Below are 286,319 nucleotides of genomic sequence, written 5' to 3'. Positions count from 1 at the left end.
AAGTTTGAGATTTGTAACAGATATGTCATTTAAGTTATTTTGGTTACACTTAAGTCATTTATGTTTGAGGTTTGTAACATACATGTCTTTAAGTTATTTTGATCACACATAAGTCCTTTAAGTTTGTAAACATTTGCAACTTAGTCCTTTAAGTTTGGGTTAACAGAAGGACTAAGTTGCAAACGTTTACAAATTTAAAGGACTTATGTGTGATCAAAATAACTTAAAGGACTTACATGTTACAAACCTTAAACATAAAGAATTATGTGTGACCAAAATAACTTAAAGACTCATATATCACAAACTTCAAACTTAAAGGATCATAATGTAATTTAGCCTAATAATAAAAAGTAGCCTAACCTTTGCTAAAAAAAAAAAAAAAGTAGCCTAACCAGACCCACATGTCCAACACTACAATGATAACTTCATGTAAAAATAAATTAAAAAAAACCCCTCAAATGATAATTAAAATTGTAATTCATGTCAGTGTAGGAATGAATTAACTACTAACGGTACAAAATTCATTATAAATAAATAACATAACACTACAAAATTATAAGTTGGCAATGTTCATTTACTTCATCTTTAATCATTTCATGTATAAGATTCTCTTTAAACCAACAACCACCATCGGAGCTCTTAGTCCACCTTCCAACACCTGCATAGAGTCTATCACGAGAGCTAAAAGTAATTTGCTTAATCGAATTCACATTCCTCAATAGATGACTTAACTCAATTACTTTCATGGTACAAACACAACCGCGTAACTCCACGTATCTCAAATCATTATGAAAAAAATCCTGCATATTCTCTTTTCTGCCTTCAAAGCTAAGCCAACCTTTTGTGGATTTTCCAGATGTGGATTTCTGATCTGAAAATTGAAAATTAATTATTATAATATTGCATATATGGAATTGTAATATTCGCTATTTTAATTGAAATAAGAGGTCGTTTATTATGATTAAGGCTATGTTTGACAATGTCAAACTGCTAGCTTATAGCAGATAACTATATAAACTCATAAGACTAAATTAAAGTTGTTTGACGGTCGGTCTTCTCTTATGAGCTTAGTATTTTTCGAATGATACTTCAAGTTATGTTTAAGATTATAACATATAACGATTCTCTTACTTTTACCCTTATCATTTTAATTGAAGAAAGTTAAGTAAAAATTAAAAGGAAAAAAATGAGTTAATTCAAGTATTAAACCACTAATCTTATTGAAAACTTCAAATTCAATCTACTAGCTTATTCGCGATAATCTAACTTATTCACTACTCCCTCCATTCCTTTTCGTTTGATGTTTTAGAACTTAAACTTTATTCCAAAACTTTTGATGTTTTAGAATTTTTAATATTTTTTATCCAACTTTACCCTTGTTGAAAAACACACTTTGAAAATTGGAAGTTTAAATAATAAATGCAATTTGTGTGGTGAGTTTCAATAATTAAGGAGATTAGAATTTTGAGAAAAAAAATCAAGGAGTAAGTAAGGGTATTTTAGTATAAACCATACAATTATTCCTATAATTTAATGATTCCTTAATATTTGTGCAATCACCTAAAACATCAAAAGAAAAGGAATGGAGGGAATATAAGTTAGCTTATCTGCAATTAGATAGTTTTTTTTTTATTTTTATTTACAAACTGCAATAAACTAGCTTATAAACTTCCTTTTTTCTGATGGAAGCCTAAACCATGAAATATTAGATTTCATTTTCTCAAAAGTACCTAGGTCGAAATTAATCATGCAAACTTCAACAAGTTGTAATGTCGTTGCACCTAAACTACTTAGCATGTGTTTGTTTACACGGTGGGATACCCGTTGCCGTGCGTTTGGCCAAACTCTACAAATTCGAGTTTTGTTATTTTCACCTTTTATGAGCATTGGGACACGAGATTTTGTATAGTAACGCCCAACCAAACACACCGTTAAACAATTCCTTTCATGACTTTAAAAGTGTACACATTTTCACTTGGACAAAAATATCCACCTACTACTGTTATAAATCATTTTTAAACGAAGGGTAGTTATATAATTTAAAAAAATTGTAACCATTTTTTGTCAAAACGGTTTTGTCTTTCTTTCTAAGGATGTCAAAACCGTTGTCATTTTTTTTTGAAGGACCGTTGTCTTTTTTTTTTGTTGTTTAATGTTTGTAATTATATGTTCATAACAAAAATGGGTCTAATTTAGCAAATTAGGGCAAGTTAACAAATATCTTATAACGAAAATTACTAAATTAATCCTCAAGTTATTAGTTGTAAATAATAAAATAAATGGTATTTTTGTCCAAGTGAAAAGGTTCACATTTGCTAACTTAGATCTTCATGTTTTTTTGTTGGTCAAAGTTAGCAAACTTATATATGCATAAGATCAAAATAGGTTGTTTAAGTAAAGTGTTGGGGTGTGAGAGTATAATTAATTGTAGGAAGTATAGTGTAAAATTTGCGAGGATTAACTCTCTTTCTGCCAGAACAAAAAAAAATAAAATCAAATATGGAGATACGGTTCTTCTATTACTATATAATAAATCTACACTACATAGAAATCATAATTCTCAATTCAATCAAACTTCTTCTCGCATTCATTCAGCGTCTTCTCTTCTTTTCTCCTAATTCTCAATTTTTCATATCAAACTTCTACTAATCCTCAAAATCATCCAAGCCGAGGTCTTCTCCACCAACTTGTGTTTGTGTGTGAAATTTCTGTATCATCATGATGAAATTAATCATAATTCTCAATTCATCTAAGGCAGCCATCACAAATTAATCACCCGCGGAATACTACCAGCGTCTCAGTGTCTTCTCCGCCAACCCTATTTTATTATTTTTCACTTGTATGTAGGTTTGTTTTAATTAAATGAAATCTCAATTACTTCTGCTCATTGTTATCAAAAACCCGACTTAACTCTCAAAATCCTGGTTTTTGCGACTTTGTGTAGCTTTAATGACTCAAATCCATAGCAAAGTCCCAAAAACAGGCAAAATCCTATCAAAATCGCACAAAATCGCACAAAATCGTGAAATCCATTCAAAATCGCAGGATTTTGATGGATTTTGAAGGATTTTGTTCATTTTTTTTATAAGGTTCAATTTTTGACCTGGTTCGTAAATTGACCCGATTTGAATCCATGACCCGTTCTATAAATACCCGAAAGGCCAAAAATTTTCATTCCTTCACTTCTCCGACATTTATGTATATGTATTTTGTGGACTTTGAACTTTAGACATTTATGACCATATGCAATTTATAACATATATTTAACATTATTTTTGTTTTGGTAGAATCCTCGATTTTGATTGCGATTTTACGAGTCTCGACTTTGCTATCCTACATCGATTCTACAAAAGTCCTTGAATAAAATCCTTCGATTTTGATTGCGATTTTACGAGTCCCGATTTTGCTACCCCCTTTCGACTCGAAGTAAAGTCCCGATTTTGATAACCTTGCTTCTGCTTTTGTGTGTCTTCGGCATCATCACGGTCGAAATTACTATACTCAGAATGAAAGTTTTGTTTCGTTGTTTATGCTATTAATTCAATTTCTGGTGTGCTTGCAGCAACAATGGCTATGGAAAGGGGTAAAAAACTCAAGACTGAGTTGCCTGATTGTGTTATATCGTATATCTTTTCAAAGTTATGTTTGAAGGATTTGGTGAAAACAACATGGCTTCACGAATGGGGATTCAGGATGGACCTCAACTTTGATATTCATACCTTGTTTGACTATGATAAATTTCCACAAAACATCACACTCTATGAATGGGTGGAATCTGAATTTACCGCAAGAGTGGATCAATTCATGCTGCATTATCAAGGTGACATGATCCGGTCAATCCGACTTGTGTTTCCATTAGGTACTAAACACACACGTGTCATCGAAAGGATGATTTCCAAAGGAATTGCTAAGGGAGTCAAACGTCTTGAATTGATCTTATCATATCAAGATGATGATGATGCTGATTTTGATTACATACGTCCATACACATTACCCTTTGTATTACCCTTCGATCTCTTATCTGACGCTGATTTTCTGAAGTATCTGCACTTAAAGAGGTGCATCCTAATATCTATGGACAACTTTTGTGGTTTGAAGAATTTGAAAACTCTTGTGTTGTCTCTAGTTTCTGTGAAACAGGATTTGATTCAATGTCTACTTTCCAACTGCATCCATCTTCTAGACTTCACCCTTGATGACTGCAAGTTCAAGTCTGACTTAAAAATAACCAGCCCAACATTGTTAAATTTGAACATTGTTAATTGTCGGGTTAAAATCCAGAAGAGGAGGAGTATCGATATCATCGCATCAAATCTCTCATCCCTTGAATATTCTTGTACTGGTACTGAAGTACACACAATGAACATCAAGGCTCATATGTTATCCAAGTTTAGCTTCACCGGCAACAGAATTTATCAACTTGTGGGGTTTTCTGGAATGAAAAATGTGACAACAATTGTGTTGGACGGTGTCGGTGAATGTACATCTAGTAAATTAGTGTCACTTTTGTTTTCTGTGTGTCTCCAACTCGAGGACGTCACCTTGAAGAACTACAACCTCATAAATGAATTGGAGGTCATCAGTAAAAAGTTGCGTCATTTGAACATAATCGACTGTGGCTCTCAAGAAAAATACGCTCCTCCCATAAGTATCGATGCAGCCAACCTCTCATCCTTTGAATACAGCGGTCACGTGCAAAGATTCTCTATTAAGGCTCCAAAGTTATTGACCATTTTCTGGAATGCGGCTATCAGAGAAAAAAATTCATATCTCTTTGGTTCAATTGCAAGTTTTCATCATATTGAGAATTTAGCTATGACCATGAGCCATTCACAGGTAAGCAGTCAAAACCCATGTTTGTTTCTATTTAGGTTGTCAATTTAAGATATTGGTGCGTTGCGGCTGATCCCAAAACTGAGTTAGGGCACTGTGGGATGACTATTATTCAAATATTCTTTTTGTATATTAACTAATTTATTAGTTCATAATAAACATTACCAAATATATACTAGTGATTAATTTTAAAAAGGTATTTAAATACTTTTTTTGTCAATAAATATATCTAAATTCTAAGTGATGGTATAATTATTTAGATTTTTTTATATTTGATATTATTTTATCATGTTATTCATTTATATTATAAATATTATTGTCTAGTCGTCTATTAATTATTTCTCAGTTGATAGTTGCTTGGACCATAATATGTTGGAGCAAGGATTAGAATCTCACATTCTCCACTTCTCCATACTAAAGTTTGTGAATTCAATCATTAAACTACTTGACCCAAAAAATATGTTATCTAGTCTATTATGTATAAAAAGATTGGACATAATGTCTATTGTTTCAACTGCACCCTTAATATGAGACACACTTGAGATTGTTGTGTCACAATCTGCCACTATTGATTACCTAAGTTTCTTTTAATTAATAATTGAGTTACTAGCAGCTTATAATCCACTTTAATTATTATCGATGTAAACAGATAACAGACTTATCAACGATCTTCGTTCGATTTCAAAATCTCAGACAATTAGAGCTCTTTATCGAGGGTCCATATGTTCGATTTGAAAATCCCAGAGAATTGGACCAGCTCTTTATCATGGACCAATATAATTTTAGTATAGACTACTTTTGGATTTTGGATATTGCAATGGCTTGTCAGCATCTCCAAAAAACTTTCTCTTACGGTGAGTTACTCAACTCTTTATTTTGTCAGTTGATATTTTTTAACAATACTATAATTTTTTTTTATAGTCAATAGTTTCTAGATTTATATGTAAATAAATCTTTTTCTCCCCGTGATAAGTGTTTAAAAGTGATATATTTCATATAGGAGTTTAGGCATTTTAGTGACTTGTTTTGCAAGATTCTCTATGGAAAACTCCTATTATTGTGTAAATATGTCATTTATGCTTTTGAGCCTTATTCTACCCTTTTTGTGCAGGAAAATACAAGCAAGGAGCAAGAAACGTCAAAGTTCAAGGTCCCACGCTATTAGCGTGTCCTACGCTATTAGCGTGATGAAGAAATGGCCAAGGTCAGAGAGATACGCCATTAGCGTACCTGGGGCGTAGGATCTGGAGCACTCTTGAAGGCTACGCTATTAGCGTATACTGCGCTATTAGCGTAAATTGTCCAGAGAGCTACGCCATATGCGTACCTGGAGCGTAGCAGACCATGAAGATCTACGCTATGGGCGTAATCTACGCTATTAGCGTAATTACTTCAGAGAGCTACGCTAATGGCGTGGCTGGAGCGTAGCAGCAGGGCAAGGCCAACGTGGCACGCTCCTATTGGCCAGATTTTAGGCCGCCTTACCACGCTATTAGCGTGAGTTGCGCTATTAGCGCAGGTGCAAAAACACAGGCCATTTAAATAGCATTTTTACCTCTCTTTTAGGTATTCACTATTCCATTGAAAACATTTTACACATTTCTAGAGAGAGGTTAGAGCTATTTCATAGAGAGAAACACAAAGCAAGTGATTAAGGAGTAGATTCAACCCTAGATTCATTGAGACATCAAGGATCTTGGCATGGAATCTTCATCTTTCCTTCATTCCTTGCATTAGTTTACATGTCTATATGTAACTATCACCTTCTTTGTAGTATTGAGGTAACAATCAAGCTATTATGTAATCTTTTGATCTTTTAATATATAAGGTTCTAGCTTAATGATTCAATATTGTTGTTATTCTTGCTTTTAATGCTTTCAAAGAGATTCAAGATGATTTGGACACAAACTCTTGAATCTAGAACTAGAATAACAATCTATCTTATGTTATATCACTCTTGACAAGTTTGTAAACCTTTGATAATTACTTTTAATCAAGATTTTAATGCTTTCGGATACTTAATCAGGCTGGACACGGTCGATTAAGTTATCCGATCGACTTTGTTATCGTTTAAGGAATTTGGACACGAATGTTTAAACGCTAACTTGGAAATAACGATGTCGCTTTGGACACGAAGGATATTGTAGAAATGATTGTAATAATATTGGTTATAAAGCTAGAGTCTGTTAATCGATCGAGAGATTGCTGCTGTTATGCTTGCTCGTTATCTTATACCGCAAGCGAAATAGTTCGATCCCCTCTCGTTTTTACTTTAGTGTCAAATATGGATATAGTGTTACAAACAAACAAATTATATCCAAACCCTTAATGTGAACGATTGTGTAAATGCTTATGATTAACGTAACTCCCTGTGGAAACGATCCTATATATACTCACGTGTACATAGTTATATGACATGTAGGAAAAATCTTACATCAAAATGGCGCCGTTGCCGGGGAGTAACGGAAATTTTTGTCATAAGTGTTGAAACAATTTTGTCATGTTAAGTCAATTTTGCACAAAATTCTTTCATGCATATACATATACACATATATCATTCATTATTTTTTTTATGCTAACCACTTGGTATAGTCTTGGTGAACTTTGTTTATGCGAGGTACCGTTGCTCACGAAGACCTACAATTTGATCCAGAGATTGAGAAAACTGCTAGGTTACTTAGAAAGCAAGCAAAGGAAGCTAGGAGATTAGCCAGGCTGGCTCAGCCGGAATCTTTACTTTTTATTCCTTCTCCGTCAGGTTCGGTGCATACTATATCACTAGGTGATTCTTCACATTCTTCTGCACATTCATCTCCGAGGAGTGAACCAGAAGTAGACATGGCTAATGAAGATGAGAATGCTCTACCTATGTGGGTTAGTCCGAGGAGGCTAGCTAATCTTGGCAATCGTAATGCCAAATCAATTGAGCTGAAGTCGGGGTTGATAAACTTGATAACTCATAACCAGTTTACCGGTATGGATCATGAGGATCCATATAGACATCTTACCAACTTCTATGTTACCGCCGGTACACTTGGTATGAAGGAAGATGAGGAAGAGGGTGTGTTTGTGCAATTGTTTCCTCATTCTTTGATCGGGAAGGCTAAGGAGTGGTATCTTGATCAACCAACTTCTTTGATGGAAAATTGGGATGAGCTAGAGAAAGCATTTCAAGAAAGGTTCTTTCCGGAAGATAGGCATCTTGAGGCTAAAACTTCAATTACAACTTTTGCTCAAGGCCAAAGTGAGACTCTTTGTGAAGCTTGGGAGCGTTATAAATCATTGCTAAGGAATTGTCCAAAGCATGGTTTTGATAGCCAAATGCAACTATATCTTTTTCGTCAAGGGCTTCAAGATATGTCCAAGACGATGCTAGATGCAAGTGCTGGAGGTTCTATTGCTATGAAAAATCCAGCTGATGCTGTCAAAATCATTAATCAAATGGCTCTTAACACAAGAAAATCCTCTCACAACCGGAATCCTAATCAAAGGAAAGTCGGTATTCTGGAACTAGAAGCAAATGATGCGGTCTTAGCTCAAAATAAGCTCCTCACTCAACAAATAGAAGCTATGCAAAAGGAGATGAGAGCTATGCCTAAACAAATTCTTGAATCTCTCAAGCAAGAAGGAGGAACCGCTCAAGTCAATACTTGTGGACTTTGTACGGGGGATCATCCCACCGGCTATTGTCCCGAACCCGGTTCTTTGATCCAAACATGAAAGAGGTGGTGCGAAAGGAAGTAGTGAAGTTGCTTGAAGCCGGCATGATCTATCCTATCTCGGATAGTGCTTGGGTAAGCCCGGTTCAAGTAGTTCCCAAGAAAGGAGGAATGACGGTGATCACTAATGATAAAGATGAGTTGATCCCAACTAGAACCGTCACCGGATGGAGGATGTGTATAGATTATAGAAGACTCAATCAAGCAACAAGGAAGGATCACTTTCCCTTGCCCTTCATGGATCAAATGCTTGAAAGACTCTCCAGTCAATCCTTTTATTGCTTCCTAGATGGTTACTCCGGTTACAATCAAATCGCCATGAACCCAGATGATCACGAGAAGACGGCTTTCACTTGTCCCTTTGGTATTTTTGCTTATCGAAGAATGCCATTTGGCTTGTGTAATGCACCCGCAACTTTTCAACGGTGTGTTCAAGCAATCTTCTCCAAACTAATTGGAAAATGCATGGAGGTGTTCATGGATGATTTCTCGGTTTTCGGTTCGACATTTGATATGTGTTTGAATAGCTTGGATACCGTGCTGAAGCGGTGTATTGAAACTAGCTTGGTGCTCAATTGGGAGAAATGTCACTTCATGGTTACCGAGGGTATTGTCCTTGGTCATAAGATTTCTGCTAAGGGTATTGAGGTAGACCAAGCAAAGGTCGATGTCATAGGAAAGCTTCCTCCACCGGTAAATGTCAAAGGTGTTCGGGGTTTTCTTGGTCATGCCGGGTTCTACCGGAGGTTCATCAAAGACTTCTCAAAGATTGCAAAGCCTATGAGCAACTTGCTCAACAAAGATAAGTCTTTTGTTTTTGATAATGAATGTCTTGATGCATTTGAATCTTTAAAAGAAAAGTTGACCACCGCACCAATAATCATTGCTCCTAATTGGGATTTAAATTTTGAATTAATGTGTGATGCAAGTGATTATGTTGTTGGTGCGGTCTTGGGTCAACGTAAGGACAAAATTTTTCATGCTATTCACTATGCAAGTAAGGTTTTAAATGAGGCACAAATTAATTATGCCACAACTGAAAAAGAGTTACTTGCAATAGTATATGCAATGGAGAAATTTCGTTCTTACTTTGTAGGTTCCAAAATTGTTGTTTATACTGACCATGCAGCTATCAAGTATCTCCTTACTAAGTCCGACTCAAAGCCTAGACTCATCCGGTGGATGTTGTTGCTTCAAGAGTTTGACTTAGAGATCAAGGATAAGAAAGGCACGGAGAATCTTGTAGCTGATCACCTTTCAAGGTTGACAAACAATGAGGTAACCAAGAATGAACCGGAGGTTCGTGAAGAATTTCCAGATGAACGGTTGCTAGCAATCAATGTGAGACCGTGGTTTGCCGACATGGTGAACTACAAAGCAACCGGGTTCATTCCGGAAGATTTTGAATGGCAACAACGCAAGAAGTTCCTTCATGATGCTAACCACTTTGTGTGGGATGAGCCTTATTTGTTTAAAATTGGAGCGGAAAATCTCTTGCGTAGGTGTGTGGATGATGAAGAGGCAAAGAAGATCCTATGGCAATGTCATAATTCACCCTATGGAGGTCACTTCAACGGGGAGAGAACAGCCGCAAAGGTACTTCAATCCGGGTTCTATTGGCCAACTTTATTCAAAGATGCCAATTTACATTGCAAGTATTGTGATGAATGCCAAAGAACCGGATCAATGTCAAAAAGAAATGAGATGCCTCTACAACTCATCCTTGAAGTGGAAGTGTTTGATTGTTGGGGTATAGATTTTGTTGGCCCTTTTCCTTCATCATATTCAAATGAGTACATCTTGGTAGCTGTTGATTATGTTTCAAAGTGGGTGGAAGCCGTAGCATCGCCGAAAGCCGATAGCAAGACGGTAGTGAAGTTCCTAAAAAAGAATATTTTCACCCGGTTTGGTACACCAAGAGTTCTCATTAGTGATGGAGGGTCACACTTTTGCAACACACAACTTGCCAAGGCCCTAGATCATTATGGAGTCAAGCACAAAGTAGCATCACCGTATCATCCACAAACGAATGGACAAGCTGAAGTTTCTAACCGGGAGGTCAAACGCATACTTGAGAAGACGGTCTCTACATCTCGGAAGGATTGGTCGGCTAAACTTGATGAAGCTTTGTGGGCATATAGGACTGCATACAAGTCTCCTATAGGCCTCACTCCTTTCCAAATGGTCTATGGCAAATCTTGTCATTTACCGGTCGAGCTCGAACATAAAGCCTTTTGGGCGTTGAAGTTCCTAAACTTTGATCAAGAGAAGGCCGGTGAAAGAAGAAAAGTTCAATTGCATGAGCTTGAAGAATTGCGAAATCAAGCTTATGAATCTTCAAAGCTCTACAAAGAAAGGACCAAGAAGTATCATGACAAGAAGATCATTCTGAGACAATTCATGCCGGGACAAATGGTATTACTTTTCAATTCAAGACTGAGGTTGTTTCCGGGCAAATTGAAGTCTAAGTGGTCCGGACCTTTCATGGTTAAAGAGGTCAAACCGTACGGAGCTGTGGAACTTGAGGACCCAGTCACCAAAGCCAACTGGACTGTTAATGGGCAAAGGCTTAAGCCCTACTTCGGTGGTGAAATTGATCGATGTTTGACGACGATTTCACTAATCGAGCCATGATTTCTTCAAAATGCGTCAAGCTAAAGACGTAAAACAAGCTCTTGCTGGGAGGCACACCCAGTTTTGTAAGTATTTTTATGTTTATTGCATATAGTAGTAGTATATAAGCATTTACAAGCAGAAATGAAAAACTTTGAAAAACTGATCCTGAAGCTTCACGCTATTAGCGTATTTTTCGCTATTAGCGTGAGAGCTCCAGAGAGCCACGCTATTAGCGTGAGTTTGGCGTGGGAGAAAAAAAAATTTGTGGGCCCAGGGGATTAACTCCCCATAACTTCCCACAACCCCTCTTTTTCCCCTTTTACGGTTTCATTCCTTCATTTTTTCATAACCACACACAAAAACTTCTCTCCCACTCACTAACCCTAGAAATCAAACCCAATTTTCAATTAGTTTCAAGCATCCATTTTTGCATCATTTCTTCTTGCATTTGTGTTGCTTCTCTCTGCATTAACAAGGTTTGATCTTCTCTTCCTATCTTTGTTCTTGAATTTAAAAAAAATCCATGTTTTTGACATGATTAGAGATGGTTAGGTTAGGGTTAGAGTTTTGATTTATGAATAGAGATTGTTCTTCATTGATAATAGTTGGAAAAGGAACAATAATCATAACCCACATGCAACAAACATTCATCTTTTGATTTTGACCCATTTTGTAAATTTGAAAAATAAGGGTTTTGAATGATTTGTGTACCAATGTTGTGATTCTGATTCCTTTTCATGATTCTATTGTGTTTTAGAGACATAGGATGAAACCTAGGGTTGAAATTTGCTGGTTGGTGTTGTGAAATTGCAGGAACAAAGATTTTGAAAATTTGAAAATTGCAGGTACGAAGAACTACGCTAATAGCGAAATATACGCTAATAGCGCAACTTTTCCAGAAAAATTTCGCTAATAGCGTACCCTACGCTAATAGCGAAAGTTTCCCAGAAAAATTTCGCTATTAGCGTGGCAGGCGCTAATAGCGTAGATCTTCATACTTGCCCAGATTTTCAAAATTTTTGATGTTTTTAAATAACCAATTCTACTTTGTGCTAATATTTTCTATGCAATATGTTGGTGTTTCCTGGTTTTGTTGCAGATGGCACCGAAAAATGTTGAAAAAACTACCGGGACTAAACGTCCTAGAGGCAAGGGTGCCTCTACCTCTGCTACACCTGCAATCCCAAACCGTTTCCCCACCCCTGCCCACTCTGCCAGGTTTAAGAAGATGGCACAGTACAAAACCTGGCACGAGAAAACCTTTGACATTCACCCTAGTGGTGAGCATGCTGATATGCTCCACATTTTCACTGGTCGCAAATGGACCAAACTCCTTGTGCCCGCAACTGAGATTAACACCGACCTAATCAGGGAGTTCTATTGTAATGTTGTCCCTGATGCCTCACCCGCTACCTTTGCTGAGACTTTCTCTTGGACTTCTTATGTCCGAGGAAAGCAAATCCCATTTGATAGGGATGCAATCAATGATTTCCTTGAAAATGCCTTAAACCTTGAGCCATCTGAGGACCCCACAATGCCCACCTTGTGTACCTATGCTAAGAGAAACGCTCAAGGAAATTGGAAATTTCAGCAAATTGAGCGTGATATCATGAACAAGGGTAGGCACTTTGTCAAGAATGACAAGGGAGAGATTAGGCATGCACTGACCAAGGAGATGACCGCTACTGCCCGCTTAGTTTTCCAATTCCTTGTCCACAATGCCCTTCCTAGAGCCCATACATCCGATGCCCCAAAAGCCGTTCTACCACTCATCTGGTGCATTATGAAAGAAGTGCCTGTTGATATTGCTCGCATCATAGCCAATGAGATGAAGGCTGTGGCTTTGAAAGTTGCCACAGGTGCTAAGAAGGTGGCATTGTTCTACCCGGGTTTGATTATGGGATTGCTTAAGGCTAATGGAGTGCCCATTTCTGGACCCTATGATGAAGATATTGAAGGGGCCATTACTGACACTCATATTCGCACCTGGGAGAAATCAGAGCAGAGGGCAGCCCAATACCATTTCTCTGATGATGAAGGTGGCCCATCTGAGGGTGCTGGTTCTTTTGACTTTTCAGGTTTGCAGACCTTTATGCTGGAGCAGCAGATGCATAACCAGTACGTGAGGGACCAGAACAGCTTCTTAATGGATCAGAATGAGGCAATTTGGAGGAGCAACATGGGCATACACCAGGACCTCTACAATGCTCACATGCATCCGGGAAATGCTGAGTACCCGGTTATGACTCCTGAGCAGTACCAGGCTTATGTTCATTGGCCTGAGGGCAGGCCAAATCCTTATGTGGGGGTGGCTGATGTTGTTGATGATGAGGCGACACCTGATGATGCTGGAGTTGTGGGTGATGATGATGTGTACCAGGATCTTGATATGGATGATGCTGGAGAGGATGATCAGTGATCTGGGTTTTTAGTGATGTTTTTCTTTCTGCTTTCTAACTCTATGTTTTTATTTCATGTTGGAACAGTTGTTTATTTGGTTGTATTTTGTACTCTTCAAGCACTGTGGTTTTAGTGCTTGATTTGTTACTTTGTTACTTTATATTTGGTTTAATAACTTAGCTTTTTGGTTTAATAACTTATGCTTTGGATGAAATTTTTGTTTACATCTTGCTTGTGTCTCTCAAAAGAAAATTGCTCATGAACAATAAATTTTAAAGTGCTCCATGGAGCCATGTTTGAGCAAAAGCAGGTGAGTGATAATGATATTACTTGTGATAAAGCGTAAGGCCAAGGTATTGGTTTCCTGTTATTCTAGGTTTTTAATAAGAATTTGAAACTTGTACTTTGCACAAAATATATATCATGTAAGTCTTTTCATAAACATAAATATCTTTGAACCACTTAGTACTTAACCTAAATGTGAGGTAGCTTCAATCTGTTGTATATATGCTGGAGACCGATAATCATCGTTTAACTTGTTTTAGTTATGTTAAATCTGATAATTATTTTGAATTGTTTGAAAGCATGGAAAGGATCAAGGCACTTTTTGAATTGAGAGTAACCTACTTGACCACATAAAGCCTACCTGTGAGAAGAGCGAGTATCCGATACCCCAATCTGAGCCAAATGAATCAAGTCCTCAAACATGAACTGTCAATATTCATAAGCACAATGCTTGTTGAATTTGCCTAAAATTTTTCAAAAATCCAGTTCATGGTTGAATCTTATAGGACTTTGATAATTTTACTTTGTTGAACCCTTAACCTTTTTGTACTTTGTCCCTTGCCTTAGGATAGGGGAACATTCAATTAGAGTTTTGTTGTATTCAAGTTGGGGAGGAAAAGGAGGCATTATATGTTAAGTTATGGTGAAGTTGTAAAATAACCTGACAACATTGAATCAAAGAAAAAAATTGTACATTTGAAAAAGAAAAGAAAAGAAAAGAAAAATAAAGAGAAAAATCAAAAAGAGAATAAGTTGTCAAGGTTATAAGTTTGATTGTTAATCACCAAAGGTTTTAATTCTTGGTAGGGAAGTATATGGATTTCAAGTTGTGATACAAAAAAATGTTCCTCTTTGATAGGCTTTCTGATCAATTGTCCCACATATGACATTTCTTTTGTAGCCCGGCCAAGTTATAACCCTTGCAAGACCTTTTGATCCATGCTTTTATGCTTTTTGAGACGATATTTGGATGGACACCTAACTTAAATAGGATGTTAGCATGATTGTTGGATGTGTGTTCATTACCTCATTCATTGTTATCATTATATTGCATTTACTTTCAAAGAAGTGTGTTAGGTGTGGTTCATAGATAGATATGTTTATGTTTTGAAGTTTATGATGTATAGTTTGTGCTTAGGACATTTTTCGCATTCTTAGTTTGAACCTAGAGTAGCGGAGGACTTCATGCTTATCCACGCGATCATATTTGAATCACCATTTGTTTATTTTTGTTTTGAATTGTTTGACACCATGTTGAAAACCTTGTCCAAAGCCTTGTTAGTTTCCTTTTCAATTGATTTGTTTGAGGACAAACAAAAAGCCAAGTTGGGGAGAGTTTGATAAGTGTTTAAAAGTGATATATTTCATATAGGAGTTTAGGCATTTTAGTGACTTGTTTTGCAAGATTCTCTATGGAAAAATCCAATTATTGTGTAAATATGTCATTTATGCTTTTGAGCCTTATTCTACCCTTTTTGTGCAGGAAAATACAAGCAAGGAGCAAGAAACGTCAAAGTTCAAGGTCCCACGCTATTAGCGTGTCCTACGCTATTAGCGTGATGAAGAAATGGCCAAGGTCAGAGAGATACGCCATTAGCGTACCTGGGGCGTAGGATCTGGAGCACTCTTGAAGGCTACGCTATTAGCGTATACTGCGCTATTAGCGTAAATTGTCCAGAGAGCTACGCCATATGCGTACCTGGAGCGTAGCAGACCATGAAGATCTACGCTATGGGCGTAATCTACGCTATTAGCGTAATTACTCCAGAGAGCTACGCTAATGGCGTGGCTGGAGCGTAGCAGCAGGGCAAGGCCAACGTGGCACACTCCTATTGGCCAGATTTTAGGCCGCCTTACCACGCTATTAGCGTGAGTTGCGCTATTAGCGCAGGTGCAAAAACACAGGCCATTTAAATAGCATTTTTACCTCTCTTTTAGGTATTCACTATTCCATTGAAAACATTTTACACATTTCTAGAGAGAGGTTAGAGCTATTTCATAGAGAGAAACACAAAGCAAGTGATTAAGGAGTAGATTTAACCCTAGATTCATTGAGACATCAAGGATCTTGGCATGGAATCTTCATCTTTCCTTCATTCCTTGCATTAGTTTACATGTCTATATGTAACTATCACCTTCTTTGTAGTATTGAGGTAACAATCAAGCTATTATGTAATCTTTTGATCTTTTAATATATAAGGTTCTAGCTTAATGATTCAATATTGTTGTTATTCTTGCTTTTAATGCTTTCAAAGAGATTCAAGATGATTTGGACACAAACTCTTGAATCTAGAACTAGAATAACAATCTATCTTATGTTATATCACTCTTGACAAGTTTGTAAACCTTTGATAATTACTTTTAATCAAGATTTTAATGCTTTCGGATACTTAATCAGGCTGGACACGGTCGATTAAGTTATCCGATCGACTTTGTTATCGTTTAAGGAATTTGGACACGAATGTTTAAACGCTAACTTGGAAATAACGATGTCGCTTTGGACACGAAGGATATTGTAGAAATGATTGTAATAATATTGGTTATAAAGCTAGAGTCTGTTAATCGATCGAGAGATTGCTGCTGTTATGCTTGCTCGTTATCTTATACCGCAAGCGAAATAGTTCGATCCCCTCTCGTTTTTACTTTAGTGTCAAATATGGATATAGTGTTACAAACAAACAAATTATATCCAAACCCTTAATGTGAACGATTGTGTAAATGCTTATGATTAACGTAACTCCCTGTGGAAACGATCCTATATATACTCACGTGTACATAGTTATATGACATGTAGGAAAAATCTTACATCACCCCGATAAGTAGAGAAATTCATTAATAAATCGATGATACAATGTCAAAGTAGAGCATCAAAGCAGATACACTCTAACATGTACACCAGTTCTCAAGATCTCAAACCAAATAAAACAAAAAATATAGAAATGTAAATAAAAACCCCTACTAAGAAGTAAGAACACACCCTGGAATTGAACACTCGCACTATTAAGAGGCAAGCAACGACACTAGTTCAACCCCCTTAAAAGCCACCCAAAAATCCAAACAAATAAACAACTTTAAATACTCCCTAAACTTCCTTTATAGCATTTCACTTTATCTTATGGTGCACCTTATCTTATTGGTTTTTCTATGCTGCAAACAAAATAGTAGGCTAGTTCCTTCGAGATTACAACCAATCACTCCCATACTATCAAATCCAAAGCTCGTACATGATGCCTTATAGTTTTGCCTTAATGCAATGCTAATATAGATCTTAGTAAAAAAAATGGTCATAATAGATTTTATAGTAAAAAAAATAGTCATTTGAAAAAACACTATAAACTCATGAGAGAGTAACTGCTGTCAAACAACTCTATTTTAGTCTTAAGTGTTTAGTTACCTGATTTAAGATAGCAGTTTGACCTTATCAAACATAGGCTTAATCATAATAACAAAACCTCTTATTTCAACTAAAGTAATGAATGACTACTGTTATATGCCCGATGGCATTTTCATATATGTAATAATATGATCTTTATTTTTGAATTTTCAGATAAGAAATTCACATCCAGAAAATTCACATATGATTGGATTTGAGAGGCAAAGAAGAGAATATGCAGGGTTTTCTCATAATGATTTGAAATATGTTGAGTTACGTGGTTGTATGTGCACCATAAATGTAATTGATTTGGCTAGTCACATATTGAGGAATGCGAATTCACTTAAACAACTTACTTTTAGTTCTCGTGAAAAATTCTATAGAGGTGCTGGAAGATGGACTGAGGACTCTGATAATTGTTGTTGGTTGGATGGGGGTATCATTCATGACATGCTTCAAGATGAAGTTAATGAACAATGTCAGCTTATAGTTTTGTAGAGAATTTTGTAATATTATTAGTTAATTCATTCGCACAAACATTGTATAATTTATTACTTTGATATCAATTACAATGTTAATTGTTCTTTTAGGTGATTTGGTATTTTTTATACGAAGGAAGGAATCATTGTAGTGTCATACATGTAGGTCTTTGTTTTTAAAGAACATGTAGGTCTTTCTTGTTAGGTTGAATTTCTATTTTTATTATTGAAATATCTTATAAATAAACGCTTATCATATGACAAACTTTTGTCCTATAAACGTTTAATAAGTTGTTTATCTAAATAAGCTTATGTATAATAAATTGTTAGCGGTTAAATATTGTTGTTGTAGCCGTTTGATGCGGTCTTTGATCACCGGTGAAGCAAACAAGGGAAGTAAGCTGGCTTTTAAGTATCGAGTTGGGGGTGTTTATGTTATTAATTAAAACTCTGTTGATTAACTCAAATAAATAGAGCTGGGAAGTTTTTAATCTTATTAATTCAAATTTGTTGGTTAATTCAAATCAACAAAGTTGGGGTGCTATTCTATTATCAATTCAAACTCTGTTTGTGCAATTAAATAAGCCTATGTATATATTACGGATGACCTTGAATTACATTCATATCTTTCTTAAAAGTGGTTACTGGTCAACATTGTCGTTGGAGCGTTTTGATGTGGACTTTGATCACCGGTGAAGCTAACAATGGAAGTAGTGTGGGGTTGAAGTATCAAGTTGGGAGTATTTATGCTTGTTATGATTCGGACCAAAACTCACACCAATACTTTGACATGTAGAGTAAAATTAACAGCAACCAACACCAAATAAATCACAAACAATAAAACAAGATAAAGAAGAAGAACGCACGATATTTGTTTACCCAGTTCGACGCAAGTTTGACATACGTTTGGAGGAGCGAGAATTTCTCCAAACAAGGGTTACAAGGAATCAGCCTTCAGCAAGCTCTCTAAGAACAAACCATAATTTCTACCTTTTTCTCGAATCTCTTCTCGTTGCCAAGATACTCAATGATTTTCATACCCAATAAGTTTGAATGGTGTTTCCAAACCCTAGAGTCCCTCACAAAAGCCTTTAACGTTTAGCCCATTGATTCTCTAAAGGTTCACTCTTTTGATCTGTCTAGGTTTGCCTTTTTCCACACCCTAAAACCCTAAACTCGAGTTTCCTATGTATAGAGTTCATTCAACCAGTAAAACTTGGAGACCAAGGAAATAGAAACCCCCACGTGCGTGACATGTAACCCTCAATGTGAATCGTGTAAGAGGCATATACAATAGTTATCAACCTTGTCTTTAAATCAATGATGATGTCACTTTAACCATTAGCCACCTTGTTCCTTACCCTTGCATCCAACTACACTAAGTGGTCCCATAAGATTTCACATTTACCTTTTCAAATTTCAAAATGCCTTCCGCCCTCTTAATGATCCTTGCACCCAACAACACTAGGCTTTTTAGGTAGCTCCGCAAGTTTTCACCATAACCTTTTCAGCCCCCCGAAGTTATCAATTTTCATTCTTCTAAAGATTCCCTCACTTCTAATTACCTTTGGTCTTTTAGGTAAACCCACAAGTCATGCCATATACATTCTTCAACCCCCAGAATCTCTTCCATCTTCCTGAAGAATTCCCTTTGCTCTCCACTAGAGCACAACACGCAAGGACTCCATAGTTTTACCATTTTGTTGCCACCATTAGTCTACTCCTAGTCCCACTAGTGAAAGACTCGGCCTCAAGTTGAACTTTCTCCATCTCAACTTCCAAATGTGTACATCCTATATGTTTTTCACCTTGTAACCTCCATCTCTAAGGCTGATCATGAGAGTTCTTATCACCGCCTCTCCATATTTACCTTGAGTATTCTTAGCACCGCCTTTTCAAGCTGATGTTGAGTGTTTAATGTCTCTCCAGATGATCACCCCTTCTACATAAAGGTCAACATACAAGTGTCGTTGTTTCCAAGGTGAGAGACTCCACCTTCTTCCTCATCCAAACAAGACACAATCAGAGCACATGTATAGCCTCATAATCCTATGGGGCAGCTTCTCATTTCACAAAGTTATCATTGTCCCCTAACTCGAGACAATCCTTCCTTAACTGATCGGTCTTGTGACATTTGAAGCACTAATAATAAAACAAGACAAAAGAGAAAGAAAACACAATGATACTTGTTCACCTAGTTCGGCCCAAATTTGACCTACGTCTGGAGGAGAGTTATCACCCTAATTTACGATATGAGTTCTTCACAAAGACAAACCAAAAGGTTACAAGAAATCAGATTTCAACCATAAACCCTAATTTCTACCTCTGGCTCGAATCACTTCCTATGATCAAGAGACTCAAAGGTTTCACAGCCAAGGTGTTTGAAAGGTGTTTCCAAACCCTAGAATCTATCCAAAAGCCCTTAACTTTTAGTTTATTAATTCCCTAAAGGTTTTATTTTTTGCTCTCTCTAGGTTTGTCTTTTTCTCCAATGAAAACTTTGTTGAAACTGACTTGAAAACTTTGTTGAAACTGACTTTTTATAGACATGGTTGCACATTTGAATCACTATATGAAAAAATCATGCATATTCTCTTTTTTGCCTCTCGAATCCAACTATATGGGGATTTTCCAAATGCTGATTTCTGATCTGAAAATTGAAAATTAATTATCAGAATATTGCATATGTGAAATTCTAAAACTTCGTCAAGCATAAAAGAAATGAAGGAATTATTCACTATTTTAATTGAAATACGAGGTTGTTTATTATGATTAAGGTTGTGTATGACAAGGTAAAACTGCTAGCTTATAACAGATAATTTATATTAGCTTGTAATAGATAACTTATAGCGTATAAACACATAAGACTAAATTAGAGTTGTTTGACAGTCGGTCTTCTCTTATGAGCTTAGTCAACAACGGACCAGGATTTGGTGCTGTAGAAAAGCACACAGTTTGGTGCTGTAATAAATCCCTCCCATTGATATCAAAATGGACGGTTCAGATGAGACACCAGTTTAACACAGTTTAATGATCTGAGCCATTGATCTAAATTGGACGGTCCTGATCTGTTACAGCACCCTGTTGTAACAGCAGGAAATCCAAATCCGTCAACAACACTAGGCTTTTTAGGTAGCTCCACAAGTTTGCACCATAACCTTTTCAACCCCCACCCTAATTTTCTACCTCTTGCTCGAATCTCTTCCTATGACCAAGAGACTCAAAGATTTCACAATCAAGGTTTTTGAATGGTGTTTCCAAACCCTATAATCTATCCAAAAGCCCTTAACCTTTAGTTTAATTCCCTAAATGTTTTATTTTTTGCTCTCTCTAGGTTTGTCTTTTTCTCCACTGAAAACTTTGTTGAAACTGAATTTTTATAGACATGGTCGCACATTTGCACCTGGACGGAAAACGACAGCCCCAAAACTTGCCTCAAGCATGTCTCCTGGCGACTGAGCGTAAAATGACAATGACGAGAAAAAAAACAAATTTTAAGGCATTTTTTAACAATACTTTTTTTAAGGGTAAAAGCATAGTTTATAAAGTGTTATGTTTGTGCGTGATAAGCATTTCTCTATTTGTTTATCCCAAAAAAAAAAAAGCATTTCTCTATTTTTTAGAAAGCTTAAAACGAAGACATGTTCAATAATTTTAGAAAATATCTTTAACTTTTATTTTTTAGTATCTTCGAGCATTTGTTATTTCTTTTTTTATAAATCTTAGAGTATCTTCTAAGATTAGATTTTATGTTACTTATATTGTTAAAAATAGATTTTATATTACTTATTATTATTATGATTTGATAGATTTTATATTACATATTATTATTATGATTTGTTTTTAATTTATAACCAAGTCTATGTAATCCTATATATTGAGACTACTATTTAATCTTTTGCATCAAGTTATTTATAAATACTCTGCATTCTAAATTCTAAAATAGGCATGGCAACAAAACTCGTGCCCAAGGGTACCCGCCCAAACCAACCCCGATTTGACGGGTTTTCCCCGATTTGACTAGGTTTGGGTATGAGTTTGGGTTTTTCCTGATTTCAAAATATGGGTTCGGGACGGGTAATAGAGATATATGTACCCACCCCGAACCCATACCCAAACCCTACCTGAATGTAGAAAGGTCATATTTTTGTTTTTGTTGAGGAGGTTGATAATGATACTCCATGTTATTTGGTTTGATAATTGTCATGATATAAGAACTTTCATTGATAGTTAAAGGAGCAACTGAATTATTCAGTATGGAAATGTTAAAATGAGCGCAAATTGTTGGATAATGCATTACAACATTACCATTGAAGCTTAAAAAAAATTCTTTTTTTATTAAAAAAAAAATTGATTTACTGCGGGGACGGGGATGGGGCGGGAATACCCGAACCCATTGGGGACGGGGATGGGATTCAATTTCTCATCCCCGTTGGGTATGGGTAGGGTAACAGGTAAGTATATGGGAGTAGGGGATGGGGATGGGGAAGGCAAAACCCGTCCCCACCCCGCCCCATTGCCATGCCTATTCTAAGAGAATAGAACTCTAGATACTTTAAAAAAAAAATAGAATAGAACCCTAAGTATCCTTGCTTCTGCATTCTTCTAATAGAACACTAGTATCCTTGCTTAAGAAAAAATGTTTGGAAAAGGAGATATCGAGTGTGCAGGAAGTACCCTTTACCCTACGATGCTTGAGAGTCCTGAATTAAGATGGTCCTTCATACGTAAGGTATGCTCCATCCTCACCCTTCAGTTGCTTCTCACCATTGCTGTTGCCTCCGTCGTTGTTTTCTTTCATCCCGTTGCTAATTTCTTCACCAACTCCAAACTAGGCTATGCTCTTTACATTGTCCTTCTCTTTGTTCCATTCATACGTACGTATTCTGTTCTTCTTTATCTTCGTCGTAACCTAGTACTTGTTCCATTCATAAGGAACACTCTTATTTACTACTTGTTTTATTTTGCAGTATCATGTCCACTATATGCTTATCATAACCAGCACCCTCTTAATTACTTCCTTCTCCTAATTTTCACCGTCGCTCTAGCTTTTCCTATTGGATTGACTTGTTCCTTTGTTAGCGGTACGTAACTCTCAAAGTTCTTTTTTATTAATTAATTCTTTTGATAATGATAATATATTTCAATTTTCAATAAACTTGGTATAAATTTCAATTTTCAATAACAAGGGTGTTTGCAGTTTGATGTGAATCGGTTATAAGGTAAAAAACCATATGAGTCAAATTTTGTGACTAGTAGACTATTTGTAAGTTACTAATTTTTAAAAGGTGTGGTTTGGTCTGGTTTAGTTCTAGAGTCGTGGACCAAAATCCAAACCAAACCAAACCGATTGTTTCTTTTTACGGTGGCCGAAACGGATATAAAAAATATCGATTTTGGGCGGTTTTTGGATTGGTTTGCGTTTTTTATTATCTGAACAATTGAAATAACAATTGCTATTTTGTTTCTTGATAATTCGGATGCAGGGAAAGCCATTCTATTATCTGTCATATCAACTACTGCAGTTGTGTTCAGCTTGACTCTTTACACATTTTGGGCCGCAGCCCGCAAGAAGAGGTCATGATTTCAGCTTTTTAGGCCCATTCTTGTACAGATCATTGTTGATTCTTGTGCTCTTTGGTCTGATTCAGGTATTTTGCTCTCTATTTAGAGTGTAATTAATTGGCAAATTAGCCCTTATAATAGTGATTTTGATATCTAATATCAGTTTGATCCTTTTTTTTGTTGTAGGTTCTGTTTCCATTGGATAAGTTGTCACATATGATCTATGGGTGTCTTAGAGCTATTATATTTTCTGGCTACATTGTCTATGACACATACAACCTTATCGAGAGGTTCTCATATGATCAGTACATTTTGGCCTCGGTTTCCTTGTATCTGGACATCATCAACCTCTTCTTATATATGCTTACTATCTTTAGTGATGATGATTGAAGATAATTGAATTAAGATATTAGATTATAGATTTCTTACCTTTTTTTTTTGACATATTCCATAGCTTTCTAGTTTCAATGTAGTTTAATTTTCTCATTTTTCAATTTTATGAAATTATAAGTACATGCAATTCCATGTATTTAATATATATCTCATATATATTGAAATTGAAAGGTAGTCATGTTCACAAAGGTTTATTTGATATTTATAAACACAAGTGCTTAATACATTGAATTAAATTTGGCAAGCAGCAATAACAATAACAAGATGAGAGGTTTAATTGTTGTATTTGTTGTCTTTGGGCAATGATTGCGAGAAGCCTAAGAAACCCTTGACTCCATATATCGTTTTCTCTTTTATTTCTACACCCGAACTCCACAACTCCCCTCGAGTCTGTTTTCAATGCCGGTAAATCCGTGCACATGTCTAGCAGCACAGCATCTGCACATTTAAGAGTACAAAGTTATGGCCTGTGTACCTAGGTGATATTAGTTGCGTACTCTTGTTCTTTTTTTGTAATAATTCCTTTAACGCCTTTTCTCTTCATCTTTAGAATTACCTGAAATATTTACCATTCCTGTTCGATGTATGTAAACAGAAACTATTTTCGAGTGAAGATCACCTGCAGTTATAACTTATAACCAAAATGGAATTTAATTGTTTTGATAACCAGATGAGGAATTAGTCTTAAGAGCATAATTTGTAATTAATATAATGGTAGTGGTAATGATACAGTTTGAATAACATCTTCCTACAGTTTTAGGTCTTGAACAAGCCGTTGGCAATACCTACACTTGCTCCTCCACCAATGAATAATTGGTGAATTGAATGAGTTTGTCCCAAAAAAACTGCACAAGCAACTTTGAATGTTTGTGTGCCGGTTAATAAAAAACAAGCTCTCTGCTTGGTAACAATTTATTGTATACCTTAACAACATTGTCACATTCATCTGAATGTGAAATTGGTGCGAGAAGAAGCCGTCTTCGACTTAACCCTAGAATCAGTTAAATTTGACATGTGAAATAGCCAATTATAAATGCTTGTCGGCAATTTCTTTAGTTAGCTCATATAACTTCTGTGAACATTAAAAAATTGGTGGTAAAGCCACTTTTTGACTTTTGTTCACAATGGCAATATACTTTCGGTGCCATTATCAAATTGGTTGGCATAGTTGTCTGCCATCTCATGAATAAAAAATGGTTGAGGCATGAATTTTGCAGGCTATAAATAGACGTCCCTTGCAACAAGCAGAAGCATCCCAACAACAATTAGTAACAACACAAACAATAAACATAGTTTGTGAGAGAAAAAATATAGAGAGAAAAATTAGTTTCTTCTGTGAGGTTTCTCCTAGTTTGTGTTAGTTAGTATTCTCCTATTTATAAGAGAGAGTGTTAATTGTACTCTTCTTGTATTTAGAGAGAGGTCCTGTAATTTCTTCCACTTAGTGAAAGTTCTCTACACTTGCCCCGTGGTTTTTTCCCCTTATTTGTTGAGGGGTTTCCACGTAAAATATTGTGTGTTCAGTTCCTCTTTTCTCATCTCTTATTTTAGCTGCGTGATAATATTTTTGTTACTCTGGTACCCAACAGTGGTATCAGAGCTGCTGGTTCGTAGTTGTTGTTCCGCTGTGATAAACTAGTGGTGTGATAAGAAAAATCTTAGTATGCTCTGTGGTTGCGGTGTAAACTGATCTTCCACATCAGAAAAGAATTCTTATTATTCCGGTCTAGTTTGAAGAAAAAAAAAATATATGTTTGGTGTAAAAACCATGGCAGCAAAATTTGAGATAGAGAAGTTCAACGGGAGAAATTTTTCCCTGTGGAAATTGAAGATAAGGGCAATTTTAAGAAAAGATAATTGCCTAGACGCAATAGGTGGCAGACCTGCAGATATCACTGACGAAAAGTGGAAAGAGATGGATGATAATGCCGTTGCCAATTTGCACCTAGCAATGGCAGACTCGGTATTGTCAAGTATTGCTGAAAAGAAAACAGCAAAGGAGATTTGGGATACTCTAATAAAATTGTACGAGGTCAAATCACTCCACAACAGAATATTCTTAAAGAGAAGGCTCTACACTCTTCGAATGGGTGAATCCACATCAGTAACGGATCACATCAACACCCTGAATACGCTATTTTCTCAACTCACGGATTCTAATTTCACAATAGCGGAAAATGAGCGTGCTGAACTTCTACTTCAGAGTTTACCAGATTCGTATGATCAACTCATCATCAACATTACAAATAATAACATAGCTGACACTCTTCACTTTGATGATGTCGCCGGTGCAATCCTTGAAGAAGAATCCATGCGCAAGAATAAGGAAGAAAGGTCAGAGAGTTCAAAGCAAGCAGAGGCTTTGACGATGACGAGAGGCAGATCAACGGAACGTGGCCCCAGTGGGAGTCAAAATCATGGTAGGTCAAAATCTCGGAGAATGAAGAATATCAAATGCTACGGTTGTGGCATGAGAGGGCACGTAAAGAAGGAGTGTTGGAATATCAAGAAGAATGGAGAGAAGAATTCTGAAGCTTCAACATCTCAAGGATGTGTTGCAAGTACCTCAGATGACGGGGAAATCCTGTATAGCGAAGCAGCAACCAGTTCTAAAGGCGGAAGACGACTCAACAATGTCTGGATCATGGACTCAGGTGCAACATGGCACATGACTCCACACCGAGATTGGTTTTACTCTTATGAGCCTATCTCGGAAGGATCAGTGTACATGGGGAATGACCATGCCTTAGAAATTGCTGGAGTCGGTACTATCAGATTAAAGATGCATGATGGTACTGTTCGAAAAATACAAGGAGTGCGTCATGTAAAGGGGTTGAAGAAGAATTTATTGTCTGTTGGACAATTGGATGATCTCGGGTGTAAGATCCACACTGAAAGTGGAATCTTGAAAGTAGTGAAAGGCAATCTTGTGGTGATGAAAGCAGAAAAGATCACAAGTAATCTATACATGCTTCTAGGAGATACATTGCAAGAGGCAGATGCATCAGTTGCAGCGGCAAGCCAAGAAGAAGCAACAATGATGTGGCATCAAAGACTAGGCCATATGTCAGAACGTGGCTTGAAAGTCCTTGCGGAACGCAATCTCCTTCACGGGCTCAAGACAGTAAATTTACCATTCTGTGAGCACTGTGTGATAAGCAAGCAGCATAGATTGAAGTTTGCTAGAGTAACTACTAGAAGCAAACACATACTAGACTTGATACATTCTGATGTGTGGGAGTCACCGGAATTATCTCTGGGAGGAGCAAGATACTTCGTATCATTCATTGATGACTATTCCAGAAGATTATGGGTGTACCCGATCAAGAAGAAGTCTGATGTGTTTCCAGTATTCAAAGCATTCAAAGCACAAATAGAGCTTGAAACTGGGAAGAAGATTAAGTGCTTAAGGACAGATAATGGAGGAGAATATGTAGATGGCGAGTTTCTAACATTTTGTAAACAAGAGGGTATTGTAAGGCAATTCACTGTTGCACATACACCTCAGCAGAATGGTGTGGCAGAGCGGATGAATAGAACTCTCCTAGAAAGAACAAGAGCTATGCTTAAAACAGCGGGAATGGACAAGTCGTTCTGGGCAGAAGCAGTGAAAACCGCCTGTTATGTAATAAATCGATCACCATCAACGACGATTGATTTGAAGACACCGATGGAGATGTGGAAAGGAAAGCCAGCAGATTATTCTTCTCTACATGTGTTTGGTTGTCCTGTGTACGTAATGTACAACTCCCAAGAAAGAACGAAGTTGGACCCAAAGTCCAGGAAATGTATCTTCTTGGGTTATGCTGACAATGTTAAGGGGTATCACCTGTGGGATCCCACTGCCCGCAAGGTTGTTGTTAGCAGAGATGTAGTCTTTGCAGAAAATGAAATGCAAAGTGAGCAGAAAAATGACAGCACTTCTAAAGAAACTGTTATAGTGCAGTTGGAAGAAAAATCCAAAGTAAGTGATTCTTCTGAAGCTGAACCGGTGCACGAAGAACAAGAACCAGATGAGGTCAATAATGGTGTTCGTCGATCAACGCGTCAAACGCAGAAACCAGTTTGGCAATCAGACTATGTTATGACAAGCCATGATGCATATTGTCTTATAACTGAAGAAGGTGAACCTTCAACTTTTCAAGAGGCGTTGAAGGGTTCAGATGCTTCTCAATGGATGACAGCAATGCATGAAGAAATGGAGGCCTTACATAGGAACAAGACATGGGAACTTGTTGAACTTCCAAAGGGTCGGAAAGCCATTGGAAACAAATAGGTATACAAGATCAAACGTGATGGCAATGATCAAGTGGAACGGTATCGTGCAAGACTGGTGGTAAAAGGTTATGCTCAGAAAGAAGGTATTGACTTCAATGAGATATTTTCTCCGGTTGTCAGACTTACTACTATCAGAGTAGTGTTGGCAATGTGTGCTGCATTGGATTTACATCTTGAACAGCTGGATGTAAAGACTGCTTTTCTTCATGGGGAACTTGAAGAAGAAATTTATATGCTCCAACCGGAAGGATTTAAGGAACAAGGAAAAGAAAACTTGGTTTGCAGGTTGACCAAATCTCTGTACGGTCTAAAGCAGGCGCCCAGATGTTGGTACAAAAGATTTGATTCTTTCATAATTAGCCTCAATTACAATAGGCTGAGTTCAGACCATTGTACGTACTACAAAAGGTTTGATGATAATGATTATATCATTTTGTTGTTGTATGTGGATGACATGTTGGTGGTAGGCCCCAACAAAGATCGAGTCCAGGAATTAAAGGCACATTTGGCTAGGGAGTTCGATATGAAAGACTTGGGACCAGCAAACAAGATTTTAGGGATGCAAATTCACCGAGACAGAAAAGACGGGAAGATTTGGCTTTCTCAAAAGAATTATCTAAGGAAAGTCTTGCGCCGCTTCAACATGCAAGACTGTAAGCCAATCTCTACCCCACTTCCTGTGAATTTTAAATTATCCTCAGGTATGAGCCCTAGCAATGAAGCGGAGAGGATGGAAATGTCTCGAGTACCGTATGCATCGGCGGTGGGAAGCCTTATGTATGCCATGATATGTACAAGACCAGACATTGCACAAGCAGTGGGAGTGGTTAGTCGGTTTATGGCGGATCCGGGTAAAGAGCATTGGAATGTTGTTAAGAGAATCATGAGGTACATTAAGGGAACCTCAGGTGTTGCAATATGTTTCGGAGGATTAGAGTTAACTGTCAGGGGTTATGTTGATTCAGATTTTGCAGGTGATCTTGATAAAAGAAAATCTACTACTGGTTATGTGTTCACGCTTGCTGGAGGAGCAGTCAGTTGGTTGTCCAAGTTAAAAACTGTTGTAGCTCTGTCAACGACAGAAGCTGAGTACATGGCAGCTACCCAGGCGTGTAAGGAAGCTATTTGGATGCAAAGGTTAATGGAGGAACTCGGGCACAAGCAGGAACAAATTACTGTGTATTGTGACAGTCAGAGTGCCTTGCACATTGCAAGGAATCCAGCTTTTCATTCAAGGACGAAACACATAGGCGTTCAATATCATTTTGTTCGAGAAGTAGTGGAGGAAGGGAGTGTGGATATGCAAAAGATTCACACCAATGATAACCTAGCAGATGTAATGACAAAGCCGATCAATGCTGACAAGTTTGTATGGTGTCGATCCTCATATGGCCTATTGGAAACGTAGCAACTGAAGTTGGCAAGGTAGAGAGGTTTCGAGAGCTCACAAAAGTGACTTTAAGTGGGAGATTGTGAACATTAAAAAATTGGTGGTAAAGCCACTTTTTGACTTTTGTTCACAATGGCAATATACTTTCGGTGCCATTATCAAATTGGTTGGCATAGTTGTCTGCCATCTCATGAATAAAAAATGGTTGAGGCATGAATTTTGCAGGCTATAAATAGACGTCCCTTGCAACAAGCAGAAGCATCCCAACAACAATTAGTAACAACACAAACAATAAACATAGTTTGTGAGAGAAAAAATATAGAGAGAAAAATTAGTTTCTTCTGTGAGGTTTCTCCTAGTTTGTGTTAGTTAGTATTCTCCTATTTATAAGAGAGAGTGTTAATTGTACTCTTCTTGTATTTAGAGAGAGGTCCTGTAATTTCTTCCACTTAGTGAAAGTTCTCTACACTTGCCTCGTGGTTTTTTCCCCTTATTTGTTGAGGGGTTTCCACGTAAAATATTGTGTGTTCAGTTCCTCTTTTCTCATCTCTTATTTTAGCTGCGTGATAATATTTTTGTTACTCTGGTACCCAACAACTTCTTTATAGCATCTTTAATCATTAGTCGTGCTACTTTTGGTTTAATCACTCCCCCAATCCTATGAGCAAATCTCTCTGAGATATAAGCTTTATCTTGTTCATTTGGATGCACATCTGCCTTAAGGCATCCAACATAACTAAGATCATCATCAAATAATGATACATTGAGATCTATAAAGACTTTCAAACCAGACCATTCTATTCTCAAAACCAAGGTTTTAAATAACGGTCGCGGTCACGGTCGCGGTCGCGTTAAGGTTTTCGCGATTTCGGCTGTAATGGACGTTACGATACAAATAACGGTCTTCACGGTGTGAAATAATCACAACGTTGCACAAATCTTATTAAAATCATTTATGATAGCATATAATGTATCATAACTTATTAATCCTTTTTTTCCATTGTTACAACATGTTTAAGTAAATATAATAAAAATAGGCTACATTCAAGATTAAAAAAACCATGACCTCGTCCTATATACATACAATCTAATTTTTCCTACAGCACACACGTACAACAACACAAAACACACACACTCTCAAAAAATCATCATCGTTACAGAGAGAACAAACAAGAAAACAACACAAAACACGCGCAGTAAACAAAACAACAGAGTCACAGAGAAACAAAAAACGCAGTACACACACAAAGAGGGTCACTCACTCTCTAACTATATCTATCACTATTCATGTATTCTCTGTTTTTCTTTGCCATCGTCAATATAGTCACAACACAATCAAAACCCCAATTTCTTTTTCTCTAAAATTACATCGAATTTTTTGTTGGTGATTTCCAAAATAATGGAATCACTTTAAATCAAAAGTTGTAACTCTTCATGGGAATCATTCATATACATTGGAACTTTTCGCAAAGAGATGCTAAATGAACATTTGCATTGATTCAAATGTATATGATTATAACCTTTGGCAAAAGGGTGCTTAATGAACCTTTGCATTGATTCAAGTGTATATGATTATAACCTTTGACAAAGGGATGTTTAATGAACCATAACATTGTTTCAAATCAAAGGGGTGTTTTCTCTCATATGAAGGGTCATATAATGCACTATAAATGCTTGGCATTTGGACATTAGTTGGACACACAAGAGAAAGAACAACAACACACAACTTTGGACAGAATTTTGTTGCATTAACAACATAGTTCTCCCTCATTCTCTTACTCTAAATCATCCATCAATTCTCTAATGCATGAGTGAATTGCTGGAACCATAAATCTGTAAAATACTGTTAGGAGATACGCTTGGTGTGGTTGTGCAATACACGTCAAGGAACTCATAGTATCCTGAAGGGGATTCGCCGGTCATTCCTTATTGCATCCAATATACAGTTATTGGTGGGGGCGAATCGAACCTAAAGGTTAGTATGGCAACCCCATACGCTTTGAGTTTACATGCATAACTATTAAACTTTTCAGGTTTCAAGTGCAGCAGCCTCTTTCCAACAATCAATATATACAACAATCTTTGGAATTTATGTGCACACTTCATCATAGTCATCTTCATCATCTTCTTGGTCAAGTTATTGCAGCAGACCCCCAACACAAGATCAAACAACTACAAGGAACTTTAAATTTCTGCTTTTCTGCGGCTGTAATGATGTTTCGCGGCCGTAACGGCGTTTCGCGTTCGTAACGTTGTTCCGTAACGGCGTTTCGCGTTCGTAACGTTGTTCTGTAACGGTCGTAACGGCGTTTTTCTGTGAATTTCTTTCTCAGCGTTAAAAGGGGCAAAAACGGTAACGGCCGCTGCCGATACCATTTTGTAACGGCCGTTTTTGTGGTAACGTCCAGTTTTTTAAAACCTTGCTCAAAACTAACACCTTCAGTTGTTTGGACTCAGTAAAAAAATAAAGATCAATATCAAATGTAATCTTCTAGATACTTAGATGTGATAGTGATCAGAGATAGTGATCGATAACGACACAAGGGCATCCTTAGATGCGTTATTATCCAGCGGTTTTGGTGGTAGTGGCTGTGGAATGGCGAAGCCACCTATGAATTGGATGTTAGTTGCTTCAGAGATACAATGGAAATCCAATTAATGGGTTCAAAGTTTTCACAAATGTTGCAGGTTGGTGGTGGAACTCTCACAGAATCATGAAATCGTCAAAAACCGAGTCCTTTGAATGAACCTCGACCCTGATTGATACTGGATATGTGATTTTTGTGTGGTGTCGAGATGGTTTGTGAGAAGGCAAATGAATCTTGTCATTCTTTGGACTAAGGGGGTGGTCGCCAAGAATGGCAGAGACGGAATAAACAACAAAATCCTCAAGAGTATGAAGGCTCATCCGCAGTCTTCAGTGATTAATATGATCCAGGTCGCTTTATGAATACCACATAATAACACAAATCTCAATTATAACTATAGTCAGTTCCATATAATAATTGTCTTTGAGTACGAGTTCATTTTCAAATTACTAGATACATTTTTTTAATGAATAATACCCGCAATTACTTTATCGCATTTTGGTGTTATTGTTTAACTAAAATAGACATTTTTGTAATATCTATATACCAAAGGAAATAGCAATAGAGTGTTTATAAGACGGTACAGTGTTACTATATAATATGTAATTCATTGACAACTATTCAAGTTAAGGAAAGTGCATCTGAGGATATTGATAAACACATGTGCTTAAAACATCTCAAAACATAATGTGTTGAAACAAATTTGGTACCTAGCAATAACAAAATGAGAGTTTCAATTGTTGTATTTGTTTTGTCTGTGTAACGATTGAGAGAAGCCTAGAAACCCCTTGAGTCCAAACATCATACTCTATTTGATTTTTACAGACGAGCTCAATGATTCCTCTCGAGTCTGTTTTCAATCCGACGTAGCGCCGTATATGTCATCAAAAAGGATATTTTGAAGATATGTGATCAAAGAGGATATTTTGAAGCTCCTTGAGGAGTCTCCACAAATCAAAAGCGTTCAAAGTTAAACTAATGTTAACTCACCAATCCACTGCTCTATTGCTTCACGCCAAGTATGATTAATTTGCACCTGCCAATTCGCGGATGTGCCGAATCAAGGTAGGAACACTCCCAAATACATGGAATGACTTTCAACTTGTGTGTAATCCCTATCTAGATCCAAACTCAAATACATGGCCCACATCTCTGCATGAAACTCATCACAAGCTGCAATTTTACAAGCATAACTGGTCAAACAAATGTCATTCCTATCTCGAAGAAGATCACCACACCGAAAAGGTTAATTGAGCTTTTATGCGCGCCTTTACAGTTGAGCTTAACATTTGCATCTAATTTTTTTACAAAAATAAACGATATTCATTCATTCAAATTGATATAGTACATCTATACAATATAAATCCAAAGTCCCTAAAAACAAAAAGGATGAATCTGCTAACAAACTCATAACATCCATGTTAATAGGATAAAACGACAAGGTACATATGCCAACAAATACGATTATATTCAAGTCTCATAAACGCTCATGGCTCTGAATCTGCAACGTTGACGACCAGGGACGGACCCACGTTAACAAGAGTGTGGGCCTTGGCCCTCACTTTCTTCTTGAGTTTCTTTGTAATACTAATATTATATGATAGCTACTTCTGAACATTGATATAAGAGTAATAAATATACACCATGCATTTCCCTTAGTTTTCTTGTTTTTGTTTTATTTTACCGTTAGATAAACAAACCATAAATAATAATGAGCTTTTAAAGATACTATCTTTATATAAGCCGATAATGTATATCCTATGTCTTGTTATTTTTTTTAACGATACTTGTATAATATAAAAAATTATTTCAAATAATATAAAAAATAATGTTAGTGTTAAGTAGTCCCTATACTATCCTTCAAAAAAAAAAGTAGTCCCTATACTAGTACCCTCTCACCAATTTAATCCATAAATCATTTAATATTATTGTTAAGTAGTCCCACATCGGATAAGAGAAGACCTGACAATGTATTTATAAGTAGAAACAATTCTCATATCACAAAATCGTTTTGTCAAGTTGCGTAAGACTTAACAACGATTTTTAAGATAGTATCAGACATCAGACTCTCCTTTAAGATTCATTGGACCATCCATCATTTATGTATATAAGATAGTATCAGACATCAAACTCTCCTTTAAAGATTCATTGGACCATCCATCATTTATGTATATAAGATAGTATCAGACATCAAACTCTCCTTTAAGATTCCTTTATGTATATAATGTATATAAGATAGTATCAGACATCAAACTCTCCTTTAAGATTCCTTTAAGATTCATTGGACCATCCATCATTTATGTATATAATGTATATAAGAGTTAGAAATTTTTTTATGTATATAAGAGTTAGAATTTTTTTTTTTTTTGGTAGATAGACGAAATGGCAAAGCCATTATAAACTCACACACACAAGTGGAGGTACCGGGGTTCGAACCCCGGTCATGGCATCCGGCCTAACAATTTCGGCATTTGCCAGTTGAGCTAGGACTTGTGGATTAAGAGTTAGAAATTTTAATTTATGTATATAAGAGTTAGAAATTTTAAGATTCATTGGACCATCCATCATTTATATATATATAAGAATTAGAAATTTATATATAAACATGAACATGGCCCTCACTATTGAGAATTTTTATATATAAACATGGCCCTCACTATTGAGAATTTCTGGGTCCGTCACTATTGACGACACCAAAGTCATTGATCGGATCTGAACTTGCTCAAAGTATCTTTCAACCCGAATCAAATAAACACTGCACTAAGATGGAAAATCAAAAATACACTGCACAAAACGGGAAATCAACAAACAAAGTCATACAAGGCGACATATGTATATAAGAGTTAGAAATTTATATATAAACATGGCCCTCACTATTGAGAATTTCTGGGTCCGTCACTGTTGACGACGCCAAAGTCATTGATCAGATCTGAACTTGCTCAAAGTATCTTTCAACCCGAATCAAATAAACACTGCAATAAGATGGAAAATCAAAAATACATTGCACAAAACGGGAAATCAACAAACAAAGTCATACAAGGCGACAAAATCACAAAAACAAACGAAAAAAGACGGAAAATATGTGGAAATCACTTATTCAATTAGAAAAGAAGGAAAAACAATACTCTGCATTCTACTAGAACCCTAGTATCTTGTAAAAAAAAATAGAAACCCTAGTATCCTTGCTTCTGCATTCTTCTAATCGAACCCTAGTATCCTTGCTTAAATGTCTGGAAATGGAGATATCGAGAGTGGAGGAGGAGGTACCCTTTACCCTGCGATGCATGAGAGCCCTGAATTAAGATGGTCCTTCTTACGTAAGGTATACTCCATCATCACCATTCAGTTGCTTCTCGGCATCGCTGTTGCATTTGTCGTTGTTTTTGTTCATCCCATTGCTAATTTCTTCTTCAACTCCAAACTAGGCTATGCCCTTTACATTGTCCTTCTCTTTGTTCCATTCATAAGTACGTGTTCTGTTCTTTTATATCTTCATCATAGTACTTCTTTTTTATGTTATTGTATTTCATAAAACTCTTGTTTACTATTTGTTTCATTTTGCAGTATTATGTCCACTTTACTATTGTCATAACAAGCACCCTCTCAATTACTTCCTCCTCCTAATTTTCACCGTCGTTATACCTTTTCCAATTGGATTGACTTGGGCCCTTCTTAGCGGTACGTAACTCTCAAAATTCTTCTTGTTTTTTATTAATTAATTCTTTTGATAATGATAATATATATTCTTTCAGTAATGATTTACTATTGGATGAACTTCTGCATATATATTTTTGAAGTAAATTAATGGAAGGAGAAGAGAATTGATTAAGTTGGCTTTTCATAAATTTCAATTTTCAATAACAATTAGGGTGTTTGCGGTTCGATTTGTATCGGTTATAAGGTAAACAAAACTATCCGATCCAAATAATAAAATACTCAAGGTTTGGTTTGGATGAGTAAAATTTTGTGACTTGTAGACTAGTAGTAGGTTAATAATTTTTAAAAGGTGTGGTTCGGTCTGGTTTAGTTCTAGAGTTGTGGACCAAAATCCAAACCAAACCGATTGTTTCTTGTTTATGGTGACCGAAACAAATATTTAATATTGATTATTGATTTTGAGTGGTTTTGAATTATTTTGAATTGGTTTGCGTTTTTTTTATATGAACACTTGAAATAACAATGCTATTTTGTTTCTTGATAATTCGGATGCAGGGAAAGCCATTCTAGTATCTGTTATATCAACTACTGCAGTTGTGTTCAGCTTGATTCTTTACACATTTTGGGCCGCAAAAAGAGGTCATGATTTCAACTTTTTACACCGATTCTTGTTCGGAGCTTTGTTGGTCCTTATTCTCTTTGCTCTGATTCTGGTATTTTGCTCTCTATTTAGAGTGTAATTAATTAGCAAATTTGCCCTTATAGTAGTGCTTTTGATATCTAACAACAGTTTGATCCTTTTTTTGTTGTAGGTTAAGTTTCCATTGGGTAAGTTGTCACATGTGATCTATGGGTGTATTGTAGCTATTACATTTTATGGCTACATTATCTTTGACAAGAGGTTCTCAAATGATGAGTACATTTTGGCTTCGGTTTCCTTTTATCTGAACATCCCCTTCTACTTATGTATACTTCTTATTTTTAAATGCATTTTCTCTTCCACCAAAGAATAATTGGTGAATGGAATGAGTTTGTCCGCGAAAAAACTGCACAAGAAACTTTGAATATTTGTGTGCCGCTTAATAGAAAACAAGCTGTCTGCTTAGTAAGAATTTATTGTATACCTTAACAACATCGTCACATTCATCTGAATCTGAAATTGGTGCGAGAGGAAGCCGTCTTCGACTTAACCTAGAATCAGTTAAATTTGACATGTGAAATAGCCAATTCTAAATGCTTGTTAGCAAGTTCTTTAGTTAGCTCATATAACTTCTTTATAGCATCTTTAGTCATTAGTCGTGCCGCTTTTGGTTTAATCACTCCCCTAATCCTATGAGCAAATCTCTATGAGATATAAGCTTCATCTTGTTCATTTGGATGCACATCTGCCTTAAGGCATCAAACATAACTAAGATCATCATCAAATAATGATACATTGAGATCTATAAAGACTTTCAAACCAGACCATTCGATTCTCAAAATTAACACCTTCAGTTGTTTGGACTCAGTAAAAAAATAAAGATCAATATCAGTGTAATCTTCTAGATACTTAGATGTGGTAGTGATCAGAGATTTCGATGGACCTGGATCATATGGTTCGGTGATAGTGATCGATAACGACACAAGGGCATACTTAGATGCGTTATTATCCGACGGTTTTGGTGGTAGTGGCTGTGGAATGGCGAAGCCACCTATGAATTGGATGTTAGTTGCTTCAGAGATACAATGGAAATCCAATGGTTTCAGAGTTGTTACAAATGCTGCAGGTTGGTGGTGGAATTCTCACAGAATCATGAAATCGTCAAAAACCGTGTCCTTTGAACGAGGCTCGACCCTTGGAGTGTTGATTGATACCGGATATGTTATTTTTGTGTGGTTGTCATGCTTTGGACTGAGCAGACGGTCGCCAACAATGGCAAAGACGGAATAAACACAAAATCGTCAAGTGTAGAAGGCTCATCCGTAGACTTAAACGATTCATATGATCCAGGTCTCTTTGAATAACTCAAAATAACACAAATCTCAATTATAACTATAGTCAGTTCCATGTAATAATTGTCTCCAAGTATGAGTTCATTTTAAAATTACTAGATACTTTTTTTATATATAATACCCGTAATTACTTTTCGCATTTTGGTGTTATTGTTTAACTATAATAGACATTTTTGTAATATCTATATACCAAAGGAAATAGTGAAAGAGTGTTTATAAGACGCTACAATGTTATTATATAATATGTAACTCATTGACAACTATTCAAGTTAAGGAAACTGCATCTGAGTACTTGATATGGATGATTTTGATAAACACATGTGCTTAATACATCTCAAAACATAAAGTGTTGAATCAAATTTGGTTACTAGCAATAACAGAATGAGAGGTTCAATTGTTGTATTTGTTTTGTCTTTGTGTAACGATTGAGAGAAGCCTAGAAACCCCTTGAGTCCAGATATCATATTCTCTTTGATTTCTACACTCGAACTCAACAATTCCCCTCGAGTCTGTTTTCAATCCGAAGTAGCGTCGTTTTTCTCCATCATCTGATAGATCTCTTCCTGGCCATGCTGGTAAATCCGTGCACACATCTAGCACAATATCTGCATATATTTATGATTACAAAGTTATGACCTATGTACCTGTGCTGGTAAAAAAAATTGTGAAGCTATTAGTAACTTACTCTTGTTCTTTTTGGTTATTGTTCCTGCAACATGTTTGCTCTTCATTTTCAGCATTACCTGAAATGTTTGCAAGCCTTGTCAATGAATGAACACGTAAGAAATTCTGTCTAATGTCAATTTCTGAAAGAAAAATTTACATTTCCTGTTCGATGTATGTAAACAGAAACTATTTTCCAGTGTAGATCACCTGCAGTTATCACCAAAACAGAATTTAATTGTTTTTCAAACCAGAAATTTTGTAGTCTTAATAGCATAATCTGTAATTGGTAATAATGATAATGTACCGTTACGGGTGCGTTTGAGTAATTCACTGCCCTTAGCAAGTAGTTCTTGGCTGCAGGAACCTATAAAACCATCTGCATTCACAATTTCTCCACTATCACTGGAGCTGTTGTTGATGTTTTTTATGTTATTACCTTTTCCAGATATTGGTATACCTCCCATTCCTTTCTCCAATGGTGTTACTGCAGCACCATTCCATAAGTCCTTCACAGCTCTAGCTTTCAGTGTTGCTGCTCCTCGGAGAGCTGCATATCAAGGACCATATACACATTACATAAACTGCGAATATAAGGATACAAAAACAAAGAATATGAAAAATAAGTCGATATGCATATTACACATATTTTATCCTTGTGAAACTAAAGTTAAGTGTTAGACATTTGAAATAATTTAATTAGCGATTTTGTATGGTTGGTTCAAATAAGTCTTAGTCTAAGCAACCTTGTCCAAGAGCATAATCTAAATGTCTTAGTGGCTTATAATAGTCTTAGACATTTTAATGGTTTATCGTAGGTGTGTTGTAACATCATGATTTTTTATGTTTCGATAGCCTCAAGAGGACTACGATCAGGGGATAAACTACCTGTAATATCAAGAATTGTGATGATATTTTAGCTGTATTTAACTAAAATTCTCAATGCTAACGCGATATGAAACATTGATTCCATTATATTATGAAATAGATGCTCAATGATGTGGGCTAATAGTCTTACCTGTGGCAGCTGCAGCAGTAAGAGTAGTGATATCATCATGACAACGAACATTCACAGCTGAGCTGACCACCGATGCAAGGTGGTCGCGCTCAGCTCCCATTGCTTCAGCAGCCTCCACACATTGTGCAGCAACTAGAGTGGCAGCCGAAGCAACAGCCACGTCTGTCTTGGCCATCTTCTCATCCTTGTTTTGTGTTGATGAATTTGCTGTTGCCGCCGCGATGGCAGCTATAGCAGAAGCAACAGCAGCCACAGTAATTGTAGCGTGCAGCTGAGCATTTTGTGTTCTGCTTTCTTCTTTCTTCTTCTCTCTTCTCTCTTTCAACCACCTTCCTACAGTTTTAGGTCCTGAACAAGCCGTGCCATTGCCAACACCAGCATTTGCTCTTCCACCATTGAATAATGGGTGAATGGAATTGTTTGTCCGAAAAAACTGCACATACATTGACAGGAATAAGCATAAGCCACATAGTAAAAATATAGAACTAAGTTAATAGAGTTGTTCATAGCGTAGTAAAAATTTATTGTAAACCTTGACAACATCGTCAAATTCATCTGAATAAGAAATTGGACTGTCTGTTCCAGTTAAAGAACCGCCACCGTTCAAAGGTTCGCTGCTGTGAGATAATCTACCTGACGTTAATGGCGACACTTCCTGTTACATATATAATAATAAAAAAAAAAGACATTAATAAAGACAATGTCATATGTGAATGTGATTGTGTCTTTGTGGTAAGTAAAGAGTAGCAAGCACCTCTCTAGCAGAGTGTGACATAATGCGCTCAAGGACGAGCTGCGAAGTAGCAGAGGAAGCAAAAGAGAACTGATTCTTAGACTGTATAGAGAGATCTTCAGATAAAGAGTGGTTAGTGGTTTCTTCAGGAATAGAACCATTTGAAGGCATGCATGAAGAATGAGGTGGTTGAGAATGAGCTGGTGCAAGAGCTTTTGTGACTTCAAGAGCTGAAGCACTCCATGACCTTGACAGAAATTCCATAGGAACTCGAGGACTCTCCGGCAGAGGGGTGCTGCCACTCGGAACCGATTCAGGACGCAGACAATTGATTGGTTCCATGTTAGCTGGGGCGAGCTAGTTCTTTTGTGTCTTGTAGTTTTGAATGTTAAGTTAGAGAGAGGTGACAGAATCCATGAAGGAGTAGGTAAATATATAGTACTGGTTTTGGCAGAAGGAATGAGATGATGTTGAAGTATAGGCTAACTAAAGGGCTTATGAATGGTCAATCACCACTAACCATGTGCTAAATACGTTTTTCTTGTCAAAAGTTCACTTTAAAATCTAAACCCACACTTGTTTTTCCTCTCCCTATATATAAACACCTATTTGACTAAAAATTTGTACCTAAATGTAAACCCTTTTTTAAATTTCTAGATGCATTTATTATGAAAAGTCAAATTTAACACACATAGAAACAAATGACAATTTGGTAATATTAACACATAAAGTATACACATTAATTACACTAACAATTTTTCTTAAAAAATGCGAAAAAAGCAAAAGGAGTTTACATACAGGGACGTAGGGAGTATAATTGATTCATGGAATGGTCCCACTAAAATTTGGTTACGAGTTCTTTTAAATTGAACTAATTTTGCATGTTGATGTTTGGTTTAATATGATATACTATGTCGTAAGATTATGGTGTATTTTGATTATGTAGTCCGTAGCTTATCTTATTTAGTGAGATGTGACTTGGTTGTTATTGATGTTGGGTTACCCTAAAATTTACTTATAAGTATTTTACAACTGAGTGGTTGTTTAGTATCTCGATAAAGTAAATTGAATAATGTAAATCTTTTTTATAAATGTTTTTTTTTAGTTTAAAATCTTTACCTACTTTTTTTTTGTGGTGTCTGGGGTTTGAACCCCAAACTTTGCATATATTATGCGTTATCCTTACCAATTGAACTAAGCCCACGGATACAATCTTTACCTACTTTGAATTGGGGCGTTATTCCCTTGCCCTAATTTTTCTTTTTAATTATTTAATATATGTTGAATGCATTGGGAGCTATCATGACTGATTCACATGACAATCTTAGGGTACTTAGGAGTATAATGTATAGATCAAGAAAAGAATCTAGTGGAATTCTGCAATTACCCGCATCCCAAACCATATACACACTAACACATAGACATCTTAGTCAAGAACAGACATAATTATGAACAAGACAAAAAGGTAATGAATTGCGGAAAAGCCAAATTACTTACTTTGGCCAGGTTTAGAGAATGTTGTAAATATATTGTCACCTTAATAGGCTTCCATGTGAGTCTCAAGGCTGGTTTAAATTTCATTACTTTAATAAGTAGATGACTTTCTTATGTTACTATATTATTTATTTCAATCTTAAAAGCTAATGTTGTTAATTATTAATACATACTGGTATCAATATAATTTATTTATTACCAACGAGTGTCAAGTCTGACGGAAGAGACTAGACTTTTACAAACCAATGTATGAGTCTTGACGGAAAGATGTGTTAATATTTAGTATCTTACATAATGCAAATGATGGTAAATTCAGTTAGAGATTGATGTTTTCTATTTCTCAAATGAAATAGAAGCTTTGTATGAGATTGATGTTTTCGCGCAATTACACTTCACGGGATACAGGTACTTTTGTCAAAAATAGAGAAGTCTTCAAAATGACTTAAAATGACATGCAAAATATAGAGTACTTGAATTGTCATGCAAACATTGTATATGGTCCTTGACATCATTGATGTGGTCTATTATAATTAAGTAGCTTTAGAGAAGATCATTGGTATGAACTTTTACATCCCCAAATATATGTTTATATCATTTTGTCTATGCTATGAAGTATTCAACAATTAGAAAAATGGATGACAAAATTTTGAATGCTATATAATAACTTCAATATGATATAGGATTTTCTTTAACTTAGTTACTTGTTAGTTGGTGCTTCAATTTGAAAATTCCAAAAACTATTTGTTAGATAAATCCTCCCTCAAAAAGTTAATTTCCTCTAAACTTAAGATGGTTATAAAACTTATAAATCAGAATTTGGTGAATTCGAACTCGTAATATTTTATTTGCATGTCATTTGGTATCATGAATCATTTTCAAATAATTCACGTTATCTTCTATGATGTTGAATAATGAATACACATCTCTTTTAATTAATCAACTTCTTATAGATTTTTATGTAAACAATAATTTATGTTTGTTTCTGATCACAAAATCACATTTTATTTATATAATCTAGTTTTAAGGTTCTAAAGTATTTCTTTCAACAAATAAAAAGATTATATTTTTTTTTGGTCAAGAAAAATAATAATATATTTTTCTTTGGTCAAGAAAAATAATAATACATTTTATTTTTTTGGTCAAGAAAAATAATAATACATTTTATTTTTTGGTCAAGAAAAATAATAATACATTTTATTTTTCTTGACCAAAAAAAAAATAATATATAAATCAGACAATATTATGAAGTCTGCTAAAAAGAATACTGACTAGAAAGTCATGATAACCGAGTTGTCAATGTCTTGATTTCACTTTTAAAGGTATTGCAAAGGCTAATGTCTTAACTGGTAGTACTAACAGAAATGATAAAAGGAAAAGCTATTTATGGTGACTTGAATGAAATTACATGCATGAAAGCAATGCCATTTTCACAAATTATAGATTAATCAGCTTAAAAGCCTCCTTGGAAGTTGCAACAATGAGATGAAATTAATGTTCATCAATATTTTGGAATAGCAAGTTTGAAAGTATCTGACAAATAAAGTTGCAGTAATTAATTAGTACTGTTTCAAAAGAATGTGATAGCTAGTATTAAATCCTCTTGATGATGAGTGATTCTTTTGTTAAAAAAAAAAAAAATATATCCTAAAATAAATTACTATTTTGATTTCAAAACAACATCAATTATTTGTTTTTCGATTTTATCATCTAATTAATATTACTCTCATTAATTTCGATAAAGGATAATTTAGTAAAAATATCACTTTTTATCGTTTATTTATACAATTTTCTTAATATATTTTTTTGTGGTGACTTTTCTAAATATGTATGAAATAGTCAAATGAATCACTCGTTTTAAGAATGGATGAAGTATTTTATACTTTTTTTTTGACAAAATGAAGTATTTTATACTTAAATTCAAATGTTCATGTTATTTTCTAGTAATGTGTTTACTACACTTATATATTGTGTCAAATTGTTACATGAGGATAATTAAGTGCCATAAATTTAGGATATATATTCCGCATGGTTTGGTCTTACTTACCATACATCATCCAAGTACAATACGGTTTGGTCTTATATGATATGGCTCATTTATTCCTTGACCAAAAACAATGCTGTTTCCATTCTCCTATTCCAGGACCATTTTGGTACATAGATGCTGTCTCTGACATTACATTAGAGAAATTGTCAGAGAGGGAGGGCTATGGTCTTTATGAATGAGGTGAGTGATTATGTTCCTTCTTGTTATAGGTGTTGGCTATGTCCAAGCCCGACATTGTTAGGAATGCAAAACAAAGTTTTCAGCAGAACCCTTTTTGTTACAAAACAAAACAGTGTTGTTGTTAGACACAAAAAGCAGACTTCACAGAATGGGACCTTTTGCTGAAATGAGCGTGCCTATATACGTCATCGGCTACAACTTTTAACATAATATGATGAATGCCCTCTTCAATTTTATGAAGAAAGATGCAAAAAGAGAAGAGAAACCACAGCTTTTGCTTTTGGGTTTGGAAGTATTTTGTTTTGTACTTCATAACTACTGACAAAAGGCTAAAGTATTATTCCCTTTGCTTGCTTCATTTTCTTAATAATTAGTAGTAGTATTATTGATCCCTTTTTATTTCAATTGAAATTCAAATGTGGTTTGTGGTGTTTTAGTAGAAAGAGATATCCTTTTATTTTATTTTGTAAATCCAGTATATGTGCATGCGATTGCAGTAATTAGTCCATCAAATCTATATGATTATAATAGACGGCAAAACTATGCATCGAATTGGATAGAATCACAATAGCGGCAAAACTATCCCTCAGTATAATTTTGACGTTGCGGAGTTTGAATAAACTTGTGATTAAGCTCTAAGAGACCTCGACAATCTCATTCAAAGCCATCTTGGTTAAGAAAAATCCATTTGTTTAATGCCAAGAGGTTGGCTAAGTAGAACATGAGAGAGCTTTTATTCCACATATTGCTGATTCAAGGTCCCACATGTCTCTTTATATGGTGAGGTAAATTTACATTAAACTAGGTTCAATACCTAACCTAATTTTTATTTTATATATAAAAAATATACCAATTTATTTCAAGTCAAATTTGGCTACTCTTTTGGACCACGAAGGAAGGACAGAGATAACTAGTTGTCTGGTTCCAAACCTAATGTGTATAATGGTTAGTTCTTTGCACAAAAAAGTATACATAGACATTTTTGTTTATTCTACGCAACCTCACTTTTTTGTTTCCCTTTCTTTGATTTTTTTTTCCCTTCCTATTTATTAAAGAAATGAGACCTTTCCATGTCAATTGTACAATATGCTAGTACGTATGACCAGACTATCCAAAGCGTCAAAAGAATTAATACATCATCAAGAAGGAAAGAAAAAGACATATAAATATATGCTAAGTTTAAAATACGTATTAGATCAAAACCCTTGAAGTTAAACACACTTAAATATGATAATGGGTTACATAGTTAAAATAAGGCTTAATTACACTTTTGGCCCCCTAAGTATCCAAAAGTTGCGATTTTGGCCCCCTAAAAAAAATATCTCTTTTTTGGCCCCTTAAGTTCACTTTTGGTTGCAATTTTGGCCCCCTAGCCCAATTTTGACCCAGTCAACGCTGACGTGGTCGCATTTTTGTATTTTTTAATATTTTTTTTTATTTTGTAATTAAAAAATAAATAAAAATTCTGGAAAAATGAAAAATTAATAAAAAAATTGAATTTTTTTTTTAAAAATTCTGGAAAATTGAAAAATTAATAAAAAATTGAAAAAAAATTAAAAAATTCTGGGAAATTGAAAAATTGAAAAAAATATTAAAAAATTCTGGAAAATTGAAAAATTAATAAAAATGTAAAATAATTGAAAAAATACGGAAAAAAATTTAAAAATTCAGGAAAAATTAATAAAAATAAAAAATGATTAAAAAAAATTGAAAATTCATTAATATTAAAAAAATTTAAAAATTGAAAAAAATTTCGAAAATATCTGGAAAATTTGAAAACGGAATTCTTAAAAAAACGGAATTCTGGAAAATTGAAAAAATTGAAAATTCTGGAAAATACGGAAAATATTTAAAAATTTTCGAAATTTTCATTAGTATTTTTTTCCGAGAATTTTTGTGTATTTATAAACCGGAATACACATAATGAAAATTTCTCGGAAAAAATACTAATGAAAATTTTCTCGGAAAAAATACTAATGAAAATTTAGAAGTTTCGAAAAATACACTGAAAAAACCTAAGCTCGACATATATACTAATGAAAATTTCGAAATTTCGAGAAATACTAATGAAAATTTCAAAAATTCCATTTTTTTAAAAATGATTAATCTTCTTAATTTTTTCGAAAATTTCGAATTTTTTTAAATATTTTCCAGAATTTTTATTTTTCATTAAAATTTTAATTAGAATTTTTCCAGAATTTTAATTTTTTTTAGAAAATTTCGAAATTTTATTTTTTCATAATTTTTTAGATTATTTTATTTTTTTAATCATTTTTTATTAATTTTTCAATTTTCCCGAATTTTTTTATTTTTTTCAATTTTTTTATTAATTTTTCAATTTTCCAGAATTTTATAATATTTTTTTTCAAATTTTTTTTATTAATTTTTCAATTTTCCAGAATTTTATAATATTTTTTTTCAATTTTTTTATTAATTTTCAAATTTTTTTTAATTAAAAAAACATTTTTATTTCTGTAATAAAAAAACATTTTTTTAATTACAAAAATATTTTTTTTATTTTTTATAAATTAAAAAAATAAAATAAAATAAAAAAAAAATTTACACACGTGGCGCCCACGTGTCTGTTGACTGGGTCAAAATTGGCTTGGGGGGCCAAAATTGCAACCAAAAGTGAACTTAAGGGGCCAAAAAAGAGATATTTTTTTTAGGGGGCCAAAATCGCAACTTTTGGATACTTAGGGGGCCAAAAGTGTAATTAAGCCTTAAAATAAATGCATATATATGTAATGTACCTCAAAATTGATGGTTTAAGCCAAAGCATTTTATCATTGGGTGTGATGTGAAAGAAGTTAACCTTCCTCGGCAAACATCTCCTGACACAAAACCAAATATGAGCAGAGAACGTGATTGATCAAAGAATCAAATAGATGCTCGAAGTGAATAGAAATAAGTGTACATCATTCTTTATTGGCTACCCACGGGAAGGAGGAAAAGAATTACCTAATTTGCTACTTGCCATCTTATAATTGAAAAATATTTAATCTTACTACTATTTTATTTTTTTAAATTGGAAATGCTAACTATTGTCTCCGAAACATAAGTTAATGAAATTAATATAGAAATTTTGTACTCCCTCTGTTCCTTTATATGTGTCGCTTTTGCACATTTTGCTACAACCAAGGCATAGCATAATTAGCTCTCTTTTTCCTTTTCTACCCTTATATCTTTAGTTGAACTTTTCCTTGGTACTCCAAATGCATGGCTCACTTTTTTGACAAGAGCATTGGAAGCCCAAAAGCCAATGCAAGGAGCTCATTAATTTATACTATTTTAGTATCTCACCATTTTATTTTCAATGCAAGGAGCGATTCAAGAAAATATTGAAATCACATACCATGATTTGGACAATGGTATAGATATGAATTTGGCGTGTATGAGTACTGTGACAAATTCTTTAGCTAAAGATATGCATTTAGCTCATTCATTAAAAAAAAATCTTAAGATATGCATTTAGCTCATTCATTAAAAAAAATTCTTAAGATATGCATTTAGCGTGTATGAGTACTGTGACAAATTCTTTAGCTAAAGATATGCATTTAGCTCATTCATTAAAAAAAAAATCTTAAGATATGCATTTGGCTCATTCATTAAAAAAAAATCTTATGATATGGATGTAGCTTTGCACCTTTGTTACACTACTAAAGTTTTCTTATTCTTCATTTTTCTTTAACGTGCATACTGTGACAAATTCTTTAGTCATGACTTCTTCCAACTTATTTGTTCATTTATTGTCCTTCTTATTGTTAATTTTAGGATCAATTCAAGAAAATATTGAAACCAAATAGTGAAAGAAATAGACTAAGAGTTTTAAGCAATGAAGAGCGCAAATCTGTTTATCATGAGCTACTGCAAAAAAGTGTTGAACAATGAAGAGTGGGTTTATTGCATTTATTAGCAGAAAGCTTTTTTGTGGCCTCGGTAAAAATGTTTATGATTGAGTAGAGGAATTGGATTAGGCTCAAATAATAATGCAATTAATGTGGCAGATTTAGTAATTGAGAGGTTAAGGGTATAATTGACATATTACACTCTTAGACTCTAAAAGTGACACTTATTTAGAAACAATTTTTTTTAACAAATGTGACAGTTAAAAAGGAACGGAGGGAGTAATAAAAAGTGTGGAAAAGTTGTACATTCAACTTTTTAAAAGTAAAAAGTTTGATGATTCCAATAAAAAAAAAATCTACTTTTAACATTCCCATAGTAGTTGTCTTGTTTGAACACCGGGTGGGGTGCCGGAAATCATCACATTGAAATAAAATAAATTACATAAAGAGAATTTAACATTACTCCTTCAGGTCTCATATGTAAGCACGAAAGGAAAAAAAAAAACACATCCTTTAAAAAGTTGACTAAGTGCATTTAAGTCATCATAAAAAAGCACAATCAGTCCAATTTTACCCTTGCAACTGATTTGAAAAGTGTTGAAAATATTAGAATATGAATAATTATAGTGGATTTAATTTAAGGGTGGATTTGAAATGAAGGCATTAAATATAAAGTCATAATAGACTTTTGTTTATATTATACTATTTGAGACCATGAGAATTTTTTACTTGTTGTTTACATGTAAAATCGGAGGGAGTACATCGTTAGCAAAAATATTTAAGGCATTACATATATAGATCCTCTTACTTATATATATATATATATATATATATATATATATATATATATATATATATATATATATATATATATCAATATTCGTTTTTCCATCAAATGTACGATTTCTAACTCACACTTGACACAACATTTCTTTACATCACCTCATCACCACACTCTGATCCCCTTAATCCCTAAACCACATTGCATCAACTTCAAATGTATAACAAAAACAAAGGGTGCTTAAAGGATATGTTGTGAACCTCAATAGAGATGTGTACAAAAAATAACATCATAAAGTTAAAACGCTTCAAAAAGATTAAAACTTTTGAAGCATATAAATTAACCCTTCAATGGTTAACTTTTGATTAAAAGAAAATGGTTAGTATTACATACACATACATAACTAATCATGGATGTATTAAAATATTGTTGATATATGAATATCAACTCACTTATGCTGTTACTCCTAGCTTAAGGTGATTGATTATCCCCAACAGTTTTTTAAAAAACAGGGGGGTGTATTTAGCCCAATGTGATGATCACTCGGTCTCCAGAAAAGAACAAAACATAAATATGTTAAAAACAAGATGAACTGGTTGTATTTTTTGTTGGAACTATCAGTGTCTGATGTGAATCAACCTTACAATTGATGCGCAATATTATTCCATATAAAGCATACTCGTTAGTAGAACAATGTACATCTTATGGAAAATGCCAACTCAAATAATCAAAACTACTCCAATGTACATTATCCAATGGAAATGGTCATGCAAGTGTATGAGGAAACCTTAGATCACTGTTTTGTTTAAAGCTCTTGGCCAACCAAATAGCTGTTTCCCTAGGAGAAACCTTCTCAGGCCCAAATGGCTTCAGCAATACACCAAGCTCGTCAAACCTATGTTGTTGTAGCAGCCTAGAACTGAACTCTAGCAGCCCCTCCAATGCCTCAGCACGTTGCTGGTACGACGATGTGTCAAACCGATGCTGACGTGACTCAGATGAGGAACGGCTTGAAACGCCGGTTGTAACATAGTTAGAGCATTCACTGGCACTGCCCTTTGGAAATCGAACATCAGTGCCAGCATCAGTGATGCTGGTGGGGACAGTAACTTTTTTGTCCACCACGATTGTACACTTGTCCTTTGTGATAGTGCAATCAGCACTCCCAGTTGAGGTAGAAGAGTGTTTGGCTGATGCTGATGATGATCTGCGAATGACATGGAAGAATGGATCCTCATAAGAGGCCGTTGAGAATTCTGCCATCTTGTCAATCTGTGGTGCATCAACAGAAACATTGGGAGAGTCTGCGTAATCAACATTGGTGTAGAAGCTTGATGTGTTCCTTCCTCTTGTATGAAGCGGAAGGGATGCTCTCCGAGTTGGCATGGTAGACTTACCCGATGGTGCGCGAGGTACCGGAAGCTGAAACGATTAACAAACACTGAAATCAATAAAACAGCCATTGATTCTCTTGTAACATGTTGAAACTCTCTTCATGAAGTAATACATTGCAAATATCACCACCAATTAGGCTCTAATAGAAGTCAATACAAGGTTATTATCGAATGAAGTTTGACATTTGATCCAATCTCATCAGCGTAATCTTGGCTAACATAAGCGTTAAGCAGTTTATATATTGAAACCTGCATGCAGCACTCAGCCTGCCTAAATGTATCATGATATAAATATATTGAAACCTGCATGCAGCACTCAGCCTGCCTAAATGTATCATGATATAAATATAAATTCAAATGTCAAAGGTATAAAGAGAATTGCTAATATTGAGCCATATAGAGGATAAACTTACCGATTCACGCTTTGGACCAGTAACATGTATCTTTGGTGGTGTCGGTGTCTGCCTTCTAGCAGCGGAAGAATCCTTAGCTATTCTAAGTCTTGGTGTTCTCTCACCAGTTGGGGACTTTATGGCTTTTGATTTGTTAGTATTGCAGTAATCACGGACACCACCAGCAGATAAGTTGTAGAGCTTCTCTTCTGAACAAGTGGATAATCCTTGACCTCTTTGCATAGAACATTGAGAACTTTGTTCAGTTCCAGAAATACTAGGATTCAAGGCCCTGTGATTGTTTAGTGACAGGTATCTGTCTTGGTCAGAAAGAGTAGAAACAGATTCTGGCTCCACAAATCGAGTTCTCCTACCATAGTTTGAATCGGGCCATTGGAGTGGAAAAGCACTTCTTCTGGGTCTATTTAGTTTTTGGTGAATTTTAAGAATGTAAGGCTGAAGATGTGGATGATTTAGTAACTCTCTAGCCTGTTAAAAATAACTGAGCTTAAGTTGTTTTGAATATATATACACCAAAATAAAGTTAGCAAGTTTACTTTATGCAAATTTTGCATATACTACTAGTCATGCAAGGGTAGTGAAAGAACAAAGAAAACTTCAGCAAACACTTCAATTTGCAAATATAGCAATGTCTCACATAAATATAAATATAAATAAATATATATATATATAGACATTTGCTTGACTTAAGAAAACCTTCACATGTGTTTCGACTTTTAAAATGTTCACCTCAAGAAATTTGATACTCACATTTTTTTGGAAAAGAATGTCGTTGAAGTTTGAGACCATATCAGAGTATATGAATTGCATTGAGGAGTGTGATGGTAAACAGAAAAAAAATACATGTCTTCATATCAGAGTATATGAAGTTTGAGACCATATCAAGTAGAATTTGTCTTACAACACATAACAGGAAAACTAAAAGGTAAAATAATTTTTAAAAATGGAAGTGAAAATATGAGAGCAGAAAATTGAAATCTGCATCTAATCAGACTGTGATGACATCTGGCCCATAACCATCACTGACAATTAGAAACTACCATGACTAGTTGATGTCTTGACAAATGCAAACAATACACAAAGATACAACTTACAGTTGGCCTTAGCTCTGGATTTTTCCGCAGCATGCTTTTGACAAGCCCTCGGCTGAAGAAAAAATAAATATATCACAATAAGCTACACAACTATGTCATTCGCCGGGATACATAACTTAAGTGTAAAAAATTTATGGCTACAAGATTAAATGACCAAGAAAGAGAATTGACAAGATATGCAGACGCCACAATAAAATTTAGAAGCACATCAAGGTGGACATAAAATCTGATGTAGGTTTGATAAACAATGAATGAATGCATGGATATGATGGCCATTATAAATTCTGTTCAATATCTCTATGTATGCATACTCGCATAAGCCAACCATTGACCCTTTTCAAATTTAGTATGTATGGTCATATGGGCAATACAATATCAGTTGAATAAAGCAGGGAAAAAAATATTATTCGATAATAATGTAAGATTTTTATGGAACAAAGGACTCACAAAGCACTAGAGTACATAGTTGGCAGTGGCGATACAATAGACTTGTTTATTTTGTGAATCAAAGCTTGGATGTCCTGTCCAGATAAAGAAAATACACACAGAGATATGAATAAATAAAATTATTAATGCTGTGCTCCAAGCTTTAGAAATGTGAAGTACTGAAAGTCGATAATCCATCATAAAAGAATGGGAATTTCCAAAATAATACAATCCAAAATCTCAGACACCATCATGAATGTTTATGATCCAAAAGCTAAAAGTTACTGGTTATAAATGAACTACTACAAAACCAGTAAACTCTACTACATGAAATTTTAATTTTTTGCTGGTAACATTTCAGTTGTTTAAAAACTGTGAATAAAAAAGCTTAAAATATTGACTTACAAAAGCTTTAAAAGCTGGCCTGTGAGCGGCCATTTCGTAAACACAGCATCCTGGCAAATATTATAAGTCATATAACAAATTACAAATGCAACTAAAAACATATTGTAAGACAGGCAAAGGAAAGAGGGATTGAACGTAGTACAAAAGAAATCTATTTTACCCAAAGACCAGATATCTGACTTAGAGCCATATGGTATATCCGCTAGAAGCTCTGGGCACATATAACTTGGAGTCCCAACAATCTGAGTTTAAAGCAAGAACAAAAAGTTACTACTCCAAACAAAATAGCTAAAACAGTTAACAGAACTGTATTTCCATAGTATCACTCACTGAGGAAGCAAGATCATCAGATGTCAACAATTTAGCAAGACCAAAGTCTCCTGCATCAAACATCAAACATACACTACATTAGGATAACATACTAAAAATCAAAACGCAATAGAAACATCGAAAGAGAAGTGTGAGTATCAAATGGGTAAGGCCATTTACCTAGACGTATATCTTGATCCTTAGTCAAGAATATATTTGAACACTGAAACAGACGAGGAAATAACATCAAAAACAGCTAGTTTTGAAAGTTCTCTGGGATATCAGCTTTACAACATTTGCTGTTATTGAACTTAAAGAAGTCTTTTACCTTGACATCGCGATGAAGAATATGATTTACATGTAAGTAATCAAGAGCCATCAGTAACTGGACAAGCCACTTGCAGAGTTTCTGCCAAAAGATGACAAATATCAATTATTTCATATACTTCCGAAGAACATTGAAATAGGAATGAAAATTATTCATCAGGCTCAGAAGTGAAGGGAGTTGCTGCAAGAATGACCAACCTCTTCAGGAAAGTTAACACCATTGGCCTTTTTTACAGTTTCGGCCCTGGCAATCAGACAAATTATGAAAAGTTACAAGACTACACATTTGACAATTGAAAAGATAAAAATGTCTTCATAAATGCTCTAACTCCATCAAATACTTGGATTCAGTGTGAAACATGACTTACATATCCCCTCCTTCGCAATAGCCGATGATAATACATACAAAACAACCCTGGAAATAAAGATACCAGCTTGCTAAGTATCATAAATCAATCAAGATTATAAATCCAAATGACGGGTTACAAAAGAGGTTCTTGAGTTAAAACTTAAGATCTCTGTTGGTAAACTAAAACAATAAGCATTCCTTAGTTTAGAATTTATCACATTAGTCAAAAACAGAAAACGAAGTTTAAACTTCATGCTCGCATCATTTTTAGTAAGTTAAGCAAAACACACATGTGCCACACACACACACACATCCAAAGTATGAAAAGCAACATAATTAGAAGGTTCTGATTGAAAACAAGGCTGACCTTTTCTACCCAAGAATCTTTATACTCCACAATAAAGGGATTGCGAACTTTAGATATAAGCTCCATCTGCAAAAACAAGGAACAAGCATGGAATCTTACAATCTAATATATAAGAAAAGAAAGACAACATAAATATCATTTTCACATTTAAAAATATAAAACAACAAGTAGAAATTAATTCACTATAAATAACGAATTCAAATCTAAAATTGATTAAAATGAACAAAGGTAAGTTTGAAGATCAACTGAAAATTTCATGTGCAGAATATCAAGACGTGACTATATACAAGAATGAATGTGCCATGTTCAACATCAAACATATTGTCTTCCACACTCTCCTTTAAGGAAAAGGATAGCTGCAAAATCAGAAGTAAAAAGGGGTGGATTACCTCCTGATGGGCCGACCTACGGGTTCTGTCAGTTTGGCGAGCAAGACGGATCTTCTTGAGGACATACCTAAGTAGTAACGACATAAACAAAACAAAAAATCATATGATATAACAACTTATCAATCTAATGAAATGCGTAAGTTCACATTTAAATTCTAAAAAATAAACCTGTGAAATGATATACAATATCTTATCATAAATCACATTTACACTCACTTTTTCTTTTCATGCTTGTGCCTCACAAGCAGAGCACAACCAAATGCACCTTTACCAATCTGTTCTAGAACTTCATACTGCTCCATTTGAACTTAAACCACTTCACCACTTACTGTCCTCCACAAAGTGACATTCCTGGAAATCATAGCAAACTTTAGTTCATCATCACAAAGTAATATCAACAAACGCAAAATAACACAATTAATTAACCAAGAGGTTAGCCTCCAGTGGCTAATGAGCTACATTTAAGGACGAATTGTTCAAAAGACCCCGAGTTCAAGTCCTGACTGGAACAATCTTTGCCAGACTTTACTTACCTCGGGGCCCCTTTCCTCGAGACCAAGAAGGTTAATACCAAAAAATAACATAGTAATTCATTAATACTACAAATAAATACCGCGGAGAAATGAAAAAACAATTTGAGCTGCAGAATACAATTCAGTTCCAAAAGTCACAGCCACTAAACACAGGTTTATGAGGATTCAATTCAACACTTGTATGGTAACTAGTAATTAAAATCTCAACCTAATTCCAGAAATAGAAAGAAAGCAAGATTTTTATCAGAGAAGCAATTAACACTCTCTGACAATCATGTACAGGCTCATAACTTCCAAACTAACACAGTTTCTAAAATTATCAAAATCATACAAGTAGTTGTATCAGAAGCATAAATAACACCAACCATATAATAGATGTAAATTTGTAATAAATAGCAACAAAATTGTTCAACAACTAACGTACAACCCTAAAATTAGAAATTTATTTTATTATCAATAATAATAAATGAAATTAATTACCATAAGCAAAAATTAGAAAGAGAAAAGAACAAGATCATGCATGTTTAGAGGAAAAGAACCTGAATTAGGCAAAGTGGCTGAGAAATTTGAGAAAGTGTTCTGCACTAGTAAAGGTTATAAGAATAGTAATGAAATAATCTATAGTGTATGATATAATAATATTAATATATATACTATATGAAATGACATGTGTATGATATAATATTTGTCACTTTAGAATTTAAAATGGATGAATGAATGAATGAACAGTATATTAGAAAAAGAGAGAGCGCCAAGAATTAGAGTAGACGTAAAAGGGACGTGTGAATTCAAAAATGATGAGAGAGGGTGGGGTGGGTCCCAATCGAAAGAGCTAAAGCGTGTGACAATGATAAATAAATGAATAGATAGCAATGAAACTTGTTTAAGACAAAAATATTATAAGGTGCTCCCACCACATCATATGCGTGATATTGTATCTTTTCCATATTCTATTTTAATTTAAAAAATATTCTTTTAGCTGAGAATTCATGCATACAGCATACTACACATTGTTGTCTGGTTGATTCTCAGTTAAAGAGTGATGGTTAGATGATCAATCATGTATCCAAGTTTAAGTAGACAAATTTCCAATTATACGATTATAATAAGAAAGAAGGGCGTGACAACAAAGCTGTTTTATTTGAACATTAAATTTAGACTTTGTATGTGGCAGCCACAATGTAAAAGTAGTGGTTAGTGTAGTCATTGTCAATATTATTTGATTTTGTAACCATACCAAAGCACATTCTTATTTTAACATGCAAAAATTTGATGGTGTGAATGTTAATTGGACGACTACTGCTAACTTGGTGTGCTCTTACACTTCTTTAATTTGGAATCATACCAAAGCGCATTCTTATTCCAACATGTAGAAATTTGGGATTTTAAGAGTTTTATTTGTCCAGGCTCATGTGCCTAATGCTAAATAATTTATGTAGCCCCTTACCACCAATCCTTAACTTTTGAAGCGTTGTGTGGAAGGAGATGCATAACACTGTTGTGTTCGTATGAGTTGGGAGAGAGTGCTATGATTGGACTGGAAGTTGTTAGGCAGGCTACTAAGGTTAAGATGAAAACATCGCAGAGTAGGTAGAAGAGTTACCATAATAAGCGGATGAAGGTATTGAGTTTTAGGTTTGAGATCATGTGTTCTTGAGAGTTAACCCGGAGACAGGTGTTGGTCGTGCGTTGAAGTCCAAGAAGTTGACACCGCGGTTTATTGGTTTGTATTAGATTATATAGAGGGTAGGAGAAGTGGCTTATCGGATTGGGTTACCGCTATCATTGTCAAATCTTCATAGTGTGTTTCATGTGTCACAACTTCGGAATTATGTTTACTACTCGTCACATGTGATTCAGGTGGATGATTTGCAAGTAAGGGATAACTTAACTGTTGAGACTGTGTCATTGAGGATTGAAGAACGAGAAGTTAAGCGGTTGAGAGGAAAAGATATTGTATTGGTGAAGGTGATTTGGGGAGGACCTACCGAAGAGAGCATAACTTGAGAGTTAGAGGATCGGATGAATGGATCGTATCCGGAGTTGTTTTTCCTTCAGGAAATTTTTTAGAATGAAAATTTTTTAAGTGAAGGAGAGTTGTAACGTCCTGATTTTTAGTTTATTATTAATATAATTATTTAGAATTTTTTTGATTACTTATTTAGTGGGGGCGAGTTATGGTAGCTTCCCCCAATCCTTAACTTGGTCAAACGTAATATTGATGATTCTGCTCAGGGTTGCCCCAACCCTACAACTTCATGGATAAGAATAGAGCTGTCAAAACGGGCGGCCCGGCCCGATCGGGCAACGGGCTTTTTAGGGCCGGGCTAAAAAGCCCGATTTAAATATGGGCCCGGCCCTATACGGGCTCCCGGGCTAACGGGCCAGCCCGCACGTATCTTTTTTTTTTCATTCTTTAAGGACTGCAACTAGAAGCAGAAATCGGTTCATGCTTTTTTTTCAATTTCTGATGGCACTGGTAAATGTTAGAAATGACTAAAACTATAATTATTTTCAAATTGTTCACCCACAACTACAAGTTGCTATGTTTATTTAGCTGAAAAGAATTGATGGAAACTAGAAAGAAAGTGTAGAGAGATTGTTGAAACATGCAATTCATAAAATGGAACTTGAGAATTGAAAAATTTATGAGACTTGAGACTTTCATCAAGTTTCCGTTGCAAAAAGACCACACAAAAAAAATCCACTTGTATTTTTTGGCGGGCTGCCCGTAGCCCGAATGGGCTAGCCCTAACGGGTTACGGGCTTTTTCGGGCCAGGCTAAAAAGCCCTGAAAAAATTCAGGCTGCGATTATTCGGCCCAGACCCTACATTTTATTCGGGCTTTCAGGTCGGCCCTTACGGCCCGGCCCATTTTGATAGCTCTAGATAAGAATGCAAATCATTTATGTAGTTTTGCGGTCAATCTGCATAGCACTGTACATCCTTTCAAATTGAACCCCATGGACCGATGAATGTTATTGTGATAGCTTATATGAAGAATTGAAGTAGATTTTGGTTAATGGTTGGCTCTGAGCTTGTTATTGTAACTTTCAGAAATTCTAATATTATTCTTTGATGCCTACCAAATAGATGGTGCAATTGTATAAAGTTAACAAGAAACATGTATTTTTACGGTTCTTATATTTCAAGAGACGACAATCAAAGTTCAGACAAAATTGTTTCAATTGGCCTTCAACATAATGGTCTCATTTGGATGGATTTCATTCTATTGTGCATTTTAGATTCTTTAAATCGTATACTCTTTGTTACAAATTATAAGTAGTTTTGGTCGGTTCAGACAAATTAAGAAATGCAATTAATTTTATATGTGAAAGAGAAATTATGAATTATTTTACAAAACTATCCTTCAATAATGACTTGTGAAATATAAATTAATGAATTGAAATAAGAATGAATAATAAATAGTTAAAGATATAATAGAAAAAGTAACATTAATGTTTTATTTGTATTGTAAAACGATTTATAATTTGAGACAAATTTTTTTCTTTCAAAACAACTTATAATTTGGGACAGAGATAATAACAAATTCAACTTGATTCTATTGTTGTTTGTTTTGTACTCTTTTATCTTGACAGATTTTATCCATGTGTGTTTCTGACAATGTTTTTAACAAGGCTGAGTTATTTTAGTCATTCTAACTTAGATTTTGGTGGAGTCTCACGAATGTCTTTGAGTCTTTCTTTTTTATTTAATAATAATTTTTAAGTGTTGCAGATGATAAATGATGGTGAAGAAATATCATTAATGTTACAAATGTCTTTGTTTGTTGCCTTTACAGTTTTTTTTTTTTGTTGGTAACTTTTGCCTTTACAGCTTACACATTCATTTTGATTAAAAGAAGTCCAAAAAACTCACGTACATTTTCATTTCATACAACTTACTCGGATTTTAAAAATGAGAAATGATACTTGAACATCTATTTTTTGACAACTTTTGTGACAACTTTCTATCTCATACTCACATTATTTTTACTTTATCTCTCTATTGCTTTGATTTTCGTGTCAATACCTACTTTTTCTTTGTAAATTATGGTTGTCTCATAAGTTGTCCACCAAATAGTTGTTCAAATAACAATCCTCTTTAAAAATAGGGTTAAATATGTTTTTGGTCCCTATAAATATGTCAACTTTTCGTTTTAGTCCCTCTAAAATTTTCCTTCGACTCTTAGTACCTATAAAATTTTCAATCTTCACTTTTGGTCCCTCTTTTAAAGTAAACTCGTATGTAGAATTCATATTATTTAATAAAAATTTTCAGAAAAATTCAAAATATTATAAGAATCACTCCAAAAAAAATTCAGAATTTTTTAACAAAACATGAATTTAATATGAATTTTTATATTTTTTTACTGTTAAAAATTCATATTTAATTTGTGTTTTGTTAAAAAATTCTAATTTTTTTAAGTAAATTTTTTTAGAATACTTTACACATTTCTGCACAATTTCATTAAAAAATACAAAAATTAAATTAAAAATAGGGACCAAAAGTAGTGATTGAAAATTTTATAGGGACTAAAAGTCGAAGGAAAATATTAGAGGGACTAAAACGAAAAGTTGACATATTTATAGGGACTAAAAACATATTTAATCCTTAAAAATATACCAAAATACAAAAGAACACTATAACTCTATAAGATGTCCATGTTTTTATTGTTGAAATATCTTTTTTCAAAACACAAATCAATCAATTATCGAATGAAACAAAAAGTTCAATTGATTTTCAATTAAAAAACATTGTGTTTTAACGTTCGATGTATTGGATATCTTCTACGAAAAAATTCTCATTTAAAAAATTGAATCTTATTGTATTTTTAATGCTGAATTCAAATCAAAGACTCCCGATAGAATTGAAAGATGTCTCCTAGACTCCTACTATCTCACCATCCAAGTGATATTGAATACTTGATCAATATATTTTTTTTGTTACAACTTGATCGATACTTTTTTTGTGGTGAACTTGATCGATACTTTAATAAGTCATAGTGTTACAAAATAAATGATTAAGTTGATACATACAAGTGTCTGATTTGAGCAACTAAATTAAGAATTTTCTCTGGCTCCAAATTACTAGTTGGGATGTCTGTATCTTCATTTTAGATAATCAATTGCCCGATTTATTATTCTTAATTCGTATAACAAACACTTCGTATAAAACTTTTCTTAATTCGTATAACACTTATTTATGCATATAATTTTTGTCAAATATTTAGTATGAAACATATAACTTTTTTTTTTATTTTGTAAAAATGAAACATGCATACACCCTCCGGTCATTATTATAAGCAAAAATTAACATTTTAAATACATTCATTAAATGATGTATAGTCTATAATTAAGACTATATATATCATTAATTGAATGAATCTAAAATGCAAAGTTTTGCTTATAATAGTGATCGAAATAATTTGACTGAAAGTGACAAAATTGCCAAGAACGAAATTGATTAATTTGCAGAAAATCCTTGGCATGTTCATGGTCGTTATACAACGGCTCTTTCTTCTTCAAATATATAAAATTGGAACCCTATTTTTACAATCTGTAATCTATAGTCCAAAATCCCCAAAAAAAAATCCCATTATTTGATGACAATGTTCTTCCCCAATTCTAAAAACTTCAAAACCTAATTTGTTTTGATTGAATCCAAAATTCCCAAAATTTCTTCAAGCAAAATTGTTCAGATTGAATTTGAAATGATGGGTGGTGGACATAAGGGCAAAAACAGTTATCAAAGTCGATCTTCATCTTCAAGCTCTATGTTTAATGGCGATGTGAAAGTGCTTGAATGTTGGTGTCCCATAATTTGTGCTGTAAGAAAAGAATTTTTCCTTTATCATGCTACTGTATTTTACTAGGTGTGTGTAATGTTCTATTGAAAAGAGGTTGAAGACGAATGAATGTAACCTCTCTTTCATAATATTACCATCAAATTAGTCCATGAATTATTTATCTAAGTATCAAATCGATCCCTACATTATATGAAAATACCATCAAATAAGTCCTTGAATTATTTAAACAAATGTCAACGTGATCCTTGATGCATATATGTTCAGAACAAAGTAACAAAGTTAAATAGACACAATTTGATCCTTGAAAATACCATCAAGTCATAAGTCATAGGCAAAAAAACAACCCAACTATAGGGCATTAACAAGTCATAAGTCATACATTCCATGTTTACATAGTCAAAAAGAAACCCAACTATAGGGGGCATAATTTAAACAAGTCTAATATTACATTTCCAAAAGCATAATTTAAACAGGCAACAAACATCACTTCTTTGGAAATTCTGGGGTTGGGATAAACTCCATGAATTATGGTTGAGTAGAACCGGATAACCCATAACTTAGAGGATAACCCATAACTTAGATATGGTACTCTAACAGTTCTAGGAGCAGTTGGATGTGGTGGAGCAGAACCCCTCACTCCTGTTTGCTTAGACCTCTCAATTGAAATAACTGGTCCTCCCATGCCATATGTCCTTGTACTTACTCCCTGCAATAAAATAGATCAAATCAGTCCCTAAATTTCTAAAAGTTTCAATCAAATTGATCCTTAAAAGAAGGGTAAAATTGAACCTAAATTATTACACTTACTATCAAATTGATCCTTAAAATAGGGGTAAAATTGGAAAAATAGAAAAAATTGAAAGTGAAAATTTAAAACTGAATTTTGTTGTGTTTCCATCAAAATTATCCTTGTACGCTTGGCTGACCGGATGACACATGTACAACACAACACATCATGCAGGACGACACCTCAACATCACTAACGGAGAGATTGGACGGAGGGATGAATTTGATGGACGTCTGTTAAATTCAGGGACTAATTTGATATTTCGATAAATTGGGGGACGAATTTGATTGGTCTTTGCAAATTCAAGGACGAAGTTGATGATTCACTCAGTGAAAGAGTGTATGTTCAAATACAAACGGAAAACTTTTTCAAAGTTTTATGAATTTTTTTAAGAGTCCAAAATAGAAATATATTAAGATGAACAACCAAAGCACAAGAAGTTCTAAGATTAAATGAATATAAAAGTCAACATATAAAAGCACCAAAACATTACAACAATACCATCACAACGAGAAAAGAATAATCAGCTACCAAGAGTAGTCGCACCGAAGCATCGAAGTGTTTGAATACTTCAGTGACCGTAAGAGAAACCCTTGGTTTTGATTTTAATCCAAGTCCAAATCAAAAATTTCACCACAATAACAAAATGACCTTTAAGACTCTTGACTATCAAAATTGACTTGATTACGCCACTTTCAAATAATCCATAGACAAGCCAACCATATCAATGAAGGAAGTCCTTCACTTTTTTTTCATGAGAAACCAAACCTATTGAGTTACATGACTATAATCGTTTTCGATAAAACACAACTAATATCTAGTCAAGATAAAACGTCCGACCATAACTTACAAGATACATGACAATTAAAAAAATACATGTAGAAGTTTCATTAATAACACATCCTTCCAAACACAAAGGGGTAACTTGTATTATTGTTTGTTCAAAGTTTTCTGATACACAATTGTTTCCGGAAAACTTATTTTAACTATTTCAATGTGAACAATTTTTCCAGAAAATGTATATAAAGTTTTTGGTTTTGCATAATTTTTCTAAAGTTTTTCGATTTGTATGTTCTCCCATACAACTTATATAAAGTTTTCGATTTATAAAATATTTCTAAAAAACTTATTTTCGATTTGTTTTGTATTTTATTTTTTAATTATTTTTTTCAAAGCATAATGATTGAAATGAAGTTTTCTGGACAAAAAATTTATATCAGAAAACTTTTACGTATCAGAAAACTCATGTGGATGAAAGCGAGATTGAAAAATAAAAATGTAAATTAGTTAAATGTAAAATTATCATTTTTAATAGTCTGTAGGGGTGAAAGTATAGATTTACGTATACAAGGTAAATTTTTGCCTACCTTTTAATTGCTATGGGCTCTGTGGAGATCAGCGGTTTCTCGTGTCCATTCATAATGAGACAAAGACTTGTTAACCTTTTTTGAGTTTCTTTTAACACCCTTCTCACCTGATTCAGATTATAAAATTTAAAATATTGTAGAGTGTTGGAGGGTATTTTTAACTTAATTTTACACTGTTTGAATTCTATAATACGAAAATTACAGGATGCATGAGAAGTCAGGACGGTGAGAAAAGAAAATCTCACTTTTTTTTTATAAGCAAAGGCTTGCTAACCTTACACAGGCTTATATGGGCTTGCTAATGAATAAAGGCTGAACAGAAATTTTGTTTTATACGAATCCCCTACATGCTACAATTGTTTTCCTATAAAAACATCTCTTTTGGAAAACGAATTTAAGACAGGGAAGGATAGGATAAGAAAGTCCTATCAGGGTGTTTGGAACAACTTTGATGGTCACAGCTCCAAAAAAAAAAAAATTTGAATTTGAGTACACATACATAAAATTATACATCATTTTATAATTTTAAAATATATTATTTAATTGTACTTTTGGTTCGTGTGATTTTAACCCCTCAGTTTAAAATGAATAATTTTGACCCCTAAAGCTTACCTCTTTGCACGTAATAATCCCACATATACATTTTAACCAATTTAGACCAAATTACTTTTGACGGCATGACATCTTGTGTGTTTCCTTAACACCGATATATATGCATCATAAAAAATAAATAAATGGAATTTTGTCAATATAAACTTATTTAAATGAAGAATACATCGGTCAAAAAAATAAATGAAGAATACTCATCGACATTGACACACTTTTGAAATATATACTATATATAAAGATGGAATTTAACATACGAGTATGCTAGTTGGTGTTGTTTAAATTGTATGAATGTTGTTTAACATAAATTTAACATAATATGAAAAAAAAATCTAACATAAATCGTATGAAATTTAACATAAATGATGGAATAGGAAAAATATATATTCAATGATATTCAATGATGAATAGGAAATAAAAATCAAATTATATCCAAATTTATTAAGGGAAATGCTAACGAGTATCTGGTGCACATTTTAAAGATACTAAATAAAGAAGTTATTCCATTTCATTTATTTAAAAAGTTTTTTTTTTTTTTGAAGGAATTTATTTAAAAAGTTAAACATCTCAATATTCAATGCATTAAATACACATATTTTTATAAAATCTTGGGAAAATTACATCCACCTCCTTTAACGTTTATTAAAATCACACTGACACCCTCCAGTTTTAAAACTTACATCAACCTCCCTTAGGTTTTCATCAAATAGACAAACATATTCATTCTCTTCTAACACCGTTAATTTTTCCGTTAACTTTTTTTTTTAAAGAGAGTTTTTCATTAACATTTAACGAGTACAAACTTCCATTGTTAAATCGAAATATGAGTAGATAACACATTTAATACGAGTAGATAACACATTTATTAGTTCTCGTGAGCTTAGCTCAGTTAGTATGGACAATGCATAAAATATGCAAGGTCTGAGTTTAAACCCCCGCCACCCCCAAAAAAAGATAACACATTTATTACAAACATTCAAAACGTTTTTTATTTGAATATCCTTTTATTCAAAATTACCGATATCTCCACAAAACATTATACTCCAAATCCGTTAGCAATTTGATCTCGTGTAAGTGATATGAATGGTGCTGCCGATTCAGTTGTTTCATGTGATTGAATTGAGAGGATGGATGAGAAATACACGAAAATTGTTGTAGGGGCAACTTCATGTCATTTACTGAAAGAAAAAAAAAGGTTAAAGAAGATTTTGATGATTTTTTTCTTTAATAAAAAATTGGGATTGATTTTGATAATCTGGCTCCATACACTCAAGAGTTTGCTAATTCACATCCTCATCTTAATAAGGTGGTTATTCCAATTGAAGAAAAACAATAAAGTTTCTAGAACAACGTGTTTTAATTTTCTCTAACGGAAGTTGGATGATTTAACGGCAGGGGAAGTGAATGATTTTTGAAAAAATAGTGGGATTGTATTTACATTAACCTCAAGGAATGTGTCATTTACCCTAAAATCTTACTACTTAAGCTTTTAAAAAGTGGCATTGTCATAAGAACACTCATTAACATTTTCCTTTATTAATTATACAATAGTTTCCGGTGCGTGTGTTACTATTGGTGATGGAGAGCATAGTTTCTCCATGTAAGAATTATTCTAGTGGAGAGGACTTAGTGCTTCAACTCATCATACCATGATTCAATTATTTTCCTTAAATAATGCAGTAGACGTGAGAGAGCCCTATTCACCAAGAAAATATTTGTGGCATCATGCTGATTGCTAGTCAATTATCCATGTCTGATCCAATGTCTCCTAAATTTATGTTCTTGTGCTATGTTTGACTCTGATTTATCTAGTTATTCCGATTCTATGGATATAATGTACCTCAAAAAGTCAATCAATAATTCAGATAAAGTATCAAATCGATCATGATTAAGTCAATAACTCGTCCAACTTTATTTACACCTTTTTCTAAACATGCATTATATATGCTGTCCTTGATTAATTTGGTAACAAATAATTCATCAAGAAAACGAAATTTTGAATGATAATATTGTTGCTTCGAAGTATTAGCAAATTGCATAAGAAAACAATGAAGAATAATGTGAGTAGAGAACGAGTTAGCCATTCAAAAAAAAAATATCAAGGAGTTAAAAAGGAAATTATGAAATTAGCAAATTGCATAAGAAAACAATGAAAAATAATATGACTAAAGAATGAGTTTTTTTTAGAGATGAGTAAAGAATGAGTTAAAACTATTTACAAGTAGCACTAGAAGTGCATAATGACCTAGGATGCAATCACACATTTATCTCAGCCAGCAACACTATATAAGGTTGACTTGCAGAACAATTTCACACATGCGTCTCAAATTTAATAAAAAAAACTCTCATAACAACCACGTGTTATGCACTTTTCTTTTTCTAGTTTGATATTTTGAATTATATATTATATATAATATGGGTCATGTTAACTTGTGCCCTAAGGGCACAAGATAAGGAACCTAAAAGTATAAATATTTCCTCAAATTTTGTGCATTCTATTTATTATAAATTCAAAAATTAAATTGAATGCACACATTTCAACAAAAAGCTACTATGTTGGGTTCCTTATCTTGTGCCTTAAGGGCACAAGTTAACATTTCTCATATAATATATAAAAGAAAAGCAGATAAATTATAAAATATAAGATGTAAATTTACCTGGGTAACGCTTTCTCAAGCATATGTTACTTAAGTGATCTTCTATTACTCTTTGAATACGTATTATATCTAAATGATCTTTAGATGATACTTGCTTAATCATATGTTATCTAGAAGAAACATCAAAATAATGCTTTCTTAATAAGCATGCATGAAATTACTTAGATAATAATGTAGTATCATCTAGTTTTTTTGTTAAGGAGAAAATGTATCATCTTGTTATTGTTCTAGTGAGAATTTTTCAGATATATGATATAACTTAGATAATAATGCTTAAGCTAGCGTTATCTAAAATTACTCGTGAATTACATGATGCTGATTGAGCATAACTTTTTACTGTGTTTTTTTTTTGGTCAAGAAGATTTATTGTTTTATTGGAATGGTGGCAATTACATTATCCATTAATAAAAGATAGATAGAGTTATTCATGTTGAATGCCACCGACTAAAACCATATTTTTAATGGAAGGACTTTGAATCTTTATACGTGCCATAAATATAATTAGGGCAAACATACAAAGAGTAGGATGTAAACCTACGTTTGAGATATACTCCCTCCGTCCCAAATTATAAACAAATTTGACTTTTTTGGTTCATTCAATTAATGATGTATGTGGTCCATAATATGAACCACATACATCAATAATTGAATGAACCAAAAAAGTCAAATTTTCTTATAATTAAGGACGGAGGGAATATTCTTTTACCTTCATAGAGGATTGTATTGAGCCACATTTTTGCTAATATAAAGTATATTTTCTTAACAAAAAAGTCAATGATATATTTTTTGGTTAAAAAAAGTCAAGTAAAAAATTGTGACGTAAAGTATTAGGGAATCCACAATTGTGAGTGTTAAACCTATCTACCTATTACCATGCTTAATATGCACCCATGGAAGCATTATCTCTCTAATATTTTTTGAAGTGCCAGGTTACAAAATTGAGTATTTATTAAGTTAATAACATTTCAAAAAGTCAAATTACATCTCCATGATCCTTTAAGTTTAAATATTGTAATACACTAGTAACAAACCCGTGCTGACGCACGGGTACAGTAAACGTTTGTTATTTGTAAAAAATCATTAATTTATATAAGAGTTATTGTGTAAATTAATTATTTATTTATGTGAATAATTTATGTGTTGTCCAATTATTTGTGTATTATATGTTGGATGTCATAATAAACTAAATTGCATTGATTATATAATTTATACTTCTAGGAATAAGTAGAAAATAGTTAATTTCGAATATAATGTAGAAAATAGAATTGACAGGTAATGCTAATGCTTTGGTACAATCTTATGAATATATAGTCATAAATAGACTAATATAAAATAACCCGCATAGTCCTATTTTACATGAAATACATGACAAACATAACAATTATTGATCGAAAAATTAAATCTGACAGCACATCCTGGTCGGAATTCATTAGTTTGGACGAAATTATTCCACTTAGGTCAAATTTGTGTAGTTAATTTGCGATCTTTATTGACAATGATGTTCAAAGTTTGATTTTCTTCAATGTCTCCAAATAGAATTAGGTTGTCGTATTTAGAAAATTTGCAAATTCACATGATAATTTCTGCATAAGAAAATCATATATTAGACGAAGTTAATATATTATAAATAATTATCATAGGTATAACAAAAGTTATAAACGAAAAGTTGAAAATGTAGAAGTCAAGAATACTTAACCAGTTTGGTTTGTTCAAAGTATTTCCACCATAACAACTTCTCTCGTGTATCATAGTTAGTTTAGTCAAATAACAACTCATCTCGTGCATTTAGATCTACAATTTCTGGATCTGAAATTTTACTCAATGCTCGCTTCTCCCATGCATTTTATTTATTTACAATATTTTAGACAACATCCATTTATCATGTGCATTTTATCAGGAGAGTTCAATATAATTGTAGAATTAAATTGATGTAATATTCTAAATAGTATACACGTTTTATCAGGAACAATTTTTTAGTCAGAGATAACTTATCACGTGCATTTGAGTTACTTCTGATATTTGAATCAATGCTCGCTTCTCTCATGCATTTTATTTATTCAAGATATTATAGACAATGTCCATTTATCCCGTGCATTTTAGTTGATGAGGATTCGATATAATTATAAAGTTAAAATGATGTGATATTCTAAATAGTATAAACGTTTTATCAAGAATTGATTTTAATAAATGACAACTTGTCATGTGAATCAAAGTTAATTTAGTCAGTGTCAACTTATCTTGTACATTTGAGTTAATTCTAAAATTTTAGTCAATGCACACTTCTCCTATGCATTTTATATATTTACGAAATTTTAGACAATGTCCATTTGTCCCGTGCATATTAGTTGATGAGAGTTCAATATAATTGTAGAATTAAAGTGATGTGATATTCTAAATAGTAAAACGTTTTCGCAAGAACAATTTTTTATAAATATCAACTTCTCCCGTGTACCAAAGTTATTTTTGTCAGTGACAACTTATCCTGTACATTTGAGTTACTTATGTCAATGCCCGCTTCTCCCGTGCATTTTTTTATTTACGATATTTTAGACAATCTCACTTATCTCGTGCATTTTAGAAGATGACAATTCAATGTCATTGTAGAATTGAAGCGAGGTGATATTCTAGATAGTATAAACGTTTTATCAGGAAGAATTTTTTTTATAAATTACAACTTGTCCCAGATATCAAAGTTAATTTAGTCGGTGTCAATTTATCTTGTACATTTGAGTTAATTCTGAATTTTTAGTCATTGCCCACTTCTCCCATGCATTTTATATATTTACGAAATTTTAGACAATGCTCACTTATCTCTTTAATTTTAGTTGATGAGAGTTCAATATAATTGTAGAATTAAAGTGATGTGATATTCTAAATAGTATAAACATTTTTGCTAGATCAATTTTTTATAAATGACAATTTGTCCCGTGTATCAAAGTTAGTTTAGTCGGTTACAACTCATACCATGCATTTGAGTTACTTTTGGAATTTTCGTGACTGTTTCTCTCATGCATTTTAGTTGTTTACAAAATTTTATATAATATCCATTTATCCCGTGCATTTAGGAGTGATGAATTAGTTATTGACAATTTTTCCGTGTATATTAATTATTTACTTGTTTATTTTGAATTATAATTGTTTTAAAATTTGTTTAAGGGACGACTTGTCTCGTGTATGATAATTATTTTAAAATTTGTATCAGCGATGATTTGTCCCGTGTATAATAATTTTTACTAAACAACTTGTCCTGTGCATAATAATTATTACTAAATTTGTATTAGTGACTACTTATCCCATATATAATAATTATTTTAAATTGTTAGCGGTGACAATCTATTCTATGTATAAAATTTATTTTAAAATTAATATCACTTACAACTTGTCCTAATACATATATTTAAATAATTACATATATTTAAATAATTAATTGAGTTCCTTGGAGAAAAAAATAATTAATCTCCCGTATACCATAAAAATTGAAGGGAACTTTTGGCAAAAAAGAAAATCTTGAGATGCAATAATTTTTAATAAGAAAAAATAAATAACAGGCATGGGCTTGTTTAAATTTCGGCCCAATAAAAACCAACAACCCAAATATAATTACCAAGAAAATCATAAACCAGCATTCATTTCAGCTTCCCTTCCTCTCTCTGTCTTCTCCGCCCCTAGTAGAAACCCTAGCCGCTGCCACTCTCTTTTTGGCCACCAACCCCTCCGTCCAGCCTCCTTTTTCCAAAAGAAATGCATATTTTTGATGCTCCCTTCATCCTCTATCCTTCTATCAAATCATAATTACAAAAGGAGGAATCTTGAAAATCAAGTAATTTTTTTTATTTGTTTGTAAACTTTGACCATTTTTTCTGTTGACCACCGTACTGAAATTTTCACCACCGCATCAGAATGTTTGCACAGTAACAACATGGTGCTATTTCTTCTCAACTTTATGCATGCAACAACATAAGAGATAGACATTAAAATGTAAGTATCAAATCTGGTTTGGATTTGGGAATTTTGTTTGCTAAAATGTTCCACAGGTAATTGAAATTTAGTTTCATCTACAATTTTAGAGATTTTTGAGGCATTTTCTTTCATCTGGCTATTGGTTTGTGTTGATACATTCTCATGAATTAACTTTGTTGATAAATTAAGCAAAAAAAAAAAAAAAAAAAATCTCAGCCATATGGATTTGCTTTTTAACTGTTTGCATTTCTCTTAATTGATTTTTGTAATAGAAGTTGTATGACATGATTTTAAAAAACATGATTTTCTAGATCCAAAAACTCGTGTAATTTTGTTTTTACAATGAATAAAAATCGGATGTATCATTTGTTCCTTTACATAACATAAATAAAGTATAAACATTTGTTCCTTCATTCTAAATAGTATAAACATTTTTGCTAGATCAATTTTTTATAAATGACAATTTGTCCCGTGTATCAAAGTTAGTTTAGTCGGTTACAACTCATACCATGCATTTGAGTTACTTTTGGAATTTTCGTGACTGTTTCTCTCATGCATTTTAGTTGTTTACAAAATTTTATATAATATCCATTTATCCCGTGCATTTAGGAGTGATGAATTAGTTATTGACAATTTTTCCGTGTATATTAATTATTTACTTGTTTATTTTGAATTATAATTGTTTTAAAATTTGTTTAAGGGACGACTTGTCTCGTGTATGATAATTATTTTAAAATTTGTATCAGCGATGATTTGTCCCGTGTATAATAATTTTTACTAAACAACTTGTCCTGTGCATAATAATTATTACTAAATTTGTATTAGTGACTACTTATCCCATATATAATAATTATTTTAAATTGTTAGCGGTGACAATCTATTCTATGTATAAAATTTATTTTAAAATTAATATCACTTACAACTTGTCCTAATACATATATTTAAATAATTACATATATTTAAATAATTAATTGAGTTCCTTGGAGAAAAAAATAATTAATCTCCCGTATACCATAAAAATTGAAGGGAACTTTTGGCAAAAAAGAAAATCTTGAGATGCAATAATTTTTAATAAGAAAAAATAAATAACAGGCATGGGCTTGTTTAAATTTCGGCCCAATAAAAACCAACAACCCAAATATAATTACCAAGAAAATCATAAACCAGCATTCATTTCAGCTTCCCTTCCTCTCTCTGTCTTCTCCGCCCCTAGTAGAAACCCTAGCCGCTGCCACTCTCTTTTTGGCCACCAACCCCTCCGTCCAGCCTCCTTTTTCCAAAAGAAATGCATATTTTTGATGCTCCCTTCATCCTCTATCCTTCTATCAAATCATAATTACAAAAGGAGGAATCTTGAAAATCAAGTAATTTTTTTTATTTGTTTGTAAACTTTGACCATTTTTTCTGTTGACCACCGTACTGAAATTTTCACCACCGCATCAGAATGTTTGCACAGTAACAACATGGTGCTATTTCTTCTCAACTTTATGCATGCAACAACATAAGAGATAGACATTAAAATGTAAGTATCAAATCTGGTTTGGATTTGGGAATTTTGTTTGCTAAAATGTTCCACAGGTAATTGAAATTTAGTTTCATCTACAATTTTAGAGATTTTTGAGGCATTTTCTTTCATCTGGCTATTGGTTTGTGTTGATACATTCTCATGAATTAACTTTGTTGATAAATTAAGCAAAAAAAAAAAAAAAAAAAATCTCAGCCATATGGATTTGCTTTTTAACTGTTTGCATTTCTCTTAATTGATTTTTGTAATAGAAGTTGTATGACATGATTTTAAAAAACATGATTTTCTAGATCCAAAAACTCGTGTAATTTTGTTTTTACAATGAATAAAAATCGGATGTATCATTTGTTCCTTTACATAACATAAATAAAGTAATGAATACATAATATTTTTATTTCCATATCTGTTCTGTAGAAAAAATATGTGAGCAGGACATTTATTTTTAATATATAATAACTAAAAATAGTGCTTAAATAGTGTTTTTTTATATAGTAACATTTGTTGAATCTCTAGAAATAGGTTAGCATAAAAAGACCATTTATCTTGTGTTTTGAAGAAAAGAAAACAGAAAGAGTTCAATTATCCTCAAGGCACTATTGACATGGATTTATCTCCTAGTTCATCTATCTGCAACAAAAAATTTCAAATTTTTTTCTACCACAACATTATACAAAAAAATAGTGACACCTATCACCACTGTTTTTTCTATTATTATTTATTATGATAATTTTTTTATCACACATCAATTCCTCAACTGTTCACACGTGATATGTCATAACCACAAATCAATGACCCATCAACTTTTTCTTAAAAAAATACACATCAACTCTTTATTTATTGTTATTTATTAATAATGAATAGTTATTTTTTTAACCTAACCAAGTAAACATAATTTTTCATCTCTATGCACCAAAAAAGAAAAACTTAACCTCCTTTGCTTTTTCATCTCCACCGTGTACCACCAATTACACCAACCACCTTTCAGTCACACCCATTTCACCTCCGGCGACTTATATAATTTTTTTTTTGAATATTATCCACCATTTCATTCTCCTCTCTTTCTTTTCAAATCAGATTTTCAGAAGGAGTTACCTTTAAAATTCATCACTTTTTTAACTCATAAAATTGAAAAATACATTTATGACCACATAGAAATATTAGTACTCTTCTAGCTGTTTTTCATCATTTATTTACCCTCTTTGATGTTTCTTGGAGAGATAGAACATTGTTTAACATTCCTACTAAGAAAAAAAAAATTCCACTGTTAAAACAAATGAAGTTAAAGATGACAATAACAAATAATGAGATTAGCATTTGAAGGATAGATATTTGAGCATTTGATTTTGTAACACAAGAAAGCATGTCTATGAATGAAAGTAGAAATGTGTCCAAACATGTATTTTATGTAGATTTTATTTTATTTCTTGAACTCTTATTTTGACTAATTAGTTATATATATTTTTTTCAAAACAGCAAGTATTACTAAAATCCAATAGAAATGGAAGAAAAAAAAAGAAAGGATCGTTTACTTACCCATGTTTTCTCATCATTTACTTTGCTTTTCTTTTAACTTGTATGTGCTTTTCTTCTTGTTTTATAGTTTGCTGGAGACACAAGAAGATCATTCAACATTCTTGTAACATATATGAAGTAGAGATATCTAAGATAAGAAGATGAGAAGATGCAAAAGCTATAAAATGTGTCCACTCACTTCTTCTCCCACTTATTCATTGTTTTATTTCCTCTTATATGTATATTGTTTCTTATGCTTTCATGGAGAATCTTACAAAAAAAGAAGCTTCATTTAACATGTTATAGACATTTGATATGAAGAGGGGAAAAAAATTAAAGACAATGCACAACCAAAAAATGAGTTTATTATCATCTTCATACCTTTGTGATGATAAAAGAAGTTTCATTTATCTTCATGTGTTCAAGATTTTTCTGCAAAATAGAGATGAAAAAATGGTTAGAAAAAATTGAGAAGAAAAAATAGTATACATAAAACCAGTGAAAAAAGAAAAAGGGAGAATGATATAATAGTGAAGGAGTATTAGATGATATATAAAAGAGTATTTGAATTTTGAAATTTGAATTTTTGCCCCCCAAGAGTACAACTTGCAGCATTGGTAAATAGCATTGGTAAATGATATAAATGCTGACGCAAAAGTAATTTATCTAGTTGCAATGTAAGTGAAAGAGTGTTTTTGTAGAGCAAATAAACTAAACCAAATGCCTTTAGTAGTTACATGACATCATCATAGTTAATTTTGGTCATTTAGTTCAATAAAGTAATTTTTAGACAACTTTTACCCTCAATTGTGTGATTTGGCAAGCAACCAGCTTAGGGTAATAATATATTTTCCACAACATCTTCTCTTCTTATATTAAGAGAAATTGGTCTTTTACGTTATTTTTCTTTCATATTAGTCATTTATGTGTGTAAATGTTTGCAAGGTTAGCAACTTTACGCTTTTGATGTAACTCCATTATATAACAATGGCATGACAATATTTTTGATGTTGACGTGGCAGCCTGATATCAACAAATTGTTTGTTTTTTTAAGTAAAAAAATGATGGGTTTGATATGTTGTATGTGATCTAAATGAACCCTAAATATCATCAAAACCCGATATTATACGATGTTAGTCTTGACTTATTACTTTGGGACCGGGACGGATAGCAAGACATAGTCGAATTTTATACACATCTATTCTAATGTATACATCCCAAAAAAATAATATTATTTATGTGTTTGAAATACTCTTCTAAACAAATTATGTCGTCCTAAATACACTTTCAAAGTTATGTGTGCTTTTTAGACTTGTGGGTCAAGAAAGTTGCTTCCAATCAAATTTACTAATTATAAGTAAATTTGTGTTGACTGAGCCGTAAATTCGTAATCGCAAGTAATTCTTTTTTATACACATTTGTTTGCCGTTCATTAGATGTAAGTGGTCATTTTGTCCAAATAATTTAGAGTTGTTGTGGCTTCACAATATGTCGACACTATAGATGGAAGAGAAGTGAAAAAAAGCTACACTAGTTGGTACGTCGACAATGGTTTTCAAGATAACTCGACCCACAAAATTAATCCAACGCAATTAGCAACAGATCTGTCATATCCTTGCCTTGACTCAAGAGACTTCCATCATATTACTATCTTAAAATACTAATTTAATTAGTTCTACATGTTTCATTATTTTCTAATAAACTATCATATTATATTCGACATCCCCCCAACCCCCCAAAGGACATTGATTCCATCCAACTAATAAATTCTCTCAATCTTAGCAGCTTGCCTTATCCATCTTAATTATACAAACCATATATAATATAATGAGTAACATTTATACCTTATAATATTTATCTAATATTTTCTCTCAAAAAAAAAAATATATTTATCTAATATTTATCTAATATTTATCCTACGTACGTAGCAAGGCTACTATTTATTGAGTTTTTTTTTTTTTTTTTTCAATATGGCTTAATACAATCCAGTATTGAAAGTTGCATCTTGATTTGTATCCTTCAAGATGTCCCTCAAGAAATAAACAAGTTTAATAAATGAAAACAAATATCTTCCATTATATAAGTTAATACTAATTAAATTAAAAATGTAATAAGGTATATTACAATGACCATCACTATTTGAAGTTCAAATTTTAAAACTGTGCCTTTTTTGATTTTTTTTTTTACTTAATAACACACTTGACCTTAAAATTAAGTAAATTTATTCAAGAAAAAGTTTTAAGAAGTAATTAAATTTAAAGTTAAACTATTATCAATAAAAAAAGTTTTAAAAAAGGTCTTAAGAGGTATTATACATTTTGTTTCATTTGCGTAACTTTTTTTGTTTTCTGTGAATAACTTCACTATATCAAATTAAGAGTTAGGTATTGACTATATATTATTGTATCCAATTTTTAAATTAAAAAAATCCAATGCATGCATGTTACCACAAACAAGGGGAGATCGTAAGGAATTAACTACGTGTTCCTCTTTTGTTTTGTGGGAAAAGAGGAACATTCCCGTGACATTTTTGCAGCACGCCTCATATATCATATACCTTTCTATAAATTTACTTAACATTTTGATTTTTAAGCTTTATTTGCGAGTTTGGAGGAAAAGAGAGAGGAGAGTTTTGGAAAAAAAGAAAAGAGTACGTTGGAATGAGGGTACATTGGAATGGACGTTTCAAGAGGTTAACTTTTTTTTATATTACAAAACTCTTCTCATTTGGAAAACTAAAAAGTTGTATTGAATGAGGGTTTTGAATGATTTATATGAATTCTTTAAAAATTTCTATCCGCAAAGCCCTTCATTCTCATCCCCTCCAAGCTCCCAAACAAAACCTTATAGAATTAGACTTTATTAATCCTTAGCTTGGAAAAAATGAAAATAAAATCTAACCAATAATTATTTCAATTGGATTTAAAATGGAGTTCTTCCAAACAATTTACCTTTATATAAAGCTTATTAACTATTTGAATTAATTAATAGTTGATTAATTTTATAATTATATGCAATTAGGTGGTAATCGCAATGGCGCATTGCTCAAGCATATTTAAGTATATTTGCAACAAACAAAAGAGGCCATATTTAAGTAGTTTCGTATATTTTTGCACTATCACTAATGCTAGTTACACAAAGTTTATACACACTTAACACACTCTTTTAACACTACTGAACGAGGAAGAGATAGAATGTCTAACTAAAGACGGGAACTTCTACGGTACACTCACAAAGTGAGGTGTACCGGTACTCTCGCTTCATAATTTTATAAATTAACGATCATTTTTCATGTAAAAAATAGCTATTTTTCAATATTTATATTTTATAGAACATCATTTCGCAAGAAAAACATCATTTCATTGTTTATAAGAATCATAGTAATTTTTTTACATATTATCGTAAAAAATAATCAATGTTCTCAATCATGAGTGATAAAAATTCAAAAAAAATTAATTTTATTTCATTGACACTTAATAAGATTTAATTATTATAATTATAAGTGATAAAAAAAACAATATTTTTCTTCAAAAAACAACTCATTTAACTATTAATTTAAAGAGTGAGTGTACCGGTACACTCAAATATATTGGGTGTACCATAGAATTTGCCACTAAAGATTCGTTTAAATAGACAATATAACTTCTAACACTCGAACAGAGGTGTATGGCTATTTTACTCAACGGTTATTGTTGAGACAAAATATCTAATTTGATATGTTAAAGATAACAAACCCATTGTTAGTATGATTAGATTTTGATCAAATTGGTCTTCTAGCTTGTGTGAGTAGATTTATCATAAGATAGGTTAAGAACAAAATTCAACCTAACATGGCTTAGAAGCTCACGTTACTACACAAAATTAGAATCAATCATTCTTTGTAGAATGGACGTCCTCATCATGAGTATATCAACTGCAAATGTGAAACATCTAAGGTTTTGTTTGTGGGTTTGGAGGAGAAGCGAATGAAAGGTTTTGAGGGGTGAAAATATAAGAAAAAATAGAGAAATTTTTCATATTTTTTAAAAGAGTAGTTTTTTAAAGAATGATAAATTAGTGCATATGATTACTATATTTTTAATTTTAAAAATATTATATCAACATAGATTAAATTTGAAAAATTCATATAAACCCTCCAAAACCTCCAAAAACCATCATCCAATACAATTTTTTAGTTCCTCAAATGAGGAGGGTTTTGTATTATGAAGAAAAGTTAACCCCCAAAGCCCTCCCCTCCCATTTTCCTCTATTTTTTCCACTTACTCATTCCTTTTTTCTCAAGTCTTTCACTCTCTTCCCCTCCAAACTTACAAACAACGCCTAAGGCTTTGTTTGAGAGTTTGGAGGGGAGGGGAAAGAAGAGCTTTGAGGGACACAAATATAGAGAAATATTAAGAAATCTTTCACATTTTTTGAAAAAATATTTTTTTTAGAGTGATAAATTAATGTTTATGGTTAATATATATTTTTAATTTGAAGAATATTATAACAACATATAATAATTTTGAAGAATTAATGTAATCCCTCCCAAACCCTCCAAAACCCTCCTTCAATACAATTTTTTAGTTCCTCCAAATGAAGAGAGTTTTATATTTTCAAGAAAAATAAGCCCCCCAAAGCTACTCCTCTCAATGTCCTTTATTTTTTTCACTTTCTCCTTTATTTTTTTTCCAAACCCTCTCCACTCTCTTCCTCTCCAAACTCACAAACAAAGCTCAAGGAGACCCTAAAAGAATCATGGAATACAGATGTGATTAATAGCTATATTAATAGGTTTCAATCTAATCCATACCAAGCAACACATCAACGAAGAAATAAAAAAAAACTCACATTTTTTTATCTCGCAAATTCGAATAAAAGTGAAAGTGTTATGTCTAACAATATATTATCAATTGAGATAGTTTTTACGTACAAATTACAATTAGAGATTTTTCAATCTCGCAAGTGCTTACTTTCGGATTTATTTTTGGTCAATACATACGTTCGGTTTTATGAACATTTTTCTGTCTTTGGTAGCAACATAAAACCCAAAAAGACCTACCCAACATATGAAACCTACCATGAAAAACACTTTTAATTTGTAACAAGACATACGTACGTGGCGCACACAAGGGCAAATGATTAGAAGATGCGTATGCTTCCTGGATTTTACTTCCTCCGTGTGTCAGGCACAAATCATGAGGTAATTAGCAAGTCCAAATAATAGACCAAGCTCTTCTTGTCCAAATTATATAGCTTGTTTTAGGATGAAAATAATATTGTCATAAACTATACGTAAATAGTTTTACTATATATATATATATATATATATATATAGGGTCGGCACAATAATCTTCAAAAATTAACGAGACATAAAATAAGTTTTGATATATAGAGTCTTTTTGTGTGTATATGAGGACTTTTTGTTAAAATTTTTAAGAAAAATAATATTTTCTTGATAGGCCTAAAGCGAGGGTCTTAGGGACCTTATATTTGGATTGACCTTGAGCCCCTGACGATATAAACGAAGAATTAATGTAATTTTTCTATTAAACCTTTAACTATTCATCATATATTTTTTTTATTTTTTAATTTATTTTTCGCATATTATTAATGAAGGATAATTTTATAAAATAATTTATAATTTATTTCCTATATACAAAATTAATTACATTTTTTAATTTGTGTAAAATAGTTAAAACGACTTATAATTTGAGACGAAGAGAATACTAATTTACACATTTTAATTTTTAAATACTTTTTTGTCCCTTAAGTTACAAAAATTAGCTACTTTGGTCCCTTAAGGTACAAAAGTTAGATAGTTAGCTCTTTTAAATTACATATATTAGGTATTTTGATCCTTCTATCAATATCTAATAATTGTAAGGCAAAATACCTCTTTTTTATCCCTTAAGTTTGACAAAAATACCAGAGTAATCCTTTAAATTTGTTAAGTTTTAAATAAGTCCTTTAAGTGTTTTTAAGTTTTTTTTTTAATTTTTTTAGGCAAAATAGAAGATATATTAAATAAAAAGAAAGAGATACAAAGACTGGGGGGACATTAAACCTGACCCAGGAATAACCCATTAAATAAAAAGAAAGAAATACAAAGACTGGGGGGGGGGGGGGGGCATTAAACCTGACCCAGGAATAACCCAAACGGGAATACAATGTGATAAAATTGCCCAAATGGATCTACTCTAAACTATCCTAACAAAATTCACTAATCACTGACGCATCCCAGGGAACCCGCGTACGGGCGCGAAACCAGGTTACAAAAAGGTATGAAAAGTGAAAATCTGTAGAGAACAGTTAGAGTTTAAATATGGCGAATGGATCGACCGCCAACACGGTAACAGAATCTAAGTGCCAACAGCTCCTTGATCAACAGCAAACATAAAAAGCTTTTTCGAGCTATACCAAAGTGAAGGTAGACAAAACCCCTCGAAACCTGCAGCTCTCAACAAATCTGGAATATCAGAGAATCAAAAAATTATACCACCAAACACAATAGTTTCAAACAAACGCGTAAGAACTCAGATCGAGTGATGAGTCCAATACGTTAGTAACCGACCCTTTCGGGTTAAACGAACCAGACCCTTTCGAGTTTTTGAATCAAACACCAGACCCTCTTGGGTTTACGAAACCATCCACCGCAAAAAGGCCAAATCCAATGATCCCATCCAACCTATGTACATCAACAGCAAACAAAAAAAAACAAAAAAACACAAAACAAAACAACGAACAAAGTAGACGGTGATCCGATGCTGTAACAGTCACAAAACCTTCAACACGACAGAAGCAAAAATGAAGTTTGACAAAAACCTGTAGAGAAAGAACCTACAACATTCAAAACGTCAGATCCGCAACAAACTGTCCAGGTTCGGCTGAAACCACCACCACCCACCACGACCCTTACGGACGACGAAGATCTAGAAAGTTCTTTTTTTAATGCACCTATTTGATTTTTTTTTTTTAAGTTTTTAAGTTTCAAATAGGTCCCTAAAAGAGTAATAACTAATAAGGACCTATTTAAAATTTAAAAAACTTAAAAGATTAACCTGTATTTTTATCAAATTTAAAGAACCAAAATAGATATTTGACCTAATTATAACCTAAAGGTGCCAAGTGATATTTGTAACTTAAATGACCAATTATTTTAACATTAGTATTTTGGTCACTTTGAGCTACTAATTTATAGATCTTTTACCCAATCATTCTAACATATTTAATTAAAAAAAAAAGAATATTTACATGGATTTTCTCACTTTGTATCAACGATGGAGGCACTTTATCATCAACGTATAATAATTGAATTTTCAAATAATTGTTGCTGCATTTTTTGTGTAAAAATAACATAAAAAATACTAGCATCTCTTCTTCAAATGACCTTTTTCGTATTTCGTTTGGTCCCTCATTCTTAAGTGGTTGGAATTTGTGGAATGGGTACATCATCACATAGGCGTTAACCATTTCGTGACCTATTTTGAGGAAAGAAGAACAAAAGATGTCAATATTTGATTTGCCTCAGTTTGGTCAATTTTGCTTCATCCAAATAAACCTTTCTTTTTATTGAAAGGAGACGATGTGCATGGTGTTAAACTTCTAATTCCTGATATGTACTTAACTTGCTGCGCAAGTTTCCTTTGCAGCCCTAGGGTTCTTATTGTGTTCCTACTTTAGATTACAAAACCCTAGATAGGAATTAGTTAGAGTTTGTTAGATTCTATCTGTACTATATATAGAACTTTGTAACAAACTCATCATTATTGATTCAATAATATTCATAGTTTTCTCTCTCTTTTCTCTTTTCTTCTTCACCAAGTTTCTGATTTCATCATCTTCCACCAGTGGATCATCATCTTCCACCAGTGGAAATGGTGAAGTTTATGATGGTATCAGAGCTTTTCTAAGCTCTGTTGCGCATCGTTTCCTTCACTCTGATATTCGTTCCAGTTTGTTTTTTTGCTTCCCTGTTTTCCTTCTTTCTCTTTTCATCATGGTTCGTGGTAATGCAAATGGTGGCGTTAATGGCGGTCCAGTGGTTGCACCGGTTCAAGATCCGTCGCAACAACCTGGTAACGTGTATTACGTTCATGCTTCTGATGGACCTTCCTCTGTCGCCATTACACCAAAGCTTAGCCATTCCAACTACCATTCTTGGGCGCGTTCTATGCGTAGAGCTCTAGGAGGGAAGAACAAGTTTGATTTTGTGGATGGTTCTATCCCTGTTCCAACTGAGTTTGATCCGAATTTCAAAGCTTGGAATCGTTGCAATATGTTAGTTCATTCTTGGATTATGAATTCTGTTGAGGATTCAATTGCACAAAGCATTGTTTTTCTGGAAAACGCCATTGATGTTTGGAACGATCTCAAAGAACGTTTCTCCCAAGGTGATTTCATTCGTATCTCTGAATTACAGTGTGAGATCTTCAGTTTGAAGCAAGATTCACGTTCTGTTACTGAATTTTTCACTGCTTTGAAAGTGTTGTGGGAAGAACTTGAAGCTTATCTTCCTTCCCCTGTTTGTGCATGTCCTCATCGTTGCATGTGTCTCACTGTTGTGATGAATGCTAAACATCAACATGAGATCACGCGTTCAATTCGTTTTCTTACTGGTTTGAACGATTCCTTTGATTTGGTTCGTTCTCAGATTCTATTGATGAATCCTTTACCACCTATCAATAGGATTTTCTCCATGGTTATGCAACATGAGAGGCAGTTTAGATTTTCACTTCCTGTTGATGAGACAAAAATCTTGGTAAACTCAGTGGGTAAATCACAAGGAAGAGGACGTGGTAATGGTAACCCTAATGGTAATTTTCCTGGTCAGAAGCGTTCTTGTTCCTTTTGTGGAAGGGAAAACCACACTGTTGATACTTGCTATAGGAAACATGGTTTTCCTCCAAACTATGGAAAGAAGAATTCTGCAATGGTCAATAACTCTTCTCTGGAGATCAATGAAGAAAGGGAAGATTTGGATGACTCAAAGAGTTGCAAAGGAACAAGCAACTCAGAACCATCTTTTGGTATCACTAAGGAGCAATATGAGCAACTTGTCACTCTTCTTCAGTCTCATCAAGCTTCCACAAGCAAGGTGAACCATGTGACTTCAGGTATAACTAGAATCTCATATTCTTTGAATCATTCCAGTTTTGGAACTTGGATTGTTGACTCTGGTTCTAGTGATCATATATGCTCATCCATCAAGTTTTTTGATTCATATGCATCTATTATCCCTGTGCACAGCAAACTACCAAATGGTAATATGGCAATAGCAAAGTTCTCTGGTACAGTCACTTTTTCACCAGAACTTGTTGCTAGAAATGTACTATATGTTGCAGAATTCAAATTGAATTTGTTATCTGTTCCTAAACTATGCATGGATAATAATTGCATAGTAACTTTTGATAATGATAAATGTTTTATACAGGACAAGAGCAATTTGAAGATGACTGGTTTGGGTGAATTGATTGAAGGATTGTACTTCCTCAACCTTAACCCACAAGTTCATCAACCTGTTATAGCTTCATCTCAAGCCAGCTTTTCCACCACTTTTCTACCTCAAGAAGCCCTGTGGCACTTTAGACTAGGGCATTTGTCTAATGATAGGTTGCTTAGCATGCAACAATCTTTTCCTTGTATTAAAGTTGATAGTCATTCAGTGTGTGATATCTGTCATTACTCTAGACATAAAAAGCTTCCTTTCAAGCTCAGTGTAAATCAAGCTAGTCATTGTTATGAACTAATTCATTTTGATATTTGGGGTCCAGTTTCTATTAGTTCAATTCATGGTCATAAGTATTTCATTACTGCTCTTGATGATTACAGTCGTTTCACATGGATCATGTTATGTAAAACAAAATCTGAAGTTTCAAAATGTGTTCAAAATTTTATTCTTAACATAGAAACTCAATTTGACTGCAAAGTTAAAACTGTTAGAACTGATAATGGTCCAGAGTTTCTCATGCCTGAATTTTATTCTTCCAAAGGCATAGAACATCAAACTAGTTGTGTTGAAACTCCCCAACAAAATGGGAGAGTAGAAAGAAAACATCAGAATATCTTAAATGTTGCTAGAGCCTTGCTTTTTCAATCAAAACTCCCAAAAATTTTCTGGTCATACTCAGTTTTGCATGCCATTTATATCATTAATCGTATTCCTACTCCCTTATTGCAAAATAAGTCTCCTTATTTTCTTAGATATGGTCATGATCCAGATTTAAATGCTTTCAAAGTGTTTGGTTGTCTCTGTTATGCTTCAACCTTACACAATCATAGAACAAAATTTGATTCTAGAGCTCAAAAATGTGTTTTCTTAGGTTACAAGCAAGATATTAAAGGTGTTGTTTTATATGATTTAAATCATAGAAACATTCTTGTCTCTAGAAATGTGACCTATCATGAACACATCTTACCTTACTCCACTCCTAATCAATTGTTTCAGTGGCAATATCATTCTAAACACCCCATTACAGAAGCCACTGAACAAGCTCCATCCCAGTTTGAACCAACTGAACAAAACCAACCTGAAACCAACAAAGAGCCTGACCCAAACCTTTATGAACCAGATGTACACATAGATAACAACATTGCAATTCAAAACCCAACACAAATTAAACCAGAATCACAACAGTTGAACATTAGAAAATCAACTAGAATCCCACATAAACCTAACCACCTTTCAGACTATGTGTGCAATTCTTCAAGTAATTCAACCAATCAGGCTTCTTCAGGTATACTCTATCATCTTAAGCATTATCATTCACTCAAAAATATTTCTGCTTCCCACCAGAAATTTGCTTTGGCTATTACTGATGCTTCTGAACCAACTAGTTACAAAGAAGCCAGTAAGCAAGAATGTTGGGTGAAGGCTATGAATTCTGAACTTAGTGCTTTAAATCAGAACAAAACTTGGATTTTTGTTGATACTCCACCAAATATAAAGCCCATAGGGAGCAAATGGGTTTATAAGATAAAGCATAAGTCAGATGGGACTATTGAGAGATATAAGGCAAGATTGGTTGCTAAGGGTTATACACAAGTTGAAGGGCTTGATTTCTTTGACACTTTCTCACCTGTAGCCAAGATAACAACTGTGAGAACTTTACTTGCCTTAACATCCATAAATTCATGGCACCTCCATCAGTTAGATGTAAACAATGCATTTCTTCATGGAAATTTAAATGAAGATGTTTACATGTCAGTTCCTCAAGGTGTTCATAGTCCCAAGCCTAATCAAGTATGTAAATTGTTAAAGTGTCTATATGGTTTGAAGCAAGCCAGTAGGAAATGGTATGAGAAGCTAACTGGTTTTCTGCTTCATCAAGGGTACAAACAGTCTGCATCAGATCATTCATTGTTCATTCTACATAATGATGCATGTTTTACTGCCTTATTAGTATATGTGGATGATGTCATATTAGCTGGAAATTCCATGATTGAGATAGATAGGATCAAAACTGAACTTGATACTGAGTTTAAGATCAAGGATCTTGGAAAGTTGAAATATTTTTTAGGCATTGAAGTTGCTCATTCCAAGACAGGCATAAGCATATGTCAGAGGAAATATTGTCTTGATCTATTGAAGGACACTGGGTTACTTGGTGCTAAACCTGCTATAACTCCTCTTGATCCTTCTATCAAGCTTCATCAAGACAGTTCACCACCTCATGATGATATTCTCAGTTATAGGAGACTTGTGGGAAAACTGTTGTACCTTACAACTACAAGACCTGATATAGCCTTTGTGGTTCAACAATTGAGTCAATTTCTCAATGCTCCAACTATCACACATTATGATACTGCATGCAGAGTAGTAAAATACCTCAAAGGGAATCTTGGTCAAGGATTACTATTCAGAAGAGATTCCAAACTTCAGTTACTTGGATTTACTGATGCAGATTGGGCAGGATGTGTAGACAGTAGAAGGTCCACATCAGGTTATTGTTTCTTTCTTGGTTCTTCCTTAATCTCATGGAGAGCAAAGAAACAACATACCATTGCAAGGAGTTCATCAGAGGCAGAATATAGAGCTCTTTCTTTTGCAAGTTGTGAACTACAGTGGCTTCTCTACTTGTTGCAAGACTTAAAAGTTAAATGTGACAAGCTTCCAGCTCTCTATTGTGACAACCAAAGCGCTATACACATAGCCAAAAATCCAGTATTCCATGAAAGGACAAAGCATTTGGAGATAGATTGCCATTTTGTCAGAGAAAAGATTCAACAAAACATCTTCAAGTTGCTTCCTGTCAAGTCTCATTCACAGCTTGCAGATTTTTTCACCAAACCCCTACCATCTAAGAGCTTTCATTCTTTTTTGCCCAAGCTTAACATGATTGATTTATACCATGCTAAGCTTGAGGGGGGATGTTAAACTTCTAATTCCTGATATGTACTTAACTTGCTGCGCAAGTTTCCTTTGCAGCCCTAGGGTTCTTATTGTGTTCCTACTTTAGATTACAAAACCCTAGATAGGAATTAGTTAGAGTTTGTTAGATTCTATCTGTACTATATATAGAACTTTGTAACAAACTCATCATTATTGATTCAATAATATTCATAGTTTTCTCTCTCTTTTCTCTTTTCTTCTTCACCAAGTTTCTGATTTCATCATCTTCCACCAGTGGATCATCATCTTCCACCAATGGAAATGGTGAAGTTTATGACATGGAGATGGTAGAACCCATAAAATTAAGCTCCTACGAAAGTTTTGTTCTGAAAGAGAGTAGGAACAAGGGATATAGATTTTTTGATTGGCTCTCTAATCTCTTTTGTGTGTCACTAATTCGTTTCAAATTAGTGTCTAAACTTGTTTTTTATTGGGTTAGAGTACCACTGATACTCTTTACTTTTATATTATCTTACTTATCTAAAAAAAGAACTCCTTGCTGGTCAAATTATGTGTTACATCTAGCATTTTCTTTTTAATTTCTGTTTTTTAGTTAATTGGAAAAATGTTAACGAGTGTTCCGAGACACTCTTGACAACTTTTAAATAATAATTTTTTGTGAAAATATGTGTAGTCAATGCATTAAAAATCAAAATATTTAACTTTTATATAAAATAATTTTTTCTTTTAAAATCATTAAAGAATACTCTAAAACACTCGTTAACAAAACCTATTTACAATTTTCTTACACCGTTCACTCGATCTGTTCGCGACATATAATACTATTGGTATTTATTGGACCTGCTGGTTAGCATGTCACCTTCCCCAGCTATGAAGAAAAGAGCATGTCACACACCCCTCCTTCTTCTCCCACTAATATTGCACACATTATTATGGTCTTCTATTGGGTCCCACCTAGCCCACTCAAAAATCATAAGAAATAAAAACAATTTAAAATCCTTCAAAAAAAAAAACAATTTAAAAAAGAAAAATATCTCATTTAATTTGCACTTAAAATTTTTACATTGTTCTTCATGGATATCATGTTCCTTTTATAAAAGAAAAGTTAGTTTAATATTCTTTTATAAAGGAATAACTAATCAATTAACTACCATAACACAAAATACCAATTCGCCGACCATACACATGACAAAGCCAAAATTTCCTATATAAAGCATGCTATAATTCACAACTCTCTCACTCATCAATTTAAGTTGCCTCCTCTTCCTTCATCCTTATCCTAATCTCTTCTCACTTCCCAATTCTTCTCAATTAACCAATATATCACTCACCCCTTCTAGTTAATCAAATCAAACATTTATACAACCGCCATTATTTTGGTAACATGTATAATATATAGTCTTAGCAACTGGTAGCTATAACCAACTATAAAGCCTAGTTCACAAAAAAAAAAAAACCAACTAAGCCTTTCCATTGAAGTTTATATAATTTTTTGACTCAACCATTTAACTTTATATATTTATAGTACCCTGCATAATTAAACACAATCATATATTGTTGTATTAAGAGATGGGTAATGGTGATTATGCTTACCCTTCAAGCATGAACGTTGAGAGTGTGCACCGTGTGGCTATACCACCACATCAACCATTTTTTGAGTCTCTAAAGTATTCTGTGAAAGAGACTTTATTCCCAGATGACCCATTGAGAAAATTCAAGAACCAACCAGCTTCAAGGAGGTTTGTGCTTGCTCTTCAACACTTTTTGCCCATTTTGGAGTGGGCCCCACAATACACCCTTCAGTTCTTGAAATCAGACCTTATTGCTGGGATCACCATTGCTAGTTTGGCTATTCCTCAAGGCATTAGTTATGCAAAGCTTGCTAATCTCCCTCCAATTCTTGGACTTTGTAAGTATAATTTAACTCTAATACTTCATCAACTAGCTAGTAATTGCTATGTATGAGTTTGGATTCTCTGCCACTTATAGCTTGGTCCAACATCTCTCAATGGTTGAAAGTTGAGAATGTGTTGAACCCACTATTTTGCAAAGGATCTTAGTCGGCTCTTTCATTTGGCGCAAAAAATATTTTCATAAGATGTCATATATCTTCCTCGAAAAGAGAAAATATCATTTTTTTTATTGTGTTAACACTTCGATTTTTAGAAAAATGACTAGTAATATAGAATTCGGTGGGAAGTTAAGTAAGTAAAGCTTAACAAAAATTGTTTTAAATCACTTTCATGTTATTATGAAAGTACCTTGTGCTATAAGTAATAGCAAAAGGTTGTAAGTACATTTGATATGTCGGGGCGCGGGTTTAAACTCGCAATTGTTCAGATGATTAAAACTTAGTGTGTGCGCAAATTTTATGGCTAAAATTCCAAAACTTAACAAATGACTACATTCTATTTTAGTCATTGAATGCGATGTGAATTGAAAAAAGATAATATTACAACCTCATGCTCTGCATAATTAAATTAGGCCCGTGTATATAGGTGTGTGTTTTCTGAGGGACCTTATTATATAATAAAATGTGAGGATGTGCATCTTAGATTTGTTGAATTTACTTAAAGGACTATTTTATTTTATTGTTCTCTTCTGAATTTTGACATAGTTATGATTTTTTTTCTCTTTTATTTTATTTAATGGGCAGATTCAAGCTTTATACCACCGTTGGTCTATGCAATGATGGGTAGCTCAAGAGATTTGGCGGTGGGAACTGTGGCGGTTGGATCACTTCTGATGGCATCCATGTTGGGTCGTGAAGTTAATCCAATTGAGAACCCAAAGCTTTTTCTACACCTTGCTTTTACAGCTACATTCTTTGCTGGAGCTCTACAGTTATCACTTGGCTTGTTTAGGTACTAACTATTTCATTATGTTTCAAGCTCTAAATAATGCTACAATTATAAAATATGAATTGTTTCCACTTGCATATGTGAAATTTAGGAATCCTATATTTCTAGTAGTATCTTTTTTCTTTAAAAATTACAAAAAGAATAATAATATATACTATAATCATACTTTGGCGGTTTTGTACATCATTTTTAATATATTTTAATATTAATTTTTTTTTCATGAATCCTATATTTCTAGTAGTATCTTTTTTCTTTAAAAATTACAAAAAGAATAATAATATATACTATGAATTTTAATACATTTTTTATATTAAAATATTAATATATTTTATTTCATCTTTATATGATTATATTCTTATCATTTTATTTAATTATTGTTAATCCATTCCCATACTTGCCAACACATATGGTATATAATTCTAACCTTTATCCCCATAATATCCAAAGTATCTATTAAATTGTTTATATTTTTGAAAACATTTAAATATCAATAATTAGATCTTAAAATTATAATATAAATAATAAAAACAGGATATATTTATTTTAATATAAAAAAATCTTTGCAACACTTCTTTCATTCTTTTAAAAAAAAGAAATACTTCATTCATATTATTGCTAAAATTTTATCATCAAACAAAAAGAAGAATTTCAAGCATAATAATAGTTTATGAGCTAATTAATAAACAGATTTTAAATATATTATATTAATTTACAATAAACGAATGATGTTTCAGCAGTTGGCTGTGAAGTGTGCTGGAGTTTTTCGTCCTTTTCAATTTATTAATTGGTCTTGTCAAAACCATTTTGTATTTTGCAATTATGAGATTCATCCTCCACCTTCTTAATGCATATGCTAGATTATTATATAATTAATTAAATTCTGGAATAAACTTGTTAAGTGCGATTAGCCTATTTCTGTTTTAAATTAAATTGTGTGAGTGTGACTATCCAAAAATAATAAAAATGGTGTGAGTGTGAATAATTGACCTTCATCCTTCATAGCATGTGTGTGAGTATACAAATATTCCTTCACATAACATTATTAATACTTATGCATTATTAATGTTTTCAATGTTTAATTAACCCTGTGGCATAACACAACACCTGACTCTTGCAGGTTAGGGTTTATTGTGGATTTTCTGTCACATGCAGCCATTGTAGGGTTCATGGGAGGAGCAGCCACAGTAGTTTGCCTGCAACAATTAAAATCGATTTTAGGACTTGAACATTTTACACATCAAGCTGATCTTGTGTCAGTTATGCGTTCTGTTTTCACTCAAACTCGTGAGGTACAACTTGTTGAAACTATGGTCTGAAACTATATATATACAATACAGCTAGCTATGTACTTGTCTTATTACTCCGTGATACTCTAGTGTGCATTTTTCATCCACTACAATACAACAATACATCACATTATTGTCCACCTGACATGTTACACACCATCATGCATCACCAACATATGTATAGACTATAGTACAGCTCTAAAATTATTCAATTTATTCTTAAAAATAAATTATAACAATTTTTGTAATAGTAACAACATTTGTTTTAATGGACTTCATTAAATTAATATGAAGCATAATTTTACCTCTCGTGAACAATGTGGTTGGTTGAACGCAGCATAATTTTGTTTTCTTACCTAATTCAATTCACTTATGCAGTGGAGGTGGGAAAGTGCAGTGTTGGGATGTTGCTTTATATTCTTCCTCCTCGTCACAAGATACTTCGTAAGTACTTACCTAACCACCTTAATTAATAATTATTTTACTCTCTCACACACATATGGCTCATTTCACGTTCCATATATTTAGTGTTACAATACTTAATTCCTTAAAGTTATAATGCTAACTAAACAAAGAAAAAGAAATACCTACCAAATGTTGTATTCAAACAAGATTCATGACATAAGTGAGGAGATATGATCCTATAATCCTGTTTCTTGGGGTATAATGGAATTTAAAACTAATTATCTTATTCTTTTGATTAACTATATTGTCAATCCTAATTAACCTAACTATACTTTCTTTACAAAGTTAGCGAATTTTCAAGGTAATTGACATGCATTAGATTCTTCTTTTGGTGATGTTCCCACCTAAGCCATGACAAATTGGTATACCACACATAGTTATAGTAGAGAAAATAGTATTTTTATATCATAGGTATTAGATAATATACTCTTTTAGCTGAATTAGCTAAACTCGTGGACATTAATTTGATACCCACTTTAGAACAAGTATTCCATGAATCTGATGAAAATGGACATAACTTCTTTAAGGATGCTTTTATCATATAATGTTATTTTTACCTTGTATTAATCGGAATATCTTAAATAAATAATCCTTAAGTTTTCACAAAATTGGAGATGAATGAATTGACAATCACACGTGATTAATGACAAATTTCAAAGTGAGACAATTCTTAGCACATTTGTGGGGCCTTCATAGCGTAAGTACTAGAGTGAAAATGTGTTGATATTCTTAAACTCTGTGGCAATTGTGGACCTATACTAAAATTAACATTGTATGCTTGGAAGATGCTCTTAGACTAGAGTAGCTGTGTGTGTGTGTGTGTATATATAAGTGAAAATTAATAATTAAGTGATTATTTGTGATTGTGATGACAGAGCAAACGACAACCAAGGTTCTTTTGGGTGTCAGCAATGGCGCCTCTGACGTCAGTTATATTGGGAAGTATATTGGTTTATCTAACTCACGCTGAGAAGCATGGCGTTCAAGTGGTGAGTTTTACCATTTTCATAATTATTTTCTTTCACAAATGGTAACACACTTGTGACTCCAACACACAGCCAAACATGAAAGTTTTGTCACCCATCACAGTCTTATTCAGTTTAAGAAATTAGTCTTTGCAGCTGCGCTGTGTGCAGAGGTTATTCGGTTCACAAAAAAGACGACACTAGTGTTATGAATAGAACATACACCATGCATCACAATCACATGTATTTAGGGGCCTTTTGGATAGTTGTTGTCATTGGGGCAACTCAAAATCATGCCCTACCGTGTACCCATTAGTACATTTTTTGTTGGCCCCCATTCACTTATTGTGGATGTGTTTTGTTATTGTCGTTTGATTGTGTATTGTTATATCAATCAATAAAGACTTTTATAAGGATTCCATTTCTATACACCACATTCAATGTAACTTTTGTTGCACATGTATTTCATCGCATTCACTTATTGGTGAGATTTTTTTTTCCCAATAAAAAAAGTAATTGAATGCACGTATAAAAAAGTTCTACATGTATAACAATTAGTTTCATTTTATTATGATAATAATAGTATTTTAAGTTTAATAGACATACATTGTTAATGTAAATCAGTTTTACATAGACATCTGATGAAAGACACGTTCATCCATGTCATTTCAACAATTTCAAAATACTCTTAACAAAATTGTTTCAAATGATTTTATTATCAACCAAAATTGAATAAATACATTAATGTTTTAATAAAAAAAATTATGTTAAGTGATACTAATATTATATTTTGAAATTTTGTTGTTTCAGATTGGGGAATTGAAGAAGGGACTAAATCCACCTTCAGCAACAGATTTGGTGTTTGTGTCACCTTATATAGGCACAGCCATCAAAACTGGATTCATTACTGGTATAATAGCTCTTGCGGTGAGTCCACTCAATTGTATTATTTTTTTCTCTCAATTAATCATGCCAACAAGGTATTGATAACTGAATTTATGATTATATAGGAAGGAATAGCAGTGGGAAGAAGCTTTGCAATGTTCAAGAATTACCATATTGATGGCAATAAAGAAATGATAGCTATTGGTACCATGAATATTTTTGGTTCATTAACCTCTTGCTACCTCACAACGGGTAAAAAAAAATTCATTAATATCAATTAGCATCAAATATTCAAATATATAAATAAAATTACCAAATTTCTGCATCAATTGCTAAAAATAGTGACATAAAAATTGAATGTTATTTCAGGACCGTTTTCGCGTTCGGCTGTGAACTATAATGCTGGTTGCAAGACTGCAGCATCAAACATTGTAATGGCAATAGCAGTGATGTTGACATTATTATTCCTAACACCTTTGTTCCATTACACTCCTCTAGTGGTACTAGCAGCCATAATTGTATCTGCAATGCTTGGACTCATAGATTATGAAGCAGCAATCCATTTGTGGAAAATTGACAAATTTGATTTTTTAGTATGCTTCAGTGCATATTTTGGAGTTGTTTTTGGCAGTGTTGAAATTGGCTTAATAATAGCAGTATGTATCACTGTGCTCAAATTTTTACTCTAAGCCATTTTGTATTTTGATATAAAATGATGTTTATTCATATGATTAATATATTCTTTTTGTGAATATGCAGGTTGCAATATCTGTGCTTAGAGTACTTTTATTTATTGCAAGGCCTAGAACATTTGTTTTAGGAAACATTCCAAATTCTGGTGCTTACAGAAATGTAGAACATTATCAAAATGCACATCATGTTCCTGGAATACTAATTCTTGAAATTGATGCACCAATATTTTTTGCTAATGCAAGCTATTTAAGAGAGAGGTGAGTTACTTAGTTGTATGCAAAAAATATATACCTCCCTTCAATAAAATTGGAAATTTACTAGAAAATTTTGTTCACAGGATCACAAGGTGGATTGATGAAGAGGAAGAGAGAATTGAAGGTGCAGGGAAAACCAGCTTGCAGTATGTTATAATGGATATGACTGGTAAGTTATTAATAAAAAAGTAATTAAGCGATTAATGCATTCACGCAGTCGGAATATCAGTGGTCGTTTGATCAAGATTGTACAACTCATATTCAAGCTTGATATTTTGATTGAACAATTACCAATATCTCGAATGCGTGAAATATCTTACTTTAGGAGATCCAAATTCAAAGATTTTTAGTCTAACTTGACAGTTAATTTTATTGCAGCTGTAGCAAACATTGATACAAGTGGAATAAGCATGCTTGAAGAGTTCAAGAAGACGGTCGACAGAAAAGGGCTACAAGTAATTAGTCACCGCATCTCATTTTTACACAACAAATTTAAATATCAAATTATTTGTCACTTTAGAATATCAGAAGCGTATTAATTGATTTTTTGTACTCTTTTTTCTTCCTGTGTTTAGCTCGTTATGGTCAACCCTGGAAGCGAAGTGACGAAGAAGTTGAACAAATCAAAGTTCCTTGATGAAATAGGACATAAATGGGTTTATGTGACAGTTGAAGAAGCTGTTGGAGTATGCAGCTTCATGCTTGGTACACACAAGGCTAACCCCATGAAAGATGAATCAGAAGGTTTGAACAGTGTGTGAGAAGAAACAGCAGCATTGTTCATTACCAAGTGTTCATCTTGGCTACTAATTGCTACCACTATAGTTTGTGGCATGATAGTTTCTGAATCATGCTACATAAGATAGAGAGGCACAAATTTGTGCAGGGCTATTTTTAATTAATAAATTTATCTAATTTGCAGCTTAAGTTGGAACTTGGAAGAATGTTTCCAACATAGGTTATTAATATTTATGTATCTAATTGATTATCTATTTTCAAATAGAAAATAGTGGTTGTTATGAAATGAAATTGAAGTGTTTTTATGAAATAGAAAATAGTGGTTGTTATGAAATGAAAATAGTGGTTGTTATGAAAAACTTATATCCAAAACAAACGATATTTCAAAAGGCATTGTGGCATTCTTGAGATAGAATATAACAATATTCTTTCTCATACTAACAACCACTTTTGTCACTCTAGCTAATTTTCTTTGATCAAAAAGAAACAACATATGGAAAAGTAGAGCAAAAATATGTTTATTGATTCACTCAATTTGAACCTCCAAGTATTAAAAATGTAAGGCCTAATATTTAAAGCAGCTCAACAAATAACCCACTTTGAAAAATATGGGTCTTGCTAACTAGCGCCTTTAGGACAATGGTTAAGGAATCTATAAATAGAAATTTTGTTTTAGAAATATAAAATGATACTTTTGATCAAGTAATAATTACACATTTTTTCATAAAAATTTACTTGTTTTAGATGCTTAACCAATGCCCTTAGGGCACTGGTTAACATTCTCCGAAAAATATATACCAAACTTTCCCACATTGAAAAAGTAGGATAGTTAAGTTAAAATTTCCCACAAATACACATTATTTACTTTAATTATTGGATAAATAATACTTCATTTAGGACATTCTAATAAATAAATAAATAAAAAATCATTTGTCAAAAAAAAAAAAACAAATCATAAACATGGAAGACAACAAAAACGACCAAAGACAGAGACAAGTACTCTTGAGAGTGAAACATTCAATTCAGCTTGACTTCACTGTTCACTGGTCTCGTCTCAGCTGAAGCTGGTCTGGGAACAACCGAGTCAATCAATGGCACCCATCCAGAAGAAACCAAAGAAGAAGACCAAAAAGAAACACAAACAAGTGAGCCTTGTTGTTCCTGTTGAACCCAAAACCAATGAAGTTGATTGGTGGGAATCTTTCTGGCACAAAAATTCTACTGCCCCAGGTTTGGTTTCTTCTCTTTTCTCTTCATTCTTCCATTTCCCTTCAAATTTTCAATCTTTGTTTTCAGCCATGTTGTTGTTCTAGAATGAAACCCTTTGTATTATATTATCATCTCACTTTATTATGTCATTCCATTCAATATATGGATTTTCTTACCACACCTCATTATTAAAGGGCATTGATATTATCATTATTCTAATTAATTAAGAGTAAAGACCCATGATTTTCTCACGGCCCAATTTAGACTTCGACAAAAAATAATACTCAAACTTGTTTCTGACATTTTCATTAGGAGTTAGAGACTAATTTTGCATCCATATATAAATGCCAGAGATTAAATTGGACCACGAGAAAATTGTGAGGGACTGAATTGAATCTTTACTCATTAATTAATTTTTGGAGACGGTGTTATTGATATGGATATGATTGTTGCAAAAATGTACACAGGATACTCAGTACCTAATGATGAGTCACAAGGGTTTAAGTACTTCTTTAGGGTGTCAGAGACTACATTTGAATACATATGTTCTCTTGTGAGGGAGGATCTCATATCAAGACCTCCATCAGGACTTATCAACATTGAAGGAAGGCTTCTTAGTGTTGAGAAGCAAGTTGCTATTGCTCTTAGAAGGTTGGCATCTGGCGAATCTCAAGTCTCGGTTGGAGCTTCTTTTGGTGTTGGCCAGTCGACGGTTTCACAGGTGACTTGGAGGTTTGTTGAGGCGCTTGAGGAACGCGCTAAACGTCATCTGAATTGGCCTGATTCCGATAGAATGCAGGAAATTAAGTCTGGTTTTGAAGCGTTGTATGGTTTGCCTAATTGCTGTGGAGCTATTGATGCAACACATGTCGTGATGACACTTCCGGCTGTTCAAACCTCAGATGATTGGTGTGATCAAGAAAAGAATTACAGCATGTTGTTACAAGGAATTGTTGATCATGAAATGAGATTCATTGATATTGTGACAGGTTTGCCTGGGGGAATGACATTTTCACGATTATTGAAGTGTTCGACATTTTTCAAGCTCTCACAAAACGGGGAGCGTTTGAATGGAAATGTTAGAAATTTAGGTGGAGATGTGATAAGAGAATATGTAGTTGGTGGGTACAGTTATCCTCTTCTTCCATGGCTTATGACGCCTTATGAAACTAGTGTTGGATCAGATTCAATGTCCACTTTTAATCACAAACACGAAGCTGCAAGACTACTTGCAGTGAGGGCACTTTCACTGTTGAAGGGGAGTTGGAAAATCCTTAGTAAGGTTATGTGGAGACCTGATAAAAAGAAATTGCCAAGCATTATCTTGACATGTTGTTTGCTTCATAATATAATTATTGATTGTGGAGACACCTTAAATCCAGAGGTTGCATTGTCTGATCATCATGATTCAGGATACCGAGAACAGTATTGCAAGCAAGTTGATCCTTCAGGAAGGACCGTGCGAGAAAATTTGGCCAAGCATATACAACATGGAATGCAATTAGATGCTCATGGTACTTCTGCTACCTCTGTCCATCTTATTTAGAATTTGACTTTTGGCCTCAGGATTTTGTTGTTCAACTTAGTTTTATTTATTTATTGAGAGCTGTGATTAAGTAAAGCTTCTCTTATCCCATTGTTTTTGGTGAATGTTAATTATTAGTATTATTGAAAGAAATGTTGTTATGCATGCAGCTCTCAGTGAGCAATAACATTCCAGCTCAATGAATCCTAATGTCTTCATTATTATTGCACTTTATGTTGCACAAATGACTTTTATGAGACGAGTGAAACAAATAGAATTCGACTTTTTGCCTCGGCATTCTATTGTTCAACTTGGGCAGAGTTTCTATTTTTGGTTGAAAGCTGTGATTCAGTAAAGCTTCTCTTATCCCATTGTTTTTGGTGAAGGTTAATTATTATTATTATTGGAAGAAATGTTGCTGTGCATATAGATCTCAACGAGCAACAACATTCTAGCAAAATAAATCCTAATATCTTCAGTTTTATTGCAATTTTTTGCTGAACAAATGACTTCTAATAGACGAGCAAAACAAATAAAAAATGAAGATATTGCATAGCACCATGATGGTGAATATTGTACTAGTCAGACAATAACTGCACATCTAACCAAGAAGGAAATAAGATAGAGGGGATTTTCAGAAAATGAAATGGCAAAAGTTCCATCCTAGCCTCTTCTAGTGAGTGAACGGTACGCTACATGTACAACGGGATCTAACTGTTAAATTAACCCCAGATCCTCTCCATAGTAAAAAATGCAGGGTTTTGAAACATGTCTAGACTATAAAGGAAAATTTACAAAGAAAAAAGCTAATGTATCATTTGTCCCATGTATTTTAAATTATGCTAAAGTTCTTGCTGACTCAATCAATCTCCCTTAGTGGGTGGCTGCACGCATGCACAAAAGGATGCTTTCTTCTTCTTCAACTTGTGGTAGCTTTTCCTTGTCCCCCCATAGAGATAATCTCGCAAAAGGACTCTTGGATTTTGATCATCGATCGTTGCTTTTCCTTTGCCTTTTCCTTCTTTGTCATCATTCAATTTTAGAAGTAAAAATTGCAGCCTTTGCACCTCCAATTGCAGCCGTCCTATTTTTTCAGATCCTCTCCGAGCCTGTTCTGAAACTCTCCTTCTGCTAACACTTCCACTCTCATCTGGCACTGTTGTAGACTTCCCAGCAAAAGATGATGTACCCTCTTCTACGTTCTTCATCAATTTGCGATTGGCATCAAACAATTTTGTGATGGCCTCCTGAGCAGATTCAAGCTGCCCTTTCGCAGCATCATACTCCATACCTTTTCCCATTGTGCTCTTCTCAATAATTTCCATCTTGTTTATCAAATCATGTACTGTGATTTCGAGGTTCATCAACTTTTGAGCATCTGAATCAAGTCTTTCTAAAACCTTTCTCTTATTATTGCCTTCAAGAAGCAGCGGTTGCTCCTGTAGTCTTGAGATCTCTAATTTGTCTACACTCAATTCCTTTTCGATCAAGGACTCTACCGAAGGAGATCTATTTTTGGATTCCTTGCTTGGTCTTCTTTGGTAGTATCCAGTAGGTGCAGTGTCCTTCTGTCCCTTGCCAACTGTCACGCCAATAGTGCCATCCTTATCAGCAGTTTCCCACAATTCGAGCATCTGATCATCGGACTCATGAGCTCCTCTCCTACTTGTCCCATCCATATGATCAAGCATGATGTCTTTTTGTAGAACTTCAATTTCTGCTACAGGAATATCTTGCAATGATTTTCCTGTCTTTTGTCCGTAAACAGCTCCAAATTGATGCTCCTTTACTTCATCCATTTGAGTAGAATGCTTGCTTGCTAGAATATTTCCTTGGCGCCATCCGGTTCCAGATTTTAATACTTGAATCTCTCTCATTTCATCCTTAGGCTTGAAACTTTCATTCATCTGTTTAACAGCCATTTCAATTACATTAACCCTCTTCTGCATGTCGTGGAAATCTGGCAGTGCATCTGTTTCTGTAGCATTTTGATCTACACTTTTTCGTGGATCACCTTCAGCGTATTTGATATTTGCCAACCTTTTAATCTGGAAACAAAGATTGACACAGACTATGTTATATATTTATATAGAAAATGAAAGTGAAGTTGGATCCCAGTTAAAGAAGACGGAATCAAATTTCACTTTATCACAAATGACCGGCCCCGTTAGCACACGAGTATCCAGTGATCTTACTTTCTACAAATTTCAAGCATTGAAAGTTAATTTCTTATATGATATCATTAGATGGATTTTCATACTCAAAGATGGTACCCAAAAAAAAAACACAACTAGTTTATTTGATCCAAAAAACACTAAGAAAACACTCCAGAGATAATATGTTAATAGTACCTTTGATTCTTTGTAGTCATGATGAGGCTTTGCATGTACAAGGGTCTGCATCTCCAAGGATGTTATACAATCATTCAAACCACTGACAGCTGGGACATAAGCAGCCAACTGACCCTGTAATCTCCTGTTTTCACCTTCCAACTTGTTAACTCTTTCTTTCAGCTTTTCACTTTCCATAGCTTCGGAGCTGCTTCTGTATTCAAGGTTCTCACATGCATCAGCTAGCTCACGGACTTTCCCTTCAAAGAATGTCTCATTGACAGTAGAAATCAGCATTCCGGTATAGTGTGTGGCAGCCTGAGATTCCCATTGTTCAATCGCATCTGCTCTCTTGAGTAATGCATAACTTAGCTTTTTTTCTCTCAGTTTAGTTTCTCCAAGTTCTTGATGCAGGTGCCCCATTTCTGCCTCCAACTTCTTATTCACTTCACAAAGGAATCCAAGTTCGTCGTTTTGACAATCCTTGTCCGAGGACAATTTTAAAATTTGACTATCTTGGTCTTCAAGTATCACTGTCGCCTCATCATACTTACTCTTCAGATCTTCCACCGATTTTTGCAAAGCTTTTTTCTCATCCTGTAAAGCACTATACATCTCTGCTGCTCCCAAAATCTCATTTTCCTTTTGAGACAACAACTCTTCTCCATTCCTAATCTGACAATTTAACTTATCATTGACAGATTCTACTAATTTTAGTTCAGTGTTAGACACTACAAATGACTCCTTAAGATATGAATTTTCCCTTTGCACATCTTCTAATTTTCCCATCACTATTTTCAATCTCTCCTCAAGATCGGTATTTACTGAAACAAGTTTATCCAGTTCTTTGCTTAGCTCTTTAAGTGCCGTCAATTTTTCAGTTGTCATTACTTCCATTTGCTCTTCAACCTTGTCTATTGTCAACTTCAATTCTTGATTCTTCTCTATCATCACACGGACCTCTTCTTGCAGTGACAAGTATTGCTTAGACTTGGTCCTCAATGCCCCATCAAGAGCTTCTCTTTCTGTGAAAAGATTTTCAACCTTTAATTTCAACTGGCCAAGGAATGAAACAAGAACTGAATTCTCAATGGCTGCTTGCTGGTTTTCATGAAAAACTGTGACAAAAGAATTCTGTGTCTCTTGAAGTTTGTCATGTATATGGTTCAGAAGTTCCTCTTCTTCAACGTTATCTTCAGACAAATGGTTGCTGTTAATGTCAAGTGATTTTAACACCTGAAGCAGCCCAGTCCTTAGTACGTTAATTTTCTCAGACAACAAATTTGTATCAACTTGTTTTTGAACATTGTCAGCCTCCAATTTAGATATCAATCTGTCAGACATTTTGGACACCTCGAAGAGTCTCTTACTCTCAACTAGAAGGGAAAAGTTTCTTTGCTCCAAATCCCGAATACATTTCTGCAAGATGAAAGTTTCCATTTGAGCATGTACAGCTCTGTCCAGTTCCTCTTCATATTCCTTTTTCTGGTAATTTGCATCTTCTTGTAGAATTTGAATTTGAAACTCCTTCTCAACCAAGTGACCTTCATTCAATTGCACAGTTCTAGAACGCTCTTCCCTCTCAGCATATAATGAAACCAGTAGATCTTCCACTTTTTGAAGTGCAGACTCCCTTTCTGCTTTTAGTTCCAAATGTTGCAGTTCCAAGTCACTATGTTGTTTCTCAAGATTTTTCAGTGTTAGACGAGTCATGTTCAATTGCAAATCTAAGGTTTCTTTCTCAGAAGTGAGACTAGACTTCTCATGGTCAAGAGACAAGCAAGTCTCTTCTAAAATCTTTGACTTTACCCGTAATCCTTCAAGCTCAGCATTCACATCAAATAGTGAATTTTCTAAAAGGTGGTTTTTTTCTGAGAGCTTCTCCAGCTTTTCGGATGTGGTTTGCAACTGAAAAAACAAGGCTGCCTTCTCAGCAGCAAGAGTGGATTTCTCCTCAAGCAAGGATTCACAAGTTTCTTCCAATACCTTTACTCTTCCTCTGACACTCTCTAGCTCAGCATTCAAAACTGAAAGGGAACTCTCCAAATTCGCATTTTTCTCCAGAAGGTTCTCCATGATCTCCAGTTTTTTGTTGAGAGCTGCGTTCTCTCCTTTGCCAGCCTCACATGTTTCCTTCAGCTTTGAGTTTTCATCTTGCAATGTCTTCACGGATAAGGAAAAGCATTGTAGGTCTAAGCCGGTTGATCTGATCTCCTCCACCGTGGATACATGTCTTTTGTTCACATCATTAAGCTCTTCTTTCAGACAGTAAATTTCCTGCTGAAGAGCATTTCTTTCATCAACTCGCAGTCCAACTTCCATTTCAAGTAACTTTACTGTCTCCCTCAGGCTGAATATCTCATCCTGCAAATTATTCATAGACAAAGATGAAGACAGTTTGATATCATTCAGAATCTTGTTTTCCTCCTTGGCCTTGTGAACTTCATCCTCTAAAGACTGCTTATGTGATTCCATTGTCTCCAGAATTTCAGCTTTATTATGAAGCTCAGCAGCAAGAGATCTAAGTTCATCTTGAGATTGAGAATGCAAATTCTGAAGAGTTTGGAAAGCAGTTTCAGCCTCAATGAACCGCAACCTCTCCTCTTGTATGGAAGTCCAAAGTCTACCCAATTCCTTCTGCTTCTCACAAAGTTCTTCACTTTGAGACCCTATCTTATGTGCCAAAGACTGCAGTTCAGATTGTAGAGTCTGATTTAATGTTTCCAAGAGAAGACACTTTTCTTCAGAAATATGTATTTTTTCAGCACCGTCGTTTAACTTGCAATTTAGCTCACGCACCTCCTCTTGGGCACAAGAGAGTTTATGCTCCAAACTAGAAATTATCTCCAAGCATTGCTGATAATGAAGAGCTTCATCTTCCTTCTCTTTGGTAAGTTTACCAATTTCTAACTTCATGTCATCAATTTCATTTTTTGCTATACCAGCTTGCTCATTAGTTCTCCTCGCGTTCTCCTCGGCTTGCACTAATTTCTCCTCCAGTTTTGACAATGTCTCCAAGGACTGGTTATACTGAAAAAGGGCAGCTTCCTTTTGACCATCTAATCTTTCAAGGTCCGCCTTTAAGGATTCAGCTTCAGTTTCAGCTCTGGTAGCACGTTCATTTAGTTCTCCTAAATCCTTTTGAGCAGAAGAAATATTTTTCTCAAGATTACATATTTTCTCTAAGCACTGCTGGTACTGAAGAAGATTACTCTCTCTTTCAGCCTGCAATTCAGAAAGGGATTCCTTCAAGGTTTGAACTTCAGCTTCAGCTTTGCTGGCTCGGTCATCAAGTCCTTGAGAATTCTCTCTTGCACGAGACATTTCTGATTCCAGATTAGATAATCTTCCCAGACTCTTCTGATACTGAATCAAGCCATCTTCCTTTTCACTTTCCAATTTAGCAAGGGCCATCTTTAACTCCAAAATTTCTGTCTCGGTTTTGGTCATCCGCTCGGAATCAGATAAGACATGATTCTCAGTATCATGACTTCCATTGTTTAGTCCATTAGTCTCCTCTGTGTCAAAAAAATTGAGCCCCCTTCTAGCACGCCCTTCTGCAAACTTTACATGACTTATTGATTCTCCTGTCATGAAAAGATCATTGAGCTGTTTCAAACCCTTTCTGCTTATTGCAGTATCTGTTTCATGAGTAGAAGGATCCTTTTGCAATTCATCTGAGTCAGAAAATGCATGTGAATGGCGGGTAGCATCTGGCGTATGCGGCTCATTCTCCATGGAAGGATTGTTGGCATGTAAATCATCTGCTGGTACTGGTGGGACTTGATTAGGAAATGCTTCAGCCATGGTACGATGGGCCTGGCGAATCACTCCAGTTGCATGATCATATCTCTCAGCCAATGCTCGGTATGCCCGGTAAAACTCTTCAACCAATTTCATAAGCTCTGGACGCTTCTTGTAATACATTTCTGCCCTTCTGGCAAAGGAATCTGCGTCTAATTCGATAAGCTTGATCATTTGCTTCACCTTGACATCCATATCTGTTCATGACCAGACATCATTATGATAAATTAATGTGTTCAAGGGCAACAAGTGGATGTAAACATACAATTTTCAGTTTACAACAGAATGACGATTGCCACATCTCTTCTGATCTAAGTGATTATGGAAATAGATGCTACAAGTGAAAGGAAAGAAGTAACACACAGAGTAGATATGCTTTGTTATCATGTACAGACTACGTACAGGACAAAACTGATAGTTTACATTACTTGTAGAAAAAGAAAATAATTTAAAGGAGAAAACATACAGCAACAAAGAAGATTCAAAAATATGTATAAAAATAGTTTTGTTAAATGCTTCCTTATATCCCCTGATAAGGTACCAAATTGAGTGCATCATGAACTGTAATTAAATTTGGAAGTGAAACTGGAAATTGGTTTAGTGCATCTTTGGTATCACGATAGATTTGTCGAAATCACGGTGAGCCACCCTAATTTTGAAAAGCTACAAGTTCACCGAAATCATGGTGTGTGGTTTCGGCAAATCATCCATGATACTAAACATGCACTTCAACCGAATGTATCATTTTGCAAAACTTTTGTAAGCCCTCATTCCAATATCAGTAATTATGTAAGATAGCAAGGGAATAGAAAATGATCAATTAGGTTTTGTTTCAGGTTTAACAGAAAGCACTTCTCCTATACATCAGAAAATGAGTGCAATTCAATCTCCAGTCAAATCATTTATGTGTCAAGGTGATGGATAATAACCAAGTTGACATCATAAATAACATAATTTTACCAACTAAGATCAGAAAGAGATTAAGCATTACCTGTCAGATTTTCCTGGAGCCATTTTGAATTCTTGGGGCTTATGTGACTGTCCCACCACCATGAATACTTTTTGTTAGATTCACTATGGGACAGAGCTGCCATCACCACCAGATCAGGCTAGAACACAAACACTGTCTCTTCTGATGTTAATTCAGTGAAGTAAAACCAGAACCATTTTATACAATCACACAATCAATTTCCCTTGCTGCTTGCATAAAGTCATTTGACATAAACAAAAACAAATGGAATGCAAAATAGTTTAGTTTCAGTTAAATCACAACCATGTCCTTTTTTTCCTCATCAAGTCAAAAGTAAATGACAAAAACAACACCAAAAAAATAAAATAAATACCTGATCAATTACACTCTCAGTCAAGTCTCAAATTCCAAGAATCAAGGAACAAAAATCTGACACACTGGGATCAGTACTGCTCAAACACAAAATTCCAAACAAAGTTATCAGAATTTTTCCAATAAACAAAAACATAAATTTTCACTTGTCAGAAAAGAAGGCAAAATTAAAATAAAATAATAAAAAATTTGTTCTCATTATTTTTTATGAAGATCATGAAATGGACAAACATAAAATGTTTTCATAAAATGTTTTCATATTATGTTTTTTGAAAATTGAGATCATACATATTATTAACAACAACAAAAAAAGCACATAATTCAGGTAAAAGATTACTTACAGAAAAATAAAAACAAGAACCTGATCAAGTCATTCTGTTCCAAATGACATCATCATCCATAAACAAGTTCACCCCATGTTTGGTTTTAGATCTCTTCTATGTAATGTAACGTGAACAATTACAATGTTGTTTATTTGTGTGTTTCTTACTACTTTCCTCTTTCTCTCACTTTTGTGATGCTTTGCTTTTTAGGCACTATAGGTTGGTGGTACTGTCCCTAGGCATCTCAGAACTTAGTAAAGTGAAAAAACAAAACATATACAAAAACAAAGTTGGCAAGTGTAAAAGGAAACAAGACAGACCAAAAAGGAATGATGAAAGATAAAAGGAAAGTAAAATAAAATATTATATTATTTTATTAGTAAATGATTTAGACTAAGATACTCACATTCTTTGCCTTGCCATGATTTGAACGTGGAGGATATTTCGTAACATGTTATGCAACTGTTATGGAAATAAATATCAAATTAGGATAGCGTTTGGATTCTCAATTTATTGTATTTATTTTTGGGTTTCTTACACTTTATGTCAAAGAAAATAATAATAAATAATTATGATAGAAAAAGATAAGACTAAGCTAGTGTTTTAATATATTAAATAAAATAATATAAAATAACATTTTAATAAATTCAGTCAAAATAAATTAATATATTAGTTACATTTTAATATATCCAGTCAAAATAAATCAATATATTAGAAATGAAAATTATTCATAGTACCTACTTTTAAAAATAGTTAAAATAATGTTTGTAAAAAAAAATAGTTAAAATATTTGGTGTGTATAGTCAATATTAACTGCATATTTGGTAGTTGAAAATAATAATAAGCTTTGATGATTAGAAAAAGTGATAAACACCATTTGAAAATTCTAACCCACAAAGAAAACATTTCAGATTTAAATCCGAATAACTATGAAAAATATTCAATCTAACAAGTTCAATATTGTCGATTGAATTATGTCTTACAAACAAAGTAAAATAATTAAAAAAATTGTTCGTAAAAAGTCGTAATCCAATAGTTGTGTGTCTCATTAGAGGACAACAAGAGTTTGTCATCGTAAACTTAACTCAGGTGGTAAGGATAATTCATAATATACATGTAAGATTCGAGGTTCGAACCTAGAACATAAAAACAAAAAAACAACAAAAGTTGCAATAATTATCATATATAGTCACATTTATAAACAAATATTTCTTTTTAAAATTCATCAAATAACTCATGTATTTGAACTATAATATAATTCAGGTATATATTTTATTTAGTGAATTATTGATAAAAGATATACCTGAGATAGTATCAAATGAATATATCTTTTATTTGAACTATATTTTATTTAGTGAATTATTGATAAAAGATAAAAGATATAGTTCAAATAAAAGATACTCCCTCCGTCCCGGAATATCTGACCTATTTTCTAAAAAAAAGTGTCCCAAAATAACTGAGTCATTTCAATTTTCAATACAACTTTCATCATTCCCAATACGATATAACTCTAATTAATACTACTTTCATCATTCCCAATACAATATATTCCACTTTCCCCTTTATTTATACATTTTTCTTAATCTGTGTGAAAAATCAAACTGGCTCAAATAAAACGGGACGGAGGGAGTATATATTAACAATAACTCATTTTGGTTTTGTTAAAATTATTGATACGTTGTGATTTTGCACAAAAAATAAAAGATATGTCGTGATTTTCGGTGGCATTTCACATGGGACATGTGAATCCTTTCCCACCATGGGAAAGGTGATATTTACCATTTGATCAAAAGAAGACCACAAAATTATCATGTTCCCTCAGCACTATATTTTTTTCTTCCTTCCCAACCACCATCTCTCATTCACGTTTTTACCATAAACCTCCTCACACCATCATTCCACTACCACCAACTTCACTCCTATCACACTAACATAACCCAGAAAATCAATTGAAGATAGATAAAAAAAATCAAGATAACACATAATATAAATCCAAATAAATACTAAAGATTCAAAAAATTAATCAATTGTGATTTATTAATATGTTTATTCATTGAAATCTTGGCATGATATTGACAGAAAATTTCATGCCATTAACTAACAACCCCATATTAATTTAGTTTTAAGAAATTTGCACAACCGATATTCGATCAACTTTTTTTTTTTTTTTAGGAAAAAGCATTTCAGCTTGAGATCTAGAACAACACCCGTATAATAGATTCGGATCTTTGAGTTAAAAGTAGTTGTTATAAGCTTTATGACTTGGATATTTGAGTTTGATGATGATTAATGTTTACCTGTATTTTTTTGTTTTCAATTAGAAGTTATTGGTAAGTGACTAAGTGTTATTGTGATATGAGGTTGGTGGTGGTGGTGGTGGTGGTGGATGAGTTGCTGCAAGTGGTGGGTGAGAGAGAAGAGAGAGGATGGTTGGGGAAGATGGTGTGAAAAAAACGTTTAAAATGCATTAACAGTGGTAGGTGGGTGAGCATAAGAGTGAGGTTGGTGGTGGTGGTGGTGGATATGAGTTGCTGCAAGTGGTGGGTGAGAAGAGAGAGAATGGTTGAGAAAGATGGTGGGAAAAAAATATGATGCTGATAGAGCACAATAATATTATGGTCTCCTTTTGATCAAACCACTAAAACCAAACTGACCCATGGTGGGAAGGGATTGTACCTTCCCATGTGATCCTTCACCGTGATTTTCGGGTTGATTATTCCATTCCATGTAATGATAACCCTTGTTGCTGAATAATGGTGCTTGTGCGGTGCTTTTTTCATTAACACTGAAAAGTGAAAAGCAACACTACTATTTTAATTTGTGTGCCAAAGTAACGGTTGTAATTTTGTACATAAAAGTTTAATTTTTTTTTTGTGGTGGCTGAGGTTCGAACCCCATTTTTTTTGGTGGTGGTTGGGGTTCGAACCCCAAATCTTACATATTTGATCCATTGTGTCTATCAACTGAGTTAAGCTCACGAAGACACATAAAAGTTTAATTAGTACAGTCAATTATTTTACACATGTTTTCTTATATCAATCGATCAATGAATATTTTTATATTTATTAATTGATCATATTATAACAACTCATCCTTGTCAAAAAAAAAAAAACTCATCATTATATATATGTGTTAAATAAAATAATATTACAATGACAAAGTATATTAACTAAATTCAATACATAAGGGATATAAAAACAATATTCCATAATGAATTTTACCAAAATGAAATATTATTATTTAACAAAACCAAAATGAAACATTGTTAATTTCCTAAAAAACTGAGATAGTTTTAAAAGTACAATTTATCATCCCTTTCTAAGGGATATAAAAACAATATTCCATAATGAATTTTATCAATACATAAGGGATATAAAAACAATATTCCATAATGAATTTTACCAAAATGAAATATTATTATTTAACAAAACCAAAATGAAACATTGTTAATTTCCTAAAAAACTGAGATAGTTTTAAAAGTACAATTTATCATCCCTTTCTACAAAATAATCAAAACAAAAACAATGTATCTTCCTGGTGCGCGTGTGTATATTGTTGGTGAAATACGATGTATGGTTACGTTCTATATTTGTATTTATGAATAGTGTATACGGTGTCTGTATTGTGTCAAAATTTTTTGTTAAGTTTTCGTTTCTCTTTCACTAATGCTTATCTGTTAGAGTTGATCAGGGGATCGTCCATTTGATTTGATTTATTACGTTGTATTTCTTTTTGAGTTATACTACATCCGTCCCTAAATATAAGAACTTTTTGAGAATTTTTTTTTTGTCTCTTTTTACAAGAATCATTTAGTATATTAATTAATTCTTTACCAACATACCCTTATTTTTTTTTCGTCAATCATCATTAAATACTATGTTGAAAACGTACACTCATCCTCGCTCTTAAAAGATAGAATTGTAAAAGCAATAGTGGTTACAAACAAATTTATTATAATTTTCAATTTTTTTAATTCCCGTTATTTTTCTAAAAGGGATCTATAATTGAGGACGGAGGTAGTATTTGGATAAGGTCTAATGGGTAAAGATCCTCTCCATTTATAATTATTTTCATTTGTTGCAATTTAGAGAGAGATAGACACAAAAAAATAAGTGGTTGGTCCTATCACTAAGTGGATCCCACCATCATTATTTTTTATGTCTATCTCTCTTCAAATTACAACAAATGGAAAAAATTATAAATGGAGAGGATCTTGACCCAGGTCTAATGACTCCTAATGATGTGTACACCCTCCGGTCACTAATATAAGCAAAAATCCACTTTTTAGGTTCATTCAATATATGATGTATGTAGCCTATAATAAAGACTACATACATCATTAATTGAATGAACCTAGAAATTGAATTTTTGTTTATATTAGTGACCGGAGGGTGTATCTTCTTATTTCAATCAATAAATTTTAAAGAGTGTTTTAGAAATGCATTAATTGGATCTTGACAAAAAAAAATGGATTAATTGGATGGTTTAATAGACTTGTGAAAGCGTCCATGTTAAGTGGCGGGGAAGAAAAGGACGGTAGCCCAATCTTGAATGATGAAGTCATTTCATTTCATCACGCGTCCTCAAGAGTCACGCCACCCCAAACAAATTCCTTTCCTCCTTCTATGAGAACCAGTCCACACTTGTTATTAGTGCTAAAAATAAATAAATATGTGAAGCCACACGTGCTGTGTTACTTTATATTCCATTCTATCATTATTATAAAACATAATTCATTTATATTCATGGAATAACTCATGTAAATGATTTATATTATTCATCAACTATATTTAACAAACTTAAAAATTGAATTGTTTCTTACAATGAGGACACGAGGGAGTGGATAAAACTTAATTGTGATGAAACTTACAAGGATTCAAAGAGATTTGTGTATTGTGGTGGTTTTTTTTTTTTTTTTTGAGACTCAAGCGGTAGTCGGTTAAAGGGTTACACTCAAAGAATTGGAGATTGTGATGCCCTTCATGCTGAAATGTGGAGCATGTACGCGGGAATGCAAATGGGCAAGGTTTTACTCACCTCATAGTTGAGAGTGACTCCAAGCTTCTAATTGATATGATAGCAAAGAGTTGTAAGTTTAACGGACACACCCCTATCTTGATCCACCATATTCAAGATCTCGCTATCTTACATGGTAATATTGGTTTTAAGCACGCATGACGCGAAGGAAACATATATGTTGATTGGTTGGTTGATTGCTTTTAAAAAGATTTAACTATTTTTAAATGGAAGATAAAAACGTAAAGAATAAAAGTCAGCCCAAACATCAATTTATTATATTGATTTAGATAATTATAATAATTAAAATATTTAGAAATTTGTTATAAAATATTATTTAGTTATATGTGAAATTATTGGAGTTTGATTTATTTAAAAAATAGTAAGTACTTGACAGAGCAAAACACAAACACTTATGGCATGTTTGGTGGTCAAGATTATCATTCTACTATTTGATGAGACAATATGATAAATTAAGTTATTCCTAAAGTTTATTATGTCATGTATGTTTATTTAAAATTAATATATTGAATAAGAAATGAGTTAGAAACCAGCGTGAGAGGATAAGAAAATCAGCTACTAATTTACTAGTGAAAACATTTAACTGGTGTACAGATTGTGGAGGGATTAGATGGAATAAAGCATCAAACATATTTATTCATGTTATTTCAATTAAGAAATAATATTTTTTAAATCATAAATTTCGTTAAATGCTATGATCACTATTTTGAATAACTCACTTAGACTTTTTATTTTTATTTTAAAAAACTTCTCGTGCATCACTGACAAACATTTATCTTGTTTATAGTTTGTACGGTAAATGTTACAAACATAACCTTAACCCAAATATATTACAAGCCATAAACAAGATAAATGTTTGTCAACGATGCATAAAATGAGAAGTTTTTTAATATATTTGGGTTAGAGATAGTAGGAATGCAACAAAGAATATCAATGACCGAATTGTGATATAGAAGAGCTCAGTGCTCATCATCGATTTAAATTTGGAAATGCTTGACTTGTTGATTCTGATTTTGGTCACGAAAAATGGTTATCTTATGGTGATCAACAAATTGTGAATAAATTGAATAAATGTGCTTCAACAAGTTGCCTCTTCTAAATGAAAGATTAATAGAATCACTTCTTCGGTGGACTCTTCAAATAATCTCATGACTGCTAATGTTGATTTGAGAAATCTAGCTCGTAATTAATTATTTTGTTGAGCTGTTTTAGAAAAAGAATAGCATTACTGAGCCAATCTTCAACATCATTGAGCCGTCCATAACTATGGAGGATGATAATGTTCTCCCAACGCCTTTCACTTTGGACGAATTTAGAGAAGCTATTTTTTCTATGAAACTAGATAGATGTCCGGGTCATGATGGTTTTAATTCGGTGTTCTTTCAACACGTTTGGCCTGATATGTGGTAATGAGATTTTCCATCAGTGTTGTATGTGGCTTTTGACGGGTATTTTACCTTCTTAATTTGAATATGACCAAGACTGCTCTTATTCCAAAAGAGATGCTCAAGTTAAGATGAAGGATTGACAACATATATCTCTCGGTAATGTGGTTTACACGATTTTGGGAAAGTAGATTTTTATATATGCATCTTAGACAACCAGATATCATTTGTGCCTAGTTGATCTATCCTAGATAATGTAAGGGTGGCTATCGAAATTGTGCATCATATGAAGTCCAAAGTTAGAAGTAAAGTGGGAGATGTGGCTCTAAAGCTTCATATTTGTAAAGCATATAATAAAATTGATTGGAGTTATCTTTTTAGCATTATGACCAAGGTGAGTTTTTCTCCACCTTTGGTTAACTAGATTATGCTCTGTGTTGAAACAATTAATTATTTTGTTATTGTCAATGAGAATGTGGCAGGACCTATAACTCTAGGTAGCAGTTATAGGTTTACGACAACGAGACCCCCTTTCTTCTTACTTGTTCATTATATGTGTTGAAGGTCTTTCAACTTTAATCAGACATGCTGAAGCCAAGGGTGTTATTCATGGTGTGAAGATAAGTAGGAATGCACATCATCTTCTCTATGCAGATGATTCTTTCTTGTTATTCAGAGTTAGTCCTAATGAAGCTTTCAAAATGAAGAACATTTTATCCACTTATGAAGCAGCTTCTGGTCAAGCTATAAATCTCTAGAAATCTGAAATTTTCTATGACGGAAATGTCTCTGAAGGTGATCATAATAATATTTCAAGCATTTTTGGTGTTCAAATTGTTCTTAGCACGAGTAAGCACTTTGGCTTACCATCTATGATAGGAAGACGCAAGAAGTCCATTTTCAAATTCATTAAAAACCAAATTTTGAAGAAGATCAACTCATGGATTAGTAAACGTCTTTCAAAAGTAGGGATTGAAGTATTCATTAAATATGCACTTCAATCTATTTTGATTTACTTTGAGTCTTTTTACTCTCCCTTCATCCATATGTGATGAAATTGAAAAAAATTATGAAGACCTTGGTGGTGCTACCCTTCTATCCTAAATAAAGGCATACATTGAATTTCTTGGGATAAACTTTATGAACACAAAAATGATGAAGGTATGAGCTTTAAAAATCTCTATACATGGAAAACAAGGTTTGAGAAGATCATGACAAATCTCAATATTCTCATTTCTAGGCTTTTTAAAGCTGTATATTTTTCTCAATGTGATCTTATGGAGTCCAATCTGAGACATAATCCAAGTTTTGTTTAGATAAGTATTTGCAATTCAAAATTTATTCTTGGAGCAAGTAGTAGATGGAGGATTGGTAGTAGATGTGACATCCTATGTTGGAATTAGAATTGATTATCAGATAACTCCTCTCTTACCAACTTCAAGATGAATGGATCCTGAAATTTAATTTGGAAGCTTAAAGTGTCTCCGAAACGTGAGAACTTTATGTAGCAAATATGTACGTGGTGTTTTCCAACTCGAATGAGACTTCACAATAAAGATGTGATCTGTTATCCCTCCAATTTTGTGTTATGTAACAATAATGTTGAGGATAGTTTACATGTATTTTTCAAGTATTGTAGAAGTTGTAATATTTGGAGGATGTGTACTTTTTCTCATGGTGTGAGGGATGTAATGAACAGAGAGCAAGCCATTTCAGGTATTGTTTTCCAAATTATGCAACAATTAACAATTGAAGATTCAAATTTATTTGTTTGTGTCCTATGGAGTATTTGGAAGCAACATAATATTAAAATCCAAAATCATGTAATTGATACTCAAAGTTTGGTCTTTAGTCGTGCACAAACAATGCTACAAGATTTGAAATCAGTTCATTAGGTTGCACATAGTCCAAACATGATTAAGCCCCAACATACATATTATCAGTTGGAAGATACCGATGGCAGATCGCGTAAAATGTAATATTGATGTTTCTTTTTCTTCTCTTGATAATAGGCTATATAAATGCATATGTATTACCAATGAGATTGGTGCTTTGAGTTAGCTAAGACATAATGGTTTCTGCATGTTGGTAAGCATTTGGTCTACGTTCGAAACTTAATTGGGTTCAGAAGAGATATTTGGGGTAGATTCATTTTGAGCTGGATTTCTCTTGAGATAAATTTGGGGCTAATTGGGTTCACAAGATAAATCTGGGATGAATATGATTATTTCGTCAAGAAGTGATGTTCATGAGTTTGGTGACATTATTGCTGATTGTAAATCTATTATTTTTCTCCTATATTGTTATGTAAACTCTAGGGTAGAGTTTGGATTGAGACAAACAAATGAGGTTGATTATAATCTAGCCAAGGAGATCCAATTGTATTGAACATATTTTGTGTAATGAAATGCTATATGCATATTTTCTTAAATAAAATGATATATAGGGCTTGTTTGTTAAGGAAAATGTTATTTCTCTAGAAAAATAGCATCAAGAATTTTTCAAGACACAGTTGGTAAGTTTTAATTGCATAATTTATTTGTTCACTTCCTATTTTTCAGCCACACACCTCCTTGAATTGTGGCAAATAGTGCATTGTGATTGGCTGATCTTTATTCTTGAAGAATTCTTGATGTTATTTTTCTAGAGATATAACATTGCTCTTGTTATAAATTAAAAAAAAGTGAATTTTTCTTTATATTTTTAAAATTGATTTTTATGAGAACTTAATCTACACTATATATAAAGAAAATATGAGATTTCTGGCTGACTTTTCATTATCCCAATTATATCTTTGAACAACTTTTTCTATAATAATGATTGTTGTTGGTGAAATTAAAAAGATAAGAATTTATGAGTATATTTTTTGTTATATTGTTGGTGTTACTGAAATAGATAAACAATGTTAGTTTGGTTTGTTATAATTTGAAAGTAACAAACATTTATATTTATATTCATAATCAAAATTTTATAAAAAACACCGTTCATAATTTTCATTTTCGAACGTTAGTGCAATAAAAAGAGCGGAAAGACTTACATGTGAGTGTTGTCTTTTCGCTAGTAAAAAATAATAAAATCGAACTTATTTATTATAAATTAAAAGAGTATCTTTTGGAAATGTTTTTTTTTTATGAGAAACTACTTAAAATAGCTTCTTCTTATTATTATTACTTTTTTGAAATTTTACCATTGAAAAAAATGTAAAATACTATGAAATACTAAAAATATTTTTTAATGAGAAGATATTAAACTGATATTTTTCTTTTGGTGTTCACCCTTCGAGTTTTATAGAAAGGTTACCTTGGTAATCCATTGATTGGCCAGTACGTTGGTAAAACCTCGCCAATAATTATTCCAGTCAGGAATCGAACTTGAATTCTCTCGATGGTTCTTCATAATGAGAGTTCATTAACACTTTAGTCTAATCATTTGGTTACAATATTCTCTTTTAAAAAAATTATAAAAAAACGAATTATTGTAAAAATCTTTTTATTTAATTTTAAAAAGACATATAACTAATGGCCGATAATGTGATATTTTTATAATTTTGTTTTTATGTAAATACACTTTTAAACAAAAAATCTAAATTCCCTCAACAAAAAACAAAATCCGTGTGGCCCGTCAAACATTTACTTGATAAACGTAACTTACTACTCTATAAATAATAATCTAGAAAACACAAACCCTAATTTAATTCTTTAGGTTTTCCATCAAAGCAGCCCAACTCAAACAGGTTCAAACTAGGAACGAAGGTTCTCACATTAAACGTCTTCTACAACAACCAGGTTTTCTTTTTCAGGTTCTACTTGGAATTTGAAATCGTTAATTTTTGTTTACCCGTTTAACTATAATTGCTTCCTTGCGGCATCATGAAATTAATATTAATATAATCTATTATAATTGTGGTGTGTGTTCATTATACTAATTGCAGCAATGAAGAGGAGGTCTAAAAAGCCTAAGATTGAGTTGCCCAATTGTATCTTATCGAATATCTTTTCAAGGTTAGGTTTGAAGGATTTGGTGAAAACAAGGACATTGTCCAAACAATGGCTTCAAGAATGGGGATTAAGAACTGACCACAATTTTGATGTCCATAACATGTTTGACCTTGACTATAGTACAATCCAAGAGTCACAAGAAAGCCGTCCACTCTTTGAAGGGTTTCAATTTGAATTTGCCAGAAGATTGGATCAATTCATGCTACATTATCAAGGTGCTATGATCCGTTCAATTCGAGTAAACTTTCCATTAGGTACTAAACACAATGATGTCATTAACAGAATGATTTCCAAAGGAATTGCTAAGGGTGTCGATCGGATTGAATTGCTCTTCTCATATGAAACTATTGATTTGGATAAAATAGAGTCTTACAAATTTTCATTTACTCTCTTATCTCACACTGATTGTCTAACATATCTGCACCTGCAAAACTGCCACCTAGTAGGACCTATGGACTTGTCTGGATTCAAGAATTTGAGAACTCTTGTGTTGCAACTAGTTGATGTGGAGAAAAATCTGCTTCAGGGTTTGTTTTCAAATTGCATCCATCTTGTAGACTTTACCCTTGATAACTGTGATTTCAAGTCTAACTTAAAAATAACCAGTCCAACATTGTTACATTTGAACATTGTTAACTGTGGAGATCGATTTGGGAGGGTGAGGAGGAATATAGATATCATTGCATCAAATCTCTCATCCATTGAATATTCTTTCAATAGTAATTACCCATTACACTTGATGAAAATTAAGGCCCATATGTTATCTAAGTTTAGCTTCAGAGGTAGTCAAATTTCTAGTTACATAGGTGGCCAATATCATAATTGTTTTGAGTTTTCTGAACTGAAAAATGTGACAACAATTGTGCTTGATGGAATCCATGATTTTTGTCTCCGGCGTGTTGTCATGCCTCTTTTGTTTTCTGAATGTCACCAACTCGAGGACCTCACCTTTAAGAATTGCAAGCAAATGCGTGCAATGAATATTATCAGTCCAAAGTTGCTTCATTTGAAAATAATTGATTGTGGGTATAGCCGTCTTCATTCTTACCCCATACATATCGATGCATTGAATCTCTCATCCTTTGAATATAGCTGTCACACAGCCACGGGTGATATCTCTGTTACAGCTCCAAGTTTATTAAAGGTCTTCTGGAATGCAGCTAAAAGAGAGAAAAATCCATCTCCCTTTGGTCCAATTGCAAGATTACGACATATCGAGAATTTATCTATGATCATAAGCACTTCACAGGCGAGTCACTCAAAAACCATATATTTTCTTTAATGTTTATTGTTTCTATATAGGTTGTCAATCTAGCATAGTGGCGCGTAGAGGTTAGTCCCAAAATTGTTTCTATATAATTAATTAGATTAGATATTTATGTATATATGGTAATATTTTTTACACCAAAATGAGCTGAGCAGTCCTCAACTTGAGATAAAAGAAACTTACAATCAAGAACTGAATGATCAATAGGAGCCAAGGAAGTTTTTCCATTAAACAAATCAACTGCCAGTTTTGCATCCAATTCAAACAACACCATCATAATGGTTTGCTGGCTCAATAGTAAATCCTAATACCAGCAACAAAGTTAACACATTTGTTACTAATCTTTTTCACTTTTTCTTCTACATTCTTAGTTTAGTCATGATTTTTCACTGTGTATCCCAGTAACTCAGAAGTCAAATTGCTTGTCTCGACAAATGCATTGTTAAATTCATGTAGTGTCATGTCAGACGCGCGTTCTGCGTTGCAAAAATAGTACACAATTTTCACTTGCACCAACAAATTAGATATTCTCCTTCCAATCATTTTTTCCTTCTTCCTTCTTGCACATTTTATGTCTATTTCTCTCTTGATCTTGTCTCTCACTCTCTTGATCTCTTATTTTTTCTCTCTCTTGATTTTCTATCCAAAATTTAGATACAGATAGACACAAATTATGGAAGGAGGGAGAAGGAGAGAGTGAGGAGAAGGAGAGGGTCCGGATCCGATCCATCATTGTTTACTTCTATTATTTGCCTAGGTTTTTTTTAATTATGTTACTCACTAGTTGATTTTAATCCACTTTAAATATTACTTGTGCAAACAGGTAGCGGAATTGAAGAAGGTCTTGATTCAATGTCAAAATCTTAGACAATTAGAGTTATATATCGAGGGAACATATCATCATAGTTTGGACTACTTTTGGATTTTAGATATTGCAATGGCTTCTCAGCATCTCCAAAAACTTTCTCTTACGGTGATTTATTCAATTCTTTTTATTTTGTTCACTTTTTTTTAAGATGTTATATGTAAATAATCTTATAAAATTAAACTTGGTTTGAATTAGAATTTTTATTTTCCATATTTAATAATTAAACTTGGTTTGAATTAGAATTTTTATTTTCCATATTTAATATTTGCAATGTGGTTGATAAATATATAAACATTAGATTATAGACAATAAACATTAGATTTCATATGTGTGTAATTATGATCGTTATTTTTCAATTTTCAGATCAAAAATTTACATTTGGAAAAATCACACATGGGTAGATTTCAGAGGCGAATAAGAAAATATGCTAAGTTTTTTCATAATGATTTGAAATATGTAGAGTTACGTGGTTGTGTTTGCTCCAAAAATGTAATTGAGTTAGCTCGTCACCTATTAAGGAAAGCAAATTCGCTTAAGCAGATTACTTTCAGTTCTCGCAACAAATTCTATATAGGTGCTGGTACATGGACTAATGGCTCAAATGATTGTTGTTGGTTTGAACGGAATCTTATTCATAAGATGCTTAAAGATGAAGTACGTGAACAATGTCAGCTTATAATTCTCTAGTGTTATTTTATTTAGTTATAATGAATTTTGAAATGATATTAGTCAATTCATTCCCTGTAGTAGTGATATTAGTCAATTCATTCCTTGTAGAAGTGATATTAGTCAATTCTTTCTTGCAAACATTGTATAAGTTACGTTGATATGAATTTCGATATCGATTATCCTCTTAGTGAAGGTGTTTGTGTAAAGAATGTTTGTTGCTTTAAAGCCATTTACATCGTTGTTGTGGCATTTGATGAGGAGACTTGTTCAACAATGAAACTTGGTAGGGAACTATTTCGGAGTTGATGGATCGAGTTGGGGAGTTTTAACTTGTGGAAGGTGTTTGTGTAAAGAATGTTGAGTTTTGCCTGGTTGATTTATACTAGTTACACACTGTGAGTGCAATATTTGAAATTTGGGTTTCAAGCATAATATTTAATGTGTTTCATAATCTTTGAAACTTGAACTAATACCCTGGATTGTTTCATTATCTTCATATTAATCTTTGTAGAGACCTATATGTTCAAGTATGCAAAAAATTGTGAATAGTAAAACACTTTTTCTGCATGAAGATGACATCTGTATGTAAATGGAGACTTCTTTGACTATAGTCTTTTCACTGTACTATTTGATTTTCATGTTCATGTGCAACTATGTCTTTTGAAATATTGATAGGGTCCGTTTATTTTTTACCTTTGTGGAAGTTGGAGCAAAGGTAAATTGGAAAATTTGCATTGGAATTTCTTCAGTTAACTCGTGATTGAACAAAGGTAAATTACAAAAAAAAAAATAAAAAAATCCCCGTTCCCATGTAATTTCTTCAGTTAACTACACAACCAAATGCTATATATGCAATGAATATGCATTGGAAAATTTGATGGTGGTTTTTTGAAGTTATTCTGCTTGAAATATAGAAAAATGTGTTAAATAAAAGAATAGTTGAACTTTGTTTCCTATACAACTTCGTCATTTAAATAAGTCTCCTTTAATGAACTTTGGAATTGATCACTCAGATTAGTTGTTTTTTGAGTCGGATCCCAAATTTCTAAAAAGAATACGTATGTGTTCCACATTGTGCATATCCCTTTTATGTGAAATCATTCAATTTTATTAAACGGTAACTTTTTTTAAAGAAACTTGGTAGAGGAGCCTCATGTAGCATCCCTTACTCTAAATGCTTATTAGGTCTTGCAACCATTTACCCTAATTTTTCCCTCTAATTATCCTTCATTAATTGCTAATAGTCACTTAACCCTACCACTTTTCCCTCCTCTTCTATCCCCACTTTGAAATTCAAATATTGATTGTTGAGTTTTCATGCTATTAAATTTGACCTTCCCCATATCCCATGCAAACTCAGTTACATAACCAATCACCTTATGTATGTTGGTTTCCAAGGCATGGCTTCTACACCCGTTTCTGTACTATAAATACATGGCAATCATGCTATCAAAACAATTTTCCAAAAACATGCTTTCAACATACCATCCTAATTCATTTGAGAATTATGAGAACAGATCTCAGAATACCCAAATGCTATTCTCTTCTTCATCTACCTCAGAACAACAATCGATGCTCTTCTCTCAAAATCATTCTTCATCTCATCTCTCTCATTTGCTATTCATCTCTCTATCTATCTCTCTCTCGCTCTAATCGCCGGAAGCTTGAGATAACGGTGGCGATAACATAATGAAGAAGAGGAAGAGAAGTAGATTGAGTGATGATTGACCAGAATTGACTAGAATATGCTCTCATACCATTGCTTGACTGGTATATAATTTTTTCGCCATTGTATTCCATATAACGTTATTCGTTCACGTCTAACTAATGTTTTGCGTTGTTGATTCGATAGGTCGGCTGTTCCAAACCCTGTTTCTGTTCTGGTCAAAGCTGCTAACAAGTTACGAATGAAATACAGGTCGTATTTCATTGAATACGACGTGGAAACGGTGGGTATCCTGTGTTTGGCATCAACAACACTATTATGTTTTATTTATTTGTTTGACTGATCATGTTTTGCTATTTTGTTTTTCTTAGGGCGTTGTTCTACTGCCGGAACAGTTTGGTGCTGATTTTGGAGATCAGATGACCCGTTTTGCAACCGTGATTGATCCAAGAAACAATGATACTCTCTACATCACGGTCGATTGGAATTAGGTTTTGGTTACGTGAAGATGAAGTCTGATGCGAATAATGTGGCAGTTTTTTTGTTCTTGGGTCTTTAGTTTTTATGGTCTTGAATTTAATTTTTTTTTGTTGGGAATATAGTAGTTTTTTGGTGTTTTGTTTTTTAATTTCCATGGTGATTCTATTTTGTAATCCAGCATTTTGATTCTTTAATATGAATTAATGTTTATGAAGTATTCTAATTGCACTTTATTTTTTGCCAAAACATTTTGAATCTAAGCTTTTTTGTTTTATTATTTTTTTTCCAATTAATTGAGTGTTTGTGGTACTCCAAACCATATGTAATCCTGCCAACGTCTTATTTGATAGTTTCACCCTTTTTTAGTATGTTGTTGCTGTACCTTAAAAACGTATATGTTCTTATGCTAAAAAATCGAAAATAAGTTGGAATGGATACCAGTTGCCAGATGCAGAATTGTGTAGTTTTGAATGTTAATGTGTTGCAAAGTGTGTTATGATTTAGGGGCACTTACCCACTTGGTTTGTTTGGTTCTGATTTTGATCAAAAGCAATAACAATAAGCTTCCCAATTGTTTTAGAACTAATAAGTATATGCAGATGATTAAAAAATTTCCATAATTTTTTAGAAAGTTATTAGGGAATGTTAGTCAGCAGGTCTATACCACACGAAGTCTTCCTATGTCAGAATACAATTCTGGAAATTTCCCTAAATAATCTATGTTGGGATAATGATATTGGTTATAGCTTAGAAAAAGCCCTAAATAATTCTTTAAAAATAGCATTCTATGTTGTTGTGAAAATTATAATACATTTTGAATTGAGTAAAATTTTTACTTAAAGAAATTGACATTAATCGTATCATTGTTTTTGGGTTTTGAATAATTTTTTGTTACTTTGATTGAAAAAAAAACAATTTTGCCAGATTAGACATAACTAAATAAATAAATAAAATAAATAAAGTCTCCTTAAGTGGTTAATCACACGTGTGTAAACCTGTGACTTTACAAATATTTTTTTTTTAAAAATAAAGTGACTTTACAAATTATTGTTATAGGTTTATATTGTAAATGGACCCACAAATTACATTTAATCGGAGTTTAGAATGAGGAAATAGTTAACTGTTGTGCTTCCCCTGGCTATTTCTTATGAGTTGTGATATATGTACAACCATATCTAACAACTTTGATGACAACTTTTATTTACTCTCTTCCTATTGGTCCAAAACAATAGAGAGAAAAAGAAAGAGAAATATTAAGAATATAATGTGAGTATGAGATGTTGGAGTAAGCCCTAATAGCCAATCTATGTTGATTGAGTTTGGCTTTGTATCATGATATTGATATAAGTATATATTGTGAATATATAATAACTAGGCATTTCTTTATTGATTTTGTTTTGTTTCAAAATAATAAAGTCCCTAGAATAGTTAGTCTGTTTTATGGAACATTAAGTATAACTTAATTGTGAGACCCCATTAAACATAAGGACATTATTCTTAAAGTATTCGTAGTCAAGCTTTATTGAGAAGAGGGATATCATTAAAGCATAGAGACTATTATGTGGGTAGACTGATGATCACATCTCACAAATCATGGATAAACAGTTATCAAGTCTTCACATAGATATAAATATTAGGAGTAATATTTATATTGGATTGACCCGCCGTGAGAATACTACATAGTAAAAGTTATGAAAAGTGTCATAAGATATTCTCATAGTGATAGTGGTGTATTCCACCCTTCGACCTGACACCACTATGTACCCTAGATGTTGGAGTCGAGTGCTTTGTCACCATTCAAACGTTGTCCGTAACAGGATAACTATAAAGTTGGTTGATGGGTACTCCATGAATCATGCTGAGGGACATGAGTGACCTAGATGGAATTTGCCCCTCCTACATAACAGGAGAAATGTCTACGGGCCCAATATTGAACTAGACAAGGATGACACGGTCTATGCCTTGTGTTCAATATAGACATGAGGGCAAAAGGGTAATTATACACATGATCATTATCACAGAAAGGTTTCGTCAGATCACATGACATTCTCGTCACTTGAGTAGCAGTGATGTGTTGCTAGATACCGCTCACTGTTTATAATATTAAATATGTGATTTAATATTATTGCCAACGTTATGAGAACCTATAGGGTCACACACAAAGGACAGATAGATGAGAGAAATAAATAAGTAAGACTTATTTATAAAATAAATAAGTGAGACTTATTTATAAAATAATAAGTAAGACTTATTAGTAATTAAATAATTAAATACGACTTTATTATTTAATTTACGAAAAATATAGAAACGTGGTCCACCGTAAGGTACGATGTACTTAAGTGTTGTCTTGCTGACCACACAAGTGATTCTATAAATAGAACCCTTGTGCTAAAGCATTACTAACTTTTAGTGAGTGTTTAACCTAATTCACAAAAGTTGTGAAACCCTAGCCGCTGCTCTCTAAACTTTGTTCTCTCTGAATCTCCGTTGGAATTGGCTAGCACCGGTCATCGGAGAAGTTCTGTTCGTGTGGACTGAGTAGAGGCATCGCTGCTTTGCTTTGCTCGTGATCAGAAATATTTCTTGTACAAAGGTTCTGCTCTTCAAGAGGTAAACACATGAATCCTTAAAGTGTTTAAGCATGTGTTCTGTTTGATTTGTGATTAATGATTTAATCAAGATCCGTTTCAATGGGATTTGTTCCGCTAAGAGGATTATAAATTTTTGAAAAACCTCTCTTAAAATCCCTTCAGTGGTATCAGAGCATTCGGTTCCGATTAAATTATTAATTCAATTGTTCGTGCATATTCTTACACCCAACCAATAAAAATATGACACATGTTATTAACTTTAAAAAAAATGTGATTTTAATTAAGGAAATGGAAACATAAATGGTGGTGGGTGGTTTTTGTTGGTTAAAGAAAGTGGAAAAATGAGAGAGAAATATTAAAAATAATGAGTAAAAATTATGATATTAATTATTTTTATTATTTTAATGAGATGTTTGATTTTAATTGGTTGGATGTAAGAATGATCTCTTAGGTAAGAGTACATGTAAGAATTTCTCCAAAATTAATGTCTTTGGTTGTTCCCGTTCCTAGGCATGAGTAATGATATTCCCTACTATTTGGTGTGTTTCAAACCCAAAATCATGTCCATGGCTTCAGGGAGTAATGTTTGGGAAAATACGTGTTTGAGGTGTAATGTTGGTGAGAAAGTACTTATGCCAAGATTATTTCTATCACCTTTAGACGTCAGAATTCCTTTCAAGTTTTAAATAAGACAATTTTCCGTGGTTGTATCATTTGCAATGACTATTAACAAGAGTCAAGTGCAGTCTCTTAAACATGTTAACGTATATCTCTCAACACCTGTATTTTCTCATGGACACTCTACGTTGCTGTTTTAAGAGTTACTTCTAGAGAATGGTTAAAAATATTGATTACTGATGAAGATGGTGAAGAAACTAATACGACCTCTAACGTCATTTATGAAAAAGTTTAGGCTTAAATATGCCTTTTGATGACATTCTGTCATTACGTAATATTAGGGACTTATTGTGACATTTTGATAGAGTTCTCATGCAATTTATACTGTTCTGGAGTGCAAAAAGCTTAAAATTTGAAGTCTGTTCGAAGGAAATCGCGCCACGCCAATTTCAAGCCGTGCTGCGATTTTTGAAGCAAAATTACATCCTCCCTGTTTGAGGGAAATCGCGGCACGCCAATTAACAAGGCGCGGCGCGATTTTGACGGGTCAGGCCCATGACTTCTATAAATACTGCACTCAATCTGAAGAACAGGGGTTACGATTTTGGAGAACGAAAGTGCGATTTTAACACCCAGAAGGCTGCAGCGAAGAGGATTTCATCATCTCTAACCCAGTTTATGTATGTTTTAATTCTTTCATTGATTATGCTATTTGTAAACTCAATTATGAGTAGCTAAATCTCTTAGAGATTAGGTCGGAGATGAACCTATGTAACCCTAATTGATCATATGTTGCTGTGAAACTCTATTACTTATTAATGATATTCTAGTTTTCATTCAATTCAATTGTTCTTACTGCTTTTTATATCCTGATCAAATATAAACATGATTTTGTGAGATCGAATGACTACTGACCATAGCTTTCGACTTAGACCTAAATTGAATTGTTCTAATAAACATGGTTAGTCTAGGAATGGATAATCGTTTGTTAGTGATATTAGGTTAACGTGCTTAAACCTTTGATGATTATTAGACCACCTAAGGAATTAGGGGCTGTAGTTTAAAAAGAGGGTCCTAACTCAAGGGATTGATTAGGGCTAATTTGTTAACTATCGTGAAACTAGAGAATCATTAGTAATAATAGGTGCAGTAACCAATTAGGGGAAACATAGAGGATTCGAAGACCTGATCTCATCTCTCTCCTATTTTCTTAATCAAATCTTTACTTTTTTATTTGATTTCTTAAAATCAAACCAAATCTACTGCCTAGTGGCAAAACAAAATAAACTTTTATACATCCTACTTTTATAACGAAATTGAATAATTGAAGTTAAAAACAGTCCTCGTGGGAACGATATTTTTACTACTTCGATAGTTATTGGTGCACTTGCCAATCTTCTATCAAGTTTTTGGCGCCGTTGCCGGGGACTGTTGAATTATTTCAACAAGGCAATTACGTTATAATTTAGGGTTTTTGCAATTTAATTTTTCTGTTTTTAATTTTTTATTTTTCTGTTTTCATATTCACTTGATTACTTTGCGTTGTGCAGTGCTACTAAGGTATTTTGCTGTTTATGCGAGGTAAACAGAGCTCGGACGACTTAGAGTACGATCCGGAAATTGAAAGGACTGCTAGAGCACTTCGGAAAGCTGTCCGATCGCAAAGGTTAGCTCAATCCGTTCCACCGGGTGTTCGAGAACAAGTACCGGAGCAACTCTCAAGTGAATCTGAAACAATCTCTTCTCCTAAATCTGCAACTATGGAAGGAGAAGGAGTTGTACCACCGAGACCTAAGCTAGGAGACTACGGGTTAGCCACTCATCGCGGTCAACTGACCCACACTTTTCAACCAGCTAACCCTGTAGCTTTCGACATCAAGACAACTGTCCTCAACGGTTTGAGGGACAAGCAATTCGATGGGACTGAAGCTATGAGTCCTCATGAACACTTGAGCCGTTTTGCTGAAACCTGCGAGTTTTGTGTGCAACCAGCCACCGTGACTGAAGCACAAAAGAAGCTAAGGCTATTTCCTTTCACCTTGACGGGAAGAGCAAAAGATTGGTTGCTAACAATTCCAAACGGGACTGTCCAAACATGGGAAGAGTTAGAGCTGAAGTTCTTGGAGAAATACTTCCCTATGTCTAAGTATTGGGACAAGAAGATGGAGATCTCTAACTTCAAGCAAGGAGAAGGTGAATCATTGTATGATGCTTGGGAGCGATTCAATTTGCTTCTCAAGAGATGCCCTAATCATGAATTCACCGAGAACCAATACCTCCAAATCTTCACTGAGGGGGTAACACCAAACACTCGAATGTTCTTAGATGCTTCCGCGGGAGGTAGTCTCAAGAGCAAAACTGATCATGAAGTCCAAGCTTTGATAGAAAACATGGCTGGAAATGAGTATCGTGCTGAAGCTAAGAAGAAAGAAAGAGGAGTGTTTGGGGTGAGTGAACAAACTGCTATCCTTGCGAACCAAGCAGCTATGAACAAACAAATCAAAGCTCTAACTAAGGAGTTTCAAGGCTTCACTTTGGCCCATAAACAACAACAAGTAGCTGCAATCAAGTGTGACTTATGTGGTGAAGAACATCCCAACGGTGAATGTGTTCCAGAAGGGTCAAATGAAGAAGCTAACTTCATGGGAGGTTATCAAAGGCAGAATCAATACTACAATTCAGGCATCAACAAGCATCCCAATCTAAGCTACTCAAATAACAATGCTTTGAACTCTCAGATGCTCACTCCTCCTCAACAACAACAAAGGAAGCCATCAGCTCTTGAGGAAACTATGATGAACTTCATGAAGATGACTCAAGGCAACTTTGAAGAGATGAAGAAGAGTCAAGAAGCTGAAAGAAAGAACAATGAAGCTTCTAGGAAGCTGCTTGAAACTCAACTGGGGCAATTAGCTAAGCAATTGGCTGAACAAAGTAAAGGCGGATTCTCAGGTAACACTAAAGATAACCCTAAGAATGAGTCTTGTAATGCTATTGAATTGAGGAGCAAAAAGGTTTTGACACCTTTAGTTCCAAAAGCTCCAAAGAAGGTTGATGATGTAGTTGAGGTAGAGGAGGATGATGTAGTTGAAAAAAATGATGAGGGTGGAGTTGAAAAAGAAAATGATCATGGAGTAGTTGAAAACGAAAGGAAGAAAAAAATAGAGGGAGAAAAAAGTGAGAAGTTAATTGATGAAGATTCAATCTTGAGGAAGTCGAAGAGTCAAATTTTGAAAGATGGAGACAAACCACAGGTTATTCCATCATATGTGAAGCTTCCATACCCTCACCTTTCAAAGAAGAAAGAAAAGGATGAAGGCCAATTCAAGAAGTTCATGCAACTTTTCTCACAACTTCAGGTGAATATTCCTTTCGGCGAAGCTCTTGATCAAATGCCGTTATATGCTAAGTTCATGAAAGACTTGTTGACTAAACGAAGGAAGCCTAAGGATGATGAGAACATAGCACTTTCTGAAAATTGTAGTGCTATTCTTCAAAAGAAGCTGCCACCTAAGTTGAAGGATCCTGGTGCTTTCACTATCCTTTGTTCCATTGGACCGGTAGACATTGGAAGAGCTTTATGTGACTTGGGAGCAAGTATAAATCTGATGCCTCTTTCAATGATGAAGAAGCTTAAGTGTGGGGAACCAAAACCAACAAGAATGACCATTACTTTAGCTGATCAATCAATCTCTTATCCTTTCGGTATACTTGAAGATGTGCTAGTCAAGGTTAATGACTTGGTATTTCCAGCAGATTTTGTGATCTTAGATATGGCTGAAGATGACGACATGCCACTCATTCTAGGAAGACCTTTCCTTGCAACTGGCCGTGCTTTGATTGACATTGAGAAAGGAGAGCTAATGTTGAGATTCCATAAGGAGCAAGTAGTGTTTAATATATTTGAGGCCATGAAGCACAAAGATGAAAATCCCAAGTGTTACCGGATTGACATTGTTGAAGAAATAGTTAAAGATGACTCTTGTGAACATCAACCAACACACCCTCTTGAACGTGCAATTGTGAATTCTATAGAAAAAGGTGAAGATGATGAAGATCTTGAAGTAAGTGATTGTGTGAAGCAACTAGCAGCAAGCAAGCAAGAGTTGGGTCCGGTAAAAACAGAAGAATTAATGGGTAAGCACTCTATAGATGCCCCTATTTTGAGTGGAGAAGGAGAGAAAAATCCAGAATTAAAAGAACTCCCTTCTCACTTGAAATATGTTTTTCTCACTAAGGATGCCTCTAAACCAGTAATCATCAGCAATACCTTGACACCTTTGGAAGAAGAAAAATTGATGAGGGTGTTAAGAGACAATCAAGGAGCTTTGGGGTGGAACATTTCTGATTTAAAGGGTATTAGTCCAGCTTATTGCATGCATAAAATACACATGGAGGCTGAATACAAACCGGTGGTTCAACCTCAAAGGAGACTTAACCCAACAATGAAGGAAGTGGTAAAGAAAGAGGTGCTGAAGTTACTAGATGCAGGTATGATCTACCCTATCTCAGATAGCTCATGGGTAAGCCCAGTTCATGTGGTACCCAAGAAAGGAGGAATGACGGTGGTAGCAAATGAAAAAAATGAATTGATACCCACCCGCACCGTCACTGGTTGGAGAATGTGTATAGACTACCGGAGGTTGAATACCGCAACAAGAAAGGACCACTTTCCATTACCATTCATGGATCAAATGATTGAGAGACTGGCTGGCCAAGCCTTTTATTGCTTCTTGGATGGGTATTCAGGGTATAATCAAATTGCAGTGGCTCCGGAAGATCAAGAAAAGACTGCCTTCACTTGTCCATTCGGTGTGTTTGCTTATCGAAGGATGCCCTTTGGGCTGTGTAATGCGCCGGCAACCTTTCAAAGGTGCATGCTTTCCATCTTCTCTGATATGATAGAGAAGAACATTGAGGTATTTATGGACGACTTTTCTGTTTTTGGTAAGTCTTTTGATCAATGCTTGTTCCATTTAAATGCTGTACTTAAAAGATGCACCGAAACTAACCTTGTTTTGAATTGGGAAAAATGTCATTTTATGGTAACCGAAGGTATAGTTTTGGGGCATAAGATAAGTGCTAAAGGCATTGAAGTGGACCAAGCTAAGATAGAGGTTATAGAGAAACTTCCTCCACCAATCAATGTTAAAGGAGTGAGGAGTTTCTTGGGGCATGCCGGTTTCTATCGGCGGTTCATAAAAGACTTTTCTAAAATTTCCAAACCCCTCTGTAACCTCTTGGTCAAAGAAAACGAGTTTAATTTTGACTCTGAATGTCTAAATGCTTTTTCTTTGATTAAAAACAAGTTGGTAACTGCACCAATAATCATTGCACCCGATTGGGATTTACCTTTTGAACTTATGTGTGATGCAAGTGATTATGCTGTTGGTGCAGTCCTAGGCCAACGCAAGAACAAATTTTTTCATGCAATTTACTATGCAAGCAAGGTTTTAAATGAAAATCAAGTTAACTATTCCACAACTGAAAAGGAATTGCTTGCGGTAATCTTTGCATTGGAAAAATTTCGTTCTTATCTAATAGGCTCCAAAGTCATTGTTTTTACAGATCATGCAGCTCTCAAATATCTCTTAACAAAAGGGGATTCAAAGCCTCGACTGTTGAGGTGGATCCTATTATTGCAAGAATTTGATCTTGAAATTCGTGACAAGAAGGGATTCGAGAACGTGGTAGCTGACCACCTCTCAAGGCTGGAGAATGACGAGGTAACAAAGAAGGAGAAGGCCATCAAGGCCGAGTTCCCCGATGAACAGCTGTTTGCTATTGGAGAAAGACCTTGGTTTGCTGACATGGCAAACTTTAAGGCCGGCAACATAGTTCCTGATGATCTAACCTACCCTCAGAGGAAAAAGTTCTTCAAAGATGCAAACCACTACTTGTGGGATGACCCTTATCTGTTTAAGGTAGGAACTGACGGTTTGATTAGACGTTGTGTTGCAGGTGAGGAAGCACATAGTATCATGTGGCACTGCCATAGCTCAGCTTATGGAGGCCACCACAGTGGAGAAAGAACAGCTGCAAAAATTTTGCAAAGTGGATTCTGGTGGCCCACCCTTTTCAAAGATTGCCACGACTTCGTCACAAGATGTGACAAATGCCAAAGGACAGGTAACATATCAAAGAGGAATGAAATGCCCCTAAAAGGAATCATTGAAGTTGAACCATTTGATTGTTGGGGTATTGATTTTATGGGACCATTCCCTTCCTCTTACTCTTATCTCCATATTCTAGTCTGTGTTGATTATGTCACAAAGTGGGTTGAAGCGATACCATGTGTTGCTAATGATGCCAAAACGGTTGTCAACTTCCTTCAAAAGAATATTTTCACTCGGTTTGGAACTCCTAGAGTATTGATCAGTGATGGGGGGAAGCATTTTTGCAATAATTTTCTTGAAAATGTGCTCAAAAAGTATAACATTAAGCACAAAGTTGCAACTCCCTATCACCCACAAACTAGTGGTCAAGCAGAGGTTTCAAACCGACAGCTGAAACAGATTCTGGAGAAGACAGTTGCGTCAAATAGAAAAGATTGGTCTAGGAAATTAGATGACGCACTGTGGGCATATAGGACAGCCTTTAAGACCCATCTTGGGTTCTCACCCTATCAGTTAGTATATGGGAAGGCATGTCATCTTCCAGTCGAGCTGGAACATAAAGCTTATTGGGCCATTAAGGCCTTGAATTTTGATCAAGTAGCCGCTGGTAAGAAAAGAATTTTGAAACTTAATGAACTTGAGGAGATGAGGCTTAGAGCGTATGAAAATGCACTCATCTATAAAGCCAGGACAAAAAGGTATCATGACAAAAACTTAGTGCCTAGGGATATTAACTGTGGACAACTAGTTTTGTTGTATAATTCCAGGTTGAAGCTGTTTCCTGGGAAGCTCAAGTCAAAATGGTCTGGACCATTCTTGGTCAAAAGTGTGTCACCATATGGAGCTGTTGAACTAGTGACACCTGAAGGAGATCGAAGTTTCAAAGTTAATGGACAAAGAGTTAAACCATACCTAGGTGGCGACCTACCTAAAGGAAGGGTGACACTCATTCTGAAGGACCTCTGAGGATCCTTAGCAGTCAAGCTAGTGACGATAAAGAAGCGCTGGGTGGGAGGCAACCCACTAGATTTACTTTGTTTTTCAATACATTCAGTTTTTATTTTCTTTTTAATGTCGAAGTCCATTGAACTATTTCCCTATTGTAATTGCTCCTGAACTTGTTTATTATTAATGAATTTGTTTTGTTTCATGTGACCTATTCCAGTTTAGTAACAGTTGTTTGATGAAACGGTATTCCAAAAGTTCTAAAGGAGGGGTGACTTGATTCAAAGGCGAAGTGTACGGCGTTGCTAGGTAGTCACATACTCCCAGAAATCTCAGCCATAAGGTTCATTGCCAAATCTTGTTTTTCAATTTACTTATATTTAGATTAGTTTTCCATGCAACTACATTTCTAGAACTTGCATTGTTTCTCTATTATTGATTGGTCTTTGTCAATTACACACTGAGGCAAAAGTGCTTGGTCCTGTGAGCCTTTTTGAAGCCTACCCTGATATTAATTGAATTTATCCTTTCTTAACCAATTGTGAGCCGGTAGGATTAGAACTTTTTGTTCGGTGACAAACTACATTACAAGCCTAGAGACTTTTAGGACTTGTCCCTTAATGAATTTCTGAGTTAAGGCATTGTAGAATGTTGCTAAAGATTAAGTTTGGGGTTGCTATTGGAATTTGCAACCAACTAAGTTTGGGGTGGGGGTACTAGAGAATTAGAGAACAAAAAATGAAAGAAAAAGAAAAAATTGTCATGCAAAATATACACAAAAATGGTGTATGAAAATGAATGATGAAAAAGGGACAAAACATTGAAAATCCGAGTAACTTCAAACTCGATTGTCCCTAAATGTTAAAAATATTCTCTAGTACCTTTACATTGATTGTTATTCCAAAAGGGTGAATGAATGATGGATTGAAATTTTGTGCTTTAACTTCCGTAGGAATGCCTAACTCAAATTTTTTGTAGCCTACTTATCCAAATATATCCCACCTTTCACCTAAGCCCCGTTATAACCCTAAAGACCTCAAAAGTGTGTAATGATATTGACTTGGATTGATATTTAGAAACTTTTCAAGCTTATGGTAATATGTAGACCTGCATGTCGACTGGTAGAACCCTGTTTCAATTTGATGCGAGGAGTTGTGAATTGGTGGATGCGAACAAGTCAAACTAGCTCATCTTTAGCTAGAAGGAGAATGAACTTTTGGGTACTATCGTTTTGTCAGGTAACTGTTATTTTACTGTCGTTTGTCACTGTTGCAAGCAAATTCCTTGAGGACAAGGAATGGTTTAAGTTTGGGGTTGTGATGACATTCTGTCATTACGTAATATTAGGGACTTATTGTGACATTTTGATAGAGTTCTCATGCAATTTATACTGTTCTGGAGTGCAAAAAGCTTAAAATTTGAAGTCTGTTCGAAGGAAATCGCGCCACGCCAATTTCAAGCCGTGCTGCGATTTTTGAAGCAAAATTACATCCTCCCTGTTTGAGGGAAATCGCGGCACGCCAATTAACAAGGCGCGGCGCGATTTTGACGGGTCAGGCCCATGACTTCTATAAATACTGCACTCAATCTGAAGAACAGGGGTTACGATTTTGGAGAACGAAAGTGCGATTTTAACACCCAGAAGGCTGCAGCGGAGAGGATTTCATCATCTCTAACCCAGTTTATGTATGTTTTAATTCTTTCATTGATTATGCTATTTGTAAACTCAATTATGAGTAGCTAAATCTCTTAGAGATTAGGTCGGAGATGAACCTATGTAACCCTAATTGATCATATGTTGCTGTGAAACTCTATTACTTATTAATGATATTCTAGTTTTCATTCAATTCAATTGTTCTTACTGCTTTTTATATCCTGATCAAATATAAACATGATTTTGTGAGATCGAATGACTACTGACCATAGCTTTCGACTTAGACCTAAATTGAATTGTTCTAATAAACATGGTTAGTCTAGGAATGGATAATCGTTTGTTAGTGATATTAGGTTAACGTGCTTAAACCTTTGATGATTATTAGACCACCTAAGGAATTAGGGGCTGTAGTTTAAAAAGAGGGTCCTAACTCAAGGGATTGATTAGGGCTAATTTGTTAACTATCGTGAAACTAGAGAATCATTAGTAATAATAGGTGCAGTAACCAATTAGGGGAAACATAGAGGATTCGAAGACCTGATCTCATCTCTCTCCTATTTTCTTAATCAAATCTTTACTTTTTTATTTGATTTCTTAAAATTAAACCAAATCTACTGCCTAGTGGCAAAACAAAATAAACTTTTATACATCCTACTTTTATAACGAAATTGAATAATTGAAGTTAAAAACAGTCCTCGTGGGAACGATATTTTTACTACTTCGATAGTTATTGGTGCACTTGCCAATCTTCTATCACCTTTAGTCCCTGCACTTTCATCAGATTTTGGCATTGGTCCTTGCACTTTTTTTTGTTTGGAATTGGTCCATGCATTTTGTAAAAATATTGGTATTGGTCCCTCTGTTAATTTTCTGTTAAAAAAAAACACAAAACTATTGGTATTGGTCCCTGCACTTTGTAAAAATATTGGTATTGGTCCCTGCACTTTGTAAAAATATTGGTATTGGTGCCACGTGGCGTGAAATGATTGGGCCACGTGGCACTCTGTTAGTTTTGTGTTTTTTTAACAGAATGTTAGCAGAGGGACCAATACCAATATTTTTACAAAGTGCAGGGACCAATGCCAAACAAAAAAAAGTGCAGGGACCAATGCCAAAATCTGATGAAAGTGCATGGACCAATGACACATTTAAACCAAAAGTTTATCGTAATTTATGTTACATTGTTGTATTTTGACCATAAATTATTATTAAATTCAGTTTAGATTATTTTATAAGTACGTATTATTCACTTATTAGCAATTACAGTCTTCTTTTTGTGAACACCGTTGTTGTTGAGCATTTGTAACATTCTACTATTAGTGTGCATTTTTCACCTACACAGACCCGTGCGACGCACGGGTCATCTGTCTAGTTTGACATAAAATTTGTTAAGATCAGTTCTCTATTGATTTATAATTTGTAACGCACCATATAAAAATGTCATTACCTCATATGGTTCTCCCGAACTTTTGTTAAAGCAATTTTTCATTTGAATTTATTTTTCTAAACATTTTCTTTTAAAACATTTAGGGTCGAATATGTTTTATCATTTAGAAATATTTCAATTTTTCGTTTTAGTTCTCCTACAATATTTTTTTGACTTTTACTCTCTCAAGTTTTTTGTCCACATTTTTTGTCCTTACATGTTTAGAATATTATAAGAATTTCTCCAAAAAATATTAGATTTTTTTTAACAAAATATGATTTTTTGAGTGCCAAAATATAAAAATTCATAATTAATTCTTGTTTAGTTTGTTAAAATAAAATAACTTTTTTGGAGAGATTCATACAATATTTTTAAACATGTGATTGTGAATTTTTTTCTTAAATTTTGAATCATACACATGAGTTGGTTCAAAAACAAAAATAAAAAATAATATTGAAAATTTTTTTAAGGAGACTACAACAAAAAAATTACAATATTTATAAAGACAAAACACATATTTAACCATAAATTTTTAACCAAAAGAAAAGATGAGGCATTATAAAAATAACTTTTTTTTTTCTCAATAAAAAGGGCCATAATCTGGAGTTCTATAAATTAAATAATAAAAAAAAGTCTAAACCTGATCGGCCTTTCCTAGCATCTGATTCTTAGTGGCCTATCAAACATTTACTTGATACGTACGTAACTTACTACTCTATAAATAATAATCATAATCTAGAAAACACAAACCCTAATTCTTTTGGTTTTCCATCTGAGCCGTCCCTAATCTTCTTCATCACAAGTATTTCAATAAACAAAACCTCTCACGTTCATTCATGTCTTCTACAACAAACGAATTATCTTATTCAGGTTCTACTTGGAATTTTAATTTATTCAATTTTATTTTCCTGTTTAACTATAATTACTTCCGTGTGGTGTACTGTACATATATTCTCTAGCATCATGATGAAATTAATAATATCTTTTCAAATTGATTGGTTATGCTTTTAATTTAATTCAAATTCTTCTGGTTTATGTTCGTTATTAATGGCAGTAACAATGAAGAGGAGGAGGTCTAAAAAGCTCAAGATTGAGTTGCCAGATTCTATTTTATCGATTATATTCTCAAAGTTAGGTTTGAAGGATTTGGTGAAAACAAGCATACTGTCAAAACAATGGCGTCATGAGTTAGGATTAAGAACTGACCTCAATTTTGATGTCCATAACATGTTTGAGCTTGACTGTAATACAATTCAAGAGTACCAGAAAAACCTTCCACTATTTAAAGGGTTTCAATCTGAATTTGCCACAAGATTGAATCAATTCATGCTACATTATCAAGGTGCTATGATCCGTTCAATTCGAGTAAACTTTCCATTAGGTACTAAACACAATGATGTCATTAACAGAATGATTTCCAAAGGAATTGCTAAGGGTGCCGAGCGTATTGAATTGCTCTTCTCATATGAAACTATTGATCCTATTCGATATTTGGATCAAATAGAGCCATACAAATTTTCATTTACTCTCTTATCACACACTGATTGTCTAACATATCTGCACCTGCAAAACTGCCACCTTGTAGCACCTATGGACTTATCTCACACTGATTGTCTGACATATCTGCACCTGCAAAACTGCCACCTAGTAGCACCTATGGACTTGTCTGGATTCAAGAATTTGAGAACTCTTGTGTTGCAACTAGTTGATGTGAAGCAGGATATGCTTCATGGCATATTTTCCAACTGCATCCATCTTGTAGACTTCACCCTTGATCAGTGTGATTTCAAGTCTGATTTAATAATAATCAGTTCAACATTGTTTCATTTGAACATTGTTAACTGTGGGTATCAAATTGGGGGAGTGAGGAGTATAGATATCATTGCATCAAATCTCTCATCCATTGAATATTCTTTCAATGCTAGATATCCATTACACAAAATGAACATCGAGGCTCATATGTTATCTAAATTTAGCTACAGAGGTAGTCGAATTTATAGCTACGGAGGTGTTCAATTTCAACAATATTATGCTTTTGGGTTTTCTGGACTGAAAAATGTGACAACGATTGTGTTTGATGGAATCGGTGATTGTCTCCAACGTTATGTCATACCCCTTTTGTTTTCTGAATGTCTCCAACTCGAGGATGTCACCTTTCAGTACTGCAAGCAAATGTATGATATGAATATTATCAGTCCAAAGTTGCGTCATTTGAAAATAATTGATTGTGAAAACGCCTATTCTCACCGCATAAATATAGATGCATTGAATCTCTCATCCTTTGAATATAGCGGTCATGCAATGACAAATATCTACGTTAATGCGCCAAGTTTATTGAAGGTTTTTTGGAATGGAGCTAAAAGAGAGAAAAATCTATCCCCCTTTGGTACAATTGCAAGGTTACTACAAATTGAGAATTTAACTATGATGATAAGCACTTCACAGGTGAATCACTCAAAAAACATATTTTCTCTTTTAATGTTTTATTGTTTCTATATAAGTTGTCAATATCGCATAGTGGCGCGTAGCAATTGATCCCAAAATTGTTTCTATATAATCAAGAACGATCTATCATGCTAGTAACACTTTTTACTTCTATTAACATCACTGCTTAGGTTTCTTTTGATTATGTGAGTTACTAGTTGATTTTAATCCACTTTAAATATTACTGGAGCAAACAGGTAGCAGAATTCACGAAGGTCTTGGTTCAATTTCAAAATCTTAGACAATTAGAGTTATTTATTGAGGGAGCATATGATCATAATTTGGACTACTTTTGGATATTAGATATTGCAATGGCTTCTCAACATCTCCAAAAACTTTCTCTTACGGTGATTTATTCAACTTTTTCGTTCACTTTTTTATAAAATGTTATATATGAGTCAATCTTATAAATCTAAACTCGATTTGATTTAGAATTTTTATTTTCCATATTTGATATTTGCAATGTGTTTCTTGTTTATACATTTATCAAGAATGATGAGATTGAAACTTTTTTATTTACCATTAGAAAATAAAGAGACAATACAATTTTGCAGATAGACTCCCATTTTCACATTCAGATAATTTATAATAATCTTCATGGATTATTTGTTTGGTTAGATTGAATTTTTAGTTTTTGCTAAAACTAGTGGTAAAATTAACAGATAAATATAATGAACTACATAAAATATCGTTAAAATATATTTTCACCTTTATATGAAGATAAAAAAATCAATAAAAATAATGAGCATAAAAATGAGTTAAGAATTATACATTGTAATGTCAAATACGGCTTAAATAATAAGCTCAATTGTAGCTGAAGTAGCATCTAAAAAAACACTATTGTTTTGTCAAAAAAAAAAAAAAAAACACTATTGTCTCGTGAGAGAAGAACCATCATCAAGCAACTCTATTTTCGTTTAAAATAAGGAATAAGTCATCCATTTGTTTTAAATGCCTACTGTATTTTTAAAATTTTTCATATGATCGTTATTTTCCAATTTTCAGATTAAAAATCTACATTTGGAGAAGCCGCACATGGATGGAATTCAAAGGCGAAGAAGAAACCATGCAAAGTTTTTTCATAATGATTTGAAATATGTTGAGTTGCGTGGTTGTGTTTGCTCCAAAAATGTAATTGAGTTAGCAAGTCACATGTTAAGGAAAGCAAATTCACTTAAGAAAATTTCATTCAGTTCTAGTAACAAATTCTATACGGGCGCCGGTAGATGGACTAATGGCTCAGATGGCTGTTGTTGGTTTGAACGGAATCTTATTCATAAGATGCTTAAAGATGAAGTACCTAGCCAATGTCAACTTATAATTTTCTAGGGTTATTCTATTTATTTATTTATTTATAATGAATTTTGTGGTGATCCTAGTGAATCCATTCTTACAAACATTGTATAATTTACTTTGATATGAATTTCCATATCCATTATCCTTTTAGGTGGTTTTTATTTTTTAATAGGAAGGAATCATTGTAGTGTAGACATGGACTAAGTCTTGTTAGGCTATACTTTCTTTTATATTGTTGGAAAATTTTATAATTAAGTGTTTATCATATGACAACCTTTTATCCTTTAAACACTTAATTGTTTTTTTTTTTTTGGCTAATTAAGCCTCTAGTATGAATGTGTTTATATATAGACATTCTTTAAAGTGATTAGCGCACGTCGAAGAGACTTTTTCACCAATAAAACTTGCTAGAGAACTATTGTGGGGTTGATGGATCGAGTTGGGGAGTTTTAACTAGTGGAAGGTCTTTTGTGTAAAAAATGTTTGTTGAGTTATTCCTGTTGATTATATTAGTTGCACAATGCGAGTGCAATATAAGAAACTTGAGTTTCAAGAATAAGACTTTATTACTTTAGGTGTGCAATCGAGCTAAAGGTCTCGTTCTAGGGTTAAGGACGTTTCGACCATTATACCAACAAAGTCCTTGCTTTATGTTTCAATTTTTTTTTTTTTTGAGAAAATGTTTCAATTGTTTTTTTTTTTAATTTTTTTGTCCAGTAGTTTAGTGGCTAGAATTCATTGAGAAAATGTTTCAATTGTTTTTTTTTTTTAATTTTTTTGTCCAGTAGTTTAGTGGCTAGAATTCACTTTGTGAATAAGTGGGGTGTCTGAGGTTCGAACCTCAACCCTTGCATATATAATAATGCATGTCCCTGCCAACTGAGCTATGCTCACGAGTACTGTTTCAATTGTTTTCCACCAATGTAAATGTTTATATTATTACTCATAAGTAAGTTGATTCAGAAATACAAATCAGCCTTATCGCAAATGTATCAGACCATTTTTTATTTAGAAATACAAATCAGCCTTATCGCAAAATGTATCAGACCATTTTTTTTCTTCTGAAAAAATAAAAATTAATTGAGTCATACTTCCTTGATACGTATCAGAATGTATAGGACGTGTATCTGTATCGGTTACACATTGGATAGAATACTCCATCATTTTTTAATACTTCACCATTTTTGAAGTATCGGATGGATATTCATAGATTTCTTGTATATCATTTTAAAATTAAAGTTTTCTTTTTTAATGGAAAATTAAAGTTAAAAATATGAGCATTAAAGTAGAATTAAAATTAAAATATCCTTTATTGAATTTATATTGATCCTTTTTTTTTGGTACAAGATATTTGTACCCTTTTAAACAGGCCCAAACACATGTACTTAAATTCGGGTTGGACGGACTTAGATTGTCACATGGCTATTCTTTTTCTGGTGATTTGGTTGATGTCCATTACATGTTTGATGAAATTCTGCTGAAAAGTTTGAGTCTTTGGACAACAATGATTTGTGGGTATATGCTCAGAACTATTTTATGCTTTTGAGGAGATATGGTTGTTGTAGGGTTTGAGCCTAATGGTGCTACCTTGGTTTCGGTGTTGTCGGGTTGTCTTGAGCTTAGGGAAATGGTTCATGAGTTTATGAGAGCGAAAGGGGTTGAAGTGGTAGCGATTCTTGCGACGACATTGGTTTATATGTACGCGAAGAATGAGGTAATTTTGTTGTCGAGGAAGTTGTTTGATGAAACTACTGAGAGGAATGTTGCTACTTGGAATGTTATGATATGTGTTTAGGGTTGTTTGTCCTCTCGTAGAAGTCCAACCCATGTTTCCCCCCAGTCAAGTCCAGACATGCATATTTTTCTTTTACACATCCGTACACCATAACATCCACACGCTTAAGTGTTGATCTTCTATTTAGTGGGTCGGTCAGAAAGTTGACATGTCCGCCCACTAGAATTTTTCAAAAAAGACACCTCCAAAAAAGTCGTGTATATACTTAAAATCGGAAAAATCCTTACAAATATATTTTTATCAAAGAAAAGAAAGACATAACAAATGACCCGTAATTTGTTTATTTTTTTTTCAACTTTGTTTTAATCTAAACACACTTTTAAACAAAAATCTAAAGTAGATTGGGTTTAGATGCCTCTCCGTGGGCTATGACACCCTTACTTGACAAGCACGTAACTCAGTACTCTATAATAATCTAGAAACACACAAACCCTAATTCTTTAGGTTTTCCATCCAAGCCGTCCCCAATTTTATATATCTGAAACAAGCACATCAAGCATCGAGCATCAAACTTGAAACGAGCTTCTCATATTCAGGTTCTACTTGCAATTGGAATTTGAATTTATTCAATCTTATTTACCTGTTGAATTATAATTGTTTCCGTGTGGTGTACATATATATGCTCATCATGATGAAATTAATAATAACAAATATATATTTTCAAATTGATTATATATGCTTTTAATATAGTTCAAATTCTGGTGTGTACGTGTTCGTTATTAATTGCAGTAACAATGAAGAGGAGGTCTAAAAAGCCCAAGATTGAGTTGCCAGATTCTATTTTATCGATTATATTCTCAAAGTTAGGTTTGAAGGATTTGGTGAAAACAAGCACATTGTCCAAACATTGGCGTCATGAATTAGGATTAAGAATTGACCTCAACTTTGATGTCCATAACATGTTTGAGCTTGACTGTAATACAATTCAAGAGTTACAAAAAAGCCTTCCATTATTCAAAGGGTTTCAATCTGAATTTGTCACAAGATTGGATCAATTTGTGCTGCATTATCACGGTGCTATGATCCTTTCAGTTCGAGTAAATTTTCCATTAGATACTAAACACAGTGTTGTCATTGACAGAATGATTTCCAAAGGAATTGCTAAGGGTGCCAAACATATTGAATTGCTCTTCTCACATGAAACTATTGATCCTGTTCGATATTTGAAACGAGAAGAGTCATACAGATTTTCATCTACTCTCTTATCTAAGACTGATTCTCTGACGTATCTGCACCTGCAAAACTGCCACCTAGTAGCATGTACGGACTTCTCTGGATTCAAGAATTTGAGAACTCTTGTGTTGCAACTAGTTGATGTGAAGCAGGATATGCTTCATGGTCTATTTTCAAATTGCATCCATCTTGTAGACTTCACCCTTGATCAGTGTGATTTCAAGTCTGACTTAAAGATAATCAGTTCAACATTGTTTCATTTGAACATTGTTAACTGTGGAGATCAACTTGGGGGGGTGAGGAATATAGATATCATTGCATCAAATCTTGCATCCATTGAATATTCTTTCAATTGTACTTATCCAATACACATGATGAAAATTAAGGCCCATATGTTATCTAAGTTTAGCTTCAGAGGTAGTCGAATTTTTAGTTACAGAGATGGTGAAAGATACTATGCTTTTGGGTTTTCTGGACTGAAAAATGTGACAACGATTGTGTTTGATGGACTCGATATTGATTGTCTCCAACGTTTTGTCATGCCCCTTTTGTTTTCTGAATGTCTCCAACTTGAGGATGTCACCTTTCAGTACTGCAAGCAAATGGATGATATGAATATTATCAGTCCAAAGTTGCGTCATTTGAAAATAATAGATTGCGGGTATAACCATCTTTATGCTCCGCGCCGCATAGCTATCGATGCATTAAATCTTACATCCTTTGAATTTAGCGGTCAAAGGACGAAAGTTATCTCCCTTAAAGCTCCAAGTTTATTGAAGCTCTTTTGGAATGCAGCTAATAGAGAGAAAAATCCATGTCCCTTTGGTCCACTTGCAAGTTTACGACATATTGAGAATTTATCTATGAATATGATCATAACCACTTCACAGGTGAGTAACTCCATATTTTCGATTTATTAATGTTTATTGTTTCTATATAGGTTGTCAATCTCGCATAGTGGTGCCTAGCAGTTGGTCCCAAAACTGTTTCTATATAATCTTTTTCATATTTGCTACTAATCTTTCGCATTTTTTTCTTCTACATTCTTAGTTCAGTCTTGATTTTTCACTGTATCCCAATAACTCAGAAGTCAAGTTGTTTGTCTCGACAAAAGTTTTTTCCTATTTTTTTGTTTTCTTAAACGCATTGTTACAGTCAAGTTGTTTACCTCTATTAACTGCCTACGTTTCTTTTAATTATGTGTGACACTAGTTGATTTTAATCCACTTTAAATATTACTGGTGCAAACAGGTAGCGGAATTGACGAAGGTTTTGGTTCAATTTCAAAATCTTAGACAATTGGAGTTATTTATCGAGGGAGCATATGGTCCTAATTTGAACTATTTTTGGATCTTAGATATTGCAATGGCTTCTCAGCATCTCCAAAAACTCTCTCTTACGGTGATTTATTCAACTTTCTTTTGTTCACTTTTTTTTTTAAAAAAAATGTTGTGTAAATTATCTTATAAAATTAAACTTGGTTTGAATTAGAATTTTTAGTTTCCCTTGTTCAAAAAAGAATTTTTAGTTTCCATATTTAATATTTGCAATGTGCTTGATAAATGTATACACATTAGAAAACAAATAGAAAATATAATATTTTGTTTTAAATAAGAAATAAGTCATCCATTTGTTTTATATGCCTAATGTATATTTAAAAAAATTCATATGATTGTTACTTTTCAATTTTCAGATTAAAAATCTACATTTGGAAAAGTCGCACATGGGTAGATTTCAGAGGCGAAGAAGAAACTATTCAAAGTTTTTTCATAATGATTTAAAATTTGTAGAGTTACATGGGTGTGTTTGCTCCAAAAATGTAATTGAGTTAGCTAGTCACATGTTAAGGAAAGCAAATTCACTTAAGAAAATTACATTCAGTTCTCGTACCAAATTCTATACAGGTGCTGGTAGATGGACTAATGACTCAGATGATTGTTGTTGGTTTGAACGGAATCTTATTCATAAGATGCTTAAAGATGAAGTACCTGATCAATGTCAACTTATAATTTTCTAAGGTTATTTTATTTATTTATAATGAATTTTGTAGTGATCTTAGCGAATTCATTCTTACAAACATCGTATAATATATGTTGATATGAATTTCAATATCTATTATCCTTTAGGTGTTTTTTTTTTTTTTTTAATATGAAGGAATCATTTGTAGTGTTAGACCTGGACTAAGTCATGTTAGGTTAAACTTTCTTTTTCATTGTTGAGAGATTTTATAATTAAGTGTTTATCATATGACAACCTCTTATCCTTTAAACACTTATAAAAAAAAAAATTGGCTAATTAAGCCTCTAGTTTGTATGTGTTTATATATAAACATTCTTTCAAGTGATTAGCGCGTGTTAAAGTGACTTGTTCACCAATGAAACTTGCTAGAGAACTATTGAGGAGTTGATGGATCGAGTTGGGGAGTTGTAACTGGTGGAAGGTGTTTGTGTAAATGTTTGTTGAGTTTTTCCTGGTTGATTTATATTAGTTGCACAATGCAAGTGCAATATCCAAAACTTGAGTTTCAAGCATATAAGACTTACTCGATATGAACCAAAACGTATTGGGCGACGTACTTATCATTTTTGATATTTTGGGGCTTCATAGATTTCTTGTATGTTATTTTAAAATTAAAGTTAAAAATATGAGCATTAAAGTAGAATTAAAATTAAAGGGTAAAATATGCATTTCATCCCTGCAATTATAAACCATTTGATTTTTCATCCCTGAGATTACTAATCCTCTCATTTTGCCCCTGTAAAAATTAATCATTTGAACATTCGTCCCTCATCAGAGTTAATCACTGCCACGTCGCTGATTTGATGACGTGGCACTGACCAAAATGCCCTTAGTAAGCTCAGGGATGAAAAATTTGTTGGAACAAAATGTGTTTAACAATGACCTTAAAGAGTTTTGATGATAACAAGGTATTAAAAATTGTAAATTGGACTAGCTAATATTTGTTCAAGTGTACAGGACCATAGTTAAAAATTGATATTATCATACAAAGGTTCTGAATGAGCAAATAAAGAGCGAAAGAAATCAACGAAATTGAAGCTTAGATGCTCCTGAAGGCAATTTGCTCCTGAAGACGAAAAGCGCTCCTGAAGTCAAGTGCTCCTGAAGACTAGTGCTCCTGAAGACTAGAGGTCTTAAAGTGCCACGTCATTATCAGAAGCAACATCATCAGAAGCTGCCTCATCATAAGCCATTTCATCAGAAGCTGAAGATCAACTGAATTTGCAAAATTCAAGGATTTAAGAGTTGTTTTATGGATCGAAATTCATCAAAGGACAGCAGAAGACTAGTGGACTCTTGCAACGGTCATTTCAAAGGTGTTTGAAGGCATTTGCTTGCAATATGAACGAAAGCGTTGACATTGTACTTTGTACGAACTGTATAACCACCTTCTCCACTACTCTGTTTTGTGTCCACGCTACAAGACAAGAAAACAGCTCCAGAATACGGCTTCTCCTGCAAAGATGTTCCTTTGGATTATGAATGGATTTCAAATTGGTTCTTCATAGGACAACAACCAAATCAGGCAAAAGATCATTGGTGAAAGATCAAGCTTCAACAACGACTCTTTTGATGTGCTGGCAATTTCACAACGTCTCTTTCACACATCTATATAAAGGAGTGAAGACTTAGAGTTTTGGTAATGCTGAACGAAAGACTCTCAACATTTTTACAAGTGTCAAACCTCTGCTGAAATTGTTCTGCATTCACTTAGAATTTCTGTTTCTCAAAGTCATATCTTAGAAATTCTTAAGTCTTAGAGTCTGTATCTAAAGTGTTCAATCTCAAACATTATTCTTTGTAATCTTGTTTGTTTAGAAGTCTCTTGCAGTTGTGCTTGAGCATAGAAGTCTCTTGATTGTGTTCTTGAGCATAGGAAGACTCTTGCAAAGTGTGCTTGAGCAAAGGAAGTCTCTTGCTGTGTGCTTGAGCAATTGTAATCAGATATTACATTCTAGTGAAATCTCCTTGGAAGTGCAAGGGGGACTGGACTACTTCCGGATTGTGGAAGGAACCCGTATAATTGCTTTGTGTCTTTCTTCTTCTCTCTCTCTCTGTTTTATTCCGCTGAGTTCAGATTCTGTTTATCCCTTCAGAAGCTGTATTACTTAGCTTCTGACGAGTGTGTTCAGTTTTTAGGAGAAACGAAGAATTTTTCAAAACACAATTCAACTCCCCTTCTTCTGTTTTTCTCACCTTCAAAATCAAATGGCCCATAATTGCAGGGATGAAATGCATATTTAAGCCTTTTTTTATCTATTTTAATTTTTTTGTAGAAAAAATTAATCAACAATGAAAAAAAAGGACTACAAGAGTCTTTACAATCAACAAAACAAATGTTCTCGTGAGCATAACTCAGTTGGTATGGACAATGCATAATATATGCAAGGTCAGGGGTTCAAACCTCGGCCACCACAAAAAAATCAACAAAACAAATTATCTATCAATATTCGGTAGTACTTTGCAATTGCATGTCCTCCTTTTCTCAATCTCTTTCTTTAGGAAATCTAAATCATGAATCCTTAGCATTCCCTTTTGTGTCGTGAGGAATTTCACAAACTTGAGTATGACTTGGCTCTGATTCATGACGGCTATTGGAATTGTGGGAAGGAGAGGGATGAAGGTCTGGAGCAGAAGAAGGACGATAAGAGGATTGAGAAGATGAGGAGAAGAATGGGAGATGAAATCCAACGGCGGTGAGAGACACCCATTTTTAACTATTGTTTGAGAGAGAACAACCATGGGAGAAGAGAGAGACCTCCGGTTTCCCCGTTTCCAGTTTATAATTAAATTGTATTTTTTTTAAGTTTTATTAAATACATGTCATATTGTAATTGGCTACGTTTAAAAGTTTCGTGTTAGGTTCGCTCCCATGTAAGAATTTCTCGTGACTGAAGATTAAAACGTGAGCCAATTATAATTTATAATTTTAATAAAAAAACACTTACAAAGATTATAATGCATGTTTTTTTTTAATATTTATCATATATACCTATGGTATTTAATGTAATGTATTTTATAATAGTAAAAAAAATAAAATAATGGAGTATATTTTATAAACATTTTTTTTATCTCTATCTCTCTCTCCAATTATTTGGCATTTTCTTTGTAAAGTTCTCTTGAGGATTCTTGTCCCCTTTTAGATAATTTGTTTTATTGATTTTTTGGTGGTGACCGAGGTTTGAACCTCTGACCTTGCATATATTATGCATTGTCCATACCAACTGAGCTATGCTCACGAGTACATTTGTTTTGTTGATTGTAAAGACTCTTGTAGTCCTTTTTTTCATTGTTAATTAATTTTTTCTACAAAAAAATTAAAATAGATAAAAAAAAGGCTTAAGTATGCATTTCATCCCTGCAATTATAGACCATTTGATTTTTTCATCCCTGAGCTTACTAAGGGCATTTTGGTCATTTCGCGTGCATATGATTCAATTAGTAGTGCCACGTCATCAAATCAGTGACGTGGCAGTGATTAACTCTGACGAGGGACGAATTTTCAAATGATTAATATTTACAAGGGCAAAACGGGAGGATTAGTAAACTCAGAGACGAAAAATCAAATGGCCTATAATTGCAGGGATGAAAAGCATATTTTACCCAAAATTAAAATATCCTTTATTGAAATTCATATTGGTACCTTCTAAACAGGTCCAAACACACGTGCTTAAATTCGGGTTGGACTTAGATTGTCATGTGGCTATTCTGTTTCTGGTGATTTGGTTGATGGCCGTTACATGTTTGATGAAATTCTGCTTGCTGAAAAGTTTGAGTCTTTGAACTACAAGATTTGTGGGTATATGCTCATAACTTTTTGAGGGGATATGGTTGTTGTAGGGTTTAAGCCTAATGGTGCTACCTTGGTTTCAGTGTTGTCGGCTTGTGCCTGGCCGGGTTGTCTTGAGCTTGGGGAAATGGTTCATGAGTTTATGAGTGAAAGGGGTTGAAGTGGGTGTGGTTCTTGCAACGGCATTGGTTTATATGTACGCGAAGAATGTGGCAATTTTGATGGTGAGGAAGTTGTTTGATGAAATGGCTGAGAGGAATGTTGCTACTCGGAATGCTATGATATTTGGTTTGGCTTCTCATGGACATGATGAAGATGCTCTTAGTTTATTTTGTTGTTCCTAATGGTGTCACATTCGTTGGAATTTTATCTGCTTGTTGTCATGCAGGTTTGATTGATGTCGGTCGCGAGGTTTTTTGTTCGATGAAGGTTGTGTATGGTATTGAACCGAAGATTGAGCATTATGGCTGCATGGTCGATCAACTTGGGAGAGGCAGAGGAACTTATAAAAGGGATGCCATGGAAACCTGACGTGGTTGTTATTTTGGGACCTTTATTGACATCTAGCAAGAATAATGGCAACACTGAGTTTGCTGAAAGAGTAGCGAAAGAAATTCTTGCTCTGGAACCTCATAATCATGTTGCTTTGTCAAATATGTACGCAGAGAAAGATGATGAAAAAAGAGAAACTCAATAAAGCTCCAGGATGGAGCCTTGTTGCCACGTAATTGAGTTTCTAAGATGGCTTGCATATGACACATGCTTAGCATTTTTGGAAAAGAGTTGATTATTTCATTGTTAGTAAAAGGTGGGAAGTGAGTCATTGTTTCAACTGCTCCCTGCTGTTCCCAAAATAGTTCCTCTGGCTTATTGACAAAATGGTTCCACTGTGGCTGTGCTGCTTTATAATAAAGTTGTAACTCTAACAATTTGACAAGTGACTGGTTTTTTGCTTCATTGTTGCAAGAACATAAGTATGTTGAAGCCCCTTTTGTCTGCCAGTTGAAAGACTCATGAGGTTGCTAGTGCTAATCAGTTGAGAAAATCAAAAGGAGAATTCTTAAAAGCTTTTTCTCATATCAATTGGTGTTTCTGCAGCACGTATGCAGGTATAGCCATTTTGACAAAAAATATTGATGTGGCAAACAAAGATCTATTAGCACTGCTGCCCAAATTAATAAAAATACATGGAACTGCTTAGATGGATTATCACTTATTATTTTTTTAAAAATAAAATTAAAAATTATGGTTTCACCATCATCTTCTTTAGAACCAAGAGAAAACACGAATCATTTGCAGTGTCAAATAGCGGCTATACTAACGCTATAACACTACGGCGTAGCGGAATTGGAACAAGTCGGTATTGTTCTACCATTTAGTACGAAGTGTTATCAGATAGAGGCACTATAACAATTGACAACACTGCAATAGCGAAATTTAAGCAAACCACTATTTTCTGCAATATACAATTGACAACACTGCACCATATAACTCTTCCAACACAGTATTCTTTTGCGCCTAAAACCAACCCCTATGAGACCTCAAACTACCACATTGTTACCCAATACCCTATAATTTATTCATTATTTTTTGTTTGTTATTTGGATGTTTGTATATCTAATTGAATTTTAATTTCAAGGATTTTGATAAGACATCTGTTAGCAAGCGACTACGTAAGATAGTTCAACCTTCACGATGTATATGACATGAATCACACAAAGCAAAGCAAAAGATAATTCAACCTTCACGATGTACAATCTAAAATGTTTGTCACTTTAATATCTTTTTGGTAGATTAATAAATGTATATGACATGAATCCATCAAAAGATATAATTGCAAATGTTGTTTGACTTGATAAGTTATGAGCTATTATTGTTTTATATGAAAATACAGATCAGTGTTTCTAATATGCACTTGGGTTGCAAACTTCATAGGAGAAAGCAATTAGGAATGACATGAACAGATAAAGAGATGTATATGTTGATAAAGATAAAAGTTCTACGAATATAGAGATAGGTTATAATTAAAATGCTAATTAATATAGCTGTTTTATTAGAATATAGGATTCCAGTTACATACTTACATTATTGTTGACATCTGTTTAGACAAACCAGGTCACCACATTATAATTTAGACAGTGTCTTTCATCATGTTAAACTCCATACTTGATCTTCCTAGAACTTGGAAAAGCTTGACCTGTAGAAGGTGGCACAGTACTTTCTGGACCAGCATGAACTGGAACTGGTTCACCAGTAGGTATAACATGGTTTGTTGTTGGAAAAGCTTGATTTGTAGAAGGTGGTGCAGTCCTTTCTGGAATAGCATGTACTGGAACTGGTTCACCAGAAGGCATAACATGGTTTGTTGTAGGAAAAGCTTGACCTGTAGAAGGTGGCACGGTACTTTCTGGCATAACATGTTCTGGAGTTGGTGGAAGTGGCTTATTGGCAGGAAATGGATTAACCGGAACTACTGGACTTGTTTCACCAGTGAGTATAACATGTTCTCGTGTCGGTGGATGTGGCACACTGGTAGGAACATGGCTTAGTTTTGGTGGAAGTGGCACACTTAACGGGTAAAAATGAACTGGAACTGGTTCACCTGTGGGCAGAACATGGCTTAGTTTTGGTGGAAGTGGCACACTTAGGGGGTAAAAATGAACCGGAACTGGTTCACCGGTTGGAAAAACATCCGCAGCAGCTGCTGATTCTATGGCTGAAACAACACTCAGAAATATGACTATAGATGAAAGGAAAACTGAAGCCATTTGGTTGTAGAATATTTAGGATTAGGATATATCATAAGCAAGGGATGCAATGTGAAATTGTGCTTGCTAGCTAGTAGTGGTTGTAAGATAGTGTTCTCTACACTAGTATTTATAGGAGAATACTTTAGCTTAATTCATGATCACAACTCACAAGTCTATTAAGCTTAAGAATTTGATCTGTATACGTTTCCTGTCATTAATTTTACATGTGCATTTGTCTTCTAAATACTAAAATTATAGCACTTTTACTGCAGTGGTTAATCTTAAAAGAATGTACGTTAAGCTTGAAATAGTAGTATGACTACATATGTATATATCTAGCTGTGGCAACTGGCAAATGATCGAGATAAGGAATTGGAATGGTATAAGAAGTAAGAAATTGAACCACTTTCATTATTATTGTACATTTTCATTATATAGACTTGATTAAGGGAAAGAATAAACGAGTATTTTAGTCCTTATATTGTACTACAAGTCAGAAATTTAGGCCTATTATAAAAATGTCATTCAATTAAATCATTCTATCAAAATATCTCTTTAGAAAATATATATCAAAACTAATATAAGACACTTAATAAGATAATTTAAGTGAAAAACTATTGCGTGTGGAATTTATATGATTGAAATTACTTGCATTCTTTGATGTAATAATTATTTTTAGAGTAATTTGCACTCACTCCCCTAAAGTTTTATTAAAAGACATTCACACTCCTTCTAGTTTGAAAAAAACATTTACCTCCCTTAAGTTAGTGATCATAACAATTTCTCTACATTCCGCTACAACTCTTAAGACATACAAATTTAAACCCTAATTTATATTTTCTCCCAAAAATTAAGAATATGAAACGATGTCACGAAAATTCATTTCACCCTGACCTTTCATCACCTTTCTTTAACACTTTTTTTTTGGGATTTGTTTTAAGGATTTTCTTTGGAGGGTTAATCACCATCCAAATTTTTTTGATGAAGATGGTGGTCCATTCCTTAATTGATTAACCAAAATTTCATACTTGTCTTAAATAACCATCGATAGCGAAATAAAACGATTAGTCCCATTAAAGATGGTATGAAATAGTCTAATGACACCAAAATATTTCCATCCCTAGTGGTATCTTTCCTTCTACTTTCACCTATTCCAAACAGCCCCTAAATGCAATTGAAATTGGCCAGCTCAAATAAATGTTTGATCAAAGTGAACAAAGGTGAACCAAGTGGTTAATGAACTCCACTAAAAGACGAATGTTCGGGAGAGTCTGAATTCGATTTTTCGGTGAAGATATTTTTGACTTGATTTGACTTATCCTGCGACCAAACTGCACATTACTAGGGTATTCTTTTCCTAAAAATTGGAAGTCGGGTTAACGCAAAAATAAAATGAACAAAGTGGTTTTTGCATTATTGGAGAGATACAAAGATATTCACAATGGGAGTTAATATCTCTCCATTCATTTTCTCTATTAATAAAGTTTTTAAATGTTGTGAAGTGTATTAAAAAAAATATGGACTCGACTTACCTCCATAAGTCTTGGTACCTCCCCTATTATGGAGAAAGCACAAATGGTACCTATTTAGAAGTGGCTCACATAAGCAGTTTCTCTCCGTGGACCTCACGATGTTTCAAAATAAAATAAAAAATACAATATAATGATGGCTAAAGTGCACTATTCCCCCCTAAATTTTAAAAAGTTGCGATTTTGGCCCCTATGTATAAAAACTATAATTTTGACCCCCTAAGATTTAGCCCCTTTGCATCTTTGGTTCTTTTTGCCAATTTTGACTCAATCAACATTTGAAGTTGTTAGTATAATCACAAATTGATACAAATTGTATGAGGTGTTGAGTTAGAAGGATTGAGTGTTTATAATATACACCCTCCATCTCTAAATTATAGTCGTTTAAGGTTTGTGCACGATTATTAAAAAAATGTTTAATTGTGTTGATTTCAATGGTAAAACTAGTATCATTTACTAAAATACCCTTCTTAATTCTAGTTAGTAGAGTTGTTAAGTTGGATGAAATTCAATACATAATAATATAAAAAAGTAATAAATGCTGCATTGATATTCTAAAGTGACAATTATTTTGAGAAAAAAAATGCTAAAGAGACAATTATTGTGAGACTGAGGGAGTACTATTATAAAAATTATAAATTAGTATTATGTATGCATGGAACCCACTTAAACATAAAAAAAAATAGAATTATCAATTGTAGAAGCTCTTAGGTAAAGGCATTTTATTGTTAAAATAAAACAATTTCAAAATTGATTAAATTTACAAAAATATGTTATCCTTTAACATGATAATTTTTCAGATTAATTGTTACATATTCATTTTTCTTCTTCTTATCCATGGTTTTGTTTTTAGGGCTTGCCCAACACATTGTAAGACTTACGTAAGACCTAATTTTTCTTAAAAAGCTTATGTATACCTTTAGTCCCTGTAAATATGGCTTATTTGAAGTTTGGTTCATGAACTAACTAATCTTTTTAAACAGTCACTGCAATTACTAATCACTTAAAATTCGGTCTCTCAATCCAGTTACTTATAACCATGTCCCTAATTAGCTGACTTGGCAATGCTGATTGGTTGATTATTTTGCTAACTCACCAAAATTTAATGCGAACGTATCAAAATGCACATTAGCCTTTCAAACAAATGTGAAATTACCAATTTACCCATGATTCATCTTTCCTTTATCCTTCCTCTTCCAAACAAATGTCACCCTCTTCTCTCTTCCCCACCCCACCACCACCACCACAATTATAGATTCATGCAAACACAAACTCCAAACTCAGAAGTTTGATTCCTATTATCGTGAAACCCAAATATGAATCTGAAAACCATATGACGAATTCGTTATGGTTTTTCTCCATTTTTGTTGATCTTTAGTCTTTGCTTGTAATATGAATATATGTGGATTTATTAGCCTTTTGAATTTAGCCACCTTAGTGTGTGTTTTATGCTAGGCGACAATGATTATAAATGTGATCCGAGCTCTATGATACCATATGGTCCAGGAATAAACTTAGTTCCAACACACAATTGTCTGAGCCTCTCGATGCATCTCACACACATTTGTCTTGCCAAACTTAAATTGAAACAGTTATTAGGGTTTCGGTTTTCAACTTTTAGAAAATCACTTGATTCAATTATGGTAAAAGAAAAGATGATTAAGTTCTATAAAGAAGAATCTATTAAGTTCTGATGAGGTGTTGTTGTTGGATCTATGAAGAAGAATCTAAAAAAATGGAAGGAAGTTGTTGTTGGTGGTGTTGGGTTCGGTGGAAAGAAGGGAGAATGTGGTGGTTGTTGTTGGTGATGATAAGGTTGTTGTTAGAAGGTGGATGATGAAAGAAGTTGTTGTTGTTGGTGGTGGTGGTGGTTGTAGGGGAGAAAAGAGAAAATGACAGGAGAATGAAAGTGGTTAAAGAGAAGTAGATGAGCTTGAGGGCATTTTCGTCCGTCCATTTTATATTTTTCTGACTCAGCGGCTGACTTACCCAATCATCACTACCATGTTAGCTAATCGTTGATGTGGCCGTCATTAACAGGGTTGAGGGACTAAATTTTAAATGATTAATAATTACAGTGATTGTTCAAAATAATTAGTAAGTTCAAGAACCAAACTTCAATTGTAACCAAACTTCAAATGAATCATATTTGCAGAGACTAAAAGTATAAATAAATCTTCTTTTTTTTTGTACAAGATAAATAAATCTTCTTAAAATTAGTGTATTTGTTCTTGTTAAACAATAAAATTATTGTTTGTTTTCTATATAAAATTTATTAAAAATTCATATATGTCATAAATATAAAAGAAAAAATAAAGACGATTCATATTAAAATCCGCAATTTACTAAATAAATTATTAATATCCGCATAAAATATAAAACGAATAAATTGTAATTGCCTAAGTTGAAGTAGAAATCAAGAGTATATGTCTAAACTGAATAGAACGATCACAACTAAGCATAAAAATTTTCTTAAAAATATGTAAAATTGATTACATTAAATAATTCTATTAAATAATCTACTAAGATTTTATTTCAAAAAAAAAGTATTTTCTTCATCAATTTATCATTTAAAAAATGAAATATATCAAAGAACATTTTAAAGAAGAAAAAAAACAGGACACATGGAAAAAAACCGCAGGATGGAAAAGGTAATAGTTTAACCGCAATTGGCTAGCCTAAACGCACATGAAGGCTCAATCCAAAATAACACAATATTATCTTACTTTCGGAACTGAACCCTCTCCACTAGGAGATTGCAAGGCCATCCCAAAGGGTGGCAACTGACAAGTGAGCCGGCTATCTTGGGCCTCACGTTATTTTAGGCTTCAAATTTATTATTTTAATTTAATACTCCATCCGTTTCAAAATACATGTCCAATTTTTGCAATGTGTACTATTCACTTGACTTACTTTGATCATACTTTTTAACTAATGTATAAATATAAATATTAGCATGTAAGATGTTGTTTGATTTGTCTCGACAAATATTTTCAAAAAATTAAATTTTTATAATTTTTTACTTTAGATAATTAAAGATATCAACAGTCAAAATTGTGCATTGGCATATGTGAAGTTGTTGACTTGGACATGTATTTTGAAGCAGAGGGAGTAATTAATAATATTAATTGTTTTAGTTTTTTTAATAATTAATTGTTTTAGGTTACATACTCCCTCCAGTCCTATATTAGTCTTCATTTTAAATTAGATACATTAATCATTCAATGTACCTAGAAAAAGAATCTTTTCTTATATATAGGACCGGAGGGAGTAGTATGAAATGTTAGATAGTATTACCTCCGTCCTCGTGAGCTTAGCTCAGCTGGTTGTGACAATGCATAAAATATGCAAGGTTCGAGGTTCAAACCCCGGTCACTACAAAAAAAAAAACGATAGTACTACCTCCTTTCCTAATTACAAGACTTTGTTGAGTTTTTTTCTTTGTCCATTTTTATAAGACTCATCTCAAATTTCAATGCATATTAATTATTTCTTTACCACTATACCTCTATTTATGTTACATATTTTTCTGCAATATGTAATAACTACTCCATAAAAACAGTAACTAATTATCTCTCATAAAGGACAAACATACTCTCTCCGTTTTAAAATGAGTGTCGCTTTAGCAAATTGCACACAGATTAATGAATGAAATAAAGTAGTCAAATATCATAGCAATTTTACCAAACTGCCCTTACTTTATAAGAAAAAGATAAACTTAAAGTTGCATTGAAAATTGTGTGAAAAATTGTGTGAGAGAAAAGTTTGAGTATTTATTGAGCGTAAAGTTGGAAAAAAATTAAAGTTGTATTGGAAATGTAAAGTGACATTCATTTTGAAACAAATTTTTTTGGCTAAAGTGACACTCATTTTGAAACGGAGGGAGTATAAAACAATAACAATTGTCAACAAAATTAATTCAACTATTAACTTTCTTAATTCCTGTATTTTTTTTCAAAAGACTCATATATTTAAGGATGGAGGTATAAAATTTACTCATTATTTAAGATGGTCTGACGCAGATCTTGATCGATCATTCAAACACCTTTGACAACATATGATAGTACGTGACCATCTCCAATGAGGGGGTCTTAACCTTTTAAGATCAAGTACCTATTTGGTACCCTCATTGGGGAGGAACTTTTCGGGGTCTTATAAGACACGAAGCCTCACTTAAGACCCTCGTTCTTAAGTGGGACCCACACCTTTTTAATATTAAATAATTGATATATAATGATATAAATTATTGATAGTTCATTAATGAGTCACATTTAAGAAATTTGTATGATATTGTGAGTTGGAGGGATTAAGTTTTTATTATGTAATAAGTGTCTCCATTATGGATGCTATGATAGCACAAATGAGTGATTGAGATTGGACAATGTGAGTAAAAGACATGACAAGATTTGTGTTTTTTTTTTTTTTTGGTTTCCTTTTTGGTATATATAGAATCACGAGATTTACTCAAAAAAACAAATAAAAGTAAAACCACAAGATACGCTTCTGACTATATATTTTACCCAAAATAATAACAAAGATACGCTTCTTATCTGACTACGTAACTACTGTATACATAGATCTCAATCTCAATCTCAATCTCAGCCGACACAAACTCTCAATTTCAGTGTATTCTCCACCAAACCAAACCAATTATTCAGATGTAAGTTTTACTTAATCTCAATTTATTCAATTCTGTTTCTCTGTTTTACCTCAATTTTAATTAAGTCAATTAACATGTTGTTAATTCGAATTCTGGTGTATGTTGTTAATTTAAATTCTAGTTTATGTTGTTATTGTTTGCAGCAGCAGCGATGAATAAGAGTAAAAAGCTAAAGAGTGAGTTACCAGATTGTGTTATATCGAATATCTTTTCAAAGTTAAGTTTGAAGGATTTGGTTAAAACAAGTGTATTATCCAAACGATGGCTTCATGAATGGAGATTAAGAATTGACCTAAATTTTGATCTCCGTAACATGTTTGACTGTAATACAATTCAAGAATTACCACAAAACCTTCCAGTTTCAGTTTTTAAAAGGTTTCAATCGGAATTCGTCACAAGAATGGATCAATTGATGCTGAAATATCAAGGTGACATGATCCGTTCACTTCGAGTGGATTTTCCATTAGGTAATCAACATAGTGATGTCATTGACAAAATGATTTTCAAAGGAATTGCTAAGGGTGTCGAACGTATTGAACTGCTCTTCTCATATCAAACTAATGCTGATTTTGAAATAGAGCCATACAAATTTGTCTTTAGACTCTTATCTCTCAATGATTCTTTGACGTATCTGCATCTACAGAAGTGCGACTTGATAGCACCTATAAATTTATCTGGTTTCAATAATTTGAGAACTCTTGTGTTGCATCTTGTTGTTGTAAAGCAGGATTTGCTTCAGGGTATGTTGTCCAGCTGCATCCATCTTGTAGACTTCACCCTTAATGATTGTGAGTTCAATTCTGACTTGAAAATAATTAGTCCGACGTTGTTTCATTTAAACATTGTTAACTGCGGGGTTGAAATTGGGGAGGAAAAGAATATAGATATCATTGCATCAAATCTGTCGTCAATTGAATATTCTTGCAATGGCCGTGAAGTACACTCAATGAACATTGAGGCTCATATGTTATCCAAGTTTAGCTACAGAGGTAGAGAATTTTCTAAACATATTGGGTTTTCTGGATTGAAGAATGTGACAACAATTGTGTTCGATGGACTCCATGAATGTATTTCGGACAACATTGTGCCTCATTTGTTTTCTGAATGTCTCCAACTTGAGGACGTCACCTTTAAGAATTGTTGGATGATATGTCGAATGAAAATTATCAGTCCGAAGCTACGTCATTTGAGCATAATTGATTGTGGCTATGATGGCATGTCTCCTTATAGGATGTCTATTGATGCATTGAATCTCTCATCCTTTGAATATAGTGGTTACACGAGGGTATTCTCTGTTGATGCTCCAAGGTTATCAAAGGTTTTTTGGAATGCAACTACCAGAGAAGAAACTCCATTTGCCATTCATCCATATGGAAGCTTACTTTATATTGAGAATTTAACTATGATTATGAGCACTTCACAGGTGAGTAAGTTAGTTAAAACTCATGTTTGTTGCTTGATGTTTATTGTTGAAAAAACCCACAAATAACAATTACCTTTATTGTTAATGGTGTAAACAGGTAGAGAAATTAGCAGAGGTATTGGTCGAATTTCAAAATCTAAAAAATTTAGAGCTATTTATTGAGGGAGCATATGATCATAATCTCGACTACTTTTGGATTTTAGATATTGCAATGGCTTCTCATCATCTCGAAAAACTTTCTGTGACGGTGAGTCATTTAACTCCATTTGTCATAGGTTGTTCATTTTTTTTTTTTTGGCGATTTGTTCACTTTATTTTAGGGTTAATTATGTTTCTAGTCCCTATAAAATAGCGACCTTGTGAGTTTAGTCCTTACTTAATTTTAATAGCATTTTTAGTCCCTAATTTTGTTTTTCTGCACTGAGTATTAGTCCCTACTCAATTCAAATTTGTTTAATTTATGCTTAAACTCTTAAATTTTTGAACAATTTTTTGCAGACATGTTTAGAACATTACTAAAAGTTCCTTCGCAAAAAATTATCGCAAAATTTGATTACTACATCCAGATTTTATTACTTTTTATCTTTAACTTTTGTCGTTTTAAAAAATTCACATTTAATTCATTTCATGTCAGAAAATTCTAAATTTTAGTAAACGAACCTTTCATAGTGTTCTAATCTTGTCTTAAAAAAATCGTTCAAAAAATTTAAGAGTTTAATGATAATTAATCAAACTTTGTTTTAGCAGGGACTAAAATTATAAGTAAATTTTTTTTTATAGGGACTAAAAATGCTATTAAAATTAAGTAAGGACTAAATTTACAAGGTCGCTATTTTATAGGGACTAGAAATATAATTAACCCTTTATTTTAAATGTTATAATTTGACTTTATAGTGAATTATAGTTTTCTAGACGGTTTATATATAAATCAATTTGATGAAATTAATTCTGATTTCAACCGGAAATTTATTTTCCTTAATATAATTTAACTGAAAGTTTTAATCTATCTGAAAGTTTCAAATTAAAACTTTATTTACTTTTAGAAATAAATAGGTAAAATTTCATATAGCAACAAGTATAAAAAAATGATAATTTATAATGACCTTCATTCATTTTTCAAAACGCTTAATATATGATTATTTTAATTTTAACTTAATTTCTTAAATCAATTTTCAGAACTAAATGTTAAATTTATATGTGTATTATAAAATTAGTGAACCTATAATTTTTCATGTAAGCAGTTGATAGAGGTCAAGGTTCGAACCACATAAACCTCATTTATTCATTTGTGTGAATTTTTAGCTACTGCATTACTTGACAAAAGAAAATTGGAACCTAATTTAACTCAATTGGCGAGTTCTAGTTAATCATGTGCAGTGATATTACAACCCTAACGTGGTCACAACATTTACATAAGACTTAGTCTCTATTAAAGTATAAACAAAAAAAAGTAGAATAAACAATATGATTTTTAAATTAAAAAAAATGGTGTGTATTATTATTATTTTTTATCACACACACGCCTCATAACGAACTAGCTACTTTATAGCTTATAGAAGTTAAGCTAGTGGGTTAATTAAGTTTAAAACGTTTGAAAAAATTAGTGGTTGAATTAACTGATAAATAATAAAATGAATAATTTAAATTATTTAGAATTTCGTCAATTAAAAATATGTGAGTAAAAATGAGAGAAATTTTATGTGATAATCTAAAACACTTCTTGAATTATATGACATAACCTCGTGAGAGAAGAATTGTTATCACATAATTTTTTTTTTCTTCCTGTTATTTGTGTAAGCATTATACACTGTAAGCTGAGTTTATCCTCGACAAATATAACCGTAATATAATAAACAAGTTCTTATTTCAACTAAAATAACGATTTAAGTCTTGCATTAGTGTTATATGAATGATGGAATTTTAAAATTTTCATGTAATGTATTATCATCATGATAGTTATTTTTCACTTTTTCAGATTGAAAATTCACATATGGAAAATTCATATGTGATTGGACTTCAGAGGAAAAGAAGAGAATATGCAGGATTTTTTCACAACAATTTGAAATATGTAGAGTTGCATGCTTGTGCGTGCACAACAAACGTAATTGAGTTAGCTAGTCACTTGTTGAGGAATGCAAATTCACTTAAGAAAATTACTTTTAGTTCTCTTGACAAAATTTATATGGGTGCTGGAAGATGGAATAAGGGGTCCAATGTCTGTTGTTTAGCGTTTAAACGTAATTTCATTCATGAGATGCTTAAAGACGATGTAAATAAACATTGTCAGCTAACAATTTTGTAGGTTAATTTATTTATAGAGTTTTGTATTATTATTAGTTAACATTGTATAGTTTACTTTGGTTAGGAAGGAATCATTGTAGTGTTAAACAAAGTGTTTGATTTGTTTTGTGATTGACAAAATTGATTTTTGACCGAATTGGTTTATGTTTGGATGCAATAATGCGTAAGTGGTTGTTATCAGCCAAAACACTATTTAATGTAGAATCAAAAGTTAAGAATTGTAGCTTCAAAGATAACTGATTTTGGAGGAAGATAACTGATTTTGAAGAGGAGAACCAAACATGTTGGTAGAGCTCGTTTTAACAATGGAGGCAAAAAGAAGCGCAAAGTATATTGCTCTCTCTCTCTCCCTCTCTCTTCCTCTCTCCCTCTCCTCTCTCCCTCTCTCCCTCTCCCACTCTCCCTCCGAAATGGTTTTGTTTCCAGAACTTTAGGTTACACCCCACTCTTTACAACATAAATCTCTATTCGCCTATATCATGAAGACTTTACGACTCTAGATTTGAAGATCATCAACCTCACTTTCGTGAATCTTGTTTTCTTTGCAAAAAGGCTTTGGGAAACCAAATAGACATCTTCATGTAAAAAGTCATTGATCAAATTCCTTAATCCATCTTATTATTCCCTTAAGTAGTAGACTTGATAAGAAAAATTCTTTGATTTGTTTTTGATTAGATATATTTTTGTATTGCAGAGGGGACACACCTTTTTTTGTAGCGAAGAGTGTAGGTAAGAAAAAATTGAAATTGATGAAGCAAAGAGAAGAATATGAACATTGCTTCTTCAGTTGCTTTGACAAAAAAAAAAAAAAAAAAGCAAATAAAATCTGTTTTTTTTTTTTTTTCATAAAAGGAAGGTTGCTGCCGCTTAATTAGAACATAGAAGTTGAAACTGATAGTTAAATTTCAAAATTCAGCATAAGTTTTTTTAAAAAAAAAGGAAATAGGCTTATATTAAAAATGGGTAAAAATCCAAGCTTCTAAAACAAAATTTAGAGGTCAAGATATATTAAAGAGTCTTTTTTCCCATAATTTTTTCCTTTCATTAAGATTTGTGCGAATGATGATTGGCTTTAACTGTTAGATAGTGAAACTCTCATGTCCAATTTTTTTTTTTAATTATCACTTTCCTTATCCTCTATCTTCTCTCCATAACCATCCTCTTTCTATGAATACACTACAAGCACTATACAAAAGCATCCTCAGGTTTTGGCCTCTATTAAAGCTTATAAATACAATGAATACCCTAATAAAAGTATAGATATACTTCTCCCAACATTATTTATACTAACATTCAGATGGGCACTGTTAAAGCTTATAAATACAATGAATACCCTAATAAAAGTATAGATATACTTCTCCCAACATTATTTATACTAACATTCAGATGGGCACTTTGTGTCTCATTATTTATACTAGCGTTTAAATGGATACTTCATGTCTGTTTTTTCATTCTTTTTATCGTGCTAATGTATATAAATTATGAACAATAGTTTTTATGAAATTTTGATTTTAATTCAAATTATATGTAGAAATATTTTGCACTTAACAAACTATACTTATCTTTTCCAATCACATCAGCAATATAGCAAATATAATACAAACTCTTATCTTTTTAAATGACAGAAACAATATAACATTCTTGTAAACAAATTCCGTTAAAGGTATGATTGGAAATGAAAAAAATACAGAAAAAAAACAATGTATTCTCATGTAGATTCTATAGATATACTTGACAAGTGCGTAACGTGAAAAGAAAAAAAGAAAAAAACAAAACAAATACTAACGAGATATGCGTACTAAACCCTAATTTTTTAGGTTTTCCATCCAAGTCGGTCCCCTTAACACAACAAGCATCTCAATTCAAACTAGAAACGAAGATTCTCACATCCAGCGTCTTCTACAACAACCAAGTAATTTTCTTTTGCAGGTTCTACTTGGAATTTTAAGTTATTCAATTTTGTTTACCCATTTAACTATAATTGCTTCCTGTGGTGTATCTTATCATCATGAAATTAATACAATTAATCAATTATAGTTTTTGATTTTGATTATGCTTTTAATTATAATTGCTTCCTGTAGTGTATCTTATCATCATTAAATTAATACAATTAATCAATTATAATTTTTGATTTTGATTATGCTTTTAATTTAATTATAATTCTGGTGTGTGTTCATTACTAATTGCAGTAGCAATGAAGAGGAGGTCTAAAAAGCCCAAGATTGAGTTGCCTGATTGTATTTTATCGATTATATTTTCAAAGTTAGGTTTGAAGGATTTGGTGAAAACCAGTGCATTGTCCAAGCGGTGGCTTCACGAATGGAGATTAAGGATGGACCTAAACTTTGATCTCCAAAACATGTTTGAGCTTCGCTATAATACAGTTCAAGAGTTACCGAAAAGCCTTCCACTCCTTCAAGGGTTTCAATCTGAATTTGCCAAAAGATTGGATCAATTCATGCTGCATTTTCAAGGTGATATGATTAGTTCAATCCGAGTAAATTTTCCATTAGGTGATGAATATAGATCGGTCATTGGTAGATTGATTTCCCAAGGAATCGCAAAGGGAGCCAAAAGTATTGAACTTCTATTGTCATATGAAACAAACGATAGGGATTTTGTTGTGGAAATAGAGCCATACAAATTTTCCATGACCCTCTTATCTCACACTGATTCTCTGACGAATTTGCATTTACAGAAGTGCTGCCTAGTAGCACCTATGGACTTCTCTGGTTTGAAAAATTTAAGAACACTTGTGTTGCATCTAGTTGATGTGAAGCAGGATATGCTTCATGGCATATTTTCCAACTGCATCCATCTTGTAGACTTGACCCTTTATGATTGCAAGTTCAATTTTGACTTGGAACTTTCTGGATTGAAGAATTTGAGAACTCTTGTGTTGCATCTAGTTTCAGTGAAGCAAGATATGCTTCATGGTTTGTTTTCCAACTGCATCCATCTTGTAGACTTCACCCTTGATGGTTGTAAGTTCAACTCTGACTTGGAAATAAACAGTTCAGCATTGTTAAAGTTGAACATTGTTAACTGTGGGATTCAAATTGGGGGAGTGAGGAGAATAGATATCATTGCATCAAATCTCTCATCCATTGAATACTCTTTCAATTGTTATTATCCAATACACAGAATGAACATTGAGGCTCAAATGTTATCCAAGTTTAGCTACAGAGGTAGTCTAATTTCTAGCTACGAAGGTGGCCAAGTTTATAAGGCTTTTGGATTTTCTGGACTGAAAAATGTGACGACGATTATGTTTGATGGGCTCCGTGAATGTCTCCAATCTGTTGTTATTCAGCTTTTGTTTTCTGAATGTCTCCAACTTGAGAACGTCACCTTTAAGAACTGTCGGATCATATATAATTTGAATATTGTCAGTCCAAAACTGCGTCATTTGAAAATAATAGAATGTGACTATAACCATGAACATCCTCACAGCATAACTATTGATGCATTGAATCTCTCATCCTTTGAATATAGTGGTCAGGCGACAAGATATATCTTTGTTATGGCCCCAAGTTTATTGAAGGTTTTTTGGAATGCTGCTAAAAGAGAGAAAAATCCATTTCCCTTTGGTCCAATTGCAAGATCACAACATATTGAGAATTTAGTTATGATATTGAGTACTTCACAAGTGAGTTAACCAAAAACCATGTTTACTTGTTAATATTTATTGTTTATATGTAGGTTGTCAACGCGTAGCGGTTGATCCCAAAATTGAAATGGTGGTGCGGCCTTGCTTCAATTCAAATATTTATTTATACATTATATAATTAATTAATACATTATATGATCCAAGGAAGTTTTTCCATTAAACCAATCAACTCCCAATTCAGACAATACCGTTATTATGGTTTGCTGGTTCAGCATTTTATCCTAATACCAACATCAAAGATAACACATTTGCTACTAAACATTTGCACTTTTTCTTCTACATTCATAGTTTAGTCTTGATTGTTCAACGTATTCCAATCACTCAAGAAGTTGAGTTGTTTCTCTCGACAAAAGCTTTTTCCTATTGTTTGGTTCTTTTAAATGCATTGTTACAGTCATGTTATGTCGTGTCAGACTCGTTCTGCGTTGCAAAAAAGGAGACAATCTTAATATGGGACGATTGGGAGTTGTTGTGGCTGCAAATTGCTGCTCCATAGGGTTCCACCAAGACACCAGCGTTGTTTGCTGCTATTGATTGCCTAGGTTTCTTTTGATTATTTGAGTCACTAGTTGCTTTTAATCCACTTTAAATATGACTAATGCAAACAGGTAGCTGAATTAAAGAAGATCTTGGTTAAATTTCAAAATCTCAGACAATTGGAGTTATTTATCGAGGGAGCATATGATCTTAATAAAGACTACTTTTGGATTTTAGATATTGCTATGTCTTCTCGACATCTTCAAAAACTTTCTCTTACCGTGAGTAATTCAACTCTTCATTTCTTTTGTTGTTCACTTTTTATTTAAAGTGTTATGATTTATTATTTTTATGAATAATAGTTTTCTAAACAATTACTCGTTTTGTTCCTAAATACATGTCGTAGTTGATAACTTCACACATGCACAAATTTGACCATTATTATCTTTAATTGTCTATAATAAAAAATTATAAAAACTCGATGAAACTATACATTGAGACAAATCGAACAACATTTTATATATTAGTAAAAAAAATATAGTCAATGTAAATTATGTGAGTAATTCACATTGTCAAATTGCGACATGTATTTAGGAATTGAGGAAATATATGTAAGTCAATCTTATGAAATTAAACTTGACTCGAACTAGAAGTTTTATTTTCCTTATTTAATATTTGCAATATGTACTATTATAGTATTATGATTGTTATTTTCCAATTTTCAGGTTAAAAATCTACATTTGGAAAATTCACACATGAGTGGATTTAATAGGCGAAGGAGAAACTATGCAAGGTTTTTTCATAATGAATTGAAATATGTAGAGTTACATGGTTGTGTTTGCTCCAAAAATGTAATTGAGTTAGCTACTCATCTATTAAGGAAAGCAAATTCTCTTAAGCAAATTACTTTCAGTTCTCGTGACAAATTCTATACAGGTGATGGTGGATGGACCAATGACTCAGATGGTTGTTGTTGGTTTGAAGGGAATCTTATTCATAAGATGCTTAAAGATGAAGTACATGAACAATGTCAACTTATAATTTTCTAAATTTATTTTATTTCTTTATAATGACTTTTGTAGTGGTATTAGTCAATTCATTTCTACAAGTGGTTAGACATTAAATTATTGTATTGTTAGACATTAAATTCTATTATGAATCTATTTGTTTCTGTGCATGACACTATTGAACAAATATCTAGTTTGTTTGAATTGCACCTAAATGCCTTAGCAGGTTGTAACATGCTTGATATGTATGAAGATTGCCTTTGAGTAATGGTAAAGATCGCTAGACAAGTAACTTCGTATTATTCCTTCAAAAAAAAAGTAACTTCGTATTATAAGTAAATCAAAATGTATTGAACTCTGATTGGTAAACCATTAGTTAACTAGTTGGAAAAAGTGAGATGATAGCCTATAAATAAGAGGAAATGATGAAACTCGCAAAACAACTGTCTAAAGGGAAATAATAAGCTTGTACATACAAAAAGGTGTAGCCTTGAGTTCTATGTTTTCTGATTCTGAATGTGCTGGTTAATTGTTTTTGATAAAAAAAATGTGGTGGTTAATTAAGGAAATTTAAGTTCTACAAGGGATTAGGAGTAATCTCTATAGTCAAACACTCTTTGTTTATGAAGATGGTTTATGCAAATGGAGACTTCTTTCACTATAATATATTTTACTTTCTATCTTGTGTTATTTTTACATGTTTGTGTAAGAAAATATTTCTGTGAAACTAATTTTATCTTTGTGGATCATTCCATGATTCACATGTAATTTCTTCATGTAACTACAAAGACAAATGCAAGGAAACTTATGATATTGGTTTTGATTCTCAACATTCCTTCGCACAACGAGCATCCAGCAGGGCCACTGCCTCAAGTGCTTCATGTGGAGGATTCCGTTTTATTTTTTTTGTGGTGTCCGGAGTTTGAACATCAGACCTTGCATATATTATGTTGTTACAAAACTACGCACAATTTCCCCATAGTCAAATTAAGTGGAAGTGAAATAAATGCGGAATAATAACACACAAAATGTTAACGAAGTTCGGCCAATAATGCCTACTCTCCGGACTGCTGCAGATCTCTTTAATTAAAAAGGGAAATATATGTGTTTACAAACACTCACAAACTCTCACTACCCACAACCCAATTACACCCAGGAATTTTCTCTAAAATTCTCACACTGAGTTATTCTCTCTAACTCTACTTATGTAATACACTTTGTATTGTGTTGTTGTTCTGTGTTGTGTTTACAATGGTTTGCAAGCAAGCTATTTATAGGGGTGCAAAGTCATTACCTCACCTACTACCAATTACCTACTACCAATTATTCACCAACAATTGCACTATGTAGTAGGTACCCAACAATGTTCACCAACAATTGTCATGCTTTTCAAACATGCATTGCTGTCAAATGCCAAAAACTTTCGGTCATTTAACTTTCGGTGCATTTTATTCATTCTTTTATTCACACATGCAATGGTGGGTCCCTCCATTTGCCAACAATCTCCCACTTGAAGACTGATTTCAATCGGTCTTCACACCTCGATCATGCAGCAGCCTTCTCTGGTCTCTTATTCTAACAGGCCAACTAAAGTTGAGCACAACTTCAGTTTGTCGATAGTCACCACCTTTGTTAACATATCTGCGGGATTCTTACTTCCTTGAATTTTGATCAATGTTAGAACCTCATCCTCAAGAAGAGATATGATGAAGTGATAACGAAGACCTATGTGCTTTGTTCTCGAATGAAATGCTGAGTTCTTCGCCAGATGTATCGCACTCTAACTATCACTATACAAAGCACATTTCTCCTGCATGAATCCTAACTCTGTTAACAATCCTTGAAGTCATATCAATTCTTTGCTAGCTTCTGTTACTGCTACATACTCAGCCTCTGTAGTGGATTAAGCGACAATCTTTTGTATTCGCGACATCCAACTAACTGCTCTAGTACCAACAGTAAATATATAACCAGTTGTACTTCTTCGGTTGATGAAGTGATAACGAAGACCTATGTGCTTTGTTCTCGAATGAAATGCTGAGTTCTTCGCCAGATGTATCGCACTCTGACTATCACTATACAAAGCACATTTCTCCTGCATGAATCCTAACTCTGTTAACAATCCTTGAAGTCATATCAATTCTTTGCTAGCTTCTGTTACTGCTACATACTCAGCCTCTGTAGTGGATAAAGCGATAATCTTTTGTATTCGCGACATCCAACTAACTGCTCCAGTACCAACGGTAAATATATAACCAGTTGTACTTCTTCGGTGATCAACATCACCATTAAAGTCTGCATCTACATAGCCTTCTACTTTTATCTCTCCTTTGCCAAAGTACAAACATTTCTCTGTGGTGCCTCTTAGATATCTCAAAATCCATTTAACCGCTTCCCAACGAGCTTTACCTGGTTTTGACATAAACCTGCTAACAACTCCCACTGCATGGCCAATGTCTGGCCTCGTACAGACCATTGCGTACATCAAACTTCCAATTGCTGAAGCATATAGAATCTTGGCCATGAGTTCTTTTTCTTCCTCCGTATGAGGTGATTGTTCTTGGGATAGGCGAAAATGACTTGCCAACGGTGTGCTAAACGGTTTGGCATCGCCCATGTTGAATCTTTGTAAAACACGGTTGATGTACTCTGCTTGAGATAAATGCAAAACTCCTTTTTGCTTATCTCTCGTGATTTGCATACCAAGAATTTTCTTTGCCGGACCTAAATCCTTCATGTCAAATTCTTTTGACAATTGCATCTTCAAGTGTTTGATCTCATCAATGTCTGAGCCTGCTACTAACATATCATCAACATAAAGTAGCAAAATGATATAACTTAACTTATATCTCTTGAAGAAGCAACAATGGTCGGCATTGCACTTCTGGAAACCTTCCTTGTGCATGAAACTTTCAAACTTCATATACCACTGCCTTGGAGCTTGTTTCAGGCCATACAAGCTCTTCTTTAACCTGCACACCATATTCTCTTTCCCTTTTTCTGAGAATCCTTCTGGTTGGTGCATGTATATCTCCTCATTTAAGTCTCCATGAAGAAATTCAGTTTTCACATCTAACTGCTCAAGATAGAGATTTTCGCTGGCAACAATACTTAAGACAGACCTGATAGTATTGAGCTTCACCACTGGAGCAAAAATCTCGGTGTAGTCAATTCCTTCCTTCTGCTGGAATCCTTTGACCACTAGTCGGACTTTGTATCTCTTAAAGCCATCATGGTCCTCCTTTACTCGATACACCCATTTGTTGTGAAGTGCCTTCTTTCCTATGGGTAACTTAGCTAGTTCCCATGTCTGATTTGAGATCAAAGACTTCATTTCGTCTTTCATGGCAAGCTCCCACTTACTAGCATCCGTGGTCTGACATGTTTCATTGTAATCTTCAGGATCTCCTCCATCAGTTAACAACATGTAGTCTATGTATCTCCTGTTTGGAGCATGAGGTCTAGAAGGCCTTCTTAATTCAGGATCTGGAGTAGAATGCACTGGTGTGTCAGATGATTGTCTGATGCTTGATTCTGCCAATTCCTCTGACTGGGGACTCTCATATGTGGGACTTCCTAGAACATCATGCATCTCTACATAAACAGGCTCGCTCAATCCTAAGTCGTTGGTGGTTATGTTATGCCTGTCTTTGTACATCAATCTTTCATTGAAGATCACATCTCTACTGCGAACTATCTTTTTGTTTTCATCATCCCAGAGGCGGTAGCCAAACTCATCCTCATCATAGCCGATGAAAGTGCACTTCTTAGATTTAGGATCAAGTTTATTTCTACCTTGATCACTAATATGCATATATGCTACACAACCGAAAACTCTAAGATGTGAGAGTTTTACCTCTTTTCCACTCCATACCTCTTCTGGTATTTTATGCTCCAATGGCACCGATGGACCTCGGCTGATTAAGTAAGCTGATGTGTTGACTGCTTCTGCCCAGAAGTTCTTTGGTAAGCCTGACTGCACACGCAGGCTTCTTGCTCTCTCAGTCAATGTTCTATTCATACGCTCAACTACACCATTATGCTGGGGAGTACCTGGCACAGTTCTTTCCATTCTGATCCTGTGCTCGTAGCAAAACTTCTTGAATTTGGTGTCTTCATATTCACCACCATTGTCGGTTCTGAGCTTTTTGATCTTCAAACTTGTCTCATTTTCCACCATTGCTTTCCATCCCTTGAAAGCTTCAAATACTTCAGACTTATGTTTCAGAAAGTATACCCATACCTTCCTAGAGTAATCATCGATAAAAGTCACGAAGTAATGCTTCCCACCAATGGATGGGACTGTTGTTGGACCCCAAACATCAGAGTGAACAAGCTCAAGTTTCTCCTTCTTTGGGGTTCTTCCACTTGTCTGAAAGCTGACTCTCTTCTGCTTTCCAAGTATACAGTCTTCACATATGTCAATTTCTATTGACCGAAGAGTTGGTAGTTTTCCTTTTGAGTGCATAACCTTCATCCCCTTTTCACTCATATGACCTAATCTCTTGTGCCATAGATTAGGATTTTCATTTGTTGCAACTGCAATCAAATGGCATGCTCCAGCTGTCTTGTAAAGAGTACCACTCTTTCTACCACGAGCTATCGTCATTGCACCTTTTGAAATCTTCCAATCATCACCATGGAAGACTGTTGTGTAGCCTTCGTCAGCCAACTGGCCTACGGAGATTAAGTTTTTCGTGAGGTCGGGAATATGTCTGACATTTTTCGATTCCCATACAGACCCATTTAACTTAATCTTAACTTCACCTTTGCCCACAACCTTACAAGATTGTTCATTTCCAAGGTAAACTTTACCAAGGTTACCAGGGACATAATTCTTGAAGAATTCTTTCTGGGAAGTAGCATGAAAAAACGCTCCAGAGTCTAACACCCAAGACTCTTCCTTGCTCTCCAAAGAACATATTAACGCGTCACCTCCTCCTGAGGTGGAAGCAACATTTGCATCATCTTTCGCCTCTTGTTTCTTTGCTGGGAGCCTACACTGATTTTTGAAGTGTCCCGTTTTCCACAATTCCAACACTCGATAGATTTTGAGTTGTGAGAACAACGATGATTTCTGGATTTGGATCGTCTGGCCTTTGATTTACCACGTCCATTTCCTCTAGTTGAATTTCTTCCTCTTGACTATGTATGCAATACTGAAGAGGATGATGATTCACCCAACTCTCTTCGTCGGATCTCTTCACTGAGAACCAGATCACGAACATCATCAAATTTCATCTTTTTACTTCCCGATGAGCTACTCACAGCCGTGACTGTAGCGCTCCAACTATCTGGTAGGGAAGACAAAAGTATCAATGCTCGTACCTCATCGTCAAATTCGATACCAACTGAACTTAATTGGGTTGTGACAATATTAAGTTCATTGATATGTTGCGCCACTGATGCGCCTTCTGTCTTCCGAAGCGTAAACAACCGCCTCATCAAATGAACTTTATTTGATGCTGAAGGCTTTTCGTACATGCTAGAAAGAGCCTTCATAAGACCAGGGTTGTTTTCTATTTTGCTATGTTAAAAGCAACATTTCGAGATAACGACAATCGCACAACACCAAATGCTTGTCTATCGAGAAGGTTCCACCCATCATCCTCATCGATTCTGGTTTCTTTTCTGTGAGAGGTTGATGTAGCTTTTTCTGATACAAATAATCTTCGATCTGCATCTTCCAAAAGCCAAAGTCCGCACCATCGAACTTTTCAATTTTCACCTTTCCTTTGTATTGTGTTGTTGTTCTGTGTTGTGTTTACAATGGTTTGCAAGCAAGCTATTTATAGGGGTGCAAAGTCATTGCCTCACCTACTACCAATTACCTACTACCAATTATTCACCAGCAATTGCACTATGTAGTAGGTACCCAACAATGTTCACCAACAATTGTCATGCTTTTCAAACATGTATTGCTGTCAAATGCCAAAAACTTTCGGTCATTTAACTTTCGGTGCATTTTATTCATTCTTTTATTCACACATGCAATGGTGGGTCCCTCCATTTGCCAACATATGCATTGTCCCTACCAACTGAGTTAAACTCATGAGGACGAGGATCCTGTGTTTGAACGTGAGTCGCGGTGTCCATCTTAACAAATTAATAAAACTAAGTATTAAATAACAAATATTTTATAAAAAATTATATCACTTTTGAATTCTTAATAAACAAATGGTATGTTGTGATTGGGCCACATCTTAATCCATAAATATTTTCATCGTTCGACTATGAAAAATAAAATAAAAAATTATTAAAGGAGATATTCGTTCAATTCTAGTTATCCATTACACATACACATAATGAAAATTCAGGCTAAAATCCTATCCAAGTTTAGCTACAGAAGTAGTCAAATTTTTACCTACAGAGGTGGTCAATTAACCAAGTGTTTTGAGTTTTCTGGACTGAAAAATGTGACAACCATTGTGTTTGATGGAATCCACAGATGTTTCCAAGATGATGTCATACCTCTTTTGTTTTCTGAATGTCTCCAACTCGAGGACCTCACCTTTAAGAATTGCAGGATGGTACGTGATTTGAATATTACCAGTCCAAAGTTGCGTCATTTGAAAATAATTGATTGTGGCTATAGATATCAATGCATTGAATCTCACATCCTTTGAATATAGTGGTCACACCCTGACGACATTTGATGTTAATGCTCCAAAGTTATTAAAGGTTTTCTGGAACGCAGCTAAACGAGAGAAAAATCGACCTGCTTTTGGTCCAATTGCAAGATTACCACATATTGAGAATTTATCTATGATCATAAGCACTTCACAGGTGAGTCACTAAAAAACCATGTTTTCTGGTTGATTTTTATTGTTTCTATTTAGGTTGTCAATCTCGCTTTACACGTACCCATTGGTCCCAACATTGAGCAATTCTTGTATGGACACAAGGATTTGGACACACAATTTGGTCACACAAACAAAAAAGGAAATAATTAAATAATAAGATAAAAGAAACTTACAATCAAGAATAAAATGATCAATAGAGTTAAGGAAGTTTTTCCATTAAACCAATCAACTTCCAGTTTTGCATCCAATTCAAACAACATCTTATGGTTAGTTTCAACTTAAAAAATAAAGATTCAATACACTTGACCCATTAATAATGGTTTGCGCTGGCTCAACTTTATATCCTAAACACCAGCAACAAAAGTAACACATTTGCTACTAACCTTTTACCTTTTTCTTTTACATTCTTAGTTTAGTCTTGATTTTTCACTCAGAAGTTAAGTTCTTTCTCTCAACACAAGTTTTTTCGGATTTTTGTTTTGGTTTTTTTAAAGCATTGTTACAACCATGTAGGGTCATGTCAGACGCGTTCTGTGTTTGCAAAAATAGGACACATTCTCTACCGCTCTGGCCACAACCTTAATCTTAATATGCGATGATTGCAAATTGCTGCTCCAGTGTTCCACCAGGATATTTCTTGCTATTGGCTGCCTAGGTTTGTTTTAATTATTTGAGGCACTAGTTGCTTTTAATCCACTTTAAACATTACTGGTACAAACAGGTCGCGGAATTAAAGAAGATCTTGGTTAAATTTCAAAATCTTAGACAATTGGAGTTATTTATCGAGGGAGCATATGATCCTAATAAAGACTACTTTTGGATTTTAGATATTGCAATGTCTTCTCGACATCTCCAAAAACTTTCCCTTACGGTTAGTATTTCAACTCTTTGTTTCTTTGGTTGTTCACTTTTTAATTAAATTGTTGTAATTCAACTTTTTTATGAATAATAGTTTTCTAAACAGTTAAATGTAAGTCAATCTTATGAAATTAAACTTGACTTGAACTAGAAGTTTTATTTTCCATATTTAATATTTGCAATATTTACTATTATGATTCTTATTTTTCAATTTTCAGATTAGCCTACATTTGGAAAATTCACACATGGGTGGATTTACGAGGCGAAGGAGAAACTATGCAAGGTTTTTTTATAATGATTTGAAATACGTAGAGTTACATGGTTGTGTTTGCTCCGAAAATGTAATTGAGTTAGCTACTCACCTATTAAGGAAAGCAAGTTCTCTTAAGGAAATTACTTTCGGCTCTCGTGACAAATTTTATTTAGGTGCTGGTAGATGGACTAATGACTCCGATGGTTGTTGTCGGTTTGAACGGAATCTTATTCAGAAGATGCTTAAAGATGAAGTACATGAACAATGTCAACTTGTAATTTTCTAAATTTATTTTATTTCTTTATAAATGAATTTTGTAGTGATATTAGTTAATTCATTCCCACAAATATTGTCTAATTTACATTGATATGAATTTCAATATTAATTATTCTCTTAGGTGTTTTTTATTTATATTTGAAGGAATCATCAGTGTTAGAGATGTTGGTCTTTTTAAGCTAAACTTTCTTTCTTATTGTTGAAAGATCTTGTAAATAAGTGGTTATCATATTCTCTTATCCTATTATGAACACTTAATAAGTTATAGTGCACGCGCTCACACGTTTAACCTTCAATTAGATTCAGATATTCTTTAGAGTCATTAGTGTCTTTGTTGTAGCCTTTGATGAAGAGATTTGTTCAACATAATTGGCCAGGGAACTGGTGGAAGGTGTTTGGCCAGGGAACTGGTGGAAGGTGTTTGTGTAAAGAATGTTTGTTGTGTTTTTCCTGGTCAATTTACACTTAGTTGCACAATTCTAGTGCAATATTTGAAACTTGGGTTTCAAGCATAAGGCTCAATGCTTTAGGTGTTCAATCGAGCTGAAGGTTGTATTTGATTGTAGGCGATCGAGCTTGGTCTGATAGAGGCTCAACCATTGTGATCTTGGTGTACAGATCCAGAATTTCTTGGTTGTCACATGATATGTCTGGATATATCAAAGTGCAAAAACTTGCTCCTATCATGATTTTTACAATATCTTCATTGTATTCCTCCTTATAATCGAGGCTCATTTCTCTTTTCTTTTCAATCTATTTAAATCCATTCCTTCTTTTTATTTTTAAATTAGTTTAGTCTTGATTTTGCAGTGCATCCCAATTACTCAGAATTCAAGTTGTTTCTCTTGACCCAAGCTTTTTTCTATTTATTTTTTTAATGCATTGTTACAGCCACGTAGTGTCGTGTCACACGCGTTCAGCATTGCAAAAATGGGAAACAATGTCTGCCTCTCTGGCCGCAACCTTAATCTTAATATGCGATAATTGTGAACTGTTGTGGTTGCAAACTGCTGCTCCACAATGTTCCACCAGGATAGCAGCGCTATTTGCTGCTATTGATTGTCTAGGTTTCTTTTAATTTTTTGTGGCACTAGTTGCTTCTTTAAACCCATTTCAAATTTCAATGGTGCAGACAGGTAGCAAAATTAACGATGGTTTTGATTCAATTTCGAAATCTTAGACATTTAGAGTTACTTATTTGGGCAACCGTTAAGTCATTCAGGAGTAGGGTATTAGGACGGAGAAGGTAAAATTCGTCTCTAAATAACACAAATAAATAAGGAAAGTAAATTCTAGTTAATGAACAACAAAACAAATAAAGAGTTGAATAACTTACGGTAAGAGAAAGTTTTTAAAGATGTTGAGAAGCCATTGCAATATCTAAAATTCAAAAGTAGTCCATATTAGACAAACTAGTACATATATAGCGGTAAGGGTAACAGATACGTATATAGGAGTAGGGTATTAGGACGGAGAAGGTAAAATTCGTCCCTACCCCACATCATTGCCATGCTTAGTTGTAGCAGGTAAAAGGTAGTTGTTTATCTAAAGTATGTTGTTTGAGTTTTTCAATGGTCGATTTACACTGGTTTAACAATGCGAGTGCAATATTTGAAATTTGGGTTTCAAACATATCACACGTTTTCACATGTTCCTTGGCATCTAGATATATAGTGGGCCAGTAATATTCGGCCCTCAAAGTTTTCCTTGGTTAAGGGGTGCACCTTAGTCGTCACCAATCAAGCAAGGAAGTCAAATTATCAAAGCAATAAAAGCAATGGGGCAACTCGGCAAGACCTAATGCTTTAGGTGTGCAATCAGCTAAAAAAAAAATCCGTCGTAACAACGATTTGTGATAGTAATAAATCTTAGCAAATCCACGATAACATATTATTAAGGGTTAATTAAGATTTTGGTCCCTATAAATATTTGCAGTTTTGTTCTTAGTCTCTATAAAAACAAATCACATTTTGTAGTCCCTACAAAATTTTCCGTTAGTGTTTTTAGTCCCTGTTAAATTAAAATATGTTTAATTATACTCAAACTTTTATATTTTTAAATGATTTTTAACAGACATGTTAAGAACATTATAATAATCTCTTCTATAAAAAATTAGAATTTTTTAACATGTAATGAATTAAATATAATTTTTTTAAAACGCCAAAAATTCAAGATAAAACTAACGAAAATTTGGACCTAAAAATAAAATTTTGAGCTAACTTATTGTGGCGGAACGTTTTATAATGTTTTAATAATTTTGTTAAAAATTATTAAAAAATTTAAAATTTTAAGCATAATTAAACAAATTTTAATTTAATAGGGACTAAAAACACTAACGGAAAATTTTGTAGGGACTAAAAAGTGTGATTTATTTTTATAGGGACTAAAAACAAAACTGCAGATATTTATAGGGACCAAAAACTTAATTAACCCTATTATTAAATTCAGCTAACAACTAATTACTTTCTCCAGTCCAATTTACAAAAAAACAATTGACTTTTTAGATTCATTGAATAATTGTTGTATTTGATCTATATTCTAAACTAACTACATCAATTATTCAATAAATCTAAAATGTCAATTGTTTCTTATAAATAAGACCGGAGGAAGTATTTGGATAACAATGATTTGAATACAAAATTTATTATCGAACTTTAAAACTTACACTGTATCAGCAGATTTTTTTTTATAATCAATAATGATTTAGTTATAGTTGACTATTAAACCCTCAAAATTAAAAGGATTATGAGTTTTATCGAGCTCATTTAAGATTTTTTTAGTGAAGAAATTTTGGTGGTTATTAACTTTAATATATTATTATTATGAGTAATAATCATTTTGGTTCTTACGTGAATGTGTAACAAGTAGCCACAATATTCTTCGGTATATCAAAATTTTAAAATAGTCTTTGATATTGTGCACTTTATTAGTCAAATTAGTCCCTAACGTTAAAATAATTTTCAATGTTGACAACAACTTTTTTCTTATAAGTATCGATCCGATAATAAGTATTTATAGAGATTGATATGACATTAATCACGTAAGCATATTGAGAGACTGATATGACAGTATTAGCAGAACATTTTAACCTAAGTTGATATGTCAGTATTAGCAGAACATTCTTAACCCGAGTGACTATTTTAATTAAGGGAGTGCATAATCAAAGTCTATTTAAAAAATTTCATACATTTAGAATTTTACTCGTTACATACTCGTAGGGCTGGAAATGAGTCGAACTTGAGTTTGGCTCGACTCGACTCGTTAAGAATTGAATCGGCTCGAAACTCGGCTCGAATTCGTCACGAACTTTTATTTTGGCTCGAATTCGACTCGATTCAAGCTCGCGAACAACTCGGTTCGGCTCGATAGCTCGAATCAAATGAACCAAAACTACTACGCATCAAGGGTTTTAAGAGAGACAAATTCAAGGAAAAAGTCAACCTTGATTTTAATTAGCATAATAATAGCTAACACACTCATTTCCAATAATTCCCAATACCACTGTGCGCTTAGGCATGTAACAGGATGCTATTTTATATACACTTTCACTACATACTATGCCTAACGCATCCGATGTGGGACTAAATGTAGTTTTTCAAGTTGCTTTTTTTCTTTGCAAGCCTCACTAATGCAAACGTGATACATGGAAGGATAACTTCCAAGTTTATTTTATTATTATATAAAAAATGCAATATATATATATATATATATATATATATATATATATATATATATATATATCGAGCTGGCTCATGAACCAAACGAGTCGAACCATACTTAGCTCAAGTTCAACTCATTTATTTAGCGAGCTTAATTTTCAACTCAAGTTCGACTCATTTGGTTCATGAACCAAGTTCAACGAATCAATTATCGAATCGAGTCTCGAACTATTTTCGAGTTGATTCGGTTCATTGACAGCCCTACATACTCGGGACTAAAATGACTATAATTCACATAAGTGGGTAGATAACAACGGTTCATGGTTGGGTTGAAAGTACATGTGGTTTTAGTTCCTGATAGTGCGATCAAACTTCAAAGTTCGTTCTTCCACACAATTCAACTTTACTCATCTGACGGCTCAGATATTATTTAATCCTTTCTTCTTCGGCGGTTCAGAAACGTATCACAAGAACAAGGTATGTCAATGTCATCCCTTACGAGATTAACAAGGTTTCTTTCAAAACCCTATTTTCCTATTTCATTTCCCTTCTTAACTTCAAGGTTATTCTCCCACTCTCACTTGCGTAATATCCCTTCCATCATAGAATTTAACAACATTTTAAGCTCCCTTGTTAAGACCAAGAAGAACTATTTAAAACCTATTTCAATTTCTCAACAAATGGAATTCCAAGGAATTAGGCCTGATATTGTTACCATCAACATCTTGATCAACTGTTACTGCCACTTAGGTCAAACGGCTTTCGCCTTTTCCCTGTTCGGCAAGATTCTTAAGATGGGTTATCATCCAAGTATCATAACTTTGACTACACTTTTGAAAGCATTATGTCTTAATGGTGACGTCCAAAAGGCATTGCACTTTCATGAAAAAGTCGTGGCACTAGGATTTCAGTTGGACCATGTTAGTTACGGGACACTGATTAGTGGGTTGTGTAAAATGGGGAAAACGATGGATGCCCTCCAAATATTGAGACGAATTGAACCACGATCGATCAAGCCTGACGTGATAATGTACACTACAATCATTGGTAGCTTATGCAAAAATAAACTCGTTAACGGTGCCTATGAATTATTTTGTGAAATGGCTGCCAAGGGAATCTTGCCTAACATTGTTACATACAATAATCTAATCCATGGTTTTTGCAGTGCGGGTCAATTGAAAAAAGCGTTCATTTTATTGAATAAAATGGTGAGTGAAAACATCGTCAACCCAGATGTTTGTACCTTCAATATATTTATCGATGAGTTTTGTTTGCAAGGAAATATGAAAGAAGCTAAGAACATATTAGGTGTGATGATGAAACAAGGTAGGAAACCTAATGTTGTTACATATAGTGCTTTAATGGATGGGTACTGCCTATTAAATGAAGTGAACAAGGCCAAACATATATTTAACACTATGGTTGCAGTGGGAGTGGCTTATGATGTTCACAGTTACAATATCATGATTAATGGGTTTTGTAAGAGTAAAATGATGGATGAAGCATTGGATCTCTTTGAAGAAATGTATTCCAAAAATATCATCCCTACTATAGTAACTTACAACACTGTTATTGATGGTTTGTGCAAGTCGGGTAGAATTTCTTATGCATGGAAGCTTGTTCATGAGATGCGTGATATGGGTCAACCAGCCGATAAAATCACTTACAATTCCTTCTTGCACACTTTTTGCAAAAATCATCAACTTGATAAGGCAATTGCATTAGTCAAGGAAATTCATAACCAAGGAATTCAGGTGGATTTGTACACATGCAGTATGCTTATTCATGGTTTGTCCAAAGGGGGAAGACTTAAGGATGCACAACAAATTTTTAAGGATCTTTTGATTAGAGGATACAATGTAGATGTTGTTACTTATAAAAATATATTCAGTGGTCTTTGTTAAGAAGGTTTAAATCTGCTTTGCTATCAAAAATTAAGCTAAGGGTTGCTTTCCAAATGCTATAACTGTTGAGATGTTCATTTGTGCACTCTTTGAAAGCGGGGAGAATGATAAAGCAGATAAAATTCTTCGTGAAATGATTGCTAGAGGCCTACTATAAGCATAAAACTAGGTACAATGTTACAATTTATTATTTTGAATTTTAATGACAATCATCAAGTCTTTTTTCCTTTGATAGTTACTCATAAAAAAAGTAGATGTATTATGCTCTGGGCTCACTATTAGTTTAGTCGTGATCAAAGTCATTTATATTTTGGTTCAACTTGATATCTTTACCATTGAAATGGTAGACTTTTGAATTCTTGAAATCACTATCCATTTTCATCCCGGTGCACTATTGATCTGCTTCATTTACTTTAAATGACTTTATTAGGCAATGGTTATTGATCTGCATGATTCATTTACTTTAAGTTAATGCTTCATATGTAGGTTTGGTTGGTGTGGGATGACATTTCCTCTTTATATCGTATTCTTTTTAACCTAACAACCTCCCCCCAAAAAAAAAATGATATGGTAGGTATATTGTGAACCTCTTTGAGCAAACCATGTAGTAAAATTTAACAGTTGAATCTCACTTCATTCTCTATTTTACCAATATCTGATAGAAAGTTTCCTTGTCAACGCCAGAGCAGGTGTACTTTTATGCTAGACAAGTAACTTCGTATTATAAGTAAATCAAAATGTATTGAACTCTGATTGGTAAACCATTAGTTAACTAGTTGGACAAAGAGAGATGATACTATATATAAGAGGAAATCATGAAACTCCCAAAACAACTGTCTAAAGGAAAATATTAAGCTTGTACATGCAAAAAGTTGTATCCTTGAGTTCTATGTTTTCTTAATGTGCTGGTTAATTGTTTTTGATAAAAAATGTGGTGGTTAAATAAGGAAGTTTATGTTCTACAAGGGTTTAGGAGTAATCCCTATAGTCAAACACTCTTTGTTTATGACGATGGTTTATGCAAATGGAGACTTCTTTCACTATAATATATTTTACTTTCTATCTTGTGTTATTTTTACCTGTTTTGTGTAAGAAAATATTTCTGTGAAACTAATTTTATTTCAGTAACAATTTATCTTTGTGGATCAATTTCCATGATTCACATGTAATTTCAACAGGTAACTACAAAACCAATTGCAAGGAAACTTATGATACTGGTTTTGATTCTCAACATTCCTTTGCACAACGAGCATCCAGCAGGGACACTGCCTCAAGTGCTACTTTTATGCTATTTTTTCTTACTTTAGTTTTTTGTTAAATTAACAAAATGGTACCCTTGATATTTGATTGGATATGTACTAATCATTCAATGTCATATCGTATTTTTATATTAATTTATTTAAAAATTAAATTAAATTATTAATGAATTTTACCTCTAACCTATATATATATATATACACACACACACACACACCTAACCAAAATTCATGGTACTAAAGAATTTATCATAAACTAAACTACTTCTACAAGAGTTTTTATGGAAAAGTGTTTGACCCATTCTCCTTTTAACGTGAGTGGTTTAAATTACTTTTTTTTAAGGGTGGTTTAAATTGCTTGTAAAATAATAATTAGTTTTATGGACAAAATGTAAAATAATTGAATGATTTCTATCATGACCATATCATTAGAGGTCTGTAACCAAAAAAAACCATATCATTAGAGGAATTAAATTAAATTAAAGGTAGTCATGAATGCGCTAAACGGCTTTGTATTCATTTTCTCGGCAGACAGAGTCAATTGATTTTTGTCCACCTTTGGTGGTCGAAAACCGGTGCGAAAGCCAAAAAAAAAAAAAGAGTCAATTGATTCTTGTCAACCGTGAGTATAACTTAATTGGTAGAGACATTAAATTGTATATATACAAGGTCGAGATTAAAAATTCGGATTCCCCACTTATTCACATCAGAGGTGAATTTCTAATCGTTAGATAATTTGACAAAAATGAGTCAATTGATTCTCAACACTCAACGATATATCATACTGTATCATGTTCTTATAATAAGAAGAAAAACAAAAAACATCATTAGAGATTTTATGCAACAAAAAAATCAAATGATATATCTTCAGCATATCTTCCGTGAAGGAAACGTTTGTGCAGATGATCTAAAATGGGAGCTAATAACTCTTATCCTTTGATCGGAACTCAGATTCTTTGATCATGCTTCAAGAGTCTCCTGTTAGTTATCCTATCTTTTTATTTGAAGCGTTATAATTAAACTTTTTTTTATGAATAATAGTTTTCTAAACAATTAAACGGAAATCAATCTTATGAAATTAAACTTGACTTGAACTAGATGTTTATTTTCCTTATAACTTAGACATTTGTTCAACAAGATTGGCCAGGGAACTGGTGGAAGGTGTTTGTGTAAAGAATATTTGTTGTGTTTTTCCTGGTCAATTTACACTTAGTTGCACAATTCTAGTGCAATATTTGAAACTTGGGTTTCAAGCATAAGGCTTAATGCTTTAGGTGTGCAATCGAGCTGAACCGCTGAAGATTGGATTTGATCACATTTCATGGGAACTCTCTAGTCTGAATTTTCAATCGAGCTAAAGAAAGTTAACACATCATCTGTTTGATGTGTGAGTCTTTTACGTCTATATTAATTAACTAGCTTGTTAGAAAAGAGGTCTATCACAAGTGATTAAAACTCGTGTACCAAAGTTCTATTCTTACTCATAAAGAAAGTTAGCACATTTGTTCCATGTGTGAGCCTTTTGGGTCTAACTCTCAAATGCGCTTTCATCTGCATTCTTAGTTCTATTATTGCTTTCCCATTGCATCTCATACGTTTAGAAATCAAGTAAGTCCAATAACTCCTCTTGACCCAAGCTTTTCCTATTTGTTTCCTTTTTCCCATGAAAAAGAAAAAACAACAGTTACAGCCATAAAACCTCACGTTAGACACCTTCTCCTTTGCATAAATAGGACATGACCTCTCCTGCTTCTGCTATGTAGATAGTTGTGGTGCAATAAGTCATCATTGACTGCCTAGTAGTTAATTGAGTTACTGATTGCTCTTAATCCTCTTAAATTATTATTGGTGTAAACAGATCATGGAATTATCGACGATCTTGATTCGATTTCAAAATCTTAGACAATTGAAGTTCTTTATTGATGGAACTTGTTATCTAAATATGGACTACTTTTCGATTTTACATATTGCAATGGCTTCTCAACATTTACCAAAACTTTCTCTGACGGCGAGTTTTTGAACTCTATTTTTTCAAGTTTGCTTTTTTTAAACTAATTTTTTTATGAATAATAGTTTATGAATAATTATATGTAAATCAATCTTATGAAATTAAAATTGACTCAGCCTCGAAGAAGTATTCTTTTCCTTATTTCATATTTGCAATGTGTTTGTCTGCATATATCAAGGAATTTTAAATTTTTATTTAGTATTCAAAAATAAAAAGACAATTTTGATGATAAACTTACATTTAGATAATTTATAATGATCTTAATTGATAATTTAATATGACTCACAATTAATTGCAAGTTTTTCCTTAAAAAAAAAAAACTAATTGCAAGTTTTCACAACTCTATTTAAGTCTTATTTTGATACTCTATTCGTTATACAATATAAGCTAGCATAATTTAACCTTTCAAATATACCATATATTTCAACTAAAATAATGATTAGCTCATGCATTAGTGTCATATACCTGATAAAATTATATATTTTTCATATATGCAATACGATAATCATTATTTTTTTATTTTTAGATAAGAAATTCACATAAGAAAAAATCACATATGATTGGATTTAAGAGGAAAGAAGAGAATATGCATAATTTTGTTCATAATGGTTTGAAACACTACAAGAAATGTTGCATATTGCCAGGGAATAATGCCAGGAGCAAGAACTCCTGGCAAATTTGCCAGGAGCTAAGCCAGGGAATCCCCCTGGCAAATTGAAAGGGAACGCTTTTAGCAAAAATAGGGGTGTGCCCCTCGCAAATTGCAAGCAGCCCCTGGCTTATTATTTCCCCTTTATTTTATTTTTTTAACAAAACACCACACATTCTTTTATCTCTTCTTTTACACCAATTGTTATCACACCTTCTCTCTCCAAAACAACAGCACCGTACGCTTCTCTTCTTCTTCTCCATGATAACCACCACCACCAACTTCCAGCCACAGTTACTTCTCCGTCCGACCTCCTTTGACAACCCCACCACAACCATTAAATTCTTTTCTTCTTCCTCTTCAATAACCACTAATTTATTTTTAGATTGGTGAGAGTTTGAAATACCCAAATCACCACCTTCTCTCTTACTTTCCAGCCACCATTGACCTCATTTGGATAAACAAAGCTGATAACCTTATTCTCTATTATGTCCACAACCAAAACCCCCAATTTATTTCGGGATTGGAGAACTTTGACCGGGGACCACCGAGTCGGAAACCTCAGCAGCCGTACCAGAGTTCCTGCCGCCGCTCCGGAAAACCCATTTGTAGCATTTTATCCTTTTTGCTTCATTTGGGTGAGTTCTATCTTTTTGCTCTTCTTTTTTAAAAACAATTTAATATTTGTAAAATGAATATTGCATAGAAGAAATATTAGTATGGAAGAATAACTAGAAGTGGGGAACGTGTTTATGAATGTTTGCAGGGCTGTCAATTTATAGAATAGAAAAGATGGTGGATCCATCTGTATGATGGAATGAATTAATTTTTTTATATGCTATGATTCCTTTAAATTGTAGAATGGAAACCAAGCTAACTAATGTCTTTTTCAGTCTAAAGTTAGATTTTATGGAGTGGTCTCTAAATTCTGCTATCACTATTAGTTATTGCATTGCTATTAATGTTGACAATATGACCGAGTTCTCTCTGCAGACACAATATCTAGTGGAAAATAGCAAGTGTAGTGGGTGGGATATAGCTAGCTATATCACAAATTAAGAAGACACAAGTAGTATGTCCAGTATTTTTATTTTTAAGGACTTTTATATATTTTCTGGTTTTTTAAGAAGCCATCAAATTAAGCATGTTGTGTTTGTTTGATTGATGATTTTAAATATGCCAAATTCAGATGATATTAGTAATTTATGAATTAGAAAGCTTGTGTTTAATTTTTAAAGAATATTATGTTAAGTTGTTTTTGATCAAAGTGATGTTTAATTTGCAAATTTATCCGTGTATTAAATGTGTGTGTATTATGTTTAATCTAGCTCTACTGTGCTAAATCCATCTTCAATGAGGGGAACTTAGTTCCACCATTCTTCACTCTGTTGAAATTCATTAGTAGTACATGAAAATTACTATACTAATTTAGTATCACATTCAAATATTTGTCTAATTACTTGTAAATGTAGGGAGTCACAGTGCAGTGTGATTGTGACATTTCAGCATAAGTATTAACTATTGTTATATATTTGTGGCAGCCTTTATGTCAATTCTCCACATGTATGAGAGTTTTGGTTGGTGGAGACGAGCGGATTATCTGAAAAAAGTGCATTTTGCCGAGAGCTGGAATGAAATGCATCATTTGCTCATTATGGAAGTAAGATCTTTTGCAACTTTTTTCCTTTAATGTGCTGGTATCTTGTTGTTTAGTACTCAAAAGATATCATCCTGCAAAATCTTAGTAGCAATCTATCCATAAGATTTGTTTTTGAAGAGTCGATAGTTGAAAATACTGTGAATATCAGCACATGAATTACTGAATCTTAGTACCTGTACAAACTGACAGTTCGCTTTTGCTAAATAATCAAAAGTACCATGTTTTACTGAATTACACATTCTAGCATTCCAACCTGTCTGCTTGGTTCTTCAATTTTTGATATGTGTTTATGATTTTGCAAGTGCAGATCACTTTTCAGAATGCGTAGAGAGTCATGCATTTGAAACTTATGACAAATTTATCAAGGAACAAGGAGGTATTTGGGATGTTCTCTCTTTTCTTTTATGTATTAGTAAGAAAGAAATTGTACATGTTAACCGTTTACATGGCAATCTGAAGTAGTGGAATCAAACATAGTTGAGGTAGAGATTGTAGTTGCGACGTTGCCAATTTCATTTAATTTGGAATCCTAATACTTGCATGTTGCATTTAATTTGGTTGATATAGGTTAGGTTGACAGTGGCTGCATTTCTGTTAAATGGATTAAAATATCTTTGCTTCAAACACTTGGAACATTTAGATGCCAGTATAGTCATTTGTGAACTTTCTTAAGGATCTGTGAACCATCAGAGTTGAGAGGAACTTTGGTGTAGTTAGTAACAGAGTCACGAAAATTCAAGTATCATCATATTGTTAGAAGAACTGCAAAGTTGTAATTCTTAAATTTTCAAACTCTTATCTGATATGTTATCTTCAGATGGGAAACTACATAAGGAAAAATGAATTGAAAAAGCGCAGAGAAAAGGATTTGATAGAAGACTTGCTACTATACAAGTAAGACTCGACGACATACATAATTGTTTTCCTTGGTTTCTTTCTTTCTTTAGTTTGGAGTAGCTTCTGTTATTGCCTTAATCGCTTCAGGCTGCTGCTATTTCTTTGTAGCTGATGTTGTAGGTTGTTCAATTGTTTTTTTTTTGTAGCATTTAGTTCCCTCTGGTCTCAAATGGGAGGGTAGTGGCTGTTCTCTAGTGTTGAGGTTTAGAGTTCCTTTGCTCTTGAACCTTTTAGAAACAATGTTTTAAGTTATAATTCAATTTTTAGGACATAATGTTTTTAAATGGAGTGGAGAATGCAACACCTCAATATTTATAACTTTTATTTGTTATTCATGTAAATTGATTCATTTGTTTGTCTCTGATTTAACTAGAATAGTTGTAAAAGATGTAGTTATTTTTTCACTAGTAACATTTTTGAATTATTTAGCATATTGAGGTTTAATGTCAGAAGGCATAGGGGTAATATTCAAGAGTAAGAACTTAATCGTTTTTCATATCTTTAACTCTTTAATATATGGCATTGATGCAATTGACGGAAAATATTCTAAGTGAGTTTGTAGTAGAATTCTTAGAATACTTTGATATTCATTATGTCTTTAATGGAATGATTTAGGTATATTCGCATTTTTAACTTCTCAAGCTTGGACTGATACGGACATCTAATACTCAACAATTGAAGCACTTGATTTGGTACACATCCAAAGACAATGATTTTGAGTTAATATTTCTGTAGCTATTTCAATTAATAAATCAACTTTGTTATTTACCAATGGAGTTTTATAGTCCCCATACATTTGTGTTGTTGCAATCATATATATAAAAAAATTGACTATGTTTGATGTCTTCGTTATCCTTAATTTGTTTTATTCATAAATGAATGATGTTATACTATTGTTTATATCTTGTAATTTTGTAATATGTATTTAGGTTTGTGTTTTTGTTTTGTTGAAGTTAATTTGTATAATTTTTTGAAGTTAATTTTAAAATGTTTTTTTAAATTATTCTAATTATTAAATTTTAATATTTTGATTTTTTAAACATTTAAAAAACGTTTTTTTAAAAAATATTCGTACACATTTTGCCAGGGGTTAATCCCTGGCAATTTCCCTGGCATGTTTTGAAAATGACTGATGTGATCATCTGCAAAAGCCTGCAATGCGGCAGAGAAGTCTGCAATCATGCAGACACAATTTGCTAGGGGTTGAGCCAGGGCTTGTGCCAGGAGCGCATTTGCCAGGAGCTAAACCCCTGGCAGGGTCATTTGCGATGAGCAGATTTGCTGGCGATTCTGCTCCTGGCAAAACTCCTGGCAAACGTCCATTTGCCAAGGATTTCTGCATTTTGCCAGGGTTTCTGCCCCTGGCAAATTACCAGATTTCTTGTAGTGAAACATGTTGAGTTACGTGGTTGCGTTTGTACCATAGTCCATAAATAGTATATTGAGGAGTGTGAATTCACTTAAGCAAATTACTTTCAGTTCTGGTGATGAAGTTTATAGAGGTGCCGGAAGATAGACCGAAGACTCTAATAGTTATTGTTGGTTTGATAAGAAATTTATTCATAAGATGCTTAAAGATGAAGTAAATGGACAACGACAGCTTATAATTATGTAGGGTTATTTTATTTAAAGTTAATTTTATAATGTTATTAGTTAATTCATTTGTACAAACGATGTATAATTTCTTATTTAAAATTTGTTTTTATGTAATGTCGATATTATACACCGGGTTTAGAGTAGTTATATGTTGGGTTTTAGAGTCAAAAGCTATTATTTGGTAGGATTGTGGAGAAGATAATGAGTCTAGAACGATTAAACCAAGCAGGCAAAGTGTTGATGTTGTGCAAAACAACCAAAACAGATATGGTTGAGCCAGAAAAACCCATCATCACACTGCACCGTATCATTACCATTATTATTATCATTTCATTTTAAAAAATATAACCATAATTAGTTTTCTCCAATTCAATTCTAGCCATTTGTTTCATCTTCCTTCAATAATTACACATATGTAGTCCCCTCCAATTTAATTCAGTCTTTCATTTCATTTCCTTCAAACACTAAGAAACAAACAGAGAGAAATGACAGAGAAGATCAAAGGCAAAGGAAAGTGGTCGGAGCTAAGTTTGTAAGCGTGTTTGATTTAGCAACTTCTATTATTGTTATGTGTTGTGTGGAAAGTCTGATCATAAACATTACAATGGAGAGCAAATGCCAAGATTTGGGAGGAAAGTGGGAACAATGTCTTAGAGGAACTTGTTGAAAAGGAAAAAGAAGCTAAGAAATATTGTGACAAGTTAGATAAGCTAAGTAAGAAGTTTGATGAAGAAGAAGGTAAGATAGAAATATTGAACTATAAGATTATGATTTTTCTTCTTCTTCTTAATCAAATACTTGCAATCTTCCATCTTCCAACACCTCTATAATGGAGTTTTCTCCATATCAAGAGTCATTGACTAAACCTCTGAATAATTGCTTGATGAGCTCAAATCTCATATCACTTGGCCAATCTGTTGTTGGTAATTTTGAAATGCTTAGTTTAGAAAGATATTTCGAATACATTTGTAGTTCAATACATTTTATATGCATAGTTACTTTTATAAGTACAATACTCTCTGCGTTGAAAATTTTGTTCATACTTGTTATTTTCAAAGTACAATGCAACATTAAGTAATGATTTGTCAACAATATGATTAGTTATTTATTGTAGAAAGAGAAATAGATGAAATAAGATAATAAATGATTAAGGGCATTGTAAGAAAGAAAAAAAAAGAAGAAATAATGATATGAAAAGTAACAAAATATATTGGTTGTATTGGTATATGGGAAAAGTCATACAAGTAAAACTAGGTGTGTTACTTATGATGTAATGTAAAATTCAATGATTTCATTGGTTTGTGTAATCAACCTTAAATTGTCCGTTAACAAGGAAGGGATGAAGTACAATGTATGCATTAACATAGTAATATCGGCATGCCACGTATTTTAAAGGCTACTTATGCTTTGAACACTAAAATTGTGTAATGAATCAACACTTCCTCTATTTCGAAATACATGTCGCAATTTGACTGTGTGCACTATCATGTAATGTTGATATTATACATTGGGTTTAGAGTGGTTATATATTGAGTTTCAGATTCAAAACCAATTATTTGGTAGGATTGTCGAAAAGATAATAAGTCTGGAAGGATTAAACCAAGCAAGCAAAGCGTTAATGTTGTGCAAAACAACCAAAACAAATATGGTAATTAGTGAGCAAGGCCGTCTTAACAAATTCGTAGGCCCAGTTTTAGTCTCTTAAGGGATGTAAAAATAATTGAATTTTAGGCCCCAAAAAAATAAATAAAGCACTATAAAAGAAAATTATTAATAAAAAGGACTCAAGAGGGACTTGAACCCATGACCTCACATTAAAACATGAGAGGCCGCGCCACCACAGCACTGTGACCAACATGAAAATTTTTCGCTTTAGATTTATATAATTAATAATTTAGTGCTTTACATACCAAAAAAAAAATATCTTGGGCCCCCAAAAATCTGAGGCCCGGTGCCATAGCCCAGCCTCGACGGGCTATGGGCCGGCCCTGTTAGTGAGCCAGAAAAACTCATCATTACACTGCATTGTATCATTACAATTATGATTATCATTTCATTTTTAAAAATATAGCTAGAATTAGTTTTCTCCAATTCAATCCTAGATAAGCTAATTAAGAAGTTTGATGAATAGGAAGCTAGGATAGAAATTGTGCTATAAAGATTATGATTTTTCTTGTTTTTGTTCTTAATTAAATACTTGCAATTGCAAATGATCTTCCAACTCTGGATTCTGGTTATGAAAAATGGCAAAATATAAAGGAAAAAAAAAAGTATCAGAAAAAACTTGAGAAGGCAGAGGGATAGCTTCAAACCTTTGATACAAGCGTGATGAACTCTTCAAGAAGGTCAGGACTGCATATGGTTATTTTAAACAAAAACAGGTAGGTTTGCTTTCGTAATTCTTGATAATTGTTTGAAAAATATACAAAAGGAAACAGTTTCTCGTCGAAATAAACATTAAATAAGAATGAACATGAACATAACAACAACAATAAATCATATTAAAGCATTAAGTAATATTGTGAAGCATGGACACAAACACGGACATGGCACTCACACGGATACATCAACACCGATAAAATTTTAAGAAAATGACATAATCTAATGTAATCTCAAACGTTAGTTGAAAGGTAGGAAGTGGATAGCATTCAGAGTAAACGCCTATGTAATAATCAATCCTGGACTGAATTATACGATGGGCAGGAACCAATTGATAAACAGACCAAAATATAAGTAGAGCGACATGACTATTTACTTTCAAAGTTAGGAAAGCTTGATATGCTCAATTTAATCTCTTATTAGGTAATTATATATCTTATATCGAATCCATGATGTGGTGTATAAGTTCTGGAGACTTCAGGGCTGTCCCAATGTGTTTTTAGGTTTAAAACGAAATTTAAATATAGGTTTTTAAGTGAGATTAGAGAGAATAAGACAAAATTAAAAAAAAATCCATGAGCTCCCTCAATCGAAAGTAATTTTATATGATGTGTGTCCGACACTAATTAAATATGAGTATTTTGTCAACTAGAAATCAAACTTTGTTTTGTCACAACTTCATTAGTGTGTGACATTTTTAATATATATATATATATATGTGTGTGTGTGTGTGTGTGCGCGCGCGCGCGCGCGCGCGTGCGTGCGTGCGTGCGTGCGTGTTGAAAATAATATTTAATATAGACATTATTTACCAATTATTAAAGATCATAAAATAACAAAAATATATTGAAATGATACAAATATAAATTATTTTTTTACTTTTAATAACTTTGATTACGCACTGCTTGTCTTCATATATTTAGAACAATCGACATCGAATTACATACCACTTGAGCTTTGAGTGAACATGTTTACAAAATTTGACGTACGGAAATATTTTCAAAGACAAAAATATGAGGCCTAATATTTTCATCTATTTCTCTTTCTACAATAAATAACTAATCGTATTATTGACAAATCATTACTTAATTTCATCTATTTCTCTTTTTACGATAAATAACTAATCGTATTATTGACAAATCATTACTTAATATTACATTGAACTTTGAAAATAACAAGTAAATATGAACAAAATTTTCAACGCAGGGAGTATTGTATTTATAAAAGTAACTACATATATAAAATGTATTGAGCTACAAATGTATTAGAAATATCTTTTTAGGCTAAACATTTCAAAATTACCAACAATGGATTGTCCAAGGGATATGAGATTTGAGTCACTAAGCAAGTGGTCAGAGGTTTAATCAATGACTTTTGATATGGAGAAAAATTCATTATAGAGGTGCTGGAAGATGCAAGAATGCAAGTATTTAATTAAGAAGAAGAACAAGAAAATCATAATCTTAGAGCACAATATTTATATCTTACATTTTTCTTCATCAAACTTCTTACTTAGCTTATCTAACTTGTCACAATATTTCTTATCTTCTTTTTCCTTTTCAGCAAGTTCCTTTGACACCTTGTTCCAACTTTCCTCCTTTTCAGCAAGTTCCTTTGAGACCTTGTTCCAACTTTCCTCCCAAATCTCGGCATTTGCTCTACAATATAATGTTTATGATCAAACTTTCCACACAACACATAATAATACTAGAAGTTACTAAATCAGACACACTTACAAACTTAGCTCTGAAGACTTTCCTTTGCCTTTCATCTTCTCTGCCATTTCTCTTTGTTTGTTTCTTAGTGTTTGAAGGAAAGGAAATGAGCGACTGGATTAAATTGGAGGGGACTATATGTTATGTATATATAATTATTGAATGAAGATGAAACAAATGACTGAGATTGAATTGGAGAAAACTAATTATGGCTATGTTTTTTAAAATGAAATGATAATGATATTGGTAATATGATACGGTGCAGTGTGATGATGAGTTTTTTTGGCTCACTAATTGCCATATTTGTTTTGGTTGTTTTGTACAACATCAACACTTTGCTTGCTTGGTTTAATCCCTCCGAACTAATTATCTTTTTAACAATCCTACCAAATAATAGCTTTTGAATCTGAAACGCAATGTATATTCACTCTAAACCCGATGTATAATATCAACATTACATGATAACAAAATTTAAATAAGAAATTATACAATATTTGTACAAATGAAATAACTAATAACATTATAAAATTAATGTTAAATAAAACATCCCTATATAATTATAAGCTAGCATTGTCCATTTGCTTCATTTTAAGTATTTTATGAATAAAGTTCTTACCAAGGACATTACAACACTGATGTGCACAATATTATATCTATATGAAAACTTCATGTTTACATACATTTTGCAAATGAGTACTCTTATATTTGTTGATCATATAATATGTAACACATGGCAAAAGTGTCCATTTCAGTATAAAAAAAGGTCAAATTATATAACGCATATAGTGCACACGGTCAAAAACAATATCTTATATACTAAAATTTATCATCATATATATTAGTATAAGAAAAGTCAAATTATGTTACGTGAATAATGGACACGGTCAAATTGCGACATGTATTTTGAAACAGTTGGAGTATTGATTTATTACACAATTTCAGTGCTCAAAGCATAAGAAACCCTTTAAAATACCAGACATGTTGATATTAGCATGTTAATACATACATTGTACTTCATTCCTTCCTTGGTAACGATCAGTTTAAGGTTGTTTACCCAAACCACAAACCAGTGAAATCATTGAATTTTGCATGACATCGTAAGTAACACACCTAGTTTTACTTGTATGACTTTTTCCACGTACCATTACAACCAATATATTTTGTTACTTTTTATATCATTATTTCTCTTTTTCTTACAACGCCCTTAATTATTTATCATCTCATTTAATCTATTTCTCTTTTTACAATAAATAACTAATCATTTTATTGACAAATCTTTTTTTACAAACGTATTATTGACCAATCATTACTTAATGTTGCATTCAATTTTGAAAATAAGAAGTAAGTATGAACAAAATTTTCAACGCAAGAAGTATTGTACTTATAAAAGTAACTATGCATATAAAATGTATTGAGCTACAAATGTATTCAAAATATCTTTCTAAACTAAGCATTTCAAAATTACCAATGATAGATTGTTCAAGTGATATGAGATTTGAGCTCATCAAGCAAATGGTCAGAGGTTTAGTCAATGACTCTTGATATGGAGAAAATTCCATTAGAAGATGAGAACTCACCTTTTATGTTGAACATCTCTGGTGAAGATTAGTCGATGTAAAACTATTTTACATCGACATCTTTTTTTTAACAGCCAAGACAATATACTTTTATTCAATACCATAAGATTTAAGTACAAGTGGTCCTACACCCTAAATTAGAGAATAAGTACAAGTAGTACTTACACACTAAAATAATTCTAGTATTCTATCACTTCCCAATACAAGTTTTAGAGTTTAGATACCATTCATTAAATAAAGAAGCATATCGTAATTTATTATTTCCTAAAAACAATGGACACACTCACACACAAGTGTGTTATCTCTTCTATGACCTCTTTCCCCTTGGTCACTTTAAGCAAAAATTACCATCCTAATTCTATATTTTTTTTTGAACAAGCTAAATTAACCCACCCAAATTAGCACATCCTAATTTTATACTATTATCTCATTTTCTCAAAAAAATAAAAATAAAGTTAGTCAATATAAGTTTTTTTAGACAAATTCTAAAATAAAATACAATTATATATTAAGTCTGAAATTAATTATAAATCTTTTCATCTATTTTAATTAAATCACATTACAGAAAATATTATGTACCCCCTTCAAAAAAAATAAAAAATATTATAAATCTCTCATCCATTGAATATTCTTGCAATGGTCGTGCCGTACACACGACGAACATTAATGCTCATATTATCCAAATTTAGATTTGGAGGCTGTAAAATTGTTGAATGCGTTGAGTTTTCCGGACCGAAAAATTTAAGGAGTATCAAGGTTGGATCAATTCATGCTGCATTATCAAGGTACCACAATCCATTAAATTCGAGTATATTTTTCATTAGGCGATGGACATATGATGTCATTGACAGATTGAAATACACACAATGAACGTCAAAGCTAATATGTTATCCAAGTTTAACTGTAAAGGTAGTAAAAAACTTAAGCGTGTTGTGTTTTTTAATGAAAAATGTGACAACAATTGTGTTTGAGGTACTCAATGAATGTCTCCAATATCATGTTATACATCTTTTGGTCTCTGAAACTTTTTTTTTTTTGAGGGATTGGTCTCTGAAACTTGAGGATGCCACCTTTAAGGTATAGTCGCCTTAGACCAGTTTTTTGATTAAATGTTGGCACCATAGCTTGTGTGTGTGTTGTTTTTTAATAATATTGTTAAGGTTAGTATAGGATTTTAGCCTCTATGAATATATTAATTTTGTTTTTAATTCTTCTAATTTTCTTTTTCAAATAATGATCATTTAAATATTTTTTATCAATATTTTTAATGCAAAATTATTTGATGTAATTTTTTTTGCATTGTCAATAATCACAAATCATCATTTTTATGACTTTTAAGATAGACATAATGGAAGTCAAAAACATTTTTTTTTCTTTCAAAGGAAGTTAAAAACTTTTAATCAACCAACGATTATAAATTATTGACAATGTGTATATGAATTACTCCATCTATATTAAAATGATTATCTTTTAAGGTTTTTACACATAATCATTTTTCGCATGAATTCATTGATATATTCTCTCATATTAAAACACATAATTGTGGAAAATTGTTTGAATAGCTATGCTCGTAAGATAGGTTCATGTGACGCGTTACATGCAGAGATGTGGGACATGTATATTGGTATGGATATGGCTCGGAGAAAGGGGATCACACACCTGCAAGTGGAAAGCGATTCATCATTTTTAGTTGACATGGTAACAGGGAAATGTAACATTAATGGAAATGTTTCTACCTTGATTCGATGCATTCGTGACCTAAAAAATGTGAGTTGGCATGTTCATATCAACCATACATGGTGTGAAGGAAATAGATCAGCAGATTGACTTGCTAATTTTAGTCTATCTTTGGACACCTTTGATTTATACATGATTCCGACTCCTCCTAGAGAACTTAACGTCTCCTTTTCGATGATATTTCTGGCACTTGTATGTCTCGAAATGTTTGATTAATCGCTTAGTTTTCTTTTTCTTGGACTCTGCCCTCTTTTTGTAAAAAAAAAAAAAAAAAGAAACACATAATTGTCACATTAGTTAATTAATTAGTTAATGCAACAACATATCATTAATTTCTTTTCTTCATTTTTTAATCCAATCAAAAAATCTATTAAACAAAATTACGTTACACTAGTTATCTCATATAAAACCACTCTTTTCCCTTTTCTTCTCTCCCCTCCTTTGTCGGCGTGAAAATGTCGTCGTCACTGATATCGGATTTCCTCCATCGAGCCGGCGGAACCGCCATCATCGACGGTGGTTTAGCGACTGAGCTTGAACGCCATGGCGCCGACCTCAACGATCCCCTTTGGAGCGCCAAATGCCTCATTTCTATTCCTCAGTCTCATCTCATTCGTCAGGTACTCACTCTTCCTCCTTCATCCTCACCATTTCATCTCTTAGGTTCATTCATATAAGTGCCATTGTACATGTATACAACCATGTCATCTCTCATTACGATGCTGTGAATTCATTTTCGTTTTTCCCTGTAGTTGTATACAAATAGTGATCTTAGGGTTTAATTAACCTAATTTTATTCCTTTTTTATATGTATCATTTATTTATGAACTTTTATGGAAATTGTTAATTGTTCTAAGGTTTAAATATGATTTTAGTCCATGCAATTATAATGTTTTTTTTTTTTTTTTTCTGTTTTTGTTTAGATCGGTCCTTACAAATTCAATTGCTTTTAGTGACCCAATAAACTTACGCCACATAGTCCAATAAGCTGACGTCAGGGACTCTGTTTGGATAAACAGCTTATTTGCGTCTAATAGCACAAGCACTTATCATGATAAGAGCTTATGTGTAAGCTTGCATAAGCTATTTTTATAGCATAAGATAGAATAACGTTAAATTGTTTTTGTATATGTTTAAGTTGTTTTTATCAGCTATATTGAAGAACTTACGAAAATAAGTTAAAAAAGGTTATGAAAATTGTTATAAGTTCTCTCAAACAGTCTCACAAAATTTATGCCAATAGGTAAGCTCAAATAAGTCATTTCAAACGGGCCCTAAAAGCAACAGTTTTTTAAATTTGCAGGGACTGAATTTAAACAAAAAAACATACCGAGTCTAAATCCAAAAAACATATTTAAACCTTGTTTGGACTTGATTGAATGATGCTCTGTTACTAATCAAAATGATCACTGATCATGCTTTCTGTTGCACAGGTGCACCTTGATTACTTGGAAAATGGTGCAGACATTATAACCACAGCTTCTTATCAAGTGAGTTCTGTTTACTTAGGCTTTGTTTGGGACTTTGGAGGGGAGGGGAAGGGAGGGCCTTGGGGGATGGCAAATATAGGGGAAAAGACAGTAATCTTTCACATTTTTTGATAGAGTATTTTTTTTAGAGAATGATAAATTAATGCTTATGATTAATACATTTTTAATTTCAAGAATATTATAACAACATAGATTAAATTTTAAGAATTCATATAAACCCTCCTCCAATACAAATTTTGAGTTCCCCCAAACGAGGAGGATTTTGTATTATGAAGAAAAATGAACCTCCTAAAGTCCTGCCCTCCCAATGTTCTCTATTTATTCCACTTGCTCCTTCCTTTTTTCCAAAGCCTTCCCCTCTGAACTCGCAAACAAAGCCTAGAGTGTGTTGTGTCTTTAGTTCTGTGTTTTTTGTGTTACTAATAAAACCTGAGGCTGAAGAAGTGTTCTGTGATGTGCATAGGCCACCATTCAAGGTTTTAAGGAAAAAGGATTTTCTAATGAAGAAGGTGAAAAAATGCTCAGAAGAAGTGTTGAAATTGCTCGTGAGGCTCGCGATTTGTATTATGAACGATGTGCTGCGTGTTCTTCGGGTAGTGATGCTGATGATAGAATCCTCAAGAAACGCCCTATCTTGATTGCAGCGTCAGTTGGGAGTTATGGAGCTTATTTGGCTGATGGATCAGAGTACAGGTGAAATTTTCTAAGATCTCTGGTATTTAGCCGAATCTGTTTATTTATTTTATTCTCTTTCTGTTTGTGCTATTGATTTTATTTGTTATCTTATCTATTACGTAGTCCATTTATTGATTAACAATCAAAATGATATTATGATATGTTTCTTTTCCAAGGTTGTGTTTAGCCTCTTGGTATCAGTTATTCTGGAACAAATTTTGTTCATTTGTAAAAGAAGCACTATCATAAGGTTGTCTGAAATAATGAGTTCATCTTGCATGTGATTGTGTGTATGTTTTGGTACTATTTCTTCATAAAATAGAATCATTAATGTTTTAGAATGCTTGAGATTTGATCAACTGTTGTTAGAACTTATAAAAATCACATTTTTCACGATTGCTATGCTTCTTGACATGTTCCTGGCAGTGGGAATTATGGTGATGCTATCACATTGAAAACTCTCAAAGATTTTCATCGGAGAAGAGTTCAAGTTTTGGCAGATGCAGGTGCAGACCTGCTTGCATTTGAAACAATTCCAAATAAGATTGAAGCTCAGGTATTCTAGAAGCTTTGTACAGTCAAATGCTAAATCTACCCTCTATCATATTTTTATTTGTTCTTTCAGAAGAAAGTTTTTGAATATTTACCCACATTTTGTCTATCTTTTAAGAATCTTTTTGCTAAATCTACCCACAATTTGTCTATGTCTTAAGAATGTTTTTGCTAAATCTACCCACAATTTGTGTATCTCTTAATAAAGTTTTTGCTTAATCTAACCGTACATTCAAAAAATTGAAGTCTCCACTTACAATTTCATTCTGGTCTTGACTAAACAGGCTTTTGCAGAACTTCTGGAAGAAGAGAACATAAAGGTTCCAGCATGGTTTTGTTTTAATTCTAAGGATGGAATTAATGTTGTTAGTGGTGATTCTATGGTGGAATGTGGCTCCATTGCTGAATCATGTAACAAAGTCATTGCTGTCGGAATCAACTGTACCCCACCTAGATTTATACATGGTCTTATACTTTTGCTTAAGAAGGTAGAACCTTAGGTTTCTCTTTTCTGACTGAATGTGCGGGTTGATTGTTGATTTTATTTTTTCTTCATGTATCAAAATATTTTATTTCAAACAACCTCTTACTCTTTTGGAATTTTATTAATTAATGCACTTTCACTTCTAAAAGAGTCGGTGTCTGTCTTGCCAAGCTGCATCCTCGTTGGAAATCATATATTATTTGAATGGATAAAAACAATTGTGGATTTTAATCTGCACATAGACCTATAGATTCATTGAATAATATATTAATATTTTTATTAGTCTAATAGTTTTTGTTAATTAAGATGGCTTATGTAAACGTAGGGTTCTTTGACTACTTAAGATATACACTCATTCGGCCTTCATGTTCATGTGCAACTATGTCTTTTAAAATATTGACAAGGATTTTTTACTTGTTTTATTTGCTATTTTCATGTAAGAAAATATGTCACTGTTGATAAATTATTGGCTTGCATTTTATCTGTGTGGAACAAACATCCCTGATACACATATAATTTGTTCAGGTGACTACAAAACCAATTGCTATATATCCAAACAGCGGGGAAACTTATGATGGTGAACGAAAGGAGTGGATGGTAAGTTCATTTCATCTGGTTGTACTGCTGCATTTTATATTGTTTTTAAATGATTGGTAGTCAAGTTTGTCTTTGAAATTGAACTAAGATCAATTTTCGAAGATAAAAGCTGTGCGATCTCAGTTATATAAAATTTGAACCAATATGCATTGGAAAATTTGGCTGTGGGAGTTATTCTGCCTGAAATATAGAAAACCGTATGCTGTTAAATAAAAGAAGAGTCAAACTTAAGGAATTTTTTAACCCGTGTAACAGAGTGTTGGATAGTGAAGAACAACACTAGAATAAAATAAGCGTAGTGGAGATGAGGATCTTTTGTTGGATGTCTGGTAAGACTAGATGGGATAGGATTATAAATTAGATATGACAATATTAGAGAGTTGGGTTAGCACCGCTAGTGAAAAGATGGTGGAAAATAGGCTTAGGTGGTTTGGACATGTAGAGAGAAGACCAGTAGATTTTGTAGTAAGGAGATAGATCAGATGGAGGATAGTCAGATCTTTAGAGGCAGATGAAGACCTAGAAAAAGTATAAGAGAAACTATTAAAGATTTAGAGATTAATGAGTTGGACCGAAATATGGGTTATGATAGAATATTATGGCGTAATTTAATCCATCTAGCTGACCCCACTTAGTGGGACAAGGCTTGGTTGTTAATGTTATTGTTGTCGTTGTTGTTGTTGTGCCACTATGCTCATCCCTTTTCTTTGCAGTGAAATCATTCTATTCATTTTTATTTAAATAGTAAATCTGATTCAGAGACTGTTGCGTGTAATTTGTCAGTTAAAACAGAATTGTGCTTAGAAGATGGAAGTCGTAGTGTAGTACCAGTAGTTATTAGAAATTCAGAAAGGCAGATTTCACATCCTTTCAATATATAATTATTGTATATACAAATGCAAGTACATGTAAGGAAGATTAAAAAGTTGACGCCAAGAGCAGGGTCTGCCTTTCTGTTATTGCTTTGTGTATACTTTTAAATTGGGCTGAAACTGATTGATTTCTTATTTTACCTCATTCGGCTCAGTGCTAGTTTTGTAGAGCTTTGAATGTGGATTCTTACTGGAAAGATTCAGGTAGGAATCTGTTAAGTTAGGAACCAGAACTACACGAAATGCAGAAATTGTATTATTAATGGAAAAAGCAAGAAATATTATAGAAAATCCCATGTAATCCCAAGAAATATTAAGAAATCATTCTTCCTCTGTCCAACCCTAAGCTAAGGTTCTGACTGAACAAGATGATCGAAGATACCTCCCCCCCAAACACACACCAAACCACCCGTATTGATCAGTTTCCACACAATGGGCTTGGCCAAGCGATTAGTTAATTGCCTGTTTGGGCCCACCTTCTCATAATACTTCTTATACTTGTGAGTTATGAAGCACAGACTCGGATACAGACATGGATATGTCGACACCGATAATAATTTGAGAAAATGACATAATTCAATGTAATCATATGTGTCGGTCTCATGTGGGTGTTGGACTCGATAAGTATTGACACCGGGACACGCCTAATCCGAGGAGTATATGTGCTTCATAGCTTCTGAGATGTGATTTTATACCATTTTGCTCATAATTCAAGTAGATTAGTTATTACTTAATCATGTTTAGCCAACATAATTCTATATTTTCCGGAACACAATGTTAGGGAGTGCATATAACATTGAAAACATGAGACAATGATCGAACCTACGGGGACATGAATGCAGCAAAGTGAAAGTTTGTGCGTGACATTTCTTCATTTTTGAACGACAAATGTTAGTGTTACTATTATTATATTGGAGTTTGTGATCAAACCTTCAACCTCTTTATCACTTCACTCCTTATATCCTCTGTGCGTGACCGTGACCTAACCTTAAGTTGGTTGTCTACTTTATTGTGATTTACAATTTTATATGGACCTTATGCTTTATTACAGTTGATAAGTACTTCATATAGCATGTGCTGATCTTTGAGAGACCGGATATCGAATGGAGATAATTTATTAGAGATTTGATCATTTAAGACAGTAATAACTTGAAATATTTCTTGAATCACGTGATACTGATATTAGGTTGTTCTCGTTGCAGCAAAATACAGGTGTTACAGATAAAGATTTTGTCTCATATGTTAGTAAATGGTGTGAGCTAGGGGCTTGCCTTGTAGGTGGATGCTGTAGAACGACTCCTGTTACCATTAGAGGGATATACAACACACTATACAGCAATCAATCTGCTACTCTTTCCACACAGTGATTGCCCTGTATTCAGAAAGGAGGCAAATGCGGAAAACCAGTCTAATTTATATGTCAAGAATGCCTGCAATGGGTCATGTTGCCACTTTGTGCTGAGATGTGAAGATTAATATGGCCTAGCTGCACTAATAAAATGGCGGCAACATTTCCTTTTTAACACGCACATCAATAGATTGAAAGAGAACGGGTATACTTTTTTTGGCTTGATTCACTTAAAGCTCACAGTGATAGCGTGTCCAAATGAGTGTTGATAAATTTTTGTGGCTAATTAGTAAGATATTCCAAATGCTTGATTGGTTACTGTAACTTATAACATAATTTACCCTTGGAGCTAGTGACCTGAGAATCTCAGTTTGTGCACATTACATTGAACTAGAAGGAAAAGATGTTTTCATTTTATTTTCAATCAATTTTGGAAAAAAAAAATTGCCATTAATTACTTACTACTGCTATTTTAATTTTTCGTTTCAAAATATACACTTATTTTTAGTCTTCTCACAACTTATGGTGCAATAGAAGGACGACAGACTGGTGTGGTTGGATTTTGTGTGTAAGCTTTAATCATGTACATGCACTAGTACTCTTAGAGCTTACATTTTGTCATTGGAGGTTGCTTTATAGGCCTCTCATTTTTGCTCAAAAGCCTTTTCATTTATCTGAACGTAAATTTTGATGGTACAAACTTATCGGATCTTATCTTCTGATCAGCTTTTCTTTTACACAAAGCTATCGGAAACTATTTTCCGACCGGCTTTTTTTAGGGTTGAGCAACTTGCAGGGACTAAAATGCAATCTCCTTTGTCATCTGTGTGGAGTGAAGACATTAATGACTTTATATGAAGGTTTTAGTCTTTTTAGTTGCATCTTAACTGTTTAAATTACATTTATTTGTAATTTTGTGTACAATATAAGGATTGCAATGTAATTGCAACATTGACAAACTTTCTTAACGATATATGATCTAATGGACCATGGTATTTTTGTGATTGATGAAATATCGATCCTTGTCTTCGTATAAATTAATGACAGGATCAAATATAACCAAATTGTTACATGCTATAAAGACAATTGTAGTTGAAAACACAGAACAAACTACTTAAAATATTACCAAGAATTTTTTTTTAAAACAATGTTAGAACAGATGAAATATGAGTTAGCTCAAGAATAATATGGATATAAATTATAGCCTAAATATCATTATTTTGCATTCAAATATAATGTGCATTCTTTTATCTACTGATTGCCAGGATGAATCAAAAACTAAAAAAGAAAAGTAGAAAACTCTTTTATAGTAACTTTTGGTGGGTGAAATACTTTTACCTCAAGTAACAATTTCCATATCAAGCCAATTATGAACTCTTAACCATGTACCAGTCATTTTCCTAGCCTCCCTAGGTGTGTCTCCATTGCAATGTATCATTATAACTTCTATAAGGCTACAGCATGTAGTTCGTGACATTTTCTAATAGGAGAAAACAATCAAGTGGTATACACAGTTGCCTAATTGTACCTTCAACTAGCAGTGATCGTCCGATATGCAGAGAATGGGTTGCATGCTTGGGTGTGTAGTAGTAGGTAGAAAAACTATGGAATTAAATACAACTATATATAAAAAAAAAAAAAAAAAAAGCTTAGAAAATGATATAGACAAGGCATGACAAACAGTGAAAATATTAACTTTGGCATAGTTCAATGAAAATGAGGAAAGGGACTAAACTGTAACCAAAGTTGCTTGGGTGAAAAACCATGTCATTTTTCCACTCCATAGTAAAATACTTCACATCAACACTAGCCTATTAAATCAACCTGATTTTGTTTTTCTCCTCTTCTGGGATTTTGTTTTTCCACAAACTGCAAATCATTTATGTAACTTAAAAATGCAGCAGCTTCAATGCTTCATTTTTGTCCTTATTGTGATTTTGCCAAAGCATATGATCTTGTTCATGCTTCAAGCATGGGTAAATCAGTATTTTAGTATTTTAATACTTGAAATTGTAAGGGTAGGGTCAATCGATTTAATCTTTGTCCTTATGAGCTTAACTCAGTTGGTAGGGACATTACATAGTATATGCAAAGTCCGGGTTTAAACCCCGGACACAGAAAAAAAAAAAACGATTTAATCTTTAAAATTTATTAAATTGTACAATTAAGCCCTTCAAATTAAAAGTATGTCTATTTAGTTTTTTTTTCCTTCCAAATTTGGTACTGAATTTTTAGAGGTTCTATGTCTATCTCAATGCATTAAAAGATTATTGAAGTCAATATGTATGATCTGCTTTGCCATTTAATTGTTGGGGGCCATTCTTGTATCCCATTTATTTATTTATAGGGAAATGATAGATACAATGACAAAATTTATCAAAAAAATTTCAAGACAGTGTATTTGCTAACATCTTTCCTTAATTACACATCATTACCTTCTTTGATTTCCGCCAAATAACAAATTTAATTGGTTGAAACTTTTTCTTGATAAATTCTTGATAAAAATTCTCTAGATAGTAGCAATGCTCTTATTTATAATGTTTCTGCCTCTAAAATCAAGCACATTTTTCTGTTTTCCTAAGACCATAATACTAATTTAGTCATAACAAAAAAAATATATATATTTATATAAATATTTAGTTAACGTTTTATCCTGGTATCAAACTAAAACTAGTCATATCCAAAAAAACTAAAACTAAGTCATGTTACAAGGATATCGACTGCTCCATATTATAATGATCTCATGCGTGCGGTCAAAATAGCATCATGTGATATTTTTTGCTTTCCATTATTCAGAATCCTTGATTTTTGTTAAAGTAATGTACACCAAAAAAATGTTGTTAAAGTAATGGCATCCAAACTAAATATGAGTTGGCAAGTTCAAATCAACCATATATAGCGTGAAGGAAACAGATGGCGGATTGGCTAGCAAATTTTAGTCTATCTTTAGACCCTTTGATTTACATGTTATTGAGACTCCTCCTAGAAAGCTTCAATGTCTCCTTTTTGATGATATTTCTGGCGCTTGCTTGCCTCGAAATGTTCGTTTAATCGCTTAGTTTTTTTTCTTGGACTCAACCCTCTTCTTGTACCAAAAAAAAAGAGTAATGGCATCCATGATTGAGCAATAATAGTAAGTCCAATATTTTGATTATAAAAAAATGTTCAAATTGTTGACCAAGAAAAGGCAAATTATGAGGGGGAGTAATAGGTTGATAGTTACATAAACTTCCTTGATGCTCTTGCACAATTAAAAAACAAAACTAGTAAATATATATTGTGAAAGATTGTCTAAATGTGAGCTAAAATTGACAAAAACGATATGTGCGAAATTATTCTAGATACTCCCTCCATTTCTAAATATAAGCAAAATTGACTTTTTAGGTTCATTCATTTAATGATGTATGTGGTCCAGAAACGGAGGGAGTATATGTTTAGAGAACTTCTTTTCTCATCTTATAACTTTTAAAATTATTTCGGTCTAAACATCCTTAGATGGGAAAAACAATTTTTTTTTCTTTTTCCGAATCAATAAATTCGGAAGAAGGGTACAATTTTAATGAAATGAGTCGAGGCAACAAGATTATAAGGAAATATAAATTGTATATGAAAATGTAGTTGAGAAATTAAAAGCCATAACGTTTACATCCCTTTCACTGCCTGCATTACCAAGTACAAATGTACAACAGGACCAGTAAATCTCTCTCTTTTGCCAGATTGTTAAGAAAATGACAGGCAAGAAAAAGGACATTCTAAATACAAAAGAGTGGGGATGAAAAAATAGAGAGAAGAATCCCAATTTGACACCTTGGAATCAAACGATTATTAAAGAGTGTAGGAGAAAAGGGAGTGTGGTATGTATCAATATCAAGGTTGGAAAAGCAAAAGAAATGGTAAGAGACCCACATTCAACCCTAGAGATGAAGAAATTACTTTAGTCAAAGTAGAATTAAAGATGCATTCTTTGACTACCTCGTTAATCTATCATTATCAACCATTTATAAGTGAGGGCAATCATCACCTTATGAGTCGATTTTGTAGGGTTGTGTCAGATTCAACCACAATTTTTAAGATTGTATTAGATTTTTCGTTAAGATCCATTGAATCATCTGCTATAAGATTCATCTGCTATAAGATTTTCACTATCGAGTCATCCACCATTTATGTCCACAAACCAAGCTCAACTGTGTTTGTCGTGAAAGGTTTGTTAAAGAGTCTCACATCAAACAAAAGATATGAAAAACACACCTCAACCAAAGCTATCATCCTCAACCGTAAAGAAACAAGATCGTTGAGATAAGATTTTTTTCATAGAGAATAGATCTTCGAGAAGGATAAGACTATTAAATTGAAAGAGATAAAAAAGTATATCAATTTAACATTTTTGTGTGATGTAAATATATTTTCTAGTAACGGTCTATAACATAATCATTTACTTGGCAAAGCCTTCATCAATAATCTCGATATCCTTCATTATTGAATCCAATTATAGGGTACCCTGTTGTGGATAAATAGATCCTAATCTTCTTTGACAATGTAGTATCAGGACAAGCCACCTTTCACCTGGCAATTAGAAGATTCAAATTGTAGGGTAAACGCTACTACCCCTTTTAGTTATGCATTGCATGGATAGGGTCCCATTGATATTTAATTTTGATACTACCCTTTGTAGTAAGCATCACTGGCACAATTATTAGAGGAACATAAACTAAAGGAAGAAAACGTGGATGGGTGTGACCTTTCACCTGTTTAAGATTTAGATACATCATACACGATTCTCAACCGTGAATTATCAACCACTTAAGAATTAAAGAAACCCAAATGAAAAAGTTTTCTGGTCTTGGAACTTATTGTCTAGCGAATGATTCGTAGGACAATTTGCATTAGGAAAAAACACAACGGCTTTTTTGTTTAACATTAGAACATAGGCCGGACAAACATTTAAATAAGCAATCTTATAAATTAGATAAATCTTCATGCTTGATTATATAACCATGCATAGCTATACCTTCAACTAACTTGCTACTACTATTATTTATTTATTTTTATTGACAAAATGAAAAAATGTCTAATTCCTTCTATTTTTCCCTCCTTCTATTGTAGCTTAGCTAGCAAGGCAGGGTATTTTCGGGTAACCACATAATATGCTGGATCCTACATGAGGCCTTGGTTAAAAAGGAAAGATGTCATTGATTTTTTAAAATGCGAGTTTGTTTATTTTTATCTTTAACTCAATGATATTTTTGTCTTTTAATAAAATAATGTAACATTTTTTCTTTGATACTTCTATCTTATTTCTCTTATGCCAAACAATATACCAAATCTACTTTATTTTTTTTATTTCTTTTTATCTTTCCACATTCTCTCTTATCTAGTTCTCTCTTCACAACTTCTATTGACCACAACACAAAAGAAAACAACAAGACAGAACATGAAATTATGAATATTTTGTTATCTAAAGATGATGTGACAAAAATGTAAAAGATATTTTATATGTTAAGTGAAATTAATGTGAATCATAACATTTATGTGAGACCAATTTCAAATGTGTAACACCTACATTGATTTCGTATGATAAAAGGACAAGTGTTAAAAAATGTTTTGAAAAAAGAATGTTCCTAGCATCTATTCCCTAAAAAAATGTTCCTAGCATCTATCGTGTAATTAATTTACCTAACACAAATAAAAATCGGATACATACATATTAGATATTTCTTTTACCCACAAGCAAACACATTAAATTTTGTTTGTGAACTAAATCCTACTAATTTTCATAGGTGTTGAATCATTTAATTCTATTTTGTAATTCTAAAAATACTCCACTTAAATCAAGACCATCATATTGTTATCGAATTTTTTGATACACAAATGCTAATAATCTTAATACTTATGTTAATTTCTAAAGATCAAATCTAAACCTCATACTTCAAACTTTGGACCTTCTCATTCAAACTCCTTCAACGTTCTTTAACTCACCAACCAAGCTATCGGAACAAATGAATGAATATGTGAGTGGGTTCCCACTACTACCAATGTAGACAGTGTACTCTCTCTCTCTCTCTTGGGTGGATTAAGTATTAAGTGTTTGAATTTGCAGATAAAGACCTCGACCTCGATAGAGAGCGAACCTTACCTCACCTCCCTGCCTGCACTTTATTCCCCTTCAAATTCGCTGCTTTGCATTCTTGTACTCTTTAGTCTTTTTTACTCACAACGAGGTTTTTCCAATAATCTCTCTCTCTCTCTCTCTCTCTCTCTCTCTCTCTCTCTCATATTTGCTCTTCTACATTCTCTTCTTCATTACTTCACCCTCTATATCCTCAAAGTTTCAAACTTCACAACTCAAACTGAAAGAAAAGGTGCAACAACCAACTGGGCTATCATCAACATTGTTGTGCTTCTAAGATATAGTAATAGTTTCATATATGAAGTTTTCTCAACAATGAGAGATGAAAACTTGAAGAAAACCACCAAGGTTTTCACAAATGCCAACTCTAGCTATTTCACTTTATGTTTTGTTGTATAATGGAATTGGAATTACTTAGATTGTCTTGTTTTTTTTTTTTTTGTTGGTGAAGCTTTCATGGCCAAAAACATTGGTAAAAAAATGGTTCAATATCAAGAGCAAATCTGAGGATTTTCAAGCAGATGATGTCATTTGTCAAGGTGAGTTTTTTCTCATCATTTTATAGTAATTTGAGGTTATTGGATTTGAAATATTGTCAAAAAAATAAGAAATTTTTATTTTCTATTTTGGGGGTGTGCTACTTGCAAGTTGTAACACAAGATCTGTCTTTTGTTGTTTTCTGCTTCAATTGTTTCAACTTTCAACCCTTTTGTGTCAAAACTAAGTTTGTTTATTTATGTGGTGGTGTTTAATTGAATAGGATAGTAAATTAACCTTGGAAAGTGATTAACTTTATGGTTTTTGCTTTTTTAGTTGTTGATGAAGAGTATAAGAGCAATTACTCAGAGATGGAGGCATGTTCTATCAAAAAAAGCAAAACAGGTTCAATTTTCTTAACACTATAACATTCCCAAACCCCTAACTTGACAATGACAAAGAACTTTAGACCTCGTTTATGTTTGGTTCCACTTTTGGAGGAGCCAAAATTGATTCTAAGAGATGTGGAGTTGATTTTGACTGTTTGGTTCCTCTATAGTAGTAGAATTGATTCTACTTGAAGCTAGAAATTGTAGCTTCTAATTCTAGAATTGATTTTTACACTCAAATTTATTGTTCAACTCACTTTTACATGAATGTGTCCAAACATATATCACTTTACCTTCAACTCAATTTTAGTCAGAATCAATTTTACAAAATCAATTCACTCAAAATTAATATTTCTCACGGCAGAACCAAACATATTATCTGCAGAAATTTTTGAAATCTATTGTTTTTTCATATTCTGCTTTTTTTTATTTTTCCCTATATGTTTGGTCTCCTTCTCCTACTAATATCAAATGCTTAATTCTCAATACATAGAGAGATCAAGCAGAAGGTACATAGATAGAATGCAAAGAGGTATGAATTACCTTGGTGAAGCTCAGGTTACAGATGTATGTGATTATAGGTATGCTTCATGTACTTTGTTGCCATTACAGTGAAATTTAAGAATTTTATTCACTTGAGCTATTTATTTTTCCTTTTGAATACAGAATATTTGTTGCCACTTGGAACGTGGCTGGGAAATCACCTCCAAGTTATTTAAGTCTGGAAGACTGGCTTCACATTTCTCCACCTGCTGATATCTATGTTCTTGGGTAATTTAGGGATTATATAAAGTGCCATCATATTCTTTAGTTAGGAAAAAAAGTTTAGAATTCATTATTATATTTTTGCATTTGCTTGGACTCAGGTTTCAAGAAATTGTGCCTCTCAATGCCGTTAATGTTTTGGGAACAGAAGACAATGGTCCTGCAAGAAAATGGCTTGCCCTTATAAGGAAGACACTGAACAACCTTCCGGGAACAAGTGGTGGATACAACACTCCTTCTCCAATCCCTGCTCCTATTGTAGAGTTAGATGCTGATTTCGAGGGATCAATGAGGCAGAAGGCAACCTCTTTCTTCCATCGGAAGTCCTTCCAAGCCATGAGTCGTAGTATGAGAATGGATAATGACATGTCACTCCCACAAACTGGCCTTGGCCGTCGTCTCAGTGTCTGTGATAGAATGATATCTGGTCACAGGACAAGTGATTATGACACCAATTGTCGATGGGGTTCCTCAGATGATGAAAATGGAGCTGGTGAATCCCCAATTACAACAGATTATTCGCCAATTTCTTATAGTGGTTGTTTCCCTGCCGAGGACAGTGACAGACCGAGAGGAAACTCAAGATACTGTTTGGTTGCTAGTAAGCAAATGGTAGGGGTATTTCTAACAGTTTGGGTGAAAAGTGATATCAGAGATGATGTTCATAATATGAAAGTGTCTTGTGTTGGAAGAGGATTGATGGGATATCTTGGAAACAAGGTACATTTGCTAATTTATTTTAACAGTAGAGTTTATAATGTACTAGGCTTGAAAGAGACGATCTCATTTTCTTGGACTTCTGCAGGGTTCAATATCAATTAGTATGTCATTGCGCCAAACGAGTTTTTGCTTCGTCTGTAGTCATTTGACTTCCGGACAAAGGGATGGTGACGAGCTTAGGAGAAATTCAGATGTAATGGAGATTCTCAGAAAGACAAGGTTTCCTCAGGTCCTTGACACAAGTGATGCAAATTCTCCTCGGACAATTCTGGAACATGAGTAAGCCCCTGATCTATCTCTACTCCTAATCTATGTTGTCTCCGGTCTTAAATATAAGTAAAAATGTAGGTGTACGCAGTCTAAATACATATACCTTTTTGCTTATATTTAAGACCGTGTGGGAGAGTATTGTATATCTGATACTAGGAAATTGAGAATCTTAATGAATATCACAACTGAGTCCTAATTTTCAACAACTAAACGTCTGGTTTATTTGGTGTAGCCGAATAATTTGGCTGGGGGATTTAAATTACCGGATAGCACTTTCTTACCGTGGGGCAAAAGCTCTTGTTGAGATGCATGATTGGAAGACTTTGTTAAAGAATGACCAGGCATGTTAGTTTCCCCCCTAAGTAACTGTGATATTTCTTTCTCATATTAGTTACTTTTAAGATTTATCTGACCATGTGATAGCTTTTTCTTTCAGCTGTGTATAGAGAAACGGCAAGGCCGTGTCTTTACCGGATGGAGTGAAGGGAAAATATATTTCCCTCCCACATATAAGTATTCAAACAATTCAGATAGTTATGCAGGTGATGATAGACGCTCAAAACAAAAGAGAAGAACTCCAGCATGGTACTCTTCTTTCTTGATGAAGTGGCAAATGCTGTTATTTTGAAACAATGTTTTTTTTAAAGGATTTTGAAACAATATTGTTATTTATATAGTTCTAACCTAGTCAAAATCTCTATTCATGAAGGTGTGATCGTATCTTGTGGTATGGAAGTGGCCTACAACTATTATCTTATGTTCGCGGCGAGTCAAGATTCTCTGATCATAGACCGGTTTGTAGCATATTCTTGGCAGAAGTTGAGTCTATTAACAGTAACCAAATAAAGAAAGGTTCTATTTGCTCCAGTTCCAGGATTGAAGTAGAAGAGTTATTGCCACATTCACATGGTTATGACTTCCATTTCTATTGATGTTTGCATGTGAATGTAGTTCTCTTTCCCTGATATCAATTTTGACTAATTGAGGGAACTTCGACTGATACATCAAACTGTGCCAGACAAGGTAATCCACCTCATCAAAAACATAAATTCCATCAATATTTTGTATTTTGCTTTGAGTTTGGCTTCTGAAAAATTCAAATTCTACTTTGCAATTAATTATCCGTAATTCGAACTCTACTTTACAGACCATGAAATCCATTTTTAAATTCTTGACTTTTGAATTGTGCTTGCACAAGTTAATGGAATAAGTTTTTCAGAAATTTCTTAACAGTAATGGATTTGAGATATCATGCAAGTCTTATCCTTGTCCTTGATTTGGGACCCTTTCACTTGTAGGTAGGGAATGCTATGAGGAATGCTAGCCGCAATGGTGATCGAGTCGAGACATTCTGTTACCTTCGAAGTCCCTAAGAAGGTTTGTCCACTTTCATTTTCTCAGTTTCTCTGTAATTGTAATTTTTTCTTTCTTAAAGTATTAAAACTTGTCCGTGTTTCAATGTTGCAGCTGCAGAGTTTATGGATTTGTTAACGCCTGTTGAGTATGAATATCTGCAGCTCACAATCTTATCGAGGGTAGGATAATGGCTATGAGAGTTATGAATTTGGTGTTACAGGTTTCACAGCCACCAATCTCACATGTAAAAATGCACTGCTGCCATATGCAGTAGTGGTCGATGAATCTCTAATGGTTGGAACAAAAACGGAAAAAAGACAAATGGGAAGGGAAAATTGAGATGATAGTATGATATTAAAGATTCTAAAGCGAGTGAGTGCTGCAGTATATGTTTTGTTAGTCAGGATTGCCTATACTTAAGGCGGAAAAGGCACCATTTTCATTCTATGTTTCATTTCTATTTCATCTCTCTGTATCTTAAATACACTAAAGTCATGGTGATTTTCCCTTAAAGAAAATGCGTGTTTTTTAGCATTTACAAAGTGTTTTACATCTTTTGAATGTGAGATTATTATTAAACTACCAATGCTGTAAAATTAATCATATCATCTTCTGCCAAGATCATGCATATGCTAAAAAATATATAAAATTGACTCACAATCAAACATTTTTTAATTGCTACATGTCGATGTGTTAACCATAATTAAAGTGTATGAGTGTATAATCAGAACTCAGAAGACATACATAAACTAATACAAAGCAACCAGCTGCATGCATAAAATTCCTATGAGTGTATATATGATGTTGATGCGCACATTAACAATTTAAAGGATGCCGTAAACCATTACAATTGTTATGATTATGAATAATGCAGAAGGTGAGAAGGAATAATAAGACGGAGGAGACACTGAAGGAAGAGGAGTCAAAACTGGTATAATTCTTGATGTTTCAGTGGGTGCTTCTGCAGCTTCCATTGGTGCTGATGATGGTATCAATGCCTCTGCTAATTGCAGATTCTCATATATGTGTGCGTCATTAACATCCAAAGTTTTTGAATCTGCTCCAAAGGCATGTTAGATTAACTTTTAATCTACAAGAGTTTATTATTTGATTTTTTTTTTTTTTTGACTTAGTATAAAAAGACTGTATAACTTTATACTATAGAAAAGTGATTTGAGAATATCAGTGGAGGTCAAAGATCCTAATTACGAAGTTACAGTAGATTAGCAAAAAATCAAGTGAAGAGAGACAGTTAAGAAAACAATTTCATTTCAGGTTTGTAAATTTTTAAAAGTTATACTGTTTTCTTCTTTTCAAAATAATGTTATATTTCAGGTTTGTAAATTTTTAAAAGTTATACTGTTTTTTTCTTTTCAAAAAAATGTTATATTGTGTGTATACTTTAGAACTTGGGATTTATTTTCTATGCATTGTTAGTGTAATTCTTTTTACACATTTATGAAATCATATTTAACCTTATGTATTTATAGGGATGTTTTGAAAAATAACATAACATAGTAATATTATATTGAGATTTGATTTGATTTATATATAAAAAAGTTTTATGCTACGTGCATAAATAACAAATTAATCTCTCCTGTCAAAAACAATTCATGTCTAAAACATTAAAACTTATCAAGCATTTCCTTGCATCGTTTTTATAACAAGAAACAAGTCAATGACTAAATTCATACCATAAAAACTAAAATAGTCTTAAAATCGATCAACTTTTGGTAACAATCGTATATATTTTTCTTCATATTTTTAGCTGACAAGAATCATTTGCTTTGTCTCTTTTTCTCCAATTGTATTGCTCCTTGAAATTTAACCCAATATTTTAAAAAGTCTAAGCACAATATTAAATGTTTGAGAGTTTCTTTTCCCACCCTTCTCACCTGGTTTGGATTATGAAATCCGAAATGTTGTAGGATGTTTTTAACATGTTTACACTATTCTAATTATAAAATCTGAAATGTTGTAGAGTGTACGAGAAACCCGGAGGGTGGTAAAAGAAAATCTTAATGTTTTAAACTACCTTGAGAACTTAAGGGAGTTGGAGCACTTGAAGGGAGAGTTGGGCTGTTTGATCCAATACCTGTTGGGCCTGCCAAAACATAGCCGTTTCAACAAATCAACACAATTTCTCATAAATTAATTACTTTTTAAAAATAAATAAACAATTTAAAATAGACATAAAAAATGTACTGAACATGCTAAAAAAGCTTGTGTGTGGGTAACTAACAATCCCTTTGGTCATTTGTGAGCTCTTTCTCATATATATATTTCATGAATAAAAAACGAAAAAATCAAAAAGTTTTGACCAACACAACAACCAATTGTACAACTTGATTTTTATCATGATCAAGAATGCAAACGATGGAATAACAAAATCACAACAAATCAACAAAAATAAACAAGAACGTCATGAGGCTAAAATAAGAGATGATAAATGAGAAGTCACACAATATATACATAGAAAATCTTTAACATATGTATTAAAAAAACATGAGGCAAAAGAATACAAGAATAAATTAATAAATAAAATAAATTAGATAACCACTTTTAATCTAAATAGAAAGCGTGATAACCACACTATTTATGTGAGGGAAATGTTTGGCTGACACTTTATACATTCATTCCACACCTCAGAATGGATCCCACATTCTCACTTTCTCTTTGTTCTATTCTTTAGAGCATGTGAATATGCCCTCCCATCCAAAGTATAGAATAAGTGGATGAAATGTCTACCAAATATTACCTAACGTTAGAAGAAACTCACAAAATATTATTTTTTTTTCCTAAATTTTTCTCTTGCTTAGTCAACAAATATTATGTGTCAATTTCTATTTTTTCATCATTTCTTTATTCTAGGTGTCTGAGACTATCATGTTACTATGTTGCCCAACAAACACTACTACTAATAGTCATAGTTGTTCAGTATTAATAATTGACAGTAAAATAAAGTTTTGGGCTGAATTGAAAACATAAAAGCAGCTAATTAATCAATACATGCCTGGAGCTGGTAAGGGAGAACTTGGCAAAGAAGAACTTGATGCTGCAATATAAGAAGAAGAAAAGAAAAAACACACTATTAGAAACTCACTAGTTTATTAGAAAAAGAATGTGAAAGAGAATTAAATAGAATTTGCACCTTTGCACTGAAGAGAAGCTCCTTTGATATTACATGCTTGAGAAAGAGACATTGCAAGAACTTGGTTAATAGGTAGTTGGAAAATTTGAGCATTGGAAGACAACATAAGGCAAGCACAATCCATATTAGTGCCCATCAAAGACCTTAATGAATCACAACAAGTAGTTGATGGTACTAAACCATTATTAGTGCTTCCTGTTATGATGTTAGCACAAGGAGTGAATGTACTGCTAATCATAGAGGATGTGCATGATGAACTAATCTGACCATTAACTAAATTTATTGAGGAGATTAGAAGGGCTGCTAGTATTAATGTGATTTGAAAATAATTGAGTGGTTCCATTAGTAGTAGGTTTATGTTTTGATTAAATTAAGGTAAGGGATGATTAATATATAGTGCAATGGTATGGTTCAATATTATTTTGGAGAAGAAAAGTGGTAGATTTGAATATATAATAAAGGAGTTCAACTGCCTTGATTTTTCAAGTGGAAGAGTATTATGTTAGTTTCTTCTGTGTTAGTGTTACAGTTTGGTATGGTTGGCTAGAACGGAGCTTGTCATATTTATGAAAGTAAATTAGTACTTTATACCAAGTTTCATTATGTTAATAGAAAATTGAAATTCCAAATGAGTGGAAAATTTAAATGTAAGGATAGAGCAAGACGATTTGTTAAATTTAATAGAAATTTGAGTATTAGAATTTTACATTTGCAGTCTACCATACAATCATGCATAAAAATTTCAAAATTCACAATGAAGAATGATTTGTAATTAATTTGAATTTGAGGATTCAGATGTTTATATTATAAGACCTATTTCATCCAGCAAGTGTAGCTTGCTCAAATATTCAAGTTGTTGCCTTTCTTCGTCGCTACGTAAAAAAAAATTGAATGAATTTAAACATGTCTCACACTTGTAAATTTATTTTTAGACTTTATTTCATCAAATACAAACTCTTAACAAGTTTAATTGTGCACTCCCTCAAAAAAAAAAAAAAGTTTAATTGTGCACGGTGTGAAACCATTGCCGAAGTAGGGAAACAATTTAAATTTTTATCTCATGCGTAAGTTTTATACTTTTTTTTTTATTTCATTTTATTGGTCCGCTGTTGCTCTCGACTTTCCCAGACACCCCAATCAGCGGTATCAGAGCTTTGGGTCGATTTGGTGGGAGAATGGATGCTCGATCATGTGTTCGATCTGGTTATAGGATGTGAGAACTCACACTTAAGGGAGAGATCGTTGATTTCAAGTGAGAGTGTTAAGTCTCATATCACCTATGAATATGATAAAATATTGGCTATATAAGATATGTGACACGTATACTTAGGGTTTTTTTTTTTTTAGAGAAACACGTTTAGGGCTTGGTATATATAATCAAGTTTACATGGAAATTAGGGTAGCCGAGTTTGCATGAAAATTAGGGTATTCTGTTTGTAAACGTATTAAATAAGTGTAGAAAATATTGTAAAAAAAAAAAAGGCAACAGAATAGGAATGAAATAAAGCATGAAATTGGTTCCAAAAAAAAAGTGTACAAAATATTGTAAAAAAAAAAGGCATGAAATTAGTGCGATGAATTTTTCTAGTAGTGTGTACAAAATATTGTCAAAAAGAAAAAGGCAAGAGGATAGCAAAAAAAAAGGCAAGAGGATAGGAATGAAATTGGTGCGATCCATTTTTTTAGGATTAAATAAGTGTACAAAATATTTCCTTACATAAGAAAGTGTACAAAAAATTGTCAAAAAAAAATCAAAAAAAAAGTATAAAATAGAAGGCATCAAACGTGATCATTGATATGCTCAAAGTTTCTAGAACAAACTTGCAGCATCCAATAAGTGTAGAAAATATTTCCTTCAAAAAAAAATGCAAGAGGATAGGAATGAAATTGGTGCGATGCATTTTTTTAGATGAAATTTGTTAGGTTAAATAATTGCAAACCTAATAAAGCAAATGAGCGGTAAAAAATTACGTTAAATTGCTGCAGACCTAACAAAATTAATAAATAAGGATAAAGATATGCTCATAGTTTCTAGAACAAACGTGCAACATCAAATAAGTGTAGAAAATATTTTCTTCAAAAAAAAAAGGCAAGAGGATAGGAATGAAATTGGTGCGATGCATTTTTTTTAGATGAAATTTGTTAGGTTAAATAATTGCAAACCTAATAAAGAAAATGAGCGGGAAAAAATTAGGTTAAATTGCTGCTAAACTAACAAAATTAATAAATAAGGATAAATAAAGGTGATGCAAATTTAGAGCCAAAATTTTAGGATTGAGTTGTTGCAAACATTAGTGGAGGGAAAAAATTAGGTTAAGTTGCTGCAGACTTAACAAAATTAATAAATAAGGATGTTCTTTAAAAAAATACTTGTACATAGTATATTGTAAAACAAATTTTTATAATTTCGATTTGAAAATGTTTTTGATCAAGTAGATGTGATGGTAATCTGGATTGTTAATACACTACCAAAAAAATCTGGATTGTTAATATTATTTTATAAATTATGCATGTATTAGAAAATTACGTAAAAAGCTTAAAACATCTCAATAACATCTTCTTATATATAAAAGTTAACCCGGGTAAATATTTTAGCCGTAATTTTAACCTAAACTTATTGCATAGATTTACTGTTTTAACCCTAATGCTTATTTTCTGGTTTAACCTTATCTGCTTCCTACTCTTTCTCTTCTTATTATTATTATTATTATCATCTTCTTATCTCTTATTTATTAAAGTTAACCCGAACGCTAACTGTTGCCCTAATTTTAACCTAAATTTTATGCTTACTTTTATTGTATTATCCCCTGTTTGATTAAACCTGTTTAATTTAGTTAATTTAATCAAATTCTTATTTTCAAACGGAGAGATCTCTTATCTCTTATTTATTAAAGTTAACTTGGACGCTAACTGTTGCCCTAATTTTAACCTAAATTCTACGCTTACTTTTACTGTATTACCCCTGTTTAATTAAACCTATTTAATTTAATTAATTTAATCAATTTAATCAAAATCTTATTTTCAAACGGAGAGATCTCTTATCTCTTATTTATTAAAGTTAACCCGGATGCTAAATGTTTCATCCTATAATCGTTGCTCCTATTTTCAACTCATCGTTGCTACTTTGTTTTTACTAAACGGAGTCCATCCTATAACAGTTTCTTCCTATTTTGTTTCCCTGCTCCTACTTTGTTTGCAAGATAAACAATAACAAATATATATACTACTAAATCTTGAGGTGTGGCGGTATTTGAAATTTTTAGAAATTGCAACTTTAGAATATAATTGTTCTTGAACGTATGATTTAGGGTGTCTCTATCACCCCTAATTTCCCAAATGTTGTTGGCTTCTACTTGGAAATAGGAATGAAACTTAATAGACTGATCAATTCAATATGCTATATTTATTATTATAAAATAATATGAGTGGATGGTAAGAAAAAAGAGAACATGAGTGGACCTTTAATTAAAAAAATAAAATTTAGTATAAGTGAACCAACTGGATATGAAAGCATGGGTGGCGAATGGTTAATATGCATATGAGTCCTATAGGGGTCCTATATATTTCATGGGTGGCGGCTGCCCCTTTTCATTAGTACCTAGCTTCGTCCTTGTACTTAACATATGATGTTACGTTACGGTATCAAGGACGATGTCATGGAAAATTATGTTATGGTACAGTACCAACGTCTATGATTCTTAATATTATGAAATACTATATGACAATCATGACATTCATCTAAACTATTTTGTTACCTATTACCGTCAAATATTACCTTCCATATGATCCGTGCGTTAGCACAGGTCGATGGTCTAGTCTCAAGATGTTTGAAATATAATTTCACGTTATCACAAGAGAATGGTTAAACTTTTCAATACTAAAAAGGGATATGATATATACAACGACAAACTGTATCAAGAAAATTTTAAGACATTTGCTAACACATTTTCTTAAGTACACACCATTACCTCCAATGATTTCTGGTAAATAACAACAAATTTAATTGGTTGAGACATTTTCTTGATCAATTCTTATAAAATCTCTCTAGATAAATAACAATGCTCAACTAAAAAAACATCTAATAGTATTATCATGTGTTATTCTATTCAATTCGTCTATTAAGTTAGCTTGTCATTATTATTTTTAAAATACAAAGAAGGGGAGACTATTATTCATTATTAATGACTATTTTTTTGGTCTTATATGAAGTGGTAATCCACTGAAATTAAACTCACACAACTGTGAGGTCCCAGGTTCGAACCCGGGTCATGACGTCCGACCTTGTAATTTCGGCATTTGCCAGTTGAACTAGGACTTCTAGACGGAATTAATGACTATTTAACAATTGTCTTGAGTGCTCTTTCAAAAAAAAAATGTCTTAAGTAGGATATGAATCATATCTCCTCTTGAGGTTACGAAGTCAAGTTATTACCACTTGAGGTGACACCTCTTGGACAACTATTTAATCTACAATATATATATATATATATATATATATATATATATATATATATATATATATATAAGGTTTTGTCTTGTTCTTGACCAAAAAAAAAAGTCTGGTCTTATTCCTCCAATTTTCAGGAAAAACAAACTCAAGTAATATGAAATTCAGTCTATAGGTAAGTAAAACACATCAAATATTGTTCAAATTAGATATCAGACCTGGATACTCCAGATCAATAATTAATTTGAACTTAACTTGAAATTAAGAATGTGCTTTTAGTTTAAATATTAAAGTGTTATAAATTTTTGTGAAAGAAAGGATAAAAACAAAATTAATATATTTATAATTTAAAAAAAAATTAGTGTTAAATATTAGATGAATCATATATACACAATCGATTCTTCCTCGCTCTCATGTTTTAAATATGATTTTTAAAGGCATGCATATCAATCATAAAAAATTACACCAACTACGTACACATGGTTCCCTCTCATTTTTTTCATGTATTAAATATGACTTTATCATATTCTTTATGTGAGGATGAATATTATATATTTTAGACATATAAAGTGGTTGTAAATTCTAACATCTATAACATTTAAATTATGTATCTATTTTTATGACAAGATGTATCTATTATTTATTAAACAATTAATTTTTTTTTGAGATAATCTCATAAAAAATTGTAACTGAATAATAAAAAAAAAATGGTTTTAGTTAAGAGAGATCAATCCCTTACATAAATATTAGTTACTTGAAGATGTGCTCCATAAAGAAATGCTTACATTTAAATAAAATTTGACAATTGGTTAAATTTGTTTAAATCTATATGATTTGGGTTTTGGCTTTTTCGCTTTCTAATTTTACATGTCATTTAAAGTATTTTATTTATTATTTTATCCTTTTTATAATATTAATTTTATTGTGACAAAAAATTATAATGTTACTTAAATTATTTATTAAATAATAGTTAAATTCCATTAAAATAGGAACAACCTCAAAAATATTATATATATCAATGTATAACTAGGAACAACCTCAACAATGTTTTCTATAATTACATTATATTGTTGATGTCAAAAAAATATAAAATTTTATATTATGAGTATATTTTTTTAGAGTATTTGTTATATTATTGGTGTAATTTAAAAAAATAAGCATGTTGTTACAATTTGAAATCACAAACATTTATACATATACTTTAATCAAAATGTACATATACTTTAATCAAAATCTAACTAATTTCATAAAAAAAAAATATAGTTCTTAATTTACAATTTATACATGTTAACGAAATAAAAAGGGCGGACAGACAGGCACTCGCTAACAACAACAATAATAAAGGTCATGTTAACATGTGTTCATTGTACATGCTAAAGATTCCACATATAGTAATTATTTATTGAGGAAAAAATCATTTTCAAAGTTTCGAGTAATAAATTGGAACTATTTCTAGTACATCATTTCTATTTTTTATATACTAGCATGTCGTGTTAACATTTCCCGAATAATCTATACCAAAATATAAAGGGAATGCATAGTTTTAGGTTGAATCTTTCATTTTCAATTTTACTCATTCATTTAAACTATTTTATTATTTTTATCTAAATTATCAATTAAAAAATTAATTAAATCTCATTAAAATAAAAACAATCCACAAAAATACGAGAAACAATTCACAATAATAGGAATAATATGTCCATAAAAACTTAGCTCAGTCGTTAGGGACGTTGTATGATATATGCAGGGGTCGGGGGTTTCAACCTCGGACACCCCACTTATTCGCCTTACAAATGAATTTCTAGTCGCTACACTATTTAAAAAAAAATAATATTGGACACTATAACAGCTTTTAATTTTAACTTATATAGAAAATAATGGTTTCGGTGTAATAATTTTTTTCTTCAAATTTTACCTTTCTTTTCATTGTTCAGATCGATTATCAAAAGGACTAGCTTATCGGTACACCCTTAATAGATACTACTAGACAAAAACAAACGACTCTATTATAGAATGTTTGAGGTAACAAACTACCTCGTCATCAGAAACTTTTTGTATAAATGTACTGAGTTGATCATTTAATAATAGGAAGTCACACACTGAAAAAAAAAATTACAATACAGTTGCTTGCTGACATCAAAATTGGAAGATAGAGAATCCTCCATTCCTATTTAAAAATAACAATTTGTCAGTTTGAAGGAAGCATGAAAAAAGAATTTTATTTGGCATTTCAAGACATGATTGAATAAAGGCATGTTAATGGCTTATAGCGACAATAAAACAAAAGGTTACCATCACATTCATTCACAAGAGAATAAGGAAATGAACCTTCAATATTTAATCGATCGTAATTGAAGGACAAAGGGTATAACCATCATTTTGTACATTGCGTAAAGTTGTAAACTAGCTCCTCACCATTTTATCCTCTTTACACCAAATGTACACATTTTTGCAGTACAATTAACAACTTTTATTTTCAATTCGCGAAAACACTAGGCTCTTGATGAAGCAGCTTGCACTAGACTCAGTTAGCTAGCTGTACAAACAAACATTATTTTCTCTATGCCACGCCTAAGCAGACAAATTGGTATGCATTCGAACATAAAAGAAACATTTTATTCATACAGATTGACTTGAACATGCCTCAAAATCAGAGGCAGTAAGGACATCCACGTTGATGTTTAACACGTGAGCATTGATGCATCACTTCAGAGATGGAAGGAGATGACATAACCTAAAACACATAGGAAATTGCCATTTTTTATCAAAAAATTGCAAGAATTAGACAATTTGGTCTTAATATTTATGAAATAACAAATTAATGTTCTTCAATCAATGTAGTTGAATAAGTTTAATCAATTATATTATATTAAATTTGGATTGTGAGATAGAGATCAATGAAATTTGTATAAAGGTGTTTATAACTCTCAACAAGTCGTATTTGTCGTCTTCTTATTGTACCAATAACACAAAACGTGGGCAACAAGAAATCCATGATAAACTTATATATTGTTCTATATCGTTTTCTATTTTTGAATATGACAAATAATTAATCAATATACAATTTTGTTTGTCATATACAGTTAAAACTCTATAAATTAATAACGTCGGGACTGGAGAAATTTATTAATTTAGAGAGTTATTAATTTATCGATAAATTAATAATTATTAATTTAAAGAGTTTTTAAGTAATTATATTGTACATACCAAACAAAAAGGCAAATTAGTATATGCCTCTTAGAATTACGTTGCAGCGAATCTTGGGACTCAACGTAAATTAGTAACTACTTTGTTCATATGCATTGGAAATCAATAATGACTTTTGAAGTACAGTAAATGTATACAAGAGGAACAAATGTGTTCAATGTATTCTTAATATATTTTTTTTTCAGTTTCTATGAATTATTAATTTATGATTTTTTTGGGACCGAAAATTATAAAGGGATCTCCCGAAAAATTATTATCTTATTATTTTATCGAGTTTTTCAATTTTTTACATTGGCCCAAGTCGGGACCGGACAAATTTATTATTTTAGAGAGTTTATTAATTTACCGAATATTAAATTAAAGAGTTTCTACTGTATAGTCTTCTTGGAGTTAGGTTAATTTAAATCTCGTGTTTGATGAACTCTAAAGTTTTCCCTATATTGGAATGAGACATCAACCTCTCACTCTAAATTTTCCTTCATAAAAAATTTGTCATTGGATATTGGCTTTGTTTGACAAGACAAATTTTTGAACTTATGACACATAACTGATAAGTTCATATGACAAAAATAGACAAGTTTGGTAACAAATTTTCCTCGCATACTTATAGCCTTTTTTACTAGCTTATAGCATTTTTTTATAAGCTACTATAAGTTACGTTCGAGCTTACGACTAATAGTTTTTCTTCCTCAATTTTATTGGTATTTTATTGCAAGAAAATAAATATGAATTAAAAATATTATTTTATATCATTTCATATTTATCGGCTAGTTCAACCATTTATTTTTCAAACACTACTATAAATTCATCCACTATCTATTATCCTTTGTACCAACTACTATCTGTTATCCTTTGTACCAACTAGAGTCATGGCGTGTGTGTAAACGTCCAAATTAGTAAAAATCCAAAAGTCGTTCGAATAAAGTATTGCATGTTAGATGGGACATACTTAAAAACCTGCCTTCGCTGCTAAGCATTTGTTTTTCTAATTTTCTAATGTATTGAAATTTTAATTCCCTTTTAGTAACTTACTCTATAATTGTTGCACTAAAAGCATGAAACATTTCTTATGTACACTAATTTGATCACAAATCATTCTCAAAAGTAAAGCCCATAATGAAAAGAAAATGCATTTATAGAGTCCCTTGGCTGCTTTATACCATACCCCCAATAATCATTACTTACTTACTCAAATCTCAAGGACACATCAAAATAACAAAGCAGAAAATATCACACGAGTACCATATGAGAGGACACATAAGGCAACTTTATTAAATCAAATTCCTAAAGTTTCATTAGATTCTTTATGTAATTGTAAAGCAAAAAAAGTGTTCCCCTTCTTTATTTCACACTTTCTTTTTGTCGCTATAAGCCATTCTCTAGTGACTTTTCCATCCAAAAGAAAAAGTAATACAAAGAAACAAACCAATTCAGCATTTAAATATTGACATTTGATCACCAAAACTCATATCACAACATCTTAAAACAATGGCACAAAGAAACATTGAGATGCTGCTAAGCATGTTCTTTGTTATAGTGGCTCTTAGGGGTGTCACAGTGGCACAAACTGACTCAAATTGCGCCAATGTGCTCATAAGTCTTTCTCCGTGCCTTGACTACATCACAGGACAGACCTCCACCCCTTCCTCTGGTTGCTGCTCGCAGCTTGCCTCTGTGGTGGGGTCACAGCCACAATGTCTATGTGAGGTTGTTAACGGCGGTGCTTCATCTATTGCTGCTAGTCTTAATATCAATCAGACTCGTGCTTTGGCGCTCCCCACGGCTTGCAATATCCAAACACCTCCTATCAATACCTGCCCTGGTATGAGTTAAATACGTTTGTTTGTTTGTCTGTTCGTCTGTCTATATGTCTTTCTGCACACGGATTTCACCGCTACTAACTTTTGCCATAAAATATGTAGTATGTAATGTAATTGAGAGATGGGAAGAACTTAATTCCTTGTTGTGATTTCAGGCTCAACTACTTCCTCTTCTCCTCCAGCTCCGGCAGGTGTTTCTACTTCTAACATTCCAAATTCTCCTTCAGGTATCGAACTAAAAAAATTCTTAGATATTTTTGATGTAAAACATTAATTTCCCTAGCTTTAGATCATTGAGGGTCACACTGTCAAGTTAAAATGTAGTTGAAATGAGAAACAAATTAACAATAACACAAGAATCTATGTGACAAATGGTCAACAATTTAATTAAATAGATGTAATCAATTTGATGCTTTTTGATATAGGGTATTTTACATCAACAACAGGAAGCAGTGGAAGTATCCGTGGCTCAACCTCATCTTATACAACATCAAGTTCTGTGAAATTACAATGTTCTTTGCTTTTTCTGGTGGTTATCTTTGCAAACCTTATTATTTTCTAAATTCTACTACTGATTTTTAGCACACCTCTTTTTTTCCCTCATACACCTTAACCAAGTTAGGGAATAAAAGTCCCAGTAAACTAGCTATATCACCAATGTGAGTTTTGTAATTGAAATCACAAAACACGTTTGATTGTAGTAAATTTGATAGTATGTTATACAGTAGAATGACACAGAACGTGAAAGATGTAACCTGCTTAGCAGCTTGTCAAAACTCAATGGTTGACCTATGTTAGAAATCATAGATCAACCATTGAATTTTATTTTATTTTAATCTATAACAAACAAGTGTGTTATCTCATCAGTAATAGCATAAATTTCATGTTAGACCACAGACATAATGTGAGACAGGAAATCAATAAGCATAGAACTTAATCATGTTTAAAAGTGCTACAATTTTAAATCCGCAGTACTCAAGATTTGGCATGTATGAATATTTCAAATGTCAATCACCCTACCAATTCTTCAAAGGCTACTAACACTATAGAGGAAACTTTAATTTACAATTGGACAAAATAAATTACACCCAAGAAAGAAAGAAAGTAATTTACATAATTAACTATTAACTATCTAATACAAGAGAAAAAATTTATTCATGTCTAATGTGACACGTATTCTTTTGAGGGTAGATGCTGAGAGAACAAAGGTAGCAGAAGCCTCTTGTTTTTGTGAGATAAAAATAAGGAGAAGAAGAAAAATATGTAGTAACCAATAAAATCCTTATTTGATTGACAAGAAATAGTAAAATAAAATTGAACAAGTGGTAAAATCGAAAGAAAAAATGTTATATCAAAATTAATATACTTTTATACAAAATATAGATATAGATACTTATGAATGCTTGGATCGACTTTTCTTCGGTGGATCCGTTCAATATGTTCAATCATTTTGTTTATTTTAGTCATTTATTAGGTAGATCCAGAATGCATTGCTTTATCATGCGGATTATTTGGTTTTCGTGTATCTGGGTAATTTGAAAAGAAAGGAATGACGGAATTTTTAGAAATCAAGAAGTGTGTATTCACCGGCTTTTGGACAAAATTAAGTTGTTATCTTTTTGGTGGTTGAAGGCAATATTGTTTTTGGCCACCATAATTGATGGTTTTGTCCATTTTCTTGTTTAGGAATTGGTTAAGAGGTTCTTTTTGCTTTTGTAGGTTAAGAGTGTGTTCTTAACCTATATTTTGTATTGTTTGAACTTAGTTGTTCCTTTCTGGTACGTCTTGTGCTTGAATTGTATATGTTAATATCTTATTTTGACTTGTTAAAAAAAGATACTTATGGAAACCTTTCACCACATGCAATGCAAAAGTAGGGGTAAGATGGGGAAGCAGTTTTAAAAATAGGAATTAGTAAAGTCTATGATAGAGTTGATTGGGGACATAATTCTTAATTGTTCACAACCATAAATATTAATCACTTAGGCGCGCGCACCTGTAATTTACAGCTTTGCTATTCATCCCGATGACTTTTATCCCGATGTTATCCCGAAAACAGCTATAGCCAATTAAATTTCTTGAAGCCGGGAAAACAAGGAAACCATGAGATAAAAGGGTATGTAGCAAAAGAAGGATATGTAGCAATAAAAGGGTCGGGAATTTTTCGGGATTTGTTTTTTCGGGAAAAGTAGCATTTTTCTGTAATTTATACATCATTTAAATATTTTAATAAAAAGAAAAAATTGAGCATTCTCTTTCTAATTTTTTTTTTCTACTCATGTGAGTGTGTCTAAATGCTTTAAATTTGGGCTTGTGACCCCAAACTTGCTCCGATTAGGATTTCCTCCTAAAAGTTCTTCTTAAAACGAGCTATTGTAACAAATTGGCAGGTTGAATGTCGACATGCCTTTAATTTGTAATGAGTATTGTGAGGGTCTAGTTACACCTGATGGAGATCTTAGACAATGAGTTCGTTTATCCCCTTATTTGTCCATTCTTTGTGTGAAGGCCTGACTTCCCTTATTCATAGAGAAAAGATTATAGGGCGTGATTTCCTTTATTTAGAGAAAAGGTTATAGGGATGTGCATAATGTTAGGGTGCATAGAGGTGCCCAATCATCTCACACCTCTTATTTGCTAATGAGTGTTTTTTTTTTCCTTCTCATGACCACTATTGATGATAGGAATTGCATGAAAAACATTATGAAGAACTATGGAAAAGCTTCAAGACAACTCATAAATCTTACAAAATATGAGGTTTACTACAGTAGAAACACGCCCCAAGACCTGAGATTGTACTAATTAAGGTGGTCCAAAAACAAAACAAAAAAACAAATGGATCCTAAAAGGAATGTATCACTTAAAAAAAAATGTCTAAAGAAGCAGGTTGAAGTCTTCAGCATAGACACATAGCTTGTGGATCACGAAGGTCTTAAGATAAGAATTTAAGTGAAAGATTAGTGTGATTGATTGTATTGATGTGCATATTTTTGTGACCAGAGTGAGTGTTCTATGATTTATCAAATATATCCAAAGTTATTGCTCATGTAACAACTTTAGAAACATACCGTGATACTGAAGTCACATTATTAGGTAGGGTCGCTTATTTTCAACAAATTATTAGGCACGCTGCCTAACTATGTTTAAACTTTAATGGGATGAACGAAACTGTAGGGTAATGTCATATGTGAAATGATAGATACAGTGACAAAATGTTTCAAGAAAATTTTAAGACAGTGTATTTGTTAACACCTTTCTTTAATTATACACCATTACCTCTCTCGATTTCCGGCAAATAATAAATTTAATTGGCTGAGACCTTTTCTTGATCAATTATTGATAAAAACTCTCTAGATAAATAGCAATGCTCATGCCATATTATGGTTGTAATAATTTAGTCATGTGTTTGTTGAAATATGTAGGAGTGTTTACATTCAAATCCATCTAATAAAAACTACTTTGTATAACCAGATTTAAATTTGGAAAACTGCACAAAACCATTTTTTTTATCGAATGTTCTTTATTTTCGTTGTGTACAAACTATTTGAATCAAATTATATTTGGATTATTTAAAAGAAAAATGGAACACAATAAAACATAATGGTACACTATATATAGAACAAATGCTCGTAAAAAAAAAAGTGAGGCATAATTTGAAGAATTGAGGATAAATTTATCCATAAACCAATCAAATTAGTTACATGAGTAAGTTAACAAGTGGTATCTACAATCTAATGTTCATTTCACTTGCAAATTTGTCCATATGTCTACGTTTGATTGATTAATATTGGGAAAACTATGTATAATTCTTCACATTTTTTTTTGAGGAAAAAAAAAATAAAATGTGAAGAATTATAAACCAAGTTGCTTGGGCTCCAGTGACAAGGAGCTCCTTCCAAGGACATATCCGGGGAATACCGGGTTCGATTCTCAGGGGGAACAACGCTTGACCAGTGTGCATGCCTCTACGCACGAACCGGATTAGTCGCCCACCTTTGATGGGTCGGAAACCAGGGCGAAAGCCAAATATATATATATATATATATATATATATATATATATATATATATAAAGAGCATCAACTTTGCTCCTCAAGAGAAGAAGACAAATGGCTTAACAAGACTGAGTTAAAATCTAATAAGGCAAAACTTGTCATATGTAGAAAATTTAGGGACGATTTTGATGGAAAAAAAATTACTTTGCAATTTTCAGAAACCCATATATTTTTCATAAGCTAGCCAAGGTAACTTTTTATTTTAACCACAAAAAATGTTTTTTTTTTTAAGTGGTGCAAACGCATTCATTCAAAAAACCAAACACATGTGGCAAAAAAAAAAAATGTTATGACTCTTTCATTAAAAAAATGTTAGGCTACAGAAGAGGGGAACACTCACCATTGACTATAGACAATCAAACACCGACCTTATTTCCATTTGACTCAATCTTATACTATGTAGTACTTTTTTTTCATCAAAAGTTCTTTGTATTTTGGTCAAAACCTCAAAATATTTATGTGAACATTAATTTGTTATATAAAAAATTAACAATATTACTTGAGACTATTATTTTTAGCAGTGGTTAACAATGTTATTTTTTTTTTGAAAAATTAATAACGATTGTTTATAAATAATAAATACATTATATATTACAATAATTCTAATTATTTTAAACTATTAGTAAAAAAAATTATTTGTAAAGTAAGTATCAATAACAATTTTTTTTTTGACTAAGTATCAATAACAATTTTAACAACCTAAGAGTGATTACATATATATAAAACAAAAAATGAATAAATAATATACACATTATTCACGTAATTTTCCTCATTAAGTAGTTGAGACCATGTATATATTCAATAAATAATAACAATTTTGACAAACAAAATTATAAATTGATTAATCCTCTGATCCTAACAAATTAAAGTGTCAATATCCAATCTTAACATAGCCAGCTATGTATTGAAATTGAATGGGCCAATATTATATAATGTCAATTTCCTTGTGCACGCGCAATTGGCATGTCTACCTACATGAATATGAACACAAAAAATAAGAGAAACTCAAAAGAAAAACGTTTGAGAAAAGGATAGGAGATTCCATAAGGTGTAGTGTAGGGAAGAGGAAATGAAAAAAAGAATTTAAAGAATATGCCAACAAGTTATTCTTGTATGCATTGAATGAGTAAGTCGGGGAGAACACGCAAGACAAAACTACAAGTTTTGCAGCTAGCTAATTAACGCATAGCAACAAAAATAACCCCCAACTTCCTTACCCAACAAGAGTCATTCCCATTCCAATAATCTTTCTATATATTTTTGTTTGAATCCGTATCATCTGTGTGCAATTACAAATATTAAACTCTCGAGTCAGATAGATTATAAAGAGCGCCGAAACTCTGAAGAGTGGAGTCGAACACGAAACATCTGATTAAACCGAAAGAAAGTAATATCATCTCATCCGCTTTATTTATTTTTTATCTTTCTCTATTTATACATTTATTTGAGTATATATGCTAGTATTATTTTATGGTGATATATCTAATCTAAAAACTTAGACAATCTCACAAACACAAACACAAACACAATCTTGTATTGTGACAACAATTACAAGCAAAAATCTCATCTCAAAGGAAAAGGAACACTAAAAACAATTACACAAACACAAAACACATTCACATTCATATATTCACATTGACTCTACAAAGTGTTTTAATTTCACCGTACCGTTTTCTTCGCCTTTCGTTTCATCGACTCATCCAATTTCTTCTCATCTTTCAATCAATCAATAATCTTTCCGATTTCTTTTCTTCTTTGTTAACAGGTAAACAATTTTGTTTTTTTTTTTTTTGTATAATTTTTTAATTATTATTATGAAATAACTGTGTAAATTGAATCGTGAGTAGGGTTCATTATTGATGTTCAATTTGCGTTATTTTCGTTATTTTAGGACTTGATTGATACCCATTGCTTTATTTATTGTTAATAACAACTGGGTTGTTGTAATTCTTGTACTTAACCCCCTTTCTATTTGATTTTCTTGTTTAATTGCGAAAAAATGTTAGGGCTTTAACCCCAATTTTAATTCTAAGACTTGTGTGTTATTGGTTTTGCATCAATTGGTTCATCAATCCAAAAAGGTTAGTTTTTTGTTTTGTTTTGTTTTGTTTTGTAATACTCCTTGTTATTTGCTTTATTCTTGGTAGAACTGAATTTTGGTCTTTTTGTTGCTCCTTAGTAAAAAAGACATGTTTTTTAGGAAATTTTTGTTCTTTTGTATTTGCGACCCCACATAGTGGGATAAGGTTTGGTTGTTATTGCTGTTGCTGCTGTTTTGTTCTTGAATAATGCAGTGAAACTGGGAATTGGAGTTGTTCTTCGTCAATTTTCTTTTTGGTTCAATGTACGTTTTAATTTGAATTTGTGAACGTAGAGAGAAGACCTGTAGATTTTGTAGTAACAAGAGTAGATTAGATGAAGGATAGTCAGATCACAAGAGGTAGAGGAAGACCTGGAAAAACTATAAGAGAAACTCCATATTAAGATATTAATGAGTTGGATCCAAATATGGTTTATGATAAACATTATGGCGTAATTTGATCTAGCCTACCCCAGTTAGTGGGATAAGGCTTAGTTGTTGTTGGATGTATTGCATTTTCTACAAACTTGTGTGTTTAGATGATGATCACACTTGCTTTTTATTTTGTCTTGTTCTTTTGTGTTTGTGTGGATTTGGATTTGGATTTGCTCTGCAATGGTCAATGGACAATTTTTATAGTTTTCTTGCATATGTTTGTTGTGGCATACATTTGTCAGTGGAGTTTATTTGTCATTTTAGAAATCAATCTTTCTTTTACATTTGCTTTTGGTCGGTCTTGGTTTTTGAAATGACAAAGGAATGTGTTGCTCTATTGTGTGTTTGAAAACAAAAGGAGTTTGATAGGATCATTTTATAATTTCAATGAAATAGTTGTCTCTTGCTTTGGTATAATGGTATTTGATTTCCTAGTTTATACTTTTAATGGCCGTGTTATTTGGATTTGGACATCAGCTTTGGAAGTTTAATATTAAACCAACTCTTCCTTGACCCCCTTAGTATAACCCACCCAAAGGTTTCTGATATGTTATCAGGTGGGGAACCAAAAAAAAATATGAAAAGCGTAAAAAGTTCAAGGCTGTTTCTGGGCATGATTTAGAGATTAGATCTGACTTGGCAGATAACCCTCACAGGACCTATCGTACCTCTGCAGTTGTTAGGACGGCATGATTCATGATTTGAATCACATGGTTTGGTACAATTCAGCAATCCAATAATTTGCATCATGTGATGAATTATAAATGATTTTTTAAATTGTGGGATACATGTGTGATTCATATCACCTATTTGAATTGCATGATTCAATGATTTCAATTTGTTTTTCGTTTTTCCTTTCTCTTACTTTTCCTTCACCTTTTTTCATCAAAGAAATTGACATGTCAAATAAGCTTAAATTGTTAAATGAAAAGAAACTAAAAGATTGCTGCTAAATGTACCTTGTTTATCTTTTCATCGTAATTTTTCATTATTTGAGAATTAAGGGTTTAACACAGCTAATCATGCAGTTGCTTACTCCCACACCTCATATGGCTATACCTTTGCTTTGCTTCCATTTTGTTTGGTGACATAAAACTTTGCTTTTGGTTTGTGAGATTTATGGTTAAGTTGTTTTGTGAATTTCTGATTTATACTACTACATTAAGCACTCACAGTGATAAGTTGACTTGGGGGAAAGGGCCTGTGGGGTTGGATTGATATAGAAGTCACGGGTTCAATTCCCCCCATTAACAAAATAACAACTATTTTTCGTGGTTTTGAACCTTGTAATGAAAACTTAATGATATAAAGGCTATAAGAAGCTATTATGAATCATTAAGTGATAACATTAAGCTATTAGATTCAATGTCTACATTGTCAATATTGCTTCCACCATTAGATGGAGGGATGGACCACTAGTTTGAAATCCTCAAAGTGTTATGTGTCCCTATGTGAAGCTTATTAGATATTATTCACTAATCATAAATTATATTCAATTTCATAGCTTTTGTGGTTATCCTTGCTGCTGTTTGATTCAATGAATGCAAAATATATTGAAAAGTTCATTTCTGATATTACAATTAAAATATACTGTGCTTTGCAGACCACAAATTTTAATACAAACTTTGTACTTGCTGATCTAGTGAACATAGTTTTCAAATTATTGCTGCTTCTGATTTGTTGAATTTTAATTTCTCAAGTATCACAATATTTGTATATGTTACTGTATTAATATTGTGATTACAGGTGGACCTTCGATAATAGCAGGAAGTCGGTTGTGACGGCATAACAGACATACATGAAACTGGTTATAAATTTATAATGTCTGAACTGATTGAAGGACTCCCTGATGCTGTTGCAATAAGGTGCCTTGCACGCGTTCCCTTTTACCTCCATCCAAAGCTAGAGGTTGTCTCTCGTTCTTGGCAAGCAGCCATTCATAGCCCAGAACTATCAAAAATTCGACAGGAGGTTGCTTCATCTGAGGATCTCCTGTGTGTCTGTGCTTTTGATCCAGAGAATGTATGGCAACTGTATGACCCTCTTAGAGATCTCTGGATTACCCTTCCCGTTCTTCCCTCAAAGACCAGGCACCTTGCTCACTTTGGTGCCGTATCCGCAGCTGGAAAGTTGTTTGTCATTGGCGGTGGAAGTGATGCTGTTGATCCTTCGACCGGTGATCACGATGGATGTTTTGCAACCGACGAAGTCTGGTCATATGACCCCATAATCCAACAGTGGGCCCCTCGGGCTTCAATGCTTGTTCCCCGTTCTATGTTTGCATGCTGTGTTTTGAATGGGAAAATTGTTGTCGCTGGGGGATTCACTAGCTGTAGAAAAACAATCTCTCAAGCAGAAATGTACGATCCTGAGAAGGATGTATGGACTCCAATGCCTGATCTTCATCGCACTCAAAATTCAGCCTGTTCAGGAATAGTGATTGGTGGAAAGATGCATGTACTGCACAAGGATATGTCAACAGTGCAAGTTTTAGACAATGCAGGGGCTAGATGGATCGTCGAGGAGTGCGAGTGGCTTCAAGGTCCAATGGCAGTAGTTCAGGATGCACTTTGTGTTATGAGCAATGGATCTATCATAAAGCAAGACAAAGAAGGGAGAAAGATTGTAAGTTCAGCAACAGATTTTAAAAAGAGAATTGGGTTTGCAATGATTGGACTAGGTGATGATTTATACATGATTGGAGGCGTCATTGGACCTGACAGATGGAACTGGGACATTAAGCCATTATCAGATGTTGATGTTCTCGGACTTGGTAGTGAGAGACCAACTTGGCGCCAAATAGCTCCAATGACACGGTGTCGTGGTACCATTGTTGGTTGTACACTGATGAGAATTTAAACCCTCTTCCTAGCTAGGCTCCCATGTACTTTGTACTCAGATGGATTCACATCCCTTCAACTAGACTAAGAGTATTTGTGTTGATAACATGCGGTTACAAGGCAAGTTTTTTCTGTGTCTGTTCTGTTTGAAGCAAAGCAGCAGCATAGTCTATCAGTAAGCAGTCAACAAACCGGAGCTACTTCACTTTGCAGTTTATCACTTACATTACGAATCATATGGAGACCGCTTCTTGTAGCACAAATCAACAATTTCATTGAGTTCTTTTCTACTGTTTTTCTGTTTTCTGAAGGTAGCTCTGAGGGATTATGTTTCAAAACTCCATAATCTCATAATTTTGTTAATATTAATATGGAAATTAAAACTAGTTATGGGATGGGTTTTATTCTTTCTTCCACCTAGTATCATTCTTAAAATATTCTACTTATCTGATTTATTAACAGGTAACTTGAAATATGAAAATGTACAAACTGAAAAAATATTTAAGAAAAGATTGATATACTTGGTAAACTTTATTCTGTTACTATTAGCAAATTAAAGTTCTGGAATATATATGCATTTGTAACAATTTTTTTTGATCAAAATTTCAGTTATAGTTAGTCAATACAATTGATTTTGGTTTTCTTTACAAAAATTTCACAAGTATTTGAATAGAAAAAATTAACCATTATTTACACTTGAATATAAGGCAAGCGGGCAATAAGCTGCGCCGCTAGACCTTTTTGGATAGCAAAACCAATCCTCGTGAACACAACATTCATGGACCTCGGAGACATGACATTGCTATGCATGACCTTTTTGTAACAATTAATTTTAAAAATTTCAAAATATAGTTTGATTGATAAATTGAAGGTTTATAATTATTACGATTAGCAAGCAAGAAGGTCTACGAAGACACATTCCATAGTTGGTTCAGTTTTGGCCGTCGAAAAAGTAGAATCAACATTGCATTTGATGTAGATAGGAGCTTGCGGTGGTAGCCAATGAAATAAACTCCAGTGGAGTATGTCATTGCCTTCCTCAATCCCATCGTTGATGAAATTCATTTCCCTTTTATGAATATACTTATCATTTTTAACTGGCACATGCTTAGCAATTTAGGCCAGTATGAGAGAGAAAGTTATTCAAAAGTTATCATATTTCAAAAGCAGTTTAAACTAAATTCGGTAATTCTACTACAACATAATATACGTCATTGTAATGCACATGAATTCATCAATGGGAGAATCACCTCTATCGCCTTTGTTCGTTACTCAATCACCTTCCTTTGCATGTTAATTGTCTTCATCGTCCGTCAATGACAATCACAAATAATGTGGAAATTTAGTTTCAAAATGGCTATGTTAGAGTGTTTATGTTGCATTTAGCCGAAAGAGAGGAGATAATCAATAAGGGGTCAATATGGGAGAGGGAATAACATACCCCTTCTTATGCCTTTGAGAGCAGGTAGAAATGGCTATCAATGAATAAGTTATCTCATCTTATTTGACAAGGTGTAGTGGAAGGTGATTGGAAGTCGTTGAGAGCAGGTATAAATGGTCCCTTGATTTCTCATCTTATGTTTGTGGACGATCTTTTACTTTTTGTCCAAACTAAAGAGAATCAAATGCATGTGATGCGTGTTATTGTGCAATTTTTGGTCAATATGTCTCGAATAAAAAAAATATATTCTTTTCTCAAAGAACATGCTTTATACTATGAGATGATCCTTAGTGAAACTTTAAGGCTTTACAGAGGCACCAATGCTTAAAAGGCATTTAGGAGTTCTTTTCTCGGGTTGTGCACCTCGTCGTTGGAATTATGCATACCTTATCGCTCAAGTCAATACCAAGATGGCTAAACACTCATCCTTTGCTGGGAGAGTAACTCTCTCCAAATCCATTATTGAAGCTTTGTCTATTTACCAATTATGACATCAGTTATTCCTAAATCTTGTTTGTAGGAGATACAAAAGATTCAAAGAGATTTTATCTATGGTAACAAGGATAATAATAAAAAATTTCATGCAGTTAACTGAAATATAGTTACAATGCCGAAGTATTTAGGAGGCTTGGGAATTCGTCGGTTGAGCAATATGAATAAGGTGTGTTTTATGAAGCTTAGATGGCGATTAGGAACAATGAACCCTCGTTGTGTAATGCAGCTATACAAGGAAAATATGCAAGGTAAGATGCTAGAATGATTGAGGTGATTGCCAAATCTGATGACTCTAGTTCATGGAAAACTTGGTGACATTGTAGCCAGATATTAAACTGAACTAATTGGTTGTGATACATTATGTAGTATAAAGTAGTGTTTAGTGTTTTAAAAAATCGGTATCGATTCAGTAAAAAAACTGGGTCATTCGTTAAACCACATAACTGTATTATATTAAATTGAATGACTCGGTTATATGATTTAGACTCTATAAAAAGTTATCATTTGATTTAGATTATATAAAAATATTGACATGATACCTCGAAAATCAATTAACAATACCTACAAAAGTCATAGTAAAATAAATTAAAATAAGACAGACATGAAATTTATTAGTATCACTAGAATTAATATAAAAAAAAAAAAAAAATCCTTTTGCCTCAATTATTTTTAGAAGAAATGAATATGGAATAGTTATTTTCTTTTAAGTACAACACACACTTATAAGAGAAATGATATTTGAACAACCACTTTTTGACAATTTTTGTGACAACTTTCTCTCTCCATTATCCTTTTAGTTTCTCTCTCTATTGCTTTGATTTTTGTGCCACTACCTAAATTTTTTTGTATAATTTAATTGTCCAAAAGGTTATCACAAGAAATGGCTGTTCAAATAACATTTCTCCACTTATAATATGCATATAGGAAAAGATATTTCAACAACAGGAAAGTTGTTCAACAACAACATATGAAATTCAGTTTTAAATTTTACTCTCTCCGTTTCAAAATGAGTGTCGTTTTAGGCTTTGGCACACAAATTAAGAAATGGAATGAAATAATCATTGGATATAACGCTTTTACTAAACTGCCCTTACTTTATAAGAAAAAGACAAAATTAAAGTTGCATTAAAAATTGTGTGAGAGAGAAAAGTTGGAAAAAAAAAATTAAAGTTGTATTGGAAATGTAAAGTGACATTCATTTTGAAACAATTTTTTTTGGCTAAAACGTCACTCATTTTGAGACGGAGGGAGTATATAATATTTTCTCTCTCCTCCAACCACTTTTACACTCATACTCCCTCCGGTCTCAAATATAAGAAAATATTCCTTTTTTAGGTTCATTGAGTAGTTAATGTATCTGGTCTACATTGTAAGGCAGATACATTAATTATTCAATGAATCTAAAAAAAGAATCTTTTCTTATATTTGAGACCGGAGGGAGTATTTTAAGAAATGATATTTGTACAACCATTTTGTGACAACTTAACTTTATCTCTCATATTCACATTATATTCTTACTCTCTCTCTTCCTTTTTCTCTCTATTATTTTTGACCGATAAGAAGAGAGAAAATGAAGGTTGTCAAAAAGGTTGTACCAAATACTTGTTCAAATATCATTGCTCTATATTTTTATGTAGAGGAGTGTTATTTGAACAACCATTTGAGTTGACAACTTATGTGACAACCAAAATTTACAAAGAAAAAGTAGTATTTGCACGAAAACCAAAGTAATAGAGAGATAAAGTAAAAAATAATGTGAGTATGAGAGATAAAGTTGTCACAAAAATTGTCAAAAAATGGATGTTCAAATATCATTTATCTTTTATGTATTTTATTTTTCAAGTTGTTAAATTTAAGATGTCTTGTCAATGTTCAGCCCTCGACAACACTTGAAACACCTAAGCCAAAACAAACAACTAGAAAAACACTACAACACATAAAGCCAGCAAGATCTTACTTTGGCTAGAAACATTACAAGAGCACAAAAAAACAAAAAACAAAATAAAAAGACAAATTCCAAATAAACTACTTGAACACAAACTTCACATTGCAAGACACCAAGCTTATGTCTCAAGGAATCAAGAAAACACCATCAGCATTCTTGCACTTGTAACTTGCTTCTCATGTTAAGACCGCGAAAGTAATTTGCACAACCAAATTGCAGTATCAACACAACACTCCACAACGAATCAAGAAAATAATTCAAGCTAGTACTTCTACTACTGCACAATACAAGAGACCAAGCTATTTACCTCGGTTAACATGGACAAATGATACTTTTGTTAGCATTGACAGTAAAAGGTAAAATTACACAATTCGTCTCTTAATTTAATTTATTGATAACACTTATGTTCTTAATCGTTTTTTTTCAATTTAATCATTTATGTTATAATCAACATTTTGCTCTTTATCTTTTTTTTTTTGATTACATCATTTATGTTATAAAAAGTCAAGTTTGAAAATTCAAAAAACCCTTTTCATCAACAAATACAACAAAATCATCGCCGAATACAAATACACACTTGTAACAAAATTGTCACCAAATATCAATTCAAAATTAATAAAATTTATCTCCAAGCAACTCGTAGATATAGAATATATAAAAAATTCAAAAACAAAGTGTGGCACTTGCGTTCTTCACCGTATACATAACACTCTATTTCACTTGTGGCAATAGTACTATCGAAAAACAGTGCGCCACTTAGGACCATAAAAAGGAAGATGCAACAAAAAAGGTGGATTTCGTTCATTATAATATGAGTATTTCTAATTCTCTCTCAATGAAACTCTCATTCTCATTTAAAGAGTATGAGAAATTCTTATATGATGGTGAACAAAATATATCTTTTTTTATTGCATCTTCCTTTTATGTTCAACTGACACACTGTTTTTCGGTAGCACTGTTGCCTCAAGCGAAATAGAGTGTTACGTATACAGTGAAGAAGGCAAGTGCCCCACTTTGATTTTAAATTTTTGTTATTTTTTATATTCACCATCTACGACTCGGTGATAATTTTTATTATTTTTGAATTTATGTTCATTGATAATTTTATTACATGTGTGTATTTGTGTTCAGTGTTCTGTACATAAAACTGTGTAAATATTGTTCACACGAACTGAGTTCAATTTTTCGATGAAACAATTCTTAATCAGACTTTAATTAAATCATGCTTGAATTGCGGTTTAACATCACCCCTTTTCTTTGAGAAACGAAGGGTTAATAACAAAAAATTCATAAACCCTCGTAATATAGACTCAAAATTATAACCGAACATTCATTGTTTATGGGATTTGCTAATGAAATTTGGGTTTCTATGTTTGGGATTTTTTTTGATGATATATGGGTTTCTACGTTTGTATGATGAAAATTTGGATTTGTTTATGAGTTTGATGGATTTTTTATAAGGTTCTTTATATGAATTTTTTGATTTTGTTTTGATAAAATAAAGATAATAATGTTGACATTTTATAGCATAGAGAAGTAAATCGATGAAAAGGTTAAGGGACATGTCATGTAATTGTCTAAATAAAATATAAGTTTTAATTAGTGAATTTCTGGATAGATTAAGACTTCTAGATAAATTAATTAAAGCAACATAAAACTTCCACTTTTTTTTTTAAATAAAACATAAAAATTTCATCAAATTGATTTACATATAACTAAATTGATTTACATATAACTATTTAGAAAACTACTATTTATTATATAAAAAAAATCAAATTATAACATTTAAAATAAAATGAACATGCAAAAAATATAACATTGAACATGCTAAAAAATAGTGTTGACTAACTCACCGTGGAGAAAGATTTTCGATATGTCGAGACTTTTTTTAGAATTCAACATGTCAATTTTGAAAAAAAAAATGCTATAATGTCTAAAATTGAAGACATCGTTCAATTTCTTGCTTTAATAGCCAAGTTACTGAACATAGCGAAGAGAATCACCATTAGTTCATAAAATTGTCGCGGCAGGAAAATTTGGACTCCTAAAGCAACATTTTTTTTCAAAAGGAAAATGTTGTTTATAGCAAAACTAAATTCACCAACTTTCACAACCCCTGTATTTTGCTGCTACTTATTTTTTTTTCCTAACCGCCTGAATGTTTTAGTGAAAGTTTTTTCTGTTTTGTCACCAAAGAAGATTCTCTTTCGGGATATAGCAAAGCCCTTTTTAAAATGTCTCGTGTTTGAAAATCCTATATAAATTAACATTTTGTTAAAAATGCTCTCGCAACAACCATCATTAAACTAGATTTAATATTTGTTATTGCGAATGACCGAGTAACCAGATATTTATTTGAAACATGAATTATACATTATTGGTATGCCTCTTGAAGGAAAAAGATAATCTAATGGAGTTGTTGGTCGAAGGTTGGGCGAAGACTTCAAGAAAGAGGAAGTAATAGTGATAATCAATGTGCCTCTCTTTTATACATGCACCAATTTTTTTACATCCCTGAGACCCTCCATGTCTTCAGTTGTAAGCATGCTTGAAAGAAGAATAAATGTTCAAGAAGTTGTGGTAGAATCAACTAAGGTATTAGATGATGAGAAATATAAGGTGATGTAACAATACTATAAACATAAAAAGAAAATAGCACAAGCAAGCTAAAGTGTAAGTTGTAGTCTCAACAAGTTCAATACACATTAAAAAGAATTTATATCATATATAAAGATATTATATTCTCGCTTCTGCTATTTTCTCCTATATGTTTGTGGTAATATTATATTTCTTATCATCCAATACCTCAGTTGATTCTGCAATCACTCCTTGAATTTTTGTTCTTCATTCAAGCATGCTGACAGTTGAAGACATGGAGAGGGCTCACGAAGGATAGAGAAAAACTGGTGCGTAAAAGAGCCACATTAATCATCACCATTACTCCTCTTTTTTGAAGTCTTTGCCGCCAAACCTTCGATCAAAGGGCTCCATTTGATTATATTTTTCCTTCAAGAGGCACATATGTTAACGTATAATCCAAAATTACAAATAAAGGTTTGGTTACAGGGTGATTCACAAAAGCAAATTTCTAAAAACAAAATCTCTAAATTCTTGTAACTCAAAATCTATTTTTTTTGAAGGTAAAACAAACACACCCATAGGGTTTTTGTTAGAAGACACATTTTATGAATGTGTCTTTTAGCAAGTTATCCTATTGATATTCGCTAAAAGACACCAACTAGATTTTTATGAAGGTGTCTTTTAACAAGTTCTAACTAAATGAAGGTGTTTTTTAACAAGTTCGGACTAAAAATGGATAATGCAACAAAACCCTATGATATAACATAATCAACTCACTCGAGTTTTCTACTAGTCTTCATTGTGGAAGCAAGCAACAACACACCAGAGTTTGAATTAATAGCATAAACAATAAACCGAAACATTTATTTGATATAAATAATTTAATCATGATGCTACAGCAGATAAACAACACAAGCAATTTGAATTAATTGCATAAACAAACGGAAAAAACATAGACAATCAAACGAAACTCTTTTTATTTTATTAATTAATCTTCTTTTTTCGAAAGAAAGAGTTCTATCAATTTAGAGTAATGATATTTTGACATCACTTTGTTGACAACCTTGTTTTTCTCACTTATTATTGGTCAAAAACAATGGAGAGAGAAAAAGGAAGAGAGAGGATAACAATATCATGTGAGTATGAGAGAGAAAGTTGTCCAAAAGTTGTCAAAAAGTGTTGTCAAAATATCATTTCTCATCAATTTAACCATGATGCTACAGCAGATACACAAACACATGCGATTGTAATTAAATAGGTAAACAAAATAGAATAAATTGAGATTACAACTTACAAGTAAATACCTACATCTGAAAAATTGGATTGCTGGAGAAGACGCTGAATGTGAGATGCTAGTGATTGTGACGGCTTGGATGGAAACCCTAATTGAGAATTAGGATTCTTTATAGCTTAGTTTCGATTTATATAGGTCAAAAACATGTCTTTATTATTTTTAGTAAATATATTCACGATATTATTTTTGGTAAATATATTCACAAGCATGTCTCATCGTTTTATTTGTTTTTTTTATTAAACCTCGTATTTTTTTGCATGTCTCATAGTTTTATTTGTTTTTTTTATTAAACCTCGTATTTTTTTTAGCAAATTTAATTTTGTGATTGTATTGTAAAAAAAAAGTCAAAACCCGATTGTTATAAAAAAAAAAACTTGTTTGCCAAGATTTGTTTTGGAAGATAATTTTTTTTTACGTTAGGAGTATTTTTTTATTTATTTTTTAAGTAAATTACTCTCCCATGTTTTAATAATTTTTTTATTTATTACAATCCCCACCCTCATGTTCTAAAAGATGTTGAATTATATATATATTTTTATCTAAAATTATATTTTTCAATTTTTTTTAATAAAATGACATTTTTTTTTGTCCAAATCATCAATCGGTCTTCTTAGCCAAAAAGAAGTAATAATTTTACTCTTGTTTCTCAAGTTTCGAAGTAAGTTATATAATCTACCCAACATTTCGAAGCTCCAACACAAACACAACAACAATAACAAAGTGCACCATTTTTTCAACACGGCTTGATAAAATTAAAAATTAAGAGCATATATTAAAGATGATTTTGACCATCTAATTTTTTGACGTGAGAATAAATTGTTCACTTTCATGCATCTTGTGTCATTTCATTTGATCTTCTTTTGCCTCGGTATGTTTGGTTGTGACTCCTTTCAAAAAAAAATGTTTGGTTGTGGCTCGATTTAACACTCTATTTTACGTACTTTCGGCCATTATACCCTTTGGTGTTGTGTCAAACCATCTAAATTTATCGTCATATCATCAAATTTGATTATCAAAACCAAGAGTTTGGACAATTTTTTTGAAATAGAAATCAAAATTGCACAATTAAAAATAGAGACCAAAATTAGAGTTTGACCATAATAAGAGGACGAAAACGGTATTTAAGCCTAAATTCTAAAAATAAAAATTGATATTTATAAAAATGAAAAACATATATTTAACCTAAGGTTAAAAAAGAAAAACATATATTTAACCCAAGGTTAGATAATTTTTTTCAAAGGACTTATTGGTTAAATAAGTTTTTTCCTCTTTTCAAAATTACAAATTTCCTTTTTAGTTCCTGTTAGATTTTTCATCAAGTTTTGGTCCTCAAAACTTAGCGAAAAGTTGTAGAGAAATTTAAAACAAAATTTGAGATTTTTTTTATAGGAATCAAAAACTTATTTGACCATTTCTTTTTAATTTAATTTTTTGTTTGACAAAAAAATAAATTACAGTGGTTACTATAATTTAACTTATTTGACCATCCATTAGTTGGTAGAGAAAGTCAAATTACATTCTTTCTATTGGATGAAGGCTACTAATATTACAATCCGGCTTAATTTTCAAATGTGGTGGTGGAGCCTTTTTAATTGTTTAGGCATTGGCTAGTCGGTTTTTGTATTCAATTTTCTGACATTGTACCTGTATACTTTTGAGGTTTCTTTAGCATTGGCTAATATTTCATTTTTGCTTGTTAAAAAAAAAACTTATTTGACCATTCTTTTTAATTTAATTAAAAAAGGGTTAATACCACTTTTGGTCCCTGTAATATTAGCGAATTCCGGTTTTGGTCCTTGTAAAAAAAATAGATTTTGTCCCTGCCATTTCAGATTCTTCTACTTTTGGTCCCTCATTTGAATATGTCAGCAGAATCTGCTGAATTGGCAAGCTTACTGTGTAATTTTTTATTTTTATCATTAAATTTTAATTCCAGGCTTTAATTTTGATTTACATTTATATTCAAAAATTTGGAAACAAATTTCAAAATTAAAATAAAAAAAAAACTTAAATTAAAATTAAAACTAAAATAAATTAAAATTAAACTCCATCTTCATCTTTTTCATTTTCTTCAAAATCAATTATAGGGTTCCATTTTCCCTAAACAACTTCTTCCATTTCTCTACTCCTTCCACAAAATGATGTTATTCCATACTTTGGAGAACAATTTTCAACAACAACCTATTCTTCATTGGCACTCGATTCACAGCTAACAACCACGTTTTCACACTCTCGCAGCGGTGGATAAACAAATAGATCCAATTTCTGAGGTTTCCGACGGATCTACCATGTATTTCAACGTAAGCAAATCCAAACTCCGGCGAGGAGAAGGTCGTGAGCTTGGTTCAATTTCTTCTTCTCCAACCACAACAAATCTTAAACATTAGATCAAAATTCAATTCAATTGAAGAGAAGAATTTGTTGAATAGCTTTAGTTGAGTAATATCAACACATTTGATGAAGACCTTTTAAGCATCTCTAGTCCAAGCGGAGGAGGCGGCGGTTTCGGTGTCAGAGAGCAATTGAGCGGAGTTGCAAGCTCATGGCATTGGAGATGAGACAACCAGAACCCCCACTCCTTCTTAATGCTTCAGAAACCCAACCCCACTCCTTTAGTTTTCCCTTCATCAAAGAGTTGAAATCCAACAATATTAACTAGGATCTGAATTGAAATCCAATCATAAAGCTTGTTGTTTACTGGGTAATTTTTGGAAGAACACAATGAAGAAGTGAAAAGTGGAGGATGATAAGGAACAAAGTCAAAATCCCTTGATAGGTGCTGATTGTAAAATAAATAATGACAGACAATCTGCTATAATGGAGGATATCAGAATTGGTATAAATGTAGAGTCAAATCCCTTAAATGGTAGAAACTGTTAAGGCAGAATTCATGGGTCAACAACATAGGAATATTCTAGATATGCTTCTATGTTTTTCATGTATAAATTGTACTCAATTGACAGATCAATAAAAAGGCAACGCTTCTGCATTCTATTTATGGTATCACAGAGCCTGTAAACCTGCAAGCCAAACACATAATGTCTTCAAGCACTACCTACACATCCCTCCCAAAAACAGAACCAGAACTTAGCATCCAATCATTCCACCAATGTTCAAGTTTTATTTCCATGAAATTGAGCACAAACAACTTCATATTATGGCGTAATCAAATCACACCCTTAGTTCGAAGTCTCGGTGTTCTCCACCATCTTTTGAGTGAAGAAAAACCAGAAGAGGAAGTTAAGGGTAACACGGGTGAAAAGAGTCCAAATCCAAACTACTCAAAGTGGATCACCAATGATGGTCTCCTCTCTTCTTGGCTACTCGGAACCATGAAGGAAGAAGTGTTGACCATGATCAATGGTGACACTGCGTATGAGATCTGGACCTCCGTTAAAGAACAGCTACTGCCAGCCACGATAGAGAAGGCACGCAGTTTGAAAAACATGTTGATGACCATCAAAAAGGAGTCACGAACCCTTGACGAATATCTACGAGAATTCAAATCAATCTGTGACAATCTTGCTGCTATAAAAGAACCAGTTTCTGACCAAGACAAAGTTTTTCAATTTGCTTATGGCCTTGGACCAAGGTATGAAACTTTTCGTGTTGCTATGCTTACTAAACCACCTTACCCTTCATTTAGTCAGTTTCTATTAGCTCTCCAAGGACATGAGCAGATACAAAATGTCCAAAAGGAAGAAGAGAAGAACTTAATAGAGCATGCTCAGGCTTTCTTTAGTCAAAGAGGACGAGGTCGAGGTCGAAGAGGACGTGGCGGTAGAGGTCATTTTAACTCTCAAGGAAGAGGTTTTACTCCAGCAAGTCGATATAATGGACATCAAAACAATGATTTCTCCTTCAAGCATGACCATAATTCAAAGGGAGAAAAGCCACGTCAAATCAATGAAAGTAAAAGTGTTTTTCAAATTTGCAAAAAACCAAACCATGAAGCTGCTGATTGTTGGTATAGGTATGATTATTCTTGTCAATCTGAAGATTTTCCTCAGGAACTTGCTGCTCTTGCTCTAAATGACACAAGGGACCAGTCCTTCATTGTAGATTCTGGAGCTACATCCCACATGATAAATGATTCAGGTAATTTGTCCTATGTTAAGCCTTATCATGGAAATGATGTAATCTATGTGGGAGATGGAAATAGCATACCAATAACCCATAGTGGTGATATGAATGTTATTACATCTAATGGAAACTTAAAATTAAAAGATGTTCTTGTGGTTCCAGAATTAAAGAAGAATTTGCTTTCTGTTGGAAAATTTGTGTCTGATAACGAATGCATTTTTGAATTCACTTCTTCTGGATTTGTTATTAAGGATCAAAGTCAAAAGATGATAGCGAGGGGGCATAAGAAAGGACAGCTGTACACACTTGAAGGAGACTATCAAGAGGCTCTTAGTGCAATAAGAGGAGGTTCCCCTTCCACGGTTTGGCATCAACGGCTTGGACACCCAAACATCAAGATATTATCTTTGTTAAAAGACAAAATCAATGTAACACAGTGGGTATCAAAACCTTCTGTTTGTATTAGTTGTCAAATGGGAAAAAGTTGTAAATTGCCATTCCAAAGTTCTAATAAAATTTCAGAATTTCCTCTTGATAAAATCCATTGTGATCTTTGGGGTCCTGCACCTACAGCCTCTAACGTCTAACCAAAACTTTCGATATTATGCTCTTTTTGTAGATGATTATTCACGGTTCTCGTGGATTTACCCATTAAAGAAAAAGTCTGGATTTTTGGAGTGCTTTTTAAGGTTTCAAAAACTAGTAGAAAATCAACTTGATAGAAAGATCAAGATTTTTCAATGTGATGGAGGAGGAGAGTTTAACTCAAATCCTTTTCTAAATCATCTACATACTTGCGGCATTGAACTTCATGTTTCATGTCCAGAGACCCCAGAACAAAATGGCACGGCAGAACGAAAGCATCGTCACATTGTTGAGATTGGGTTAACCATGATGTTTCATGCAAATATTCCATTATCTTTGTGGGTTGAAGTTTTTCTAACGGCTGTTTATTTGATAAACAGGCTTCCTTTATCTACATTGAAGAATGAAAGTCCATACTTTAAGCTTTTCAAACGACATCCTCAATGTAGTGGCTTGCGGGTGATTGGATGTCAATGCTTTCCTTCACTAAGGTATCAAAGGAAGAATAAGTTTTCTGCAAAAACTTATCCTTGTATTTTTATAGGTTACAGTCCAATGCATAAAAGGGTACAGATGTTTGGATCCAAAGACCAAGCGTGTTTACATCTCTCGTCATGTTGTTTTTGATGAAACAACTTTCCCTTTCAAGCCATTTACAGCTGTACCTTCTCCTCCAAATCTAGAACTTACTGAGTTTCCTAATGTTGATGAATGGTTGGACTCCAAGTTATGTGCATCATTGCCTACAAGCTCAAGCAGCCAACTAGTCGATTCTATTTCGGAGGCTAATAAAAGTCTGTCAATAGATCAATTAACTCCAAATGAGGCTAACACATTTTCATTATGTGATCAAAACTGTTTTGCAGGACCTTGCTCACATCCAGCCCAAAACCAAGAAGAAGGTGATTATATTGAAGTTGAGCAACAACCACAAGGTGCCTCAATTGAGCAGCAACCGCCACTAGAAGAAGAAGAATTGAACGAAGAAGAAGGTGATCATATTGAAGTTGAGCAACAAGCAGAAGATGCCTTTATTGAGCAACAACCACCTTTGGTAGAAGAAGAATTGAACCAAGCTTTGATTCGGTCAAATAGATTGCGTAATCCACCACCATACCTTAAAGATTATGTTTCTCTTGCTACACAATCACCAAAGCAGTACTCAGAACCAAAAACACTAAAAAGTGCCTTCAAGGATCCTCTTTGGGTTAATGCGATGCAAGAAGAAATTTCAGCTCTACATTTAAATCAAACATGGGTGCTTGTCCCACGGCCTGCCAATGCTAATGTTGTTGGATCAAAATGGGTCTATCGCATCAAATTTAAAGAAGATGGCTCCATCGACCGTTTCAAGGCAAGGTTAGTTGCAAAGGGCTTTACTCAAATTCCTGGGATTGATTGTGATGAAACTTTCAGCCCCGTAGTCAAACACACTACCATCCGCTTTGTCATCGCTCTTTCTCTCTCTCTAAATTGGAGTATGAGACAACTTGATGTCAAAAATGCTTTTCTACATGGAAACATTAAGGAGACTGTGTATATGGAGCAACCGCCTGGATTTGTGAATCCTGACACACCTAACCATGTTTGCTTATTGAAGAAATCTCTATATGGGCTCAAACAAGCACCGCGTGCATGGTTTGATCGTTTATCCACCTTCTTGCTCCATCTTGGTTTCTTTTGCAGCACAGCAGATTCTTCACTCTTCATTCTCAAAACAAGTTCCATTACAACATTGATTTTGATCTATGTTGATGATATTTTAGTTGCAGGAAACAATGACTCCTTCATTGAAAATCTCCTTCAGCAGCTTAGTCAAGAGTTTGCCATTAAAGACCTTGGACCTTTGCATTATTTTTTGGGTATAGAGTTCATTCGCTTCAAAGATGGTCTTTTTCTAACGCAACAAAAGTACACTAATGATCTGCTATCTAAAACAAAAATGCTTGGTTGTAAAGCAATTGCAACACCACAAGTTTTGAAAGAAAAGCCACCATCTTCAGATGATGATATTGTTGATGCCACTGAATTTCGCAGCATTGTAGGTGCACTTCAATACTTAACTTTCACTAGTCCAGACATCACTCATGCTATCAATCGTGCCTGTCAACGCTTCAGCAAGCCCATAGTGACAGATTTAAAGGCTGTTAAGCGCATTTTGCGGTATCTCAAAGGCACACAAAATTGGGGACTTCGTTACCTCTACAACATTCCACCTTCCTTGTAATGGTTTAGCGATGCTGGTTGGGCCAGCTGTCCTCTAACAAGACGAAGCACTACAGGTTATTGCGTCTTTCTTGGTGCTAATTGCATCTCTTGGTCCTCTAAGAAGCAAGCAACGGTTGCCCGCTCTAGTTCTGAAGCAGAATATCGATCCATGGCTCACTCCACTGCCGAGCTAACATGGATCACATATCTTTTTCAAGACACAGGTGTTCCTATTTCTCGTGCTCCACAACTGTTTTGTGATAACATTAGTTCTCTTCATATGAGTGTTGTCGCGTCATTTTTCGGACGGTCGAAGGCCATTTGATTGGCGTTCGACCCGCTTTTGATTTCACGACTGAACATTTAATTCTTTTCAAAAGAAAGTGGAAAAAGGTTCAAATACCACGTTTTTAGGGATTAAGGGTTCGGGGGTCGGTTATATTTAGGGAAGGTTTTAAGCACCCTAAATATTCGTAGTACTCTACGAGAACCTCTTGATTTTATTTAACTTTTGTGCTATAAACTTGCTTGTTTTAAAAAATGGAATTAGCAACGATAAAAGAAAATTAGAGACCTAATTATCTATATTTTATTGATTTGGAAGGACGCGTGTCCCTTGCCTACGTACCCGTGAAGGATCAAAACCTCGTAGTTCGGGGTAGAAATTGACGTTTGATTTGTTTTTGTGTTTTTTATATTAGTTTGGAAAAAGGTTTGAAATAAAAAGCCAAGTGGTAAATTAGAATTTGTTTGTATTTTTTATATTTAAAGAAAGATGACTCAAAGTAGAATTAAATTGATTTGATGATTTGATTAAGAAAATAAAATAAAATGACGATCGCTTGATTTGAGATCAAGGTTTGTTTATGAAAATATTTTTGTGATTTGATTATTTGAATGTTTTTGTTGTTTTGAATATTGATATGAAAATTATGTAAGCAGAATGAGAAAAAATAATGTTACACTGAAATATGAGGTTATTTTAACACGGATCAGAATACTCTGGAGAATGATTATACAAGGACCAGATCGTTCTGGAGAATAATTAAATAAACAGAAACATAATATTAACAGTTGATTTAGGACCAGAGCACTCTGGATTAATTTAATTAACAGGGACCAGATTATTCTGGAGAATAATATGATATTAACAGTTAAATTAGGACCAGAGCACTCTGGATTGAGGTGTGTAGTTAATGACAAAATTTAAATATGCATATGATTATAGTAGATAATAGAATGTAATGCGAAAATAAAATAAAAATGCATGAGAACTAAAAATGGACCAGAGCACTCTGGATTGAGGTGTGTATTTAATGACAAAATTTAAATATGCATATGATAATAGTAGACAATAGAAAGTAATGCAAAAATAAAATAAAAATGCATGAGAAAAGAAATAAAAAATGCAAGAGAAAATTAAAATGCATGAGAAAATAATGAAAGTAGATGCTGGGGGTGCAAACAGTAAAAAGAGGGTGTAGAAATAAAAGAGCAGTTAATGGGCTTAGGACCAAGCTGGGGCGGTTTGGGTTATAGAAACGGGTTATGGGTCGGTTCGGTTCCTGGGTAGGTTCGAACCGGTTACAAGAGATATATAAGGGTTATATGACCCATATTCATTCATTTTTTCATAATTTTCTCTCTCTTTCCTTTCTCTTCTCAACCGAACTCTCTCTTCTCTCTCTTCATTCTCTTTCTTTTCTTTCTCTCTCGTTTTCTTCTTTTCTTTCCTTCTTTCTTTTTCTTTTTTTTTCATATTTTTTTTTGGTTCCCTCCTCTCCTCTTCTTCTTGTTTTTTCTTTCTTCTCTTTCTTTTCATTTTTTTTCACGGCTCCCTCCTACTTTTCTTCTTTCTTTTTTTCATCATTTTTTTTACCTAAAACAAAAAACAAAAACAGAATACTACCTTTTAGAATCGATAAGTGATGGTTGGTGAAGTTGTGAGTTCGAATCCGTTGGGTTCTTGTGCTGGTTTGTTTGGATTGTGTTGGATGTGAGACGGTTTGGGTCTGTGATGTTGGATTTGAAAAGGGATTTGTGATATTGGTTCTCTGTGGCTTTGTTATGCAGGTTTCTTGTGTTGGTAAATTGGCTATGTGTATTTGTGCCTACTGTTATTCTATTTGCAGGGTTTTTTTCTTTGGTGAATTGTTGTTTCGGCTGTGAAATTGTGTTGTTGTGTGTGAACTTCGGCTGTGAAGTTGTGTTTTTTTGCTGGGAAAAATTCTTGTGTGTGTCGAAAAATCCTCCCCTTTCCTTGTGTATTGCAGGTTGCATTTTATAGAGTGGGTTTGAGACATATGGTCTGTTAAGAAGCAACCGAAACTGCCTTGCTTGGTTTGGAGGGGACAAAGACAGCCTGTTTTCTGCTGGCTTGGATATTTTGGGACTTAATTTTGGACTAAAAAATAATAATACTAATAATAATAATAATACTAATAATAATAATAATAATAACACTAATAATAATAATAATAATAATAATAATAATAATAATAATAATAAAAGTAATAATAAATAAAAAAAATGAGAGAAGAGGGCCCGACTCGATATCAAATATGAGGTATTTTAAAATACCTCTCTGCCGAATTTTCGCCCAAAAAAGATGAGATTAGTCGGGTTTAAAAATCACGTGTCGGTGTATGAATGCAGGTCATAATGGTCAAAATTTGGGGTATGACAGATGCCCCTATTTAAGTTTCTTCGTCCGGAGACTTGAAGATAGAATCTTTGATTTGACGGGTCGAAGAGACTTAAATATCAAGTACACCAATTTTGACCAGTTGTAATGCTTGGAATGCAATGCTTATGAATATAATGGTATGAACGCATGCACATGTAATTATGAACGCAACAACGGTGAACATATGCCGACTGAGGGACAAACGGATAATGATTGTTGGGGAGGAGAGAATGGCAATTACCTTTGAAGTGGTAATAATGAACATTACGAGGAAAGAAACCGTCTATTACTTTTGATGTAGTAAAGACGAAGTATGTTACCTTTGAACTGGTAAAAATGGACATGGTAGAATTTGTCAATTACTTTTGAATTAGTAAAGGACGATGTCTGTTACTTTTGAATTAGTAAAGACGTGCAAGAAGTAGATTTGTCAATTACTTTTGAATTAGTAAAGGACAATGTCTGTTACTTTTGAATTAGTAAAGACGTGCAAGAAGTAGATTTGTCAATTACTTTTGAATTAGTAAAGGACAATGTCTGTTACTTTTGAATTAGTAAAGACGTGCAAGAAGTAAACTTGTCAATTACTTTTGAATTAGTAAAGGACAATGTCTGTTACTTTTGAATTAGTAAAGACGTGCAAGAAGTAGATTTGTCAATTACTTTTGAATTAGTAAAGGACAATGTCTGTTACTTTTGAATTAGTAAAGACGTGCAAGAAGTAGATTTGTCCATTACTTTTGAATTAGTAAAGGACAATGTCTGTTACTTTTGAATTAGTAAAGACGTGCAAGAAGTAGATTTGTCAATTACTTTTGAATTAGTAAAGGACAATGTCTGTTACTTTTGAATTAGTAAGAAGTAGATTTGTCAATTACTTTTGAATTAGTAAAGGACAATGTCTGTTACTTTTGAATTAGTAAAGACGTGCAAGAAGTAGATTTGTCCATTACTTTTGAATTAGTAAAGGACAATGTCTGTTACTTTTGAATTAGTAAAGACGAATAAGAAATGAATTTGTCAATTACTTTTGAATTAGTAAAGGACACTCAAGATAAGGTTTGAACAATTACTGGGGAAATTTGAGACTGACTTTGGTAAAGATGGATATTTGGTGGGACCTGCCCCTTGAAGCAAATTTGATTGGTGACAAACTCTGAAACAGACATATTGGGGATGACACTTTTTTTTTTTTTTTTGAAAAATAAAATGTGATTTCAAACTGTTCCTTGGTTGGGACTAACCATTTGAGACATGAAGAGAGGTAAACTTAAGTGGTCCGTTGGTAAACTTTGTGACTTGAAATGAGATAAAAAGGTAAACTCAAGCGTCCGTTGGTGGGCTGGCAGCTGGACGTGATTGATATGTGAAGTGTTAATTTTTGTTCATTACCATGAGGTGATTTATCTGTGTGCACCGTTTGAGCCTCCCAACGGCTAAATAACGGCTATATTCCCTCTTTTAACAGTCATGAACAGTGAAAAGTAAACCCCTTTTTCTTTCCACCTAACGGCTATATTCATTCCTCCATCCATAAATACTTCACATTCATCTCTTATTTTTCACAACCCACATCCCTATTTTTTCTTTAAATGGCTATATTCATTCTCATTGTCATCACTCTACTTGCATTCGTTCTTCTACTCATCGACATCTTCCATCATGAGAAAATAGATGAAGAAATGGCGTTTCTAAGAGAGATTGATGTCGCAATAGCGATATTGCTTGGTTTACCGTTACTGGTCCTGGCTTGGACTATGGAGATTTGTTCTTGTAGAAATCGCGGTTAGAATAGAAATGTGTTTCCCTCTCGCACCGGAATAGAAATGTGTTTCCCCAGTGAAGTCGCCATTTCTGTCGCGTCATTTTTCGGACGGTCGAAGGCCATTTGATTGGCGTTCGACCCGCTTTTGATTTCACGACTGAACATTTAATTCTTTTCAAAAGAAAGTGGAAAAAGGTTCAAATACCACGTTTTTAGGGATTAAGGGTTCGGGGGTCGGTTATATTTAGGGAAGGTTTTAAGCACCCTAAATATTCGTAGTACTCTACGAGAACCTCTTGATTTTATTTAACTTTTGTGCTATAAACTTGCTTGTTTTAAAAAATGGAATTAGCAACGATAAAAGAAAATTAGAGACCTAATTATCTATATTTTATTGATTTGGAAGGACGCGTGTCCCTTGCCTACGTACCCGTGAAGGATCAAAACCTCGTAGTTCGGGGTAGAAATTGACGTTTGATTTGTTTTTGTGTTTTTTATATTAGTTTGGAAAAAGGTTTGAAATAAAAAGCCAAGTGGTAAATTAGAATTTGTTTGTATTTTTTATATTTAAAGAAAGATGACTCAAAGTAGAATTAAATTGATTTGATGATTTGATTAAGAAAATAAAATAAAATGACGATCGCTTGATTTGAGATCAAGGTTTGTTTATGAAAATATTTTTGTGATTTGATTATTTGAATGTTTTTGTTGTTTTGAATATTGATATGAAAATTATATAAGCAGAATGAGAAAAAATAATGTTACACTGAAATATGAGGTTATTTTAACACGGATCAGAATACTCTGGAGAATGATTATACAAGGACCAGATCGTTCTGGAGAATAATTAAATAAACAGAAACATAATATTAACAGTTGATTTAGGACCAGAGCACTCTGGATTAATTTAATTAACAGGGACCAGATTATTCTGGAGAATAATATGATATTAACAGTTAAATTAGGACCAGAGCACTCTGGATTGAGGTGTGTAGTTAATGACAAAATTTAAATATGCATATGATTATAGTAGATAATAGAATGTAATGCGAAAATAAAATAAAAATGCATGAGAACTAAAAATGGACCAGAGCACTCTGGATTGAGGTGTGTATTTAATGACAAAATTTAAATATGCATATGATAATAGTAGACAATAGAAAGTAATGCAAAAATAAAATAAAAATGCATGAGAAAAGAAATAAAAAATGCAAGAGAAAATTAAAATGCATGAGAAAATAATGAAAGTAGATGCTGGGGGTGCAAACAGTAAAAAGAGGGTGTAGAAATAAAAGAGCAGTTAATGGGCTTAGGACCAAGCTGGGGCGGTTTGGGTTATAGAAACGGGTTATGGGTCGGTTCGGTTCCTGGGTAGGTTCGAACCGGTTACAAGAGATATATAAGGGTTATATGACCCATATTCATTCATTTTTTCATAATTTTCTCTCTCTTTCCTTTCTCTTCTCAACCGAACTCTCTCTTCTCTCTCTTCATTCTCTTTCTTTTCTTTCTCTCTCGTTTTCTTCTTTTCTTTCCTTCTTTCTTTTTCTTTTTTTTTCATATTTTTTTTTGGTTCCCTCCTCTCCTCTTCTTCTTGTTTTTTCTTTCTTCTCTTTCTTTTCATTTTTTTTCACGGCTCCCTCCTACTTTTCTTCTTTCTTTTTTTCATCATTTTTTTTACCTAAAACAAAAAACAAAAACAGAATACTACCTTTTAGAATCGATAAGTGATGGTTGGTGAAGTTGTGAGTTCGAATCCGTTGGGTTCTTGTGCTGGTTTGTTTGGATTGTGTTGGATGTGAGACGGTTTGGGTCTGTGATGTTGGATTTGAAAAGGGATTTGTGATATTGGTTCTCTGTGGCTTTGTTATGCAGGTTTCTTGTGTTGGTAAATTGGCTATGTGTATTTGTGCCTACTGTTATTCTATTTGCAGGGTTTTTTTCTTTGGTGAATTGTTGTTTCGGCTGTGAAATTGTGTTGTTGTGTGTGAACTTCGGCTGTGAAGTTGTGTTTTTTTGCTGGGAAAAATTCTTGTGTGTGTCGAAAAATCCTCCCCTTTCCTTGTGTATTGCAGGTTGCATTTTATAGAGTGGGTTTGAGACATATGGTCTGTTAAGAAGCAACCGAAACTGCCTTGCTTGGTTTGGAGGGGACAAAGACAGCCTGTTTTCTGCTGGCTTGGATATTTTGGGACTTAATTTTGGACTAAAAAATAATAATACTAATAATAATAATAATACTAATAATAATAATAATAATAACACTAATAATAATAATAATAATAATAATAATAATAATAATAAAAGTAATAATAAATAAAAAAAATGAGAGAAGAGGGCCCGACTCGATATCAAATATGAGGTATTTTAAAATACCTCTCTGCCGAATTTTCGCCCAAAAAAGATGAGATTAGTCGGGTTTAAAAATCACGTGTCGGTGTATGAATGCAGGTCATAATGGTCAAAATTTGGGGTATGACAGATGCCCCTATTTAAGTTTCTTCGTCCGGAGACTTGAAGATAGAATCTTTGATTTGACGGGTCGAAGAGACTTAAATATCAAGTACACCAATTTTGACCAGTTGTAATGCTTGGAATGCAATGCTTATGAATATAATGGTATGAACGCATGCACATGTAATTATGAACGCAACAACGGTGAACATATGCCGACTGAGGGACAAACGGATAATGATTGTTGGGGAGGAGAGAATGGCAATTACCTTTGAAGTGGTAATAATGAACATTACGAGGAAAGAAACCGTCTATTACTTTTGATGTAGTAAAGACGAAGTATGTTACCTTTGAACTGGTAAAAATGGACATGGTAGAATTTGTCAATTACTTTTGAATTAGTAAAGGACGATGTCTGTTACTTTTGAATTAGTAAAGACGTGCAAGAAGTAGATTTGTCAATTACTTTTGAATTAGTAAAGGACAATGTCTGTTACTTTTGAATTAGTAAAGACGTGCAAGAAGTAAACTTGTCAATTACTTTTGAATTAGTAAAGGACAATGTCTGTTACTTTTGAATTAGTAAAGACGTGCAAGAAGTAGATTTGTCAATTACTTTTGAATTAGTAAAGGACAATGTCTGTTACTTTTGAATTAGTAAAGACGTGCAAGAAGTAGATTTGTCAATTACTTTTGAATTAGTAAATGACAATGTCTGTTACTTTTGAATTAGTAAAGACGTGCAAGAAGTAGATTTGTCAATTACTTTTGAATTAGTAAAGGACAATGTCTGTTACTTTTGAATTAGTAAGAAGTAGATTTGTCAATTACTTTTGAATTAGTAAAGGACAATGTCTGTTACTTTTGAATTAGTAAAGACGTGCAAGAAGTAGATTTGTCCATTACTTTTGAATTAGTAAAGGACAATGTCTGTTACTTTTGAATTAGTAAAGACGAATAAGAAATGAATTTGTCAATTACTTTTGAATTAGTAAAGGACACTCAAGATAAGGTTTGAACAATTACTGGGGAAATTTGAGACTGACTTTGGTAAAGATGGATATTTGGTGGGACCTGCCCCTTGAAGCAAATTTGATTGGTGACAAACTCTGAAACAGACATATTGGGGATGACACTTTTTTTTTTTTTTTTGAAAAATAAAATGTGATTTCAAACTGTTCCTTGGTTGGGACTAACCATTTGAGACATGAAGAGAGGTAAACTTAAGTGGTCCGTTGGTAAACTTTGTGACTTGAAATGAGATAAAAAGGTAAACTCAAGCGTCCGTTGGTGGGCTGGCAGCTGGACGTGATTGATATGTGAAGTGTTAATTTTTGTTCATTACCATGAGGTGATTTATCTGTGTGCACCGTTTGAGCCTCCCAACGGCTAAATAACGGCTATATTCCCTCTTTTAACAGTCATGAACAGTGAAAAGTAAACCCCTTTTTCTTTCCACCTAACGGCTATATTCATTCCTCCATCCATAAATACTTCACATTCATCTCTTATTTTTCACAACCCACATCCCTATTTTTTCTTTAAATGGCTATATTCATTCTCATTGTCATCACTCTACTTGCATTCGTTCTTCTACTCATCGACATCTTCCATCATGAGAAAATAGATGAAGAAATGGCGTTTCTAAGAGAGATTGATGTCGCAATAGCGATATTGCTTGGTTTACCGTTACTGGTCCTGGCTTGGACTATGGAGATTTGTTCTCGTAGAAATCGCGGTTAGAATAGAAATGTGTTTCCCTCTCTCTTTTTTTTTTGTTTTTTTTTGTTTTTTTTTTTTAGATATGTTCTTGCTGGTGTTTGCGAGAATCTACTCGGCTTTTGTAAACCTTTGCGAGAATCCACTCGGCCTGGTAACAGTTTGCGAGAATCCACTCGACTTTTGGCAAAAGTTTGCCAGAATCCACCGGGCTTTTGATAAAAAAGGTTTGCCGGAATCCACCGGGCCAGGTAAGAGTTTGCCGGAACCCACCGGGCTCATAATGAGTGACATCTCTAGACCAGACACACCGGGAGGACACTTTTGATGATAAGAAGGTAAATGTAAGATGTTCATTTGTAGAAACTTGTGGCTTGACGCAATGATAAATAAAGACCGAACTGAAGAGATACGGCCGAACATGACTCTGGGTGACTGATGCAATCATGTATGAATTACTTTGTGTATATGTTGTGTATGCATGAATGTATGAGTGTATGAATGTATGAGTGTATGAATAGGTGAAAGTATTAATGTATGAATGTATGAACATGTGAAAGTATTAATGTATGAATGTATGAGTGTATGAATATGCATGAGTGTATGCATGTATGAGTGTATGAACTGTATGTGACAGGTGGACTTGGTGAGACGAGATAAGACATGTAAGATGGGAGGGGGACTGACATCGCAGTACAAACACTCGGCAAACTTCCTTGGAGATGATATTATTGTGAATAAATTGAGCCGTTGATGGGGTGAAGCCCGACATAAGGTAGCAATTGATGCTCTTGGGAATAAAGCCCATTGTTGACCAAAAGTTTGGAAGAAGTCGCCATTCGTCAACCGGCGCAAAGTGTAAATCCATCGGCATGCTTCAGCAGTCATGTTTTTTTTGAAAATCCCTAACTTTTGCCTGGACCGCCCTTTCGGGTTTTCAGGCCACCGGGAGTATATTCCTTTTTTATGCCCCTAATTTTTGCCTGGACCGCCCTTTCGGGTTTTCAGTCCACCGGGACGCTCTCTATTGCCTAAGCCGCCTTTTCAGGTTTTCAACTTAGCGAGCTTTGATTGATTTTTTTTTCATTTTTGGACTGTGACAGCATCTTGCTCAATGTAGAAGTTCTCTCCACAATGCTTAGCCCTGTTTCTCTTTCGGAATGTAACCGTTCTCAAGGTGGATGCTGATGTACGCCTCCCTTACTCACGAGTTCAAAGAGAGTGTGTTTGTTGTTCACACTTTTCAAAAGATGTAAAAAAAAGTTTTATTTTTTTTGAAAATTTTTTTGCTTCAAGTATTGCCATAAAAAATAGAAGAAATTTTTGCAAATAGAAATAATGAGAGTTCCAAATAAATGGGCACATGCTCAAATTTGATGAATTGAGTGGTGGCCTACCAATGGCGTGGCTCCACGGATCTTTGAAAATTTTGGAAAATGGTAAATATAGGGGAAGGTACATTGAACACAATAACCGTTATGCTCCCTAACAACTTTGAATTGCCCCTGTTCCGAGTCTTTGATCTACAAATGCTTCGAATCGGAGGTTCTTTGGTAGCAGGTATGCCCCAAGTGGATTGTGATGACTGATGCAGTTACTTTGTCATGATCCTTAACTTTTGCATAGATTGCCCTTGCAGGTTTCAACCTATCAGGATAATTATTTTAGTTCATGTCTCTAATTTTGCGTGGACCGCCCTTTCGGGTTTTCAGTCCACCGAGACGCTCATTTTTGCCTAAGTAACCTTTTCAGGTTTGCGACTTATCGAGTTTTTTTTTTGACAAAGTATTTCTTGACTGCACCAGCATTCATAGGACGTGTGAGTTTGTCACCATCCATAGTTGTAAAAGTCATTGCACACGAGCCTTCATAGTTTAGGCAGCCACTTACCCCTGTAGTCTGTTTGGAAAGGTAGTGTCTCTTTGAGCATAAAGTCTCTTCCTTGAATTTCATGGGGATGAACCTTCTTGTTGGAAGTTTGTTTCAACCTCTTTTGATATAGTTGTACAAGGTCGTCATGCATTTTAAGTTTGATTAAGCTTGGACTGTAGTAGAACTCCTATTGACGGAACTTTCGACCTCCACGGGAAGCATGGCCTCCATGTTGTATACTGAGGGAAGGAGGGGGGGTTGCCCCTGTTGAAATGTGTAATGAAGCACGATACCCATGAGAGGCAACGGTAACGTCTCATACCAGTCTTTGTAAATGACTGCCATCTTCTGGACAATCTCCTTGATTTTTGTTTGCAGCTTTGACGGCTAAGATGCCCCAGTATGCGAGAGATCTCATCGGGTGTCTCTTCATTTTCCTTTTCTTCATTTTCGGACACAGAGAACTCAAAGTTGGAAGAGAGTACATGGTTATTGTATTCAACGGGTTTATTAATGCGTGCTTTGATTATTGATTTTGACAAGTATAAGTTATGATCATATAGATATTTTGAGAATGATTAAAAAAAAGATTTTTTTGGTTTTTTGTATTACCATTTTTCCAGAAAAAGAACAAAATAAAAGCAAAGTCGGGATCTAAGCAACTTTTTATTTAATGATGAAAAATGCTTGAAGCAGAAAGCCCTAAACCAGTTCACTTCCGTTTCGGGTGGGACGAAAGGTTTTTTTTTTGAAACAACATAAAGCAACAAACAAACATATTATTTTTGAACAAATGAGTAGTAGAAATAAACATCAGCAAAGACCCAATTGCAGCTAAACATTCCATGTACCACCCGAAGCTCATGGGCCTCTTGCTCAAACTGATCCATCTTTTGTGTTTGCATGAGTGTTTGCATATGCGAGCCGAACTTGGATAAAGACATCGGACCACTTTAATGATGAATTGACCGTTTGTAGATAGAGACAAAGTATGAGACACAGACTAGAAACTATGAATGCACATGATGTATGAAATGCATATGCAAAAAAATGTACAATTTTTTTGTCATCGAAGGATTCGTCAAGGTGAATCGTAAACATCGCAGATAAACATGATTTCATTTGAAAATTTGTAAAGATATTGCAATCGGTTCTATTTTCAAAAGATAAAGACGAAACCAAGGAAGCAGTTTCTTAACAAAAGCAAAAGCTTAGTTAAGATTTTTAAAGTTTGTATTTCTTGGTGTTCCTCCTTTCAAGGTGGAATATCTCTGATGTTTACAAAAATTTATCCAAATCATTCGATGTTTTGATGAGAAAAGTTTTTATGCATGTATGTATGCATGTATGCATGATTATACTACACAAACAGTGAAAACATGGTGAGGTTTAAGTCCATATGTTGGAGTCAAGGATAACAACGCCATTTGGTAAGGACTATGGTTTAATTTGCACTTGTAACAAGGGTTCTACCAAGTTCCCAAAGTCCAACCCCCTCTGAATTTTATCGAATACCGAGAAAACACCCGGTCCAACAACGTTCGTAGGAAAGTCTCGTTCGAGTGTAGTATCGCGTGACGACAAATACGAGAGTACTCTCGACTAGCCACCGCACTACGTCTTAAAAAGCCAAGATGGGTTAAAGGTGACTAATGGTTCTCAACTTCGACGGTCACTTGAAAGTAACATGCCATACACGAGTACTCACGTCGACAAACGTATACCTCCAAGATACCTCCATTGAGTGGGTTATCACATGTACCAATACCGAAGAGTACTCTTGGTATGGATACTATGATTATACCCGATCCTATCTTAAGTTCCCTCAAGCCCGGGTGTAGGACTTATCTCACCACTCACGTTAAAAGAAAAGGGAAGAACAAACATACACGTAATTTCCATCTTTTATTTAATTTTTTTTTTTTGCAAGTTTAGCACAAAATTTAAATAATGCCAAGTTAGGCTCAACCCTCTTACTTTTCATCTCCCCAGTGAAGTCGCCATTTCTGTCGCGTCATTTTTCGGACGGTCGAAGGCCATTTGATTGGCGTTCGACCCGCTTTTGATTTCACGACTGAACATTTAATTCTTTTCAAAAGAAAGTGGAAAAAGGTTCAAATACCACGTTTTTAGGGATTAAGGGTTCGGGGGTCGGTTATATTTAGGGAAGGTTTTAAGCACCCTAAATATTCGTAGTACTCTACGAGAACCTCTTGATTTTATTTAACTTTTGTGCTATAAACTTGCTTGTTTTAAAAAATGGAATTAGCAACGATAAAAGAAAATTAGAGACCTAATTATCTATATTTTATTGATTTGGAAGGACGCGTGTCCCTTGCCTACGTACCCGTGAAGGATCAAAACCTCGTAGTTCGGGGTAGAAATTGACGTTTGATTTGTTTTTGTGTTTTTTATATTAGTTTGGAAAAAGGTTTGAAATAAAAAGCCAAGTGGTAAATTAGAATTTGTTTGTATTTTTTATATTTAAAGAAAGATGACTCAAAGTAGAATTAAATTGATTTGATGATTTGATTAAGAAAATAAAATAAAATGACGATCGCTTGATTTGAGATCAAGGTTTGTTTATGAAAATATTTTTGTGATTTGATTATTTGAATGTTTTTGTTGTTTTGAATATTGATATGAAAATTATATAAGCAGAATGAGAAAAAATAATGTTACACTGAAATATGAGGTTATTTTAACACGGATCAGAATACTCTGGAGAATGATTATACAAGGACCAGATCGTTCTGGAGAATAATTAAATAAACAGAAACATAATATTAACAGTTGATTTAGGACCAGAGCACTCTGGATTAATTTAATTAACAGGGACCAGATTATTCTGGAGAATAATATGATATTAACAGTTAAATTAGGACCAGAGCACTCTGGATTGAGGTGTGTAGTTAATGACAAAATTTAAATATGCATATGATTATAGTAGATAATAGAATGTAATGCGAAAATAAAATAAAAATGCATGAGAACTAAAAATGGACCAGAGCACTCTGGATTGAGGTGTGTATTTAATGACAAAATTTAAATATGCATATGATAATAGTAGACAATAGAAAGTAATGCAAAAATAAAATAAAAATGCATGAGAAAAGAAATAAAAAATGCAAGAGAAAATTAAAATGCATGAGAAAATAATGAAAGTAGATGCTGGGGGTGCAAACAGTAAAAAGAGGGTGTAGAAATAAAAGAGCAGTTAATGGGCTTAGGACCAAGCTGGGGCGGTTTGGGTTATAGAAACGGGTTATGGGTCGGTTCGGTTCCTGGGTAGGTTCGAACCGGTTACAAGAGATATATAAGGGTTATATGACCCATATTCATTCATTTTTTCATAATTTTCTCTCTCTTTCCTTTCTCTTCTCAACCGAACTCTCTCTTCTCTCTCTTCATTCTCTTTCTTTTCTTTCTCTCTCGTTTTCTTCTTTTCTTTCCTTCTTTCTTTTTCTTTTTTTTTCATATTTTTTTTTGGTTCCCTCCTCTCCTCTTCTTCTTGTTTTTTCTTTCTTCTCTTTCTTTTCATTTTTTTTCACGGCTCCCTCCTACTTTTCTTCTTTCTTTTTTTCATCATTTTTTTTACCTAAAACAAAAAACAAAAACAGAATACTACCTTTTAGAATCGATAAGTGATGGTTGGTGAAGTTGTGAGTTCGAATCCGTTGGGTTCTTGTGCTGGTTTGTTTGGATTGTGTTGGATGTGAGACGGTTTGGGTCTGTGATGTTGGATTTGAAAAGGGATTTGTGATATTGGTTCTCTGTGGCTTTGTTATGCAGGTTTCTTGTGTTGGTAAATTGGCTATGTGTATTTGTGCCTACTGTTATTCTATTTGCAGGGTTTTTTTCTTTGGTGAATTGTTGTTTCGGCTGTGAAATTGTGTTGTTGTGTGTGAACTTCGGCTGTGAAGTTGTGTTTTTTTGCTGGGAAAAATTCTTGTGTGTGTCGAAAAATCCTCCCCTTTCCTTGTGTATTGCAGGTTGCATTTTATAGAGTGGGTTTGAGACATATGGTCTGTTAAGAAGCAACCGAAACTGCCTTGCTTGGTTTGGAGGGGACAAAGACAGCCTGTTTTCTGCTGGCTTGGATATTTTGGGACTTAATTTTGGACTAAAAAATAATAATACTAATAATAATAATACTAATAATAATAATAATAATAATAATAACACTAATAATAATAATAATAATAATAATAATAATAATAATAATAATAATAATAATAATAAAAGTAATAATAAATAAAAAAAATGAGAGAAGAGGGCCCGACTCGATATCAAATATGAGGTATTTTAAAATACCTCTCTGCCGAATTTTCGCCCAAAAAAGATGAGATTAGTCGGGTTTAAAAAACACGTGTCGGTGTATGAATGCAGGTCATAATGGTCAAAATTTGGGGTATGACAAGTGTCAATCCGGTGTTTCATGCTTGCACCAAACATATTGAACTTGACTATCATTTTGTCCGTGAAAAAGTAGCCATGGGAGCTCTTGTTACTCGCTATATTCCTACATCATCTCAACTTGCAGATGTCTTCACCAAACCACTAGCTAAGGATCCTTTTGTCACATTTCGCAGCAAGCTAGGCGTGTATCCAAGTCCACCCACTAGCTTGAGGGGGCATGATAAGGAACAAAGTCAAAATCCCTTGATAGGTGCTGATTGTAAAATAAATAATGACAGACAATCTGCTATAATGGAGGATATCAGAATTTGAATAAATGTAGAGTCAAATCCCTTAAATAGTAGAAACTGTTAAGGCAGAATTCATGGGTCAACAACATAGGAATATTCTAGATATGCTTCTATGTTTTTCATGTATAAATTGTACTCAATTGACAGATCAATAAAAAGGCAACGCTTCTGCATTCTCTTTAAAGGATGAAGCTAGAGATGATTCAGACCATATTTCTTTATTAATGTTTAATTCCGTTTAATTTTGATTGTAGTTTGGTTTTCATTTTTAAAATAAATGGTAATAATAAAAGAATATATGAAATTAATTTAATTACAAAAAATGCGAAAATAACCCAGCTTGGCAACTCAACAGATTCTGACATGTTTGTGGAAGAATCTGAAATGACAAGACAGGGACAAAATCTAAACTTTTTTTTTTTTTTTTAACAGAGATCAAAACCGGAATTCGCTAATATTACAGGGATCAAAAGTGATATTAACCCTTAAAAAAAAAAAAAAATTATTGTGCATTTTCTTGCTATGGTAACACGTTTTTAGAGTGGTTAGTAAGGTTACACTTAACACGACGAGAGACGAGAGAACCGGAAGAAATTTGGAGCATCGAAGTAAAGCGGCAAACCCTAAAACGAAGTTTCAAACTGTAGCAACAATGGACGAAGAAGTTGCAGCATCAGAAAGCAGAAAAGAAACCACCGAAGTAGCACCAGCACTCATCGCCGTCCACCCTGACGGCCACCATATCGCCGTCGCTGTCGGACCGGACCTCCGCGTCTTCAACCTCCTGTAAGCTTCCCTTTCCCAATTTCATTCATTCCTATCAATCAATTCACCATTCTCACCATATCTACAGTTCCAATTCTGCAGCTTCCTTACTCGATGAATCCGTTAACCAACCTTTTCATAAAGATAATATTCGAGCAATTCGATTCGGTGCAAAAGGAAAACTGTTTGTTTCTGCTGGTGATGATAAAACCCTAAAAATCTGGTCACCGGAAAATTGGAAGTGTATTTCTACTGTTTCGTCGGAGAAGAGAGTTACTGCGGTTGCTATAAGCAATGATGGATTGTATGTTTGTTTTGCTGATAAATTTGGACTTGTTTGGATTGTGGATCTCAATGAAAATTCGCGCGATAAGAAGCCGATACCGCTTCTTTCTCATTATTGTAGCATTATCACTAGCTTGGTTAGTAGTTAGTTTTGAAGTTTTTGTTTTGTTTAATTTGTTAATTTGTGGTTCTTTGTTTTAACTGTGATTTTTGCAGGAATTTTCGCCTGATAATCGGTTTATTTTGAGTGCTGATAGGGATTTTAAAATTCGTGTAAGTTAACTTAACATTTCTATCAGGATAATGAGAAGTTTGTAATTTGATTATGTCTTTTGTTTGTGTTTATATGGTATTGCAGGTTACTAATTTTCCCAAGAATCCTTTAAATGGAGCTCACGAGATACAAAGTTTTTGTCTTGGTCATACAGAGTGAGTTGCTTTTATTAATCTTATGTGTGTGTTTAGTCAAGTAAAATTAAATATGAATATCATTTATCGAAGATCTTAATTGAGAATCAAGATTTATATATTCATCATTATATTTTGGCATGGCAACAGAGCGAATCGGGGACAGGATTTACCTTCCTTCGTCCCTGAAACTGAATCCCTGATAAATACATGTTCCCCTACCCAATATCCGACTGGGATGAAATTAAAGGAACAATATCATACACGGAAATAAATATATGTGGGTGTGTAGTAGTTGGTTAAAATTAAATATGAACATCATTTATCAAAGATCTTAATTGAGAATCAAGATTTATATATTGATCATTATATTCAAAGAATTAGTTAAGCCACTGTTAGGATAATTGTTTTGAAAGTAATTATCGCGTCCCAGTGAAAGTTATTTGTAGATTTGAGCGGACATGCGTTTTTACCATGTACTCAAACATAGGCTAAGTGTTTCATTTTCCCTATAACGAGTCTCAACAAAAAATACTAAGTGACATAATACTATTTGAACACTTTGTTTCTTTACAAAAAAATTCTAAAACAAGATGATGAATAGTTGAACTAAGTCTTTCACTTTCATCCCTAGTTGAACTAACTTGCAAACAGACCCTTTGCGAGTTGGTATTTGGAGGGGGGGACATTGGAGGGCTATATCTATATTTTGATATCTATTTGATATTTTAAGAAAAAAAATAAAAGAACAATATCATACATGAGCATATATTATAATGTTGTTCTTTTTATATTTTTTAAATATCAAATATATATCAAAATGTAGACATAGCCATCCAAAAACAAACTAACAAACAGACCCTAAAAAAATGAAAATCTTGGTACCATACATGACTCTCTTTTCATGTTTAGCCAAATGGAATTGTTGATTATGTGTAAGAATCGTGTCCAAGCCGTGTCCTCAATGTGTAGAAGCTAGGAGAAAAAATATTTAGATTCTGCCACCTGAGTGGAGTTTCCCATGTGTGTCGTATCGGATATGTACAAGTGTTATATTATATATCACATATATTCTGATTTACATTCAACTTGAAGTGTCAGTTCTACTTATATTTTTGCTTTGAGGCTGTTTCAAATGATTATGTCTGGATCATCTTTTTAGAATTTTACAATTCCAGATATTTTCAGTGGGATTGTTTCCCTACATTCATTCTCCTCCTAAACAAATGAGGGAACCTCGAATGTTTTTCATAAAAGATAAGCAAAAGTTAATTTTTTTATATGTATCCAATATCTATTTGCAGGTTTGTTTCCTGCCTTTCCTTCGTTCCAGCTCAGGAAAGCCCTCATAGTCTTCTTCTATCTGGCAGTGGTGATTCCACAGTTAGTGTTTCCTTAAACCTTTCTTGATGACTCAGGCATCCCGTTTTATTTTCTGCATAGTTCTGTTTTAAAGTGAGTGTAACTTATTTTTCCGTCTGCAGGTACGATTGTGGGATATCACCTCAGGTGCACTCCTAGATTCTTGTGAGGTTGCAGTTAAGGTATTTTATATATTTCTTGAGGCTCAAATAGTTTGCAATTCTTTTTTCATTTTATTGTTGGTACTTTTTTGGAAATCATTTCTAGACTAGTTAATTGTTAACGGAAAATGAATTCGAGCGAGTTCAAGCAGGTTGATATTTCTTATCTATTCTTGTTGTTGCACTTGGTGTTCACTTTTTTCGTTCTTCATCTTCTGTTTCCAAAGGCAGGGCTTTTAGAATCCAATGGTAATGCAGAGGAGCATGACCATGCTGTTACTGATTTATGTACCACCCTGGATGGTTTGCTTGTTGCAGTGGCCATTCAGAGGCAAGTCTCTTGGTATTGTGTTATGTCATATTTCTTTTCAGGAGAACTTAGTATGGTTTATTGACTAGTTTATTTGATATCTATGTAGCTTGCAAGGAATTGTATTGTTAAGTTGCAATGTTTCTGCACAAACACTTTCTGTTGCCAAGGTAATGTCTGTGACAACACATGATTGAAATGATCTTTGACTTTTATCATCATGTCCAATTTAGTTAGTCTCATTTATCTCTAGATATCTTTATTTCATGTCTGAAGTTAGATTTCTACTTATGCACTATCATTGTGAAGCATAGCCAACTGCATATCCAAAGACAGAAATTTATTCTAACGCCAATGCTGCAGGTTGTTTCTATTGCAGGAGAGAACTTTGTCCCTACCTGCCTGGCAAACAACCCCTCTACAAGGGAACTGTGGATGGTTACAGGTGTCTCTAGTTTACCTGGATATGATTACCCCTCTTTGTCTCGTGTCCTAGTAATTTCTGGTTTTGATGCTGAGCAAGAGCCAGTTGTTCTGGGAGATGGTAAGATACCCGGGGGCATAAAGCTGCTAGAAACGTTACAAGGAACTGCATCTGTTGACGACAATGCTTTTTTGGTAGCAGCTGAAGCTGTCAAAGCAGCAATGTGTAACCTATTAATAAAGAAGCAATACCCATTCGAGAATAGAGAATATAGAAAGAAAACTAGAAATGATAGAAAACTCAAGGAATAACAATATGCAATCAAATTTTGTTTTATTAATTTATGTAGCAGCTTAGCTCAATCTCCTTGGTTAGAAATTCTCAAAACCTATGTATTCTAGATTCTTTGTATTTCCTATTATTTATTTTCTGATGAATATGTCAAAATGTTGAAACAACCATATTGCCATCAATTTTGTGGTCAGTCTTCAATTGTCTGAAACATTTGGTAACTATTGTATTTGTTCATGACTTCATGGACTGCAGTGTAGCACAAGTACATTTCCTATGCCATGACATCTAACTATTTCTAATTTGTGTGACAACTTAAGCTGAATGCATGGCAGTCGTGTGCACCACATCTTGTGCAGATTATTTCCCTGAAAGATGGAGTTTCTTTCTTCCGCACGTTGAAGGGTAGTCGTGGCTATATTGCTTGTTAACATTTGAGCTTATGTTGCCAGAGGGTTAATCCAAGAGAATACCTTTTTGTTGTCTTCATCTAACTCTTCTGTTTCTGGTAAATGCCTGTTTATAACTCTGAAGCATGTAGAAGTTGGATACTTTTTGGATCCAAAATTGCTGGTAAAAAAAATTCCAGAAATACAATGGAAGTGTTATAATATTAACAAAATAGTTCTCGACAAAACCTAGTCAAACATGAAACGAATACGTTCAAAATTGCTTATCAAAAAATTCCTGAAATATAATGGAAGCAATATAATATTGAAATGAAACCACACAACCTGTATTTGGTGGTTATTAGATTTATGATTGCTATGATTTATTACCTGAGGCATTGTTTTCTTTTTTAGAGAAATTTAAAACAACGAGCATGTGAATTCGATATACTTTTTTTTTTAGACAAATGTTAGCCGTTAGTAAATGGTTAGAGGAGGAGGAAATGTTAGTTTATGATGATCGAACCAGAACTTCTTAAATCTCATTCAACGTACCTTAACTCATCAACTGAGCTGTCCGCACACGCTTAAAAAAAACTAGGTACCCACAAGGAAAAATCCAAAATGCATTAATTTTTTTTTTTTAGAAAAAAAAGGAGCATAAGAGGCACTCAATTGACAAGTGTGCGCAAAATTATGTTTTTTATCACTGAATAAGTTTAAAATAATAATTTTGGTAAAATGAAAAAAGTTTAAAATCATAAAATGTATTATATTTTATATATATTATCAACTTCTGACATAAGTATATGCTACCTATTTGTTTATTCTTTCCATTTTTTTTATTTTGGTCAATGAGTTAGTGTTTGACTATTATTACATCTGTTTGACTATCATAAATTGATCCATCAGTGACGCATATTGGCCCCTCCTTAATCCTCAACCTAGCAATCATATTTCTACATGTCATCACAAAAGAAAATAAAAAGATTGAAATTGAGATATGTTGTTTGAGCATGAATCATGTATTGTATCGAATCAATGACGGCTGGCATAGCAAATCTGATACTCCGTAGTAGTTTTATAGTTGTTGTATACCAATTTAAGTTAGGAAAGACTTTTAAATTCAAAATATTGAGAAGATGAAATTCAGAGAAGAAAAAGAGAAAAATATGAAGAATGAAGAATAATTCTCATTAGCTTTGAATCACTGATACAACAACCTTGTATAGGTGTATAAAATGAAGCTATACTATAAGCTACTATGAACCATCTCGCACAGGATTATAACTAACTAATTGACAGCTAAGCAAGTTAGTTACAAGAAACTTGGGCTACAAGTTAGCCATATAAGCTAGTGACTTGAGCTAACAAGGCTGGTAACTTGAGCTGCAAGTTATTGAACAACAACTTCTGGAGTACAGCAGCTTCTGATCATGTGCTTCTGAAGTACTGCTTCTGAAGTACAGCTTCTGAACATGTGCTTCTGAAGTACAACTTCTGAACATCAGTTTATTCAACTCTAGCTTGTTTATGCTTCTTCTTCATTTAACAGATGCATTTCTATCTTTTTCATATCTTCTTTCAACAGCCTCCCACAAGCTGGAGCATGATATATGTTGATCATTCCCAGCTTGCATATGAAAGAATTAAACTTTGGAGGTGGAAGTGCTTTTGTTAAGAAATCTGCCAGCTGCTCATTGGTTGAAATGGGTAGGAGCTTAAGAACACCCTTATGTAATTTTTCTCTAACTAGATGACAGTCAATTTCAAGATGTTTTGTTCTCTCATGAAAGACTGGATTTGATGCTATGTGAATAGCACTCTGACTATCACAATAAAGAACTGGCTGCTTAACACATTTAATGTTAAGATCCTTCAACAAGTACAGTATCCATTGAAGCTCACAAGTTGCCACTGATAGAGCCCTATATTCAGCTTCTGAAGAGGACCTTGAGATAGTTGGCTGTTTCTTTGCCTTCCAAGATATGAGTGAAGAACCCAAAAAGAAACAGAAGCCAGTAGTTGACCTTCTAGTGTCCACACAACCTGCCCAATCTGCATCAACATACCCCAATATTTGTACTTTTGACTTTCTTGGAAACAGAAGACCAAGGCCAGGAGCATTTTTGAGGTATCTTAGAATTCTACACGCAGCTTTATAATGAGTAGTGGTAGGAGCATTGAGAAACTGACTCAGTTGTTGAGTGGCCAATGAAATATCAGGTCTTGTAGTGTTTAAATACAACAGTCTTCCAATAAGCCTCCTGTAGCAAGACACATCTGTAAAAGGTTTACTTGTGTCTTGATGCAATTTGACTGAAGTGTCTAAAGGTGTAGGAGCAGGTTTGGCACCTAAAAGACCTGATGAATCAAGCAAATCAAGACAGTATTTTCTCTGTGAAATAGAGATTCCTTCCTTGGAACGAGCTACCTCTAATCCCAAAAAGTATTTAAGAATCCCTAAATCCTTGATTTTGAATTGATTATCAAGAATATTCTTGATTCTGAAGGTGAGAAAAACACAAGAAGGGGGGGTTGAATTGTGTTTTGAAAAATTCTTCGTTTCTCCTAAAAACTGAACACACTGATCAGAAGCTAAGTGAGACAGCTTCTGAAGTGATAATCAGAATCTAAATGCAGCGGAATAAAACAGAGAGAGAGAAGAAAAACGACACAAAGCAGTTATACTGGTTCCTTCCACAATCCGGAAGTAGTCCAGTCCCCCTTGCACTTCCAAGGAGATTTCACTAAGAGTAATATCTGATTACAATTGCTCAAGCACACAAGCAAGAGACTTCCTTTGCTCAAGCACACAAGCTAGAGACTTCCTTTGCTCAAGAACACAATCAAGAGACTTCCTGCTCAAGCACAACTGCAAGAGACTTCCTAACTAAACAAAATTACACAGAAAATTGTTTAAGGTTGAACACTTGATATACAATCAGAGGTGCTCACAATACAAATCAGATACAGACTCAATGGACTTAAGAATTTCTAAGATATGACTTGAGACACAGAAATTCTAAGTGAATGCAGAACAATTTCAGCAGAGATTTGGCACTTGTAAAAGTATTGAGAGTCTGTTGTTCAGCATTACTAAATCTCTAGGTCTTCACTCCTTTATATAGAGGTGTGAAAGAGACGTTGTGAAATTGCCAACACCCAAAGAGTCGTTGCTGAAGCTTGATCTTTCACCTTTGATCTTTTGCCTGATTTGGTTGTTGTCCTATGAAGAACTAATTTGAAATCCATTCCTTATCCAAAGGAACATCTATGCAGGCGAAGCCGTATTCTGGAGCTGTTTTCTTGTCTTGTAGCGTGGACACAAAACAGAGTAGTGGAGAACGTGGTTGTACAATTCGTACAAATGTCAACGCTTTCGTCCAAATTGCAAGCACATGCCTTCAAACACCTTTGAAATGACCGTTGCAAAATTCCACTAATCCTTTGTAGCATTTTCGAATTCAATAGACAGCTTTTGCAGTGATAATTCTTCAATTCTTGAATCTTTGCAAATCCAATTGATATTCAGCTTCTGGTGAAATAGCTTCTGATGAGGCAGCTTCTGATGATGCAGCTTCTGATGATATGACTTCTGCAGCTTCTGATGATGCAGCTTCTGATGATATGACTTCTGGACCTCTTGTCTTCAGGAGCACTATTCTTACTTCAGAAGCGACTTAACTTTAGGAGCACGTTGCCTTCAGGAGCGTCCAAGCTTCAATTATGTTGTTTCCTTTACTCTTTATTTGCTCATTCAGAACCAATGGTGATGTAACTTTTTAATTAAGGTCCTGTACACTTGAACAAATATTAGCTAGTCCAATTTACAATTTTTAATACCTTGTTATCATCAAAACTCTTTAAGGTTCATTGTTAAACACATTTTGTTCCAACAATCTCCCCCTTTTTGATGATGACAAACAAAAGTATTTAAAAATTGATCAATTGTTGTTAATCTAATTAACAAGTTGACCTTGGGGTTCTGAGGTTTGTAAGCTCAGAATCTGAGGTTTGTAAGCTCAAACTCCCCCTGAGTCTGATAGTCTTTTAAGGTGAGGTTTGTAAGCTCCCCCTAAGTTCTATCCAGGTTAATTAAATTCATTTTTCGCACAATAAAATTATCAGAGCTTTAAAAAAAAAATGAATCATTGAAAGAATTAATTAGGAGATAAGAAGAATGGTTCAATTAATTTTACTTGAATTTTGATACTCCTTCTTTCGTTCATAGCTTATACCAATAAGGTAAAAAATGATAGAAGTTTTTCAAAAATTTCAAATGCACTTAATGGGGCTCAGAGCCTTTAAATACTTGTCACATATACTCCCCCTTTTGTCATTATCAAAAAAAAAAATAAGTATAAAAGACAAAAAGATTTGAGAAAAACTCAAACATGAAGAGAGTATAATAGGAAAATAACTAAGTCAATCAGAGCAATGTAAATGAACAAGAATATCCAGGCATAATACATAAATCAGAAGTAGCTAAGCAGTCAGAACCATTAAGCATTCAGAAGCATAGAGAAATAAAACAAGATGGTTTCAGAAGCAAGGACTAAGAATTTTAAAACAAACAACAAACAAAAGATAACACTAAGGTGTGCAACTAAGGGTTGGTTTGTTGTTGTTTCTTCATCTTCTCCATTTCTTCAATTTTCTTCTGCAACTGTTCTTCAAGAAATTGTTGCCTTTGGAGAAGAACCTGTTCCCTTTCTCTAGCCTCTTGCTGCTGCTGTGCCATCTGTTTCTTCAGAAGCTTACACAACCTTGCTTCTCTGGTCAAGTAGTCCATTTCTAAGAAGAAAGGCTGGTTTGCCAGGAGCAGTGTAGGATTTCTAACTCTGAGACTCTGATTCAGATTTTCCATAAGCCTTCTGACTGAAGCTTGCTTGACTCTGATGCACTTAGCCTTTATGTTTTCAATTAGCTCAGTTGCCCGGTTCTGAAGTGATGCCCAGGAGTCTTCATATGCGTTGGTGAGATCAATTGTCATCCTTTGATCCACCAGATTATGCATTTGAGAGAGAATAGAGAGTAGCTCAGCATTAATATATCCAGATTCCAGAGTGTTTGTGGGTGGTTGTTCAAGAATTTCAGGATCAGAATCACTAAGTTCAAGGTCTTGAACAGGGCTAGAAATTGGAATGGTGATGTGTTGAGTTGGGGTTGAGGTTGATGGCTGGTCAGAAGCAATGTGAGCGGTAGAGGTTAGGTCTTGGACATTGACTTGAGAGTTGTCAATATACATGGGAGTTGGTTGGGGTTCAATGTGCTCTGGTTGGGTTTCAATTTCAGTTGGTGGTTGTTGTGGTGAAGTTGATGTTTGAGTGTTGAGTTGGGGGTCAATGGTAGCTGTTGGTGATTGTGGGGGTGTTGTGGGTTTATGTGGTTCAGGTGTGTGTTGATGGGGGTTTTCTGAAACAACATTTTCAGAAGCAGCTGCTTCTGGAGTTGTTTCAGAGGCTTTTTCTGAGGTAGACTCAACATTTTCTGGAGGAATCATGTTGAGAGGTTGAATGTTAAGGGGTTGAGGGTTAAGGCGAAAGATAGTATCAATGACTCTTTCTCTCTGCTCAGCCATTTCAGCCGACTTCTCATTAATTATGTGACCAACTGGTTCATAAGTAGTTGACTGAGAGAGCTTTTTGTTGGTTTTGGTTGATGTTGACTGGCTTTTTACTGGTTTTTGAAAAAGTTGAGCTAAGGGTATATCATCATCAGAATCATCAGAATCTGATAATGATGAGGATGCGGAATCTGATGATATATTAATTACCTTCTCTGGTTCAGGATCAGAATCCTCTTTAGCAGACTCACTGGTCATCAGCATCAGTTGCTTGGCTTCTGAAACTACAGACTCTTGTAGCTCAGCAGCAATTTCCAAGACTTTTTCAGTTGCTGCCTTCTTCCCTTGTAACTCCTTTAACTCCAAATCAGAAGCAGCTTGAGCTGTCATGGTGATATGAGGAAAATCCTTGGTCCTCCTCAAAGCTGGCTTCCTCTTCCTCTTTGGTATAGCTGGTTGTACAGGGGCAATACCAGAACTTAGTGATAGATCTCTGGCAAGTGCACCAAATACTATCGAAGTAGTAAAAATATCGTTCCCACGAGGACTGTTTTTAACTTCAATAATTCAATTTCATTATATAATTAGGATGTATAAAATTTATTTTGTTTTGCCACTAGGCGGTAGATTTGGTTTGATTTTAATTAAATCAAGAAACAGAAAATATTTGATTAAGAAAATAGGAGAGAAAGATGAGATCAGATCCGTCGAATCCTCTAAGTTCCCCTAATTGGTCTACTGCACCTATTTGTTATGAACCCTCTTCTAGTTTACGATGATTAACAAATTAGCCCTAATCAATCCCTTGAGTTAGGACCCTCTTCTTAAACTACAGCCCCTAATTCCTTAGGTGGTCTAATAATTCTTGAAGGTTTTACTGAACGTTAACCTATTATCACTAACAAACGATTATCTATTCCTAGACTAACCCTGTTTATTAGAACAATTCAATTAGGTCTAAGTTGAAAGCCATGGTCAGTGGTCATTCATTCTCACGAAAACAAGTTATATGTGATCAAGATATAAAAAGCATTAAGAACAATTGAATTGAATAAACTAGAATTGAATTCATAAACAAAATAGAGTTTCACAGCAACATGTGTCAATTAGGGTTACAAAGATTCATCTCGGATCTAATCTCTAAGAGATTTAGCTACTCATAATCGAGTTTACAAATAGCATAATCAATGAAATAATTAAAACATACATGAATTGGTAAAAGGATGAAGAAATCGCCCTTCTAGCCGTCTCCGATGTCTCAAAATCGCACTTTGCTCTCCAAAATCGTAACCCTTGTTCTTCAGCTTGAGTGCAGTATTTATAGAAGTCATGGGCCTGACCCATCAAAATCGCGCCGCGCCTTGTTAATTGGCGTGCCGCGATTTCCCCTTTACAGGAAGTGTGTATTTTTGCTTCAAAAATCGCAGCACGGCTTGAAATTGGCGTGGCGCGATTTCCTTCGAACAGACTTCAAATTTTAAGCTTTTTGCACTCCAGAACAGTATAAATTGCATGAGAACTCTATCAAAATGTCACAATAAGTCCCTAATATTACGTAATGACAGAATGTCATCACAACCCCAAACTTAAACCATTCCTTGTCCTCAAGGAATTTGCTTGCAACAGTGACAAACGACAGTAAAATAACAGTTACCTGACAAAACGATAGTACCCAAAAGTTCATTCTCCTTCTAGCTAAAGATGAGCTAGTTTGACTTGTTCGCATCCACCAATTCACAACTCCTCGCATCAAATTGAAACAGGGTTCTACCAGTCGACATGCAGGTCTACATATTACCATACGCTTGAAAAGTTTCTAAATATCAATCAAAGTCAATATCATTACACACTTTTGAGGTCTTTAGGGTTATAACGGGGCTTAGGTGAAAGGTGGGATATATTTGGATAAGTAGGCTACACAAAATTTGAGTTAGGCATTCCTACGGAAGTTATAGCACAAAATTCAATCCTTCAATCATTCACCTTGTGGAATAACAATCAATGCAAAGGTACTAGAGAATATTTTTAACATTTAGGGACAATCGAGTTTGAAGTTACTCGGATTTTAAATGTTTTGTCCCTTTTTCATCATTCAATTTCTTTTTTTTTTGATACACCATTTTTGTGTATATTTTGCATGACAATCTCATATTTCTTTCATTTTTGTTCTCTTATTCTCTAGTACCCCCACCCCAAACTTAGTTGGTTGCAAATTCCAATAGCAACCCCAAACTTAATCTTTAGCAACATTCTACAATGCCTTAACTCAGAAATTCATTAAGGGATAAGTCCTAAAAAGTCTCTAGGCTTGTAATGTAGTTTGTCACCGAACAAAAAGTTCTAATCCTACCGGCTCACAATTGGTTAAGAAAGGATAAATTCAGCAAATTAAAACAGGGTAGGCTTCAAAAAGGCTCACAGGACCAAGCACTTTTGCCTCAGTGTGTAATTGACAAAGACCAATCAATAATAGAGAAACAATGCAAGTTCTAGAAATGTAGTTGCATGGAAAACTAATCTAAATATAAGTAAATTGAAAAACAAGATTTGGCAATGAACCTTATGGCTGAGATTTCTAGGAGTATGTGACTACCTAGCAACGCCGTACACTTCGCCTTTGAATCAAGTCACCCCTCCTTTAGAACTTTTGGAATACCGTTTCATCAAACAACTGTTACTAAACTGGAATAGGTCACATGAAACAAAACAAATTCATTAATAATAAACAAGTGCAGGAGCAATTACAATAGGGAAATAAGTTCAATGGACTTCGACATTAAAAAGAAAATAAAAGAGAAAATACATCAAAAGATAAATGACTGAAAAATAAAATACAAAGCAGAAAATGCTAATCCATCAGTAGATCAGCCCATGTCTTGATCATCATCCGAGTGTCCAGCCCCCGGTGTCCTCAATCCTTCGAAGATGCCATCCCCTTGATCTTGCTCGGTGTTGTTGAAATCATCAGTGATTTCCCTCCTCATGCGCAGCCCATATTCTTCTTGATGTGTAAAATATTGCTCCATGCGCTCACGGGAGCCTCCAAACCTCTCATAAGACCCACTAATTGGACCCATATGCAATTGAGCCTCCGCAGCAAACGCAGCTGAGAACCTAGGACGGTTCACCCACAGCTGGTCCGAAGTCTCATTCATCCAATTAGCTTGCACATGCATGAATTCCTCAAGCTTTGGATGAAGAGGAGCATAACCCCCTTGGCTACTACTCCCTCCTTGCTCCATTTGTTGTTGCCTTGCTGCTTCCCTCTCTCTCTCCTTGATGTAGCCTTCATATTTCTTGACAAACCCATCCATGACCGAGTCGGTGATCGGCTTCATATTGCTTGTGTTGAGATCACTATCATAAGCCGGCACCAACTGTTGCTCACACAACCAATTAATTAAGCTTCCATGTCCCAACTGTGTGGTGTTCCCGGTTGCTAGATCATGAAGACTATTGGCCAAGAGGCGGCCAATATCTATAGGGTGCCCCTTGATGATGGCATAGGCAGCAAGCACCCTCTTGAGAGGAATTTCAGAAGTGCAAGATGCACTCTCAAGAGTCTGGACCACATATGATACCCACGCCTTGGGTACCGGCAGCATCTCCGCATAAGTAAGCATCCGGGACTTTTTCCAAGTCGACCCAGGCCTACACATTGTTGTGATGATCTCATCAAATGTATCCTCCGTGATGGCAAATCTTTCCCTCCTCAGTTTTTCTACCCAACACTCCTCCGGTGCTTGAACATTCAGCCATGCGTTGAGAGCATCCGGGCTGAAATCAATATACTTCCCTCGAACAAAAGATTGAAAGGGTGTATCGGACACCCTTGCATTTGCAAAGAATTCGACGATCACCGTTTTGTTGTTTGCCTCGTCGATCATTTCATTCAATCTCGTCCACCCCCTCCTTCTTAATTCAGACTCAAAGAAAGGATATTTCACTAGTTTTGTGAAATCAAACTTCCTCTCCCCTATGACTTCGAAACTTTTCATAGATTGATGGAACTCTTGGGCTAGGTCATTGATGAAATGGATGGCGTTTTCTGGTGGTTCGGATGCGGCACGAGGACGTTTGGATTTGCTTGAGGATGGCTTGGGGTTGGTGGCTTTCTTGGAGCGGGTGTTTCTTTGGTTTGAGGCCATTTGTGAGTGAAAGGAAGATGGTGAATAGAAAATTTGTGGAGTTTTGGAAAATTGGTGAATTGTGGAGGTTTAGGTTGATGAATGGATGATGAATTTGTGGTTTGATGATGGTTAGGAAGTGAAAATTGAGATGAAGATGAAGAGAATTCGTGAATGGAAGTTTAGGGAAGTTTTGGTAGAGAAAGGTAAGAAGAATGGAATGAAAGTGATGATGAACAGCGAAGAATTTATAGGCCTGTTTGGGCAAAATCGCGGCACGCCAAAATGCAAGGCGCGGCGCGATTTTGCGTTGCAACGGTCAATAACGGGCAGATTTTGTAACGGCTAGTAACGGATAGTTCCAACGGCTATTTTTTTTTCACAAAACAGTCAAAATCGCGCCGCGCCATGTATATAGGCGTGCCGCGATTTTGGTGAAACAGGGGGTAATTCCTTGCTTTCTCAGGCCAAAAATTTTGTTTTCTTGAAAAATGCCTGAGTCCCTTGGATTTTTGAAAAACTTTTGAGGAGAGAATCATGCAAGACATCAGTACCTTGCATGATTTTCTTGGCAAGAGGTATCTTTGAACAAAATTTTAAAACTTCCCTGCCTTGTATTAAAAGAAAAGAAAAATATTTTTGTGTTTTTATTTTTGAAAGCAATAAAATCATACCTGAAAAATAAATAGTGGGTTGCCTCCCACTCAGCGCTTCTTTATCGTCACTAGCTTGACTGATGACTATTTCTAAGGATCATATGATGTGGCTCCCTCTTCATTGTTTGGGAGTCCTCCTTTACGGTACCGTTTCAGCTTTTGTTCCTTACCCTTGAAAGTTCCTTGTGCACCAGACTTCTTTAGGTCTACAGCTTCATCAACAGGCTTGTTTCTTGCCAACCCTTCGTCACAGTACCTCCTAATTCTTTCCAAAGTATCAGAGAGAGTTGAATGCATACACCATCGAAAAGCAGCCGGCCCATTACGCATCCCATAGGGAATCCTTCTATAAGCCAATTTACCACCTGGACCAGTGGTAGTAGTCTTTATTTCATTTTTACCAGTTGTCAATCCCCCATACTTGTTGTCACGGATGTCTCCTGATGATTGTTGGTGCATCTGTTCTTTGCTTACTTCCAGTTGCTTAACACCCTCTATCTTTCCAAGATCTTCAATCACTTCTTGTCTATCTATAGATTCCACACTTTCCACCTCCGTAGATTGAATAGATTGAGATTCAAGTGTTTTATCTTCGACAGTTTCTTCCACAACATCAATCCGGTAACACTTGGGATTCTCATCTTGGTGTTTCATTGCCTCAAAGATATTGAAGACTACCTGCTCCTTATGGAATCTCAACATTAGCTCTCCATGCTCAACATCAATTAAAGCACGACCAGTTGCAAGGAAAGGTCTCCCTAGAATGAGTGGCATGTCTTCATCTTCAGCCATATCTAGGACCACAAAATCTGCTGGGAACACCAAGTCATTAACCTTGACTAGCACATCTTCAAATATACCGAAAGGGTAAGAGATTGACCGATCAGCTAAAGTGATGGTCATTCTTGTTGGTTTTGGTTCCCCACATTTAAGCTTCTTCATCATTGAAAGTGGCATCAGATTTATACTTGCTCCCAAATCACATAAAGCTCTTCCAATGTCTACCGGTCCAATTGAACAAGGGATAGTAAAAGCACCAGGATCCTTCAGCTTAGGTGGCAACTTCTTTTGAAGAATAGCACTACAATTCTCAGAAAGTGCTATGTTCTCATCATCCTTAGGCTTCCTTCGTTTAGTCAACAAGTCTTTCATGAACTTAGCATACAACGGCATTTGATCAAGGGCTTCACCGAAAGGAATATTCACCTGAAGTTGTGAGAAAAGTTGCATGAACTTCTTGAATTGGCCTTCATCCTTTTCTTTCTTCTTCGAAAGGTGAGGGTATGGAAGCTTCACATATGATGGAATAACCTGTGGTTTGTCTCCATCTTTCAAAATTTGACTCTTCGACTTCCTCAAGATTGAATCTTCATCAATTAATCTCTCACTTTTTTCTCCCTCTATTTTTTTCTTCCTTTCGTTTTCAACTACTCCATGATCATTTTCTTTTTCAACTACACCCTCATCATTCTTTTCAACTACATCATTCTCCTCCGCCTCAACTACTTCATCAACCTTCTTTGGAGCTTTTGGAACTAAAGGTGTCAAAACCTTTTTGCTCCTCAGTTCAATAGCATTGCAAGACTCATTCTTAGGGTTATCTTTAGTGTTACCTGAGAATCCGCCTTTGTTTTGTTCAGCCAACTGCTTAGCTAATTGCCCCAGTTGAGTTTCAAGCATCTTCCTAGAAGCTTCATTGTTCTTTCTTTCAGCTTCTTGACTCTTCTTCATCTCTTCAAAGTTGCCTTGAGTCATCTTCATGAAGTTCATCATAGTTTCCTCAAGAGCTGATGGCTTCCTTTGTTGTTGTTGAGGAGGAGTTAGCATCTGAGAGTTCAAAGCATTGTTGTTTGAGTAGCTTAGATTTGGATGCTTATTAATGCCTGAATTGTAGTATTGATTCTGCCTTTGATATCCTCCCATGAAGTTAGCTTCTTCACTTGATCCTTCCGGAACACATTCACCGTTGGGATGTTCTTCACCACATAAGTCACATTTGATTGCAGCCACTTGTTGTTGCTTATGAGCCAAAGTGAAGCCTTGAAACTCCTTAGTTAGAGCTTCGATTTGTTTGTTCATAGCTGCTTGGTTAGCAAGGATAGCAGTTTGTTCACTCACCCCAAACACTCCTCTTTCTTTCTTTTTAGCTTGATCACGATACTCATTGCCAGCCATGTTTTCAATTAGAGCTTGAACTTCATGATCAGTTTTACTTTTGAGACTACCTCCCGCGGAAGCATCTAAGAACATTCGAGTGTTTGGTGTTACCCCCTCAGTGAAGATTTGGAGGTATTGCTTCTCGGTGAACTCATGATTAGGGCATCTCTTGAGAAGCAAATTGAATCGCTCCCAAGCATCATACAATGATTCACCTTCTCCTTGCTTGAAGTTAGAGATCTCCATCTTCTTGTCCCAATACTTAGACATAGGGAAGTATTTCTCCAAGAACTTCAGCTCTAACTCTTCCCATGTTTGGACAGTCCCGTTTGGAATTGTTAGCAACCAATCTTTTGCTCTTCCCGTCAAGGTGAAAGGAAATAGCCTTAGCTTCTTTTGTGCTTCAGTCACGGTGGCTGGTTGCACACAAAACTCACAGGTTTCAGCAAAACGGCTCAAGTGTTCATGAGGACTCATAGCTTCAGTCCCATCGAATTGCTTGTCCCTCAAACCATTGAGGACAGTTGTCTTGATGTCGAACGCTACGGGGTTAGCTGGTTGAAAAGTGTGGGTCAGTTGACCGCGATGAGTGGCCAACCCGTAGTCTCCAAGCTTAGGTCTTGGTGGTACAACTCCTTCTCCTTCCATAGTTGCAGATTTAGGAGAAGAGATTGTTTCAGATTCACTTGAGAGTTGCTCCGGTACTTGTTCTCGAACACCCGGTGGAACGGATTGAGCTAACCTTTGCGATCGGACAGCTTTCCGAAGTGCTCTAGCAGTTCTTTCAATCTCTGGATCGTACTCTAAGTCGTCAGAGCTCTGTTTACCTCGCATAAACAGCAAAATACCTTAGTAGCACTGCACAACGCAAAGTAATCAAGTGAATATGAAAACAGAAAAATAAAAACTAAAAACAGAAAATTAAATTGCAAAAACCCTAAACTATAACGTAATTGCCTTGTTGAAATAATTCAACAGTCCCCGGCAACGGCGCCAAAAACTTGATAGATCTCTGGCAAGTGCACCAAATACTATCGAAGTAGTAAAAATATCGTTCCCACGAGGACTGTTTTTAACTTCAATAATTCAATTTCATTATATAATTAGGATGTATAAAATTTATTTTGTTTTGCCACTAGGCGGTAGATTTGGTTTGATTTTAATTAAATCAAGAAACAGAAAATATTTGATTAAGAAAATAGGAGAGAAAGATGAGATCAGATCCGTCGAATCCTCTAAGTTCCCCTAATTGGTCTACTGCACCTATTTGTTATGAACCCTCTTCTAGTTTACGATGATTAACAAATTAGCCCTAATCAATCCCTTGAGTTAGGACCCTCTTCTTAAACTACAGCCCCTAATTCCTTAGGTGGTCTAATAATTCTTGAAGGTTTTACTGAACGTTAACCTATTATCACTAACAAACGATTATCTATTCCTAGACTAACCCTGTTTATTAGAACAATTCAATTAGGTCTAAGTTGAAAGCCATGGTCAGTGGTCATTCATTCTCACGAAAACAAGTTATATGTGATCAAGATATAAAAAGCATTAAGAACAATTGAATTGAATAAACTAGAATTGAATTCATAAACAAAATAGAGTTTCACAGCAACATGTGTCAATTAGGGTTACAAAGATTCATCTCGGATCTAATCTCTAAGAGATTTAGCTACTCATAATCGAGTTTACAAATAGCATAATCAATGAAATAATTAAAACATACATGAATTGGTAAAAGGATGAAGAAATCGCCCTTCTAGCCGTCTCCGATGTCTCAAAATCGCACTTTGCTCTCCAAAATCGTAACCCTTGTTCTTCAGCTTGAGTGCAGTATTTATAGAAGTCATGGGCCTGACCCATCAAAATCGCGCCGCGCCTTGTTAATTGGCGTGCCGCGATTTCCCCTTTACAGGAAGTGTGTATTTTTGCTTCAAAAATCGCAGCACGGCTTGAAATTGGCGTGGCGCGATTTCCTTCGAACAGACTTCAAATTTTAAGCTTTTTGCACTCCAGAACAGTATAAATTGCATGAGAACTCTATCAAAATGTCACAATAAGTCCCTAATATTACGTAATGACAGAATGTCATCACTTAGGACTGCACAAGAGTTGTTGTCTTCAGCTACCTCTTCAATTGATGGCATTGCAGAACCACCAATCTTAAGCTTGATAGAAGCAGGTCTTGCCTTCTTAGCAGATTCTTCAACCTTCAGATACTCTTCTTTGGTCATTTTCCTCTTAACACTTCTGCTTTTTGCCAGAGGCACAGTACCACCATACATTTCCTCAGGTACCTCATCCAACCTGATGACCTCTTTGGTTGCCACATAGTGTTCCTTGATGTACCTCATCTGTACTTCAATAGGATCCTGTTTGCAGATGGGTGGAAAATCCCTCATAAGATCAGACACGACATGAGATTCACTTAGATCAGTTCTAAGTTTGGTGACCTTGCTGATCAGCTTCATATTCTTGAGAGTTTGAGCATTTATGAATGCTCCAATTTTTGTATCCAGCATCTGATCTGTGTAGCCTTGAGCTCTGCTTAAACTGTCCAAGACACCTCCTTGATAGAATATCTCTGATAATAGTCTTCCATAAGGAACCCAGGGCCTTGGTTTATCCTGCAGCTGACTCTGTTTCAGACACTCTACCAAGTACTTGAACATGTATTTGGGCACATTCACCTTTTCCTTCTTGATGAGGTGCTGGAGAAAGACCTTCTGAGCCAAATTTGGTTTCTCATTATCACCACATGGAAATAAATCCTCATTCTGAATCTTCAGAAGCATCTTGGTTTCCATGTTTAATTCAGCATATTTCTTCTCCTTTTCAGAATTGTATATAACCAAGTTAGCTCTTTCCTTCCAAATGCGTTGTTCAGCAGCACTTGAAAGATCAATTCCAGAGTAATATCCAGACGCTTCAACCTTAAGAACAGCTTCTATCTGCCATTGAGTAATTCTTACTGGAATACCGCAGATACTTGATCTGATTTCATCCTCAACAAACGGCGCAAGACCGATTTCTTCTCTTGTTTTCCCTTCTAATTCAGGATACATTAACACCATCTGACTTTCCTCAGCTAGGGATGCCGCTCTGTTGTAAAATTTTGCTCTTACCCAGAAGTGTCTAACCAGAGCTTCGTATGTTGGTCCATTCAACATTTTGAAGTAATGCATGAGTCCTTGCTCTTCAAAGTAGCTTCTGATCCAACACTTATGAAAACCCAGAGAATCAAAATCCACTGGATTCTCTATCTGAACTTGTAAATCCCATTCTTCCAATTTCATGCTTCTTCCTCTGTAGTCATATTCAGGGACCATTCGTGAAGTAGATACTGAATCTTTTCGTTGCGAACTTGATGATGTCATTTGATGATTGACGAAGATTTGAAGAAGATGAAGATTTTAGGGTTCTAAGGTTGAGAGAATGCGCTTACTTCGCAAGAGGTTTGAGAGCAAATGTGTTTGTTGTGAGTGAGTAGTGTGTGAATTGACAAAGTGTTAAAAGTAAAACGATTGCAATTCAGAAGAGACAAACAAACATAACATTAATGACAAAATTGGGGGCGCGTGAAAAGTACTTTCAAAGCTATTAAATCATCATTGCCCTTTTAGTTATACACCAATACATACAGGCCACGTAAGAAGTTCACAGAGTAACTACCAAGTTAGTGGGCCAGAAGTTACTTTGAAAAAGTAACTCCCAACGTTTCCACTAATTCAACTATTCAGAAGCAACAAATCCAGCTTCTGGACTTCAGATGCTGACGTCATCATCAGAAGCGAGTTTTCCTCAGAACCTCAATAAAGAGCTTCTGATGGACTACTGCTTCTGAACTAACTTCAGAACCTAAAATCCTATTCAGGAGCAAGCAAGCATTTAATCAGATACAAAGTGCATGTTCAAATTTTTCTTTATAAAATCAAATCTTTCAACAGTTAAAGGCTTAGTAAATATATCAGCCCATTGATTTTCAGTATCAATGAATTGTATATCTAAAATTCCTTTTTGAACATAATCTCTGATAAAATGGTGTTTGATTTCAATGTGCTTAGCTCTTGAATGCAAAATTGGATTTTTTGACAAACAAATAGCAGCAGTATTATCACAATAAATGGGAATACTGTTAGCAATTATCTGATAACCTTCCAACTGATGTTTCATCCAAAGTAGTTGTGTACAACAACTTGCAGCTGAAATGTATTCTGCTTCTGCTGTAGACATAGCAATAGTTGTTTGTCTTTTGCTAGCCCAGGATATAAGATTATCACCCAGAAATTGACAGTTGCCACTGGTTGACTTTCTTTCAATCCTATCACCAGCATAATCAGCATCACAGAATCCAATTAGCTTATAATCTAAGGATTTCCTATAAAGGAGTCCAAGATTAGTTGTTCCCTTCAAATACCTGAAGATTCTCTTGACAGCAGTCATATGAGATTCTCTAGGATTTGATTGGAATCTTGCACACAAGCATACACTGAATAAAATATCTGGCCTAGATGCAGTGAGGTATAACAAAGAACCAATCATACCTCTATACAGCTTCTGATCTACTTTAGCTCCTTCATCTTCTTTGCTTAAGGTGCACGTAGGGTGCATTGGAGTGTTCATCACTTTACAATCTTCAAGTTTGAACTTCTTGAGAAGCTCCTTTGTGTACTTTGATTGATGAACATAGACTCCATCTTTGCATTGATTGATTTGAATGCCAAGGAAGAACTTCAGCTCTCCCATCATGCTCATTTCAAATTCATCCTGCATTAACTCAGAAAATTCCTTGCAAAGAGATGCATTAGTAGAACCAAATATTATATCATCAACATATATTTGCACAACAAGAATATCTTTCCCAAGGGTCCTTCTGAAGAGTGTAGTATCAACCTGTCCTCTTTTAAAGTCATTCTTGATTAAGAAATTACTTAGTCTATCATACCAAGCTCTGGGAGCTTGTTTCAAGTCATATAGTGATTTCTTCAGTTTAAAAACATGGTCAGGATATTTAATATCCTCAAATCCAGGAGGTTGCTTGACATACACTTCTTCTTCTATGACACCATTTAGAAATGCGCTCTTGACATCCATTTGATATAATATTATGCCATGATTAACTGCATAGGAAAGAAGTAACCTGATTGCTTCCAATCTTGCAACTGGAGCAAACGTTTCAGTGTAATCAATGCCTTCTTGTTGACTATACCCTTGTGCAACAAGTCTGGCTTTGTTTCTTGTTACTTCACCTTGCTCATTCAGCTTGTTTCTGAATACCCATTTTGTTCCAATAATGTTCTTGTGCTGAGGTTTGGGTACCAGATCCCACACATCATTTCTTTGAAATTGATTCAACTCTTCTTGCATAGCTAGGATCCATCCATCATCTGAAAGTGCTTCATCAACTGTTGTAGGTTCAATCATTGAGATTAGTCCAATCATTGACTCTACTTGTCTGAAATGTGATCTTGTTCTTCTTGGATTATCTTTGTTTCCAATGATTAGCTCCTCAGGATGTGAAGACTTGTGTTTGAATGTGTTTCTGGGAGGATCTTCTTGATGTGAGCGATCTTGTGCTTCATCAGAAGCAGTTTCATCTTGTGCTTCTGATGTGGGTTCAGCTTCTGGACTATCTTCAGACTCAGCTATCTGATCAGGTTCTGGAGTAGCTTCAGGAACCTGTATCTCTGCAAAACTTTCATCTTGCTTTGAAGTTTTATCTTCAAGCTCTTTGTCATCAAATTTAACGTGCATAGATTCTTCAACACAGAGTGTTTCTGAATTATACACCCTGTATGCCTTTGACCTTTCAGAGTAACCTAAAAAGATTCCTCTTTGGGCCTTGGCATCAAATTTCTTTAGGTAGAGCTTGTTGTTCAGAATGTAACATGTACATCCAAATTGATGAAAGTAAGAGATATTGGGTTTTCTTCCTTTAAAGAGTTCATATGCTGTTTTCTCCAAAATAGGTCTGATATAGATCCTGTTTTGAACATAGCATGCCGTATTCACTACTTCTGCCCAAAAATGTTTTGGTAAATTGTTTTCATGAATCATGGTTCTGGCCATTTCTTGTAAAGTTATATTTTTCTCTCTACAACCCCATTTTGTTGTGGTGTTCTAGGAGAAGAGAATTCATGGAAAATTCCATGTTTTTCACAAAAAGCTTCAAATGGCTCATTTTCAAATTCTCCACCATGATCACTTCTGATTTTCAAAATTTTTGATTCTTTTTCAGATTGAATTTGAGTGCAGAAGCTACTGAATACATCACACGCAACATCTTTACTCTTTATGAATTTTACCCAAGTCCATCTGCTGTAATCATCAACAATGACTAATCCATATTTACTTCCATATAAGGATGCAGTACTCACTGGTCCAAATAAATCAATATGGAGTAATTCTAAAGGTCTTGAGGTTGAAACAATGTCTTTGGTTTTAAAAGATGATTTCACAATTTTCCCTCTCTGACATGCACCACAGAGTGCATCTGAATGATAGTCAATGTCTGGTAGCCCTTTCACAAGTTGTAACTTACTAAGCTTAGAGATTAACCTCCAGTTAGCATGTCCCAACCTTCTGTGCCACATCCATTTCTTATCATTCACTGATAGTAGGCAAAACACCTTCTGATCAGCCAGTTCAGAAAAATTGATTTTATAGACATTGTCAACTCTCTTTCCTTTGAACACAATGGATTTGTCTTTCTTGTTGATTACTGTACAGTTGGGTTTTTCAAAAAGCACATCATAACCATTATCACAAAATTGACTAATGCTCAAAAGGTTATGTTCAAGACCATCTACCAACCATACATTATTAATTGAGGTAGAGGAATTACCAATAGTTCCTGTACCTATGATCTTGCCTGACTGGATGCCTCCAAATTTCACATTTCCTCCCTCTTTCATTGTTAGGCTGAGGAACATGGACTTGTCTCCTGTCATGTGTCTTGAGCAACCGCTGTCTAGGTACCATGATCTTTGCTTTGGCACTGCTCTTAGACATACCTGCATCATTGACATTTTTAGATTTAGGTACCCATTGTTCTATGGGTCCTGGAAGGTTAGTACTTAAGGCTTTACTCTTCACTTCTTGTACCTTGTGCTGTGAGTTGGGTTGCTTCTGATTAACCATCACCTTAGGTTTTGGTACTTCAGAAGCAGTAACTGTCTTCTTCTGAAACTTAGACTTCAGAACCCCAGATTTTGGTTTCACCAGACTCTGAGGAATAGGTTCTGATCTTTTCAGGATCCTAACCTTTGAAGTCTTGGAATCAGATTTGATCATAGCCTTTGACTTAGAGTTCTTTGGCTTTGAAGTAATCTTAGCCTTAGAACTAGAAGCTTCAGGTTCTGATTGAACAACAGTTTCTAACTCAGCCCCTTCTGGTACAAAGAAGGTTTTCAGTCCTTCCTTGATGCATTCACAACAAGATTTTAGATTGGTTTTCTCAAGTTTCACTTCTGGAAAACCAATTCCTCTGCCATTGTTCTTGTAAATGCTATAAATCATAGAAGCTACTCTACTTCTGTCAATGCCAGATATAATAAAATCTTCAAGACCAATTTCATGGTTACTTAAAGGTTTTTCATTACACTTTTCTTGTAGCTTCTGACATAAGAACCTGAGCTGATCTTCATATGTTTTACACATGAAGTCAAAGCCCCTAAGTCCTTGTTCAGAAGCTTTCAGATCCAATAGAGTTGATTTTTGCTGTTGTACCAAATCAGCATATTTTTCTTTTAAGTCCTTCAACTCATTGGTTCTTACTTCAAAATGTGTAAGAAGTTCTTTAAGTGACTCAACAAGTTCATCTCTGGGAATTTTGGAATATACCTCGTTTTCATCTTCTGAGTCTGAATCTGATCCAGCTTCTGAAGTTGCTGTTGCTACCAACCCAACAGCTACCTTTGCATCTTCATCAGCTTCCTCTTTATCAGATCCAGATTCACTACCCAAATCATCCCAGGTTGCCATTAAACTCTGCTTAATCTGCTTCTTGAATTTGCTTGGTTTGAATGTAGACCTCTTTGACTTGTCCTTTGACTTTTCTCTTTGAAGATCAGGGCATTCAGCAATGAAGTGTCCCGGCTTCTTACAGTTGAAGCATCCCTTCTGATCTTCTTTCTTTGAGCTTCTGGAGTTACCCCTTCTGGAGAGAAACTTTCTGTTCTTCTTGGCCAGATATTGAAGTCTGTTTGAGAGCATGGCCATTTCAGCAGCATCTGGTTCAGAATCTGAACTTGACTGTTCTTCCTCTTCAGATTCAACCACTTTGAGAGCTTTTGATGACTTGCCTTTGGATGGAAGAGCTATTGATTTACTCTTCTTAGTAGACTCATGTTCATTAAGACTTAACTCATGAACTTTGAGAGAACTAACAAGATCTTCGACACTTAAAGTGTTTAAATCTTTAGCTTCCTCAATGGCAGTCACCTTTGGTCTCCATCTGGCAGGTAAGCTTCTGAGTATCTTGCTTACATGATCAGAAGCAACATAGCTCTTCTTTAGAATCTGTAGCCCAGAAACTAAGGTTTGAAACCTTGAGTACATCTCCTCAATAGTTTCATCATCCTTCATCTTGAATAACTCTTACTGATGTACAAGCAGGAGAGCCTTTGCTTCTTTGACCTTCTTGCTCCCTTCATAATTTGAACAGAGAGAAGCAAACATAGCTTTAGCAGTGGATTTGTCACTCATCTTCATGTATTCTGCTTTGGGTATGGCAGTGACAAGGGCTCCTCTGATAATATGATGCTTTTTGTAAAGTTTCCTCAGTTCTGGAGTATGTTTCTTTCTATCCACAGCAGCTCCTTCTTCATCAAGGACTAAATCACCAACACCATCTTCCAGAATATCCCATAATTCTTCATCTAGGCTCATGATGTAACTGTAAAAGTTGGTCTTCCACCAAGAGAACTCTTCAGCATCTCCATTAAACTTTGGAATTTTTCCAACACTGGATTTCTTACTACCACTATAATCATGTGAGACATGTTTATAGCTAGTATCACCAGAACCAGTAGGAGGAGGAATAGACATGTTTTTCTCAGATCTTTGACTGTTGCACTGTTAAGTGTTACACAACATACCAAGGCTCTAGATACCAATTGAAGGTGAGAAAAACACAAGTAGGGGGGTTGAATTGTGTTTTGAAAAATTCTTCGTTTCTCCTAAAAACTGAACACACTGATCAGAAGCTAAGTGAGACAGCTTCTGAAGTGATAATCAGAATCTAAATGCAGCGGAATAAAGCAGAGAGAGAGAAGAAGAACGACACAAAGCAGTTATACTGGTTCCTTCCACAATCCGGAAGTAGTCCAGTCCCCCTTGCACTTCCAAGGAGATTTCACTAAGAGTAATATCTGATTACAATTGCTCAAGCACACAAGCAAGAGACTTCCTTTGCTCAAGCACACAAGCTAGAGACTTCCTTTGCTCAAGAACACAATCAAGAGACTTCCTGCTCAAGCACAACTGCAAGAGACTTCCTAACTAAACAAAATTACACAAAAAATTGTTTAAGG

General features: G+C 33.7%; 19 protein-coding genes, 4 long non-coding RNA genes, 3 other non-coding genes and 4 pseudogenes across 43 annotated transcripts; 24 read left to right on the top strand and 6 right to left on the bottom strand.

Annotated features, from left to right (window-relative positions):
• The first annotated feature begins 3,567 nt into the window (after positions 1–3,567).
• LOC146910113 (uncharacterized) lies at positions 3,568–4,884 on the top strand. Its single transcript, XM_085729410.1, has one exon. It carries the CDS (start codon positions 3,568–3,570, stop codon positions 4,882–4,884), a length of 1,317 nt encoding a protein of 438 aa, XP_085585536.1.
• A 17,396-nt stretch (positions 4,885–22,280) lies between these two features.
• Positions 22,281–23,783, top strand: LOC146910112 (protein LIFEGUARD 2-like; annotated as a pseudogene). The gene is made up of 4 exons (XR_015020204.1): positions 22,281–22,582; positions 22,676–22,789; positions 23,192–23,356; positions 23,457–23,783. The product of XR_015020204.1 is annotated as a protein LIFEGUARD 2-like (transcript).
• An 11,255-nt stretch (positions 23,784–35,038) lies between these two features.
• Positions 35,039–37,838, top strand: LOC146910111 (protein LIFEGUARD 4-like). Its single transcript, XM_085724874.1, has 4 exons — positions 35,039–35,386; positions 35,484–35,597; positions 36,132–36,289; positions 36,389–37,838. Exons 1-4 carry the CDS (start codon positions 35,146–35,148, stop codon positions 36,587–36,589), a joined length of 714 nt encoding a protein of 237 aa, XP_085581000.1. The 5' UTR covers positions 35,039–35,145; the 3' UTR covers positions 36,590–37,838.
• Positions 37,781–40,514, bottom strand: LOC146910110 (VAN3-binding protein-like). 2 transcript variants are annotated; one of them, XM_085724872.1, is made up of 8 exons: positions 40,004–40,465; positions 39,782–39,904; positions 39,250–39,682; positions 38,692–38,781; positions 38,539–38,610; positions 38,392–38,441; positions 38,254–38,311; positions 37,781–38,173 (listed from the first exon to the last, which is right to left on the bottom strand). In XM_085724872.1, the coding sequence occupies exons 1-8, from the start codon at positions 40,322–40,324 to the stop codon at positions 37,959–37,961; spliced, it is 1,362 nt and encodes a 453-aa protein (XP_085580998.1). In that variant the 5' UTR covers positions 40,325–40,465; the 3' UTR covers positions 37,781–37,958. The 2 variants fall into 2 exon arrangements, with proteins under 2 accessions (XP_085580998.1, XP_085580997.1); XM_085724871.1 differs by having other exon boundaries at positions 38,539–38,781; positions 40,004–40,514.
• An 8,389-nt stretch (positions 40,515–48,903) lies between these two features.
• On the bottom strand, positions 48,904–54,957 carry LOC146910109 (serine/threonine-protein kinase Nek4-like). 3 transcript variants are annotated; one of them, XM_085729249.1, is made up of 15 exons: positions 54,816–54,957; positions 54,019–54,153; positions 53,803–53,869; positions 53,414–53,479; positions 53,066–53,112; positions 52,896–52,941; positions 52,699–52,779; positions 52,551–52,593; positions 52,392–52,441; positions 52,222–52,303; positions 52,062–52,111; positions 51,678–51,751; positions 51,231–51,282; positions 50,137–50,604; positions 48,904–49,751 (listed from the first exon to the last, which is right to left on the bottom strand). In XM_085729249.1, exons 2-15 carry the CDS (start codon positions 54,102–54,104, stop codon positions 49,095–49,097), a joined length of 1,869 nt encoding a protein of 622 aa, XP_085585375.1. In that variant the 5' UTR covers positions 54,105–54,153; positions 54,816–54,957; the 3' UTR covers positions 48,904–49,094. The 3 variants fall into 3 exon arrangements, with proteins under 3 accessions (XP_085585375.1, XP_085585374.1, XP_085585376.1); XM_085729248.1 differs by having other exon boundaries at positions 54,875–54,957; XM_085729250.1 differs by lacking the exon at positions 54,816–54,957 and adding an exon at positions 54,416–54,697.
• Positions 54,958–70,570: 15,613 nt separating this feature from the next.
• On the bottom strand, positions 70,571–73,572 carry LOC146910107 (uncharacterized). Its single transcript, XR_015019334.1, has 3 exons — positions 72,940–73,572; positions 72,580–72,650; positions 70,571–72,287 (listed from the first exon to the last, which is right to left on the bottom strand). It is a non-coding gene; the product is annotated as an uncharacterized LOC146910107 (long non-coding RNA).
• LOC146910108 (uncharacterized) lies at positions 70,903–72,968 on the top strand. The gene is made up of 2 exons (XR_015019333.1): positions 70,903–71,043; positions 72,647–72,968. It is a non-coding gene; the product is annotated as an uncharacterized LOC146910108 (long non-coding RNA).
• Positions 73,573–79,614: 6,042 nt separating the features above from the next.
• LOC146910106 (uncharacterized) lies at positions 79,615–82,298 on the top strand. The gene is made up of 2 exons (XM_085727402.1): positions 79,615–81,653; positions 81,971–82,298. The coding sequence occupies exons 1-2, from the start codon at positions 80,537–80,539 to the stop codon at positions 82,003–82,005; spliced, it is 1,152 nt and encodes a 383-aa protein (XP_085583528.1). The 5' UTR covers positions 79,615–80,536; the 3' UTR covers positions 82,006–82,298.
• A 3,829-nt stretch (positions 82,299–86,127) lies between these two features.
• Positions 86,128–93,353, top strand: LOC146910105 (sulfate transporter 3.1-like). Its single transcript, XM_085726135.1, has 12 exons — positions 86,128–86,798; positions 87,546–87,753; positions 88,868–89,039; positions 89,415–89,480; positions 90,377–90,490; positions 91,277–91,393; positions 91,477–91,603; positions 91,721–92,007; positions 92,111–92,301; positions 92,382–92,467; positions 92,677–92,753; positions 92,874–93,353. Exons 1-12 carry the CDS (start codon positions 86,459–86,461, stop codon positions 93,057–93,059), a joined length of 1,971 nt encoding a protein of 656 aa, XP_085582261.1. The 5' UTR covers positions 86,128–86,458; the 3' UTR covers positions 93,060–93,353.
• A 677-nt stretch (positions 93,354–94,030) lies between these two features.
• On the top strand, positions 94,031–95,999 carry LOC146910104 (nuclease). The gene is made up of 2 exons (XM_085726136.1): positions 94,031–94,266; positions 94,713–95,999. Exons 1-2 carry the CDS (start codon positions 94,128–94,130, stop codon positions 95,789–95,791), a joined length of 1,218 nt encoding a protein of 405 aa, XP_085582262.1. The 5' UTR covers positions 94,031–94,127; the 3' UTR covers positions 95,792–95,999.
• A 304-nt stretch (positions 96,000–96,303) lies between these two features.
• On the bottom strand, positions 96,304–103,845 carry LOC146910103 (protein NETWORKED 1D-like). Of its 2 annotated transcripts, none has more exons than XM_085726133.1 (5): positions 103,588–103,845; positions 103,248–103,323; positions 102,896–103,101; positions 98,122–102,101; positions 96,304–97,818 (listed from the first exon to the last, which is right to left on the bottom strand). In XM_085726133.1, the coding sequence occupies exons 3-5, from the start codon at positions 102,996–102,998 to the stop codon at positions 96,634–96,636; spliced, it is 5,268 nt and encodes a 1,755-aa protein (XP_085582259.1). In that variant the 5' UTR covers positions 102,999–103,101; positions 103,248–103,323; positions 103,588–103,845; the 3' UTR covers positions 96,304–96,633. The 2 variants fall into 2 exon arrangements, with proteins under 2 accessions (XP_085582259.1, XP_085582260.1); XM_085726134.1 differs by having other exon boundaries at positions 103,608–103,845.
• Positions 103,846–113,878: 10,033 nt separating this feature from the next.
• On the top strand, positions 113,879–116,872 carry LOC146910102 (putative F-box/LRR-repeat protein At3g44810). Of its 3 annotated transcripts, XM_085725092.1 has the most exons (4): positions 113,879–114,431; positions 114,822–115,242; positions 116,084–116,229; positions 116,488–116,872. In XM_085725092.1, the coding sequence occupies exons 1-4, from the start codon at positions 113,925–113,927 to the stop codon at positions 116,809–116,811; spliced, it is 1,398 nt and encodes a 465-aa protein (XP_085581218.1). In that variant the 5' UTR covers positions 113,879–113,924; the 3' UTR covers positions 116,812–116,872. The 3 variants fall into 3 exon arrangements, with proteins under 3 accessions (XP_085581218.1, XP_085581217.1, XP_085581216.1); XM_085725091.1 differs by having other exon boundaries at positions 113,879–115,238; positions 116,080–116,229; XM_085725090.1 differs by having other exon boundaries at positions 114,075–115,242.
• A 7,429-nt stretch (positions 116,873–124,301) lies between these two features.
• On the bottom strand, positions 124,302–124,408 carry LOC146910101 (small nucleolar RNA R71). The gene has a single exon (XR_015020955.1). It is a non-coding gene; the product is annotated as a small nucleolar RNA R71 (small nucleolar RNA).
• Positions 124,409–133,348: 8,940 nt separating this feature from the next.
• LOC146910100 (uncharacterized) lies at positions 133,349–136,208 on the top strand. Of its 4 annotated transcripts, none has more exons than XM_085726132.1 (4): positions 133,349–133,814; positions 133,899–134,734; positions 134,971–135,120; positions 135,779–136,208. In XM_085726132.1, exons 1-4 carry the CDS (start codon positions 133,349–133,351, stop codon positions 136,100–136,102), a joined length of 1,776 nt encoding a protein of 591 aa, XP_085582258.1. In that variant the 3' UTR covers positions 136,103–136,208. The 4 variants fall into 4 exon arrangements, with proteins under 4 accessions (XP_085582258.1, XP_085582257.1, XP_085582256.1 ...); XM_085726131.1 differs by having other exon boundaries at positions 133,349–133,842; positions 133,909–134,734; XM_085726130.1 differs by having other exon boundaries at positions 133,349–133,901; positions 133,941–134,734.
• A 1,134-nt stretch (positions 136,209–137,342) lies between these two features.
• LOC146910098 (pentatricopeptide repeat-containing protein At5g56310-like) lies at positions 137,343–145,574 on the top strand (annotated as a pseudogene).
• On the top strand, positions 138,749–141,169 carry LOC146910099 (uncharacterized). The gene is made up of 3 exons (XM_085724319.1): positions 138,749–139,927; positions 140,289–140,438; positions 140,731–141,169. The coding sequence occupies exons 1-3, from the start codon at positions 138,764–138,766 to the stop codon at positions 141,052–141,054; spliced, it is 1,638 nt and encodes a 545-aa protein (XP_085580445.1). The 5' UTR covers positions 138,749–138,763; the 3' UTR covers positions 141,055–141,169.
• A 5,002-nt stretch (positions 145,575–150,576) lies between the features above and the next one.
• On the top strand, positions 150,577–150,672 carry LOC146910097 (small nucleolar RNA snoR69Y). The gene has a single exon (XR_015020754.1). It is a non-coding gene; the product is annotated as a small nucleolar RNA snoR69Y (small nucleolar RNA).
• Positions 150,673–153,664: 2,992 nt separating this feature from the next.
• Positions 153,665–157,653, top strand: LOC146910096 (F-box/FBD/LRR-repeat protein At1g13570-like). Of its 3 annotated transcripts, none has more exons than XM_085725447.1 (4): positions 153,665–153,785; positions 154,513–155,208; positions 155,306–155,455; positions 157,184–157,653. In XM_085725447.1, exons 2-4 carry the CDS (start codon positions 154,528–154,530, stop codon positions 157,508–157,510), a joined length of 1,158 nt encoding a protein of 385 aa, XP_085581573.1. In that variant the 5' UTR covers positions 153,665–153,785; positions 154,513–154,527; the 3' UTR covers positions 157,511–157,653. The 3 variants fall into 3 exon arrangements, with proteins under 3 accessions (XP_085581573.1, XP_085581571.1, XP_085581570.1); XM_085725445.1 differs by having other exon boundaries at positions 153,932–155,208; XM_085725444.1 differs by having other exon boundaries at positions 153,929–155,208.
• A 2,050-nt stretch (positions 157,654–159,703) lies between these two features.
• On the top strand, positions 159,704–162,833 carry LOC146910095 (uncharacterized). The gene is made up of 3 exons (XM_085724607.1): positions 159,704–161,158; positions 161,788–161,937; positions 162,382–162,833. The coding sequence occupies exons 1-3, from the start codon at positions 159,704–159,706 to the stop codon at positions 162,703–162,705; spliced, it is 1,929 nt and encodes a 642-aa protein (XP_085580733.1). The 3' UTR covers positions 162,706–162,833.
• Positions 162,834–168,192: 5,359 nt separating this feature from the next.
• LOC146910094 (uncharacterized) lies at positions 168,193–169,616 on the top strand (annotated as a pseudogene).
• Positions 169,617–169,981: 365 nt separating this feature from the next.
• LOC146910093 (uncharacterized) lies at positions 169,982–170,962 on the top strand. The gene is made up of 2 exons (XR_015019211.1): positions 169,982–170,337; positions 170,543–170,962. It is a non-coding gene; the product is annotated as an uncharacterized LOC146910093 (long non-coding RNA).
• A 4,035-nt stretch (positions 170,963–174,997) lies between these two features.
• Positions 174,998–176,573, top strand: LOC146910092 (uncharacterized; annotated as a pseudogene).
• Positions 176,574–180,496: 3,923 nt separating this feature from the next.
• On the top strand, positions 180,497–183,786 carry LOC146910091 (uncharacterized). Its single transcript, XR_015020012.1, has 4 exons — positions 180,497–181,989; positions 182,297–182,365; positions 182,807–182,883; positions 183,502–183,786. It is a non-coding gene; the product is annotated as an uncharacterized LOC146910091 (long non-coding RNA).
• An 8,540-nt stretch (positions 183,787–192,326) lies between these two features.
• On the top strand, positions 192,327–198,212 carry LOC146910090 (selenocysteine methyltransferase-like). The gene is made up of 7 exons (XM_085726127.1): positions 192,327–192,510; positions 193,324–193,380; positions 193,844–194,073; positions 194,482–194,611; positions 194,892–195,095; positions 195,617–195,688; positions 197,763–198,212. Exons 1-7 carry the CDS (start codon positions 192,346–192,348, stop codon positions 197,925–197,927), a joined length of 1,023 nt encoding a protein of 340 aa, XP_085582253.1. The 5' UTR covers positions 192,327–192,345; the 3' UTR covers positions 197,928–198,212.
• Positions 198,213–204,104: 5,892 nt separating this feature from the next.
• LOC146910089 (type I inositol polyphosphate 5-phosphatase 4-like) lies at positions 204,105–208,546 on the top strand. 2 transcript variants are annotated; one of them, XM_085723526.1, is made up of 12 exons: positions 204,105–204,383; positions 204,487–204,574; positions 204,849–204,917; positions 205,395–205,482; positions 205,568–205,672; positions 205,768–206,386; positions 206,472–206,665; positions 206,889–206,997; positions 207,093–207,241; positions 207,366–207,679; positions 207,955–208,033; positions 208,124–208,546. In XM_085723526.1, exons 1-10 carry the CDS (start codon positions 204,351–204,353, stop codon positions 207,586–207,588), a joined length of 1,677 nt encoding a protein of 558 aa, XP_085579652.1. In that variant the 5' UTR covers positions 204,105–204,350; the 3' UTR covers positions 207,589–207,679; positions 207,955–208,033; positions 208,124–208,546. The 2 variants fall into 2 exon arrangements, with proteins under 2 accessions (XP_085579652.1, XP_085579653.1); XM_085723527.1 differs by having other exon boundaries at positions 206,889–207,001.
• Positions 208,547–208,640: 94 nt separating this feature from the next.
• On the bottom strand, positions 208,641–211,700 carry LOC146910088 (uncharacterized). The gene is made up of 4 exons (XM_085723528.1): positions 211,164–211,700; positions 211,026–211,067; positions 210,048–210,116; positions 208,641–209,069 (listed from the first exon to the last, which is right to left on the bottom strand). The coding sequence occupies exons 1-4, from the start codon at positions 211,504–211,506 to the stop codon at positions 208,837–208,839; spliced, it is 687 nt and encodes a 228-aa protein (XP_085579654.1). The 5' UTR covers positions 211,507–211,700; the 3' UTR covers positions 208,641–208,836.
• An 8,584-nt stretch (positions 211,701–220,284) lies between these two features.
• Positions 220,285–221,500, top strand: LOC146910087 (non-specific lipid transfer protein GPI-anchored 5-like). 2 transcript variants are annotated; one of them, XM_085724717.1, is made up of 3 exons: positions 220,285–220,639; positions 220,793–220,864; positions 221,084–221,500. In XM_085724717.1, exons 1-3 carry the CDS (start codon positions 220,306–220,308, stop codon positions 221,197–221,199), a joined length of 522 nt encoding a protein of 173 aa, XP_085580843.1. In that variant the 5' UTR covers positions 220,285–220,305; the 3' UTR covers positions 221,200–221,500. The 2 variants fall into 2 exon arrangements, with proteins under 2 accessions (XP_085580843.1, XP_085580842.1); XM_085724716.1 differs by having other exon boundaries at positions 221,063–221,500.
• A 4,472-nt stretch (positions 221,501–225,972) lies between these two features.
• On the top strand, positions 225,973–230,462 carry LOC146910086 (Galactose oxidase/kelch repeat superfamily protein). Of its 3 annotated transcripts, XM_085726126.1 has the most exons (3): positions 226,198–226,456; positions 227,764–227,924; positions 228,953–230,462. In XM_085726126.1, exon 3 carries the CDS (start codon positions 229,028–229,030, stop codon positions 230,063–230,065), a length of 1,038 nt encoding a protein of 345 aa, XP_085582252.1. In that variant the 5' UTR covers positions 226,198–226,456; positions 227,764–227,924; positions 228,953–229,027; the 3' UTR covers positions 230,066–230,462. The 3 variants fall into 3 exon arrangements, with proteins under 3 accessions (XP_085582251.1, XP_085582252.1, XP_085582250.1); XM_085726125.1 differs by lacking the exons at positions 226,198–226,456; positions 227,764–227,924 and adding an exon at positions 225,973–226,078; XM_085726124.1 differs by lacking the exon at positions 227,764–227,924.
• Positions 230,463–260,404: 29,942 nt separating this feature from the next.
• Positions 260,405–264,099, top strand: TRM82 (Transducin/WD40 repeat-like superfamily protein). Of its 2 annotated transcripts, none has more exons than XM_085723028.1 (9): positions 260,405–260,668; positions 260,736–261,069; positions 261,149–261,205; positions 261,291–261,361; positions 262,645–262,723; positions 262,825–262,884; positions 263,091–263,194; positions 263,283–263,343; positions 263,537–264,099. In XM_085723028.1, the coding sequence occupies exons 1-9, from the start codon at positions 260,535–260,537 to the stop codon at positions 263,906–263,908; spliced, it is 1,272 nt and encodes a 423-aa protein (XP_085579154.1). In that variant the 5' UTR covers positions 260,405–260,534; the 3' UTR covers positions 263,909–264,099. The 2 variants fall into 2 exon arrangements, with proteins under 2 accessions (XP_085579154.1, XP_085579153.1); XM_085723027.1 differs by having other exon boundaries at positions 263,091–263,206.
• Positions 264,100–276,934: 12,835 nt separating this feature from the next.
• On the top strand, positions 276,935–277,041 carry LOC146910084 (small nucleolar RNA R71). The gene has a single exon (XR_015020941.1). It is a non-coding gene; the product is annotated as a small nucleolar RNA R71 (small nucleolar RNA).
• Positions 277,042–286,319: the final 9,278 nt, after the last annotated feature.

Source organism: Medicago sativa, chromosome 7 (assembly GCF_051527215.1).
Source record: "Medicago sativa cultivar Bolivia chromosome 7, Bolivia_mono, whole genome shotgun sequence".
NCBI lineage: Eukaryota > Viridiplantae > Streptophyta > Magnoliopsida > Fabales > Fabaceae > Medicago > Medicago sativa.
This window is presented reverse-complemented; position numbering and strand designations above follow the sequence as displayed.

What these genes read in the sequence shown, in the direction of transcription:
- LOC146910096 (XM_085725445.1), top strand. Translation starts at nt 153,937, where the DNA reads ATGAATAAGAGTAAAAAGCTAAAGAGTGAGTTACCAGATTGTGTTATA. An exon ending in TGATTATGAGCACTTCACAG is followed by an intron (nt 155,209 to 155,305) that starts GTGAGTAAGTTA and finishes TGGTGTAAACAG; the next exon opens with GTAGAGAAATTAGCAGAGGT. An exon ending in TCGAAAAACTTTCTGTGACG is followed by an intron (nt 155,456 to 157,183) that starts GTGAGTCATTTA and finishes TCACTTTTTCAG; the next exon opens with ATTGAAAATTCACATATGGA.
- LOC146910099 (XM_085724319.1), top strand. Translation starts at nt 138,764, where the DNA reads ATGTTTGAGCTTGACTGTAATACAATTCAAGAGTTACAAAAAAGCCTT. An exon ending in TGATCATAACCACTTCACAG is followed by an intron (nt 139,928 to 140,288) that starts GTGAGTAACTCC and finishes TGGTGCAAACAG; the next exon opens with GTAGCGGAATTGACGAAGGT. An exon ending in TCCAAAAACTCTCTCTTACG is followed by an intron (nt 140,439 to 140,730) that starts GTGATTTATTCA and finishes TTCAATTTTCAG; the next exon opens with ATTAAAAATCTACATTTGGA.
- LOC146910103 (XM_085726133.1), bottom strand. Translation starts at nt 102,998, where the DNA reads ATGGCAGCTCTGTCCCATAGTGAATCTAACAAAAAGTATTCATGGTGG. An exon ending in GCTCCAGGAAAATCTGACAG is followed by an intron (nt 102,102 to 102,895) that starts GTAATGCTTAAT and finishes GGTCATGAACAG; the next exon opens with ATATGGATGTCAAGGTGAAG. An exon ending in ATGACTACAAAGAATCAAAG is followed by an intron (nt 97,819 to 98,121) that starts GTACTATTAACA and finishes CTTTGTTTCCAG; the next exon opens with ATTAAAAGGTTGGCAAATAT.
- LOC146910104 (XM_085726136.1), top strand. Translation starts at nt 94,128, where the DNA reads ATGGCACCCATCCAGAAGAAACCAAAGAAGAAGACCAAAAAGAAACAC. An exon ending in CAAAAATTCTACTGCCCCAG is followed by an intron (nt 94,267 to 94,712) that starts GTTTGGTTTCTT and finishes AAATGTACACAG; the next exon opens with GATACTCAGTACCTAATGAT.
- LOC146910105 (XM_085726135.1), top strand. Translation starts at nt 86,459, where the DNA reads ATGGGTAATGGTGATTATGCTTACCCTTCAAGCATGAACGTTGAGAGT. An exon ending in TTTTCACTCAAACTCGTGAG is followed by an intron (nt 89,040 to 89,414) that starts GTACAACTTGTT and finishes TCACTTATGCAG; the next exon opens with TGGAGGTGGGAAAGTGCAGT. An exon ending in TCGACAGAAAAGGGCTACAA is followed by an intron (nt 92,754 to 92,873) that starts GTAATTAGTCAC and finishes TCCTGTGTTTAG; the next exon opens with CTCGTTATGGTCAACCCTGG.
- LOC146910100 (XM_085726129.1), top strand. Translation starts at nt 133,349, where the DNA reads ATGAAGAGGAGGAGGTCTAAAAAGCTCAAGATTGAGTTGCCAGATTCT. An exon ending in TGATGATAAGCACTTCACAG is followed by an intron (nt 134,735 to 134,970) that starts GTGAATCACTCA and finishes TGGAGCAAACAG; the next exon opens with GTAGCAGAATTCACGAAGGT. An exon ending in TCCAAAAACTTTCTCTTACG is followed by an intron (nt 135,121 to 135,778) that starts GTGATTTATTCA and finishes TCCAATTTTCAG; the next exon opens with ATTAAAAATCTACATTTGGA.
- LOC146910113 (XM_085729410.1), top strand. Translation starts at nt 3,568, where the DNA reads ATGGCTATGGAAAGGGGTAAAAAACTCAAGACTGAGTTGCCTGATTGT.
- LOC146910106 (XM_085727402.1), top strand. Translation starts at nt 80,537, where the DNA reads ATGGTTCGTGGTAATGCAAATGGTGGCGTTAATGGCGGTCCAGTGGTT. An exon ending in GGTGAACCATGTGACTTCAG is followed by an intron (nt 81,654 to 81,970) that starts GTATAACTAGAA and finishes TGTTTTATACAG; the next exon opens with GACAAGAGCAATTTGAAGAT.
- LOC146910087 (XM_085724716.1), top strand. Translation starts at nt 220,306, where the DNA reads ATGGCACAAAGAAACATTGAGATGCTGCTAAGCATGTTCTTTGTTATA. An exon ending in TCCTATCAATACCTGCCCTG is followed by an intron (nt 220,640 to 220,792) that starts GTATGAGTTAAA and finishes TTGTGATTTCAG; the next exon opens with GCTCAACTACTTCCTCTTCT. An exon ending in CATTCCAAATTCTCCTTCAG is followed by an intron (nt 220,865 to 221,062) that starts GTATCGAACTAA and finishes TTTTTGATATAG; the next exon opens with GGTATTTTACATCAACAACA.
- LOC146910090 (XM_085726127.1), top strand. Translation starts at nt 192,346, where the DNA reads ATGTCGTCGTCACTGATATCGGATTTCCTCCATCGAGCCGGCGGAACC. An exon ending in GCTGATGGATCAGAGTACAG is followed by an intron (nt 194,074 to 194,481) that starts GTGAAATTTTCT and finishes TGTTCCTGGCAG; the next exon opens with TGGGAATTATGGTGATGCTA. An exon ending in CAAATAAGATTGAAGCTCAG is followed by an intron (nt 194,612 to 194,891) that starts GTATTCTAGAAG and finishes TTGACTAAACAG; the next exon opens with GCTTTTGCAGAACTTCTGGA.
- TRM82 (XM_085723027.1), top strand. Translation starts at nt 260,535, where the DNA reads ATGGACGAAGAAGTTGCAGCATCAGAAAGCAGAAAAGAAACCACCGAA. An exon ending in ATAGGGATTTTAAAATTCGT is followed by an intron (nt 261,206 to 261,290) that starts GTAAGTTAACTT and finishes ATGGTATTGCAG; the next exon opens with GTTACTAATTTTCCCAAGAA. An exon ending in ATTCAGAGGCAAGTCTCTTG is followed by an intron (nt 263,207 to 263,282) that starts GTATTGTGTTAT and finishes ATATCTATGTAG; the next exon opens with CTTGCAAGGAATTGTATTGT.
- LOC146910086 (XM_085726125.1), top strand. Translation starts at nt 229,028, where the DNA reads ATGTCTGAACTGATTGAAGGACTCCCTGATGCTGTTGCAATAAGGTGC.
- LOC146910089 (XM_085723526.1), top strand. Translation starts at nt 204,351, where the DNA reads ATGAGAGATGAAAACTTGAAGAAAACCACCAAG. An exon ending in ACTTGAAGAAAACCACCAAG is followed by an intron (nt 204,384 to 204,486) that starts GTTTTCACAAAT and finishes TTGTTGGTGAAG; the next exon opens with CTTTCATGGCCAAAAACATT. An exon ending in TATCAAAAAAAGCAAAACAG is followed by an intron (nt 204,918 to 205,394) that starts GTTCAATTTTCT and finishes CTCAATACATAG; the next exon opens with AGAGATCAAGCAGAAGGTAC.
- LOC146910111 (XM_085724874.1), top strand. Translation starts at nt 35,146, where the DNA reads ATGTCTGGAAATGGAGATATCGAGAGTGGAGGAGGAGGTACCCTTTAC. An exon ending in GACTTGGGCCCTTCTTAGCG is followed by an intron (nt 35,598 to 36,131) that starts GTACGTAACTCT and finishes ATTCGGATGCAG; the next exon opens with GGAAAGCCATTCTAGTATCT. An exon ending in TTCTCTTTGCTCTGATTCTG is followed by an intron (nt 36,290 to 36,388) that starts GTATTTTGCTCT and finishes TTTTTGTTGTAG; the next exon opens with GTTAAGTTTCCATTGGGTAA.
- LOC146910095 (XM_085724607.1), top strand. Translation starts at nt 159,704, where the DNA reads ATGAAGAGGAGGTCTAAAAAGCCCAAGATTGAGTTGCCTGATTGTATT. An exon ending in TGATATTGAGTACTTCACAA is followed by an intron (nt 161,159 to 161,787) that starts GTGAGTTAACCA and finishes TAATGCAAACAG; the next exon opens with GTAGCTGAATTAAAGAAGAT. An exon ending in TTCAAAAACTTTCTCTTACC is followed by an intron (nt 161,938 to 162,381) that starts GTGAGTAATTCA and finishes TCCAATTTTCAG; the next exon opens with GTTAAAAATCTACATTTGGA.
- LOC146910110 (XM_085724871.1), bottom strand. Translation starts at nt 40,324, where the DNA reads ATGGAACCAATCAATTGTCTGCGTCCTGAATCGGTTCCGAGTGGCAGC. An exon ending in TGTCACACTCTGCTAGAGAG is followed by an intron (nt 39,905 to 40,003) that starts GTGCTTGCTACT and finishes TATATGTAACAG; the next exon opens with GAAGTGTCGCCATTAACGTC. An exon ending in ACATACATCGAACAGGAAAT is followed by an intron (nt 38,312 to 38,391) that starts GTAAATTTTTCT and finishes CAAACATTTCAG; the next exon opens with GTAATGCTGAAAATGAAGAG.
- LOC146910088 (XM_085723528.1), bottom strand. Translation starts at nt 211,506, where the DNA reads ATGGAACCACTCAATTATTTTCAAATCACATTAATACTAGCAGCCCTT. An exon ending in AGCTTCTCTTCAGTGCAAAG is followed by an intron (nt 211,068 to 211,163) that starts GTGCAAATTCTA and finishes CTTATATTGCAG; the next exon opens with CATCAAGTTCTTCTTTGCCA. An exon ending in TTCTCCCTTACCAGCTCCAG is followed by an intron (nt 210,117 to 211,025) that starts GCATGTATTGAT and finishes ATGTTTTGGCAG; the next exon opens with GCCCAACAGGTATTGGATCA.
- LOC146910102 (XM_085725091.1), top strand. Translation starts at nt 113,925, where the DNA reads ATGAAGAGGAGGTCTAAAAAGCCTAAGATTGAGTTGCCCAATTGTATC. An exon ending in TGATCATAAGCACTTCACAG is followed by an intron (nt 115,239 to 116,079) that starts GCGAGTCACTCA and finishes TTGTGCAAACAG; the next exon opens with GTAGCGGAATTGAAGAAGGT. An exon ending in TCCAAAAACTTTCTCTTACG is followed by an intron (nt 116,230 to 116,487) that starts GTGATTTATTCA and finishes TTCAATTTTCAG; the next exon opens with ATCAAAAATTTACATTTGGA.
- LOC146910109 (XM_085729249.1), bottom strand. Translation starts at nt 54,104, where the DNA reads ATGGAGCAGTATGAAGTTCTAGAACAGATTGGTAAAGGTGCATTTGGT. An exon ending in GTAGGTCGGCCCATCAGGAG is followed by an intron (nt 53,480 to 53,802) that starts GTAATCCACCCC and finishes TTGTTTTTGCAG; the next exon opens with ATGGAGCTTATATCTAAAGT. An exon ending in TTCTTCATCGCGATGTCAAG is followed by an intron (nt 52,594 to 52,698) that starts GTAAAAGACTTC and finishes CGTCTGTTTCAG; the next exon opens with TGTTCAAATATATTCTTGAC.